This window comes from Eptatretus burgeri, unplaced genomic scaffold, assembly GCF_056783735.1.
Source record: "Eptatretus burgeri isolate ZD-2024b unplaced genomic scaffold, Ebu_testis_v1 Ebu_testis_scaffold_3174, whole genome shotgun sequence".
Classification (NCBI taxonomy): Eukaryota; Metazoa; Chordata; class Myxini; order Myxiniformes; family Myxinidae; genus Eptatretus; species Eptatretus burgeri.
This window is the reverse complement of record NW_028225122.1, coordinates 1-223,446: the sequence shown is the minus strand read 5'-3', so window position 1 is coordinate 223,446 and position 223,446 is coordinate 1. Positions and strand designations below refer to the sequence as shown.

The window sequence follows — 223,446 nt, the reverse complement described above, 5'->3', positions numbered from 1 at the left end:
GAAAAAAACATTGTAACTTCTTACACCACTCAAACTTTAAAATAAACATCTCACCTCAAAAAAAAACATTATAACCACCACTCAAACTTTAAAATAAACATCTCACCTCAAAAAAAACATTATAACTTCTTACACCACTCAAACTTTAAAATAAACATCTTAAAAAAAACATCACCACTCAAACTTTAAAATAAACATCTCACTTAAAAAAAAAAACATTATAACTTCTAACACCACTCAAACTTAAAAAACAAACATCTCACCTCAAAAAAAACATAATAACGAAACGACCCAAACTTTAAAATAAACATCTCACCTCAAAAAAACATTATAACTTCTAACACCACCCAAACTTTAAAATAAACATCTCACCTCGAAAAAAACATTATAACTTCTTACACCTCAAACTTTAAAATAAACATCTCACCTCAAAAAAAACATTATAACTTCTTACACCTCAAACTTTAAAATAAACATCTCACCTCAAAAAAAACATTATAACGTCTTGCACCACTCAAACTTTAAAACAAACATCTCACCTCAAAAAAAATATTTTCACTTCTTACACCACTCAAACTTTAAAATGAACATCTCACTTCAAAAAAAAAACATTATAACTTCTAACACCACTCAAACTTTAAAACAAACATCTCACCTCAAAAAAACATTTTCACTTCTTACACCATTCAAACTTTAAAATAAACATCTCACCTCAAAAAAACATTATAACGTCTTGCACCACTCAAACTTTTAAATAAACATCACCTCGAAAAAAACATCATGACTTCAAACACCACCACACTTTAAAATAAACATCTGACCTCAAACACCACCAAACTTTAAAATAAACATCTCACCTCAAAAAAACATTATAACGTCTTACACCACTCAAACTGTAAAATAAACATCTCACCTCGAAAAAAACATTGTAACTTCTAACATCACCCAAACTTGAAAACAAACATCTCATCTCGAAAAAAACCTGAAAACTTCTTACACCACTCAAACTTTAAAATAAACATCTGACCTCGAACAAAACATTATAACTTCTTACACCTCAAACTTTAAAATAAACATCTCACCTCAAAAAAAACATTATAACGAAACGACCCAAACTTTAAAATAAACATCTCACCTCAAAAAAACATTGTAACTTCTAACACCACCCAAACTTGAAAATAAACATCTCACCTCGAAAAAAACATTATAACTTCTTACACCTCAAACTTTAAAATAAACATCTCACCTCGAAAAAAAACATTATAACGTCTTGCACCACTCAAACTTTAAAATAAACATCTGACCTCGAACAAAACATTATAACTTCTTCCACGACCCAAACTTTAAAATAAACATCTCACTTCAAAAAAACATTGTAACTTCTCACACCACCCAAACTTGAAAACAAACATCTCATCTCGAAAAAAACATGAAAACTTCTTCCACCACTCAAACTTTAAAATAAACATCTGACCTCGAACAAAACATTATAACTTCTTACACCTCATACTTTAAAATAAACATCTCACCTCAAAAAAACATTATAACTTCTAACACCACCCAAACTTTAAAATAAACATCTCACCTCGAAAAAAACATGATAACGTCTTGCATCACTCAAACTTTAAAATAAACATCTGACCTCGAACAAAACATTATAACTTCTTACACGACCCAAACTTTAAAATAAACATCTCACTTCAAAAAAACATTGTAACTTCTAACACCACCCAAACTTGAAAACAAACATCTCATCTCGAAAAAAACATGAAAACTTCTTACACCACTCAAACTTTAAAATAAACATCTGACCTCTAACAAAACATTATAACTTCTTACACCTCAAACTTTAAAATAAACATCTCACCTCAAAAAAAACATTCTAACTAAACGACCCAAACTTTAAAATAAACATCTCACCTCAAAAAAACATTGTAACTTCTAACACCACCCAAACTTGAAAATAAACATCTCACCTAGAAAAAAACATTATAACTTCTTACACCACTCAAACTTTAAAATAAACATCTGACCTCGAACAAAACATTATAACGTCTTGCACCACTCAAACTGTAAAATAAACATCTCACCTCGAAAAAAACATTGTAACTTCTAACACCACCCAAACTTGAAAACAAACATCTCATCTCGAAAAAACCTGAAAACTTCTTACACCACTCAAACTTTAAAATAAACATCTGACCTCGAACAAAACATTATAACTTCTTACACCTCAAACTTTAAAATAAACATCTCACCTCAAAAAAAACATTATAACTAAACGACCCAAACTTTAAAATAAACATCTCACCTCAAAAAAACATTGTAACTTCCAACACCACCCAAACTTTAAAATAAACATCTCACCTCAAAAAAACATTGTAACTTCTAACACCACCCAAACTTGAAAATAAACATCTCACCTAGAAAAAAACATTATAACTTCTTACACCACTCAAACTTGAAAATAAACATCTGACCTCGAACAAAACATGATAACTTCTTACACCTCAAACTTTAAAATAAACATCTCACCTCGAAAAAAACATTATAACGTCTTGCACCACTCAAACTTTAAAATAAACATCTGACCTCGAACAAAACATTATTACTTCTTACACGACCCAAACTTTAAAATAAACATCTCACTTCAAAAAAACATTGTAACTTCTTACACCACCCAAACTTGAAAACAAACATCTCATCTCGAAAAAAACATGAAAACTTCTTCCACCACTCAAACTTTAAAATAAACATCTGACCTCGAACAAAACATTATAACTTCTTACACCTCATACTTTAAAATAAACATCTCACCTCAAAAAAAACATTATAACGAAACGACCCAAACTTTAAAATAAACATCTCACCTCGAACAAAACATTATAACTTCTTACACCTCATACTTTGAAATAAACATCTCACCTCAAAAAAAACATTATAACGAAACGACCCAAACTTTAAAATAAACATCTCACCTCAAAAAAACATTGTAACTTCTAACACCACCCAAACTTGAAAATAAACATCTCACCTCGAAAAAAACATTATAACTTCTTCATCCACTCAAACTTTAAAATAAACATCTCACCTCAAAAAAAACATTATAACTTCTTACACCTCAAACTTTAAAATAAACATCTCACCTCAAAAAAAACATTATAACTTCTTACACCACTCAAACTTTAAAACAAACATCTCACCTCAAAAAAAATATTTTCACTTCTTTCACCACTCAAACTTTAAAATGAACATCTCACTTAAAAAAAACATTATAACTTCTAACACCACTCAAACTTTAAAACAAACATCTCACCTCAAAAAAAACATTTTCACTTCTTACACCATTCAAACTTTAAAATAAACATCTCACCTCAAAAAAACATTATAACGTCTTGCACCACTCAAACTTTAAAATAAACATCACCTCGAAAAAAACATAATGACTTCAAACACCACCAAACTTTAAAATAAACATCTCACCTCAAAAAAAACATTATAACGTCTTACACCACTCAAACTGTAAAATAAACATCTCACCTCGAAAAAAACATTGTAACTTCTAACACCACCCAAACTTGAAAACAAACATCTCATCTCGAAAAAAACCTGAAAACTTCTTACACCACTCAAACTTTAAAATAAACATCTGACCTCGAAAAAAACATTATAACGTCTTGCATCACTCAAACTTTAAAATAAACATCTGACCTCGAACAAAAACATTATAACTTCTTACACGACCCAAACTTTAAAATAAACATCTCACTTCAAAAAAACATTGTAACTTCTAACACCACCCAAACTTGAAAACAAACATCTCATCTCGAAAAAAACATGAAAACTTCTTACACCACTCAAACTTTAAAATAAACATCTGACCTCTAACAAAACATTATAACTTCTTACACCTCAAACTTTAAAATAAACATCTCACCTCAAAAAAAACATTATAACGAAACGACCCAAACTTTAAAATAAACATCTCACCTCAAAAAAACATTGTAACTTCTCACACCACCCAAACTTGAAAATAAACATCTCACCTAGAAAAAAACATTATAACTTCTTACACCACTCAAACTTTAAAATAAACATCTGACCTCGAACAAAACATTATAACTTCTTACACCTCAAACTTTAAAATAAACATCTCACCTCGAAAAAAACATTATAACGTCTTGCACCACTCAAACTTTAAAATAAACATCTGACCTCGAACAAAACATTATAACTTCTTACACGACCCAAACTTTAAAATAAACATCTCACTTCAAAAAAACATTGTAACTTCTAACACCACCCAAACTTGAAAACAAACATCTCATCTCGAAAAAAACATGAAAACTTCTTCCACCACTCAAACTTTAAAATAAACATCTGACCTCGAAAAAAACATGAAAACTTCTTACACCACTCAAACTTTAAAATAAACATCTGACCTCGAACAAAACATTATAACTTCTTACACCTCAAACTTTAAAATAAACATCTCACCTCAAAAAAAAACATTATAACTATAACGAAACGACCCAAACTTTAAAATAAACATCTCACCTCAAAAAAACATTGTAACTTCTAACACCACCCAAACTTTAAAATAAACATCTCACCTCGAAAAAAACATGATAACGTCTTGCATCACTCAAACTTTAAAATAAACATCTGACCTCAAACAAAACATTATAACTTCTTACACCACCCAAACTTGAAAACAAACATCTCATCTCGAAAAAAACATGAAAACTTCTTACACCACTCAAACTTTAAAATAAACATCTGACCTCTAACAAAACATTATAACTTCTTACACCTCAAACTTTAAAATGAACATCTCACCTCAAAAAAACATTATAACGTCTTGCACCACTCAAACTTAAAAACAAACATCTCACCTCAAAAATTTTTTTTTTACTTTTTGCACCACTCAAACTTTAAACTAAACATCTCACCTCAAAAAAAACATTTTCACTTCTGACACCACTCAAACTTTAAAATAAACATCTCACCTCAAAAAAAACATTATAACGTCTTGCACCACTCAAACTTTAAAACAAACATCTCACCTCAAAAAAAAACATTTTCACTTCTTACACCACTCAAACTTTAAAATGAACATCTCACTTAAAAAAAAAAAAACATTATAACTTCTAACACCACTCAAACTTTAAAACAAACATCTCACCTCAAAAAAAACATTTTCACTTCTTACACCATTCAAACTTTAAAATAAACATCTGACCTCGAACAAAACATTATAACTTCTTACACCTCAAACTTTAAAATAAACATCTCACCTCAAAAAAACATTATAACGTCTTGCACCACTCAAACTTTTAAATAAACATCACCTCGAAAAAAACATAATAACTTCAAACACCACCCAAACTTTAAAATAAACATCTCACCTCGAAAAAAACATTATAACTTCTAACACCACCCAAACTTTAAAATAAACATCTCACCTCAAAAAAAACATTTTAACTAAACGACCCAAACTTTAAAATAAACATCTCACCTCAAAAAAACATTATAACGTCTTGCACCACTCAAACTTTAAAATAAACATCACCTCGAAAAAAACATAATGACTTCAAACACCACCAAACTTTAAAATAAACATCTCACCTCAAAAAAAACATTATAACGTCTTACACCACTCAAACTGTAAAATAAACATCTCACCTCGAAAAAAACATTGTAACTTCTAACATCACCCAAACTTGAAAACAAACATCTCATCTCGAAAAAAACCTGAAAACTTCTTACACCACTCAAACTTTAAAATAAACATCTGACCTCGAACAAAACATTATAACTTCTTACACCTCAAACTTTAAAATAAACATCTCACCTCAAAAAAAACATTATAACGAAACGACCCAAACTTTAAAATAAACATCTCACCTCAAAAAAACATTGTAACTTCCAACACCACCCAAACTTGAAAATAAACATCTCACCTCGAAAAAAACATTGTAACTTCTTACACCTCAAACTTTAAAATAAACATCTCACCTCGAAAAAAACATTATAACGTCTTGCACCACTCAAACTTTAAAATAAACATCTGACCTCGAACAAAACATTATAACTTCTTCCACGACCCAAACTTTAAAATAAACATCTCACTTCAAAAAAACATTGTAACTTCTCACACCACCCAAACTTGAAAACAAACATCTCATCTCGAAAAAAACATGAAAACTTCTTCCACCACTCAAACTTTAAAATAAACATCTGACCTCGAACAAAACATTATAACTTCTTACACCTCATACTTTAAAATAAACATCTCACCTCAAAAAAACATTATAACTTCTAACACCACCCAAACTTTAAAATAAACATCTCACCTCGAAAAAAACATGATAACGTCTTGCATCACTCAAACTTTAAAATAAACATCTGACCTCGAACAAAACATTATAACTTCTTACACGACCCAAACTTTAAAATAAACATCTCACTTCAAAAAAACATTGTAACTTCTAACACCACCCAAACTTGAAAACAAACATCTCATCTCGAAAAAAACATGAAAACTTCTTACACCACTCAAACTTTAAAATAAACATCTGACCTCTAACAAAACATTATAACTTCTTACACCTCAAACTTTAAAATAAACATCTCACCTCAAAAAAAACATTCTAACTAAACGACCCAAACTTTAAAATAAACATCAAAAAAACATTGTAACTTCTAACACCACCCAAACTTGAAAATAAACATCTCACCTAGAAAAAAACATTATAACTTCTTACACCACTCAAACTTTAAAATAAACATCTGACCTCGAACAAAACATTATAACGTCTTGCACCACTCAAACTGTAAAATAAACATCTCACCTCGAAAAAAACATTGTAACTTCTAACACCACCCAAACTTGAAAACAAACATCTCATCTCGAAAAAAACCTGAAAACTTCTTACACCACTCAAACTTTAAAATAAACATCTGACCTCGAACAAAACATTATAACTTCTTACACCTCAAACTTTAAAATAAACATCTCACCTCAAAAAAAACATTATAACTAAACGACCCAAACTTTAAAATAAACATCTCACCTCAAAAAAACATTGTAACTTCCAACACCACCCAAACTTTAAAATAAACATCTCACCTCAAAAAAACATTGTAACTTCTAACACCACCCAAACTTGAAAATAAACATCTCACCTAGAAAAAAACATTATAACTTCTTACACCACTCAAACTTTAAAATAAACATCTGACCTCGAACAAAACATTATAACTTCTTACACCTCAAACTTTAAAATAAACATCTCACCTCGAAAAAAACATTATAACGTCTTGCACCACTCAAACTTTAAAATAAACATCTGACCTCGAACAAAACATTATAACTTCTTACACGACCCAAACTTTAAAATAAACATCTCACTTCAAAAAAACATTGTAACTTCTTACACCACCCAAACTTGAAAACAAACATCTCATCTCGAAAAAAAACATGAAAACTTCTTCCACCACTCAAACTTTAAAATAAACATCTGACCTCGAACAAAACATTATAACTTCTTACACCTCATACTTTAAAATAAACATCTCACCTCAAAAAAAACATTATAACGAAACGACCCAAACTTTAAAATAAACATCTCACCTCGAACAAAACATTATAACTTCTTACACCTCATACTTTGAAATAAACATCTCACCTCAAAAAAAACATTATAACGAAACGACCCAAACTTTAAAATAAACATCTCACCTCAAAAAAACATTGTAACTTCTAACACCACCCAAACTTGAAAATAAACATCTCACCTCGAAAAAAACATTATAACTTCTTCATCCACTCAAACTTTAAAATAAACATCTCACCTCAAAAAAAACATTATAACTTCTTACACCACTCAAACTTTAAAATAAACATCTCACCTCAAAAAAAACATTATAACGTCTTGCACCACTCAAACTTTAAAACAAACATCTCACCTCAAAAAAAACATTTTCACTTCTTACACCACTCAAACTTTAAAATGAACATCTCACTTAAAAAAAAACATTATAACTTCTAACACCACTCAAACTTTAAAACAAACATCTCACCTCAAAAAAACATTTTCACTTCTTACACCATTCAAACTTTAAAATAAACATCTCACCTCAAAAAAACATTATAACGTCTTGCACCACTCAAACTTTAAAATAAACATCACCTCGAAAAAAACATAATGACTTCAAACACCACCAAACTTTAAAATAAACATCTCACCTCAAAAAAAACATTATAACGTCTTACACCACTCAAACTGTAAAATAAACATCTCACCTCGAAAAAAACATTGTAACTTCTAACACCACCCAAACTTGAAAACAAACATCTCATCTCGAAGAAAACCTGAAAACTTCTTACACCACTCAAACTTTAAAATAAACATCTGACCTCGAACAAAACATTATAACGTCTTGCATCACTCAAACTTTAAAATAAACATCTGACCTCGAACAAAAACATTATAACTTCTTACACGACCCAAACTTTAAAATAAACATCTCACTTCAAAAAAACATTGTAACTTCTAACACCACCCAAACTTGAAAACAAACATCTCATCTCGAAAAAAACCTGAAAACTTCTAACACCACTCAAACTTTAAAATAAACATCTGACCTCTAACAAAACATTATAACTTCTTACACCTCAAACTTTAAAATAAACATCTCACCTCAAAAAAAACATGATAACGAAACGACCCAAACTTTAAAATAAACATCTCACCTCAAAAAAACATTGTAACTTCTCACACCACCCAAACTTGAAAATAAACATCTCACCTCGAAAAAAACATTATAACTTCTTACACCACTCAAACTTTAAAATAAACATCTGACCTCGAACAAAACATTATAACTTCTTACACCTCAAACTTTAAAATAAACATCTCACCTCGAAAAAAACATTATAACGTCTTGCACCACTCAAACTTTAAAATAAACATCTGACCTCGAACAAAACATTATAACTTCTTACACGACCCAAACTTTAAAATAAACATCTCACTTCAAAAAAACATTGTAACTTCTAACACCACCCAAACTTGAAAACAAACATCTCATCTCGAAAAAAACATGAAAACTTCTTCAACCACTCAAACTTTAAAATAAACATCTGACCTCGAACCTTTAAAATAAACATCTGACCTCGAACAAAACATTATAACTTCTTACACCTCATACTTTAAAATAAACATCTCACCTCAAAAAAAACATTATAACGAAACGACCCAAACTTTAAAATAAACATCTCACCTCAAAAAAACATTGTAACTTCTAACACCACCCAAACTTTAAAATAAACATCTCACCTCGAAAAAAACATGATAACGTCTTGCATCACTCAAACTTTAAAATAAACATCTGACCTCGAACAAAACATTATAACTTCTTACACCACCCAAACTTGAAAACAAACATCTCATCTCGAAAAAAACATGAAAACTTCTTACACCACTCAAACTTTAAAATAAACATCTGACCTCTAACAAAACATTATAACTTCTTACACCTCAAACTTTAAAATAAACATCTCACCTCGAAAAAAACATTACAACGTCTTGCACCACTCAAACTGAAAAACAAACATCTCACCTCAAAAAATTTTTTTTCACTTTTTGCACCACTCAAACTTTAAACGAAACATCTCACCTCAAAAAAAAACATTTTCACTTCTGACACCACTCAAACTTTAAAATAAACATCTCACCTCAAAAAAAACATTATAACGTCTTGCACCACTCAAACTTTAAAACAAACATCTCACCTCAAAAAAAACATTTTCACTTCTTACACCACTCAAACTTTAAAATGAACATCTCACTTAAAAAAAAAAACATTATAACTTCTAACACCACTCAAACTTTAAAACAAACATCTCACCTCAAAAAAAACATTTTCACTTCTTACACCATTCAAACTTTAAAATAAACATCTGACCTCGAACAAAACATTATAACTTCTTACACCTCAAACTTTAAAATAAACATCTCAACTCAAAAAAACATTATAACGTCTTGCACCACTCAAACTTTTAAATAAACATCACCTCGAAAAAAACATAATAACTTCAAACACCACTCAAACTGTAAAATAAACATCTCACCTCGAAAAAAACATTATAACTTCGAACACCACTCAAACTTTAAAATAAACATCTCACCTCAAAAAAACATTATAACTTCTTACACCACCCAAACTTTAAAATAAACATCTCACCTCGAAAAAAACATTATAACTTCTAACACCACCCAAACTTTAAAATAAACATCTCACCTCGAAAAAAACATGATAACGTCTTGCATCACTCAAACTTTAAAATAAACATCTGACCTCGAACAAAAACATTATAACTTCTTACACGACCCAAACTTTAAAATAAACATCTCACTTCAAAAAAACATTGTAACTTCTAACACCACCCAAACTTGAAAACAAACATCTCATCTCGAAAAAAACCTGAAAACTTCTTACACCACTCAAACTTTAAAATAAACATCTGACCTCTAAGAAAACATTATAACTTCTTACACCTCAAACTTTAAAATAAACATCTCACCTCAAAAAAAACATTATAACTAAACGACCCAAACTTTAAAATAAACATCTCACCTCAAAAAAACATTGTAACTTCTAACACCACCCAAACTTGAAAATAAACATCTCACCTAGAAAAAAACATTATAACTTCTTACACCACTCAAACTTTAAAATAAACATCTGACCTCGAACAAAACATTATAACTTCTTACACCTCAAACTTTAAAATAAACATCTCACCTCGAAAAAAACATTATAACGTCTTGCACCACTCAAACTTTAAAATAAACATCTGACCTCGAACAAAACATTATAACTTCTTACACGACCCAAACTTTAAAATAAACATCTCACTTCAAAAAAACATTGTAACTTCTAACACCACCCAAACTTGAAAACAAACATCTCATCTCGAAAAAAACATGAAAACTTCTTCCACCACTCAAACTTTAAAATAAACATCTGACCTCGAACAAAACATTATAACTTCTTACACCTCATACTTTAAAATAAACATCTCACCTCAAAAAAAACATTATAACGAAACGACCCAAACTTTAAAATAAACATCTCACCTCAAAAAACATTGTAACTTCTAACACCACCCAAACTTTAAAATAAACATCTCACCTCGAAAAAAACATGATAACGTCTTGCATCACTCAAACTTTAAAATAAACATCTGACCTCGAACAAAACATTATAACTTCTTACACCACCCAAACTTGAAAACAAACATCTCATCTCGAAAAAAACATGAAAACTTCTTACACCACTCAAACTTTAAAATAAACATCTGACCTCTAACAAAACATTATGACTTCTCACACCTCAAACTTTAAAATAAACATCTCACCTCAAAAAAAACATTATAACTAAACGACCCAAACTTTAAAATAAACATCTCACCTCAAAAAAACATTGTAACTTCTTACACCACCCAAACTTGAAAATAAACATCTCACCTCGAAAAAAACATTATAACTTCTTCCACCACTCAAACTTTAAAATAAACATCTGACCTCGAACAAAACATTATAACTTCTAACACCTCAAACTTTAAAATAAACATCTCACCTCGAAAAAAACATTATAACGTCTTGCACCACTCAAACTTTAAAATAAACATCTGACCTCGAACAAAACATAATAACTTCTTACACGACCCAAACTTTAAAATAAACATCTCACTTCAAAAAAACATTATAACTTCTAACACCATTCAAACTTTAAAATAAACATCTCACCTCAAAAAAACATTATAACGTCTTGCACCACTCAAACTTAAAAACAAACATCTCACCTCAAAAAAATTTTTTCACTTTTTGCACCACTCAAACTTTAAACTAAACATCTCACCTCAAAAAAAACATTTTCACTTCTGACACCACTCAAACTTTAAAATAAACATCTCACCTCAAAAAAAACATTATAACGTCTTGCACCACTCAAACTTTAAAACAAACATCTCACCTCAAAAAAATATTTTCACTTCTTACACCACTCAAACTTTAAAATGAACATCTCACTTAAAAAAAAAAACATTATAACTTCTAACACCACTCAAACTTTAAAACAAACATCTCACCTCAAAAAAAACATTTTCACTTCTTACACCATTCAAACTTTAAAATAAACATCTCACCTTAAAAAAACATTATAACGTCTTGCACCACTCAAACTTTTAAATAAACATCACCTCGAAAAAAACATAATAACTTCAAACACCACCAAACTTTAAAATAAACATCTCACCTCAAAAAAAAACATTATAACGTCTTACACCACTCAAACTGTAAAATAAACATCTCACCTCGAAAAAAACATTATAACTTCGAACACCACTCAAACTTTAAAATAAACATCTCACCTCGAAAAAAACATTATAACTTCTAACACCACCCAAACTTTAAAATAAACATCTCACCTCGAAAAAAACATTATAACGTCTTGCATCACTCAAACTTTAAAATAAACATCTGACCTCGAACAAAACATTATAACTTCTTACACCTCAAACTTTAAAATAAACATCTCACCTCAAAAAAACATTGTAACTTCTAACACCACCCAAACTTGAAAATAAACATCTCACCTCGAAAAAAACATTATAACTTCTTACACCACTCAAACTTTAAAATAAACATCTGACCTCGAACAAAACATTATAACTTCTTGCACCTCAAACTTTCAAATAAACATCTCACCTCGAAAAAACCATTATAACGTCTTGCACCACTCAAACTGAAAAACAAACATCTCACCTCCAAAAAAAATTTTCACTTTTTGCACCACTCAAACTTTAAACGAAACATCTCACCTCAAAAAAAACATTTTCACTTCTGACACCACTCAAACTTTAAAATAAACATCTCACCTCAAAAAAAACATTATAACGTCTTGCACCACTCAAACTTTAAAACAAACATCTCACCTCAAAAAAAACATTTTCACTTCTTACACCACTCAAACTTTAAAATGAACATCTCACCTCAAAAAAAACATTTTCACTTCTTACACCACTCAAACTTTAAAACAAACATCTCACCTCAAAAAAAACATTTTCACTTCTTACACCATTCAAACTTTAAAATAAACATCTCACCTCAAAAAAACATTGTAACGTCTTGCACCACTCAAACTTTTAAATAAACATCACCTCAAAAAAAACATAATAACTTCAAACACCACCAAACTTTAAAATAAACATCTCACCTCAAAAAAAACATTATAACGTCTTACACCACTCAAACTTTGAAATAAACATCTCACCTCAAAAAAACATTGTAACTTCTAACACCACCCAAACTTGAAAATAAACATCTCACCTCGAAAAAAACATTATAACTTCTTACACCACTCAAACTTTAAAATAAACATCTGACCTCGAACAAAACATTATAACTTCTTACACCTCAAACTTTAAAATAAACATCTCACCTCGAAAAAAACATTATAACGTCTTGCACCACTCAAACTTTAAAATAAACATCTGACCTCGAACAAAACATTATAACTTCTTACACGACCCAAACTTTAAAATAAACATCTCACTTCAAAAAAACATTGTAACTTCTAACACCATTCAAACTTTAAAATAAACATCTCACCTCAAAAAAACATTATAACGTCTTGCACCACTCAAACTTAAAAACAAACATCTCACCTCAAAAAAAATATTTTCACTTTTTGCACCACTCAAACTTTAAACTAAACATCTCACCTCAAAAAAAACATTTTCACTTCTGACACCACTCAAACTTTAAAATAAACATCTCACCTCAAAAAAAACATTATAACGTCTTGCACCACTCAAACTTTAAAACAAACATCTCACCTCAAAAAAAATATTTTCACTTCTTACACCACTCAAACTTTAAAATGAACATCTCACTTAAAAAAAAAAACATTATAACTTCTAACACCACTCAAACTTTAAAACAAACATCTCACCTCAAAAAAAACATTTTCACTTCTTACACCATTCAAACTTTAAAATAAACATCTCACCTCAAAAAAAACATTATAACGTCTTGCACCACTCAAACTTAAAAACAAACATCTCACCTCAAAAAAAATATTTTCACTTTTTGCACCACTCAAACTTTAAACGAAACATCTCACCTCAAAAAAACATTTTCACTTCTGACACCACTCAAACTTTAAAATAAACATCTCACCTCAAAAAAAACATTATAACGTCTTGCACCACTCAAACTTTAAAACAAACATCTCACCTCAAAAAACATATTTTCACTTCTTTCACCACCCAAACTTGAAAATGAACATCTCACTTAAAAAAAAAACATTATAACTTCTAACACCACTCAAACTTTAAAACAAACATCTCACCTCAAAAAAACATTTTCACTTCTTACACCATTCAAACTTTAAAATAAACATCTCACCTCAAAAAAAACATTTTCACTTCTTACACCATTCAAACTTTAAAATAAACATCTCACCTCAAAAAAAACATTATAACGTCTTACACCACTCAAACTGTAAAATAAACATCTCACCTCGAAAAAAACATTATAACGTCTTGCACCACTCAAACTTTAAAATAAACATCTGACCTCGAACAAAACATTATAACTTCTTACACGACCCAAACTTTAAAATAAACATCTCACTTCAAAAAAACATTGTAACTTCTAACACCACCCAAACTTGAAAAAAAACATCTCATCTCGAAAAAAACATGAAAACTTCTTCCACCACTCAAACTTTAAAATAAACATCTGACCTCGAACAAAACATTATAACTTCTTACACCTCATACTTTAAAATGAACATCTCACCTCAAAAAAAACATTATCACGAAACGACCCAAACTTTAAAATAAACATCTCACCTCAAAAAAACATTGTAACTTCTAACACCACCCAAACTTTAAAATAAACATCTCACCTCGAAAAAAACATTATAACGTCTTGCATCACTCAAACTTTAAAATAAACATCTGACCTCGAACAAAACATTATAACTTCTTACACGACCCAAACTTTAAAATAAACATCTCACTTCAAAAAAACATTGTAACTTCTAACACCACCCAAACTTGAAAACAAACATCTCATCTCGAAAAAAACATGAAAACTTCTTACACCACTCAAACTTTAAAACAAACATCTGACCTCTAACAAAACATTATAACTTCTTACACCTCAAACTTTAAAATAAACATCTCACCTCAAAAAACATTGTAACTTCTAACACCACCCAAACTTGAAAATAAACATCTCACCTCGAAAAAAACATTATAACTTCTTACACCACTCAAACTTTAAAATAAACATCTGACCTCGAACAAAACATTATAACTTCTTACACCTCAAACTTTAAAATAAACATCTCACCTCGAAAAAAAACATTATAACGTCTTGCACCACTCAAACTGAAAAACAAACATCTCACCTCAAAAAAAAAAATTTCACTTTTTGCACCACTCAAACTTTAAACGAAACATCTCACCTCCAAAAAAAACATTTTCACTTCTGACACCACTCAAACTTTAAAATAAACATCTCACCTCAAAAAAAACATTATAACGTCTTGCACCACTCAAACTTTAAAACAAACATCTCACCTCAAAAAAAAACATTTTCACTTCTTACACCACTCAAACTTTAAAATGAACATCTCACTTAAAAAAAAAAACATTATAACTTCTAACACCACTCAAACTTTAAAACAAACATCTCACCTCAAAAAAAACATTTTCACTTCTTACACCATTCAAACTTTAAAATAAACATCTCACCTCAAAAAAAACATTATAACGTCTTGCACCACTCAAACTTTTAAATAAACATCACCTCAAAAAAAACATAATAACTTCAAACACCACCAAACTTTAAAATAAACATCTCACCTCAAAAAAAACATTATAACATCTTACACCACTCAAACTTTGAAATAAACATCTCACCTCAAAAAAACATTGAAACTTCTAATACCACCCAAACTTGAAAATAAACATCTCACCTCGAAAAAAACATTATAACTTCTTCCACCACTCAAACTTTAAAATAAACATCTCACCTCGAAAAAAACATTATAACGTCTTGCACCACTCAAACTTTAAAATAAACATCTGACCTCGAACAAAACATTATAACTTCTTACACGACCCAAACTTTAAAATAAACATCTCACTTCAAAAAAACATTGTAACTTCTAACACCATTCAAACTTTAAAATAAACATCTCACCTCAAAAAAACATTATAACGTCTTGCACCACTCAAACTTAAAAACAAACATCTCACCTCAAAAAAAATATTTTCACTTTTTGCACCACTCAAACTTTAAACTAAACATCTCACCTCAAAAAAAACATTTTCACTTCTGACACCACTCAAACTTTAAAATAAACATCTCACCTCAAAAAAAACATTATAACGTCTTGCACCACTCAAACTTTAAAACAAACATCTCACCTCAAAAAAAATATTTTCACTTCTTACACCACTCAAACTTTAAAATGAACATCTCACTTAAAAAAAACATTATAACTTCTAACACCACTCAAACTTTAAAACAAACATCTCACCTCAAAAAAAACATTTTCACTTCTTACACCATTCAAACTTTAAAATAAACATCTCACCTCGAAAAAAACATAATAACTTCAAACACCACCAAACTTTAAAATAAACATCTCACCTCAAAAAAATATTTTCACTTTTTGCACCACTCAAACTTTAAACTAAACATCTCACCTCAAAAAACACATTTTCACTTCTGACACCACTCAAACTTTAAAATAAACATCTCACCTCAAAAAAAACATTATAACGTCTTGCACCACTCAAACTTTAAAACAAACATCTCACCTCAAAAAAAATATTTTCACTTCTTACACCACTCAAACTTTAAAATGAACATCTCACTTAAAAAAAAAACATTATAACTTCTAACACCACTCAAACTTTAAAACAAACATCTCACCTCAAAAAAAACATTTTCACTTCTTACACCATTCAAACTTTAAAATAAACATCTCACCTCAAAAAAACATTATAACGTCTTGCACCACTCAAACTTTAAAATAAACATCTCACCTCGAAAAAAACATTATAACTTCTAACACCACCCAAACTTTAAAATAAACATCTCACCTCGAAAAAAACATTATAACGTCTTGCATCACTCAAACTTTAAAATAAACATCTGACCTCGAACAAAACATTATAACTTCTTACACGACCCAAACTTTAAAATAAACATCTCACTTCAAAAAAACATTGTAACTTCTAACACCACCCAAACTTGAAAACAAACATCTCATCTCGAAAAAAACATGAAAACTTCTTACACCACTCAAACTTTAAAATAAACATCTGACCTCTAACAAAACATTATAACTTCTTACACCTCAAACTTTAAAATAAACATCTCACCTCCAAAAAACATTGTAACTTCTAACACCACCCAAACTTGAAAATAAACATCTCACCTCGAAAAAAACATTATAACTTCTTACACCACTCAAACTTTAAAATAAACATCTGACCTCGAACAAAACATTATAACTTCTTGCACCTCAAACTTTCAAATAAACATCTCACCTCGAAAAAACCATTATAACGTCTTGCACCACTCAAACTGAAAAACAAACATCTCACCTCCAAAAAAAAATTTTCACTTTTTGCACCACTCAAACTTTAAACGAAACATCTCACCTCAAAAAAAAACATTTTCACTTCTGACACCACTCAAACTTTAAAATAAACATCTCACCTCAAAAAAAACATTATAACGTCTTGCACCACTCAAACTTTAAAACAAACATCTCACCTCAAAAAAAACATTTTCACTTCTTACACCACTCAAACTTTAAAATGAACATCTCACTTAAAAAAAAAAACATTATAACTTCTAACACCACTCAAACTTTAAAACAAACATCTCACCTCAAAAAAAACATTTTCACTTCTTACACCATTCAAACTTTAAAATAAACATCTCACCTCAAAAAAACATTATAACGTCTTGCACCACTCAAACTTTTAAATAAACATCACCTCAAAAAAAACATAATAACTTCAAACACCACCAAACTTTAAAATAAACATCTCACCTCAAAAAAAACATTATAACGTCTTACACCACTCAAACTTTGAAATAAACATCTCACCTCAAAAAAACATTGTAACTTCTAACACCACCCAAACTTGAAAATAAACATCTCACCTCGAAAAAAACATTATAACTTCTTCCACCACTCAAACTTTAAAATAAACATCTGACCTCGAACAAAACATTATAACTTCTTACACCTCAAACTTTAAAATAAACATCTCACCTCGAAAAAAACATTATAACGTCTTGCACCACTCAAACTTTAAAATAAACATCTGACCTCGAACAAAACATTATAACTTCTTACACGACCCAAACTTTAAAATAAACATCTCACTTCAAAAAAACATTATAACTTCTTACACCTCAAACTTTAAAATAAACATCTCACCTCGAAAAAAACATTATAACGTCTTGCACCACTCAAACTGAAAAACAAACATTTCACCTCAAAAAAAAAAAATAACGTCTTGCACCACTCAAACTTTAAAACGAACATTTCACCTCAAAAAAAATATTTTCACTTCTTACACCACTCAAACTTTAAAATGAACATCTCAATTAAAAAAAAACATTCTAACTTCTAACACCACTCAAACTTTAAAATAAACATCTCACCTCGAAAAAAACATTATAACGTCTTGCACCACTCAAACTTTAAAATAAACATCTGACTTCGAACAAAACATTATAACTTCTTACACGACCCAAACTTTAAAATAAACATCTCACTTCAAAAAACCATTGTAACTTCTTCCACCACTCAAACTTTAAAATAAACATCTGACCTCGAACAAAACATTATAACTTCTTACACCTCATACTTTAAAATGAACATCTCACCTCAAAAAAAACATTATCACGAAACGACCCAAACTTTAAAATAAACATCTCACCTCAAAAAAACATTGTAACTTCTAACACCACCCAAACTTGAAAATAAACATCTCACCTCGAAAAAAACATTATAACTTCTTACACCACTCAAACTTTAAAATAAACATCTGACCTCGAACAAAACATTATAACTTCTTACACCTCAAACTTTAAAATAAACATCTCACCTCAAAAAAAACATTATAACTTCTTACACCACTCAAACTTTAAAATAAACATCTCACCTCAAAAAAAATATTTTCACTTCTTACACCACTCAACCTTTAAAATGAACATTTCACCTCAAAAAAAAACATTAAAACTTCAAACACCACTCAAACTGTAAAATAAACATCTCACCTCGAAAAAAACATTATAACTTCGAACACCACTCAAACTTTAAAATAAACATCTCACCTCAAAAAAAACATTATAACTTCTTACACCTCAAACTTTAAAATAAACATCTCACCTCAAAAAAAAACATTATAACTTCGAACACCACTCAACCTTTAAAATGAACATCTCACCTCGAAAAAAACATTATAACTTCTAACACCACCCAAACTTTAAAATAAACATCTCACCTCGAAAAAAACATTATAACGTCTTGCATCACTCAAACTTTAAAATAAACATCTGACCTCGAACAAAACATTATAACTTCTTACACGACCCAAACTTTAAAATAAACATCTCACTTCAAAAAAACATTGTAACTTCTAACACCACCCAAACTTGAAAACAAACATCTCATCTCGAAAAAAACATGAAAACTTCTTACACCACTCAAACTTTAAAATAAACATCTGACCTCTAACAAAACATTATAACTTCTTACACCTCAAACTTTAAAATAAACATCTCACCTCAAAAAAACATTGTAACTTCTAACACCACCCAAACTTGAAAATAAACATCTCACCTCGAAAAAAACATTATAACTTCTTACACCACTCAAACTTTAAAATAAACATCTGACCTCGAACAAAACATTATAACTTCTTACACCTCAAACTTTAAAATAAACATCTCACCTCGAAAAAACCATTATAACGTCTTGCACCACTCAAACTGAAAAACAAACATCTCACCTCCAAAAAAAAATTTTCACTTTTTGCACCACTCAAACTTTAAACGAAACATCTCACCTCAAAAAAAAACATTTTCACTTCTGACACCACTCAAACTTTAAAATAAACATCTCACCTCAAAAAAAAACATTATAACGTCTTGCACCACTCAAACTTTAAAACAAACATCTCACCTCAAAAAAAACATTTTCACTTCTTACACCACTCAAACTTTAAAATGAACATCTCACTTAAAAAAAAAAAAACATTATAACTTCTAACACCACTCAAACTTTAAAACAAACATCTCACCTCAAAAAAAACATTTTCACTTCTTACACCATTCAAACTTTAAAATAAACATCTCACCTCAAAAAAACATTATAACGTCTTGCACCACTCAAACTTTTAAATAAACATCACCTCGAAAAAAACATAATAACTTCAAACACCACCAAACTTTAAAATAAACATCTCACCTCAAAAAAAACATTATAACGTCTTTCATCACTCAAACTGTAAAATAAACATCTCACCTCGAAAAAAAACATTATAACTTCTTACACCACCCAAACTTTAAAATAAACATCTCACCTCGAAAAAAACATTATAACTTCTAACACCACCCAAACTTTAAAATAAACATCTCACCTCGAAAAAAACATTATAACGTCTTGCACCACTCAAACTTTAAAATAAACATCTGACCTCGAACAAAACATTATAACTTCTTACACGACCCAAACTTTAAAATAAACATCTCACTTCAAAAAAACATTGTAACTTCTAACACCATTCAAACTTTAAAATAAACATCTCACCTCAAAAAAACATTATAACGTCTTGCACCACTCAAACTTAAAAACAAACATCTCACCTCAAAAAAATATTTTCACTTTTTGCACCACTCAAACTTTAAACTAAACATCTCACCTCAAAAAAAACATTTTCACTTCTGACACCACTCAAACTTTAAAATAAACATCTCACCTCAAAAAAAACATTATAACGTCTTGCACCACTCAAACTTTAAAACAAACATCTCACCTCAAAAAAAATATTTTCACTTCTTACACCACTCAAACTTTAAAATGAACATCTCACTTAAAAAAAAAAACATTATAACTTCTAACACCACTCAAACTTTAAAACAAACATCTCACCTCAAAAAAAACATTTTCACTTCTTACACCATTCAAACTTTAAAATAAACATCTCACCTTAAAAAAAACATTATAACGTCTTGCACCACTCAAACTTTAAAATAAACATCTCACCTCGAAAAAAACATTATAACTTCTAACACCACCCAAACTTTAAAATAAACATCTCACCTCGAAAAAAACATTATAACGTCTTGCATCACTCAAACTTTAAAATAAACATCTGACCTCGAACAAAACATTATAACTTCTGACACGACCCAAACTTTAAAATAAACATCTCACTTCAAAAAAACATTGTAACTTCTAACACCACCCAAACTTGAAAACAAACATCTCATCTCGAAAAAAACATGAAAACTTCTTACACCACTCAAACTTTAAAATAAACATCTGACCTCTAACAAAACATTATAACTTCTTACACCTCAAACTTTAAAATAAACATCTCACCTCAAAAAAACATTGTAACTTCTAACACCACCCAAACTTGAAAATAAACATCTCACCTCGAAAAAAACATTATAACTTCTTACACCACTCAAACTTTAAAATAAACATCTGACCTCGAACAAAACATTATAACTTCTTGCACCTCAAACTTTCAAATAAACATCTCACCTCGAAAAAACCATTATAACGTCTTGCACCACTCAAACTGAAAAACAAACATCTCACCTCCAAAAAAATTTTTTCACTTTTTGCACCACTCAAACTTTAAACGAAACATCTCACCTCAAAAAAAAACATTTTCACTTCTGACACCACTCAAACTTTAAAATAAACATCTCACCTCAAAAAAAAACATTATAACGTCTTGCACCACTCAAACTTTAAAACAAACATCTCACCTCAAAAAAAACATTTTCACTTCTTACACCACTCAAACTTTAAAACAAACATCTCACCTCAAAAAAAACATTTTCACTTCTTACACCACTCAAACTTTAAAACAAACATCTCACCTCAAAAAAAACATTTTCACTTCTTACACCATTCAAACTTTAAAATAAACATCTCACCTCAAAAAAACATTATAACGTCTTGCACCACTCAAACTTTTAAATAAACATCACCTCAAAAAAAACATAATAACTTCAAACACCACCAAACTTTAAAATAAACATCTCACCTCAAAAAAACATTTTCACTTCTTACACCACTCAAACTTTAAAATGAACATCTCACTTAAAAAAAAAAACATTATAACTTCTAACACCACCCAAACTTTAAAATAAACATCTCACCTCGAAAAAAACATTATAACTTCTTACACCTCAAACTTTAAAATAAACATCTCACCTCAAAAAAACATTATAACGTCTTGCACCACTCAAACTTTAAAATAAACATCTGACCTCGAACAAAACATTATAACTTCTTACACGACCCAAACTTTAAAATAAACATCTCACTTCAAAAAAACATTGTAACTTCTAACACCATTCAAACTTTAAAATAAACATCTCACCTCAAAAAAACATTATAACGTCTTGCACCACTCAAACTTAAAAACAAACATCTCACCTCAAAAAAAATATTTTCACTTTTTGCACCACTCAAACTTTAAACTAAACATCTCACCTCAAAAAAAACATTTTCACTTCTGACACCACTCAAACTTTAAAATAAACATCTCACCTCAAAAAAAACATTATAACGTCTTGCACCACTCAAACTTTAAAACAAACATCTCACCTCAAAAAAAAACATTTTCACTTCTTACACCACTCAAACTTTAAAATGAACATCTCACTTAAAAAAAAAACATTATAACTTCTAACACCACTCAAACTTTAAAACAAACATCTCACCTCAAAAAAAACATTTTCACTTCTTACACCATTCAAACTTTAAAATAAACATCTCACCTCAAAAAAAACATTATAACGTCTTGCACCACTCAAACTTAAAAACAAACATCTCACCTCAAAAAAAATATTTTCACTTTTTGCACCACTCAAACTTTAAACTAAACATCTCACCTCAAAAAAAACATTTTCACTTCTGACACCACTCAAACTTTAAAATAAACATCTCACCTCAAAAAAAACATTATAACGTCTTGCACCACTCAAACTTTAAAACAAACATCTCACCTCAAAAAAAATATTTTCACTTCTTACACCACTCAAACTTTAAAATGAACATCTCACTTAAAAAAAAAAACATTATAACTTCTAACACCACTCAAACTTTTAAATAAACATCTCACCTCGAAAAAAACATTATAACTTCTAACACCACTCAAACTTTAAAATAAACATCTCACCTTAAAAAAACATTATAACGTCTTGCACCACTCAAACTTTAAAATAAACATCTCACCTCGAAAAAAACATTATAACTTCTAACACCACCCAAACTTTAAAATAAACATCTCACCTCGAAAAAAACATTATAACGTCTTGCATCACTCAAACTTTAAAATAAACATCTGACCTCGAACAAAACATTACAACTTCTGACACGACCCAAACTTTAAAATAAACATCTCACTTCAAAAAAACATTGTAACTTCTAACACCACCCAAACTTGAAAACAAACATCTCATCTCGAAAAAAAAATGAAAACTTCTTACACCACTCAAACTTTAAAATAAACATCTGACCTCTAACAAAACATTATAACTTCTTACACCTCAAACTTTAAAATAAACATCTCACCTCAAAAAACATTGTAACTTCTAACACCACCCAAACTTGAAAATAAACATCTCACCTCGAAAAAAACATTATAACTTCTTACACCACTCAAACTTTAAAATAAACATCTGACCTCGAACAAAACATTATAACTTCTTGCACCTCAAACTTTCAAATATACAGCTCACCTCGAAAAAACCATTATAACGTCTTGCACCACTCAAACTGAAAAACAAACATCTCACCTCAAAAAAAAAATTTTCACTTTTTGCACCACTCAAACTTTAAACGAAACATCTCACCTCCAAAAAAAACATTTTCACTTCTGACACCACTCAAACTTTAAAATAAACATCTCACCTCAAAAAAACATTATAACGTCTTGCACCACTCAAACTTTAAAACAAACATCTCACCTCAAAAAAAACATTTTCACTTCTTACACCACTCAAACTTTAAAATGAACATCTCACTTAAAAAAAAAAAACATTATAACTTCTAACACCACTCAAACTTTAAAACAAACATCTCACCTCAAAAAAAACATTTTCACTTCTTACACCATTCAAACTTTAAAATAAACATCTCACCTCAAAAAAACATTATAACGTCTTGCACCACTCAAACTTTTAAATAAACATCACCTCGAAAAAAACATAATAACTTCAAACACCACCAAACTTTAAAATAAACATCTCACCTCAAAAAAACATTATAACGTCTTGCACCACTCAAACTTTAAAATAAACATCTCACCTCAAAAAAACATTGTAACTTCTAACACCACCCAAACTTGAAAATAAACATCTCACCTCGAAAAAAACATTATAACTTCTTACACCACTCAAACTTTAAAATAAACATCTGACCTCGAACAAAACATTATAACTTCTTACACCTCAAACTTTAAAATAAACATCTCACCTCGAAAAAAACATTATAACGTCTTGCACCACTCAAACTTTAAAATAAACATCTGACCTCGAACAAAACATTATAACTTCTTACACGACCCAAACTTTAAAATAAACATCTCACTTCAAAAAAACATTGCAACTTCTAACACCATTCAAACTTTAAAATAAACATCTCACCTCAAAAAAACATTATAACGTCTTGCACCACTCAAACTTTAAAACAAACATCTCACCTCAAAAAAAACATTATAACGTCTTGCACCACTCAAACTTTAAAACAAACATCTCACCTCAAAAAAAATATTTTCACTTCTTACACCACTCAAACTTTAAAATGAACATCTCACTTAAAAAAAAAACATTATAACTTCTAACACCACCCAAACTTTAAAATAAACATCTCACCTCGAAAAAAACATTATAACGTCTTGCATCACTCAAACTTTAAAATAAACATCTGACCTCGAACAAAACATTACAACTTCTGACACGACCCAAACTTTAAAACAAACATCTCACCTCAAAAAAAACATTATAACTTCTTACACCACTCAAACTTTAAAATAAACATCTGACCTCGAACAAAACATTATAACTTCTTACACCTCATACTTTAAAATGAACATCTCACCTCAAAAAAAACATTATCACGAAACGACCCAAACTTTAAAATAAACATCTCACCTCAAAAAAACATTGTAACTTCTAACACCACCCAAACTTGAAAATAAACATCTCACCTCGAAAAAAACATTATAACTTCTTACACCACTCAAACTTTAAAATAAACATCTGACCTCGAACAAAACATTATAACTTCTTACACCTCAAACTTTAAAATAAACATCTCACCTCAAAAAAAATATTTTCACTTCTTACACCACTCAAACTTTAAAATAAACATCTGACCTCGAACAAAACATTATAACTTCTTACACCTCAAACTTTAAAATGAACATCTCACCTCAAAAAAAAACATTAAAACTTCAAACACCACTCAAACTGTAAAATAAACATCTCACCTCGAAAAAAACATTATAACTTCGAACACCACTCAAACTTTAAAATAAACATCTCACCTCAAAAAAAACATTATAACTTCTTACACCACTCAAACTTTAAAATAAACATCTCACCTCAAAAAAACATTATAACTTCTAACACCACCCAAACTTTAAAATAAACATCTCACCTCGAAAAAAACATTATAACTTCTAACACCACCCAAACTTTAAAATAAACATCTCACCTCGAAAAAAACATTATAACGTCTTGCATCACTCAAACTTTAAAATAAACATCTGACCTCGAACAAAACATTATAACTTCTGACACGACCCAAACTTTAAAATAAACATCTCACTTCAAAAAAACATTGTAACTTCTAACACCACCCAAACTTGAAAACAAACATCTCATCTCGAAAAAAAAATGAAAACTTCTTACACCACTCAAACTTTAAAATAAACATCTGACCTCTAACAAAACATTATAACTTCTTACACCTCAAACTTTAAAATAAACATCTCACCTCAAAAAAACATTGTAACTTCTAACACCACCCAAACTTGAAAATAAACATCTCACCTCGAAAAAAACATTATAACTTCTTACACCACTCAAACTTTAAAATAAACATCTGACCTCGAACAAAACATTATAACTTCTTACACCTCAAACTTTAAAATAAACATCTCACCTCGAAAAAAACATTATAACGTCTTGCACCACTCAAACTGAAAAACAAACATCTCACCTCAAAAAAAATTTTTTCACTTTTTGCACCACTCAAACTTTAAACGAAACATCTCACCTCAAAAAAACATTTTCACTTCTGACACCACTCAAACTTTAAAATAAACATCTCACCTCAAAAAAAACATTATAACGTCTTGCACCACTCAAACTTTAAAACAAACATCTCACCTCAAAAAAAAACATTTTCACTTCTTCCACCACTCAAACTTTAAAATGAACATCTCACCTCAAAAAAACATTATAACTTCTTACACCATTCAAACTTTAAAATAAACATCTCACTTCAAAAAAACATTGTAACTTCTAACACCATTCAAACTTTAAAATAAACATCTCACCTCAAAAAAACATTATAACGTCTTGCACCACTCAAACTTTTAAATAAACATCACCTCGAAAAAAACATAATAACTTCAAACACCACCAAACTTTAAAATAAACATCTCACCTCAAAAAAATATTATAACGTCTTACACCACTCAAACTTTGAAATAAACATCTCACCTCAAAAAAACATTGTAACTTCTAACACCACCCAAACTTGAAAATAAACATCTCACCTCGAAAAAAACATTATAACTTCTTCCACCACTCAAACTTTAAAATAAACATCTGACCTCGAACAAAACATTATAACTTCTTACACCTCAAACTTTAAAATAAACATCTCACCTCGAAAAAAACATTATAACGTCTTGCACCACTCAAACTTTAAAATAAACATCTGACCTCGAACAAAACATTATAACTTCTTACACGACCCAAACTTTAAAATAAACATCTCACTTCAAAAAAACATTGTAACTTCTAACACCATTCAAACTTTAAAATAAACATCTCACCTCAAAAAAACATTATAACGTCTTGCACCACTCAAACTTAAAAACAAACATCTCACCTCAAAAAATTTTTTTCACTTTTTGCACCACTCAAACTTTAAACTAAACATCTCACCTCAAAAAAACATTTTCACTTCTGACACCACTCAAACTTTAAAATAAACATCTCACCTCAAAAAAAACATTATAACGTCTTGCACCACTCAAACTTTAAAACAAACATCTCACCTCAAAAAAAACATTTTCACTTCTTACACCACTCAAACTTTAAAATGAACATCTCACTTAAAAAAAAAACATTATAACTTCTAACACCACTCAAACTTTAAAACAAACATCTCACCTCAAAAAAACATTTTCACTTCTTACACCATTCAAACTTTAAAATAAACATCTCACCTCAAAAAAACATTATAACGTCTTGCACCACTCAAACTTTAAAATAAACATCTGACCTCGAACAAAACATTATAACTTCTTACACCACTCAAACTTTAAAATGAACATCTCACTTAAAAAAAAAAACATTATAACTTCTAACACCACTCAAACTTTAAAATAAACATCTCACCTCAAAAAAACATTATAACGTCTTGCACCACTCAAACTTTGAAATAAACCACCTCGAAAAAAACATAATAACTTCAAACACCACTCAAACTTTAAAATAAACATCTCACCTCAAAAAAAACATTATAACGTCTTGCACCACTCAAACTTTAAAACAAACATCTCACCTCAAAAAAAAATTTTTCACTTCTTACACCACGCAAACTTTAAAATGAACATCTCACTTAAAAAAAAAAAACATTATAACTTCTAACACCACTCAAACTTTAAAATAAACATCTCACCTCAAAAAAACATTATAACGTCTTGCACCACTCAAACTTTGAAATAAACCACCTCGAAAAAAACATAATAACTTCAAACACCACCAAACTTTAAAATAAACATCTCACCTCGAAAAAAACATTATAACTTCTAACACCACCCAAACTTTAAAATAAACATCTCACCTCGAAAAAAACATTATAACGTCTTGCACCACTCAAACTTTAAAATAAACATCTGACCTCGAACAAAACATTATAACTTCTTACACGACCCAAACTTTAAAATAAACATCTCACTTCAAAAAAACATTGTAACTTCTAACACCACCCAAACTTGAAAACAAACATCTCATCTCGAAAAAAACATGAAAACTTCTTCCACCACTCAAACTTTAAAATAAACATCTGACCTCTAACAAAACATTATAACTTCTTACACCTCAAACTTTAAAATAAACATCTCACCTCAAAAAAACATTATAACGAAACGACCCAAACTTTAAAATAAACATCTCACCTCAAAAAAACATTGTAACTTCTAACACCACCCAAACTTGAAAATAAACATCTCACCTCGAAAAAAACATTATAACTTCTTACACCACTCAAACTTTAAAATAAACATCTGACCTCGAACAAAACATTATAACTTCTTACACCTCAAACTTTAAAATAAACATCTCACCTCAAAAAAAACATTATAACTTCTTACACCACTCAAACTTTAAAATAAACATCTCACCTCAAAAAAATATTTTCACTTCTTACACCACTCAACCTTTAAAATGAACATTTCACCTCAAAAAAAAACATTAAAACTTCAAACATGTAAAATTGGCCATTAAACAAATAATTCAATTCGCGCCAACGTATTTTGCCTTTTCGCAATGTCGTCGCAAGGAAAAACAAAGAGAAGAGAAAAGAGAAAAAAATTTACTTCCTATTTCGGAGCATACCAGCTCACTCTGATGTTACCGAAATTTATGCACCGTCTAATATGAAAACGATCATAACTTGGGGCATTGTGTTTATCTATAAATGCGCATAAGAAATCGAGAAATTATTAGAATACACGAAGTCATCACTCTCCGGAAGCCCGTACGTTGTAACCCGTAATGGGGAACGCGGCTGAGCTTCCCTTCCCCATCGGCCACGCCCACGCAACAACGTGTCTTGTCATTGGTTTGGGAAATAAATGGCCATAACTTGGGAAGCACTTGTCCGATTAATATCAAACCTTGTAAAGGCACATCCTCAGGTCCCCAGCAATATACCTGGCAAGTTTCAATGAGATCGGACCAGTGTTTGTCGAGAAACAGCGGTCACAGACACACACACACACACACGCACACACACACACACACACACACACACACACACACACACACATTGCTGGAATTATAGATAGATAATGATAGACCTACAAGCATATGATAACACAGACTGGTTCTTGATGTACGTTTACCTCACTGTGAATCAACAATGATCAGTAGGTGAACTTACAAAATGTATGTTTGATCAAAATTCCCGGTTTATTAATTTTTTTTCTCCAAAATAAAAAACTTCAGAAACCTGGAACAACCACCGTCACCAACACATCTTACTTACATTGCAACTACCTAAATACGCCACCTACCAAAGGTAATCATCGGAAGTTCCTCGAGCCACCAGGTAATGGATGTTCACGGAGTTGGGCTGGCCAATGCGCTGGACTCTATCCTCTGCCTGAATTAACATCGAGGGGGGAGAGGAGAAAGGGGGAGCATTAAAACAGTGACAGATGAGGGGGTTGAGAAGGTGCATCCAAGCAAAAACCTCAGGGGGAATCATCACAGGATGCATCACTTCCAAATGAACATGAATGATTGAGTTATCCCTCGATGTAAAGATGAACATAATTGTTCAAACCTGGAAACACAAAACAAGACTTCCACGTTATATTTTCTGTGGATCACTGCAAAGCACCATTCCTGGAGAAAATTAAAAGGTCCTCCAAAACCAGCCTTGGGCACAGCAGATGTCATCGAACACAATGCTCCGCCGTTTTAAGACTTACCTCGGGGTTCGGGAAGAGCTCAGCAAAAATAATGAACTAAATATAATGAAATATAAATAATGAAAAATAATAATGAGTCGGATTAACAATGTCTCCTCCAAAAGAACGTGCAACTCGGTCATGTGGGAAGAACCAGAGTAATCCCAGCTCAAAGACATATGAAATGCATAAAATACCAGAAAACAGAGAGGAGTCACAAACAGGAGGGCAGGTACGAATTCAGGGCATGGGGTGCGAAGAGTGTGGGGGGGGTGAGGGGAGGGGGAGGTAGGTGCAATAAAACAGAGAAACGGGGACATATCAAACAAGCTGCTGCAAAACGTCCTCGGTTGAGTCACTCCTTGGAGTTGGTGTGCCATTTGGTGTGCCAGATGGTGCACCAGATGTGCCGTTTAAGAGGAGATAGTGTGATGGACGGACAGACAAACACCGTTTTGGAGATAGTGTGATGGACGGACAGAGAGACACCGTTTAGGAGGAGACAGTGTGACGGACGGACCGACAAACACTGTTGAGGAGATAGCATGACGGACGGACAGACAGACATCATTTAGGAGGAGACAGCGTGACAGATGTAGACCAGACTGAAGTCCAATGTCAATACCCTATTCCCCCCCTCCACCCCCCGTTTTTTTTCGAAAGGTGTGGGGATGAAGATTCCCAACAGTATCACAGAGAAGCAATTCTTCTGGCAGAGTGCTCTTCCTTCACCATCCTCTTTAGAAATGGGTTGAGAGAACAGTCTGGCCTCTCGACTTCAATGCCAGCTGCAGAACAGCTACTACCGGATGCACCTGCTGAGTGGTGTGTTGCAGCCTCCTGGGATGAATTTCCAAAGCTGAACTCTTTTACAAATTACCTGTACGGTATCTTACCTGTGGGAAGCACATTGTCCTGCGTACGTCGTTTACAGACACACCTTTGCAGCAGCATGGGAGAAGCACGGCTCTTCAGCTTGGCCCTCGTGAATATGCACCACAGGTACAACGTTCATGTTGATCACGTGTCACATCACCAAAAGCGAGATGGTCAGAAAGCATGAGCGAAGAATTTGCCAAAGAGTACCTTTGACTACCTGTACCTCTCAATGTCGGTTTGTGTATTTTTTTTGATTTTTTGTAGATTTTTTCTCGTTTTTTTTTGGTTTTTTTTTTTATAACCAAGGGGTCGTGGAGATGTGGTAATTGCAAAGATCTCTAGGAAGAGGTGCACTTCCGTGGCTTTTTGCACCTGCTGCACCTGAAAATCATGGATCTGCCCCAATTATTACCAAAGGGGTCACAACAAACAGGTGAAACCTGGATGGGGAAAACTGGGAAAACAAACGAGATCCTTCCGAGAACAGAAGCCTTGAAGCAGGTGTGGAGATTAGGGGGACGTGAACAAAGGTAGAAAGGCCCACAGGTAGGAAGGAGCGAACGATAAGAGTTCCCATTTGAGCAGACAGCTCATCATGTCGGGATCCAATGTTCAAATCCCATACACCTGTGTTGACTTGTCCATTGTCTTGTCCAGTCCACTTGTCCGATAGATGGATGAAGGTATTTAAATGATGACCAGGTGAGAAAACTTGAGTTGAGATTTTTTTTCACTGCAAGCGAGGGTATCCGTCGCAAGTGTAACGGATCGAAAGATGAAACATCCGTGTGTGCGTGTTTGTACGTCTCATACGGGCAATCTTACGTTCATGAGTGGCAATGCAACCTTGCAGCGCAACGTCTCCATGTTCTTGAGGAAGTGAGATTCATCCTGCAAGCAAAACGAGGTGAAAATGTCCAAGAGACAGACCTAACGAAGGCTATTCTCTGGTCCGAAAACCAACAAAGTGAACAAACGGCAAACATTTCATGATGGCGACGTTCAGACAACATGAAATATAAACAACGGATGACGTGACCAACCATGATGATGAAGGTGAAGGCCAGCTCTTCCAGGTGAGTCTGCATGAGGCTCAGCACGTCATAGCTGATGACTGTGATAACTGCAGCCCCAGGTTTGTCAAGACACTTCATCACCACCTGCACCTCCTGAAGACCCAGTGCCGGGAACCAGCGGCGAAAAGCCTGAATATGAAGACATTTCAAAAGGATTTCTCAATTTCCTGAAGACAACTTGTTACCTCCACCACGAGCGATGGGCGGACATTGTTTCCACCCCCGTCTGTGTTTGTCGATTTGTCTGCGAGCAGGATAGCTCAAAAAGTCATGGACAAATTTGGACTAAACATGGTGGACAGGTTGGGTGCGTGACAAGGACAAACTGATTAGATTTCGGTGAAGGTTCGAATCCAGATCCAGATAGGAGAATTCTTTATTTTTTTATTTTTTCGTGATTCCTCACCGTTGAGAGTTGGGGGCCAAAACGACACAAATATATCTCGATATCTCAAAAAGGTTGTGGACGAGTTGTGACGAAACTTAGTGTCTGAGTTGGTTCGGTGACAAGAACAAGCCGATTCGATTTTGGTTCAGGTTCGAATCCAGATCAGACCTCTCAGCGGCACACAAAACTTGAACTGTTCAGCCTTGCGGAGGTGTGCGCCCCCCCGAGTGCCATTCCAGTTGAGGCAGTCATTAAAGGGTCTGTGTAAGGAGGTTACATTGAAACTCATCAACAAAAATTAACAATTTCAGGTTTTGTATTATCCTGCCGGTATTTTGGATGAAGCCAAGGTTTTGTTGTAGTTTTGGCACTCCAAACACCTGTCCACAACACATAAGCTTATGGCATCTCTCAGTGCAACCACTAATTTTATTTTATTATATAACTTTCACCTTCCTCCCCCCTTAGTGCTCCCAAGTTACTGTCGTGGTAACAACATTTGACTAAATTTGTTGCAGGTGTTAAGTGGTGTGTGAATATTCACCTGTCCTGACTTCTTATCATTCTTGAGTTATTGTTCTTATCAAATGAACTCATTAACTTTTATTAGAACCCAAAATGAAGTGAGAGAGAATGCAGGAATGGGGGCAACATGAGAATGTGAGGGGGTGGAAGAGCTGGAGAATAAGCGGAATGCAAAGTGAGAAAAAAAAATGGGAACAGAGGAGGAGGAAAAATGAAGAGAATGTGAGGGTGGGAGGGAAAACGAAGAGGATGTGAGAGTGGGAGGGAAAACGAAGAGGATGTGAGAGTGGGAGGGAAAACGAAGAGGATGTGAGAGTGGGAGGGAAAACGAAGAGGGTGTGAGAGTGGGAGGGAAAACGAAGAGGATGTGAGAGTGGGAGGGAAAACGAAGAGGATGTGAGAGTGGGAGGGAAAATGAAGAGGATGTGAGAGTGGGAGGGAAAATGAAGAGGATGTGAGAGTGGGAGGGAAAACGAAGAGGATGTGAGAGTGGGAGGGAAAATGAAGAGGATGTGAGAATGGGAGGGTAAAGAACAGCATGGTGTGGGAGGAGAATAAGAACAATGGGATAGTGAAGTTGAATCCTTCATCCCTCACAGACCCCCTTCGACATTCAGAACAAGTGAAGTTGAATCCTTCATCCCTCACAGACCCCCTTCTACATACAGTACAAATTAAGTTGAATCCTTCATCCCTCACAGACCCCCTTCCACATACAGTTGAAGTGAAGTTGAATCCTTCATCCCTCACAGACCCCCTTCTACATTCAGGACAAGTGAAGTTGAATCCTTCATCCCTCACAGACCCCCTTCCACATACAGTGCAAGTGAAGTTGAATCCTTCATCCCTCACAGACCCCCTTCCACAAACAGTGCAAGTGAAGTTGAATCCTTCATCCTTCACAGACCCCCTTCTACATGCAGTACAAGTGAAGTTGAATCCTTCATCCTTCACAGACCCCCTTCTACATGCAGTACAAGTGAAGTTGAATCCTTCATCCTTCACAGACCCCCTTCTACATTCAGTACAAGTGAAGTTGAATCCTTCATCCCTCACAGACCCCCTTCTACATTCAGTACAAGTGAAGTTGAAGACTTGGTATTCCAACGCTGGCGGTGTGGCAAAGGAGATTGACCATGTCCTCGTTGAGGGTCGCTGGAGGATGATCCAGAACTGCAGGGTCTACCGGAGTGCTCAGTTCCTCAATACTGACCACAGGCTTGTTGTCGCAACTCTGAAGCTGCACCTTAAATCCTGGAGAATGGTACCATCCCAGCCGAGGCTGGATGTTGGCAAGCTCAAGGATGAGAGAGTAGCTGAGGAGTTTGCGAACAGGCTGAGTGGACACTTGGGGTGTCTGGGTGCTTTGGGGGGTCCTGAAGAGTTATGGATTACCTTCAAGACCACCGTCCTTGATGTTGCCGGTGGATGTCTTGGAAGTCACCGCAGGGCAAAGAAGAATTATGTCTCTCAAGGGACACTGGATACCATTGACCAGAGTCGCAGGGCCAGGCTGAATGGCAGAGCTGAACTGTTCAGGGAGTTGAGGCGTAAAACTGTACATGCACTGAGGGTGGACAAGGAGGCCTATGTGCGAGGAATCTGTGAGGGGGTAAGCATCACCTGTGGACAGGTGATTCTCATCCCGCTTTCAGGGGAATTCGCGCATTGCGTTCATCCAAGCCCATCCCTCGGAGCACTGCAGTTAGAGCAGAGAGTGGTAGGCTCTTAACAGAGGAGTCTGAAGTGAACACCGGTTACTTTGAGCGGTTGTACCAGGCTGATCCACCAGCTGTCGAGTTGGACGTCAATGGTGTTACAATCCCTGTTGCTGACCCTCCAATCGATTGTGGTCCACCTTCGCTTGTGGAAACACGGGCTGCGGTGAACCGGTTGAAACAGGGTAAAGCTCCAGGGATCTGTGGCATCCAAGCTGAACTTCTCAAGGCTGATGGAAATGCTGCACTCGTGTCGTTGCATGCAGTTTACTGCTCTGCCTGGAACACAAGCATCATCCCAACTGATTGGAAGAGGGGCCTTGTTGTCCCTCTCTGGAAAGAGAAGGGTGATCGCCAAGACTGCAACAACTACCGAGGGGTGACGCTGCTCTCAGTGCCGGGCAAGGTCTTTGCTCGGATAATTCTTGATAGTGTTTGCCACCATCTGCTTGAGCACCAGCGTCAAGAGCAGTCAGGCTTTACACCAAAGAGGTCAACGATTGACCGTATCCTTGCTCTTCGTGTCCTCACCGAACGCAGACGAGAGTTTCGGCAGGGGCTGCTTGCAGCCTATGTTGATCTCTGTAAAGCGTTCGATTCAGTGAATCGGGATGTCCTCTGGAGGATTCTTGGTCTTCGTGGGGTGCCACCAAAACTGATCGATCTGATGTCTGAACTCTACTCTGGTACTGAGAGTGCTGTGAAGTGTGGTGGTACCATCTCTGACTTATTTGCAGTTGTTACTGGAGTTCGTCAGGGGTGTGTACTGGCCACCACACTTTTCAGCACTTGTATGGACTGGATTTTAGGGAGGATGTCGGAAAGATCAAGCTGCGGTATATCGTTTGGGAATGTCAAGATCTCGGACCTTGATTTCGCAGATGATGCAGTCATCTTTGCGGAGACTTTAAATATCCTTTTGGGGGCTCTCAAGGTGCTGAATGAGGAGTCGGAGCCGCTGGGATTACGTTTTTCTTGGGTCAAAACTAAGATCCAGGCTTTCAATGACATCTTGGATGCTGCTGTCCTGTCTGTGCCTGTTTGTGGTGAGGATGTTGAGGTCGTGGAGAGATTCACTTACCTTGGAAGTGATATTCATGTCTCCGCTGGCTGTGAGTCAGAGGTCAATAGACATCTGGGTCGGGCCTGGGGAGTCATGGATTCACTGGATCATGGGGTGTGGCGCTGCCGGTACCTGTGCGGGAGGACGAAAATCCGAGTTTTTAGGTCCTTGGTACTTCCAGTCTTGCTCTATGGATGCGAGACTTGGACTCTGACCAAGGATCTGAGATGGAGACTTAATTCCTTTGGTACCAGGTCTTTTCGGCGAATCCTTGGCTATCGCAAGTCCGATTTTGTGTCCAACGAGCGGTTGCTGAGAGAGACTCGGATGAGATTTGTTACCTGCATGGTCCGTGAGCGTCAGTTGCAGCTGTATGGACATGTGGCTCGTTTTCCTGACGCTGATCCTGCTCACCAGATTCTCTCAGCGAGGGAGTCTCGTGAGTGGAGGATGCCAATGGGCTGACCACATGCCTCGTGGTTGCAGCAGGTTGACCAGCATCTCAAGGAGATGGGGATGGGCCTGGCATCTGCCTGGGGGAAGGCCAGACCGAGGCCCCTGGAGTACCGCGGAAAGTGGACGCAGCGACGCGCTGTTCTGGCACATGCTCCCATACCTGACCTGACCCCCATCGGCCACGCCTTCGCAGAAACGTGTCCTGTCATTGGTTTGGTAAATAAATGGCCATAACTTGGGAAACAGCTGAAACGGATGAAGAAGAACGATATCAAACCTTGAAAAGGCACATACTCAGGTCCTCAGCGTCAATTGTGACGTCATATCAAACGAAGAAGAATTGTGACGTCAATTGTGACGTCATAGCATCGTGTCCTGTGATTGGTTTGGTAAATAAATGGCCACGGTGCTATGACGTCATAATTGACGTCACAATTGACGCTGGGGACCACAGTATGTCAGTGCGTGCCCATTCGTGCGTGGCCGTATGTGCAAAAAAATATAAAATATATTTTTTTAAATCTTTCAAACCGCGTGCCAGAAATAACAACCACACAGGCCGTTCCTTCGCTCTCGCGTGCCCGTACGTGCGTGGCCATACGTGCGTGGCCGTACGTGCAAAAAAACTTTTTTTTAACTTTCAAACCGCGTGCCAGAAACAACAACCACACAGGCCGTTCCTTCACTCTCGCGTACTCGTACGTGCGTGGCCGTATGTGCGTGGCCGTACGTGCAAAAAAAAACTTTCAAACAATCACACAGGCCGTTCCTTCGCTCTCGTAAACGACGACTGGATTGGGGCATTGTGTTTCTATCGAGAACTTATTAGAATACAGGAAGTCATCACTATCCGGAAGTCCGTACGTTGTAACCCGAAACGGTGAACGCTGCTGAGGATCTCTTCCCCAACGGCCACGCCTACACAGCAACGTGTCCTGTCGTTGGTTTGGTAAATAAATGGCCATAACTTGGGAAATAGCTGAAACGGATGAAGAACGATATCAAACCTTGAAAAGGCACATACTCAGGTCCCCAGTGTCAATTGTGACGTCATATCAAACAAAGAAAAATTGTGACGTCAAAGCACCGTGTCCTGTGATTGGTTTGGTAAATAAATGGCCATAACTTGGGAACCACTTGTCCGATTAATATCAAACCTTGAAAAGGCACATCCACAGGGCCCCAGCAATATACATGGCAAGCTTCAATTAGATCGGACCAGTGGTTGTTGAGAAACAGTGGTTTACTTATATAAATAGTTTATAACGAACGTAGTGAGCTTCCTACTTCACGCGTGCACATGAGAGAATAGGAAACAACAACAACAACAGCACAATATCCTGGCAATTTGGAATCCGTGTCGTTGGTTATGACCCTTTTGCTTCCGGTTTTTTTTAAACGCTGTGTGGTGTATAAACACGATTGGGTTTTATTTCTATCTTCTGAATATTACTTAATGCGTGCACATGAGAGAATAGGAAACAACAACAACACAATACCCTGCCAATTTGGAATCCGTGTCGTTGGCTATGACCCTTTTGCTTCTGTTTTTTTTTGCTTCCGGTTTTTGTCATGGGGAATGATGCATGCCGAGAGATAAAGGCATCGTCGGAGACATGAAAGACCCAAATATCAGACATGGTGTATATTTCCTCCACTGATTTTAATAAAGATATCTCCCGCATCACAAAAAATTATTTTGAATCGTGATTTACATTATTTGATCGCTGATCCCGAATCCAGGCCGAAGTAACCAGAAATTACGTATTCAGTTGTGAAAAAGTTATAGGTAAAGTCAGAAGCGAATGCAAGAAGAATTCTACGTTCGCTTCTCGTATTTATTTTTTTAGATGAGATCCTGTTCTAGGCGGTGTAGTTGTTGTTGTGAAGGTCATGTTGAGGTATAATGTTGAGGTTATATTAATTTTTTTTAGATGAGATCCTGTTCTCGGTGGTGTAGTTGTCGTTGTGAAGGTAATGTTGAGGATTTTTTTTTTCAGATGAGATCCTGTTCTAGGCAGCGTAGTTGTTGTTGTGAAGGTAATGTTGAGGATTTTTTTTTTCCCAGATGAGATCCTGTTCTGGGCGGTGTCGTTGTTGTGAAGGTAATGTTGAGGTAATATTTACTTTTTCAGATGAGATCCTGTTCTAGGCAGTGTAGTTGTCGTTGTGAAGGTAATGTTGAGGTAATATTTATTTTTTTTAGATGAGATCCTGTTCCAGGTGGTGTAGTTGTCGTTGTGAAGGTAATGTTGAGGTAATATTAATTTTTTTAGATGAGATCCTGTTCCAGGTGGTGTAGTTGTCGTTATGAAGGTAATGTTGAGGTAATATTTATTTTTTTTAGATGAGATCCTGTTCCAGGTGGTGTAGTTGTCGTTGTGAAGGTAATGTTGAGGTAATATTAATTTTTTTAGATGAGATCCTGTTCCAGGTGGTGTAGTTGTCGTTGTGAAGGTAATGTTGAGGTAATATTAATTTTTTTAGATGAGATCCTGTTCCAGGTGGTGTAGTTGTCGTTGTGAAGGTAATGTTGAGGTAATATTTACTTTTTCAGATGAGATCTTGTTCTAGGCAGTGTAGTTGTTGTCGTGAAGGTAATGTTGAGGTAATATTTATTTTTTTTAGATGAGATCCTGTTCCAGGTGGTGTAGTTGTCGTTGTGAAGGTAATGTTGAGGTAATATTAATTTTTTTAGATGAGATCCTGTTTCAGGTGGTGTAGTTGTCGTTATGAAGATAATGTTGAGGTAATATTTATTTTTTTACATGAGATCCTGTTCTTGGCGGTGTAGTTGTCGTTGTGAAGGTAATGTTGAGGTAAAAGGTAAATTCAGAAGCGAATGTAAGAAGAATTTTACGTTCGCTTCAAGGCTTTGCCGATTCCATCTTATAAATACCGTTTATACGAGAAACAGTCTATATAAATAAACACAGCCCTCTGTATTCACGAAGTTCCTTGAGTTTTTCCCTCGATATGAGAGCATTTTCTCCTTCGCAACTACAGTATGTTGCTGTAACTTATCTCCAAGGATGCACCTGTGTGCGAGTAGTGTAACTTGTTAAAATAAATAATGGGAAAGTTATCAAAGATGAAGGCCCAAACGATTGGGGAAAACAAACAATTTAATGGTTCACACCTGAACACCTGATCATGAGGACGTGCAAAGAATAAACCCTGACAAATGATGTGAAGAACTTCCGACAAGAGGAAGAACAAACACAGATATGGGTTGAAATATGTCCCAAAGTTTGAGAAACAAAATAGCATTCCAGTTCAAGTTTAAAATCTATACTTATTGTGTGATTGTGTGTTTCTGTGATTGTTTGAGTGTATTAATGTGGTTGTGTGTGTGTTTGTGAATGCGTGTATCCATCACCATTTTGGTAAAGGGTCATATTTGTTTGAACAAGTTGTGAAGTTTTCTTGTTCTCAGTTTTGTTCCAATGGATATTTTCAAGATCGTCACTGAACCCCAGGTCGTCTCTAACTGTAGTTAGTTTGAAGTAATAGTCATTCCCAGAGATATTTTTGAAGATCTCAGTGAGGTTCTTCTTTATCACTCCAATTGCTCCAGCTGTCACTGACACAATGTCGACACTCTTCAATTTCCAGGTTATTTTGACTTCATTTTCCAGATCCCGGTATTTTGTTATTTCCCTGATATCACGGTATTCACACCGAAGTCGCTGGGTCCTCGCACCTCTGTTGTATCTTCGTGTGTATTTTTTGATGACGAGATAAAGTTGATGACGAAACAAATGCCATGTTACAAACAGAACACTTGTGGGGTTTATCCCTGGAATGTCTTCGTTCATGTTTATGTAAACTTGATGATCGATTAAACGCCTTGTTACAAACAGAACACATGTGGGGTTTATCCCCAGAATGTATTCGTTCATGTTGATGTAAAGTTGACGATTGATTAAACGCCTTGTTACAAACAGAACACTTGTAGGGTTTCTCCCCGGAATGTATTCGTTCATGTTTCTGTAAAGTTGATGATTGACTAAACGCCTTGTTACAAACAGAACACTTGTGGGGTTTATACCCCGTATGTATTCGTTCATGTTTATGTAAACTTGATGATCGATTAAACGCCTTGTTACAAACAGAACACTTGTAGGGTTTCTCCCCAGAATGTATTCGTTCATGGTTATGTAAAGTTGATGATTGACTAAACGCCTTGTTACAAACAGAACACTTGTAGGGTTTACACCCCGTATGTATTCGTTCATGGTTACGTAAATTTGATGAAGAAACAAATGTTTTGTTGCAAACAGAACACTTGTGGGGTTTATCCCCGGAATGTGTTTTTTGATGATAATTTAAATTTGATGAAGAAAAGAAGGCCTTCGAGCACACAGAACATTTGTGGGGTTTATCCCCGGAATGTACTCGTTCATGGTCATGTAAAGTTGATGATCGATTAAACGCCTTGTTACAAACAGAGCATTTGTGGGGTTTATCCCCAGAATGTACTCGTTCATGTTGACGTGAAGTTGACGATTGAGAAAACGCCTTGTTACAAACAGAACACTTGTAGGGTTTCTCCCCGGAATGTATTCGTTCATGGGTATGTAAAGTTGATGATTGCTTAAAGGCCTTGTTACAAACAGAACACTTGAAGGGTTTATCCCCGGAATGTACTCGTTCATGTTTCTGTAAACTAGATGATTGATAAAACGCCTTGTCACACACAGAACACTTGTGGGGTTTATCCCCGGAATGTGTTTTTTGGTGATAATTGAAACCTGATGACGAGAAAAAGGCCTTGTGACACACGGAACAATTGTAGAGTTTCTCGTTTCCTTGGATGTGCTTGATCGCCTTTAAACAACTTTTGTGGTTGTTCAAAGAGATGTGGTTGATCGCCTTTAAACAACTTTTGTGGTTGTTCAAAGAGACGCTGGTCAATTTATCATTGTCCTGACAAGAAGGCATTTTCTGATTGAAATGATCTTCTTCATCAAACTGGGCAGAGTTGGTAAAAGAAACGATTTCTTTATCTGCAAAGACAATGAAACACAAAACTAACTGGAAATCATCTGAAAATACATCAGCAGAACCCGTCCCCACCCCACACCCGTAGACCCCCTGAGACCCCGTTTTTTAATGTCGTGTGCAAACTTTAGTAAATCCTGGGAGATTCAGGTTTTGTTCAAGTTTCATTGAAATTGCGTGTCGTTATATATATATTGTGACGTCCACGGGACTTGAACAGTCCCGTCAACGTAGAATGAGCCGAAACAATGGAGGCGGTTTATATTTTTTATTACCCAAAGATGGCGGTTTTAATCGCTCTACCGCAAACGGGACGAGGAAGGTGGCACGAGTCGCTTTTCACTGAGTTAATAACGTTTATTTCTCTAACCAGAAATAATAAGACTCGGCAAGAGGAGGGATCTGGGGCGATTCGACGGGATGGTGGTGTGGATTCGGGCGTGGGGAAAACACAAACAATTCCAATGGAAATACAAATCTCAAACCCTCTAAGGCGCCAGGTACACACACACACACACACACACACACACACACACACACACACACACACACACACACACACACACACACACACACACACACACACACACACACACACACACACACACACACACACAAAACGTAGCTGGTCCTGGTGGTCAGGCTGGCCCATGGTGTAGACGCAACAGTCCCTGGATTGGCGTCGGACGAGCTGGCGTTGCGCTCGTCAGGGCCAGGAGACACCGTGGTGCTGTCGACCTCCTGTTGTCGGCGCAAGTCCGCTCACAGCCGCCAGGGAGCCAGTTGTGGCGCCAAGTTGCGAGCAGGAGAGGGAGGCAGGTCCGCCCGCCGTTCGACCCCGTACTCCGAGCCAGCAGAACCCCAGAGCCAACCGAGGTGAGGCACGAGGCACAGCAAGGCCACGAGACACGATGAATCCAGGATCGAATCAGCGCAACAAAACAGCACGCTCCCAGCACAACAGCCTCCCCCAAAACGGTTTTTCTTTTTCGATCTTCTTCCTCCCACCTCTTTTCCCCGAACAGAACCTTTTTATCCTCGAGTCCTCTTCACTTCCAATCGAGCAGTTTTATTGGCCCTCCGCCGTCGCCTTCCGCCAATCGTGATCACGGGGCGGAGCCATCCGCAGCACTGTCCTGTGACGTCACGGCAAGCCTTCCATGGAATACGAACAGGGTTTACGCAGACACACTTACCCTATCCCGTCTCCCTATCTAATTACGTGACAATTATCATTTCCCCCTTGAAGAAATGGACATTTACTGGACAACTTATCACCACTGAATTGCTACTTATTACATCGAGATCCTGGTAAACTCGAACAGCATGGCATACCTAATTAAACATCCTAATTACCCTTTGAATGCATACCCCCCCTCAGACGTAACAATATTGTTGCGAATTCGTGCCCGCCGGCGTGCGAGCGGCCACGTAACTCGAATCGCAGCACGTCGCCCACCGGACGGACAATTCTGTCGTGACCCTCTCGGATGAACGCCGGGAACAAGTCACGGGTGGGCCTTTCGGCCTCACCACGTTCGTGCCAATCGGCCCCCCGCATGGGATAGGGTTGTTCGCCAAATTCGACCTACCTAAGTACCCACACGGAGGGTAGACCTGGCGATCGCACCTCGCCGCAGGTCGACTCCGGACACGGGCCACTTAAGCGACCCGTTCCGTACTATCGGGATAACCGAGCGGTGTTATCGTCGACCTCGACGGTTCCGATTAATTATCGGGCGTATTAAGCCCACTACCAACCCTTTACTTGAAGCAAGATGGAGATTCAATTAAAGAAAAGACGAAGCGAAACGGGAAAACAGTTCAACATAAGGCACATTTATTCCGCGGCACATGGAAAGCACACATATACAATTACAACAATTATGCACCAAAAGCAATTGCAATAAAAGAAATACAACAATGCAGATCTACTACCGACTACGCGAGCACACGGCAACACTTACACAGTTTTACTTTACAGACGCCGCCGACAACACATTTATTCAAAAGCAAAAGAAAAGGGCCACCCTCAAAGACAAGGGGGCAGACGGGGCCTGTGGGCCGCGAGACCGGGTGGATCCTACCCGTGTCTTGTGATGAGCCGCAAATGTGGCAGCGGTGCCCCGACTCCGCGCTCCTTCGCGGGTTTCGTTGGCACTGCTTGGAGTGGTGTGGGAACGGGGCCCCCTTTTCGCACTATCTCAGCGCGGGGGGAAAAAAGGGGGGATTGCTGATGCTCTGGGGAAAGAGGATAGCTGGCTTGCTTGGGTCCCGCGACGAGCGACTCCACTGCGACCTCGTCGCCGACCGCCCTTTTCCTTGCCTCGGACCCGGGCTATCCGGTCCCCTCCGCAATTCTCCTCAGCCGACTGCAGCAAATCACCTCGACCGCGCTCCAGGCTTCAGGCTTCCCCTCTCTGCAGCTCCCCGACAGACTCCGAACCCCGACAGAATGCCACTCTCCAGACCCGATTCTCCTCAGCCGACTGCCTCCAACATTTCTCCAACTCAAACTGACCAAATTCGCCCCGCTCTCGGCGCTTTATAGTCCGGCAGGAGAACCCATATGCAAATTTCTGGATCAGAACGAGCTCGGGGGTGGAGCCACGCTCGCCCATTGGACGGAGAAAAAGGGGTGTGAGTCTCCCCTGATCCTCGAATTTGCATATATCGATTCTACTCCGACGCGCCTGGAGGCGGGGCCAAACCACCCCGCGCTTGCTGATTGGATGGATCAGAAGTGGGCGTGTATCATTCCTGATCCGACTTCTCCTCGGAAAGGCCGCTATTTGCACCCGCGGCTCGGCGCGCGTCCCGCACGAGGCCAGGACAGCCAGTGATGTTTGGAATGGTGGTGATGCGATGTTTGCGGGAGCGAGTTGTGAAGGTAAAGGTCGTGGCTGTTGGCGTTGTTGTTTTGAAGCGGCGTTGTGGTTGGTGGTTGTTGTGTGATGGCGGTTGAGACATGGTTGGTTCAAAATAAAGATAGAACAGAAAAACGGCTATCTTAAAAGGTCGCAGCCCAAATGAATCACATTTATTCCCTCTAAACAACGGGTTTGGGGCAAACTACACATGTACTTACAGAGATATCTCACCTACGGGACCTGAATGGTGGTTTGCGAATTTCCTCAACCGCAACAATATGTATATTTATTTTTTTGATACCGATATACAGTGGGGAGAACAAGTATTTGATACACTGCCGATTTTGCAGGTTTTCCCACTTACAAAGCACATAGAGGTCTGTAATTTTTATCAGAGGTACACTTCAACTGTGAAAGGCGGAATCTAAAACAAAAATCCTGAAAATCACATTGTATGATTTTTAAATAATAGGGACAAATAATAGGACATCAGGGACAAAATTGTGGACTAGCACAAGGCTGGGATGGGCTACAGGACAATAGGCAAGCAGCTTGGTGAGAAGGCAACAACTGTTGGCACAATTATTAGAAAATGGAAGAAGTTCAAGATAACAGTCAATCTCCCTCGGTCTGGGGCTCCATGCAAGATCTCACCTCGTGGAGCCTCAATGATCATGAGAAAGGTGAGGGATCAACCCAGAACTACACGGCAGGACCTGGTCAATGACCTGAAGAGAGCTGGGACCACAGTATCAAAGAAAACCATAAGTAACACACTACGCTGTCATGGATTAAAATCCTGCAGCGCACGCAAGGTCCCTCTGCTCAAGCCAGCGCATGTCCAGGCCCGTCTGAAGTTTGCCAATGACCATCTGGATGATCCAGAGGAGGAATAGGAGAAGGTCATGTGGTCTGATGAGACCAAAATAGAGCTTTTTGGTTTCAACTCCACTCGCCGTGTTTGGAGGAAGAAGAAGGATGAGTACAACCCCAAGAACACCATCCCAGCCATGAAGCATGGAGGTGGAAACATCATTCTTTGGGGATGCTTTTCTGCAAAGGGGACAGGACGACTCCACCGTATTGAGGGGAGGATGGATGGGGCCATGTATCATGAGATCTTGGCCAACAACCTCCTTCCCTCAACAAGAGCATTGAAGATGGGGCGTGGCTGGGTCTTCCAGCATGACAACGACCTGAAACACACAGCCAGGGCAACTAAGGAGTGGCTCCGGAAGAAGCATCTCAAGGTCCTGGAGTGGCCTAGCCAGTCTCCATACCTGAACCCATTAGAAAATCTTTGGAGGGAGATGAAAGTCTGTGTTTCCCAGCGACAGCCCAGAAAACTGAAGGATCTGGAGAAGATCTTTTTGGAGGAGTGGGCCAAAATCCCTGATGCAGTCTGTGTAAACCTGGTTAAGAACTACAGGAAACATCTGATCTCTGTAATTGCAAACAAAGGTTTCTGTACCAAATATTAAGTTCTGTTTTTCTGATGTATTAAAATACTTATTTCATTTAATAAAATGCAAATTAATTATTTTAAAATCATACAATGTGATTTTCAGGAGTTTTGTTTAAGATTCCGCCTTTCACAGTTGAAGTGTACCTTTGATAAAAATTACAGACCTCTACGTGCTTTGTAAGTGGGAAAACCTGCAAAATCGGCAGTGTATCAAATACTTGTTCTCCCCACTGTATCAGTGGGGTCAAACTGGTATATTGCTGTGGGCCGGGGTTCGTTGAGGATAAACGACCACTCGGTGGAGCAGTGGAGTCGTCTCCCACCGAACACCCGGAATTTGGTCGTGACTCCCGGACAACTCTGAAAGGTCACAGGTCACTGAGAGGATCGTGGTCGCCAATATTTTGACGGCGTGAGGTGGGGTCCACTTGTCTTACTCCAATTTACCTAAGTACTCATGCCTTCCAACTACCGGGGAAACCACACCGAGTTTCGAGTCGCGATCACCGACTCGGATCCTGCGTAACCGAGCTGAAGTTACCAAAGCCGCGCCGGACCAAATGAACAATTTACCGGCACGAACGGCCTTAGTAATTCTCAATACGCACCATGCCAGGACAACGGAGGAAAGCACAGAAAACGAGCTGGTACATTTAACAGGGGTTTATTTATAAGGGAGGGGGACACAGAGAGCAGAGTTAAACCGACTAAAAGTAATGCAGGTATGTACAAGGAACTTAAATAATTCTACTTTAAGACGGGCCCACACACAGACACACACCTAAAGAAATGGACCCCGTCGGGTCTTTATTGAAGGGTTCCAGTTCGAGGAAAGGTGAGCTGGAGACCAGAGCCTGTGCTTGGACCTGTCCACCTCATGTGGTCTTCGACGATCCGGCTCGGCGGGACTCGAACCCGCAACACGATACCGCTCCAAGCACTAGGTGCCGCACTCTCCAACCGGCCACGCACCAATCAACCAAGACCAAGGAGATCAGAGACGACGATGATCCAGGACCAGAAGAACCAGCCAGAACCAAGATCCACGACACCCAGGACGACGATGACTTTCACGACAAAAGCTCCCAGCCTGGTATTCCTTTATATTCCTTTTTCCTCCAGGGTGAGCAAATCGCCGTCTGAGGTGTTCTCCACCCTCATTGGACGGGGCGTCGTTGGAAAGTCGCTCTCTGTGGCCATCTCAACCCTCATTGGCCGGCGTGTCGTGGGAAAGTCGCTCTCTGTGGCCATCTCAACCCTCATTGGCCGGCGTGTCGTGGGAAAGTCGCTCTCTGTGGCCATCTCAACCCTCATTGGCCGGCGTGTCGTGGGAAAGTCGCCTCCTGTGGCGTGATTGGACAAGGGGCACGCCCCTGCCATCCTGGGCGGAGTCCCGGTCTGAGGCGATGGAAATCTCCGCCCACGTACGTGGCCGAACGCATGTGGGCAATGGCGTCGGTGTGTGAAGTGAAGTGAAGGAGATTTGTTGTCAACGAAATTCCGCAGCACACACATGTAATTCCCGTTAGACACAGTTAGAGGGCCCTAACTACAAACACACACTTACCGATATAACTGTTCTATGAGGACCTGAATGTTGAGTGCTCATGGCTGCCAGATTCGTAACATAACGGTTTATCAATATCATTGAAATAAAAAACAAATTGAGAATCTAATTTTTTTTCCGCAAGTTCCAAAAATACACAATGGTCCAATCGTCCATTGTGTATTCATACGTGACGTACACATCATTGACACACGGTAACTTTTCAATGTACTGTATTCCGACACGGAGCTTTCTTTTCCCCCATGAGAAGGGTTATTTTACTTCCAACTACAACTTGTCTTAAAAATGATTTTGTTTGAAGGTGAGATTAGTATTGGTAACCGACATAGGACGAAATCCATCGACATCGCAGCACCGGGATGACTATCGTGGAACCTTGCACCGGTATCGCTTTAATTCCGATTTCACTACCATACCGGTATCTTTTTCATCCTGCTATCACTTTCATACCGGTAAAGTTTACTGACTCGGCACACGATTTCTAAAACACATCCGATTCATAAAAAATAACAACCAATTGGCAATTGCTTTCAATCAGCCACGATGGAAAAGAAAAACACGATTGCTTGTACGAGTGTTCTCAGATGTTGAAGTTTAAAAGTTAAATCCCACTGTACTTACTTCCTGTTACTTCTTGACCTCATACGTTTCACGGTTCCTGGTCCATGTTTGGCCGAGACGCCGAATGTATCAAAGCATTTAAAATCATGTACGCTATTTAAACATTTGTAAATACCTTTCTTCGATTTGTTGGTGATATACAGGGGTTTATCGATGTTTTTTCGGTATTCCGTGATTGACTATTTCTGTGATCGTGATGTGGATGCAAATTTCTCCAAAGTTAGCATATTTTGTTTAAGGATGATAAAAAATACATAAAAAATGTTGCCAATTAAACTTGATTGGAACCATGTGGTAGAACCATGTGGGGTGCAATTGTGCGAACAACACATTTGTTTGTCCACATTGGGATTTAGTGATTAATGGTGAATAACATTCCTCCACCAGGATGAACAGTTTACATTTTGTGTCCCACCGATAGGTTGGATCTGCTGACCTGAACCAAAATTTAGTTGGCTTGTTATTGTCATCTGACCAGTGATCCACCAAGTTTTGTGAAAGTCCATCCACAACTTTTTTTAGGGTTCTAAAGGGTGTGAGGATGAAAAATGACGATTTTGAAAACTTGACCTCAAGATGACCTATGACCTCAAAATCAATTGTGTTCTCAGATGAGACGACACAACTACCTCCACAACTTGGTAAAGTTCCATGATGATCGGTTTAGACTTGTGACCTGTCGGTGATGAACAATCAAACAGACAGAATGATCAATATATTTAAAATCACTCACAGAGCGACACCTGGCAAAACTCGGAAGAGAACATACCTGTCCGCCAGGTGGAACACGTCACATTTTGTCTGCCACTGATAGGACGGATCTGTATCTGGACTTGAACCAGAATCGAATCGTCTTGTTATTGTCACCGAACCAACTCATCCACCGATCTTCAACATAACTTATTGAAATATCATGATGTACATCGTTTTTGGTCCTCGTCTCTCCATGGTGAAGAATTACTTCCGGTATTAAAAACATTCCTGGATCTGGATTCTGATCAGATTTCACCAAAATCGAATCAATTTGTCCTTGTCACACACCGAACCTGTTCACCAAACTCCGTCCGAATCCATCCACAACTTCTTAACATATCCTGCTTAGAGATAAACAAACATGGATGAAAACATAACGTCCGTCCAACCTGGGGGGTGGAGGGAACAACGATGTGTGAGGAGGAGGGAGGAGCACGGATTTCCCCGACACGTTGATGACGTCATACCTCAGGTGATATCCCATCCCCAGCTCACCAACCCCCCCCCCCCCCCCGATCCCTCTCAACTAACCGGGCAGACTTTGCTGATCCTGACAGTCGAGGAATTGTGCTGCGGTCAGTAACGTGTCCATGTATATCGCTGGTTATTCAAATGGAGGATCCGGATCTCAGGGCTTCCCCGTGTCCCCCTCCACTCCATCACAGCTCCCTCCAAGGACCGATTTCCTTTGATCTGCGATGTACTCGCGACCTGAGGCCCGACCTCCCCAAACGAACTGCGTACTCGCTCATCCGTCCCCTCCTCGAGTGCAGAACGGGGCTCAAACCCCGTTATTAGGTCTCAGGGAAACGAACCACCGAACATTCCGTTCTCTCGTCCCCATTCCCCGACTTTGAGGGTTCATCGCGATCAGGGGTCACACAGAGGAAGATGATACACAAAACATTACAGAATTGTCCGCAAAATGGCGGAAGACGTGAGTGTGACGAGGATCACGTGGCACCAAAACAGCGGGTGAGTAACAAAAAGCGGTCTGGATGTTTGGATTCGGAGCGACTTTTATGCGGAATCTCTTTTCCCAGGCGAACATAAGTAAATTCAACTGAACGGGAAAACTCGTCTGGGCTGAGTTTCAACACCATAACGGGAAAAATGGGTAAAAGTACCCGTTCCACAGAACTCCCAATCACCCCACATACCATTCCCACAGACCCACCATCACCCCCACACACCCCTCCCACAGACCCACCATCACCCCACATACCCACCCTCACCCCACAGACCCACCATCACCCCACAGACCCACCATCACCCCAAAATACCCACCATTACCCCACACACTCCTGCCACAGACCCACCATCACCCCACATACCCGCCATCACCCCCACACACCCCTCCCACAGACCCCCAATCACACCACACACCCCTCCCATAGACCCACCATCACCCCAAACACCCCTCCCACAGACCCACCATACCCCCCACACACCCCTCCCCCAGACCCACCATCACCCCAAACACCCCTCCCACAGACCCACCATAACCCCCACACACCCCTCCCCCAGACCCACCATCACCCCACACACCCCTCCCCCTCATCATAACTCCCACCCCCACAAACCCCATTAAAACTTTTACATTCCAATTTAAGAAAGTCCTCTCTGACCAATCACCTTCAGCTTGATGAATTCTCCACCTCCTTCCTTTATCTCTGACTCTGGTTCAGGGTTACTCTCCTGTTGAAAGGACATTTGGACCTTTATCCACTTAAAAACAACTTCCACCTTAAAAAAACCACAATAACATCCAAACACGTTGAGATATCCATCCAAGCTCATCGACTGTGAAAAGGATGAACAACTGGGAACTTCAAATATAAACGGTCGATGACCAGGAGACAAAAAACGAACCAGCTCTCTTTCCGCCAACAAAGAAAGCTTCGCTGTCAGGTCAGGTGGGGAGAGGATTCATGACGTTTGAAGCTTGTTGCTGTTGTTGGGTTCTTGGTGGTGGAATAGTGGTCGATATTTGGAATGTGCACCCATTGATCAGAAAGCTGCCGGACCGCACCCACATCTGTTCCTTAACAACAACCACATCTGTCCCTTGACAACAACCACAATGACACCAAACCCATATTATATGGCCTCCATCTTGGTTTTCTGGTGGTCCGAACACATAAGACCTGTCGACCTCTTCTGATTACACACTGCCTGGGTTTGTGTTTTTGCATCCCAGGTTGTGACCACATCGCGGTCATTTCTCACTTGGTTTCTTTAATTTAATTTTTTTTTAAAGTCTGGGAAAGTGTGCTTTCTTCTGTCCCTGGGAGAAAGGTAACGATGCATTTTTACAGGAAAATCAACAAACTCCATCACCACTTCCCAGTTAACCCTGAAAATACGGTTAACCAAGTAAATCATCCGACGACCTCAACCCCATCGACCACGTTTGGGATGAATTGGAAAGCCGACTGCGAGCCAGACCGAATTGACCAACACCAATGTCCGACCTCACGAATGCTCTTGTGGCTGATTGGAAGCAAATCCCCGCAACAATGTTCCAACATCTGATGGAAAGCCTTCCCAGAAGAGTGGAGGCCGTAAAAGCATCAAAGGGGGATCATCTCCGTGTTGATGCCCATGATTTTGGAATGAGACGTTGGACGAGCAGGTGTCCACATACTTTTAGCCATGTAGTGTTTGTCGAGAGGCCACAAAAAGCACCACAAGGCCCAGGAGTTGAACTCAGACATCTGATCTGGGCTGGACAACAAATCTGAAACGATACAAACGTGGGTTTCCATTCTTTATTACGTTTCATATCTATTTCGAGGCATCATAGTCATTTTCAATCGGGGAAATATATATTTTATATTAGTCTTTTTATCACTCTCCCTGTCCTCCACCCCGGAGCGTGGCCTCCTCGTCTCCAAACCCGGGGAGCCCGGACTTCTCCTGTTGTTGTTTCAGGGACTCAGTTCCTGCTTACGACCTGGTTTGGAATATAAAAACATAGGGAAATATCACAAAGGGTAATCATCTGCAGGGGAAGTTATTTTTTACTCCCTCAGCTCGTTAACACCGCACCACCTGTCGTGTTGTGACACGTACCACTTCAGCTCACAGATTCCCTAACTTAATGACATCGAAATGTTTATACCTGTCCACGGACCATGCTACACAAAACAATCCTATCTGTACTATTAAATCAGTTCATCCACCCCCATAATCAAAACACAGCCCCCTCCCCGGAACCGTAGCTCCTGCAAGGTTCAATGCAGACGTTACCATTCTGGCCTTACCACTTACCGACTCAAACCTAATTAGCTTGTGAAATAAATTAGAAGAGGATTTGGGAAGCGAGCCATGGCTGAATTACCTATTACCCTTAACGTTTTTACACCCCTTAAACACAACTCAAATATTTGCAAAACTCTTGGTTCCTCGCTCCGAATTCCTGGGGCTGGTAGAAACTGTCAGAAAACACACAAAAACCCACTTCACCCCCCCCTCAAAAGTTACTTTAACGTCTGTACAACCCCCCTTCTACAGACTGCGTTCATTGGTGGATGCCACAATACAAAATGTGACCTGTGGAGCAGTCCCAATTTACCTTTCCAAATCTCTGCGAGCCCTCCCTCTCCGGTACAGGTTAGTGACATGGATTTAGTGAACCTTCCTCACCCATTCATAAATAAACCCAATATCAATCATTCATTCCAACCCTGCAAGACCATGGCTTAAATGTTGTTACACACATGTGTGATCCTCAACTGAGCAGAGGGGAGGTACCATACACCAAAAATGATGGGGACTCTTCTGGTTGTGGTACCCGCAGTCCAAAACTAAGTCGCTCGACTTCGGACTTCTTCGCCCCCCCTCCCCTAACCCTCCACCCTTCAACTATTCGGTCCCAGACAGACAAACAGCTCCTTTTCTGTTCGCCCCGTCGGAGACGGTCTCCACACATCCAGGCTCTGACGGCCTCATACGGGTCGCCAGGGGTCTCTCTCATGGCTTGAGTAAAGTCAATTGATGTTTCTTCCTTTGATTCGATGTTGTGCGATAAAAGTGAGAATGCCATATAAGGCGGTCTCGTGCCACAATTCGCTGTTTGATCAAACATATAAAGTTCATTAATTTTTTTTATTTTTCGTTCATTGGCACAAGAAATCGATTTCGTCTCTCAAGATGTTTAAGATCATTGGTGAGAATAGCAAGAAAGCACAATTACATATCGAGATCGTTCAATGTGCACGTGGAATGATGAGAACAATGAAAGTGTGAACGAACAAAGCTGAAACAGTGTGGATGTGTGAGAAAATTTCAGATAACAGAGCACTGGTAGGGTTTATCAGAAGAACTGTGTTCGATTCCCAGCATGGTCAAGTCAGTTTCCCACAAATGCATATCACATTGGAACAATGTAAACATTCCTTTGTTAAAAAGAGTTTTTGTTTTTGTTTCCAAAGAATCATTTTATAACTATTATTATTAAAAATACAATATTATAAGTTGTCCGGAAGATTATTTTGAAGGATCATGTTTCGGATGAAAGATTCATCACAGAAAGTCGAAACATCAGCACCTTGATAACAACAACAATAGCAACGACTTCCGTTATTTCGTCACGTGCCTTGAGGTAGCCAATCGTGAGACACGAAATGGAGGCTCCTCCTTCATGACTGGCGAAGAGTGTATTTAGGAAATAACTAAACATTAAAAGTGATAATCTTTCAAAGGTAACGTGACCTTTTCAAAGCTTAAAGCAAATGTTGGAAAACATATATTTAAATGTTCATTAAAGTCGTTCTCAACAGGTACCCTCAATGTGAGGATGTCTCGAGGTGCTCAGCATTTAAGACAATCCGGATACTCTATATTTTATATCACAAAACGTGCAAAAATAAAAACTTTCAAACCACGTGCCAGAAACAACAACCACACAGGCCATTCCTTCACTCTCGCGTGCCCGTAAGTGCATGGCCGTACGTGCAAAAAAAAACAACTTTCAAACCACGTGCCAGAAACAAACAGACAGGCCGTTCCTTTGCTCTCGCATGTCTGTACGTAAGTGGCTGAACGTGCAAAAAAAAAAAATTTACTTTCAAACCACGTGCCAGAAACAACCACACAGGCCGTTCCTTCGCTCCCGCGTGCCCGTACATGCGTGGCCGTACGTGGGAAAAAAAACAAAAATTTCAAACTGCGTGCCAGAAACAACTACACAGGCCGTTCCTTCACACTCGCGTGACCGTACGTGCATGGCCGTACGAGCAAACAGAACAACTTTCAAACCACATGCCAGAAACAACCAGACAGGCCGTTCCTTCACTCTCGCATGTCCGTACGTGCGTGGCCGTACGTGCAAAATAACAACTTTCAAAACGTGTGCCAGAAACAACAACCACACAAGCCGTTCATTCGCTCTCGCGTGCCTGTACGTACATGGCCGTACGTGCAAAAAAACAAAAACGTTCAAACCGCGTGTCAGAAACACCCACTCAGACCGTTCCTTCGCTCTCGCGTGCTCGTACGTGTGTGGCAGTACGTGCAAAAAAAACAAAAATTTCAAACTGCGTGCCAGAAAGAACCACACAGGCCGTTCCTTCACACTCGCGTGACCGTACGTGCATGGCCATACGAGCAAACAGAACAACTTTCAAACCACATGCCAGAAACAACCAGACAGGCCGTTCCTTCACTCTCGCATGTCCGTACGTGCGTGGCCGTATGTGCGTGGTCGTACGTGCAAAATAACAACTTTCAAACCACGTGCAAGAAAAAACAAACAAACAGGCCGTTCCTTCGCTCTCGCGTGCTCGTACATGCGTGGCAGTACGTGCAAAAAAAAAACCTTTCAAACCACGTGCAAGAAAAAACAACCACACAGGCCTTTCCTTCGCTCTCGTGTGCCCGTACATGCGTGGCCGTACGTGGGAAAAAAAACAAAAATTTCAAACTGCGTGCCAGAAAGAACCACACAGGCCGTTCCTTCACTCTCGCATGTCCGTACGTGCGTGGCCGTATGTGCGTGGTCGTACGTGCAAAATAACAACTTTCAAAACGTGTGTCAGAAACAACAACCACACAAGCCGTTCATTCGCTCTCGCGTGCCTGTACGTACATGGCCGTACGTGCAAAAAAACAAAAACGTTCAAACCGCGTGTCAGAAACACCCACTCAGGCCGTTCCTTCGCTCTCGCGTGTGTGTGTGTGTGTGTATCCACCTCCATTTTGGTGAAGGGTCATGTTTGTTTGAGGAAGTTGTGAAGTTTTCTTGTTCTCAGAGTTTTGTTCCGATGGATATTTTCAGGATCGTCACTGAACCCCAGACAGTCTCCAACTGCAGTTAGTTTGTGGTAATATTCACTCCCAGAGATATTTTGGAAGATCTAAAAGAGATTCTTCTTCATCAATCCAGTTGCTGTAGCTATCACTGACACAATGTCGACACTTCAACTTCCAGGATATTTTGACTTCATTTTCCAGATCCCGGTATTTGGTCATTTTCCTGATAACACGGAATTCACACTGAAGTCACTGGGTCCTCGCACCTCTGTTGTATCTTCGTGTGCATTTTTTTATGACGACATAAATATGATGAAGAAACAAATGCCTTGTCACAAACAGAACACTTGTGGGGTTTATCCCCGGAATGTATTCGTTCATGTTGACCTAAAGTTGATGATTGCGTAAACGCCTTGTTACACACAGAACACTTGTAGGGTTTATCCCCGGAATGTATTCGTTCGTGTTGACATAAATGTGATGATTGCGTAAACGCCTTGTTACACACAGAACACTTGTAGGGTTTAGCTCCGGAATGTATTCGTTCATGGCCATGTAACGATGATGAATCCGTAAATGTCTTGTTACACACAGAACACTGGTAGGGTTTATCCCCGGAATGTGCACGTTCATGTCTAAGTAAACTTGATGATCGCGTAAACACCTTGTTACACACAGAACACTTGTGTGGTTTATCCCCGGAATGTATTCGTTCATGTCGATGTAAATATGATGAATCAGTAAATGTCTTGTTACACACAGAACACTGGTGGGGTTTATCCCCAGAATGTACTCGTTCATGTCTATGTAAACTTGATGATCGATTAAACGCCTTGTTACACACAGAACACTGGTGGGGTTTATCCCCGGAATGTATTCGTTCATGTCGATGTAAAGATGATGAATCAGTAAATGTCTTGTTACATACAGAACACTGGTGGGGTTTATCCCCAGAATGTATTCGTTCATGTCTATGTAAACTTGATGATTGATTAAACACCTTGTTACACACAGAACACTTGTGTGGTTTATCCCCGGAATGTATTCGTTCATGTCGATGTAAAGATGATGAATCAGTAAATGCCTCGTGACACAGAGAACACTTGTAGGGTTTAACCCCCGTATCTACTCGTTCATGTCGATGTGAATTTGAAGAATGATTGAAAGCCTTGCGGTAAAGAGAAAACTGGGAGGGTTTACCCCCAGAATGTATTAGTTCATGTTTATGTAAAGTTGATGAATCACCAAGTGCCTTGTGACACACAGAACATGTGTAGAGTTTTTCTGTGGAATGTATATTTTGGTGACGATGTGAATTTGATGAAGTAGTAAACGCCTCGTTACAAAAGGAACACTTGAAGAGTTTCTCGTTTCCTTGGATCTGCTTGATCACCTGAAAACAACTTTTGTGGTTGTTGAAAGAGACGCTGCTCGATTTGTCAATGTCCTGGCAAAAAGGTATTTTCTGATTGAAATAATCTTCTGTGTCGAACGGGGCAGAGTTGGTAAAAGAAATGATTTTCATTTCTTTGTCTGAAAAGACAATGAAACACTAAATTAACTGGACAGTCTCTAAAATGCATCATCAGAATCCCCCCCCCGCCCCCACCCTCCCTCATCGACCCCCATAATCAGTGCAGATTTTGTGGTCGATAAACTTTGGTTCATCACAAGTGAGGAATGTTGTGGTCAAGTTTCATTGAAATTATGTGTGTAGTGTCAGAGAACAAAGCAAATAGGCTCTGTCGATATCCATTTTTTTCTATACCGATGTACTCTTGGGGTCATCGTGGTATATACCAGTATATCGATATCATTAAAAGAAATAATGATAATTAAGTAACTCATTTTAAAAAAGTAAGCTCCAAAAATACGCAATGGTCCAATGGTCCATTATCTATTCATACATGAAATACACATCAATGACGCACGGTAATTTTTCAAAGTATTCCGACTGGGATTTTTCCCCCCATGATGAGAACGGTTATTTTACTTCCAACTTCAACTTGTATAAAATTATTTTGTGTGAATGGGATTAAGGGTGATAAAGACGTACAAAATGTTGCCAATTAAACTTGATTGATAATTAACTGGAAAAAGAAAAAGTTTATATCATAGAGCACAATGTATTGTTATATCTCTTTCATGAGAAATGCATTCAAATACAACATGATTATTACATTGATGTGCTCGAACATGTATCTAGTTTATACGCACACACACACACACACACACACACACACACACACACACACACACACACACACACACACACACACACACACACACACACACACACACACACACACACACACACACATATATATTGTTAAGGATTCGGGGTGGCGGGCTTCTCACCCGACTCTTGGCGGCGCCCTCACCACCGCCATCGCCAGGGCTTATAACGCCGGCTGGCTCGGCACAGGCCTCGGGTCACGCGTCTTCAATCGCGATACCAACGTAATCCTGGATCTTACCAGTTGGGGAGATAGACCCCGGTTACAGACTGGTTTTGTTAGATGCCGAGCGTTTTCTGCCAGTCTGCAACCATTTTGGTTTTATTTGCCAATCGAACGGATCGTTCCTCGACGCGACAAGAATTAATCCAGAGCGGCAACTTCATCCGAATCAACCAGATTTATTGGGGAACATCGGGGAACACAACACAAGCAAAACATTCACGACAATGTTTTAATTAATCTAGAGCCCGTTCTTAACTCGGGAACTACGGATTACGGGTTTCGAGCTTGTCCCTTCTGAGATATACCTAACACAACATGCAGACAAGACAGACAGACAGCATGCAGACAAGATAGAGTACTTGGTGATGTTTCATGGACGAGTGGAACATGTCAAATGCACGAATGTGGCTCGTAACAAGCCGATGTCCACGGATTCAAGCCCAATTGCGAACACGCTGCGTGGCGAGACGGCACTCGCCTTCCCCCTTCGCACCGCACGCGGTCTCCGTGCCCTCTGACCCCGCGTAAGGTCGACGGAACAAGACCGCCAGATCGACGATGGGTCCCAGCTGGTTTCTCACAAGGTCCAGCACACAAGTCTTGGCCTGGCCTGTTCACCAGACAAGGCCAACTCGAGGTGTCGGGCTCCGTAGGCTGGGTCCATGGTGAGCAGGGACAGTCAGAGGCTCAGTCGCCAGATGCAGGCCAAACCTGTCGATCACCTCCTCTCGAAGCCGACTCCAGACACACAGCAGCCAGGTCCTCTCAGTTCTTTTCCACCTTTTCCTTTCCTTCTCGCCTCGAAGCCCGAGCACGCCTCGAAAACCGACTGTTCCCCCAAACTCAACTACTCCAAGAGGTCTCCGTTCGCTGCCCACCAGGTCCTCCCCTTAGCTCCACCTCCCTCTCGAGGCCACTCCCCCTCAGCCGACTGGTCGGGGCCTATCGTCCGGAGAGGGGAGGAAGAAGAAGCCCTCGGCACACCACCACTGAGCGAACAATGGACATGCATCCTCCATCTCCCGACACACAGGTAAGATCCATTTTACCGAACAGCCTAGCTAAACATGCATTTAATGGGGGATCTGAGCTAATCCTACATTTAGTAGCCTACTAAGGGCCATTTCCATAACACTACCCCCACCTTTCTCCCGAGGCTCTCCTGGGCCTCCATCTGGGAGAGCCCACGACAATGGCCCTGTCGAACGTACAGCACAGATCTCCCATTTACTCTTACCCACAACATGGGAAGCACTTAACTCCAAAAGCCAAAGTGTCACAGTAAGATTGGCATGTCCCTATCCTAGTGTGTCGGGTCACCAATCAAACAAACAAATTCGCACTCTTTTCATACTACTTAACATTCTAATTATGGATTTGAACGGGAGGGCATTCAATTTTACTTTTAACACCAATATTTGCATAGGAGCAGAACATTCAAAGGTTCAAAGTTCTTTCACATGTCCACTCCTTCATGCCCCCTCCTGGCAGTATTCTCCATTCACCCCTGAGGGTTTCCTCACTTCCTGGCCTTATTGGCCTCTCACCAGGTTAGTTCAGTCGGCCCAGTGGCCTAATCTCACAAAGAGTTCTTCGGCCCACTGAGCCCACAAAATGGCATGAATCTTCGGCCGCAACGGCCCACAAAATGACATGAATCTTCAGCCCATATGGCCTACTCACAAGCAGCAGCAGGCAACAAGCCCTGCATTGGACAGCAGGAGACACAGCAATGGTGGCACGGTGATGTCGATGAAAGCAAATGCAGTTTGGAGGTGTTCTTGAGGACGCAAATGGGTGTGATGACCTCAGACCAGGTGAGATGGAGTGTACCCTTAACCTTCCTTGCCTGACTTGTTTTGGTTGAGTTCTCTTTTTTTTCTTTTACAGACAGGATGGTGTGTTTCTTACTCAATGTTATCTTCGTGGGTGCGTGCTCATGACATACTGGTGGCCTCTCTGGCACTTGGAGAGGGTGACCTAGCCTGGCCCTTGCTAACAAATTCTCCCATCAACTCTACTCGTACCAGGTGTCACACATGAATGGTGCAGAGGAGAGTCCATTGAACCTAACCATTCACTTTTAGCTCTAAACCATGAACCAAACCCTGCTATGGCTGGAATGATCCTCGTGACACATTTTTCGCGAGCTGGCACACTGTTCAATCCTATTAAACCTGGGCAAGGCCCTTATTTGTCTTTTTCCATTTGGTGGTGCCAGGCATAACTCGCAGGCTGGGGAGTGTGACTACTACTGGGCCTCTTTGCCTGCTTCCAATCGGGGGTGGAGGACACCCAGCGACCTCGGGATTCACCTGAGCGTGCTTCTGGCACTCCGAACTCGGGGTTGGCTCTCTCGCCCCCATACTGTGCCCTCCTAGCACCCACACTATGCTCTCATAGCACCCATACTGTGCTCTCATAGCACCTACACTGTGCTCTCCTGGCACTAAAACCTACCGTGCTCTCCTGGCACTGAACCTACCGTGCTCTCTTGGCACTGAACCCTACGGTGCTCTCCTGGCACCTCTGACAGCCTTCACCTGCCAGGAACCCCCAAAGCACTGCTGCCCTATTTCCCAACTCACCAACTTCCAATACCATGTCACACTACAAGCCAGTATCCCCATACCTTGGCCTGCACCTACCCCTCGCAGTCCGCCTGCACCATGGAACAGCAGCCAGAATCCATGTCAAATCCTCTCGGTCCCTCAAACCTACACTAACTTGGTTAAGATACTGTTACCGACAGGGTACGTTGTTCGCACTCACTCTCCTCATCTGCACAATCACGCCATTCACCCAAACACTTTAGTCATTCATTCCACAGTGCCACACACCCAGCCCACAACACCATCAAACACCTTTCACGTTTATGTGAAAACAAAAACACACCAGTCCCTCGGATCCCACTTGGTCATCAAATTTAACTGGTACACTTTTTCATCAAACCCCAACCAATTTGTCACTACGTCCGACGTCCGCTATCCTCCTCCATACTGCCCCAATCGTTTATTTCCAACAGTTTAAACAAGACATCAAAATCTCTTCACCAGCCCCATGGAACCAGAGATGGTTCCAACCAGGCATTTCAATCCTTCCTCAAACAAGCCACTTTTTGTCATCCACTTGCTTCAGGTGTGTTTAATGCTCTGCCTGTAATGTCCACCACTTTTTTTCAATAATCACCCAAATCCACTCGTGCCACTCTTATCCTTCTGTCATCTCTCAATCTGCAATCACTTTTGGAACAATTTTCAATCAAAATTTCTTACATCCCAATATGGCCTGCTTATTTGGCTCATTGGAAGGGGAGTGAGGGAACGAATTCCTCATTTCCCATTACATGACCCCGCCGCCTTTCCGCCACGGCTCAAAGGGGTCACGTCTCAATTGGGGTTGTGGTCCACCCCCTCCTTTTCTCCAGGGTTCGCGGAAATCAGGTAAACCCCAATCTGGGGAGCGGCCTCCCCTTCTTTTCCAGGGTTCACGGAAATCAGGTAAACCCCAATCGGTGGAACGGCCTCCCCCTCTTCTCCAGGGTTCACGGAAATCAGGTAAACCCCAAGTGGTGGAATGGCCTCCCCCTCTTCTGCATAACTCCCTCAAGACAAATAAACCCCACTCAGCTAGCCAAACCCCTCGTGTGCTCAGAAAGATTTTGAAGACCAAGTGACACGTGCCAGTGCCACTTGCTACTCATCTGCGCTCCACCCCAAAGTTCCTGTGAGGCGGATAGAGAAATTAAAATCCAATTTCTCAATTGGATTTCTAAAATCCAATCTCAAACTGCTCCTGGATGCAGCACCTCCAACTCTGTAAGAACGCATGCGGAGTTGTCCATTATGGTTTTTGTCCCCTGGCTCAAGTTCTGTCCTGGTAGCATTTCTATTTCCCCTTGCACCTCTCACCTATTTCCTACGTCACCACTCATTCCACGCTCAGGACTCCCACTCACAGAAGGCTGCACACATTCCAAGGTTATGTGTTGACCCTCAACACATTCAACCTTGCCTGCATACTGACCAACCGCCTCGCACTCCAGGGCGACATTCCCGAACGCCACGTGAGTATCCACACACGTTCCAGCCTCGGCAGCACATACCGGTGCTGCAGTCTGGAGTGTGGCCTGCAGCATTCATTCACAGGCATTCCATACACACATTCAGGAGTCACACATGCGTGCATCCCATCGGGCAGAGTCTTCATTAATGTAAAATTCAATTTCTACCTTAAGCTCATCGTCCGCACCATGTATGCATATGTACCCACGTACCCGCTTCGTTCCAGAGTCACCTCTGTCCGGTCGCTTCTCTCCAGCAGGTTGCACATCATTGATTCGTCATACTCCTCTAGGGCTGTCAGCTCCACATGCTGGACCTGCTCAAAATGTGTTTCATTCGTCAACAACCCCGTATGCTCCCTCAATGTCTCCTTCACCAGGGTTTGCTCTAATTGTGGTCTCATCCGACGAGTGATGTCAATCAAGTTCCGCACCACTAACATTACTCCCTGTTGTGATATCACACATCCCACATTATTGTGCTGTTCTACTTCTTGGCTCCATTTTCTTTTCCATTCGAGTCGTTCTTCCACTCTGAGCCTTTTTAGTTATTCGTTATCTTTCCGGAGTTTTTCCATCTCCGTGGACTCCAACTATGCTCTCTCCTTCAGTTGGTTAATTTCAAATTCGTTTTCTTTTTGTTTTCTATCCCACCGTCTCTCATGTTCTTCATTCTCCGATCTCATCGTTTCCTTCAATTGGTTGATCTCCCTTTCCTGCTTCATTCCTTGTTATTTTTGTTTCTTATCCCACTGTCTCTCTTGTTCCTCATTCTCCAATCTCGTCGTTTCCTTCAATTGGCTGATTTCCCTTTCCTGCTTCATTCGTTGTTCTTTCACTATCTCCTCGTACTCCAACCTTGCTTTCTCCTTTAGTTGTTCAATTTCAAATCCATGTTCTTTTTGTTTTCTATCCCACTGTCTCTCATGTGGCTCATTCTCCAATCTCGTTGTTTCCTTCAATTTATTGATCTCCCTTTCCTGCTTCATTCGTTGTTCTTTCACGACTCTTTCTTGCATCTCATTCTTTAATCTTGCTTTGGCTTCTAATTGTTCGATCTGCACAGTGTGGTTCCTTTACGTTTCATTCTCCGTTCTCTTTCCTTCCTCTCTTAACATCCTCAGCTCGTTTTGTAATTCCGTCTCTTTGATTTGGTGTTTCTGCAACTCTGAAGTTTTTTCCCATCATTCCTCTCTCATCTCCGCACCTCTTTCGCATGCTTCCCTCCTCGATTCGTCCATTTTCTTACCGTATTCCATTAGTTGTTCCTGATATTTCTTTTTTCCTTCTGTCGTCTCTTCTTGGATTTCTCAAATCTGATTGCCTGTTCTTCCCTTTACCTTCAGTTGTTCCAATTCCGGTTTTTCCTTTTCCAGCTTTGTTTTCCATTCTTCTTCCAAGTTCTCTCTATCCTGGGAATTACTAATTTGCTCTTCCTCTAATCTTTTGTTCAGTTTGCTCTTCTCTTGTTCCAACTCATGGGTACTCCACTCTACTTTCCTCATTTCTTCCTGTAGCTCTTCAAACTGTCTTGACTTTTCCAACAATTCTTCCTTCCTTTGCTCCAGATATTTCTCTCCTCTTTTTATCTTCTGTTCTCGGCTTTCTCTTATCTGATTGCCTGATCTTACCTCTTCCTTCAGTTATTTCAATTCCAAATCGTGTTCACATTTTTCCTTTTCTAGCATTTTTTCCATTCTTCCTCCAAGTTCTTCCTATCCCGAGAATTACTAATTTGCTCCTCCTCCATTCTTTTGCTCAGTTCACTCTTCTCTTGTTCCAACTTATGGGTACTCCCCTCTCCTTTCCTCATTTCTTCCTGTGGTTCCTTGAACTGTCTCGACTCTTCCAACCATTCCTGGGTAATTCGCTCTACTTTAATCCATTCTCCACGTTGTTCCACGCCTGTGTTGGCTAAGTCCTCCTCCAGCCCCCGAATTCGTTCCTGTGCATCGGCCAATTGTTGTGACTCCCCGTGCACATAATCCTCTTGAACCTCGTCTGCCCGCCCCCCCACGCCTCGTCCAATTCAATTTGCAATTCCTCGATATAGTTATCACCACACCCCCCTCCACTGCTCCAAGGCATCCGACAATAATGTATGATTCTCGTCAATGTACGCGTCACAGTCCTGCCTCGCCCGCCATGACCACGTGGTTTGAACCGGTGGGCGGGAGCGCTTCCTTCGTGGGTTTTTGGTGTCTCATGTATTTAAGGGATATTTTGACCCTTTGTGTTCTTTCGAGTCTTCATGGTCTTAGTGGGTCTTATAAAGGGTCTGAGGGGTGTTGCGGGTCTTCAAGGGTCTTGGGGTACTTCAGGATCCAATGTAAATTATACACATACGTTCTGTTTGGACAAACAAACAACCAGACTGAAAAACAAACAAGAATAAAACGTCGTGCAGAGCACGAAACTTGGAAAATCCATTCCCTCTCCAAAGGTTGCCATGGATACATCAAATTGTCCATTTCATTGAGATTAAAATTGACAATCTTAATCAACGCTCAGGTCAATCGGACGAAAATTGATTATTTTTCAGATTGAAATAGATGATTTAGAAATTTGACCTTCAGTTGAACTTTGACCTGTTGACCTCAAAAATAGTTTCCCAATTCAATGATGCAATCTGCAAATCCTGTTCAAATATCAAATCAATCGGATGAAAAATGACGATTTTAGAAACTTGACCTCAAGAAGACCTTTGACCTCATAATCAATTGGGTTCTCAGAGGAGACTACCTCTACAACTAGGTAAAGTTCCATGACGATTGGTTTAGAATTGTGACCTGCAGGTGATTAACAATTAAACAGACAAAATGATCAATATATTGAAAATCACTCAGAGCGACACCTGGCAAAATTCGGTGGAGAACATACCTGTCCGCCAGGTGGAACAGTTTACATTTTGTCTGCCACTGATAGGACGGATCTGTATCCGAACTTGAACCAGAATCGAATCGTCTTGTTATTGTCACCGAACCAACTCATCCACTGATCTGCAACATAACTCATCCATAACTTATGGAAATATCATGATGTACATCGTTTTTGGTCCTCCTCTCTCCATGGTGATTTATTACTTACGGTATTAAAAACATTCCCGGATCCGGATTCGGATCAGATCTTCACTAAAATCGAATCAATTTGTCTTTGTCACACACCTTCCTTACCTGATCACCAAACTCCGTCCGAATACATCCACAACTTCTTAACATATCCTGTTCACATCTCACCAACCCCCCCCCCCCCTGCTCCCCCCGGATCCCTCTCCACTCACCGGGCCGACTTTCCTGATCCTGACAGTCGAGGAATTGTGCTGCGGTCAGTAACGTGTCCATGATGTACATCGCTGGTTATTCAAATGGAGGATCCGGATCTCAGGGGTTCCCCGTGTCCCCCTCCACTCCATCACAGCTCCCTCCACGGACCGATTTCCTTTGATCTGCGATGCACTCGCTTCCTGAGGCCCGACCTCCGAAAACGAAATGCGTACTCGCTCATCCCTCCCCTTTTCGAGTACGGAACGGGGTCTAAACCCCGTTATTAGGTCTCAAGATAACGAACCTCCCAACATTCCGTTCTCTCGTCCCCATTCCCCGACTTTGAGGATTCGTCACGATCAGGGGCCACACAGAGGAAGGTGAAGCATAAAACTTTACCGGATTGTCCGCAAAATGGCGGAAGAGGTGAGTGTAACGGATCACGTGGTGCCAAAACAGCGGGCGAGTCACAAAATCCGGACGGGATTTTTGGATTCGGAGCGACTTTTATCCAGAATCTCTTTTCCCAGGCGAACATTAAAACAATTAATGAATTTAATGAACGGGAAAACTCGTCTGGGCTGAGTTTTTCTTCCACAACGGGAAAAGTGGGTAAAAGTACCCGTTCCACAGAACTCCCAATTCCCCATGAACCCCTCAGTCCTCACAATAAGATCCAAACACGTTGAGATATCCATCCAAGCTCATCGAGCACCAGATCGAATGTGAAAAGGTAAAGCAACTGGGAACTTCAAATATAAACGGTCGATGACCGGGAGACAAGAAACGAACCAGCTCTCTGACTTTCAGCCAACAAAGAAAGTTTCGCTGTCGGGTCACGTGGGGAGAGGATTCATGACCTTTGAAGCACATTGATGAGAAAATGTTTTTCTCTCTGACTTGTTGCTGTTGTTGGGTTTTTGGTGGTGGAATAGTGGTCGATATTTGGAATATGCACCCATTGATCAGAGCTGCCGGACCGCATCCACATCTGTCCCTTCACATCACCCACAATGACACCAAGCCGATAGTATATGGCCGCCATCTTGGTTTTCTGGTGGTCCGAACACATAAGGCCTGGAGGTCTCTGCTGATTACACACTGCCTGGGTTTGTGTTTTTGCATCCCAGGTTGTGACCATATCGCGGTCATTTCTCACTTGGTTTCTTTAATTTTGTTTAAGTCTTGGAAAGTGTGAAAAGAAAAAAATTAAAATGTCGTTAACCGAGTTAATCATCCGACGACCTCAACCCCATCAACCACGTTTGGGATGAAATGGAAAGCTGACTGTGAGCCAGACCGAATCGCCCAACATCAATGTCCGACCTCACTAATGCTCTTGTGGCTGAATGGAAGCAAATCCCCGCAGCAATGTTCCAACATCTGATGGAAATCCTTCCCAGAAGAGTGGAGGCTGTAAAAGCATCAAAGGGAGACCAACTCCGTATTGATACCCATGATTTTGGAATGAGACATTGGACGAGCAGGTGTCCAAATACTTTTATCCATGCAGTGTATGTCGAGAGGCCACAGAAGGCACCACAAGTTCCAGGCGTTGAACTCAGACATCTGATCTGAGCTGGACAACAAATATGAAACGATACAAACTTGGGTTTCCGTTCTTTATGACGTTTCATATCAATTTGGAGGCATCATGGTCATTTTCAATCGGGGAAATGTATATTTTATATTAGTCTTTTTATCCCCCTCCCTATCCTCCACCCCGGGGCGTGGCCTCCTCGTCTCCAAACTCGGGGCTTCTCCTGTTGTTTCAGGGAATCAGTCCCCTCTTACAGCCTGGCTTGGAATTTTAAAACATAGGGAAAATCACAAAGGGTAATCATGTACAGGGGAAGTTATTTTTTACTCTCTCAGCTAATTAACACCGCACCACACGTCGTGTGTTGACACGTAGCACTTAAGCTCACAGATTCCCGAACTTAATGACATCGAAATGCTTCTACCTGTCCACGGACCATGCTTCACAAAACAATCCCATCTGTACTAATATGGAATAGGCAAAGCCGAGAAGCGAACGTAGAATTCTTCTTACATTCGCTTCTGACTTTACCTATAACTTGTTCACAACTGTATACTTGCCAACTATAACGTGGTACATGTAAGCGCCGCACGGCTGATGATTTTTACACAATTTCCGGTTACTTCGGCCTGGATTCGGGATCAGCGATCAAATAATGTAAATGACGATTAAACATTTTTTTTGATGATGCCGGAGATATCTTTATTAAAATTAACTTTGGGAAAAAAATAATTTAATTAATAGATAAATAAACAATCACTTCTGGTCAAAAATAAAATAAACCAATGTCACCCGCAGGGTGACCCGTATCTTGCCAAAAGGTGACCACGTGTGACTTCTTTAAGGTCACACTGAGGTGAACAGAGCTGCTATCCACCAGGAGCGACTCCATGAGGAATATCTGCCTACGAGAGATTCCGATGAGAATCGTTCTAGAGTAACCATGAAAAATATGCGTTTGCCTCATAACGTCACCAAATGACGTCATAATGTCTCAAGCTTGACATATCTAGAAAGCACTCATCGAGGTGTTCAATTTGAGGTACGACACGATATGGTTCCTAAAACTTGAAAATTTGACCTTGGGGTCAAATATGTTTGACCTCAGGCGCTAACCATGAAGGTCAAGGCCAATCGCCACCAAAAATTAATCAGCTGAGCACCAGACCATGAACTATATTCCCATTAAGTTTGAAGACAATCCGATCAAAATTACTCAAAAAAATAAGAGTTTCGTCGACTCCCCTGATTTGCGACAAAGTGACCTTGACCTTTGACCTTGACCTTCAAAATTTTATGCGCTGAAAGGGACCTCAATAGGACTCTGATATGCGAAGTTACAAAAATTTCCAATGATAACTGTGCTCTGCAGAGTGATTTATACGTGATTACAGACAAAAAAAAACATACAAGCTGACTAACATATCTTGCAAAAACTTCTTTTTGGCAAGATAAAAATACAAATTAAAACAATTAGTCTTCACATCATTGTTGATTTTGCACACTGCTCGAAAAGACTATGCAAACATGCGATATGCCCTAACATGGAATTTCAAACTTTTGACCACTGGTGGCCAAAAACAGACCAAAGCGATTGGCCAATTGGTTACTTCTTCATTTGTTTTGGCAAGATAATTGATTAAAAGTTCCGGAAAGAGTTTCAAAATCACTCCCGGCAATGTTAAATACTAAATATTCACCGGCTTCACGCGGACGTGGCTGAGATCACCAGCTTCACCCGAACGTAGTGAAGATGGTGAGGAGATGATGGCGGTTGTGGAGAAGATGGTGAGGAGATGTTTGTTTGTTGTGGAGAAGATGGTGAGATGTTTGTTTGTTGTGGAGAAGATGGTGAGGAGATGTTTGTTTAAAATAAAAGACAGAAAAGAATAACACTACCTCAAAGGTTCACAGCCCGGTACACAAACAATTCCCATAATACATCGGTGGGGAAATCTCACCTTGAACACACCCTTCCAAAAATAACTGACCTTCGGGGAACCTGAATGGTGATCTGTGAATTTCCACAACCGTAACAATATCAAACCTTCAAAAGGCACATACTCAGGTCCCCAGCAAGATACCTGGCAAGTTTCAATTGGATCGAACCAGTGGTTGTCGAGAAACAGCGGTTTATTTATATAAATAATTTATATAAATACAGTTTATATGCAGTTTACACGAGAAACAGTTTATATAAATAAACACTGTATTCACGAGGTTCCTTTAGTTTTTCCCTCGATGTGAGAGCATTTTCTCCTTCACAACTACAGTATGTTGCTGTAACTCGTCTCCAAGGATGCACCTGTGTGTGAGTAGTGTAAGTTGGTAAAATAAATAATGGGAAAGTTATCAAAGATGAAGGTCCAAACGATTGGGAAAAACAAACAATTTAATGGTTCACACCTGCACACCTGATCATGAAGACGTGCAAAGAATAAACCCTGACTGGTGATGTGAAGAACTTCCGACAAGAGGAAGAACAAACACAGATATGGGATTAAAGATATCCCAAAGTTTAAGAAACAAAATAAGATTCCAGTTCAAGTTTAAAATCTCTACTTATTGTGTGTGTGTGTGTGTGTGTGTGTGTGTGTGTGTGTGTGTGTGTGTGTGTGTGTGTGTGTGTGTGTGTGTGTGTGTGTGTGTGTGTGTGTGTGTGTGTGTGTGTGTATCCATCTCCATTTTGGTAAAGGGTTATGTTTGTTCGAGCAAGTTGTGAAGTTTTCTTGTTCTCGGAGTTTTGTTCCGATGGATATTTTCAGGATCGTCACTGAACCCCAGACAGTCTCCAACTGTAGTTAGTTTGTTGTAATATTCATTCCCAGAGATATTTTGGAAGATCTAACAGAGGTTCTTCTTCATCACTCCAGTTGCTGTTGCTATCACTGACACAATGTCGACACTCTTCAACTTCCAGGTTATTTTGACTTCATTTTCCAGATCCCGGTATTTTGTTATTTCCCTGATATCAAGTTATTCACACCAATGTCGCTGGGTCTTCGCACCTCTGTTCTGTCTTCGTGTGTATTTTTTGATGATGAGATAAATTTGATGAAGAAATAAATGCCTTGTCACAACCAGAACACTTGTGGGGTTTATCCCCAGAATGTATTCGTTCATGTTTGTGTAAATTTGATGATTGATGAAACGCCTTGTTACAAACAGAACACTTGTAGGATTTACACCCCGTATGTATTCGTTCATGTTGATGTAAATTTGATGATTGATTAAACGCCTTGTTGCAAATAGAACACTTGAAGGGTTTACACCCCGTATGTATTCGTTCATGGCAATGTAAATTTGATGAAGAAAAAAATGTTTTGTTGCAAACAGAACACTTGAAGCGTTTATCCCCGGAATGTATTCGTTCATGGTTATGTAAAGTTGATGATTGCTTAAACGCCTTGTCACAAACAGAACACTTGTAGGGTTTACACCCCGTATGTATTCGTTCATGGTCATGTAAATTTGATGAAGAAAAAAATGTTTTGTCGCAAACAGAACACTTGTGGGGTTTATCCCCGGAATGTATTCGTTCATGTTTATGTAAAGTTGATGATTGATTAAACGCCTTGTAACACAGAGAACACTTGTAGGGTTTACACCCCGTATGTATTCGTTCATGGTTATGTAAATTTGATGAAGAAAAAAATGTTTTGTCGCAAACAGAACACTTGTGGGGTTTATCCCCGGAATGTATTCGTTCATGTTTATGTAAACTTGATGATTGATGAAACGCCTTGTTACAAACAGAACACTTGTAGGGTTTACACCCTGTATGTATTCGTTCATGTTGATGTAAATTTGATGATTGATTAAACGCCTTGTTGCAAATAGAACACTTGTAGGGTTTACACCCCGTATGTATTCGTTTATGGTTATGTAAATTTGATGAAGAAAAAAATGTTTTGTTGCAAACAGAACACTTGAAGGGTTTATCCCCGGAATGTATTCGTTCATGGTTATGTAAAGTTGATGATTGCTTAAACTCCTTGTTACAAACAGAACACTTGTAGGGTTTACACCCCGTATGTATTCGTTCATGGATATGTAAATTTGATGAAGAAAAAAATGTTTTGTCGCAAACAGAAGACTTGTGGGGTTTATCCCCAGAATGTATTCGTTCATGTTTATGTAAAGTTGATGATTGATTAAACGCCTTGTAACACAGAGAACACTTGTAGGGTTTACACCCCGTATGTATTCGTTCATGGTTATGTAAATTTAATGAAGAAAAAAATGTTTTGTCGCAAACAGAACACTTGTGGGGTTTATCCCCAGAATGTATTCGTTCATGTTTATGTAAAGTTGATGATTGATTAAACGCCTTGTAACACAGAGAACACTTGTAGGGTTTACACCCCGTATGTATTCGTTCATGGTTATGTAAATTTGATGAAGAAAAAAATGTTTTGTCGCAAACAGAACACTTGTGGGGTTTATCCCCGGAATGTATTCGTTCATGTTTATGTAAAGTCGATGATTGATTAAACGCCTTGTAACACACAGAACACTTGTAGGGTTTACACCCCGTATGTATTCGTTCATGGTTATGTAAATTTGATGAAGAAAAAAATGTTTTGTTACAAACAGAACACTTATGGGGTTTATCCCCGGAATGTGTTTTTTGATTATAATTTAAAGCTGATGAAAAAAACGCCTTGTTACACACAGAACACTGGTCGGGCTTTGCCCCGATATGTATATTTTGATGACGATGTAAATTTGATGAAATAGTAAATGCCTTGTTACACACGGGACATTTGAAGCGTTTCTCCCCATTATGCAATATTGTATGTTGATGTAAATTTGATGAAGTAGTAAACGTCTCCTTACACACAGAACACTTGTGGAGTTTCTCGTTTCCTTGGATGTGCTTGATCACCTTTAAACAACTTTTGTGGTTGTTGTAAGAGACGCTGCTCGATTTGTCATTGTCCTGACAAGGAGGCATTTTCTGATTGAAATGATCTTCTTCATCAAACTGGGCAGAGTTGGGAAAAGAAACGATTTTCATTTCTTTATCTGCAAAGACAATGAAACACAAAACTAACTGGAAATCATCTGAAAATACATCATCAGAACCCCTCCACACCCCACACCCGAAGACCCCCTGGGACCCCGTTTTTTAATGTCGTGAACAAACTTTAGTATATCCTGGGAGATAAAGGTTTTGTTCAAGTTTCATTGAAATTGTGTGTCGTTTAGAAGCAGAAGGCAAATAGGAGGCTTCGTCGATATCGATATTTTTTGATGCCGATATACTGGTGGGGTCAGACTGGTATATTGTTGTGGGCTGGGTATCGGTGGCGAACACGACCGCGAGGTAGAGCAGTGAAGTTGTCTCCCACCGAACACCCGGAATTTAGGTCGTGAATCTCGGACAACTCCGAAAGGTCACGGGTGACTGAGAGGACAGTGGTCGCCAATATTTCGACGGCGTGAGGTAGGGTTCACTTGTCTAACTCCAATTTACCAAAGTACTCACGCCGTCCAACTACCGGGGAAACCACACCCTCAGCCGACTTTGTCCGAATCGAGTCGCTATCACCGACTCGGATCCGGTGTTACCGAGCTGAAGTTACCAAAGTCGCGCCGGACCAAATGAACAATTTACCGGCCCGAACCGCCTTACTAGTGCTTTACGCACCGTGCTTGGCCAATGAAAGAAAGCACAGAAAACGAGCTGGTACAATTAACAGGGGTTTATTTGATAAGGGAGGGGGACACAGAGAGCAGAGATAAACCGACTAAAAGCAATGCAATGTACAATCAGCAAAAGAAAGCACTTAATCAATCCTACTTGAAGACGGGCCCACACAGACACACACCCAAAGAAATGGAGCCCGTCGAGTCTTTATTGAAGGCTTCCAGCTCGAGGAAAGGTGAGCTGGAGACCAGAGCCTGTGCTTGGACCTGTCCACCAGTGTGGTCTTCGAAGATCCGGCTCGACGGGACTCGAACCCGCAACACGATGCCGCTCCAAGCACCAGGTACCGCGCTCTCCAACCGGCCACGCACCAATCTACCAAGACCAAGGGGAAGATCAGAGACGACGATGACCCAGGACCAGACGAACCAGACAGCAGCAAGACCAGCGATCCCCAAGACGACCAACCTCCCAGCCTGGCGTTCCTTTATATCTTTCTTGTCCGGGGTGAGAAAATCGCCATCTGAGGCGATCTCCACCTTCATTTGCTGGGGTGTCGTGGGAAGTCGCCCTCTGTGGCCATCTTCACCCTCATTGGCCGGGGTGTCGTGGGAAATTCACCCTCTGAAGGAATGTCAACCCTCATTGGCCAGGGTGTCGTGGGAAAGTCGCCCTCTGTGCTTGATTGGACAAGGAGCGCGCCCCTGCCTTCCTTGCGGAGTACCGAGCTGAGGCGATGGAAATCTCCTCCGATCCCACGTACGTGGCTGGACACGCGTGTGTTATGGTGTGATGTGCGAAGTGAACGAGTGATGGTTTCGGTTGGTTGGAGGCTCGATTTGGATTGCAAAAACCCTGACTAAAAAAGTAATTCGCAGCGCAGACATGTAATTCCCATTAGACACAGGGGATGGATTCTAACAACACACATATACTTAACGAAATAACTGAGCGACGGGGACCTGTCTGTTGTATGCACATGGCTGCCAGATTCGTAACACTACCCCCTCCCCATTTTACAGACTCGTCCCGACTCGTCAAATTTTCGTGTGACCAGCATGTGTAAGTTCTCCCTTCGTACGATTTATCTATGGATCCCGAGTGCGACATTTTTTATACGTGTCCCAAAAATAAATAACCTAGTGCGCTGCGTAACTAAACTAACAAACTCACACGGACAACTTCAGTAAATTGCCGGCGCAAAGACAGACACACAGGTGAGTTAAGAACTTATTTACAACTTCACTATTTATACTAACCATGGCCCAGGGCCTGTGATCTGTGGAAGAAAAAGTCACAACCAAGGTCAACAGTTCTGTGGCTCAAACGCAGTCTCTGGCACAGGAGAATGGATGGAGATGGACCGGATACAACACAAATGAACGCACGGGCTGCTCAATGCAGTCTCATAGTGAGGCTGCCTACAGGGCAGTCCTTGCGAACACTAGAGATGGTCCTGGCGCACACGGTGGAGATGGTTGACGTGGGGCAACGCAAACAAGGGTAGCAGGCATGGGGCCACGGCAAAGGCAGGCAAATCAGGCATGGCAAGGCAAGGCAATGCGGACCAGGCGATGTAGCACAACACAGGCCGGCATATGAAGCTGGCCAGCCTCGGGTATGGTCCCATCAGGTTTGTGGAGGGAGTGCGGTGGTGCCGGCCGGTTCGGAAACGGGCTCAGATCTCACCGACCGTCTCCCCCAACCGATCGCCTTTGCCTGTCTCTGTCGATACCCACTCCCTTCGTTTGCAACAAGAAAACAACAAAATTTATCCCCTTTTTATTTATTTTATGATTATTATTGACAATCTTTGCCAATCTTTTATTATGACTTGTCCATAACCCTCCTACTGTCCTTGTCCAGCTGACCTATCCTGTCCGTCTACTCCCAACCCCTAAGATCCTCCCTTGGAGAGGACTGAGGGAGAGACCAGCATCCTGCCTCGAGGCCCAACAAAGCCTCAGAATAGCCTCCTACAGATTTCAGCCATGTTACCAAGGTGGGTCCAGCGGCCTACAGAGAGCAAAGGGATGGATGGTGTGAAGGGGTACATTGTTTTCTGACTATCCTAGCATTTATTAACAATAAACTACCCCAGGGCTTTTCCATATGCCTGGCTCTTTAAACTATAGGTTCTGACAACCATGATTCCCGTCGCCTGTGTTGGTGTCCATTATTAATTTGGGCCTGGCCCACTAATTTTCACTCGTGCCCTTGCACAATTTCATGGCTGGGCAGCATGGCTCACACGGCAGGGCAATCATGGCAGGGTCTAAGTGATATCCAGCTGCCTCTTCAAACTTTGATCAACTTCAGATTGTAAAATCGTTTCCCAACCCTTTCAATACAGGCGGACCTCCTGACCTCTGAATAACCACTACCAAGGGGCCATGTGTGATCTATTCCAACACCCAAAGGGCTGCAGTCTTGGCACCATTCTGTCTTGAGGATGACCAGACATTCTCATCATCTTCGCCCCACCGACCAGACATTCTCATCATCTTACCCACCCCCCCCCCCCCCCACTCTCCTCTTTCCCCTGCATATTATATCAGAACTCAAAAAGTCCATGTACTGCAGAATCAAAGGAAGACCGCGTTGCTTTTTGAATCTCTTCTGAATTCTCCATATCGATATGTTTGTGTTTGTCTGTACTTAATAAATGACTCAAATGTACAGGAGGAATTGAGAATTACTCGACAGTGACCAGAAACTATTTGAAAATCAAAAAAAATTAATGGTTGCCAAGGTTACCGGCTCATATGTTGCCAATTCATATGGATCAATCCTTGCAGAGATGGCAACAGGTGGCAGCTCGTGTGTTTATAATGTATGAATTATGAGAAAAATGATTGTTTAAACCCCCTATTTAGGTGCACCGTGGTGAACAATGTGATCCTATACAGTTTTGTGGTGATTAACCTTGGAAACTCAGAGGAGGAGGGTCACAAGCAAACAAACATTTCGCTTCTATAAATATGGATATCTCACCTCTGTGCTCAGTTTTCGCACAATTTCACCTCTTTCCCTACAATGGTCATTATGTCGACCAACATTGCTGGGGGATACCGCAGCCCCCTTGGAAAGGACACTGCCTTTTCACCCATGTCCTGCATCCTGCTTATTGATGGTGTCATGTACAGCCATGGAGGGGTTTCTGCATGGAGTTAGTGTCCTCTTCCAGTTGCTCGTAACAGTTGGTGCAACCTTGTGGACTTCGAACACCTATACCCCCACAAGTCATTGGCACACGCAGCAGGGCAGACCCAACAGTGCGGGACAGGCGGCAGGATGGGCCAGAAGGGCTGCAAGTTTGTCACGACCCGTGAGTCCGACGGAGACTCCGCCAACATCCCGAGATGGTCCTTCTCGCCAAATCAAACACCACCAGGGGTCAGGCTGCAGGGCCGCGTCATGCTCCAAATGCAGGTCTGATGGTCTGACAATGGACAATCACGTGAGAGCAGTCTTCAGTCCCCGTCCACCATTAGGCACCACTGCGTGGACCGTCCGACATCTCTGCTGGAATGTCCGTGTCAAGCCGCTCGGGGCCGTGTCCGTCAGTCTGAACCACGTGCGTGCCAGTCACTACATCCAGCACCGTACTAGACGGTGGGAAACCGGTCACAGCTGCAGCCAAGTAGCGACCTCCTTGGACGTCACAAAAACCGCAGGCTCGGTCAATGAGGGCAGTCCACTCTCCGGGTGGGTGGGGATTGGACTGCATTGGATTGCTCTTGGTGGCGACACTGAGACCGTCCATCTCGGGTTTGTACCCTGATGCTGCAACACGGGCAGCTCATCAGACTTCACAAAACTGGTGATGTTCAGGGACACACACGGGATGTTAGAGACATGACACACAGCCGCGGGTGATGGGAATAGTCTTCATGCTCATCCTCCAGGTTGGAACGATCGTGAGACGGTTTCGCAAATGGGGTATAAACAGCCGTTCGTCTCCTCCTCCTTCATAACCAGCAATCGGTTCAACACTAAATGCTTGACCACACATGCCCTCCTCAAGAAGACCTCAATATAATATACGCCCTCATAGTTCACAAGGTCTCGGCACACGGGCTCGGAGAAGGTCCAGAGCATGGACCACGATGCACGTGGAAGGTCACATGAGGAGCATGACTGGTGATTTGCAGCCTCCCTGAGGTGGTTTTCCACGTCAAAAACTCAGGTTTGCAGGCTGCAAATTTCCCTCTGAAGAATGATCAAATGGTCTGTGAAAAAGCACTTTGGGACCCTCAACCACCACAGTGGAAGTGTCGTTGTGGTGGAGTGGGGTGTGGGTCAGACTCGTCATAATGCAAAGCAGAATAAGTCAACAAGCCGTCTGACAAATTGGCTTTGATGAACTCAACGGTTCTTCGGACATAAACGGTTTATTTGCGGGATCGGCAGTGACGTCACACTGCGTCACCATATCGCGTCACTTTCTGATTCCTCTGGTGCAACCATGTGGGGTGAAATTGTGTGAACACATTTGTGTGTCCACAGAGTGGATTGGGATTTGGTGATTCATGGTGAATAACATACCTCCACCAGGATGAACAGTTTACATTTGTATCCCACCGATAGGCCGGATCTGCTGACCTGAACCAAAATTTAATTGGCTTGTTATAGTCATCTGACCACTCATCCACCAAGTTATGTGAAAGTCCATCCAGAACTTTTTTTTCAGGGTTCAAAAGGGTGAAAGGATGAAAAATGACGATTTTAGAAATTTGACCTGAAGATGACCTTGACCTCAAAATCAATTGGGTTCTCAGATGAGACAACCTCCACAACTTGGTAAAGTTCCATGATGATCGGTTTAGAATTGTGACCTGAATGTGATGAACAATGAAACCGACAGAATGATCAATATATTTAAAACCACTCACAGAGCGACACCTGGTAAAACTCGGTGGAGAACATACCTGTCCGCCAGGTGGAACAGGTAACATTTTGTCTGCCACTGATGGGACGGATCTGTATCCGGACTTGAACCAGAATCGAATCGTCTTGTTATTGTCACCGAACCAACTCATCCACCGATCTTCAACATAACTCATCCACGACTAGAAATATCATCATGTACATCGTTTTTGGTCCTCGTCTCTCCATGGTGAAGAATTACTTACGATATTAAATAATTCCCGGATCCGGACCAGATCTCCACCAAAATGGAATCAATTTGTCCTTGTCACACACCAAACCTGTTCACCAAACTCAGTCCACATCCATCCACAACTTCTTAACATATCCTGTTCACAGATAAACAAACATGGATGAAAACATAACGTCCGTCCAACCTGGGGGGTGGAGGGAACAACGATGTGTGAAGAGGAGGGAGGAGCACGGATTTCCGCGACACGGTGATGACGTCATACCGCCGGTGATATCCCGTCCCCAACTCACCAACCCCACCTTCCCGGATCCCTCTCCACTAACCGGGCAGACTTTGCTGATCCTGACAGTCGAGGAATTGTGCTGCGGTCAGTAACGTGTCCATGTACATCGCTGGTTATTCAAATGGAGGATCCCGGATCTCAGGGGTTCCCCGTGTCCCCCTCCACTCCATCACAGCTCCCTCCAAGGACCGATTTCCTTTGATCTGCGATGTACTCGCGACCTGAGGCCCGACCTCCCCAAACGAAATGCCTACTCGCTCATCCCTCCCCTCCTCGAGTGTGGAACGGGGCTTAAACCCCATTATTAGGTCTCAGGAAAACGAACCACCCAAGATTCCGTTCTCTCGTCCCCATTCCCCGACTTTGAGAGTTCGTCGCGATCAGAGGCCACACAGAGGAAGGTGATACACAAAACATTACCGGATTGTCCGCAAAATGGCGGAAGAAGTGAGTGACGAGGATCATGTGGTGCCACAACAGCGGGCGAGTCACAACAACCGGACTGGATGTTTGGATTCGGAGCGACGTTTATCCGGAATCTCTTTTCCCAGACACACATTAAAACAATTAATTAATTCAACTGAACGGGAAAACTCGTCTGGGCTGAATTTTAACACCACAACGAGAAAAGTGGGTAAAAGTACTCGTTCCCCAGAACTCCCATTCACCCCTCCCCAAGACCCACCATCACCACTACACACCCCTCCCCCAGACCCACCATCACCCCACGTACCCCTCACAATAAGATCCAAACACGTTGAGATATCCATCCAAGCTCATCGAGCACCAGATCCACTGTGAAAAGGTTGAACAACTGGGAACTTCATATATAATCAGTCGATGACCAAGAGACAAGAAACGAACCAGCTCTCTGAATTTCAGCCAACAAAGAAAGTTTCGCTGTCGGATCACGTGGGGAGAGGATTCATGACGTTTGAAGCACATTGATGAGAAAATGTTTTTACCTGTGACTTGTTGCTGTTATTGGGTTCTTGGTGGTGGAAGTGGTCGATATTTGGAATGTGTTCCCATTGATCAGAGAGCTGCCGCACCGCACCCACGTCTGTCCGTTGACAACACATACATCTGTCCCTTCAAAACACCCACGTCTGTCCGTTGACAACACATACATCTGTCCCTTGACAACACCCACATCTTTCCCTTGACAACACCCACATCTGTCCCTTGACAACACCCACATCTGTCCCTTGACAACACCCACATTTGTCCCTTGACAACACCCACATCTGTCCCTTGACAACACCCACATCTGTCACTTGACAACACCCACATCTGTCCCTTCACAACACCCACATATGTCCCTTGACAACACACACATCTGTCCCTTGACAACACCCACATCTGTCCCTTGACAACAACCACAATGACTCCAAGCCGATATTATATGGCCGCCATCTTGGTTTTCTGGTGGGCCGAACACATTAGCCCTGGAGGCCTCTGCTGATTACACACTGCCTGGGTTTGTGTTTTTGCATCCCAGGTTGTGACCACATCGCGGTCATTACTCACTTGGTTTCTTTCAAAAAAATTCGTCTGGGTGAGTTTGCTTTCTTCCAAGGGTCCTGAGTTCAAGCCTCGTTGCCCACTGAATTACTTCACCAGTGGGTGACTCATCCTGCCATCCTTCCGTACCAGCTTGTACCAGCTTGCTGGGGATGATCGAGTCATTCGAGTATCCTGCGTCAGAGTGGCGACCCGTCCAGGATTGTGACTAATCGCCAAGGAAACTGCTTCGGCAGCACCGACGCTCTGTGCAGAGTATGGTTCCATTGGATGGATGAAGTTTTCTTAGTTCCCGGGGAGAAAGGTAACCACGCATTTTTACAGGTAAGTCAACAAACTATACCACCACTGCCCAATTAACCCTGAAAATGCGGTTAATCGAGTTAATCATCCGACGACCTCAACCCTATCGAGCACGTTTGGGATGAATTGGAAAGCTGACTGTGAGCCAGACCGAATCGCACAACATCAATGTCCGACCTCACTAATGCTCTTGTGGCTGCATGGAAGCAATTCCCGCAACAATGTTCCAACATCTGAGGGAAAGCCTTCCCAGAAGAGTGGAGGCTGTAAAAGCATCAAAAGGAGACCAACTCCGTATCGATGCCCATGATTTTGGAATGAGATGTTCGACGAGCAGGTGTCATAGATATAAAAAAACATAGATATAAAATACATAGATATAAAAAACATAGATATAAAATACATAGATATAAAAAACATAGATATAAAATACATAGATTTAAAATACGTAGATATAAAAAACATAGATATAAAATACATAGATCTAAAATACATAGATATAAAATACATAGATACAAAATACACAGATAAAAAATACATAGACATAAAAAACATAGATATAAAATACATAGATATAAAAAACATAGATATAAAATACATAGATATAAAAAATATAGATATAAAATACATAGATATAAAAAAACATAGTTATAAAATACATAGATATAAAAAAACATAGATATAAAATACATAGATATAAAAAACATAGATATAAAATACATAGATTTAAAATACGTAGATATAAAAAACATAGATATAAAATACATAGATCTAAAAAACATAGATATAAAATACTTAGATATAAAATACATAGATATGAAATACATAGATCTAAAAAACATAGATATAAAATACATAGATATAAAAAACATAGATATAAAATACATAGATTTAAAATACGTAGATATAAAAAACATAGATATAAAATACATAGATCTAAAAAACATAGATATAAAATACATAGATATAAAAAACATAGATATAAAATACAAAGATATAAAATGCATAGATATAAAATACGGAGATATAAAAAACATAGATATAAAAAAAACATAGATATAAAAAAAACATAGATATAAAAGACATAGATATAAAATACATAGATATAAAATACATAGATATAAAATACATAGATATAAAAAACAGAGATATAAAATACATAGATATAACAAAAATAGATATAAAATACATAGATATAAAAAAACAGATATAAAATACAGAGATATAAAATACATAGATCTAAAATACATAGATCTAAAATACAAAGATATAAAATGCATAGATATAAAAAACATAGATATAAAATACATCGATATAAAAAACATAGATATAAAATACATAGATATAAAAAACATAGATATAAAATACATAGATATAAAAAACATAGATGTAAAATACATAGATATAAAAAACATAGATATAAAATACTGTTGCGAATCTGGAAACCATTATCGCACTCATCATTCAGGTCCTTAAGCTCAGTTATCTCGGTAAGTGCATGTTCCATAGATAGCTTGCCTTCCATTGTTTAAAGGGTAAAAATCGATTAAATGCGCTGTGATTCATTTTAATAGTTCGCGTTCGATCAGAACACAAAGAAGAACGACCCTCCCCTTCCTCTGCAAAGAGGAAGAAGAATCCTCCCATCCCGTGATGCAATGACGTAAACAATTCCCTCCCACCCGCGGTTGTGCGGGGGATGGCACACGAGGGCATGAGTCAGGCCGGGAGTGGCGGAGGGGGCCGATAGGAATAAAAAAGGGACACTATGCTTGGCTCGAGCGGGGGTCTTGTTGGGGTTCTGGGGGGTCTTGTTGGAGAGTTGTTCATCGGAAGAGTGGTTGTGGCTGGTTGGTTGTCGTGGTTCTTCGGCCTGGTGGTCGAGCAGTGTCAGCCTGGTTCAAGGGTGGTCGAGTTGGTTCGAGGTTGTTGTTCTGCTGGTGCTTCTTCAAGTTGGCTGTGCAGCCGATGGTTCAAAGGGTCGTGCTGGTTCTGAGTTATCTTGGTTCGGCCTTTGTTCTGCTTTGTGGCCTCATCGTGGTTCGGCTGGCTCTACTTGGAAAGTGACGCATCTTCGGGAAGGATCGGTGTTTCGTCTCACCAGCACGTGGTCCGGAGCGTGAGGAGATCCGCTGGAGCTCGGGAAGGATCGCGGCTCACGGCAATTGGATCCAACTCGCCCTCGCTGAAGCCCGGGTCCGAACAGCTTGAAGACCACACGAGGTGGAGAGGTTCGAGATAGGTTCTGGGTTTCAGCTCATCTGTCCTTCTGAGCTGAAGTCCTTATTAAAGGCATCAGCCACCATTTCTTGGGTGTGTGGGCGTACGTGTGTCCGTGGGCCCGTCTAACAAGTGGAGAACTGTAAAGTGTTTTGTTTTCTGTAAATGATTGCATTGCATTTCTGATATTCGGTATAGTTCTGCTCTTTTGTGTTCCCTCGTTCCCCATTACTACTGTATAAATAGACCCCAATTGTTAAATGTAACAGCTCGTTTTGTGTTTCTTTCATTGGCTCGACATGACGCATGTTTGAGGATTAGAGTTCGTAACTTGTTCATTTGCTCCGGTCCGACTTTTGGTAATTCCACTCGGTTACGCCGGATCCGAGTCGGCGATAGCGACTCGATTCGGACAAAGTCAGCCGAGGGTGAACTTCCCCGGTAGTCGGACCACGTGGGTACTTAGGTAAATTGAAGTTGGCAATCAACCCTACCCCACGTGGCCTATCCATTGGCGAAGATCGGTCCGATAGGGGACCCGTCAGTTCCGGAGTTATCCGGGGCGACGACCTTTACATTCCGGGTGATCGGTCGAGCCGGCTCGCGGCTCCATCTGGGGGTCGTGCTCACGGTCGACCCCCCCACCCCCCGGCCCCGTAACAATACGTTGGATATAAAAACAAAGGGAAAAATCACAAAGGGTAATCATGTACAGGGGAACAAATTTTTTACTCCCTCAGCTAATTAACACCACACCACCCGTCATGTGGTGACACGTAACACTAAAGCTCACAGATTCTATAACTTAATGACTTCAAAATGCTTCAACCTGTCCACGGACCATGCTACACTATAGAATCCTATCTGTGCTATTAAATCAGTTCATCTTCCTCCATAATCATAACACAGCCCCCTCCCCGGAACCGTAGCTCCTGCAAGGTTCAATGCAGACGTTACCATTCCGGTCTTTCCAACTTACCAACTCAAACCTAAGTAGCTTGTGAAATAAATTAGAAGGGGCTTTGGTAAGTGAGCCATAGCTGACTTACCTATTACCCTTAACGTTTTTACACCCCTTATATACAACTCAAATATTTGCAAAACTCTTGGTTCCTCGCTACGAACCCCTGGGGCGGGTAGAAAATGTCAGAAAACACACAAAAACCCACTTCACCCCCCCTCAAAATTTACTTTAACATCTGTACAACCCCCCTTCTACAGACTGCGTTCATTGGTGGATGCCACAATACAAAATGTGACCTGCGGGGCCGTCCCAATTTACCTTTCCAAATTTTCACGAGCCCTCCCTCTCCGGTACAGGTTAGTGACATGGATTTAGTGAACCCTCCTCACCCATTCATAAATAAACCCAATATCAATCATTCATTCCAACCCTGCAAGACCAAGGCTTAAATGTTGTTACACACATGTGTGATCCTCAAATGAGCAGAGGGGAGGGACCATACACCAAAAATGATGGGGACTCTTTTGGTTGTGGTACCCGCAGTCGAAAACGAACTCGCTCGACTCAGGACTTCTTCGCCTCCCCAAACCCCCCACCCTTCAACTATTCGGTCCCTGACAGACAAACAGCTCCTTTTCTGTTCGCCCCGTCGGAGACGGTCTCCACACATCCAGGCTCTGACGGCTTCATACGGGAAGCCAGGGATCTCTCTCATGGCTTGAGTAATGTCAATTGATGTTTCTTCCTTTGATTCGATGTTGTGCGATAAAAGTGAGAATGCCATATAAGGCGGTCTCGTGCCACAATTCGCTGTTTGATCAAACATATAAAGTTCATTAATTTTTAATTATTCGTTCATTGGCACAAGAAATCGATTTCGTCTCTCAAGATGTTTAAGATCATTGGTGAGAAGAGCAAGAAAGCACAATTACAAATAGAGATCGTTAAATGTGCTCGTGGAATGATGTGAACAATGGAAGTGTAAACGAACAAAGCTGAAACAGTGTGGATGTGTGAGAAAATGGCAGATAACAGAGCACTGGTCGGGTTTATTAGAAGAACTGTGTTCAATTCCCAGGATTCCCAGCCTGGTCAAGTCAGTTTCCCACATATGCATATCACATTAGAGCAATGTAAACATTCTTTTGTTAAAGAGTTTTTGTTTCCAAAGAATCATTTTATAACTATTATTATTAAAAATACAATATTATAAGTTGTCCGAAAGATTATTTTAAGGATCATGTTTCGGATGAAAGATTCATAACAGAAAGTCGAAACATCAGTACCTTGATTACAACAATAGTCGTCAGGTGCCTGGAGGGAGCCAATAGTGAGACACGAAATGGAGGATCCTCCTTCATGACTCACGAAGAGTGTATTTAGGAAATAACTAAACATTAAAAGTGATAATCTTTCAATGGTAACGTGAACTTTTCAAAGCTTAAAGCAAATGTTACAATACATACATTTAAATGTTCATTAAAGTCGATCTCAACAGGTACCCTCAATGTGAGGATGTCTCGAGGTGCTCAGCATTTAAGACAATCCGGATACTCTATAATTTATATTATTAGCAACTGGTGACATGAGTGGAAGTAGCTGCGATCCACTTCATTTCCATATCATTGGCTCTCCACGTGGCTCAACAAGCCCACAGACCCTGGGACCCCCAAGGGGCAAAGGGGCTTGGGACCCGCCCGAGACCCCCGGTTGGAAAAGGGGTTTCTTTCTCTTTCGTTCCTCTTTTCCCTACTCTGGAACAAACTCACACACTCTGTTCAAATTCCACTCCTCCATCCACATCTTCAAACAGCTTTACACCACCATCTTTTATCTTGCCCCATCCAAAACCTTCATATTTTGTAACGTCGTTAATCTACCCCAAAGCCACCTTCTTCAAATTCCTTTCTGAAAGTTCCTGTAATGTCCATCTTGTATTCCCCATGTTTCCCACCCCATCCCTCTCCCATCCACAGATCTCCTGATGTCTCTGTTCCCCACTGTTTTGTGCTTTCCTCTCCCACATCTCTTCTCTCATGCCCCCCTTGTTATATGTTTATATGCATGAGGTCTAAAACAAGCCTCGACAATGCATATAAAAAACCCTGTTTTAATGGACATGTGTTCACAGTATCACCATTTCTTTACATATGAGTGATACACCAGGGCTTCATTGCGGTCGGTAATAGCACTAATATCAATAATAAGATACACATGAGTGTCATTGTATGTGGATGTGTGTGTGTATGTGTGTTTGAGAGTGTGTGTATACATTTCCATTTTGGTGAAGGGTCATGTTTGTTTGAGGAAATTGTGAAGTTTTCTTGTTCTCAGTGTTTTGTTCCGATGGATATTTTCAGGATCGTCACTGAACCCCAGGCAGTCTCCAACTGTAGTTAGTTTGTCGTAATATTCATTCCCAGGAATATTTTTGAAGATATAACAGAGGTTCTTGTTCATCATTCCAGTTGCTGGAGCTATCACTGACACAATGGTGACACTTCAACTTCCAGGTTATTTTGACTTCATTTTCCAGATCCCAGTATTTGGTCATTTCCCTGATAACACGGAATTCACACTGAAGTCACTGGGTCCTCGCACCTCTGTTGTATCTTCGTGTGCATTTTTTGATGACGAGATAAAGTTGATGAAGAAACAAACGCCATGTTACAAACAGAACACTTGTACGGTTTTTCCCGGAATGTCTTCGTTCATGTCGATATAAAGTTGATGAATCAGCAAATGCCCTGTTACAAACAGAACACTTGTACGGTTTATCCCCGGAATGTACTCGTTCATGTCTATGTAAAGTTGATGAATCACCAAATGCCTTGTTACACACAGAACACTTGTGGGGTTTATTCCCAGAATGTATTCGTTCATGTTTATGTAAAGATGATGAATCACCAAATGCCTTGTGACAAACAGAACACTTGTGGGGTTTATTCCCAGAATGTATTCGTTCATGTTTATGTAAATTTGATGATCGATTAAACGCCTTGTTACACACAGAACACTTGTGGGGTTTATTCCCAGAATGTACTCGTTCATGTCTATGTAAAGATGATGAATCACCAAATGCCTTGTGACACACAGAACACTTGTGGGGTTTATTCCCAGAATGTACTCGTTCATGTCTATGGAAAGATGATGAATCACCAAATGCCTTGTGACACACAGAACACTTGTATGGTTTATCCATGGAATATACTCGTTCATGTTTACGTAAAGTTGATGATTGCGTAAACGCCTTGTTACACACAGAGCACTTGTAGGGTTTACACCCCGTATGTATTCGTTCATGTTTCTGTAAATTTGATGATTGATTAAACGCCTTGTTACACACAGAACACTTGTAGGGTTTACACCCCGTATGTATTCGTTCATGTTTATGTAAAGTTGATAATTGATTAAACGCCTTGTTACACACAGAACACTTGTAGGGTTTACACCCCGTATGTATTCGTTCATGGTTATGTAAATTTGATGAAGAAAAAAATGTTTTGTTGCAAACAGAACACTTGTGGGGTTTATCCCCGGAATGTACTCGTTCATGTCTATGTAAATTTGATGAAGAAAAAAATGTTTTGTTGCAAACAGAACACTTGAAGGGTTTATCCCCGGAATGTACTCGTTCATGTCTATGTAAAGTTGATGAATCAATGAATGCCTCGTGACACAGAGAACACTTGTAGGGTTTTACCCCCGTATCTACTCGTTCATGTCGATGTGAATTTGAAGAATGATTGAAAGCCTTGTGGTAAAGAGAAAACTGGGAGGGTTTACCCCAGAATGTATTCGTTCATGTTTATGTAAAGTTGATGAATCACCAACTGCCTTGTGACACACAGAACATGTGTAGAGTTTTTCTGTGGAATGTATATTTTGGTGACGATGTGAATTTGATGAAGTAGTAAACGCCTCGTTACAAAAGGAACACTTGAAGAGTTTCTCGTTTCCTTGGATCTGCTTGATCACCTGAAAACCACTTTTGTGCTTGTTGAAAGAGACGCTGCTCGATTTGTCAATGTCCTGGCAAGAAGGTATTTTCTGATTGAAATAATCTTCTGTGTCGAACGGGGCAGAGTTGGTAAAAGAAATGATTTTCATTTCTTTGTCTGAAAAGACAATGAAACACAAAATTAACTGGACAGTCTCTAAAATGCATCATCAGAACCACCCCCCCCACCACCACCTTCCCTCGTAGACCCCCATAATCAGTGCAGATTTTGTGGTCGATAAGCTTTGGTTCATCACAAGTGAGGAATGTTGTGGTCAAGTTTCATTGAAATTGTGTGTGTAGTTTCGGAGAAGAAATCAAAGAGGCTCTGTCAATATCGATATTTTTTTATATAGATGCGCTCTTGCGGTCAGTGGTGTATACCAGTAAATCGATATTATTTTCAAAAATAATAATAATGTGACATTCACGGGACTTGAACAGTCCGGCTAACGTAGAATGAGCCGAAACGATGGAGGCGGTATATCCTCTACAACCCAAAGATGGCGGTTCTAATCGCTCTACCGCAAACGGGACGAGGAAGGTGGCACGAGTCGCTTCTCACTGAGTTGATAACGTTTATTTCTCTAACCAGAAATAACAAGACTCGGCAAGAAGAGGGATCCGGGGAGATTCGACGGGATGGTGGTGTGGGTTCGGGCGTGGGGAAAACACAGACAATTCCAATGAATATACAAATCTCAAACCCTCTAAGGCGCCAGGTACAAACACACACACACACACACACACACACACACACACACACACACACACACACACACACACACACACAAAACGTAGCTGGTCCTGGTGGTCAGGCTGGCCCGTGGTGTAAACGCAACAGTCCCTGGATTGGCGTTGGACGAGCTGGCGTTGTGCTCGTCAGGGGCAGGAGACACCGTGGCGCTGTCGACCTCCTGGTGTCGGCCCAAGTCCGCTCACAGCCGCCAGGGAACCAGTTCTGGCGCCAAGTTGCGAGCAGGAGAGGGAGGCAGGTCCGCCCGCCGTTCGACCCCGTACTCCGAGCCAGCAGAACCCCAGAGCCAACCGAGTTGAGGCACGAGGCTCAGCAAGGCTACAAGACACGATGAAACCAGGGCCGAATCAGCGCAACAACACAGCACGCTCCCAGCACAACAACCTCCACCAAAATAGTTTTTCTGTCCCGATCTTCTTCCTCTTCCTTTTCGACCCCGAACAGAACCTTTTATCCTCCCGGCCTCGTCACTTCCAATCGAGCCGTTTTATTGGCCCTGCGCCGTCGCCTTCCGCCAATCGTGATCACGGGGCGGAGCCATCCGCAGCACTGTCCTGTGACGTCACGGCAAGCCTCCAGGGACTACTAAAAGGGGTTTACGCAGACACACTTACCCTATCCCGTATCCCTATCTAATTACGTGACAATTATCATTTCCCCCTTGAAGAAATGGACATTTACTAGACAACTTATCATCACTGAATTGCTACTTATTACATCGAGATCCTGGTAAACTCGAACAGCATGGCATACCTAATTAAACATCCTAATTACCCTTTGAATGAATACCCCCCCTCAAACGTAACAATAATAAAGTGATTCATTTTTTAAAAGTAAGTTTCAAAAATACGCAATGGTCCAATGGTCAATTATGTATTCATATATGAAATACACATCATTGACGCACGGTAATTTTTCAAAGTATTCCGACACGTAGATTTTTCCCCCCATGATGAGAACGGTTATTTTACTTCCAACTTCAACATGTATGGAAAATTATTTTGTTTGAATCGGATTAAGGGTGATAAAAAGACATCAAAAATGTCGCAAATTATACTTGATTGATAATTAACTGGAAAAAGTAAAAGTTAATATTGTTGCGGATTCGCGCCCGCCGGCGTGCGAGCGGCCACGTAACTCGAATCGCGGAACGTCGCCCACCGGACGGACAATCCCGTCGTGACCCTCTCGGACTAACGCCGGGAACTAGTCACGGGTGGGCCTTTCGGCCTCACCACGATCGTGCCAATCGGCCCCCCGCGTGGGATAGGGCTGCTCGCCAAATTCGACCTACCTAAGTACCCACACGGAGGGTAGACCGGGCGATCGCACCTCGCCGCAGGTCAACTTCGGACACGGGCCACTTTAAGCGACCCGTTCCGTACTATCGGGATAACCGAGCGGTGTTATCGTCAACCTCGACGGTTCGATTAATTATTGGGCGTATTTAGCCCACGACCAACCCTTTACGTGAAGTAAGATGGAGATTCAATAAAGGAAAAGACGAAGCGAAACGGGAAAAACAGTTCAACATAAAGCACATTTATTCCGCGGCAAACGGAAAGCACACATATACAATTATATACCAAAAGCAAATGCAAAAGTAGAAGGAGCACAACAATTCTGCACAAAAAGCAAATGTAACAATGCAGATCTACTACCGACTACCGAGCACACGGCAACACTTATACAGTTTTACTTCACAGACGGCGCCGACAACACATATACTCAAAGCAAAAGAAAAAGGGACCACCCTCAACGATGAGGGGGGTAGACGGGCCTGGGGCCGAGACCGCGTCGAGCCTACCCGTCTGGTGATGAGCCGCAAGATGGCGGCGGCGCCCTGACTCCGCGGGCCTCGCTGGCACTGCCTGGAATGGGGTGGGAACGGGGCCCCCCCCTTCTCACACTATCTCAGCGCGGGGGGAAACAGGAGGGGGTTGTTGATGCTCGGGGGAATGAGGATATCTCGCTGGCTTGGGTCCCGCGACGAGCGTCTCCACCGCGACCTCGGTCGCGTTACCGGCCTCCCCTCTCCGCAGCTCCCCGACTCTGACACGAGCGCCCTCTCGACTGCCTTCGCCGCCGCCACCACCACTCTCCAACTCTCCACTCTTCTCAGCTCCGTCCAACTGCGTCCAACTGCTTTCCTCTTCTCAGAAACTCTCAACTCTTTCCAACTCAACTACTGCCAACTCTTCCCAACTCAACTACTTTTTTGGCGAGCGAACGCGGCCCTTTATAGCCCCCGGGGCTTCGCTCCTTCACCTTCGACCCTTCTGGCTGGCTCCCCATTGGACAGAGGAAAAGTGGGCGTGAATGATTTTTGATCCGCGAATCTGCATATCGCGATTATACTCCGACGCACCTGGAGGCGGGGCCAAATCGCCCCACGCTCGCTGATAGGACGGAACAGAAGTGGGCATGAATCGTTTTTGATCCGATTTCTCGGAAAGGCTGGTGTTTTTACACCCGCTGCTCGGTGCGCGCCCTGTACGAGTCCAGAATCGGTGCCCACAAGCGGCGCGGGAATGGCGGTGATGCGATGGTTGCGAGAGCGAGATGTGACGGCAAGGGTCGTGGCTGTTGGTGTGAAGCGGCGTTGCAGTTGGTGGTTGTTGTGTGATGGCTGTTGAGACGTGGTTGGTGGTGGTTGTGGTGGTAGTAATGGCGGCTGGTCCAAAATAAAGATAGTAAAAGAAAAACGGCTATCCTGAAGGGTCGCAGCCCGAATGAATGACATTTATTCCCTCTAAACAACGGGTTTGGGCCTAACTACACATATACTTACAGAGATATCTCACCTACGGGACCTGAATGGTGGTTTGCGAATTTCGTCAACCACAACACTACCCCTCCTTTTACAGACTCGTCCCGAGTCATCAAATTTTTGTGTGCCATCATGTGTAGTTTTCCCTAGTACATTTTACCTACGGATCCCTGAGTGCGACATTCATGGTATTCGTGTCCCCAAAATAAATAACCTGAGGGCTGAGTAACTACCGAAACAAACTCAATCACACGGACGACTGAAATAAAATTGCCGGCGCTAAGACAGACATGCCAGGGGCGCACTCATATGTACAGTACATCTTAACCTTAACTTACAAATTTTACACTAAACCATGGCCCAGGATCAATGGACTCTGCAAAAAGAAAGCAGTTAGCAGGGAGCCAGGCTGCTCGCATGCAGTCTCTGGCTCAAACAACGCAGGTGATAGGGAACGTGGCCGGCTGCTCACACGCAGTCCAAGGCCTTCCCTTTTGAACTGAACGCAGTGAACCACAACGGTGCATGGGCTGCACAAACGCAGTCTCCGTGCCAGCTCAAGTGGCACACGCAATGAACACAACGAATGGATGGATGAATGGATGGACGCAAACACGGTGCACGGGCCGCCACTGCAGGCCCGTGTTGTAGCTGCCAACAGGGCAGTTCTCGCAGCTTGCAAACTGTTGCTTTCTGATCCTGGCGCACATGGCAATGAACAGGGGTGCAAAGCAAAAATTGAACGGGGCTGGTGAACAGGGGCAGTGGGCATGGCATGGCAAAGGCAGCAGGCAAACACAGCCTGCAGAACCAGGCCGCTGCAGGCAAACACAGCCAGCAGATGAACTGGCCGGCACAGGCCTTGCAGAAAACAGCTGCAGACGATCCAGCCGGCACAGGCCTTACAGCACAACAACAGCTGCCGATGAAGTGGGCCGGCCTTTGCCTTGCAGCAATGCAGCCAGCAGATGAAGCTGGCCAGCTTTTGCCGTTCAGTGGAGGTTGGTGGAGGGAGTGCGGTGGTGCTGGCCACTCGGAAGGCGGGCTCGGACCTACCCTACGGTCTCCCTCCCAACCTATCCCCTTTGCCTGTCATTGTCTATACCCACTCCCTTAATTTGTCAAACCCCAATTTAGCCCCAACTTATTTGTTTATTTTTACTTCCCCACTATAAATCGTCCCCTAACCCCCTTTATCGTCTTTGTTCGGCTAACCTATCCTGTCACCTAGCCTACTCCCAACCCCAACATTCCCTTCCCGGAGGGGAATAAGGGAGAGCTAGCGTCCTGTGTCGAGGCCCAACGAAGCCTCAGGATGGCCTCCCCAGAGTTCAGCGATCTATAACACAAAGTGGGTCCAGCGGCCCACAACGAGAGCGAGGGGATGGATGGTGCGGAGGGGTACACTTCCTATTCTATCCTATCCATTTAACTGTTAAACTACCCCGGGGCTTTCAACAAGCGCCTCTCGCTTAAACTATTGGTTCTATAAACCCAGATTCCCGTCGCCTGCGTTGGTGTCCTCACAATTTCGGGCCTCGCCCCCCAATTTTCTCTCCGTGCCCTCACACGGTCTCATGGCTGGGACACGTGGCTCCCCTTGGCAGGCACGACCCTCTGCCGAATCTCCCGCGATGGCACCCCCGGGCACTACACTGCCTCCGAGCCTACCAGCTCCCTAAACACCGGGGAGTGCCCCCCTGAAACGCACACGTGGCAGGCTGGCTTCCCAGGCCCCTTTCCGAGGGTCACCCGTGCCCACAACAGTGCCCACGCGGCTAATGGCGCCCCGGGCCCCCGCACCAAGCAGGCGCACCCGTGCCCACTACGCTATCCCGACCCCCCATGGGCCCTTGGCCTACCACGGCCGACTAGCCTGGTGCCCGGGGTACCCACTCAGCGATACTCACCTTTCGCAGCCACACTCCCAGCCCGTCAACAGGGCTCCTGCACCCCTCCAAACGGGTTTCGAGCCTACATTCACACCAACAACAAAACGACCTCCATTTTTCAATTTAACTAACCCCCTAACTCACTCTACACTGACCCCGGGGGTCCCTTGGGCAGGAGTCACTCCTCCCCCCAATCACTCATCGCACCATGCATTCCCCTTCGCTCCACTCACACAGACCTGCTGGCCTCACTCACTCACCAAGCACATGCTTCCACTTCACTCACCAACTCTTCAACACACACACCACTGAACTCTGCCATCCTTCTAACTACCTCCCCGAACTAACTCGTGCTCCCACGTCGTCCCTTACACTATAGCACGTTCCTTTTAACACTACGTAGCTAAACTACGTACCCTCTACACACTCACTGTCAGTCACTGCCTCCAAATAATCCCATTAATCAATTTCCCAACCTAAATCTCGCTACAATCCCTCTGACTAATCCATTCCACGGGCCCCATGAGGACTTACCGCTGCCCCATGAAGTCGGTCTAACTAAGCTAACCCTTCCCCCTAACTAGTTTCCATCCTGTGCCCTGGTAAGGGGGTCTTCCACCCCTTGCCCGGGAATCCTGTGCACCCGAAAGTGAGGCTTGCTTTTTTTTCTTTTTTTTTTCACATGCGCAGCACCAGCGCGGCAACTCACAGCTCGCGAACTTTGCACCTGCCCGTGACGTCATGCAGCTGCACGTGTACCTCGTCCATCCTTGGACGGTACCATCCGGCAGGGATACCCCTCCTGCCGGATTCCAACCCCGCGTGCAGCCATGACGTCACCGTGTGCATAAAAAAAACACAAGCCCCACGTCTCGAGGGGTTCCCCACGCGAACACATGTGCTTTTCCCGTTGGGGTTTAACACACACGATCGCGTGGAGAACCAGTCCGGTCCAAATCCGTAATCCTGCCTAAACTTTGTCCGTCCGCGGGATCGGCAAATCCACCGCTGGCGTTTCCGGACCGGGACTTCACTCTCGCAAGCGAGCACGTGGGGGCCTCGTGCGTTGCACAGCACGGACCTCGTGCTCGCTGCTGGGTGAACCCGGCACGGTCCCCGAAACAACTACAGCCGCTACTCGGCTTTCTTTCCTCTGTCGCAGTCTCCGTCTCCATTCCACACACGCACTCCCGCGTGTTACGACGCTAACACACCTCACCATTAAACTCACACAGGGAGACGCGGCTGCATGTTCACACATGCCGACCGACATCTCCCTCACACACAACGACCTTGCACAAGCTGTCTCTCTCACACTCGGCCGCTCACTCACGCATGCCATTTCCCTTGCACACGTGGCTCCACTCACTCGCGGCCTTTCACTCACTCGTGCCATTTCCCTCACACAAACCATACTACTCACACACGCGGGGGAACTCATCCGCGGTGCCTCACTCATACACGCGGGGGCACTCATCCGTGGTTCCTCACTCACACACGCGGGGGCACTCATCCGCGGTGCCTCATCCACACACGGCGTGCTGGGAAGCACGCCCTTCTGCACACTTACCACCACACCACTCACACACGGGGTCGCTTCCACACACGGGGTCTTTGTCACCCACCCGGTCGCTCTCACACACGCCCTTGGACCCGCGCTATGCGTGCGTTGCAGCACGCATTTCGCCACACTCGTGAACACACACCTCGACACCACACACACCGGGACAACCACGCTGAGGATTCGTGTCCCCACAAGGGTCTCCGGGGCCTCTATACCTCCCAAGCTCGGCGTGCACCCGTCCACAGCACTCCTCCCCTCGAACTCGCAAAGCACGACCGAACTCACCTGGTCGTGACTCGCCTCAAGGGGGCATACTCCCTCCCCTCGTTCCTGGAGGCGGCCATCCAGCTGCTCGCACTGGGTCCCTACACGCTCCGCGAGCTCACCCTCACTATCCTCCACTACCTCCGTGTGTGTGTATACGTCTCGAGCCTTGTCATTATCATGCAATCTCTCCTCTATTTTTTCTGTCTCCCGTGTCTCTATACATTTATTCGTTTCTGTTGTCCCCTCGTGTCTATTAGTCTCTGCTTCTTTCTGGCGTCTTTCCCTTATCTTTATGTAGGTCAACCTTGCTTTCTCCTTAAGTCGCTCCCGTCCTTCCCTGTTTTTCACTCCTTGCTCTTTCACGATCTCCGCGTACCTCATCCTTGCTTTCCGTCTTAATTGTTCTTTTCTCTCCCTCCCAATTCCTTTCACCTCGTCTCTTATCTCCCTCGTGCACGTCTCCGTCACGCTTCTCGCCCAATACGTCCCCCGAATTATTTTCTCCTTACCCGCCTCCACCGCGGGCCTGACAGCCGTTGCACTCCCTCCCAGCTCGTTCGCTCCCACACGTGGAGTCGCCATTTTAAGCTCCCCGGTTACTGCCTTCATGCCCGCCTGCAGGCTTCGGCCTATTTTCTGCATCTCACCCCGCAGCTCTTTCATTTCTTCCTTCATTTTGAGTGCGTTTGTTTCCATATTCGTTTTCATTTCGTGCATGTCCCCACTGATTCCTGCCAGCATGGCGCATAGCCGGGCCATGTCGGGCGCACTGAGTTGAGCGGATTCGGCAAGGATCGGGAGGTTTGGGCGGAGAGGGGGAGGGGAGGTGTCATACACCGCGGCCGCACCTATTTCGGGCTCTGGGTTCAGTTGGGCGAGTTCGTGTTCCTGCACAACCAACATTTCCTGCACGGGGATTTCATCCTGGACCATGGATCCTACATTACTACACATATACATTTCTAATACCCCCGGCTCCCGCTCGCCTTGAGACGCCATCTTATTTCTCGTAAAGGGTTAATTTTAATCGCTCGTAATTTGGAGGGAATCGGGGGTCGCTCCTCTCACCCCTGGACCGATTCCCGTGAATTTAGCTGGAGACAGGAGAGCCCGTTTTCCCGCTCTCCGACACCAGTGCCGCGAGGAGGGGGGTGGGTTTGTGTCCCACTCCTGACAACAGTGTTGCGGATTCGCGCCCGCCGGCGTGCGAGCGGCCACGTAACTCGAATCGCGGCACGTCGCCCACCGGACGGACAATCCCGTCGTGACCCTCTCGGACTAACGCCGGGAACTAGTCACGGGTGAGCCTTTCGGCCTCACCACGATCGTGCCAATCGGCCCCCCGCGTGGGATAGGGTTGCTCGCCAAATTCGACCTACCTAAGTACCCACACGGAGGGTAGACCGGGCGATCGCACCTCGCCGCAGGTCGACTTCGGACACGGGCCACTTTAAGCGACCCGTTCCGTACTATCGGGATAACCAAGCGGTGTTATCGTCAACCTCGACGGTTCGATTAATTATTGGGCGTATTTAGCCCACGACCAACCCTTTACGTGAAGTAAGATGGAGATTCAATAAAGGAAAAGACGAAGCGAAACGGGAAAAACAGTTCAACATAAAGCACATTTATTCCGCGGCAAACGGAAAGCACACATATACAATTATACACCAAAAGCAAATGCAAAAGTAGAAGGAGCACAACAATTCTGCACAAAAAGCAAATGTAACAATGCAGATCTACTACCGACTACCAAGCACACGGCAACACTTATACAGTTTTACTTCACAGACGGCGCCGACAACACATATACTCAAAGCAAAAGAAAAAGGGACCACCCTCAACGATGAGGGGGGTAGACGGGCCTGGGGCCGAGACCGCGTCGAGCCTACCCGTCTGGTGATGAGCCGCAAGATGGCGGCGGCGCCCTGACTCCGCGGGCCTCGCTGGCACTGCCTGGAATGGGATGGGAACGGGGCCCCCCCTTCTCACACTATCTCAGCGCGGGGGGAAACAGGAGGGGGTTGTTGATGCTCGGGGGAATGAGGATATCTCGCTGGCTTGGGTCCCGCGACGAGCGTCTCCACCGCGACCTCGGTCGCGTTACCGGCCTCCCCTCTCCGCAGCTCCCCAACTCTGACACGAGCGCCCTCTCGACTGCCTTCGCCGCCGCCACCACCACTCTCCAACTCTCCACTCTTCTCAGCTCCGTCCAACTGCTTTCCTCTTCTCAGAAACTCTCAACTCTTTCCAACTCAACTACTGCCAACTCTTCCCAACTCAACTACTTTTTTGGCGAGCGAATGCGGCCCTTTATAGCCCCCGGGGCTTCGCTCCTTCACCTTCGACCCTTCACCTCTGGCTGGCTCCCCATTGGACAGAGGAAAAGTGGGCGTGAATGATTTTTGATCCGCGAATCTGCATATAGCGATTATTCTCCGACGCACCTGGAGGCGGGGCCAAATCGCCCCACGCTCGCTGATAGGACGGAACAGAAGTGGGCGTGAATCGTTTTTGATCCGATTTCTCGGAAAGGCTGGTGTTTTTGCACCCGCTGCTCGGTGCGCGCCCTGTACGAGTCCAGAATCGGTGCCCACAAGCGGCGCGGGAATGGCGGTGATGCGATGGTTGCGAGAGCGAGATGTGACGGCAAGGGTCATGGCTGTTGGTGTGAAGCGGCGTTGCGGTTGGTGGTTGTTGTGTGATGGCTGTTGAGACGTGGTTGGTGATGGTTGTGGTGGTAGTAATGGCGGCTGGTCCAAAATAAAGATAGTAAAAGAAAAACGGCTATCCTGAAGGGTCGCAGCCCGAATGAATGACATTTATTCCCTCTAAACAACGGGTTTGGGCCTAACTACACATATACTTACAGAGATATCTCACCTACGGGACCTGAATGGTGGTTTGCGAATTTCGTCAACCACAACAATATCATAAAGCACAATGTACTGTGATATCTCTTTCATGGGAAATGCATTCAGATACAGTGCATGATTATTACATTGATGTGCTCGAACATGTATCCAGTTTATACACACACACACACACACACACACACACACACACACACACACACACACATATATATATATATATATTGTTGTGGTTACCAAATTCGCAAACCACCATTCAGGTCCCTTAGGTGAGGTATCTCGGTAAGTACATGTGTAGTTAGGCCCAAACCCGTTGTCTAGTGGGAATACATGTCATTTATGCGTGCTGCGACTCTTCAGGATAGCCGTTTTTCTTTTGCTATCTTTATTTTGGACCAACCGCCATGATTACCACCACAACCACAACATCAACCACCAACCACAACGCCGCTTCACCACAACCGCCACGACCTTCACGTCACACCTCGCAACCGTCGCATCGCCACCGTTCTTGCCCCGCTGTGGGTACCGGTGTTGGACTCGTGCAGGGCGCGCGCCGAACAGCGTGTACAAAATCACGGATTTTGTGCTTCAAAAACGGATCAAAAATGACACACGCCCACTTTTTGCCGTCCAATCGGTGAGCGAGGGGCGAATTGGCCCCGCCCCCAGGGCGATCGATATATGCAAATTTATGGATCAAAAAGCCTTCACGCCCACTTTTTCTCGGGCCAATGGGGAGCGAGGTGAAAGGTCGAAGGGAGGGGGTCAAAGATGAGAGGGCGAAGCTACGGGGCTGATAAAAGGACCGTGTTCGTCAGTCCAGAGAGTCCAGAGGCGGAGAGTAGGAGAGTCCAGAGGCGGAGAGTAGGAGAGTAGGAGAGTCGGAAACGGAGAGTCAAGACTTCGCGGGCGGTGGAGTTGGCAAGAAGGAGCTGGTCGTCGTGTGCGTTGGAGTCGGAACGGAGCTGTGGAAAGGCAGCGACACCAGACGAGGGGGTGCTCGCGTCGGGAGCTGCACCCCAGGGAGGCCGACAGCGCGACCTGGCCGAGGTGGAGACGCTCGTCGCGGGATAATAAAAATCCTCTATACCCCGAGCATCAGCAACCCCCTCCTGTTTCCCCCCGCGCTGAGATAGTGCGACCAAGGGGGCCCCTCTCCCACCCCCTACCAGACACTGTCCGCGAGGCCCGCGGAGTTGAGGCGCCATCGCCGCTCCGCGTCTCATCACCAGACGGGTAGGCGCGACCCGGTCTCGGCCTCAGGCCCGCCTCATCCTTGAGGGTATTCTTTTCCTTGGTTTTGGGTATGTGTTGTCGGCGCCGTCTGTGAAGTAGAATTGTATAAGTGTTGCCGTGTGCTCGGTAGTCGGTATTAGCTCTGCATTGTGTTTTCGCTTTTACATTTGCTTTTTGTGTAAATTACATTGTGTCTTTTCTGTGTGCATTTGGTGGAATTGTATATGTGTGCTCCCGTGTGCCGCGAATAAATGTGCTTTGTGTTGAACTGTTTTCCGCTTCGCTTCGTCTTTTCCTCTATTGAATCCCCATCTTGCTTCACGTAAAGGGTTGGTAGTGGGCTGAATACGCCCGATAATTAATCGAACCGTCGAGGTCGACGATAACACCGCTCGGTTATTCTGATAGTACGGAACGGGTCGCTTAAGTGGCCCGTGTCCGAAGTCGACCTGCGGCGAGGTGCGATCGCCCGGTCTACCCTCCGCGCGGGTACTTAGGTAGGTCGAATTTGGCGAGCAACCCTATCCCACGCAGGGGGCTGATTGGCTCGATCGCGGTGAGACCGAAAGGTCCACCCGTGACTGGTTCCCGGCGTTAGTCCGAGAGGGTCACGACTGGATTGTCCGTCCGGTGGGCGACGTGCTGCGATTCGAGTTACGTGGCCGTCAGCACGCCGGCGGGCGCGAATACCGCAACACTGGTGTCAGGTCGTGCGATACAAATTCATCGCCCTCCTCGCGGCACTGGTATCGGAGAACAGGAAAACGGGCTCTCCTGTCTCCGGCTAAATTCACGGGAATCGGTCCAGGGGTGAGAGAAGTGACCCCCGATTCCCTCCAAATTACGAGCGAGCGAAATTAACCCTTTAAGAGAAGCAAGATGGCGTCTCAAGGCGAGCGGGAGCCGGGGGTATTAGAAATGGATGTAGAATGTGTAGAATCCATGGTCCAGGATGGAATCCCCGAGCAGGAAATGTTGATTGTGCAGGAACACGGACTCGCCCAACTGAACCCAGAGCCCGAAATGGGTGCGGCAGCGGCCGCAGTGTATGACACCTCCCCCCCCTCTCCACCAAAACCCTTCCCCAACCCTTGCCGAAACGGCTCAGCTGAGTGCATCCGACATGGCCCAGCTATGCGCCATGCTGGCGGCAATGAACGAAAAGATGAATGCGAAAATGATCGAAAAAATGGATACGAATATGAAAAACGAAATGAAAGACATGAACAAGCAAATAAACGGAATGGAAACAAACATAAAAAAAGAAATGAAAGAACTACGGGGTGAGACGCAGAACATGGGCCGATGCCTGCAGGCGGGCATGAAGGCCGTGACCAGGGAGCTGGGAATGGCGACTCCACGTGTGGGAGCAAACGAGCTGGAAGGGGGTGCAACGGCTGACAGGCCCGCGGTGGAGGCGGGTAAAAAAATAATTCAGGGGGCGTGTTGGGCGAGGGTCGTGACAGAGGAATCGACGGTGACCAAAAGGGAAGAATTAAATGGGGAGACCAAAACGTGTGAGACGAGACACGAGGTGACGACAAAGGAAATAATAATAGTTGAGACAAGGGAGGTAAAGGGTGAAGAGTTGGCAGTGACGGTAGCCGGGAAGGGAACGATAGAGGAGAGACTGCACGGTGAGGACGGGGTAAGTGACGCACACACACACACACGGAGGTAGTGGAGGACAATGGGGGTGAGCTCGCGGAGTGTGTAGAGACCCAGTGCGAGCACCTGGATGGCCTCCTCCAGGAACGAGGGGAGGGAGTATGCCCCCTTGAGGCGAGTCACGACCAGGTGAGTTCGGTCGTGTTTTGCGAGGTTGAGGGGACGGGTGCTGTGGACGGGTGCACGGAGAGCTTGGGGGGTATAGAGGCCCCGGAGACCCTTGTGGGGACACAAATCCCCAGTGTGGTTGTCCCTGTGTGTGTGGTGCAAGGTGTGAGTGCGTCCCCGTGTGTGGAAGCGACCCCGTGTGTGAGTGGTGTGGTGGCGATGGTGCCGGAGTACGTGCTTCCCAGCACGCCGTGTGTGGATGAGGCACGGAGTGTGGATGAGGAACCGCGGTTGAGTGCCCAGCGTGTGTGGATGAGGCACGCGAGTGCGAGTGAGGCACCGCGGGTGAGTGCCCCGCACGCGTGAGTGAGCGGCGGTGTGCAAGGTCGCTGTGTGCAAGGGAGACCGTGTGTGTGAGAGAGCGGTATGAGAGGGAGATGTCGGTTGGCATGCGGGAGCACGCAGCCGCGTCTCCCGGTGTGAATGTGATGGAGTGGACTGTGTGCGTCGTAACACGCAGGTGTGCGTGGGTCGAATGGCGACGACGACGACATGGGAGGAACGAAAGCCGAGTAGCGGCTGTAGTTGTTTCGGGGACCGTGCCGGGTTCACCCAGCAGTGAGCACGAGGTTCGTGCTGTGCAACGCACGAGGCCACCAAGTGCTCGCTTGCGAGTGACGTCCGGTCCGGAAACGCCAGCGGTGGATTTGCCGATCCCGCGGACGGACAAAGTTTCGGCAGGTAAATGGATTTGGACCGGACGGGTTCTCACGCGATCGTGTGTGTTAAGCTCCAACGGGCAAAGCACATGTGTTCGCGTGGGGAACCCCTCGAGACGTGGGGCTTGTGTTTTTGCGCACGGTGACGTCATGGCTGCACGTGTGGTTGGAATCCGGCAGGAGGGGTATCTCTGCCGGATGGTACCGTCAAGGAGGGACGAGGAACACGTGCAGCTGCATGACGTCACGGGCAGGTGCAAAAGTGCGCGAGCTCTGAGTTGCCGCGCAGGTGCTGCGCATGGAAAAAAAAAGAAAAAGCAAGCCTCACTTTCGGGTGCAAAGGATTCCTGGGCAAGGGGTGGAAGACCCCCTTACCTGGGCACAGGATGGAAACTAGTTAGGGGGAAGGGTTAGCTTAGTTAGACCGACTTCATGGGGCAGGGGTAAGTCCTCATGGAGTCCGTGGAATGGATTAGTTAGAGGGATTTAGCGAGATTTAGGTTGGGTAAATAATTAATGGGATTATTTGGAGACAGTGACTGACAGTGAGTGTGTAGAGGGGACGTAGTTTAGCTACGTAGTGTTAAATGGAACGTGCTGTAGTTTAAGGGACGACGTGGGAGCACGAGTTAGTTAGGGGGTGCAGATAGAAGGATGGCAGAGTTCAGTGGTGTGTGTGTTGAAGAGTTGGTGAGTGAAGTGGAAGCATGTGCTTGGTGAGTGAGTGAGGCCAGCGGGTCTGTGTGTGTGGAGCGAATGGGGAATGCATGGTGCGATGAGTGATTGGGGGGAGGAGTGACTCCCGCCCAAGGGACCCCGGGGTCAGAGTAAAGTGAGTTAGCTGGGTTAGTCAAATTGAAAAATGGAGGTCGTTTTGTTGTTGGTGGGAATGTAGGCTCGAAACCCATTTGGAGGGGTGCAGGAGCCCTGCTGACGGGCTTGGGAGCGTGGCTGCGAAAGGTGAGTATCGCTGAGTGGGTACCCCGGGCACCAGGCTAGTCGGCCGCGGTAGGCCATGGGCCCATGGGGGGCCGGGATAGAGTAGTGGGCACGGGTGCGCCTGCTTGGTGCGGGGGCCCGGGGCGCCATTAGCCGCGTGGGCAGTGTTGTGGGCACGGGTGACCCTCGGAAAGGGGCCCGGGAGGCCGGCCTGCCACGTGTGCGTTTCAGGGGAGGTGCCATGGGGGGCACTCCCCGGTGTTAGGGAGCTGGTAGGCTCGGAGGCAGTGTAGTGCCCGGGGGTGCCATAGCGGGAGAATCGGCAGAGGGTCGTGCCTGCCAAAGGGAGCCACGTGTCCCAGCCAGGAGACCGTGTGAGGGCACGGAGAGGAAATTGGGGGGCGAAGCCCGAAATTGTGAGGACACCAACACAGGCGACGGGAATCTGGGTTGTTAGAACCGATAGTTTAAGCGAGAGGCGCTTGTTGAAAGCCCCGGGGTAGTTTAACAGTTAAATGGTTAGGGTAGATTAGGAGATGTACCCCTCCGCACCATCCATCCCCTCGCTGTCGTTGTGGGCCACTGGACCCACTTGGTGTTAAGATCGCCGAACTCTGGGGAGGCCATTCTGAGGCTTCGTTGGGCCTCGACACAGGACGTGAGCTCTCCCTTATTCCCCTCCTGGAAGGAACGTAGGGGGTTGGGAGTAGGCTAGGTGACAGGATAGGTTAGCCGAACAAAGACGATAAAGGGGGTTAGGGACGATTTATAGTGGGAGTAAAAATAAAAACAACAAAAAAATAAGTTGGGGCTAAATTGGGGTTTGACAAATTAAGGGAGTGGGTATGTACAGTGACAGGCAAAGGCGATAGGTTGGGAGGGAGACAGGTAGGTAGGTCCGAGCCCGCCTTCCAAGTGGCCAGCACCACCGCACTCCCTCCACCAACTTCCACTGACAGCAAGGCAGAGGCCGGCCAACTTCATCGGCAGCTGTTGTCGTGCTGCAAGGCCTGTGCCGGCCCACTTCATCTGCCGGCTGGCTGTTTTTCTTCAAGGCCAGTGCCGGCCAGTTCATCTGCCGGCTGTGTTTGCCTGCAGCGGCCTTCTTCTGCGGGCTGTGTTTGCCTGCTACCTTTGCCATGCCATGCCCACTGCCCTTGTTCACCAGCCCCGTTCAATTTTGCTTTGCCCCCCCTGTTCATTTCCATGTGCGCCAGGATCCGCAAGGCAACAGTTTGCAAGCTGCGAGAACTGCCCTGTTGGCAGCTACAACACGGGCCTGCAGTGGCGGCCCGTGCACCGTGTTTGTGTCCATGCATCCATTCGTTGTGTTCATTGCGTGTGCCACTTGAGCTGGCACGGAGACTGCGTTTGTGCAGCCCATGCACCGTTGTGGTTCACTGCGTTCAGTTCAAAAGGGAAGGCCTTGGACTGCGTGTGAGCAGCCAGCCACGTTCCCTGTCACCTGCATTGTTTGAGCCAGAGACTGCATGCGGGCAGCCTGGCTCCCTGCTAACTGCTTTTCTTTTGCAGAGTTCAATGATCCTGGGCCATGGTTTAGTGTAAAATTTGTAAGTTAAGGTTAAGATGTACTGTAAATATGAGTGCGCCCCCGGCATGTATGTCTTAGCGCCGGCAATTTTATTTAAGTCGTCCGTGTGAGTGACTTTGTTTAGGTAGTTACGCAGCCCTCAGGTTATTTATTTTGGGGGACACGAATACCATGAATGTCGCACTCAGGGATCCGTAGGTAAAATGTACTAGGGGAAAACTACACATGATGGCACACGAAAATTTGACGACTCGGGACGAGTCTGTAAAAAGGGGAGGGGTAGTGTTGTGGTTACCAAATTCGCAAACCACCATTCAGGTCCCTTAGGTGAGGTATCTCGGTAAGTACATGTGTAGTTAGGCCCAAACCCGTTGTCTAGTGGGAATACATGTCATTTATGCGTGCTGCGACTCTTCAGGATAGCCGTTTTTCTTTTGCTATCTTTATTTTGGACCAACCGCCATGATTACCACCACAACCACAACATCAACCACCAACCACAACGCCGCTTCACCACAACCGCCACGACCTTCACGTCACACCTCGCAACCGTCGCATCGCCACCGTTCTTGCCCCGCTGTGGGTACCGGTGTTGGACTCGTGCAGGGGCGCGCGCCGAACAGCGTGTACAAAATCACGCAGGATTTTGTGCTTCAAAAACGGATCAAAAATGACACACGCCCACTTTTTGCCGTCCAATCGGTGAGCGAGGGCGAATTGGCCCCGCCCCCAGGGCGATCGATATATGCAAATTTATGGATCAAAAAGCCTTCACGCCCACTTTTTCTCGGGCCAATGGGGAGCGAGGTGAAAGGTCGAAGGGAGGGGTCAAAGATGAGAGGGCGAAGCTACGGGGCTGATAAAAGGACCGTGTTCGTCAGTCCAGAGAGTCCAGAGGCGGAGAGTAGGAGAGTCCAGAGGCGGAGGTAGGAGAGTAGGAGAGTCGGAAACGGAGAGTCAAGACTTCGCGGGCGGTGGAGTTGGCAGAAGGGAGCTGGTCGTCGTGTGCGTTGGAGTCGGAACGGGCTGTGGAAAGGCAGCGACACCAGGCCGAGGGGGTGCTCGCGTCGGGAGCTGCACCCCAGGGAGGCCGACAGCGCGACCTGGCCGAGTGGAGACGCTCGTCGCGGGATAATAAAAATCCTCTATACCCCGAGCATCAGCAACCCCTCCTGTTTCCCCCGCGCTGAGATAGTGCGACCAAGGGGGCCCCTCTCCACCCCCTACCAGACACTGTCCGCGAGGCCCCGCGGAGTTGAGGCGCCATCGCCGCTCCGCGTCTCATCACCAGACAGGTAGGCGCGACCCGGTCTCGGCCTCAGGCCCGCCTCATCCTTGAGGGTATTCTTTTCCTTGGTTTGGGTATGTGTTGTCGGCGCCGTCTGTGAAGTAGAATTGTATAAGTGTTGCCGTGTGCTCGGTAGTCGGTATTAGCTCTGCATTGTGTTTTCGCTTTTACATTTGCTTTTTGTGTAAATTACATTGTGTCTTTTCTGTGTGCATTTGGTGGAATTGTATATGTGTGCTCCCGTGTGCCGCGAATAAATGTGCTTTGTGTTGAACTGTTTTCCGCTTCGCTTCGTCTTTTCCTCTATTGAATCCCCATCTTGCTTCACGTAAAGGGTTGGTAGTGGGCTGAATACGCCCGATAATTAATCGAACCGTCGAGGTCGACGATAACACCGCTCGGTTATTCTGATAGTACGGAACGGGTCGCTTAAGTGGCCCGTGTCCGAAGTCGACCTGCGGCGAGGTGCGATCGCCCGGTCTACCCTCCGCGCGGGTACTTAGGTAGGTCGAATTTGGCCGAGAGCAGCCTATCCCACGCGGGGGCTGATTGGCTCGATCGCGGTGAGACCGAAAGGTCCACCCGTGACTGGTTCCCGGCGTTAGTCCGAGAGGGTCACGACTGGATTGTCCGTCCGGTGGGCGACGTGCTGCGATTCGAGTTACGTGGCCGTCAGCACGCCGGCGGGCGCGAATACCGCAACACTGGTGTCAGGTCGTGCGATACAAATTCATCGCCCTCCTCGCGGCACTGGTATCGGAGAACAGGAAAACGGGCTCTCCTGTCTCCGGCTAAATTCACGGGAATCGGTCCAGGGGTGAGAGAAGTGACCCCCGATTCCCTCCAAATTACGAGCGAGCGAAATTAACCCTTTAAGAGAAGCAAGATGGCGTCTCAAGGCGAGCGGGAGCCGGGGGTATTAGAAATGGATGTAGAATGTGTAGAATCCATGGTCCAGGATGGAATCCCCGAGCAGGAAATGTTGATTGTGCAGGAACACGGACTCGCCCAACTGAACCCAGAGCCCGAAATGGGTGCGGCAGCGGCCGCAGTGTATGACACCTCCCCCCCCTCTCCACAAAACCCTTCCCCAACCCTTGCCGAAACGGCTCAGCTGAGTGCATCCGACATGGCCCAGCTATGCGCCATGCTGGCGGCAATGAACGAAAAGATGAATGCGAAAATGATCGAAAAAATGGATACGAATATGAAAAACGAAATGAAAGACATGAACAAGCAAATAAACGGAATGGAAACAAACATAAAAAAAGAAATGAAAGAACTACGGGGTGAGACGCAGAACATGGGCCGATGCCTGCAGGCGGGCATGAAGGCCGTGACCAGGGAGCTGGGAATGGCGACTCCACGTGTGGGAGCAAACGAGCTGGAAGGGGGTGCAACGGCTGACAGGCCCGCGGTGGAGGCGGGTAAAAAAATAATTCAGGGGGCGTGTTGGGCGAGGGTCGTGACAGAGGAATCGACGGTGACCAAAAGGGAAGAATTAAATGGGGAGACCAAAACGTGTGAGACGAGACACGAGGTGACGACAAAGGAAATAATAATAGTTGAGACAAGGGAGGTAAAGGGTGAAGAGTTGGCAGTGACGGTAGCCGGGAAGGGAACGATAGAGGAGAGACTGCACGGTGAGGACGGGGTAAGTGACGCACACACACACACGGAGGTAGTGGAGGACAATGGGGGTGAGCTCGCGGAGTGTGTCGAGACCCAGTGCGAGCACCTGGATGGCCTCCTCCAGGAACGAGGGGAGGGAGTATGCCCCCTTGAGGCGAGTCACGACCAGGTGAGTTCGGTCGTGTTTTGCGAGGTTGAGGGGACGGGTGCTGTGGACGGGTGCACGGAGAGCTTGGGGGGTATAGAGGCCCCGGAGACCCTTGTGGGGACACAAATCCCCAGTGTGGTTGTCCCTGTGTGTGTGGTGCAAGGTGTGAGTGCGTCCCCGTGTGTGGAAGCGACCCCGTGTGTGAGTGGTGTGGTGGCGATGGTGCCGGAGTACGTGCTTCCCAGCACGCCGTGTGTGGATGAGGCACGGAGTGTGGATGAGGAACCGCGGTTGAGTGCCCCCGCGTGTGTGGATGAGGCACGGAGTGCGAGTGAGGCACCGCGGGTGAGTGCCCCCGCACGCGTGAGTGAACGGCCGTGTGCAAGGTCGCTGTGTGCAAGGGAGACCGTGTGTGTGAGAGAGCGGTATGAGAGGGAGATGTCGGTTGGCATGCGGGAGCACGCAGCCGCGTCTCCCGGTGTGAATGTGATGGAGTGGACTGTGTGCGTCGTAACACGCAGGTGTGCGTGGGTCGAATGGCGACGACGACGACATGGGAGGAACGAAAGCCGAGTAGCGGCTGTAGTTGTTTCGGGGACCGTGCCGGGTTCACCCAGCAGTGAGCACGAGGTTCGTGCTGTGCAACGCACGAGGCCACCAAGTGCTCGCTTGCGAGAGTGACGTCCCGGTCCGGAAACGCCAGCGGTGGATTTGCCGATCCCGCGGACGGACAAAGTTTAGGCAGGTAAATGGATTTGGACCGGACGGGTTCTCCACGCGATCGTGTGTGTTAAGCTCCAACGGGCAAAGCACATGTGTTCGCGTGGGGAACCCCTCGAGACGTGGGGCTTGTGTTTTTTTTTGCGCACGGTGACGTCATGGCTGCACGTGTGGTTGGAATCCGGCAGGAGGGGTATCTCTGCCGGATGGTACCGTCCAAGGAGGGACGAGGAACACGTGCAGCTGCATGACGTCACGGGCAGGTGCAAAGTGCGCGAGCTCTGAGTTGCCGCGCAGGTGCTGCGCATGGAAAAAAAAAGAAAAAGCAAGCCTCACTTTCGGGTGCAAAGGATTCCTGGGCAAGGGGTGGAAGACCCCCTTACCTGGGCACAGGATGGAAACTAGTTAGGGGGAAGGGTTAGCTTAGTTAGACCGACTTCATGGGGCAGGGGTAAGTCCTCATGGAGTCCGTGGAATGGATTAGTTAGAGGGATTTAGCGAGATTTAGGTTGGGTAAATAATTAATGGGATTATTTGGAGACAGTGACTGACAGTGAGTGTGTAGAGGGGACGTAGTTTAGCTACGTAGTGTTAAATGGAACGTGCTGTAGTTTAAGGGACGACGTGGGAGCACGAGTTAGTTAGGGGGTGCAGATAGAAGGATGGCAGAGTTCAGTGGTGTGTGTGTTGAAGAGTTGGTGAGTGAAGTGGAAGCATGTGCTTGGTGAGTGAGTGAGGCCAGCGGGTCTGTGTGTGTGGAGCGAATGGGGAATGCATGGTGCGATGAGTGATTGGGGCGAGGAGTGACTCCCGCCCAAGGGACCCCGGGGTCAGAGTAAAGTGAGTTAGCTGGGTTAGTCAAATTGAAAAATGGAGGTCGTTTTGTTGTTGGTGGGAATGTAGGCTCGAAACCCATTTGGAGGGGTGCAGGAGCCCTGCTGACGGGCTTGGGAGCGTGGCTGCGAAAGGTGAGTATCGCTGAGTGGGTACCCCGGGCACCAGGCTAGTCGGCCGCGGTAGGCCATGGGCCCATGGGGGGCCGGGATAGAGTAGTGGGCACGGGTGCGCCTGCTTGGTGCGGGGGCCCGGGGCGCCATTAGCCGCGTGGGCAGTGTTGTGGGCACGGGTGACCCTCGGAAAGGGGCCCGGGAGGCCGGCCTGCCACGTGTGCGTTTCAGGGGAGGTGCCATGGGGGGCACTCCCCGGTGTTAGGGAGCTGGTAGGCTCGGAGGCAGTGTAGTGCCCGGGGGTGCCATAGCGGGAGAATCGGCAGAGGGTCGTGCCTGCCAAAGGGAGCCACGTGTCCCAGCCAGGAGACCGTGTGAGGGCACGGAGAGGAAATTGGGGGGCGAAGCCCGAAATTGTGAGGACACCAACACAGGCGACGGGAATCTGGGTTGTTAGAACCGATAGTTTAAGCGAGAGGCGCTTGTTGAAAGCCCCGGGGTAGTTTAACAGTTAAATGGTTAGGGTAGATTAGGAGATGTACCCCTCCGCACCATCCATCCCCTCGCTGTCGTTGTGGGCCACTGGACCCACTTGGTGTTAAGATCGCCGAACTCTGGGGAGGCCATTCTGAGGCTTCGTTGGGCCTCGACACAGGACGTGAGCTCTCCCTTATTCCCCTCCGGGAAGGGAACGTAGGGGTTGGGAGTAGGCTAGGTGACAGGATAGGTTAGCCGAACAAAGACGATAAAGGGGGTTAGGGGACGATTTATAGTGGGGGAGTAAAAATAAAAACAACAAAAAAATAAGTTGGGGCTAAATTGGGGTTTGACAAATTAAGGGAGTGGGTATGTACAGTGACAGGCAAAGGCGATAGGTTGGGAGGGAGACAGGTAGGTAGGTCCGAGCCCGCCTTCCAAGTGGCCAGCACCACCGCACTCCCTCCACCAACTTCCACTGACAGCAAGGCAGAGGCCGGCCAACTTCATCGGCAGCTGTTGTCGTGCTGCAAGGCCTGTGCCGGCCCACTTCATCTGCCGGCTGGCTGTTTTTCTTCAAGGCCAGTGCCGGCCAGTTCATCTGCCGGCTGTGTTTGCCTGCAGCGGCCTTCTTCTGCGGGCTGTGTTTGCCTGCTACCTTTGCCATGCCATGCCCACTGCCCTTGTTCACCAGCCCCGTTCAATTTTGCTTTGCCCCCCCTGTTCATTTCCATGTGCGCCAGGATCCGCAAGGCAACAGTTTGCAAGCTGCGAGAACTGCCCTGTTGGCAGCTACAACACGGGCCTGCAGTGGCGGCCCGTGCACCGTGTTTGTGTCCATGCATCCATTCGTTGTGTTCATTGCGTGTGCCACTTGAGCTGGCACGGAGACTGCGTTTGTGCAGCCCATGCACCGTTGTGGTTCACTGCGTTCAGTTCAAAAGGGAAGGCCTTGGACTGCGTGTGAGCAGCCAGCCACGTTCCCTGTCACCTGCATTGTTTGAGCCAGAGACTGCATGCGGGCAGCCTGGCTCCCTGCTAACTGCTTTTCTTTTGCAGAGTTCAATGATCCTGGGCCATGGTTTAGTGTAAAATTTGTAAGTTAAGGTTAAGATGTACTGTAAATATGAGTGCGCCCCCGGCATGTATGTCTTAGCGCCGGCAATTTTATTTAAGTCGTCCGTGTGAGTGACTTTGTTTAGGTAGTTACGCAGCCCTCAGGTTATTTATTTTGGGGGACACGAATACCATGAATGTCGCACTCAGGGATCCGTAGGTAAAATGTACTAGGGGAAAACTACACATGATGGCACACGAAAATTTGACGACTCGGGACGAGTCTGTAAAAAGGGGAGGGGGTAGTGTTGTGGTTACCAAATTCGCAAACCACCATTCAGGTCCCTTAGGTGAGGTATCTCGGTAAGTACATGTGTAGTTAGGCCCAAACCCGTTGTCTAGTGGGAATACATGTCATTTATGCGTGCTGCGACTCTTCAGGATAGCCGTTTTTCTTTTGCTATCTTTATTTTGGACCAACCGCCATGATTACCACCACAACCACAACATCAACCACCAACCACAACGCCGCTTCACCACAACCGCCACGACCTTCACGTCACACCTCGCAACCGTCGCATCGCCACCGTTCTTGCCCCGCTGTGGGTACCGGTGTTGGACTCGTGCAGGGCGCGCGCCGAACAGCGTGTACAAAATCACGGATTTTGTGCTTCAAAAACGGATCAAAAACGACACACGCCCACTTTTTGCCGTCCAATCGGTGAGCGAGGGGCGAATTGGCCCCGCCCCCAGGGCGATCGATATATGCAAATTTATGGATCAAAAAGCCTTCACGCCCACTTTTTCTCGGGCCAATGGGGAGCGAGGTGAAAGGTCGAAGGGAGGGGGTCAAAGATGAGAGGGCGAAGCTACGGGGCTGATAAAAGGACCGTGTTCGTCAGTCCAGAGAGTCCAGAGGCGGAGAGTAGGAGAGTCCAGAGGCGGAGAGTAGGAGAGTAGGAGAGTCGGAAACAGAGAGTCAAGACTTCGCGGGCGGTGGAGTTGGCAAGAAGGAGCTGGTCGTCGTGTGCGTTGGAGTCGGAACGGAGCTGTGGAAAGGCAGCGACACCAGACGAGGGGGTGCTCGCGTCGGGAGCTGCACCCCAGGGAGGCCGACAGCGCGACCTGGCCGAGGTGGAGACGCTCGTCGCGGGATAATAAAAATCCTCTATACCCCGAGCATCAGCAACCCCTCCTGTTTCCCCCCGCGCTGAGATAGTGCGACCAAGGGGGCCCCTCTCCCACCCCCTACCAGACACTGTCCGCGAGGCCCGCGGAGTTGAGGCGCCATCGCCGCTCCGCGTCTCATCACCAGACGGGTAGGCGCGACCCGGTCTCGGCCTCAGGCCCGCCTCATCCTTGAGGGTATTCTTTTCCTTGGTTTTGGGTATGTGTTGTCGGCGCCGTCTGTGAAGTAGAATTGTATAAGTGTTGCCGTGTGCTCGGTAGTCGGTATTAGCTCTGCATTGTGTTTTCGCTTTTACATTTGCTTTTTGTGTAAATTACATTGTGTCTTTTCTGTGTGCATTTGGTGGAATTGTATATGTGTGCTCCCGTGTGCCGCGAATAAATGTGCTTTGTGTTGAACTGTTTTCCGCTTCGCTTCGTCTTTTCCTCTATTGAATCCCCATCTTGCTTCACGTAAAGGGTTGGTAGTGGGCTGAATACGCCCGATAATTAATCGAACCGTCGACGTTATTCTGATAGTACGGAACGGGTCGCTTAAGTGGCCCGTGTCCGAAGTCGACCTGCGGCGAGGTGCGATCGCCCGGTCTACCCTCCGCGCGGGTACTTAGGTAGGTCGAATTTGGCGAGCAACCCTATCCCACGCGGGGGCTGATTGGCTCGATCGCGGTGAGACCGAAAGGTCCACCCGTGACTGGTTCCCGGCGTTAGTCCGAGAGGGTCACGACTGGATTGTCCGTCCGGTGGGCGACGTGCCGCGATTCGAGTTACGTGGCCGTCAGCACGCCGGCGGGCGCGAATACCGCAGCAATATATATAGACATTTTAAGCGACCGTATATCTCTTGACTGTCTTGGAAGGTTATCAGTCTGATAAGTAAAAACACCCCTCTTCCCCAAAACAGAATGGCCTTCCAAATAATCTTTATGCAGTGGAAAAGGATCATCGATGATTCTATTTGGCTTATTAAAGGATTCTTAAATAAAAATAATAATATATTGGTGCTTGAAAGTCTGGCTGGAAGCAGGAGTCTGGCTTCAATGGAATGTTTGTCTCAAGTGATATCCAGATGCCTTGTCAAACTTTTATCAACTTCAGATTGTAAAATCGTTTCCCAGCTCTTTCAATTCAGGCTGACCTCCTGATAACCACTATCAAGGGGCTATGTATGATCTATTCCAGCACCCAAAGGGCTGCGGTCTTGGGGATGAGCAGACATTGTCATCATCTTCCACTCATATTCCCCTGCATATTATATAAGAACTCAGAAAGTCCATGTACTGCAGAATCAGAGGAAGACTGCGTTGCTTATTGAATCTCCTTTGAATTCCCAGTGTGGATATGATTTTGTTTGTCTGTTTTTAATAAATGAGTCAAATATACAGGAGGAATTGATTATTATTCGTCAGTGACCAGAAACCATTTGAAAATCAAAAGGAATTAATGGTTGCCAAGGTTCACCCTTTCATATATGTGAATTATATCTGACCTCTGTGATCAACTTCTATTTCTTTCCCCACAATGGTCATTATATTGTTGTGGATCTCGCCACTCCGGCGTGCGGGCGACTGCCTTTAGCTAATTTGCGGCCGCACGCGCCCACCGAACGTGGCAATCCAGTCGCAGCTTTTCGGATCAACGCCAAAACCCAGCTACGGGTGTTGTTAACCACACCATAGACCAGCCAACTTTTCTGTCCACGTGCTACAGGGTTGATCGCCGAAGTGTCGATGTACCTAATTATTCGCGCAGACAGAAATGCCAGGGATTTACACCTCAACGGAGCCTGCAGGAAAACGAGCCGCTTAAAGCAGCTCGTTCCGTTTGCGACTGCCAATCGGTTTTATATCGCCAAGCCCCGTCGGACCCGATTATCTTATCGATGTTAAAAACCAGCTCTTATTCCGAACGCAATTACGGCAGTTCAATGGAGGAAGGGATGCAACGAGCAGGTGAATATTCAAACAAAGAGGACATTTATTTGCAATGCAGGCACATAAGCAGTGAATGGGGGTAGGGGACAAGACACGAGCAAAAAGACCAACAGCCGTTATCTATTTATTATGTACATGCACTTAGTCAGTTCACTACTTAGTAGACAAGGCGCCACAGACTTTCATGCAAAAACCCCAAGAAAGAAAGAAAGGAAAGCACCGGGCTCGTAAGCCTTTATGATTGCTCGGAGCCGGGATGACCGCAGGGGCTCCAAAAGACCGAGGAGGCTACCTGCCACCCTCTTGGTGACTCGCTGGGCCACCCTCGATGTCTCTGCCCGCACTCAACTGGACTCCACCAGCTCCCAACTCAACTCTCGACCCCAACGATGCCTCCAACAATGCCTTCAACGACGCCTCCAACGACCAGGGAGACCAAGGAGAGAGAGACTAAGGAGAGAGACTCTCTCACCCACTCGCCAAGTCAGCGTTCCAACGCGGCCCTTTATCGCCCGGGGCGTTCGCCCCTCCCTTCTCGGCGCGCGGGGGAAAACTCCAGGGGAGTTCGGCTTGGCTCTTTTGGTCTGATAACGGACATTCTTTTCTTACGTCGTTCTGAGGGAAAATTCCAGGAGAGTTCGGCTTGGCTCTTTTTTTTGTGGAGGAGGGTCGTCCTTCCGGAGAATGTGGCTCCTATGGCGGTGTTTGTGGAGATGGCGTGGTGGTTGAGATGTCGTGGTTGGCGCTGTGGTGGGGATGCCGTGGTTGCTGAGATGCTGTTGTGGTGGTGGAGGTGCCGTGGTTGCAGTGTGGTTGGCGCTGTGGTGTCTTTGAAGAGATGCTGTTTGTTTGATAGATAAGACAGAACAGAATAACGGCTAACTCAAAGATGCACATCCCGGCACACGAATAGTTCCCTTTATACATCAGTGCGGAATTCTAACCTGGAACGCACACTTACTAAAATAACTGACCTCTGGGGAACCTGAATGGTGTTCTGTGAATTTCCACAACCGTAACAATATTGACCAACATTGCTCAGGGACACCGCAGCCCCCTTGGACAGCATACTACCTTTTCCCCCCATGTCCTGCATCTTGCTTCTTGATGGTGTCATGCACAGCCACGGAGGGGTTTCTGCACAGAGTTGTTGTCCTCCTCCAGCCGCTCGTGACAGTTGGTGCAACCCAGTTGACTTCCTTCACCTATACCACCACAAGTCAATGGCACACGTGGAAGGGGAGACCCAACAGTAACGAGAGAGGCGGCAGGATAGGCCAGGAGGGCTGCAAGTTTGTCGTGACCTGTGAGTCCATCGGGGACTATGCCAACATCCCGAGATGGTCCTCCTTGGCAAATCAAACGCCACCATGGGGCCAGGCTGCAGGGCCAAGTCATGCGCCAAATGCCGATCAAATGGCACGATATTGGACAATCACGTCAGAGCAGTAGTCAGTCCCCGTCCACCCTTGGGCACCACTGTGTGGACCGTCCGACATCTCTGCTGGGATGTCCGTGTCAGGCCGCTCGGGGCCGTGTCAATCGGAATGAACCACGTGTGTCCCAGTCACCACATCCAGCACCGCACTAGACGAAGGGAGACCGGTCACAGCTGCAGCCAAGTGGCGACCTCCTTGGATATCACAAAGACGGCATGCTCGGTCAATGAGGGCAGTCCACTCTCCGGGTGGGTAGGGATTGGAGTGTTCTTGGTAGCGACACCGAGACCGTCCATCTCGGGTTAGGACCCTAATGCTGCAACACGGGGCAGCTCATCAGACTTCACGAAACTGGTGACATTTGGGGACACACACGGGATGTTGGAGACACGATTCACAACCATGGGTGTTGGGAATGTGAACGAATGGTCTTCATGCTCATCCTCCAGACTGGAACGGTTGAAATAAGGTTGTGCAAATGGGGTTTAAACAGTCGTTCGTCTCCTCGTCCTTCACTTCCGGCAATCGGTTCAACAGGAAATGCTTGACCACACATGCCCTCCTCAAGAAGACCTCAATATTGTCTCTGCCCTCGTAGTTCACACAGCCTCGGCACACAGGCTCGGAGAAGGTCCAGAGCATACACCAAGATGCATGTGGAAGGTCACATGAGGAGCAGGATCGGTGATTTGCAGCCTCCACGATGTGGTTTGCCACGTCAAAAACTCAGGTTCCCAGGCTGCAAATGTCCCTCTGAAGAACGATCAAATGGTCTGTGAAAAGGCACGTTGGGACCCTTAACCACCACAGTGGAAGTGTTGTTGTGGTGGAGTGGGGTGTGGGGCAGACTCGTCGTAAAGCAAAGCAGAATGAGTCACCAAGCCGTCTGACAAATTGGCTTTGATGAACTCAACGGTTCTTCGGACATAAACGGTTTATTTGCGGGATCGGCAGTGACGTCACACTGCATCACCTTATCGCGTCACTTCCTGATTCCTCTGGTGGAACCATGTGGGGTGAAATTGTGTGAACAATACATTTGTGTGTCCACAGAGTGGATTGGGATTTGGTGATTAATGGTGAATAACATACCTCCACCAGGATGAACAGTTTACGTTTTGTATCCCACCGATAGGCCGGATCTGCTGACCTGAACCAAAATTTAATTGGCTTGTTATTGTCATCTGATCAACTCATCCACCAAGTTTTGTTAAAGTCCATCCACAATTTTTTTCCCAGGGTACTAAAGGGTGTAAGGATGAAAAATGACGGTTTTAGAAATTTGACCTGAAGATGACCTTTGACCTCAAAATCAATTGGGTTCTCAGGGACCACCTCCCCAACTTGGTAAAGTTCCTTGATGATCGGTTTGGAATTGTGATCTGTGGTGATAAACAATGAAACAGACAGAATGATCAATATATTTAAAACCACTCACAGAGCGACACCTGGCAAAACTCGGTGGAGAACATACCACTCCGCCAGGTGGAACAGGTAACATTTCGTCCTGCCACTGATAGGACGGATCTGTATCCGGACTTGAACCAAAAATCGAATCGTCTTGTTGTTGTCACCGAACCAACTCATCCACCGATCTTCAACAGAACTCAACCACAACTTATTGAAATATCATGATGTACATCGTTTTTGGTCCTCGTCTCTCTATGGTGATTAATTACTTCCGGTATTAAAAACATTCCCGGATCCCTCTGTACTGACCTGGCCGACTTTCCTGATCCTGACAGTCGAGGAATTGTGCTGCGGTCAGAAACGTGTCCATGTACATCGCTGGTTATTCAAATGGAGGATCCCGGTTCTCAGGGGTTCCCCGTGTCCCCCTCCACTCCATCACAGCTCCCTCCAAGGACCGATTTCCTTTGATCTGCGATGTACTCGCGACCTGAGGCCCGACATCCCGAAACGAACTGCGTACTCGCTCATCCCTCCCCTCCTCGAGTGCGGAATGGGGCTTAAACTCCGTTATTAAGTCTCAGGGAAACGAACCACAGAACATTCCGTTCTCTCGTCCCCATTCCCCTACTTTGGGGGTTCGTCGCGATCAGGGGCCACACAGAGGAAGGTGATAACCAAAACTTTACTGGATTGTCCGCAAAATGGCGGAAGAGGTGAGTGTGACGAGCATCACGTGGTGCCAAAACAGAGGGTGAGTAACAAAACCTGGACTTCATTTTTGGATTCGGAGCGACTTTTTTCCGGTGTCTCTTTTCCCAGGCGAACACTAAAACAATTAATGAATTCAACTGAACGGGAAAACTCGTCTGGGCTGTTTTTCCACCACAACGGAAAAAGTGGGTAAAAGTACCCGTTCCACAGAACTCCCATGACCCCATTCACCCCGCAATCCCCTCCCCCAGACCCACCATCACCCCCCACACCCCTCCCCCAGACCCACCATCACCCCCACACACCCCTCCCCCAGACCCACCATCACCCCTCCCCAGACCCACCATCACCCCCACACACACCTCCCCCAGACCCACCATCACCCCATTCACCCCTCCCCCAGACCCTCCATCACCCCGACACACCCCTCCCCCAGACCCACCATTACCCCCACACACGCATTACCCCCATACAACCCTCCCACAGACCCACCATCACCCCCACACCCCTCTCCCAGACTGACCATCACCCCCACACCCCTCCCCCATACCCACCATCACCCCCACACACCCCTCCCACAGACCCACCATTATCCCACACACTCCTCCCACAGACCCACCATCATCCCACACACCCCTCTCCCAGACCGACCATCACCCCCCACACCCCTCCCCCTCATCACAACTTCCACCCTCACGAACCTCCATTAAAAGTTTTTCATTCCAATTAAAGAAAGTCCTCCCTGTCCAATCACCTTCAGCTTGATGAATTCTCCACCTCCTTCCTTTATCTGTGACTCTGGTTCAGAGTTACTCTCCTGTCAAAAGGACGTTTGGACCTTTATCCACTTAAAAACAACTTCCACCTGAAAGAAAAAAAAACACAAGATCCAAACACGTTGAGATATCCATCCAAGCTCATCGAGCACCAGATCCACTGTGAAAAGGTTGAACAACTGGGAACTTCAAATATAAACGGTCGATGACCGGGAGACAAAAAACAAACCAGCTCTCTGACTTTCAGCCAAGAAAGAAAGCTTCTCTGTCGGGTCACGTGGGGAGAGGATTCATGACGTTCTCATCACATTGATGAGAAAATGTTTTACCTGTGACTTGTTGCTGTTGTTGGGTTTTTGGTGGTGGAATAGTGGTCGATATTTGGAATGTGCACCCATTGATCAGAGAGCTGCCGGACCGCACCCACATCTGTCCCTTGACAACAACCACATCTGTCCCTTGACAACACCCACATCTGTCCCTTGACAACACCCATATCTGTACCCATGACAACACCCACATCTGTCCCTTGACAACAACCACATCTGTCCCTTGACAACATCCATATCTGTACCCATGACAACACCCACATCTGTCCCTTGACAACAACCACATCTGTCCCTTGACAACAGCAAACAGCGGAAAAATGTCGTTGTTACGAACTCGCGGCGCAACAGGAAAGCCACATTCCAATGTCCGTGTGCAGTCAGCCGTGATAGCGGCTGATTTGCATAAGTGTATCAGAACAGCCTCTGCCAAGAAAGGAACTGTCCAATCAGTAGTGAGGGGGCGGAGCCAGCCGTGGGTGAAGGGTCGAAGGTGAAAAGGGGGCGGGGCCGAACCTCGGGTGAGAGGTGGGGGAGCTGGCGCCCCCGGGCCCGATAAAAAGCCGTGCAACCATGTGTGGATGAAGCACCGTGTGTGGATGAAGCACCGCGTGTGGATGAAACACCGTGTGTGGATGAAACACCGTGTGTGGATGAAACACCACGTGTGTGAGTAGAATGGTGTGTGTGAGTAGAATGGTGTGTGTGAGTGAAAGGCGATGTGTGAGAGAGACAGCGTGTGTGAGGTCGCTGTACGTGAGGGAGATGACAGTCGGAATGCGGGAGGACGCAACCGCATCCCCGTGCCCAAGTGCCATGGTGGAGTGTGTGAGCGTCGTGGCACGCAGGAGTGTGTGTGCGTTGAACGGCGACGACGATGGGACCAGATGAAGGACAAGGGCCGAGTAGCGGCCGTAGCTGAATTGAGAACCGTGCCGGGTTTGCACAGCAGCGAGCGCGGGGTCCGTGCTGTGCTACGCACAAGGCCGCCACGTGCGTGGCTGCGCAGGTGAAACCCGTTCCGGAAATGCCAGCGGTGGATGTTAGCCGATCCCGCGGACGGACAGAAGCTTGGCTGGATTCGGAATGTGGACCGGATGGGTTCTCCACGCGAGCGTGTTTGTAAAGCTCCGACGAGTAGAGCACATGTGTTCGCGTGGGGAACTCATCGAAACGCGGGGCTTGCTTTGAGATGCGCCGAGTGACGTCATGGCTGCACGTGTGTTTGGAATCCGGCAGAAGGGAATTCCTGCCGGACGGTACCCTCCAAGAGGGACGAAGTGCGCGGGGTGCAAGCAGCTGCCATGACGTCACGGAAAAAGAGCCCGGCTGTGAACTGCCGCGCTGGTGGTGTGCATTATGAAAAAAAGGAGTTGAGAAAAGCAAGCCTCGTTTCGGGTGAACAGGATTCCCAGGCAAGGGGTGGAAGACCCCTTTGTTTGGGAGCACAGGTAGTACGAGTGCCCCCAAACCGACCGCACAGCGGTCGGTTGGCGGCTGACCCCCGGCCTGTAACAATATATTAAAAAAAACTATCAAACCGCGTGCCAGAAATAACAACCACACAGGCCGTTCCTTCACTCTCGTGTACCCGTACCTGTGTGGCCATACGTGCGTGGCCGTTCGTGCAAAAAAAAAATTTTTTTTTGAACTTTCAAACCACGTGCCAGAAACAACAACCACACAGGCCGTTCCTTCACTCTCGCGTGCCCGTACGTGCAAAAAAAAACTTTCAAACAACCACACAGGCCGTTCCTTCAGAAACAACGACTGGATTGGGGCATTGTGTTTTTATCGAGAAATTATTACAATACAGTGTCATCACTATCCGGAAGTCCATACGTTGTAACCCGTAATGGGGAACGCGGCTGAGGATCTCGTCCCCAACGGCCACGCCTACGCAGCAACGTGTCCTGTCATTGGTTGGTAAATAAATGGCCATAACTTGGGAAGCACTTGTCCATTTAATATCAAACAATAAAGAAGAACGATATCAAACCTTGAAAAGGCACATACTCAGGTCCCCAGTGTCAATTGTGACGTCATATCAAATGAAGAAGAGTTGTGACATCAATTGAGACGTCATAGCACCGTGTCCTGTCATTGGTTTGGTAAATAAATGGCAATAACTTGGAAACCATCTCGTCGCAGCTTCTGAATCAACGCCGAAACCCAGCTACGGGTGTTTTTAACATTCCATAAACCAGCCAACTCTTCTGTCCACGCGCTTCAGGGTCGATCGCCGAATTGTCGATGTACCTAATTATTCGCGCAGACAAAAATGCCGGGAGTTTGCACCTCAACGCGACCTGCACGAAAACGAGCCGCTTAAGCAGCTCGTTCTGTATGGGATTGCCCAGCGGTTTTATATCGCCAAGTCCCGTCGGACCAGATGTGCGTTTTATCGGCTTATAATAAATCAGTCAGCTAATATCCCGAACGCAATTATGGCAGTCAATGGAGGAAGGGACGCAACGAGCAGGTGAACATTGAAAAAATGGGGGTATTTATTTCCAATGCACATATGCAATGAATGGGGGGATAGGGACAAGACACGAGCAAAAAACCTACAGCTGATGTCTATTTATTATGTACATGCACTAAATCAGTTTGTTACTCATGGACAAGGCGCCACAGACTTTCCTGCAAAACCCAAGAAAGAAAGGAAGAACTGGGCTCGTGAGCCTTTATAATTTGCTCGGAGCCGGGATGACCGAAGGGGCTCCGAGAGACCGAGCGGGCTACCTGGTTCGGCGACCCTCGGTCTCTGCCCGCACTCCAACCTCCGAACTTTCCAGCTCTCCATCCCAACTGCGACTCCACCACACCAGCGCAGCGCAAACTCGAACGCTCTCTCCAAGCGCTCTTCCCGACTCCACCACACCAGCTCCTCTCTCCAGCTCCCACTCGAACTCCAACTCATTCGTTCTGATTAACGGCGAGCGAACCCGGCCCTTTATAGCCCCCGGGGCTTCGCTCTTCACCTTCGACCCTTCACCCCCGGTTGGCTCCCCCCCTTTCGCCATTTTGATCCGATCTTGCCGTCAAACGCGGCCGTGTATGAGATCATCGTCAGAACGTGGCCGTGTTTGAAATCACCGGCTTCACGCGGACGTGGTTGAGATCACCGGCTTAACCCGGACGTGGTGAAGATGGTGAGGAGATGATGGCGGTTGTGGAGAAGACGGTGAGGAGACGATGGCGGTTGTGGAGAAGATGGTGAGGAGATGTTTGTTTGTTGTGGAGAAGATGTTGAGGAGATGTTTGTTTAAAATAAAAGACAGAAAAGAATTACACCACCTCAAAGGGCACAGCCCAGCACACAAACAATTCCCGTTATACATCGGTGAGGAAATCTAACCGAGAACACACCCTCACCAAAATAACTGACCTTCGGAGAACCTGAATGGTGATCTGTGAATTTCCACAACCGTAACAATATTGTTGCGAATTCGTGCGATCGGCCGCTCAACTCGAATGGCGGCCGCCTCGCCCACCGGACGGACAATTCAGTCGTGACACTACGGGAACTATCGCCCGGAGCCAGTCACGGGTGGGCCTTTCGACCTCACCACAATCGTGCCAATCGACCACCCGCGTAGGATAGGGTTGTTCGCCAAACTCGACCTACCTAAGTACCCACGCGGATGGTAAACCGGGCGATCGCACCTCGCCGCAGGTCGACTCCGGACACGGGCCACTTAAACGACCCGTTCCGTACTATCGGGATAATCGAGCGGTGTTATCGTCGGCCTCGACGGTTCCGATTAATTATCGGGCGTATTTAGCCCACTACCAACCCTTTACGTGAAGTAAGATGGAGATTCAATTAAAGAAAAGACGAAGCGAAACGGGAAAACAGTTCAACATGATGCACATTTATTCCGCGGCACACGGAGAGCACACATATACAATTAAACAGAATGCACATATATCAAATGCTACAAAAGAAACACAACAATGCAGATCTACAACCGACCACGCGTGCACACGGCAACACTTACACAGTTTTACTTTACAGACGGCGCCAACAACACATTTACTCAAAAGCAAAAGAAAAGGGCCACCCTCAAAGACAAGGGGGCAGACGGGGCCTGTGGGCCAATATTTGCGCGGGACCTGAAAGAGCGGTCAGGTCCGCGAGACCGGGTGGATCCTACCCGTGTCTTTGTGATGAGCCGCAAATGTGGCGGCGCGGCGGTGCCCCGACTTCGTGCACCTTCGTGGGTTTCTTTGGCACTGCTTGGAGTGGGGTGGGAACGGAGCCCCCTTTTCGCACTCTCTCAGCGCGGGGGGGAAAAGGGGGGGGGGATTGTTGATGCTCTGGGGAAAGAGTATAGCTGGCTGTCTTGGGTCCCGCGCCGAGCGATTCCACCGCGAGCTCGTCGCCGACCGCCGTCTTCCTTTCCTCGGACCCGAGCTATTCGGTCTCTTCCCCCATTCTCCTCAGCCGACTGCAGCAAACCACCTGTACGCCCTCGCCTCCCGACTCACTCCCCGCTCCTCCAAGGCCGACTCTGCGCTCAAACCGACTCGACCGCGCTCCAGGCTTCCTCTCTCTGCAGCTCCCCGACAGACTCCGAACCCCGACAGACTCCTAACCCCGATAGACTCCGAACCCCGACAGACTCCGAACCCCGACAGACTCCTCAAATTCGCCCTGCGCTCGGCGCTTTATAGGCCGGCAGGAGAACCCATATGCAAATTTCTGGATCAGAACGAGCTCGGGGGTGGAGCCACACTCGCCCATTGGATGGAGGAAAAGGGGCGTGAGTCTCCCCTGATCCGAGAATTTGCATATCTCGATTCGACACCGACGCGCCTGGAGGCGGGGCCAAACCGCCCCGCGCTTGCTGATTGGACGGATCAGAAGTGGGCGTGAATCATTCCTGATCCGAATTCTCCTCGGTAAGGCCGCATTTTGCACTCGCGGCTCGGCGCGCGTCTTGCACGAGTCCAGGACAGCCTGACGCTCGGTGCTCACAAGTGGTGCGGGAATGGCCGCAGAAGGAGAGGTGAAGGTGGTGGAGGGTTTAAGGTGGTGGTTTATGGCCATGGTGCCGTTTGGAATGGCGGTGATGCGATGTTTGCGGGAGCGAGTTGTGAAGGTAAAGATCGTGGCTGTTGGCGTTGTTGTTGTTGTGAAGCGGCGTTGTGGTTGGTGGTTGTTGTGTGATGGCGGTTGAGACGTGGTTGGTTCAAAATAAAGATAGAACAGAAAAACGGCTATCTCAAAGGGTCGCAGCCCGAATGAATCACATTTATTCCCTCTAAACAACGGGTTTGGCGCTAACTACACATGTACTTACAGAGATATCTCACCTACAGGATCTGAATGGTGGTTTGCGAATTTCCTCAACCGCAACAATATCAAACCTTGAAAAGGCACATCCACAGTGCCCCGGCAATATACCTGGAAAGTTTCAATTAGATCGGACCAGTGTTAGTCGAGAAACAGCGGTTTATTCATATAAATAGATTATATAAATACAGTTCATACGAGAAACAATCTATATTGTTGCGAATTCGCGCCCGCCGGCGTGCGATCGGCCGCTCAACTCGAATGGCGGCCGCCTCGCCCACCGGACGGACAATTCAGTCGTGACACTCCGGGAACTATCGCCCGGAGCCAGTCACGGGTGGGCCTTTCGACCTCACCACAATCGTGCCAATCGGCCACCCGCGTAGGATAGGGTTGTTCGCCAAACTCGACCTACCTAAGTACCCACACGGATGGTAAACCGGGCGATCGTACCTCGCCGCAGGCCGACTCCAGACACGAACCGCTTAAGCGGTCCGTTCCGTGCTACAGTGATAACCGAGCGGTGTTATCGTCGGCCTCGACGGTTCCGATTAATTATCGGGCGTTTTCAGCCCACGACGAACCCTTTACGTGAAGCAGGATGGAGGGTCAATAAATAAAAGGCGAAGCAAAACGGGGAAACATTTCACACAATGCACATTTATTACGCGACACACGGAAAGCACACATATACAGCCAAACAGTCCAAATGCACCTATATCAATTAAAACGAAAGCAACAATGCAGAGCTACTCCCGAATACGCGTACACACGGCAACACTTACGCAGTTTTACTTCACAGACGGCGCCAACACATTCACTCAAAAGCAAAGGAAAGAAGCCACCCTCATAGACAAGGGGGAAGACGGGCTTGTAGGCCACTATGTGCGCGTAACTTGAAGGAGCGGCCAGGCCCGCGAGACCAGGGGGTCCTTCCCGCGTCCTCGTGACGCGTTGGCAGACGAGCCGCAGATGTGGCCGCGTGGCTGTGCCCCGACTCCGTGCTCCTTCGCGGGTTTCGTTGGCACGACGTTTGGAGTGGGGTGGGAACGGGCCCCCTTTGTTGCACTATCACAGCGCGGGGGAAAGGGGGAATTGTTGATGCTCTGGGGGAGGAGAATAACTGGCTTGCTTGGGTCACGCGACGAGCGTTCTCCCACCGCGACCTCGTCGCCGACCGCCGTCCTTCTCGCCTCGGACCCGAGCTCCTCGGCCTCTTCCCACAACTCTCCTCAGCCGACTGCAGAACCCACTCGATGCCTTCGCCACCCGACTCCACTCTCTGCCGCTGCCACACTCTGCCGCTGCCAACCAAAAACTGACTCTCCCCAGACTTCGGGCTCCACTCGGCTCTCCAGACCCGACTTGACTGCCCCGATTCGCCTTGCGCTCGCCGTTTTATAGGCCGGCAGGAGAAAACAGGATGCAAATATCCGGATCAGGATCACCTTGGGGCGGAGCAATGCTCGCCAATTGGACGGAGGAAGAGTGGGCGTGAACCTCCCCTGATCCGAGAATTTGCATATTTCGATTTCACTCAGACGCGCCTGGAGGCGGGGCCAAGCCGCTCCGCGCTTGCTAATTGGACGGATCAGAAGTGGGCATCTGGCGTTCCTGATCCGAATTCTCCTCGGAAAGGCCGCTATTTGCACTCGTGGCTCGGTGCGTATTGCTGAACGAGCCCAAGACAGCCCGACGCTCAGTGTTCACAGGTGGTGCGGGAATGGCCGTAGAAGGAAAGTGGTGAGGGCGCTGGAGGGTTTATTGTGGGTGGTTTGATGGTTATGGTGCCGTTTGGGAATGACGGTGATGCGATGTTTGTGGGATTGAGTTGTGAAGGTAAAGGCCGTGGCTGTTGGCGTTGTTGTTGTCTGAGGGTTGGAGCGTGGTTGTAGTTGGTGACGATGGCTGGCATGGTGGTTAAGGTGGTTGTTGTGTGATGGCGGTTGAGACGTGGTTGGTTGAAAATAAAGATAGAACAGAAAAACGCTATCTTAAAGCGTCGCAGCCTGAATGAATCACATAAATACGCTCCAAACAACGGGTTTGGGGCTAACTACACATGTACTTAGAGTTATCTCACCTACGGGCCCTGAATGGTGGTTTGCGAATTTCCACAGCCGTAACAATATAAATACACAGCCCCCTGTATTCACGACGTTCCTTGAGTTTTTCCCTCGACATAAGAGCATTTTCTCCTTTGCAACGACAGTATGTTGCTCTAACTTATCTCCAAGAATGCACCTGTGTGCGAGAAGTGTAACTTTGAAAAATAAATAATGGGAAAGTTATCAAAGATGAAGGCCAAAACGATTGGGAAAAACAAACAATTTAATGGTTCACACCTGTACACCTGATCAAAAGGACGTGCAAAGAATAAACCCTGACAAGTGATGTGAAGAACTTCCGACAAGAGGAAGAACAAACACAGCTATGGGATTAAAGATATCCCAAAGTTTGAGAAACAAAATGGCATTCCAGTTCAAGTTTAAAATCTATACTTATTGTGTGTGTTTCTGTGATTGTTTTCCTGTGATTGTTTGAGTGTATTAATGTGGTTGTGTGTGTGTGTGTGTGTGTGTGTGTGCGTGTGTGTGTTTGTGAGTGTGTGTATCCACCTCCATTTTGGTGAAGGATCATGTTTGTTTGAGCAAGTTGTGAAGTTTTCTTGTTCTCAGAGTTTTGTTCCGATGGATATTTTCAGGATCGTCAGGGAACCCCAGGCAGTCTCCAACTGCAGTAAGTTTGCAGTAATATTTATTCCCAGAGATATTTTTGAAGATCTCAGTGGGTTCTTTTTCATCACTCCAATTGCTCCAGCTGTCACTGACACAATGTCGACACTCGTCAACTTCCAGGTTATTTTGACTTCATTTTCCAGATCCCGGTATTTGGTCATTTCCCTGATATCACGGTATTCACACCGAAGTCTCTGGGTCCTCGCACCTCTGTTGCATCGTCGTGTGTATTTTTTGATGACGAGACAAAGTTGATGAAGAAACAAATGCCTTGTTACAAACAGAACATTTGTGGGGTTTATCCCCGGAATGTATTCGTTCATGATGACTTAAATTTGATGATCGATTAAACGCCTTGTTACAAACAGAGCATTTGTGGGGTTTATCCCCGGAATGTATTCGTTCATGTTGACGTAAAGTTGACGATTGAGAAAACGTCTTGTTGCAAACAGAACACTTGTAGGGTTTATCCCCGGAATGTATTCGTTCATGTTTATCTAAATTTGATGATTGATTAAAGGCCTTGTTACAAACAGAACACTTGAAGGGTTTATCCCCGGAATGTATTCGTTCATGGATATGTAATGTTGATGATTGAATAAACGCCTTGTTACAAACAGAACACTTGAAGGGTTTATCCCCGGAATGTATTCGTTCATGGGTATGTAATGTTGATGATTGATTAAACGCCTTGTTACACACAGAGCACTTGGAGGGTTTACACCCAGAATGTATTCGTTCATGTTTATGTAAATTTGATGATCGATTAAACGCCTTGTTACACACAGAACATTTGTCGGGTTTATCCCCGGAATGTGTTTGTTGGTGATAATTTAAACCTGATGACGAAAAAAAGGCCTTGTGACACACGGAACAATTGTAGAGTTTCTCGTTTCCTTGGATGTGCTTGATCACCTTCAAACAACTTTTGTGGTTGTTGTAAGAGACGCTGCTCGATTTGTCATTGTCCTGACAAGAAGGCATTTTCTGATTGAAATGATCTTTTTCATCAAACTGGGCAGAGTTGGTAAAAGAAACGATTTTCATTTCTTTATCTGCAGAGACAATGAAACAAAACGAACTGGGAATCATCTGAAAATACATCATCAGAACCCCTCCCCACCCCACACCCGTCGACCCCCTCAGACCGCGTTTTTTAATGTCGTGTACAAACTTTAGTAAATCCTGGGAGATGAAGATTTTGTTCAAGTTTCATTGAAATTGTGTGTAATTTTGTTTTTTAATACCAATATACCAGTGGGGCCAGACTGGTGTATTGTTGTGGGCCGGGGTTCGGTGAGGATGAACGACGACGAGTTGGAGCAGTGGAGTCATTTCACACCGAACACCCGGAATTTCGGTCGTGACTCTCGGACAACTCCGAAAGGTCACGGGTCACTGAGAGAATTGTGGTCGCCAATATTTTGACGGCGTGAGGTCGGGTCCACTTGTATAACTCCAATTTACCTAAATACTCATGCCGTCCAACGACCGGGGAAACTCCACCCTTGGCCGATGTTGTCCGAATCGAGTCACGATCACCGACTTGGATCCGGCGTAACCGAGCTAAAGTTACCAAAGCCGCGCCAGACCAAATGAACAATTTACCGGCATGAACGGCCTTCCTAAATCTCAATACGCACCTTGCTCGGCCAATGGAGGAAATCACAGAAAACGAGCTGGTACATTTAACAGGGGTTTATTTATAAGGGAGGGGGACACAAAGAGCAGAGTTGAACCGACTAAAAGCAATGCAGGTATGTACAAGGCACTTAAATAATTCTACTTGAAGACGGGCACACACACAGACACACATCCAAACAAATGGACCCCCTCGGGTCTTTATTGAAGGCTTCCAGCTCGAGGAAAGGTGAGCTGGAGACCAGAGCCTGTACTTGGACCTGTCCACCTCGTGTGGTCTTCGACGATCCGGCTCGGCGACACTCGAACCCGCAACACGATGCCGCGCCAAGCACTTGTTACCGCACTCTCTCACCGGCCACGCACCAAACAACCAAGACCAAGGAGAAGATCAGAGACGACAATGACCCAGGACCAGACGAACCAGCCAGCACCAAGACCCATGACCCTCAGGACGACGATGACTTTCACGACAAAAGCTCCCAGCCTGGCATTCCTTTTTCCTCCTCCGGGGTGAGCAAATCTCCGTCTGAGGCGTTCTCCACCCTCATTGGACGGGGAGTCGTGGGAAAGTCGCTCACTGTGGCCATCTCAACCCTCATTGGCCGGCGTGTCATGGGAAGTCGCCCTCTGTGGCCATCTCAACCCTCATTGGCCGGCGTGTCGTGGGAAAGTCGCCTTCTGTGGCGTGATTGGACAAGGGGCATGCCCCTGCCTGGTCTGAGACCCGGTCTGAGGCGATGGAAATCTCCGCCAACGTACGCGGCCAAACGCATGTGGGCAATGGCGTCGGTGTGTGAAGTGAAGTGAAGGAGATTTGTTGTCAACGAAACTCCGCAGCACACACATGAAATACCCGTTAAACACAGGTAGGGGCCCTAACTATAAACACACACTTACTGATATAACTGTTCTTTTAGGACCTGAATGTTGAGTGCTCATGGCTGCCAGATTCGTAACAACATAACGGTTTATCAATATTATTGAAATAAAAAACAAAATGAGAATCTAATTTTTTTTGACGCAAGTTCCAAAAATACACAGTGGTCCAATCGTCCAATGTGCATTCATATGTGACGTACACATCATTGACACACGGTAACTTTTCAAAGTATTCCGACACGGAGCTTTCTTTTTTACCCCATGAGAACGGTTATTTTACTTCCAACTACAACTTGTGTTAAAAATGATTTTGTTTGAAGGTGAGATTAGTATTGGTAACCGACATAGAACTAAATCCATCGACATCGCCGTCCCGGGATGACTATCGTGGAACCCTGCACTGGGACAGCTTTCATTCCGGTTTCACTACCATACCGGTATCGTTTTCATACTGCTATCACTTTCATTCCGTTATCGCTTTCATACCGTTATTACTTTCATACTGTTATCGCTTTCATACCGTTATCACTTTCATACCGTTATCACTTTCATTCAGTTATCGCTTTCATACCGTTATCACTTTCATACCGTTATCACTTTCATACCGTTATCACTTTCATACAGTTATCACTTTCATACCGTTATCACTTTCATACCGTTATCACTTTCATACCGTTATCACTTTCATAGTTATCACTTTCATAGTTATCACTTTCATAGTTATCACTTTCATACCGTTATTACTTTCATACTGTTATCGCTTTCATACCGCTATCACTTTCATACCGTTATCACTTTCATTCAGTTATCGCTTTCATACCGTTATCACTTTCATACCGTTATCACTTTCATACCGTTATCACTTTCATACCATAATCACTTTCATACCGTTATCACTTTCATACCGTTATCACTTTCATACCGTTATCACTTTCATACCGTTATCACTTTCATACCGTTATCACTTTCATACAGTTATCACTTTCATACAGTTATCGCTTTCATCCAGTTATCGCTTTCATACCGTTATCACTTTCATACCGTTATCACTTTCATACCGTTATCACTTTCATACCATAATCACTTTCATACCGTTATCACTTTCATACCGTTATCACTTTCATACCGTTATCACTTTCATACCGTTATCACTTTCATACCGTTATCACTTTCATACCGTTATCACTTTCATACCGTTATCACTTTCATACCGTTATCACTTTCATACCGTTATCACTTTCATACCGTTATCACTTTCATACCATAATCACTTTCATACCGTTATCACTTTCATACCGTTATCACTTTCATACCGTTATCACTTTCATACCATAATCACTTTCATACCGTTATCACTTTCATACCGTTATCACTTTCATACCATAAACACTTTCATACCGTTATCACTTTCATACCGTTATCACTTTCATACCGTTATCACTTTCATAGTTATCACTTTCATAGTTATCACTTTCATACAGTTATCGCTTTCATCCAGTTATCGCTTTCATACAGTTGTCGCTTTCATACCGTTATCGCTTTCACACTGTTATCACCTTCATAACGGTGCAGATCACTGACTCGGCACAGGATTTCTAAAGCACATCCGATTCATAAAAAAAATAATAATCAATTGGCAATTGCTTTCAATCAGCCACGAGGGAAAAGAAAAACACGATTGCTTGTACGGGTGTTCAGATGCTGAAGTTTAAAAGTTAAATCCCACTGTACTTACTTCCTGTTACATCTTGACCTCATAAGTTTCACGGTTCCTGGTCCATGTTTGGCTGAGACGCCGAATACATCAAAGCATTTAAAATCATGTACGCTATTTAAACATTTGTAAATACCTTTCTTCAATTTGTTTGTGATTTCCACGGGTTTTATCGATGATTTTTCGGTATTCTGTGATTGACTATTTCTGTGATAGTGATGTGGATGCAAATTTCCCCAAAGTTAGCATATTTAGTTTTCGGAAGATAAAAATACATAAAAATTGTTGCCAATTAAACTTGATTGGAACCGTGTGGGGTGCAATTGTGCGAACAACACATTTGTGTGTCCACAGAGTGGATTGGGATTTGGTGATTCATGGTGAATAACATTCCTCCACCAGGATGAACAGTTTACGTTTTGTATCCCACCGATAGGCTGGATATGCTGACCTGAACCAAAATTGAATTGGCTTGTTGTTGTCATCTGACCACTGATCCACCAACTTTTGTGAAAGTCCATCCACAACTTTTTTTCATGGTTCTAAAGGGTGAAAGGATGAAAAATGACGATTTTAGAAACTTGACCTCAAAATGACCTTTGACCTCAAAATCAATTGGGTTCTCAGATGAGACTACCTCAACAACTTGGTAAAGTTCCATGATGATCGGTTTAGAATTGTGACCTGCAGGTGATGAACAATCAAACAGACAGAATGATCAATATATTTAAAACCACTCACAGAGCGACACCTGGCAAAACTCGGAAGAGAACATATTTGTCCGCCAGGTTGAACAGATAACATTTTGTCTGCCACTGATCGGACGGATCTGTATCCAGACTTGAACCAGAATCGAATCGTCTTGTTTTTGTCACCGAACCAACTCATCCACCGATCTTCAACATCACTCATCCATAACTTCTTGAAATATCATCATGTGCATCGTTTTTGGTCCTCGTCTCTCCATGGTGAATAATTACTTACGGTATTAATAACATTCCCGGATCCGGATTCGGATCAGATCTTCACCAAAATCGAATGAATTTGTCCTTGTCACACACCGAACCTGTTCACCAAACTCCGTCCGAATCCATCCACAACTTCTTAACATATCCTGTTCACAGATAAACAAACATGGATGAAAACATAACGTCCGTCCAACCTGGAGGGTGGAGGGAACAACGATGTGTGAGGAGGTGGGAGGAACACGGATTACCCCGACACGGTGATGACGTCATACCGCAGGTGATATCCCGTCCCCAGCTCACCAACCCCCCCCCCCTCCGCATCCCTCTGTACTGACCGGGCCGACTTTGCTGATCCTGACAGTCGAGGAATTGTGCTGCAGTCAGAAACGTGTCCATGTACATCGCTGGTTATTCAAATGGAGGATCCCGGATCTCAGGGGATCCCCGTGTCCCCCTCCACTCCATCACAGCTCCCTCCAAGGACCGATTTCCTTTGATCTGCGATGTACTCGCTTCCTGAGGCCCGACCTCCAAGAACGAAATGGGTCCTCGCTCATCTCCCCTCCTCCAGTGCAGAATGGGGCCTAAACCCCGTTATTGGGTCTCAGGTAAACGACCACCGAACATTCCGTTCTCTCGTCCCCATTCCCCGACTTTGAGGGTTCGTCGCGATCAGGGGCCACACAGAGGAAGGTGAAGTACAAAACATTACCAGATTGTCCGCAAAATGGCAGAAGAGGTGAGTGTGACGAGGATCACGTGGTGCCAAAACAGCGGGCGAGTCACAAAATCTGGACTGGATATTTGGATTCGGAGCGACGTTGATCTGGTGTCTCTTTTCCCAGGCAACCATAAATGAATTCAACTGAACGGGAAAACTCGTCTGGGCTGAGTTTTTCCACAACGGGAAAAGTGGCTAAAAGTACCCGTTCCACAGAACTCCCATGACCCCATTCACCCCGCAATCCCCTCCCCCAGACCCACCATCACCCCCATTCACCCCTCCCCCAGACCCACCATCACCCCTCTCCCAGACCCACCATCACCCCCACACACCCCTCCACCAGACCCACCATCACCCCCATTCACCCCTCCCCCAGACCCCCCCTCCCCCCCATTCACCCCTCCCCAGACCCACCATCACCCCCATTCACCCTCCCCCCAGACCCACCATCACCCCCATTCACCCTTCCCCCAGACCCACCATCACCCCTCCTACGTTTCAACAACAAAAAAATTAAGTCTGGGCAAGTGGGCTTTCTTCGTTCCCAGGGAGAAAGGTAACCACCCATTTTTACAGGTAAATCAACAAACTCCACCACCACTGCCCAGTTAACCCTGAAAATGCGGTTAACCGAGTTAATCATCCGACGACCTCAACCCCATCAAGCACGTTTGGGATGAAATGGAAAGCCGACTGTGAGCCAGACCGAATCGCCCAACATCAATGTCCGACCTCATTAATGCTCTTGTGGCTGAATGGAAGCAAATTCCCGCAGCAATGTTCCAACATCTGAGGGAAAGCCTTCCCAGAAGAGTGGAGGCCGTAAAAGCATCAAAGGCAGACCAACTCCCTTTTTATGCCCATGATTTTGGAATGAGACGTTGGACGAGCAGGTGTCCATTTACTTTAAGCCATGTTGTGTATGTTGAGAGGCCACAGAAAGCACCACAAGGACCACCACACCAGAGCTTTTTGTTTCTTCCCAACTCAATTCATTCACTTGCAGTTAATTAAAACATATTCCTGTTTGCTGTTGGTCGACAGAGATAAGGAATACGGTCGACCTTGAATGTTCCACAGGAACATTGTGTAATTGGATCTGGGAGTAACTTCACGTCCTCCTTATCTTGCTTAATACACAGGTGTTGAAAGGACATAAGCCAGTTGGTAAACAGCTGGTCCTGGGATGAAAGGAAGGACGATTATGCAATGGAATTTGTTGGAGATAAAACCGTGTATATATGAGGGAGTGACTCGACCATTCGGGCAGAGCACTCTCCGGGTTACCTCAATTGCTAATTGGTGTTTCCTGCTCTCTCTCTCTCTCTGTATTAATAGGTAATAAACAATTTTCTCTCAAGTACATCGACGTCTTCATGCCTTCTTGAAGGGTGATCGACGCCTCGACATATGTGTGCGTGTGTGTTTGTGTCTATGTATGTGTGTGTATGTATGTGTAAGTGTGCATGAAAGTGTGTATGTATGTATGTGTGTATGTGAGTATGTATGTGTATGTATTATTACGGCTGTGGAAATTCGCAGAGCACCATGTCGGTCCTTAGATCAGTTATGCCGATAAGTCTGTGTTCAGATCGATTTCCCCACCGTTGTCTAATGGTTATTATTCGTCTGATCAGGGCTGTGATCTTTGAGATAGTGTTTTTCTTTTACTCTCGTTATTTTGGACCAACCGTTCACAACAACCACCTCCACCACCAACAGCGCTCTTACAACCGCCTTCACACAACCACCTTCTCCACCACCGCCTTCAGACAACCACCTTAACCACAAGCGCCCAACCACACCACCCTCACGACCACCACACAATGCCAACCACGCCACCATTACAACAACCACGATCACCTCAACCACCAACCACGATCACCTCAACCACCGCCCACAACAACCATGCCGCCTCAACCACCACCGCGTTTTTTACCTCGGCACACGGTTGCCAGAGGCCTGGCCTTCGTCGACGGAAAGCAGGCGGCCCCCGTTCCCCCCTCCCCCGAACGAATGGCAGCTCCACGGTGGATTTCACCCTGCGAGGGACAAAGAGAAGAACCAAGACAACTGCCACGGTCAACTAACAGCGTCCCTAATTTGGTGGGAAAACGCTTCCTTCTGGAAGTTTCCCGTGTGTTCTGGAAGGAAGGGCGGGAGTTGAAAAGGGGCGGGGCTTGAATATAAAAGCGGAAGAACGCGAGCGTTGAGAAGTAGAATGGGAGAGTCGTCACCGTTGTGACAAGAAAAGAGTGGTCCGAGTCATCAAGTCATCGGAGTGGTTGTGGCCATTCGTGGCTGGGTCGTGGTTGTGGGGGCTGGCTATCGTAGTCTCGCGCAGAGCTTGGAGTCCGTGCTGCTTAAGCGGCTCGTTTCCAAGCGGTCCCGTTGAGGTACAATCTCTCGGTAATCTACCCGCGCGATTAATTTGCTACATCGACAATTCAGCGATTGACCCTGCGACGCGGGTAGAGTACGGACAAGGTTGTGGTGTGCTTAAAAACACACCCGTGGCTGATTTTCGGCGTTGATCCGGAAAGCCGCGACTGGATTGTCCGTCCGTTGGGCGAAGCGGCCGCTATTGGTTAAACGCGGTCGTTCGCACGCCGACGGGCGAGAATCTGTAACAGTATGTAAGTGTGTATGTATGTGTGTGTAAGTGTGTATGTATGTGTGCATGTGTGTATGTATGTGTATGTGTGTATGTAAGTGTGTATGTATGTGTATGTGTGTATGTAAGTGTGTATGTATGTGTGTATGTAAGTGTGCATGTGTGTGTGTGTATATAAGTGTGTATGTATGTGTATGTACGTGTATGTAAGTTTGTATGTATGTATGTGTGTGTATGTATGTATGTATGTGTGTATATAAGTGTGTATGTATGTGTATGTACGTGTATGTAAGTTTGTATGTATGTGTATGTAAGTGTGTATGTATGTATGTGTGTATGTATGTGTGTATGTATGTATGTGTATGTAAGTGTGTATGTATGTATGTGTGTATGTAAGTGTGTATGTATGTGTGTATGTATGTATGTGTATGTAAGTGTGTATGTATGTATTTATGTGTATGTAAGTGTGTATGTATCTGTGTATGTATCTGTGTGTTTGAATGTGTGTTTGGATGTGAGATACTCAACAAAGTTATTCTAGTTTTGTATTTTTAATTAATTTTCTAAAATGTGTATAATTTGTTTTTCTCTTGGAAGTTGTGTGTTACGGTGAGTAAATAAAGGTGGAAAAAGTCTGGTTTAATGTAATTTAATTCCAGGCAATAAGGTAACAAAAGGTGAAAAATTAGAAAGAGGGTGCATGTCGCCTTTCAATGGGCTCTGCAAGTCAAAGAGACCGAATTTGTAAAAAGGCTTCTCAGACACAAAAAGGTGCATCATCACCAACATCTGAAGAAGTAAACCTTCAAGAAGTTAAGACACGCCACCAATGTATACCTGCTTTCGTATATTGGGGCTGCAGCAAGTTAAAGTTGTCCGAGGTCTTGTCTGTGTTGGTTAAATTATAGATGCAAATAATGTATTGGGCCAAGGAGTACCACCATCGGAAATTTGGGGTCTGAGTGTACTGGACCAAGGTACCACCATGTAAAGACCAATGTACCACCGTACCACTTGCAGACAGAGGCCCTCGAGCATGCTCTTTGCAGACAGATGTTTGCAAAACGGAAAAACTTTGGACCTCTGTATCTCTGAAACCGCACCAAGGAAAAAATGACAACTTGGCACATGGCAAGTACTCCTCATGGGGAATGTGTGGTTTTTATGACGTCATGCGTGCTTCGTTATGATGTCATAATTGCACATGTAGAATGCCACATCCGATCAGAAAGAACATTTTTGAGGGTCCATAAAAAAAATGTTTTGATGACGTCATCAGGCATGTCATTCGGTAGCCACATTGTTTTTTAACCTTCAAAAATCTTCACTGAAATGGCTGAACAGATTGAGGCGAAACTTTAAACATATGACCGCCTATCCATGACAAACAAAAGGTTCACACTATGATAATCGGTCACATGGTTTGGCCGCCATATTGTATCTGCAATAAAACATAAAAACCTTCTTCTCCAGAATGTCTGGACAGATCAAGAGAAAACTTCACAGAAATGTTCCCCAAGCATGCGTGTGCTAGGTTAAGGAATAATTAATGTCACATGGTTTGGCAGCCATATTGGATTTAAAGAATATTAAATATTGTTTTCTCTGGAACCGCTGAATCAGGTCAGGTCAGGTATGGGAGCATGTGCCAGAACAGCACGTCGCTGCGTCCACTTTCAGCCGGTACTCCAGGGGCCTCCGTCTGGCCATCCCCCAGGCAGATGCCAGGCCCATCCCCATCTCCTTGAGATGATGGTCAACCTGCTGCAACCACAAGGCACGTGGTCGGCCCACTGGCCTCCTCCACTCATGAGACTCCCTCGCTGAGAGAATCTGGTGAGCAGGATCAGCGTCAGGAAAACGAGCCACATGTCCATACAGCCGCAACTGACGCTCATGGACAATGCAGGTAACAAATCTCATCCGAGTCTCTCTCAGCAACCGCTCGTTGGACAGAAAATCCGACCAGCGATAGCCAAGGATTCTCAAAAGAGACCTGGTACCAAAGGAATTAAGTCTCCGTCTCAGATCCTTGGTCAGAGTCCAAGTCTCGCATCCATAGAGCAAGACTGGAAGTACCAAGGACCTGAAGACTCGGACTTTCGTCCTCCCGCACAGGTACCGGCAGCGCCACACCCCATGATCCAGTGAATCCATGACTCCCCAGGCCCGACCCAGACGTCTATTGACCTCTGACTCGCAGCCAGAAGAGACATGAATATCACTGCCAAGGTAAGTGAATCTCTCCACGACCTCAATATCCTCACCACAAACAGACACAGACAGGACAGCAGCATCCAAGATGTCACCGAAAGCCTGGATCTTAGTTTTGACCCAAGAAACCCGTAATCCCAGCGGCTCCGACTCCTCAATCAGCACCTCGAGGGCCCCCAAAAGGATGTATAAAGTCTCCGCAAAGATGACTGCATCATCTGAAAAATCAAGGTCCGAGATCTTGACATTCCCAAACGATGCACCGCAACTTGATCTCTCTGACATCCTCCCTAAAATCCAGTCCATACAAGTGCTGAAAAGTGTGGGGGCCAGTACACATCCCTGACGAACTCCAGTAACAACTGGAAATAAGTCAGAGATGGTACCACCACACTTCACAGCACTCTCAGTACCAGAGTAGAGTTCAGACATCAGATCGATCAGTTTTGGTGGCACCCCACGAAGACCAAGAATCCTCCAGAGGACATCCCGATTCACTGAATCGAACGCTTTACAGAGATCAACATAGGCTGCAAGCAGCCCCTGCCGAAACTCTCGTCTGCGTTCGGTGAGGACACGAAGGGCAAGGATACGGTCAATCGTTGACCACTTTGGTGTAAAGTCCAGTTGCTCTGGACGCTGGTGCTCAAGCAGATGGTGGCGAACCCTATCTCGAATTATCCGAGCAAAGACCTTGCCCGGCACTGAGAGCAGCATCACTCCTCGGTAGTTGTTGCAGTCTTGGCGAACACCCTTCCCTTTCCAGAGAGGGACAACAAGGCCCCTCTTCCAGTCAGTTGGGATGATGCCTGTGTTCCAGGCAGAGCACAAAACTGCATGCAACGACACGAGTGCAGCATTTCCACCAGCCTTGAGAAGTTCGGCATGGATGCCACAGATCCCTGGGGCTTTGCCCCGTTTCAACTGGTTCACCGCAGCCTGTGTTTCCACAAGCGAAGCTGGACCACAGTTGATTCGAGGGTCAGCAACAGGGATTGAAACACCCTCGACGTCCAACTCGACAGCTGGGGGATCAGCCTGGTACAACCGCTCAAAGTAACCGGCCCAGCGGGCCTTCACTTCAGACTCCTCTGTCAAGAGCCTACCACTCTCTGCTCGAACTGCAGTGCTCCGAGGGATGGGCTTGGATGAACGTAATGCGCGAATTCCCCTGTAAGCGGGACGAGAATCACCTGTCCACAGGTGATGCTCTACCCCCTCACAGATTCCTCGCACATAGGCCTCCTTGTCCACCCTCAGTGCACGTACAGTTTTAGGCCTCAGCTCCCTGAACAGCTCAGCTCTGCCATTCAGCCTTGGCCTGCGACTCTGGTCAATGGTATCCAGTGTCCCTTGAGAGACAAAATTCTTCTTTGCCCTGCGGTGAGCTCCAAGACATCCACCGGCAACATCAAGGACGGTGGTCTTGAAGGCGCTCCACAACTCTTCAGGACCCCCCAAAGCACCCAGACCCCCCAAGTGTCCACTCAGCCTGTTCGCAAACTCCTCAGCTACTCTCTCATCCTCGAGCTTGCCAACATCCAGCCTAGGCTGGGATGGTACCATTCTCTAGGATTTAAGGTGCAGCTTTAGAGTTGCTACAACAAGCCTGTGGTCAGTATTGAGGAACTGAGCACTCCGGTAGACCCTGCAGTTCTGGATCATCCTACAACGACCGTCAATGAGGACATGGTCAATCTCCTTTGCCACACCGCCAGCGTTGGAATACCAAGTCCAGCGATGAGCTTGTGGGTGCTGAAACCATGAACCAGCCACCCTAAGTCCATGACTTCTTGCAAAGTCAAGGAACTTAGTGCTATTCTGGTTCATAGTTCCTGACCCATGGGGACCAACACACACCTCATAAGCATCCCTATCAGTTCCAGTCGATGCATTGAAATCCCCCAAGACTAGAAGTGTATCTCGTCTGGGGCACTGATCAACCACAGACTCGAGTGTGGCGTAGAATGCATCCTTCACGGTAAGATCACTCGCCTCAGTTGGAGCATAAACAGAGACCAGGGAAATGACACCTAAGGAGTGACGAATCCTTAGTCTCATAATACGCTCGTTGACCGGTGTTACCTCAATTATCATTGGGGTCAGCTTATTGGACACAGCTACAGCAACTCCTTGGGTATGGTAACCATCAGAGCGGCCAGACCAATAGTAGGTGTAACCACCCACCATTATCTCACCGCAATCCGGTCTCCGAACCTCAGAGAGAGCTGCAATCCCGATGTCCAAACGCTTGAGCTCAGATGATAACAGAGACAGGTGATCCTCTCTTCGGGATAGGACATTCCAGGCACCCACCCGAAGGGACCGCCTCAGGTTAACCCAAGGAGACCGCCGTCTGGTGGACGACACCTCAGCACCACTCCGACACACTCTCTCGCAATCTGACCCAGGGATGTTACCCCGTGGTTTCCCTCCTATCATCAATTATTGGGGGTCCCGAAGGCTTTGCCCCAATCCCGTCATCCGGTGAGCTGCCCTGCGAAGGGAAGCTGCACAGGAGGTACTCCTACGGAGTGGGTTTTCAGATTTTTTTGCGTTTTTGCGTTTTGCGGAATGAAGGGTTTTACGGTGGCCGGAGTGCAAATCCTGCCACCAACCTCCTAATAAGAAGTAACCCAACTGCAGGAGGACGTCCGCAGACACAGTTGGGCACTAGATATGGATGGCCGTTGGCTCACAAGGAGCTCCTCCACCCTTTGACAGGTTTTGTTTTTAATCCTGCTGGGTGTCCATATCCAAACACCCTCCTCACCAGAAAACCTGGTGGGTGAGACGGTTTAGTCGCCGACAACCCGACCATGGAACAGGTTAGTACAGGTTTACATGGTACCTGTAGCAGGTCACAGATCGAACCTGACCTGACTGAACCTAAGCTAACACTGAATCAATCGAAGTTAAACTTCATGGGGAATACATGGTTTAAATTCTAGTAGTGATGGAGAATACATCTATCTATAATTCCAGCAACCTGTGTGTGTGTGTCTATCTGTCTGTGTGTCTGTGTGTCTGTCTGTATGTGTGTCTGTATGCGACCGCAGTTTCTCGACGACCGCGGGTCCAATGGGATTGAAACTTGCGAGGAATATTGCCGGGGACCCGCGGATGTGCCTTTTCGAGGTTTGATATCAATCGGACGAGCGGTTCCCAAGTTTCGGCCATTTATCTGTCGACCAATGACAAGTCACGGTGCTCTGACGTCATGAATGACGTCACAATTCATGTTTTATTTATTTTTTATTTGTATTTTTTGCACGATTGACGGTCCGATCTGGTTGAAACTTGCCACGAATATTGCTGGGGACCCGCGGATGTGCCTTTTCGAGGTTTGATATTAATCGGATTAGCGGTTCCCAAGTTACGGCCATTTATCTGTCGACCAATGACAAGACACAGTGCTATGACGTGACGAATGACGTCACAATTGTTTATATTTTTTATTATTATTTTTTTCTTGCACGATTGACGGTCGGATCTGATTGAAACTTGCCAGGAATATTGCTGGGGACCCGCGGGTGTGCCTTTTCGAGGTTTGATATTAATCAGACGAGCGGGTCACAAGTTACGGCTATTTATCTGTCGACCAATATCTGCGAGAGAGGGTGTACGGGAGAGGGTGGATGAGAGTGGGGGCGAGAGAGAGGGGCGAGAGAGGAGGGGGAGAGAGGAAGGGCGAGACTAGGGGTGAGAGAGGGTGGCAAGAGAGGGGGCGAGAGAGAGGGGCGAGAGAGGGGGGCGAGAGAGAGGATGCGAGAGAGGGAGGGATGAGAGTGGGGGGGTGAGAGAGAGGGGGTGAGAGAAGGGGTGAAAGAGAGGGGGTGAGAGAGCGCTGCACAGACTGGCACTCACCTCCGGCCCCGCCCCAACGGGCCCGTACTCGTAATTAATAATACTAATTAAAAAAACACTTGATCGGTCAGGGTCAGGTGTCCGATCAAAGTGGGATAAAAAAAACACTTCATGGGTCAGAATCAAAGCGGGACATCTTGGAACCCTGTCATCACTGCCAGCAGTTCTAAAGTGGCAGTTCTAATTATGTCTCTGATTCATTATGTTACACACCAGTACACAAACGTCACACAAAATACACGACATAAAAGTACATTAACAACACACAAACAAAGTTCTGGCAAGAGTCTGCAATCTCTGATTGCTCTTTTTCTTGTTTATTAATGTGTTTTTTATATAAATAAACACAGCCCCCTGTATTCACAAGGTTCCTTGAGTTTTTTCCCTCGATGTGAGAGCATTTTCTCCTTCGCAACTACAGTATGTTGCTGTAACTCATCTCCAAGGATGCACCTGTGTGCGAGTAGTGCAACTCGGTAAAATAGATAATGGGAAACTTATCAAAGATGAAGGCTGAAACGATTGGGAAAAACAAACAATTTAATAGTTCACACCTGAACACCTGATCATAAGGACGTGCAAATAATAAACCCTGACAGGTGATGTGAAGAACTTCCAACAAGACGAAGAACAAACACAGATATGGGATTAAAGATATCCCAAAGTTTAAGAAACAAAATAAAATTCCAGTTCAAGTTGAAAATTTTAACTTATCATGTGATTGTGTGTGTGTGTGTGTGTGTGTGTGTGTGTGTGTGTGTGTGTGTGTGTGTGTGTGTGTGTGTGTGTGTGTGTGTGTGTGTGTGTGTGTGTGTGTGTGTGTGTGTGTGTGTGTGTGTGTGTGTGTGTGTGTGTGTGTGTGTGTGTGTGTGTATCCATCTCCATTTTGGTAAAGGCTCATATTTGTTCGAGCAAGTTGTGTTTTCTTGTTTTGTTCCGATGGATATTTTCAGGATCGTCACTGAACCCCAGGCAGTCTCCAACTGCAGTTAGTTTGTAGTAATATTCATTCCCAGGGATATTTTTAAAGATCTCAGTGAGGTTCTTCTTCATTACTCCAGTTGCTCCAGCTGTCACTGACACAATGTCGACACTCTTCAACTTCCAGGTTATTTTGACTTCATTTCCCTTATAACACGTATTCACACTGAAGTCACTGGGTCCTCGCACCTCTGCTGTATCTTCGTGTGTATTTTTTGATGATGAGATAAATTTGATGATGAAATAAATACCTTGTCACAAACAGAACACTTGTAGGGTTTATCCCCAGAATGTATTCGTTCATGGATATGTAAATTTGATGATTGATTAAACGCCTTGTTACAAACAGAACACTTGTAGGGTTTACACCCCGTATGTATTCGTTCATGGATATGTAAATTTGATGAAGAAAAAAATGTTTTGTTGCAAATAGAACACTTGTGGGATTTATCCCCAGAATGTGTTTTTTGATGATAATTTAAAGCTGATGAAGAAAAGAAGGCCTTCGAGCACACAGAACACTTGTGGGGTTTATCCCCAGAATGTATTCGTTCATGGTTATGTAAATTTGATGAATGATTAAACACCTTGTCACAAACAGAACACTTGTAGGGTTTATCCCCGGAATGTATTCGTTCATGTTGATGTAAATTTGATAATTGATTAAACGCCTTGTTACAAACAGAACACTTGTAGGGTTTACACCGCAAATGTATTCGTTCATGGTTATGTAAACTTGATGAAGAAAAAAATGTTTTGTTGCAAACAGAACACTTGAAGGGTTTATCCACCGAATGTACTCGTTCATGTTTATGCAAAGTTGATGAATCACCAAACGCCTTGTTCCACACAAAACACTGGTAGGGCTTTGCCCCGATATGTATAATTTGAAGACTATGTAAATTTGATGAAATAGTAAATGTCTTGTTACACACGGGACATTTGAAGCGTTTCTCCCCAGTATGCAATATTGTATGTTGATGTAAATTTGATGAAATAGTAAACGCCTCGTCACACACGGAACACTTGTGGAGTTTATCATTTCCTTGGATGTGCTTCATCACCTTGAAACAACTTTTGTGGTTGTTGAAAGAGACGCTGCTCGATTTATCATTGTCCTGACAAGGAGGCATTTTCTGATTGAATTGATCTTCTTCATCAAACTGGGCAGATTTGGTAAAAGAAACGATTTTCATTTCTTTATCTGCAAAGACAATGAAACACAAAACTAACTGGAAAGCAACTGAAAATACATCACCAGAGCCCCTCCCCACCCCACACCCGTAGACCCCCTTACACCCCGTTCTTTTAATGTCGTGTACAAACTTTAGGAAATCCTGGGAGATTAAGGTTTTGGTGAAGTTTCATTGAAAGTGTGTGTGTAGTTTAGGAGCAGAAAGCAAAGAGGAGTCTTCGTCGATATTGATTTTTTTTCGATACCGATATACCAGTGGGGTCAGACTGGTATGTAACGGTATATCAATATTGTTGAAATTAAAAAAAATTAAGCAACTAATTTTTTTCATGCAAGTTCCAAAAATACGCAATGGTCCAATCATCCATTATGTATTCATATGTGACGTACACATCATTGACACACGGTAACTTTTCAAAGTATTCCAACACGAAGCTTTCTTTTTACTTCCAAGTTCAACTTGTATTAAAAATGATTTTCTTTGAAGGTGAGATCAGAATTGGGAACCGACATCGGACGAAATCCATCGCCAGAGCCGTTCAAGTATGACTACCGTGGAACCCTGCAACGGTATAGCTTTCATTCCGGTATCACTACCATTCCGGTATCGCTTTCATACTGGTATCGCTTTTTCCCCGTTAAAGTTTTCAAACCGTTATCGCTTTCATACCGTTATCGCTTTCAAACCGTTATCGCTTTCATACCGTTATCGCTTTCAAACCATGATCGCTTTCATACCGTTATCGCTTTCATACCGTTATCGCTTTCACACTGTTATCGCTTTCATACCGTTATCGCTTTCAAACCATGATCACTTTCATACCGTTATCGCTTTCATACCGTTATCGCTTTCATACCGTTATCGCTTTCACACTGTTATCGCTTTCATACCGTTATCGCTTTCATGCCGTTATCGCTTTCACACTGTTATCGCTTTCATACCGTTATCGCTTTCACACTGTTATCGCTTTCATACCGTTATCGCTTTCAAACCATGATCGCTTTCATACCATTATCGCTTTCAAACCATGATCGCTTTCATACCGTTATCGCTTTCATACTGTTATCGCCTTCAGACCGGTAGAGATCACTGACTCGGCAAAGGATTTCCAAAACACATCCGGTTCATAAAAAAATAACAACCAATTGGCAATTGCTTTCAACCCAGCCACGATGGCAAATAAAAACGCAATTGCTTGTGCAGGTTCTCGGATGCTGAGGTTGAAAAGTTAAATCCCACTGTACTTACTTCCTGTTACATCTTGAACTCATAAGTTTCACGGTTCCTGGTCCATGTTTGGCCGAGACGCCAAATGCATCAAAGCTTTTTGAATCATTTACGCTATTTAAGCATTTGTAAATACCTGTCTTCGATTTGTTGGTGATTTTCAGGGGTTTTATCGATTTTTTTTTTCGGTATTCCGTGATTGACTATTTCTGTGATAGTGATGTGGATGCAAATTTCTCCAAAGTTAGCACATTTTGTTTAAGGATGATAAAAATACCTAAAAATATGTTGCCAATTAAATTTGATAATTCACTTGAAAAAGTAAAAGTTTTTAGCAAAGAGCACAATGTATTGTTATATTTCTTTAATGGGAAATTTATTCAAATAAAATATGATTATGACCTCGATGTACTTGAACATGCATCTATTTCATTTATACATGTGTATATATACACACATATATATATATATATATATATATATATATATATATATATATATATATATATATATATATATATATATATATATATATATATATATATTGTTGTGGTTGAGGAAATTCGCAAACCACCATTCAGGTCCCGTAGGTGAGATATCTCTGTATGTACATGTGTAGTTAGCCCCAAACCCGTTGTTTAGAGGGAATAAATGTGATTCATTCGGGCTGCGACCATTTAAGATAGCCGTTTTTCTGTTCTGTCTTTATTTTGAACCAACCACGTCTCAACCGCCATCACACAACAACCACCAAAAGCAACGCCGCTTCACAACAACAACGCCAACAGCCACGACCTTTACCTTCACAACTCGCTCTCGCAAACATCGCATCACCACCATTCCAAGCGTCGCCATGGTCATAAACCACCACAATAAACCCTCCACCACCTTCACCTCTTCTCCTTCTGCGGCCATTCCCGCACCACTTGTGAACGCCGAGCGTCAGGCTGTCCTGGCCTCGTGCGGGACGCACGCTGAGCCGCGGGTGCAAAAAGCGGCCTTTCCGAGGAAAAGTCGGATCAGGAATGATACACGCCCACTTCTGTTCCGTCCTATCAGCAAGCGCGGGGCGATTTGGCCCCGCCTCCAGGCACGTCGGAATAGAATCGATCTATGCAAATTCGAGGATCAGGGGAGGTTCACGCCGACTTTTCTTCCGTCCAATGGTCGAGCGTGGCTCCGCCCCCGAGCTCATCCTGATCCGGAAATTTGCATATGGGTTCTCCTGCCATACTATAAAGCGCCGAGCGTGGGGCGAATTCAGTCAGTGTCTTGGACTCGGGCGAGTTGGAGAGGTGTGGCGGCGGCGGAGTGTGGAAGCGGCGGAGTGTGGCAGCAGCAGTCAAGACGGGTCTGGAGGAGAGTCGGAGTCTGTCGGGGCTCGGAGTCTGTCGGGGAGCTGCAGAGAGGGGAAGCCGGGAGCGCGGTCGAGGTCGCAGTGGAGTCGCTCGTCGCGACACAAGCAAGCCAGCTATCCTCTTTCCCCAGAGCATGAACAATTCCCCCCCCCCCCGCGCTGAGATAGTGTGGAAAGGGGGCCCCGTTCCCACCCCATTCCAAGCAGTGCCAACGAAACCCGCGGAGGAGCGCGGCATTTGCGGCTCATCACAAGACGGGTAGGCTCCACCCGGTCTCGGCCCACAGCCCCGTCTGTCCCCTTGTATTTGAGGGTGGCCCCTTTCTTTTGTTTTTGAGTATATGTGTTGTCGGCGCCGTCTGTAAAGTAAAACTGTGTAATTGTTGCCGTGTGCTCGCGTAGTCGGTAGTAAATCTGCATTGTTGTGCTTCTTTTGTTGCAATTGCTTTTGGTGCATAATTGTTGTAATGGTATATGTGTGCTATCCGTGTGCCGCGGAATAAATGTGCCTTATGTTGAACTGTTTTTCCCGTTTCGCTTCGTCTTTTCTTTAATTGAATCTCCATCTTACTTCACGTAAAGGATTGGTAGTGGGCTAAATACGCCCGATAATTAATCGGAGGTTGACGATAACACCGCTCGGTTATCCCGATAGTACGGAACGGGTCGCTTAAAGTGGCCCGTGTCCGAAGTCGACCTGCGGCGAGGTGCGATCGCCCGGTCTACCCTCCGTGTGGGTACTTAGGTAGGTCGAATTTGGCGAACAACCCTATCCCACGCGGGGGGCCGATTGGCACGATCGTGGTGAGGCCGAAAGGCCGACCCGTGACTAGTTCCCGGCGTTAGTCCGAGAGGGTCACGACGGAATTGTCCGTCCGGTGGGCGACGTGCCGCGATTCGAGTTACGTGGCCGCTCGCATGCCGGTGGGCGCGAATTCGCAACGATATATATATATATATATATATATATATATATATATATATATATATATATATATATATATATATATATATATATATATATATATATATATATATATATATATATGTACATTTTACATTTTAAACGACCTTATATATCTTGACTGTATTGGAAGGTTATCAGTCTGATAAGTAAAAACAACCCCTCTTCCCCAAAACAGATTGGCCTTCCAAATAATCTCTAATCTTTATCCAGTGGAAAATAATCATCTATTATTCAATGTAACTTGTTTTGGGATTCTTGTTGAAAAAAAAAAAAAATTATATTGGTGCCTGAAAATCTGGCTGGAAGCAGGAGTCTGGCTTCAATGAAATGCTTGTCCAAGTGATATCCAGATGCCTTTTTAAACTTTGATCAACTTCAGATTGAAAAATCGTTTGTCAGCCGTTTCAATTCAGGCGGACCTCCTGATCTCTGGATAACCACTACCAAGGGGCCATGTGTGATCTATTTCAACACCCAAAGGGCTGCAGTCTTGGCACCATTCTGTCTTCAGGATGACCAGACATTCTCATCATCTTACCCCCCCCGCACCCTCCTCCTTTTCCCCCTGCATATAAAATAAAAACTCAAAAAGTCCATGTGCTGCAGAATCAGAGGAAGACTGTGTCGCTTTTTGAATCTCCTCTGAATTCTCCATATCCATACATTTGTGTTTGTCTGTATAACATTAATGACTCAAATGTGCAGGAGGAATTGAGAATTATTCGACAGTCAGGTCAGGTATGGGAGCATTTGCCAGAACAGCGCATCGCTGCGTCCACTTTCCGCCGTTCTCCAGGGGCCTCCGTCTAGCCTTCCCTCAGGCAGATGCCAGGCCCATCCCCATCTCCTTGAGAAGCCAGTCAACCTGCTGCAACATACGAGGCACGTGGTCGGCCCATTGGCCTCCTCCACTCACGAGACTCCCTCGCTGAGAGAATCTGGTGAGTAGGATCAGCATCAGGAAAACGAGCCACATGTCCATACAGCCGCAACTGACGCTCACGGACCATGCAGGTAACAAATCTCATCCGAGTCTCTCTCAGCAACCTCTCGTTGGACACAAAATCCGACCAGCGATAGCCAAGGATTCTCCGAAGAGACCTGGTACCAAAGGAATTAAGTCTCCATCTCAGATCCTTGGTCAGAGTCCAAGTCTCGCATCCATAGAGCAAGACTGGAAGCACCAAGGACCTGAAGACTCGGATTTTCGTCCTCCCGCACAGGTACCGGCAGCGCTACACCCCATGATACAGTGAATCCATGACTCCCCAGGCCCGACCCAGACGTCTATTGACCTCTGACTCACAGCCAGCAGAGACATGAATATCACTGCCAAGGTAAGTGAATCTCTCCACGACCTCAACATCCTCACCACAAACAGGCACAGACAGGACAGCAGCATCCAAGATGTCATTGAAAGCCTGGATCTTAGTTTTGACCCAAGAAACCCGTAATCCCAGCGGCTCCGACTCCTCATTCAGCACCTTGAGGGCCCCCAAAAGGATATCTAAAGTCTCCGCAAAGATGACTGCATCATCTGCGAAATCAAGGTCCGAGATCTTGACATTCCCAAACGATGCACCGCAGCTTGATCTTTCCGACATCCTCCCTAAAATCCAGTCCATACAAGTGCTGAAAAGTGTGGGGGCCAGTACACACCCGTGACGAACTCCAGCAACAACTGGAAATAAGTCAGAGATGGTACCACCACACTTCACAGCACTCTCAGTCCCAGAGTAGAGTTCAGACATCAGATAGATCAGTTTTGGTGGCACCCCACGAAGACCAAGAATCCTCCAGAGGGCATCCCGATTCACTGAATCGAACGCTTTACAGAGATCAACATAGGCTGCAAGCAGCCCCTGCCGAAACTCTCGTCTGCGTTCGGTGAGGACACGAAGAGCAAGGATACGGTCAATTGTTGACCTCTTTGGTGTAAAGCCTGATTGCTCTGGACGCTGGTGCTCAAGCAGATGGTGGTGAACCCTATCAAGAATTATCCGAGCAAAGACCTTGCCTGGCACTGAGAGCAGCGTCACCCCTCGGTAGTTGCTGCAGTCTTGGCGATCACCCTTCCCTTTCCAGAGAGGGACAACAAGGCCCCTCTGCCAATCAGTTCGGATGATGCCTGTGTTCCAGGCAGAGCACAAAACTGCATGCAACGACACGAGTGCAGCATTCCCACCAGCCTTGAGAAGTTCAACATGGATGCCACAGATCCCTGGAGCTTTACCCTGTTTCAACCGGTTCACCGCAGCCCGTGTTTCCACAAGCGAAGGTGGACCACAATTGATTGGAGGGTCAGCAACAGGGATTGTAACACCATTGACGTCCAACTCGACAGCTGGTGGATCAGCCTGGTACAACCACTCAAAGTAACCGGCCCAGCGGGCCTTCACTTCAGACTCTTCTGTTAAGAGCCTACCACTCTCTGCTCTAACTGCAGTGCTCCGAGGGATGGGCTTGGATGAATGCAATGCGCGAATTCCCCTGAAAGCGGGACGAGAATCACCTGTCCACAGGTGATGCTCTACCCCCTCACAGATTCCTTGCACATAGGCCTCCTTGTCCACCCTTAGTGCACGTACAGTTTTACGCCTCAGCTCCCTGAACAGTTCAGCTCTGCCATTCAGCCTGGCCCTGCGACTCTGGTCAATGGTATCCAGTGTCCCTTGAGAGACAAAATTCTTCTTTGCCTTGCGGTGAGTTCCAAGACATCCACCGGCAACATCAAGGACGGTGGTCTTGAAGGTAATCCATAACTCTTCAGGACCCCCCAAAGCGCCCAGACACCCCAAATGTCCACTCAGCCTGTTCGCAAACTCCTCAGCTACTCTCTCATCCTTGAGCTTGCCAACATCCAGCCTAAGCTGGGATGGTATCATTCTCTAGGATTTAAGGTGCAGCTTTAGAGTTGCTTCAACAAGCCGGTGGTCAGTATTGAGGAACTGAGCACTCTGGTTGAGCCTGCAGTTCTGGATCTTCCTCCAGCGACCGTCAACGAACACATGGTCAATCTCCTTTGCCACACCGCCAGCGTTGGAATACCAAGTCCAGCGATGAGCTTGTGGGCGCTGAAACCATGAACCGGTCAAAGGCAAGTTTAGCAAAGTCAAGGAACTTAGTACTCTTCTGATTCATAGTTCCTGACCCATGGGGACCAACACATGTCTCATAACCATCCCTATCAGTTCCAGTCGATGCATTGAAATCCCCCAAGGCCAGAAGTGTATCTCGTCTGGGGCACTGATCAACCACAGACTCGAGCGTGGCGTAGAATGTGTCCTTCACGGTGAGGTCACTCGCCTCAGTTGGAGCATAGACAGAGACCAGGGAAATGACACCGAAGGAGTGACGAATCCTTAGACTCATAATTCGCTCGTTGACCGGTGTTACCTCAATTATCATTGGGGTCAGCTTATTGGACACAGCTACAGCAACTCCTTGAGTATGGTAACCATCAGAGCAACAAGACCAATAGAAGGTGTAACCACCCACCATTATCTCGCCGCAATCCGCTCTCCGAACCTCAGAGAGTGCTGCAATACCGATGTCCAAACGCTTGAGCTCAGATGATAACAGAGACAGGTGATCATCCTCTCTTAGGGATAGGACATTCCAGGCACCCACCGGAATGGACCGCCTCAGGTTAACCCAAGGAGACCGCCGTCTGGTGGACGACACCTCAGCACCACTCCGACACACTCTCCCACAATCTGACCCAGGGAGGTCACCCCATGGTTTCCCTCCTTTCATCAAAGGAGCTCAGTCATTCGACAGTGACCAGAAACTCTTGAAAAATCAAAAAAATTAATGGTTGCCAAGGTTAGCGGCTCGACCCACAAGAATATCTCCTCACTGAATTTTTCCTTGAATTCCCGTTTCGAGCAATAATACACACTCCAAGTATTTCCTCATTTGAGGTGAGATATCGACGATTAAATTTATCAAACATCTACGATCAAAAAACAAATCACAATGTAAACTTGGTTCTTTTAAACGACGTGATGGTCCCATAATTTGAGGTGTATATTTGGTGAAGTTAGCTAAGATGGCAACCTTTTTTTCTGCAACCTCGTTTTTCACCCTGAAGAGTTTTCTCGAGAGATGAGCAGTAAAATTACCATCAAATCGACGTGTGGGTTGTTTGTACTATTTTTGGTTTTTGAATGATTCCTGCATTTGAGGTCACGTGACCCCTTCTTCGCTGATCTTAGTGAACATGGTAACGTCCTGATTAAGTTATGTTTCACATTTGATACCATATTTGACGATTGGAGGTAACCACCTCACCAAATATTGTTACGAATCTGGCAGCCATTTGCACACAACAGCCAGAGTCCCCACAGTTCAGTTATTTTGAAAAGTATGTGTTTATAGTTAGGGTCCCGTCCCTGTGTTTAATGGGTGATGAAGTATATGTGCGCTGCGAGTTATTTTTTCGTAGTTTTCTTCATCAATCCACTTCATCCCACGGTGCCATAACCCACGTGTTCAAGGCTTTGAACGTGGGCGGAGTCCCCTCGCCTCGGGGCCGACTCCACCCCCGCCAGATGGAAGTTCCCCTCGTCCAATCGGGGGAGAGATCACCTCAGGGCCAAGCCCCGCCACAGTCAGATGGGATATTCGCCTCGTCCAATGAGGGGAGGGCACCGATCGCTCCGGAGGCGAGTTACCTCAGAGTGGATCCCTCCACCTGCGTAGGGGGTGAAGGATAAGAAAGATGATTGCGTCGGGGTTGGGGCTGCTTGCTTTTTGTTCTTTGGTCGTCGTCTGCGCTCTTTGGTCGTCGTCTGTGCTCTTTGCTCTGTGGTCTTTATCTGGGGTTCCTCTTGGTGGTGGTGGTCGTGGCAGCCAGGACCTTGGTGCTCGTATCGTCGTTTGTGGCAGCCAGGATAGGGGGCTCGTTGGATTCCGGGTCGTGGGTCCGAGTCCCACCATGGTGGGTTGGAGTCGGTGAAACCGCACGAGGCGGCCAGGTACGCGGCCAGATTCTGACCCCCAGCTGAACTATCCTCCTCGGCTGAAGAGCCGAATAAAGACCCACAAGGTCCATTTCTTTTTGGGTCTGTGTGTCTATCTGTGGCCAGTCTGTAAGTAGAACTGTTTAAGTGATTCCATTGTACATTTTCCTGCATATTCGTGATTAAGTCTGCTCTGTCTCCCTTCCCGATTATTGTAAATATACCCCTGTTAAATGTACCAGCTCGTTGCCTGTCGTTGTTACCATTGACCCAGCACGGTGCGGGCCTGAGAGTTAGGGAGGCGATTTGTGCCGTAAATTGATATTTTGTCTGGCGTGGCTTTGGTAATTTCCGCTCGGTTACGCTGGATCCGAGTCGGTTCAGACAAAGCCGGCCGAGGGTGTGGCTTCCCCTGCAGTTAGACACGTGGGTACTTTGGTAAATTGCAATTAGACAATTAACCCTACCACACGCCGTCGAAATATTGGCGTGCACGGTCCACTAAGGGACCCGTGACCTTCGGAGTTATCCGAAGGTTACGACCTTTAATTCCGGTGTTCGGTGGGAGACCGCCCAACTGCTCCATCCAGCGGTCGTCCTCGCCACCGAACCCCAGCACCACAACAATATATCGGTATCCGGGTTGACATCTGAAAGAATAAGGACTTTTTTATGAAACGATGTAAATGCATGTGGATCTATCCTTGCGGAGATGGCAACGGGTTGACGGCTCGTGTGTTTATAAATAATTTATGAAGTATGTGAAAAATGATTGTTTAAACCCACTATTTAGGTGCACCGTGGGAAACAATGTGATCCTATAAAGTTTTGTGGTGATTAACCTTGGGAGCTCAGAGGAGTAGGGTCACAAACAAACAAACATTTTGCCCTTATATTGTTTCGAATTTGAAAGCCTTGTGCACACAGACAGACAGCTGTCCTCGTAGCTTAGTTATTTCGATTAGTATGTTTCTCGTTAGAATCCAAGCGGTTTGTCTAATGGGTGAATTAGGGTGAATTAGTCTCACCCGAGTGAATTAGGGTGAATAAATGTTCATGCGCTGTGAAGTGATTTTAATGGTCAGGTTTTCTTTTGTTACAACACCAACGATGACAACACCAACGATGACAACACCAACGATAACAACAACACCAACGAAAACCCTCTGCTCCCGGCATTCTCCACGCTGAGTAGGGGAAAGGTCAGGCCCCACCCTTTGATTCGTTTGGGCACTCCAAGAAATGGAATGCAACAGCCCCCACCGACGGCGAACAAGCCTCGCCGGAAGCAAGCCGCGCCCGGGAGGGAAAAAAGGGAAGAGAGAGACAGAAATTGGTTCTTCTTGTTCCTTGGTTCCTGGATGGTGGTTGGTGGTTGGAGTTGGTGGTTGGTTGGCTGAGTCTACTCGGGCGGGTTTGGAAGGATCGGCGCATCGTCGTCTTCACCAGCCCGTGTTCTGGAGTACGAGAGGATCCGCCGGAGCTCGGGAGGCTGATCGCGGCTCGCCGGTGCCTGGATTCAGCTTGCCCTCGCAGGTGCCCGGTTCGAACAGCTCGAAGACCACACGAGGTGGACAGGTCTGAGGCAGAATCTGGTCTTCAGCTCGCTCTCCATCTGAGCTGGAGGCCTCAATAAAGACCGCTTTTGATCCGATTCTTTTGGGTATGTGCGTGTGGTGTTTGTGGCGCCAGTCCAGGAAGTAGAAATTGTATAAGTGCCTTGCTGTACATAATTACGTGATACGTGCTTCTTATATTTAGATAAATCTGCCCTTCCGTGCTCCCCTCATTTCCCTATTGTTTAATAAATTATCCATTTGTGAAATGAATCAGCTCGTTCGTGTCCTTTCCTGCATTGGCTAAGCATGCTGCGTGTTGGAAAATTAGCAAGGCCGTTGTGCCACTGTAAAGGGGACATTTGGACCGACGGATCCCGGTGACCATCCGCTCGGGTCGCACACGGTTCGAGTACGCTCGAGGCTCGTTCCGTACGGGTGCCGTCGAGGGTGTGGAGACTCGGTAAATCGCCACGTGGATATCAAAGTATTTTGAAAATTAGCAAATAACCCTGAAGACGTGGTAGAAATATTGACGCTTTACGGTCCGATCAGGGATCCGTACTTCTCGGAATTTTCCGAAAAAGTACGATCTAAATTCCGGGCGTTCGGCGGAACCGACTCCACTGCTCCCCATGGTGGTCGTGCTCGCCGTCGACGCCCGGTCCGCAACAATATATCTGGAATACGTCACCTCTGTGCTCAGTTTTTTTCCCACAATGGTCATTATATCGACCAACATTGCTTGGGGACACCGCTGCCCCCTTGAACAGGACACCACCTTTCACCCATGTCCTGCATCCTGCTTCTTGATGGTGTCATGTACAGCCACGGAGGGATTTCTGCACGGAGTTAGTGTCCTCCTCTCGCCGATCGTGACAGTTGGTGCAACCCAGTGGACTTCCTACACCGATACCCCCACAAGTCAATGGCATACGTGGCAGGGTAGATCCAACAGTAACTGGATAGGCGTCAGGAGGGGCCATGAGGGCCAGGAGGGCTGCAAGTTTGTCATGACCCGTGAGTCCGTCGAGGACTCTGCCAATATCCCGAGATGGTCCTTCTCGCCAAATCAAACACCACCAGGGGTCAGGCTGCAGGGCCGCGTCATGCTCCAAATGCAGGTCTGATGGTGTGACAATGGGCAATCACGTGAGAGCAGTCTTCAGTCCCCGTCCACCCTTGGACACCACTGCGTGGACCGTCCGATATCTCTGCTGGGATGTCCGTGTCACGCCGCTCAGGGCTGTGTCCGTCAGTATGAACCACGTACATCCCAGTCACCACATCCAGCACCGTACTGGACGTTGGGAGACCGGTCACAGCTGCAGCCAAGTAGCGATCTCCTTGGACGTCACAAAAACGGCAGGCTCGGTCAATGAGGGCAGTCGACTCTACGGGTGGGTGGGGATTGGACTGCATTGGAGTGCTCTTGGTGGCGACACCGAGACCGTCCATCTCAGGTTTGGACCCTGATGCTGCAACACGGGCAGCTCATCAGACTTCACAAAACTGGAGACGTCCCTGGACACTCACGGGATGTTGGAGATATGACACACAGCCGCGGGTGATGGGAATGGTCTTCACGCTCATCCTCCAGGTTGGAACAGTCGAGAGACGGTTTCGCAAATGGTGTTTAAACAGCCGTTCGTCTCCTCCTTCACAACCAGCAATCGGTTCAACACTAAATGCTTGACCACACATGCCCTCCTCAAGAAGACCTCAATATTATGTCTGCCCTCATAGTTCACACAGCCTCGGCACACGGGCTCGGAGAAGGTCCAGAGCATACACCAAGATGCACGTGGAAGGTCAAATGAGGAGCATGTCCGGTGATTTGCAGCCTCCCTGAGGTGGTTTTCCACATCAAAAACTCAGGTTCGCAGGCCGCAAATGTCCCTCTGAAGAACGATCAAATGGTCTGTTAAAAGGCACGTTGGGACCCTCAACCACCACAGTGGAAGTGTTGTTGTGGTGGAATGGAGTGTGGTGCAGACTCGTCGTAATGCAAAGCAGAATGAATGAACAAGCTGTCTGACAAATTGGCTTTGATGAACTCAAAGGTTCTTCGGATATAAACGGTATATTTGCCGGATCGGCAGTGACGTCACACTGCGTCACCTTATCGCGTCACTTCCTGATTCCTCTGGTGGAACCATGTGGGGTGCAATTGTGCGAACAACACATTTGTGTGTCCAGAGTGGATTGGGATTTGGTGATTAATGGTGAATAACATACCTCCACCAGGATGAACAGTTTACGTTTTGTATCCCACCGATAGGCCGGATATGCTGACCTGAACCAAAATTTAATTGGCTTGTTATTATCATCTGACCAACTCATCCACCAAGTTTTGTGAAAGTCCATCCACAACTTTTTTTGCAGGGTTTTAAAGTGTGTAACAGGGTCTGCAGTGTCTTAGGCTTTTAAGGTGTCTTTGGGTCAAAGGTCTGAAAGGCTGTAAAGGGTCTTCAAGGTTATTTGGGATATTGAGGGTCGAAAGGGTCAGAGGGATCTTCAGGGTCTTAAAGGGTTTTAGGGTTCCAAGTTCTCTTCAAGGGTCTTCGGGTTTGAAAGACCTTGGGGTGTTACGGTTTTTAAATGGACTTTGGGTTATAAAGGGAATAAAGGGTCTTCGGGGTGTCTAAGGGTTTTAAGGTTATAAAGGCTATAAAGGGTTTTCGGAGATTTTAGGTGTCTTATCGAGTCTTGGGGAACTTCAGGATCCAATGTAATTCATACACATACGTTCTGTGTGGACAAACAAACAACCAGACTGAAAAACAAACAAGAAGAAGATGTAGTGAAAGCACGATACTTGGAAAATACATTCCCTCTCCAAAGGTTGCCATGGATACATCAAATTGTCCATTTCATTAAGATTAAAATTGACAATCTCAGCCAAAGCTCAGGTCAATGGGACAAAAATTGATTATTTTTCAGATTGAAATTGATGATTTTAGAAGTTTGACCTTCACTTGAACTTTGACCTGTTGACCTCAAAAATAGTTTCCCAATTCAGTGACGCAATATGCAAATCTTGTTCAAATATCAAATCAATCGGATGAAAAATGACGATTTTAGAAACTTGACCTCAAGAAGACCTTTGACCTCAAAATCAATTGGGTTGTCAGATGAGATTATCTCTACAACTTGGTAAAGTTCCATGATGATCGGTTTAAAATTGTGACCTGCAGGTGATGAACAATCAAACAGACAGAATGATCAAGATATTTAAAATCACTCACAGAGCGACACCTGGCAAAACTCAGTCGAGAACATACCTGTCCGCCAGGTGGAACAGGTAACATTTTGTCTGCCACTGATAGGACGGATTTGCATCTGGATTGAACCAGAATCGAATCGTCTTGTTGTTGTCACCGAACCAACTCATCCACCAATCTTCAACATAACTCATCCACAACTTATTGAAATATGATGTACATCGTTTCCCGACACGGTGATGACGTCATTCCGCAGGTGATATCCCATCCCCGGCTCACCAACCCCCCCCCCCCCCGCCCCCCGGGTCCCGCTCCACTAACCGGGCCGACTTTCCTGATCCTGACAGTCGAGGAATTGTGCTGCGGTCAGTAACGTGTCCATGTACATCGCTGGTTATTCAAATGGAGGATCCCGGATCTCAGGGGGTACCGTGTCCCCCTCCACTCCATCACAGCTCCCTCCAAGGACCGATTTCCTTTGATCTGCGATGTACTCGCGACCTGAGGCCCGACCTCCCCAGACGACATGCGTACTCGCTCATCCCTCCCCTCCTCGAGTGTGGAACGGGGCTTAAACCCCGTTCGTGGGTCTCAGGAAAACGAACCTCCCAAGATTCCGTTCTCTCGTCCCCATTCCCCTACTTTGAGGGTTCATCGCGATCAGTGGCCACACAGAGGAAGGTGAAGCACAAAACTTCACCGGATTGTCGGCAAAATGGCGGAAGAGGTGAATGTGACGAAGATCACGTGGTGTCAAAACAGCGGGTGAGTAACAAAAACGGGACTGGATATTTGGATTCGGAGCGACGTTTATCCGGTATCTTTTCCCAGGCAAACATTAAAACAATTAATGAATTCAACTGAACGGGAAAACTCGTCTGGGCTGTTTTTCGACCACAACGGGAAAAGTGGGTAAAAGTACCCGTTCCACACACTCCCATGACCCCATTCACCCCTCCCCCAGACCCACCATCACCCCTCCCCAGACCCACCATCACCCCTACACACCCCTCCCACAGACCCACCATCACCCCCATTCACCCCTTCCTCCAGACCCACCATAACCCAATTCACCCCTCCCCCAGATCCACCATCACCCCCATTCACCCCTCCCGCAGACCCATCATCACCCAATAAGATCCAAACACGAGATATCCATCCAAGCTCATCGAGCACCAGATTAACTGTGAAAATGTTGAACAACTGGAAACTTCAAATATAAACGGTTGATGACCAGGAGACAAGAAACGAACCAGCTCTCTGACTTTCAGCCAACAAAGAAAGCTTCGTTGTCGGGTCACGTGGGGAGAGGATTCATGACGTTGAAATCACATTGATGAGAAAATGTTTTGACCTGTGACTTGTTGCTGTTGTTGGGTTTTTGGTGGTGGAATAGTGGTCGACATTTGGAATGTGCACCCATTGATCAGAGCTGCTGGACCGCACCCACATCTGTCCCTTGACAACACCCACATCTGTCCCTTGACAACACCCACATCTCTCCCTTGACAACACCCACATCTGTCCCTTGACAACACCCACATCTGTCCCTTGACATCACCCACAATAACACCAAGCCGATATTATATGGCCGCCATCTTGGTTTTCTGGTGGGCCGAACACATTAGGCCTGGAGGCCTCTGCTGATTACACACTGCCTGGGTTTGTGTTTTTGTGTCCCTGTTTGTGACCACATCGCGGTCATTTCTTACTTGGTTTTAAAAAAAAATTTAAGTCTGGGTAAGTGTGAAAATAAAAAAATTAAAATGTCGTTAACCGAGTAAATCATCGGACGACTGGCCACGACTACTAACGGTACAACATCCAGCTGTAATTCCAGCAATATGTGTGTGTGTGTGTGTGTGTGTGTGTGTGTGTGTGTGTGTGTGTGTGTGTGTGTGTCTGTGTATGTGTGTGTGTGTGTGTGTGTGTGTGTGTGTGTGTGTGTGTGTGTGTGTGTGTGTGTGTGTGTGTGTGTGTGTGTGTGTGTGTGTGTGTGTGTGTGTGTGTGTGTGTGTGTGTGTCTGTGACAACTGTTTCTCGACAACCACTGGTCCGATCTAATTGAAACTTGCCAGGTATATTGCTGGGGCCCTGAGGATGTGCCTTTTCAAGGTTTGATATTAAACGGACAAGTGCTTCCCATGTTATGGCCATTTATTTACCAAACCAATGACAGCACACGTTGCTGCGTAGGCGTGGCCGATGGGGAAGAGATTCTCAGCCACGTTCCCCATTACGGGTGACAAAGTACAGACTTCCGGATAGTGATGACTTACTGTATTCTAATAATTTCTCGATTTCTTATGCGCATTTATAGATAAACACAATGCCCCAATCCAGTCGTCGTTTACGAGAGCGAAGTATCGGCCTGTGTGGTTGTTTGAAAGTTTATTTATTTTCCACTTACAGCCAGGCACGTACGGGCACACGAGAACGAAGGAACGGCCTGTGTGGTTGTTGTTTCTGGCACGCGGTTTGAAAGTTTTTTTTTTGCACGTACGGCCACGCACTAGTTTATCAAGAGATGACAACTCCAACACTTCCATCGCTCAGACTCCGGGAAGGCTCAGTGGATAGTAAGAACGTGTCCCCCCTCCCCCCACCCCCCTTTGTACAGCCAGGGTCCCCAGGACCTCTTTCCTGCATCTGTATGGAGCTGTTCGGACATCCCTGTGGCTTAGAACCTCCATAGGTCAAGCATTCCAGATATTCTGGATGATTCTGTGCTTCCAACTTTGCGGCATCAGTTTGGGGAAGGCCTTTTCCTGTTTCAGTTTGACAATGCCCCCATGCACAAAGCGAGGTCCATACAGAAATGATTTGTCGAGATCGGTGTGGAAGAACTTGACTGGCTTGCACAGAGACCTGACTTCAACCCCATCGAGCACGTTTGGGATCAATTGGAAAGCCGACTGTAAGCCAGACCGAATCGCCAAACATCAATGTCCGACCTCACCAATACTCTTGTGGCTGAATGGAAGCAAATCCCCGCAGCAATGTTCCAACATCTGATGGAAAGCCTTCCCAGAAGAGTGGAAGCTGCAAAAGCATCAAAGGGAGACCAACTCCGCATTGATGCCCATGATTTTGGAATGAGACGTCGGACGAGCAGGTGACCACATACTTTTAGCCATGAAGTGTAGGTCGAGAGGCCACAGAAAGCACCACAAGGTCCACGCATTGCACTCAGACAGCTGATCTGGGCTGGACAACAAATCTAAAACGATACAAACGTGGGTTTCATTTTTTGTAACGTTTCATATCTATTTCGAAGCATCATGGTAATTTTCAATCGGGGAAATATATATTTTATATCTGTCTTTTTATCACCCTCCCTGTCCTCTGCCCCTGGGGCGTGGCCTCCTGGTGTAATCCTTCACATGATGAAAACACACAAAACACACACACACAAAACAAGTCCTGGCGAGGGTCTGCAATCTCTGATTGCTCTTTTCCTTGTTTATCAATGTGTTTTTTTATTAAAAAATAAATAAATAAATACACAGCCCCCTGTATTCACGAGGTTCCTTTAGTTTTTCCCTCGATATGAGAGCATTTTCTCCTTCGCAACTACAGTATGTTGCTGTAACTCATCTCCAAGGATGCACCTGTGTGCGAGTGGTGTAACTTGGTAAAATAAATAATGGGAAAGTTAACAAAGATGAAGGCTGAAACGATTGGGAAAATCAAACAATTTAATGGTTCACACCTGTACACCTGATCAAAAGGACGTGCAAAGAATAAACCCTGACAAGTGATGTGAAGAACTTCCGACAAGAGGAAGAACAAACACAGATATGGGATTTAAGATATCTCGTAGTTTGAGAAACAAAATAGCATTCCAGTTCAAATTTAAAATCAATAGTTATTGTGTGATTGTGTGTGTTTCTGTGATTGTTTTCCTGTGATTGTTTGAGTTTATTAAAGTGGTTGTGTGTGTGTGTGTGTGTGTGTGTGTGTGTGTGTGTGTGTGTGTGTGTGTGTGTGTGTGTGTGTGTGTGTGTGTGTGTGTGTGTGTGTGTGTGTGTGTGTGTGTGTGTGTGTGTGTGTGTGTGTGTGTGTGTGTGAGTGTGTGTATCCACCTCCATTTTGGTGAAGGATCATGTTTGTTTGAGCAAGTTGTGAAGTTTTCTTGTTCTCAGAGTTTTGTTCCGATGGATATTTTCAGGATCGTCACTGAACCCCAGACAGTCTCCAAATGTACTTAGTTTGTCGTAATATTCATTCCCAGAGATATTTTTGAAGACCTCAGTTGGTTCTTCTTCATCACTCCAATTGCTCCAGCTGTCGCTGACACAATGTCGACACTCTTCAACTTCCAGGTTATTTTGTCTTCATTTTCTCGACCCGGTATTTGCTCATTTTCCTGATAACACGGTATTCACACCTCTGTTGTATCTTCGTGTGTATTTTTTGATGACGAGATAAAGTTGATGAAGAAACAAACGCCTTGTTTGTTACACACAGAACACTGGTGGGGATTTGCTCTGATATGTATATTTTGATGACGATGTAAATTTGATGATCGATTAAATGCCTTGTTACACACAGAACACTTGTAGGGTTTATCCCCGGAATGCATTCGTTCATGTTTATGTAAATTTGATGATCAATTAAACGCCTTGTTACAAACAGAACACTTGTATGGTTTATCCCCAGAATGCATTCGTTCATATTCATGTAAACTTGATGATTGATAAAACGCCTTGTTACAAACAGAACACTTGTAGGGTTTATCCCCAGAGTGCATTCGTTCATATTCATGAAAACTTGATGATTGATTAAACGCCCAGTTACAAACAGAACACTTGTATGGTTTATCCCCAGAATGCACTCGTTCATATTTATGTAAACTTGATGATTGATAAAACATCTTGTTACAAACAGAACACTTGTATGGTTTATCCCCAGAATGCATTCGTTCATATTTATGTAAACTTGATGATTGATTAAACACCTTGTTTCAAACAGAACACTTGTATGGTTTATCCTCAGAATATATTCGTTCATATCAATGTAAACTTGATGATTGATAAAACACCTTGTTACAAATAGAACACTTGTCTGGTTTATACCCAGAATGCACTCGTTCATATTTATGAAAACTTGATGATTGATTAAACGCCTTGTTACAAACAGAACACTTGTAGGGTTTATCCCCGGAATGAATTCGTTCATGTTTATGTAAATTTGATGATCAATTAAACGCCTAGTTACAAACAGAACACTTGTCTGGTTTATCCCCAGAATGCATTCGTTCATGTTTATGTCAATTTGATGATTGATTAAACGCCTTGTTACAAACAGAACACTTGTAGGGTTTATCCCCAGAATGCATTCGTTCATATTCATGTAAACTTGATGATTGATAAAACGCCTTGTTTCAAACAGAACACTTGTATGGTTTATCCCCAGAATGCATTCGTTCATATTCATGAAAACTTGATGATTGATTAAACGCCTAGTTACAAACAGAACACTTGTATGGTTTATCCACAAACAGAACACTTGCTGCATTCGTTCATATTTATGTAAACTTGATTGATTAAACGCCTTGTTACAAACAGAACACTTGTAGGGTTTATCCCCAGAGTGCATTCGTTCATATTCATGAAAACTTGATGATTGATTAAACGCCTAGTTACAAACAGAACACTTGTATGGTTTATCCCCAGAATGCATTCGTTCATATTTATGTAAACTTGATTGATTAAACGCCTTGTTACAAACAGAACACTTGTAGGGTTTATCCCCAGAATGCATTCGTTCATATTTATGTAAACTTGATGATTGATTAAACGCCTTGTTTCAAACAGAACACTTGAAGGGTTTATCCCCGGAATGTATTCGTTCATATTTATGTAAACTTGATGATTGATAAAACACCTTGTTACAAACAGAACACTTGTGGGGTTTATCCCCAGAATGTATTCGTTCATATTTATGTAAACTTGATGATTGATAAAACACCTTGTTACAAACAGAACACTTGTCTGGTTTATCCCCAGAATGCACTCGTTCATATTTATGTAAACTTGATGATTGATTAAACGCCTTGTTACAAACAGAACACTTGTAGGGTTTATCCCCGGAATGAATTCGTTCATGTTTATGTAAATTTGATGATCAATTAAACGCCTAGTTACAAACAGAACACTTGTCTGGTTTATCCCCAGAATGCATTCGTTCATGTTTATGTCAATTTGATGATTGATTAAACATCTTGTTACAAACAGAACACTTGTATGGTTTATCCCCAGAATGTATTCGTTCATATTTATGTAAACTTAATGATTGATAAAACGCCCAGTTACAAACAGAACACTTGTGGGGTTTATCCCCAGAATGTATTCGTTCATATTTATGTAAACTTGATGATTGATAAAACACCTTGTTACAAACAGAACACTTGTCTGGTTTATCCCCAGAATGCACTCGTTCATATTTATGTAAACTTGATGATTGATTAAACGCCTTGTTACAAACAGAACACTTGTAGGGTTTATCCCCGGAATGAATTCGTTCATGTTTATGTAAATTTGATGATCAATTAAACGCCTAGTTACAAACAGAACACTTGTCTGGTTTATCCCCAGAATGCATTCGTTCATGTTTATGTCAATTTGATGATTGATTAAACACCTTGTTACAAACAGAACACTTGTATGGTTTATCCCCAGAATGTATTCGTTCATATTTATGTAAACTTAATGATTGATAAAACACCTTGTTACAAACAGAACACTTGTCTGGTTTATCCCCAGAATGCACTCGTTCATATTTATGTAAACTGATGATTGATTAAACACCTTGTTTCAAACAGAACACTTGTATGGTTTATCCCCAGAATGTATTCGTTCATGTTTATGAAAATTTGATGATTGATTAAATGCCTTGTTACAAACAGAACACTTGTATGGTTTATCCCCAGAATGTATTCGTTCATGGTTATGTAAACTTGATGATTGATTAAACGCCTTGTTACACACAGAACACTTGTAGGGTTTATCCCCAGAATGTATTCGTTCATGCTGATGTAAATTTGATGAATGATTAAATGCCTTGTTACAAACAGAACACTTGTAGGGTTTATCCCCGGAATGTATTCGTTCATGGATATGTAAATTTGATGATTGTTTAAACGCCTTGTTACACACAGAACACTTGTAGGGTTTATCCCCAGAATGTACTCGTTCATGTTTATGAAAATTTGATGATTGATGAAACGCCTTGTTACAAAAAAAACACTTGTCGGGTCTATCCCCGGAATGTGTTTTTTGATGATAATTGAGAGCTGATGAAGAAAAGAAGGCCTTGTTACACACAGAACACTTGTGGAGTTTATCCCCGGAATGTATTCGTTCATGTTTACGTAAAGTTGATGAATCACCAAACGCCTTGTTACACACAGAACACTGGAAGAGCTTTGCCCTGACATGTATATTTTGATGACGATGTAAATTTGATGAAGTAGTAAATGCCTTGTTACACACGGGACATTTGAAGCGTTTCTCCCCAGTATGCCATATTGTATTTTGATGTAAATTTGATGAAGTAGTAAAGGCCTTGTTACACACGGGACATTTGACCCGTTTCTCCCCAGTATGCAATATTGTATGTTGATGTAAATTTGATGAAGAAGTAAACGTTTCGTAACACACGGAACATTTGTAGAGTTTCTCGTTTCCTTGGATGTGCTTGATCGCCTTTAAACAACTTTTGTGGTTGTTGAAACAGACGCTGCTCGATTTGTCATTGTCCTGACAAGAAGGTATTTTCTGATTGAAATGATCTTCATCGAACTGGGCAGAGTTGGTAAAAGAAACTATTTTCATTTCTTTATCTGCAAAGACAATGAAATACAAAACTAACTGGAAATCATCTGAAAATACATCATGAGAACCCCTCCCCACCCCACACCAGTTGACCCCCTGAGACCCCGTTTTTTAATGTCGTGTACAAACTTTAGTAAATCCTGGGAGATGAAGGTTTTGGTGAAGTTTCATTGAAATTGTGTGTCGTTATTTTTTTTTTTGATACCAATATACCAGTGGGGTCAGACTGGTATATTGTTATGGGGCTGGGTATCGGTGACGAGCACGACCACGAGAGGGAGCAGTAAAGTTGGCTCCACCGAACACACCGGAATTGAGGTCGTGCCTTTTGTATAAGTACGAAAGGCACGGGTCCCTTACTGGACCATGAATCTCCAATAATTCGACCGCGTGGGTAGGGTCAATTGCCAGACTTCAATATTCCTAAGTACCCACGCAGACAAAGCAACTGGGGAATTCACACCCTCGACGGACCTCGAGCGGAACGAGCCGTTACCGAGCCCGAACCGTGTTTAACCCGAGCGGAGATTACCAAGGCCCGTCGGACCAAATGAACAATTTACGGCCTCGCTATTTCTCAACACACACCGTGCCAAGCCAATGAAAGAAACACAGAAACGAGCTGGAACATTTAACAAAAGGGATATTTATTTACAATGGGGCAGGGGAGCACGCAAGAAGGCAGAGTTAACCGAATAAAAGGAATGCAATTTACACACACGGCACTTAAACGTTTCTACTTAAAAGACGGGCCCACACACAGACACACACCCCCCAAAAATGAAATGGTGGCAGCGGCCTTTGTTGATACGCTCAGCTCGGAGGGAAGGTCAGCTGGAGGTAAGAGTCTGGCTTGGACCTTCCCGCTTCGTGGGGTTCTCGATGATCTGGCCCGGCGGGACTCGAACCCGCAACACGATTCCGCACCAAGCACCAGGTACGGAGGGTTGAGTCGGGTGCTGGCACGCTCCACCGGCAAAACAGGCGACGAGACAGGCAAAGCAAGTCAGCTAGGCAGGCAGCAAGCGATTCTCCTCCGCTCGCAAGCAGGCGATTCATGGCGGGAAGACTCTCGCACCGGGTCTCCCCCACACAATTATCCCTTTTTCTTGACAGGTGGGAGGGATCCATCTCGTGTCAATCCCCTCCTCATTGGACAGGCGTGTCGGGTGATCTCCCGGCCATCCGAGATTGGTCGGGGGGGGGAGTGCTCATGTCTCCACCCCTCAACCAGGAAGTCGAGCAGTAATATGTTGCGTTGGCTCCCCATTGGCCGAGAGGCGGCAGACGTGCTCGTACCCCTCCGATTGGCTGAGAGGGGCGCCATGCCCGTATTTGGAGCGAAATTAAAGACGCCAACGTCCAAAGAAACCCCGCCTGGCACATTGGATTCCACCCAACGGCTGTGCTTGACACGCATGCACATGGGAAAAGCCGATGGTGAAGAAGCGAAGTTGGGCGTTGTTGTTGAAGTTTAAAATGTTAAAATCCTAACTATAAAATAACTCACAGCGCACGTACAATTAATCACCCATTAAACATAGGACGAGACACTAACTGGAAACACATACTCACCGATATAACTGATCCATAGGACCTGGCTGCTGTGTGCAGTAAGCTTCCAAATTCATAACAATATTACGGTATATCAATATTATTGAAATAAAAAATAAAATGAGCATCTAATTTTTTTACGCAAGTTCCAAAAATACACAATGGTCCAGTCGTCCATTGTGTATTCATATGTGACTTACACATCATTGACACACGGTAACTTTTCAAAGTATTCCTACATGGAACTTTCTTTTTTTCCCCATGAAAACGGTTATTTTACTTCCAACTTCAACTTGTTAACCTCCGCCATCTTCGAAGATGGATGGAGGTGACTGTTTTCACCCCTTTCTGTTTGTTTGTTTGTTTGTTTGTGAACAGTATTACGGAAAAACTCCTCGACGGACTTCGACGAAACTTGGTGGAGGGGGGGGGGGTAGGTATGGTCCAAGGATCATGCCATTAAATTTTGGACTTGGTCCCCCCCCCCAAAAAAAAATTTTTTTGCATTTCTTCATGTTTTAAGTGATTTCCAACCCCCCAAATGTTTTTTACCCCCCCCCCCAAAAAATAGAGAAATAATTTTTTTCCATTTCTACGTTTTAAGTGATTTCCAACCCCCCCCAAAAAAATTGTCAGACAATTTTTTCTAGTATTTCTACATGTTTTAAGTGATTTCCAACCCCCAAAAATTTTTTTTACCCCCCAAAAAAAATTGTGCGAAAAAAATTTTTTTTTGCATTTTTACATGTTTTAAGTGATTTCCACCCCCCCCAAAAAAAAATTGTTAGAAAAAAATTAATTTTTGCAACTTTATTTTCCAACCCCCCCCCCCCAAAAAAAAAAGAAAAAAATTTTTTTTTTTGAATTTCTACATGATTTAAGTGATTTTCAACCCCCCCCCAAAAAAAAAATTGTTAGAGAAAAAAACATTTTTGCAATTTTTTTTCAAGAAAATTTCGATTTCCTTTTTTTTTTGCATTTTTACATGTTTTAAGTGATTTCCAACCCTCCCCCCCCCAAAAAAAAAATGTTGGAGAAAAGAACTATAACTCTGTCAGCACTGGTGACATCATATTTAATGAATAAGATATAAGGTTCACTTGAGTGACCCAGCAGTATTGGCGGCGGAGGTTTTGCACTCTCCCGAGTGCTCCCCCTCTCATATTAAAAATGATTTTGTTTGAAGGTGAGATCAGTATTGGTTACCGACATAGGATGAAATCTATCACCATCGCCATACCGGTATGACTATCGTGGAACCCTGCACCGGTATCGCTTTCATACTTGAATCGCTTTTTTACCGTTATCGCTTTCAAACCATTATGCTTTCAAACCATTATCGCTTTCATACCGTTATCGCTTCCATACCGTTATCGCTTTCAAACCATTATCGCTTTCATACCGTTATCGCTTCCATACCGTTATCGCTTTCATACCGTTATCGCTTTAAAACCGTTATCGCTTTCACACTGTTGTCGCCTTCATACTGGAAGAGATCACTGACTCGGCACAGGATTTCCAAAGCACATCCGATTCATAAAAAATAATAACCAATTGGCAATTGCTTTCAACCGAGCCACGAGGGCAAAGAAAAACACGATTGCTTGTACGGGTGCTCGGATGCTGAGGTTTAAAAGTTAAATCCTCCTGTACTTACCTCCTGTTACATCTTGACCTCATAAGTTTCACGGTTCCTGGTCCATGTTTGGCCGAGACGCCGAATGCATCAAAGCTTTTAAAATCATGTATGCTATTTAAACATTTGTAAATACCTTTCTTCGATTTGTTGGTGATATACAGGGGTTTATAAATCGATTTTTTTTCGGAATTCCGTGATTGACTATTTCTGTGATGGTGATGTGGATGCAAATTTCTCCAAAGTTAGCAGAATGGGTTTAAGGATGATAAAAAGATATAAAAAAATATTGCCAATTAAACTTGATAATCAATTTGAAAAAGTAAAAGTTTTTAGCAAATAGCACAATGTATTATTATTTCTCTTTAATGGGAAATTTATTCAAAGACAACATGATTATGACCTCGATGTGCTCGAACATGTATCTATTGTTGATATATATATATATATATATATATATATATATATATATATATATATATATATATATATATATATATATATAAAATATAGATGTATACATGATTGTATTTACATTTTAAATGACCGTATAACTCTTGACTGTATTGGAAAGTTATCAGTCTGATAAGTTAAAACAACCCCTCTTCCCCAAAACAGATTGGTCTTCCAAATAATCTTTAATCTTTATTCAGTTGAAAATAATCATCGATTATTCTCTGCAGCTTGTTAAGGGATTCTTATGAAAAAAAAATTACATATTGATGCCTGAAAATCTGGCTGGAAGCAGGAGTCAAGCGTCAATGAAATGCTTGTCGAAGTGATATCCAGATGCCTTTTCAAACTTTTATCAACTTCAGATTGTAAAATCGTTTCCCAGCCTTTTCAATTCAGGCGGCCCTCCTGAACTGGATACCCACTACCAAGGGGCCATGAGTGATGTATTCCAACACCCAAAGGGCTGCAGTCTTGGCACCATTCTGTCTTCAGGATGACCACACATTTTCATCATCTTACCCCCACCGACCAGACATTGTTATCATCTTACCCGCCTCACACTCCTTTTTCCCTTGCATATTATAGAAGAACTCAAAATCCCATGTACTGCAGAATCAGAGGAAGACCGTGTTGCTTTTTGAATCTCCTCTGAATTCTCCATATCGATATGTTTGTGTTTGTCTGTTTTTAATAAATGACTCAAATGTGCAGGAGGAATTGAGAATTATTTGACATTGCACAGGAGGAAGTGACCAGAAACTATTTGAAAATCAAGCAAAGTTAATGGTTGCCAAGGTTAGCGGCTCAACCCACGAATTTCCTCACTGAATTTTTCTTTGAATTCCCGTTTCTAACAATAATACACACTCCAAATATTTTCTCCTTTGAGGTGAAACATCTACGATTAAATTAATCAAATATATACGATCAAAAAACAAATCACGATTTCGACTCGGTTCCTTTAAACAACATGATGTATTGTTCCGAATTTGGAAGTTTACTGCAGGCAACATACAGGTCCTATAGCTCAGTTATATCGAGAAGTAAATGTGGATAGATAGCTCCCTTTTCCATTGTCTCATGGGTAATAAAATGTTCCTGCGCTGTGGAGTTATTTTAATAGTCAGGTTTTCTTTTGTTACAAAACCAACGATGACAACAACACCATCGATGAGAACAGCACCAACGATAACAACACCAACGATGACAACAACACCAACGATGACAACACCAACGATGACAACAACACCAACGATAACAACAACACCAACGAAAACCCTCTGCTCCCGGCATTCTCCACGAGCTGAGTAGGGGAAAGGTCAGGCCCCACCCTTCGATTCGCTTGGGCCCTCCAATAAATGGAATGCGACAGCCCCCACCCACGGCGGACAAGCCACCCCGGAAGCGAGCCGCGCCCGGGAGGGATAAAAAGGGAATGGAGAGACAGAAATTGGTTCTTCTTGGTTCTTGTTCTTGGTTCTTGTTCCTTGGTTCCTGGGTGGTGGTTGGTGGTTGGAGTTGCTGATTGGTTGGCTGAGTCTACTCGGGAGGGTTTGGAAGGATCGGCGCCTCGTCTTCCCCAGCGCGTGTTCTGGAGCGCGAGAGGATCCGCGAGAGGAGGCTGATCGTGGCTCACCGGTGTCTGGATTCAGCTCGCCCTCGCTGGTGCCCGGTTCGGCTGCGTGCGAAGACCGCACGAGGTGGACAGGTTCGAGGCAGAATCTGGTCTTCAGCTCGCTCTCCATCCGAGCTGGAGGCCTCAATAAAGACCGCTTTTGGTCCGATTCTTTGGGTGTGTGTGTGTGTGTGTGTGTGTGTGTGTGTGTGTGTGTGTGTGTGTGTGTGTGTGTGTGTGTGTGTGTGTGTGTGTGTGTGTGTGTGGCGCCAGTCTGCTAAGTAATGAATTGTTAAGTGCCTTGCTGTACATACGTGCTTATCAATATTGGGATAACTCTGCCCTTACGTGCTCCCCTAATTTCACTATTGTTTAATAAATATCCCCATTCGTGAAATGTGTCAGCTCGTTTGTGTCCTTTCCTCCATTGGCTTAGCGTCCTGCATGTCGGAAAATTAGCAAGGCCGTTGTGCCGCTGTAAAGGGGACATTTGGACCGACGGGACTTTGGTGACCGTCCGTTCGGGTCACACACGGTTTGAGTACGCTCGCGGCTCGTTCCGTACGGGTGCCGTCGAGGGTGTTAAGACTCGGTAAATCACCACGTGGATCTCAAGGTATTTTGAAAATTGGCAAATAACCCTGTTCCACGTGGTAGAAATATTGATGCTTCACGGTCCGATAAGGGACCTGTATTCTTTGGAGTACGGGTCCTGGTGTTAAGGTTTGAAAGGCTATAAAGTGTTTTCGGAGTCATGTGCTTTTGGGATATTTGGACCCTTTGTGTTCTTTTGAGTCCTCATGGTCTTAATGGGTTTTATAAAGAGTGTGATGGGTTTTAGGGGCCTTATAGGGTCTTGCGCTACTTAAGGATCCAATGAAATTCATACCCACACGTTCTGTGTGGATAAACAACCGGACTGAAAAACAAAACAAGAATAAGACGTCATGTAGACTGCAGAGCACGATACTTGGAAAATCCGCCTCCTCTCCAAAGGTTGTCATGGATACATCAAATTGTCCATTTCATTAAGATTAAAATTGACAACCTGAACCAAAATTTAATTGGCTTGTTCTTATCATCTGACCACTCATCCACCAAGTTTGGGGAAAGTCCATCCACAACTTTTTTTTCAGGGTTCTAAACGGTGTAAGGATGAAAAATGACGATTTTAGAAATTTGACCGAAAGATGACTTTTGACATCAAAATAAATTGGGTTCTCAGAGGAGACTACCTCAACAACTTGGTAAAGTTCCATGACGATCGGTTTGGAATTGTGACCTGCGGGTGATTAACAATCAGACAGAATGATCAATATATTTAAGATCACTCACAGAGCGACACCTGGCAAAACTCGGTAGAGAACATACCTCTCCGCCAGGTGGAACAGTTTACATTTTGTCTGCCACTGATGGGACGGATCTGTATCCGGACTTGAACCAGAATTGAATTGTCTTGTTGTCGTCACCGAACCAACTCATCCACCGATCTTCAACATAACTCATCCATAACTTATTGATATATCATGATGTACATCGTTTTTGGTCCTCGTCTCTCCATGGTGAAGAATTACTTACGGTATTAAAAACATTCCCGGATCCGGATTTGGGAGTGTTACGGTTGTGGAAATTCACAGAACACGATTCAGGTTCCCCGAAGGTCAGTTATTTCGGTAAGTATGTGTTCCAGGTTAGATTTCCCCACCAATGTCTAAGGCACGGGTCAGGAACGTGTGGCTCGCGAGCCAGGTGTGGCTCTTTTGATGATTGCATCTGGCTCGCAGATAAAATTGGAGTTTGAAACTTTGAAAGCCCAGTATTTCTCGTGGAAGCTTTCCCTATAGTTTGAATGGTGTCGTGCTTCATTCACGTGCAGGGCTGAACTTGGCAGAAGGAGAGAAGAAAAAACGCCTCCGAATTTGCTGAAGCGGTTTTTGTTTCGTCCAGTCATGCGGGCGAGGCGACTAGTGATTTCGCTTCCTCCAATGACGTGCCGCCACCGAGACGCGTAGCGGAATTCATCTCGACCAATCACGCGCCACCGCTGAGGCGACAGCATCCCAGAGTTGGCCGGCAGCGCCGCACCTCTCGAGTATATAAGCCCGTGCGCAGGCCAGCCAGACTCACTATTTGCCAAGCCTCAGTTGGGTCATCATCTCCCTCTCTCTCATTTGCCCAAAGCTAACCCTTCGACGAAGAAGATGGCGAAAAGAAAAAAAGATGAGGAGTATCGTACATTTCAGGACGAATGGGCCGAAGAATTCGCCTTTGTGGAGAGAGCAGGTTCTGTGGTGTGTCTAATTTGCAATGACAAAATTGCATCGATGAAACGGTCGAATATAAAGCGGCACTTCGACACGCGCCATGCTACCTTTGCATCAAAATACCCTGCGCGAGACGGCAGAAAGAAAGCGTGCCAAGAGCTACTGAGCAGGGTGCAAGCCAGCCAGCAGCAACTCCGCGTATGGACCCGGCAAGGTGACTATAATTCCGCTCGCTTTGCTGGATCTTTAGCAATAGTGAGGAACAGAAAACCATTCACAGATGGCGAGGATGCTAAAACGTTCATGCTGGATGTCGCCAATGAACTTTTTGATGATCTTCCGAACAAAGACAAGATAATCAAACGGATACAAGACATGCCTCTGTCGGCAAGAACTGTTCATGATCGTACCATCATGATGGCAAACCAAGTGGAGGAAACGCAAGTGAAGGACATAAATACAGCGCCGTTCTTTTCCCTGGCTTTGGATGAGTCAACAGACGTAAGCCATTTGTCGCAGTTCAGTGTGTTTGCAAGATATGCTGCTGGTGATACACTGTGCGAAGAAAGTCTTGCTGTTCTGCCAATAAAAGGGTCCACAAGAGGTGAGTATTTATTCAAGTCTTTCATGGAGTTCGCTCAAGAAAAAATCTACGAATGGATAAACTTATCTTGGTGTGTACTGATGGTGCTCCGTGTATGGTGGGGAAAAACAAAGGATTTGTGGCGCTTCTCCGTGAACATGAAAATAGACCCATCCTAAGTTTCCATTGCATTCTACACCAGGAGGCACTTTGTGCTCAGATGTGTGATGGACAGCTTGGCGAAGTGATGTCGCTGGTCATTCGTGTGATCAACTTTATTGTTGCCCTAGCCTTAAATGGTCGCCAGTTTACAACACTGCTGGATGAAGTTGGAAATAACTATCACGGTCTGCTTTTGCACAGCAATGTGCGTTGGTTGTCAAGAGGGAAGGTGCTTAGCCGTTTTGCGGCTTGCCTGAACGAAATCCGGACTTTCCTTGAAATGAAAGGGATTGAGCATCCTGAGCTAGCCGAAACCGAGTGGCTCCTCAAGTTTTACTATCTCGTGGATATGACTGAACATCTGAACGAGCTCAACGTGAAAATGCAAGGCATTGGAAATACAGTGTTATCCCTTCAACAAGCCGTGTTTGCTTTTGAAAACAAGCTGGAGCTCTTTATCATGGATCTTGAAACAGGTCGTTTACTACATTTTGAAAAACTGAGACAATTTAAAGATGCATGCACAGCAAGTGAGCCCACTCAAAATTTTGATCTCCACCAGTTAGCTGGCTTCACATCCAGTCTCCTACAGTCATTCAAAGCACGCTTTGGAGAATTTCGTGAGCACACTCATCTTTTTAAGTTCATCACCCATCCAAACGAGTGTTCACTGAACACAGCCGACCTGAGTTACATTCCTGGTGTCTCAGTCAGAGATTTTGAAGCAGAAGTGGCTGACCTGAAGGCCTCAGACATGTGGGTGAATAAGTTCAAGTCACTGAATGAAGATTTGGAAAGAATCGCACGACAGAAAGCGGAGTTGGCGAGCAAGCACATGTGGACAGAAATGAAAAAAACTTCAACCCGAAGACCAGCTGATTATCAAAACTTGGAACGCGCTTCCTGTCACATACCACACACTGCAGCGTGTGAGTATTGCTGTATTGACCTTGTTTGGATCGACGTATGTCTGTGAGCAGTCATTCTCACATCTTAAAAACATCAAGTCCAACCTACGATCACGTCTAACGGATGAAAGCCTCAACGCTTGCATGAAGCTTAACCTCACCAAGTACCAACCAGACAACAAAGCCATCAGCAAATCCATGCAGCACCAGAAGTCCCATTAATGGTGAGTATTATAACAACATTATTTAAAAGAATAAATTCAGAGGCTTATTATACTCACATTTAGTTGAATTCAGTCTTAAAATATATTATATGGCTCTCACTGAAATAGATTTCCAAATATTTTGCTTTCATGGCTCTCTGGGTCAAAAACGTTCCCGACCCCTGGTCTAAGGGAATTATTCATGTGCCAGGCTCTGCATCTTTGAGTAAGCCGTTATTCTGTTCTGTCTTTTATTTCAAACAAACAGCATCCCTTCAATGACACCACAGCGCCAACCACACTGCAACAACGCCACCTCCACCACCATAACAGCATCTCAGCAACCACGCCATCCCCACCACAGCGCCAACCACGACATCTCAATCACCACGTCATCTCCACAAACACCGCCATAGGAGCCACATTCTACAGAAGGACGACCCTCCTCTACAAAAAAGAGCCAAGCCGAACTCTCCTGGAATTTTCCCTCAGAACAACGTAAGAAAAGAATGTCGGTTATCAGACCAAAAGAGCCAAGCCGAACTCTCCTGGAATTTTCCCTCAGAACAACGTCGGAAAAGAATGTCGGTTATCAGACCAAAAGAGCCAAGCCGAACTCTCCTGGAATTTTCCCTCAGAACAACGTAGGAAAAGAATGTCGGTTATCAGACCAAAAGAGCCAAGCCGAACTCTCCTGGAATTTTCCCTCAGAACAACGTAGGAAAAGAATGTCGGTTATCAGACCAAAAGAGCCAAGCCGAACTCTCCTGGAATTTTCCCTCAGAACAACGTAGGAAAAGAATGTCGGTTATCAGACCAAAAGAGCCAAGCCGAACTCTCCTGGAATTTTCCCTCAGAACAACGTAGGAAAAGAATGTCGGTTATCAGACCAAAAGAGCCAAGCCGAACGACCCTGGAATTTTCCCCCGCGCGCCAAGAAGGGAGGGGAGAACGTCCTGGGGCAATAAACAGCCGCGTTGGAACGCCGAGAGGGGAGTTGGCAGTTGGCGGTTGGCAAGTGGGTGAGAGAGTCTCTCTCTCCTTGGTCTCTCTCTCTCTCTCCTTGGTCTCTCTCTCCTTGGTCTCTCTCTCCTTGGTCTCTCTCTCCTTGGTCTCCTTGGTCGTTGGAGGCGCCTTTGAAGGCGTTGTCAGAGGCGTCGTTGGAGTCGAGAGTAGGAGGTTGGCGAGTTGGTGAGGGAATCGGTGTGGAGAGCGCCAGAGTTGGCAGTTGGCGGTTGGCGAGTGGGTGAGAGAGTCTCTCTCCTTGGTCTCTTTCTCCTTTTTCTCCTTGGTCGTTGGAGGCGCCGTTGAAGGTGTTGTCGGAGGCGTCGTTGGAGTCGAGAGTTGAGTTGGGGAGCTGGTGGAGTCCAGTGGAGTGCAGGCAGAGACATCGAGGGTCGCCCAGCGAGTCACCAAGAGGGTGGCAGGTCGCCTGCTCGGTCTCTCGGAGCCCCTGCGGTCATCCTGGCTCCGAGCAATCATAAAGGCTTACGAGCCCGATGTTTTCCTTTCTTTCTTTCTTCGGGTTTTTGCATGAAAGTCTGTGGCGCCTTGTCTACTAAGTAGTGACTGACTAAGTGCATGTACACCAAAAATAGATAACGGCTGTAGGTCTTTTTGCTCGTGTCTTGTCCCCTCCCCCCATTCATTGCATACGTGTAAAAATAAATGTCCCCATTGTTGAAATGTCACTTGCTCGTTTCGTCCCTTCCTCTGCTATAATTGCGTTCGGAATATTATCTGTTTTTTAACACCGATAAGATCATCGTGTCCGACGGGGCTTGGCGATATAAAACCGCTCGGCAATCGCAAACGGAACGAGCTGCTTAAAGCGGCTCGTTTTCGTGCAGGATCCGTTGAGGTGTAAATCCCCGGAATTTCTGTCTGCGCGAAAAATTAGGTACATCGACAATTCGGCGATCAACCCTGTCGCGCGTGGACAGAAGAGTTGGCTGATTTATGGTGTGGTGAACAACACCCGAAGCTGGGTTTCGGTGTTGATCCGAAAAGCTGCGACTGGATTGCTCGTCCGGTGGGCGCGTGTGGCCGCAAATGAGCTAAAGGTGGTCGCCCACACGCCGGGTGGTTGAGAATCCACAACAGTCTTGTTGTCGTCACCGAACCAACTCATCCACCGATCTTCAACATAAACCATCCACAACTTATTGATATATCATGATGTACATCGTTTTTGGTCCTCGTCTCTCCATGGTGATTAATTACTTAGGGTATTAAAAACATTCCCGGATCCGGATTCGGATCAGATCTTCACCAAAATCGAATCAACTTGTCCTTGTCACACACCGAACCTGTTCACCAAACTCCATCCAAATCCATCCACAACTTCTTAACATATCCTGTTCACAGATAAACAAACATGGATGAAAACATAACGTCCGTCCAACCTGGGGGGTGGAGGGAACAACGATGTGTGAAGAGGAGGGAGGAGCACGGATTTCCCCGACACGATGATGACGTCATACCGCAGGTGATATCCCCCTCCCCAATCCCCCCCTCCCGGATCCCTCTCTACTAACCGGACCGACTTTGCTGATCCTGACAGTTGAGGAATTGTGCTGCGGTCAGAAACGTGTCCATGTACATCGCTGGTTATTCAAATGGAGGATCCCGGATCTCAGGGGTTCCACGTGTCCCCCTCCACTCCATCACAGCTCCTTCCACGGACCGATTTCCTTTGATCTGCGATGTACTCGGTTCCTGAGGCCCGACCTCCCCAAACGAACTGCGTACTCGCTCATCCGTCCCCTCCTCGAGTGCGGAACGGAGCTTAAACCCCGTTATTAGGTCTCAGGCACAGGAACCTCACAAGATTCCGTTCTCTCGTCCCCATTCCTCGACTTTGAGGGTTCGTCGAGATCATTGGCCACACAGAGGAAGGTGAAACACAAATCTTTACCGGATTGTCCTCAAAATGGCGGAAGAGGTGAATAACGAGGATCACGTGGTGCCAAAACAGCGGGCGAGTAACAAAAACCGGAATGGATCTTTGGATTCGGAGCGACATTTATCCGGTATCTCTTTTCTCAGTCGAACAGTAAAACAATTAATGAATTCAACTGAACGGGAAAACTCATCTGGGCTGAGTTTTCCACCACAACGGGAAAAGTGGGTAAAAGTTCCCGTTCCACAGAACCCCCAACACCCCACACCCCACTCCCCCAGACCCACCATCACCCCACGTACCCCTCACAATAATTTTCAAACACGTTGAGATATCCATCCAAGCTCATCGAGCACCAGATCCACTGTGAAAAGGTTGAACAACTGGAAACTTCAAATAGAAACGGTCGATGACCAGGAGACAAAAAACGAACCAGCTCTCTTTCAGCCAACAAAGAAAGCTTCTCTGTCGGGTCACGTGGGGAGAGGATTCATGACGTTCTCATCACATTGATGAGAAAATGTTTTCACCTGCGATTTGTTGGTGTTGTTGGGTTCTTGGTGGTGGAATAGTGGTCGATATTTGGAATGTGCACCCATTGATCAGAGAGCTGCCGGACCGCACCCACATCTGTCCCTTGACAACACCCACAATGACACCAAGCTGATATTATATGGCCGCCATCTTGGATTTCTGGTGTACCGAACACATGAGGCCTGGAGGTCTCTGCTGATTTTACACTGCCTGGGTTTGTGTTTTTGCATCCCTGGTTGTGACCACATCGCGGTCATTTCTCACTTGGTTTCTTTAATTATTATTTTTAAGTCTGGGTAAGTGTGTTTTCTTAGGTCCCGGGGAGAAAGGTAACCACGCATTTTTACAGGTAAATCAATAAACTCCACCACCACTGCCCAGTTAACCCTGAAAATACGGTTAACCGAGTTAATCATCCGACGACCTCAACCCCATCGAGCACGTTTGGGATGAATTGGAAAGCCGACTGCGAGCCAGACCTAATCGCACAACATCAATGTCTGACCTCACGAATGCTCTTGTGGCTGAATGGAAGCAAATCCCCGCAACAATGTTCCAACATCTGATGGAAAGCCTTCCCAGAAGAGTGGAGGCCGTAAAAGCATCAAAGGGGGACCAACTCCGTATCAACGAACAGTCCATGATTTTGGAATAAGACGTTGGGCGAGCAGATGTTCACATACTTTTAGCCATGTAGTGAAAATCGAGAGGCCACAGAAAGCACCACAAGGCCCAGATGTTGAACTCAGACATCTGATCTGGGCTGGACAACAAATCAGAAACGAGACAAACGTGGGTTTCATTGTTTATAACGTTTCATATCTATTTCGAGGCATCATGGTCATTTTCAATCGGGGAAATATATTGTTGCGAATTCGCTCCTGCCGGCGTGCGGACGGCTGCGTCACTCGAATCGCGGCACGTCGCCCACCGGACGGACAATTCTGTCGTGACCCTCTAGGAACAACGCCGGGAGCTAGTCACGGGTGGGGGTTTAACCCCACCACGACCGTGCCAATTGCCCACCCGCGCAGGATAGGGTTGCTCGCCAAATTCGATCCACCTAAGTACCTGCGCGGATGGTCGACCTGGCGATCGTACCACACCACAGGCCGACTCCGGACACGAACCGCTTAAGCGGTCCGTTCCGTGCTCGTGATAACCGAGCGGTGTTGTCGTCGGCCTTGACGGTTCCGATTAATTACTGGGACATTGCACCCACGACGAACCCCTTTCCGTGATGCAAGATGGAGGGTCAATAGAGAAAAAAACAAAGTGAAACGGGCACAGTTCAACAAGCAAGCATTTTATTCACACGCACACACAGACAAGCACGTAAGGCACGTATTTACAGCAATACACAATCAAAATGTACATAAAGCAATTAAAACAAAAACAATGCAGAGCGACAACCGAATACGCGTACACACGGCAACAGTGAAACAGTTCTACTTTACGAGACACAGCGCCACAAGATCCATACAAAAACCCTAAAGAAAAGAAAGAAGTCGCGACTTCCCTTTGGCTGGTGAGTCCCTCTCCCGCGACCGTCAGCGTGGTCGCGCCCGGCCCCGACCTCTCTCGCAGTCGGCGAACCCTCTCCGGCATTCCTCGTCCGGACGCACAGGTCCACCTCACAACGGGCGCCGAGCGTCTCCCGTCCGTGCCTTTGTGACAGGGCCGCTCGCCAAGGCGCGGGCACAGGACCTCTTCCTGAAGACTAACTCTCCACAAAAACCAACCGAACCACCAGCCAAGACGAAGAGGAAGAAAAAGCGCCCCTTGCGCCCGCCCGTGTCCGTCTTTTATCGCCCGGGGTTCCGCCCTTCGCCAAGGTTCTTGGCTCCACCTTCCTTTGAGAGGATTCCCGAAAAAGGGCGTTCCCTCCACCCCGCTCCGTCCGGGGGCCGAGGGAGTCAGTTTTTGGCTCGGAGCCAGAAAATTATTCCCCCAAAAAGAGGCCCCACCTTTACATGACCTCTGACCTTTGACCTGCATCGCTCTTCCTCCACTCCGAAGCGCGGGGGAAGTCAGATGGGAAAAACAGGCGGGAAAAGCCCACCGAGCATCCTTGTTGGTTTTTGTTTGTTCCTCCGTGGAGATCGTAACCGCACGGAGCCTGTTGAATGGCGAGTGGCGAAGATGTGGTAGCGTAGATGGTGGAGGTGGCGTGGTTGCAGTGTGGTTGGTGCTGTGATGGGGATGGCGTGGTTGTTGAAATGTTGTGTGTTTGAAATAAAAGATAGAAAAATAAAAACGCCTAACTCAGGATCGCAGCCCGAATGGATCACATAAATTCCCTCTATACAACGGGTTTGGGCTAACTACACATGTACTGAGAGATATCTCACCTACGGGCCCTTTATGGTGTAATGCGAATTTCCACAGCCGTAACAATATATTTTATAGTTGTCTTTCTATCACCCTCCTTGTCCACCACGGGGCGTGGCCTCCTCGTCTCCAAACCCGGGGAGCCGGGGCTTCTCCTGTTGTTTCCGGGACTCGGTCCCCACTTACGACCTGGCTTGGAATATAAAAACAGAGGGAAAAATCACAAAGGGTAATCATGTACAGGGGAAGTTATTTTTTACTCCCTCAGCTACTTAACACCGCACCACCCGTCATGTGGTGACACGTAACACTTCAGCTCCCAGATTCCCGAACTTAATGACATCAATATGCTTCTACCTGTCCACGGACCATGCATGCCACACAAAACTAGAACGGGCACTCGGTAGAGCGCATACCTTCGCCGCCGCAACTTTTTTCCGGGCACATTTGAAAAACGTCATTTTAAAACGTCCATGACGTCACAACCGTCAGTCCGATTGACGTCAAATTTGTTGTGTAACCTCCTTGAAGGCAGTCCAACAAAATGGAATGATAAACACTGAAAAATTAAAAAGTTGAAAAATGACGTCATCTTTTGACGTCATTTTGACGCACTTCCGGGGACGTCACGTCCAATCGGGGACTACCATTCTGAAAGCTCGTAGTTCACTGAACGTTTTAACGTTGGTTTCATGTCAATAGCTCTATTAGATCTGAAGCTATGCCTACAAGTATATTTTGACCTTGAGTGTGACCTTGACTACAGAGTTAATTGGCAAAACCTGTACATCAATAAACAGATATTTTGGTACTGATCCTAATGCCTGGATTTGGGAGACTTTGCTTTATAAATTATATAGATATTTGAATGTAAAATATCACGACATTTCAGCCACAATTGAAAAACGTCATGTTCAAACGTCAATGACGTCATAACGGTCAGTCCGATCGAAGTCAAATTTGGTGTGTGACGTCCTTAAGGTAAGTCCTACAAAACGGTATGATCAAAACTGATGAGATTGAAAATTTCCGTCATCTTGTGACGTCATTTAGACGCACTTCCGATGACGTTACGTCAAATCCGACACTACATATCCGAAAGGTATCTCGTCATGGAACAATATGGCGGTGGTTGCATGTCGATAGCTGTATTATGAAGGAAGTTATGCTCAAAAGAGTGTTTTTGACCTTTTCATGACCTTGACCTTGACCTTTGACCCAATCGCTCCCAAAATCTAATCAAATCGTCATTGGATACTCACGAATCATCCCACCAAATTTCATGCAATTCGGTTTTATACTTTCTGAGTTATGCGAATAACAAACAAACACACATATTCACAAATAAATAAATACACAGCAACCAAAACATAACCTTTCGCAGAATGCGAAGGTAACAATCCTATCTGTACTATTAAATCAGTTCATCGACCCCCATAATCATAACACAGCCCCCTCCCCGGAACCGTAGCTCCTGCAAGGTTCAATGCAGGTGTTACCATTCTGGCCTTACCACTTGCCGACTCAAACCTAATTAGCTTGTGAAATAAATTAGAAGAGGATTTGGGAAGCGAGCCATGGCTGAATTACCTATTACCCTTAACGTTTTTACACCCCTTAAACTCAACTCAAATATTTGCAAAACTCTTGGTTCCTCGCACCGAACTCCTGGGGCGGGTAGAAAATGTCAGAAAACACACAAAAACCCACACCACCCCCCCCTCAAAAGTGACTAACGTCTGTGCAACCCCACTTCTACAGACTGCGTTCATTGGTGGATGCTACAATACAAAATGTGACCTGTGGAGCCGTCCCAATTTACCTTTCCAAATCTCTGCGAGCCCTCCCTCTCCGGTACAGGTTAGTGACATGGATTTAGTGAACGTTCCTCACCCATTCATAAAAAAACCCAATATCAATCATTCTTTCCAACCCTGCAAGACCATGGCTTAAATGTTGTTACACACATGTGTGATCCTCAAATGAGCAGAGGGGAGGTGCCAAACAACAAAAATGATGGGGATTCTTCTGGTTGTGGTACCCGCAGTCCAAAACGAAGTCGCTCGACTTAGGACTGCTTCGCCTCCCCAAACCCCCACCCTTCAACTATTCGGTCCCTGACCTCCACACATCCAGGCACTGACGGCCTCCCACATCCAGGCTCTGACGGCCTCATACGGGTCGCCAGTGATCTCTCTCATGGCTTGAGTAAAGTCAATTGATGTTTCTTCCTTTGATTCGATGTTGTGCGATAAAAGTGAGAATGCCATAAAAGGCGGTCTAGTCCCACAATTCGCTGTTTGATCAAACATATAACCTTTATTAATTTTATTTGTCGTTCATTGGCACAAGAAATCGACTTCGTCTCTCAAGATGTTTGAGATCATTGGTGAGAAGAGCAAGCAAGCAAAATTACATATCGAGATCGTTCAATGTGCACGTGGAATGATGAGAACGAACAAAGGTGAAACAGTATGGATGTGTGAAAAAATGGCAGATAACAGAGCACTGGAAGGGTTAACTGGAAGAACTGTGTTCGATTCCCAGCCTGGTCAAGTAATTTTCCCACATATGCATATCACATTGGAACAATGTAAACATTCCTTTGTTAAAAAGTTTTTGTTTCCAAAGAATCATTTTATAACTATTATTATTCAAAATACAATATTATAAGTTGTCCGGAAGATTATTTTGAAGGATCATGTTTCGGATGAAAGATTCATAGAAGAAAGTCGAAACATCAGGACCTTGATCACAACAACAACAACAACAATAGCAACGACTTCCGTTATTTCGTCACGTGTCTTCAGTTCGCCAATAGTGAGACACGAAATGGAGGCTCTGCCTTTATGACTCCCGAAGTGTATTTCAGAAATAACTAAACATTAAAAGTGATCATCTTTCAATGGGAACGTGAACTTTTCAAAGCTTAAAGCAAATGTTACAATACACATATTTAAATGTTCATTAAAGTCGCTCTCAACAGGTACCCTCAATGTGAAGATGCCTCCAGGTGCTCAGCATTTAAGACAATCCTAATACTCTATATTTTATATTATTAGCAACTGGAAACATGAGTGGAAGTTGCTGCAATTCACTTCATTACCATGCCTTTGGAATGGGGTGTCCAGTTCTCCACGTGCCTCAACAACCCCACAGACCCTGGGACCCCCAAGTGGAAAAGGGGCTTGGTACCCGGGACAAAGGTGGGGAAAAGAAAGGTTTTGGAACCCGGGACCCCCAATTGGAAAAGGGGTTTCTTTCTCTTTCGTTCTTCTTTTCCCTACTCTGGAACAAACTCACACACTCTGTTCAAATTCCACTCCTCCATTAACATCTTCAAACAGCTTTACACCACCATCTTTTATCTTCGCCCATCCAAAACCTTCATCTTTTGTAACCCCGTTAATCCACCCCAAACCCACCTTCTTCAAATTCCCTGCTTTCCTTCGTGAAAGTCCCTGTAATGTCCATCTTCTATTGCCTATGTTTCCCGCCCCATCCCCCTCCCTTCCACAGATCTCCTGATGTCTCTGTTCCCCAATGTTTTGTGCTTCCCTCTCCCAGCTTTTTTGTCTCATGCCCCCCCCTTGTTATATGTTTATATTGTTGCGGATTCGCGCCCGCCGGCGTGCGGACGGCCACGTAACTCGAATCGCGGCACGTCGCCCACCGGACGGACAATCCCGTCGTGACCCTCTCGGACTAACGCCGGGAACTAGTCACGGGTGGGCCTTTCGGCCTCACCACGATCGTGCCAATCGGCCCCCCGCATGGGATAGGGTTGCTCGCCAAATTCGACCTCCCTAAGTACCCACACGGAGGGTAGACCGGGCGATCGCACCTCGCCGCAGGTCGACTTCGGACACGGGCCACTTTAAGCGACCCGTTCCGTACTATCGGGATAACCGAGCGGTGTTATCGTCAACCTCGACGGTTCGATTAATTATTGGGCGTTTTTAGCCCACGACCAACCCTTTACGTGAAGAAAGATGGAGATTCAATTAAAGAAAAGACGAAGCGAAACGGGAAAAACAGTTCAACATAAAGCACATTTATTCCGCGGCAAACGGAAAGCACACATATACAATTATACACCAAAAGCAAATGTAAAAGTGACACGACAATTCTGCACAAAAAGCAAATGTAAAAGAGAAACACAATGCAGATCTACTACCGACTACCGAGCACACGGCAACACTTATACAGTTTTACTTCACAGACGGCGCCGACAACACATATACTCAAAGCAAAAGAAAAAGGGACCACCCTCAACGATGAGGGGGGCAGACGGGCCTGGGGCCGAGACCGCGTCGAGCCTACCCGTCTGGTGATGAGCCGAAAAAATGGCGGTGGCGCCTCGACTCCGTGGGCCTCGCTGGCACTGCCTGGAATGGGGTGGGAACGGGGCCCCCTTCTCACACTATCTCAGCGCGGGGGGAAACAGGAGGGGGTTGTTGATGCTCGGGGGATGAGGATATCTCGCTGGCTTGGGTCCCGCGACGAGCGTCTCCACCGCGACCTCGGTCGCGTTACCGGCCTCCCCTCTCCGCAGCTCCCCGACTCTGACATGAGCGCCCTCTCGACTGCCTTCGCCGCCGCCACCACTCTCCACTCTTCTCAACTCCGTCCAACTGCTTTCCTCTTCTCAGAAACTCTCAACTCTTTCCAACTCAACTACTGCCTTTTCGGCGAGCGAACGCGGCCCTTTATAGCCCCCGGGGCTTCGCTCCTTCACCTTCGACCCTTCACCTATGGCTGGCTCCCCATTGGACAGAGGAAAAGTGGGCGTGAATTATTTTTGATCCGCGAATCTGCATATAGCGATTATACTCCGACGCACCTGTAGGCGGGGCCAAATCGCCCCACGCTCGCTGATAGGACGGAACAGAAGTGGGCGTGAATCGTTCTTGATCCGATTTCTTCGGAAAGGCTGGTGTTTTTGCACCCGCTGCTCGGTGCGCGCCCTGTACGAGTCCAGGATCGGTGTCCACAAGCGGCGCGGGAATGGCGGTGATGCGATGGTTGCGAGAGCGAGATGTGACGGCAAGGGTCGTGGCTGTGGTTGTGAAGCGGCGTTGCGGTTGGTGGTTGTTGTGTGATGGCTGTTGAGACGTGGTTGGTGGTGGTAGTGGTGGTAGTAATGGCGGCTGGTCCAAAATTAAGAGAGTAAAAGAAAAACGGCTATCCTGAAGGGTCGCAGCCCGAATGAATGACATTTATTCCCTCTCAACAACGGGTTTGGGCCTAACTACACATATACTTACAGAGATATCTCACCTACGGGACCTGAATGGTGGTTTGCGAATTTCGTCAACCACAACAATATGTATGAGGTCTAAAACAAGCCTCGACAATGCATACAAAAATACCCTGTTTTAATGGACATGTGTTCACAGTATCACCATTTCTTACATATGAGTGATGTACCAGGGCTTCATTGCGGTCGGTAATAGCACTAATAACAATGATACGGTACACATGAGTGTCATTGTATGTGGATGTGTGTGTGCGTGTGAGTGTGTGTATATGCATGTTTGTGAGTGTGTGTTTGAAAGTGTGTGTGTATCCATCTCCATTTGGGTGAAGGGTCATGTTTGTTTGAGGAAGTTGTGAAGTTTTCTTGTTCTCAGTGTTTTGTTCCGATGGATATTTTCAGGATCGTCACTGAACCCCAGGCAGTCTCCAACTGTAGTTAGTTTGTAGTAATATTCATTCCCAGGAATATTTTTGAAGCTATAACAGAGGTTCTTCTTCATCATTCCAGTTGATGGAGCTATCACTGACACAATGGTGACACTCTTCAATTTCCAGGTTATTTTGACTTCATTTTCCAGATCCCAGTATTTCGTCATTTCCCTGATAACACGGAATTCATACTGAAGTCACTGGGTCCTTGCACCTCTGTTGTATCTTCGTGTGCATTTTTTGATGACGAGACAAAGATGAAGAAACAAACGCCATGTTACAAACAGAACACCTGTGGCGGTTTATCCCCGGAATGAACTCGTTGATGTCGACGTAAAGTTGATGAATCAGCAAATGCCCTGTGACAAACAGAACACTTGTGGGGTTTATTCCCAGAATGTATTCGTTCATGGATATGTAAAGATGATGAAGAAACAAAGGTCTTGTTACAAATATAACACTTGTACGGTTTATCCCCAGAATGTACTCGTTCATGAATACGTAAAGTTGATGATTGCGTAAACGCCTTGTTACACACAGAACACTTGTAGGGTTTACACCCTGTATGTACTCGTTCATGGTTTTGTAAATGTGATAATTGATGAAACGCCTTGTTACACACAGAACACTTGTATGGTTTAACCCCAGAATGTATTGGTTCATGTTTATGTAAAGATGATGAAGAAATAAAGGCCTTGTTACAAACAGAACACTTGTAGGGTTTAACCCCAGAATGTATTGGTTCATGTTTATGTAAAGATGATGAAGAAATAAAGGCCTTGTTACAAACAGAACACTTGTAGGGTTTAACCCCAGAATGTATTCGTTCATGTTTATGTAAAGGTGATGAAGAAACAAAGGCCTTGTTACAAACAGAACACTTGAACGGTTTATCCCCAGAATGTATTCGTTCATGGATATGTAAAGATGATGAAGAAACAAAGGTCTTGTTACAAATATAACACTTGTACGGTTTATCCCCAGAATGTACTCGTTCATGAATACGTAAAGTTGATGATTGCGTAAACGCCTTGTTACACACAGAACACTTGTAGGGTTTACACCCTGTATGTACTCGTTCATGGTTTTGTAAATGTGATAATTGATGAAACGCCTTGTTACACACAGAACACTTGTAGGGTTTACACCCTGTATGTACTCGTTCATGTTTATATAAATTTGATGATTGATTAAACACCTTGTTACACACAGAACACTTGTAGGGTTTACACCCCGTATGTATTCGTTCATGGTTATGTAAATTTGATGAAGAAAAAAATGTTTTGTTGCAAAAAGAACACTTGTAGGGTTTAACCCCAGAATGTATTCGTTCATGTTTATGTAAAGATGATGAAGAAACAAAGGCCTTGTTACAAACAGAACACTTGAACGGTTTATCCCCAGAATGTATTCGTTCATGGATATGTAAAGATGATGAAGAAACAAAGGTCTTGTTACAAATATAACACTTGTACGGTTTATCCCCAGAATGTACTCGTTCATGAATACGCAAAGTTGATGATTGCGTAAACGCCTTGTTACACACAGAACACTTGTAGGGTTTACACCCCGTATGTACTCGTTCATGGTTTTGTAAATGTGATAATTGATGAAACGCCTTGTTACACACAGAACACTTGTAGAGTTTACACCCAGTATGTATTCGTTCATGTTTATATAAATTTGATGATTGATTAAACACCTTGTTACACACAGAACACTTGTAGGGTTTACACCCCGTATGTATTCGTTCATGGTTATGTAAATTTGATGAAGAAAAAAATGTTTTGTTGCAAAAAGAACACTTGTGGGGTTTATCCCCGGAATGTATTCGTTCATGTCTATGTAACGTTGATGAATCAGTAAATGCCTCGTGACACAGAGAACACTTGTAGGGTTTATCCCCTGAATGTACTCGTTCATGTCGGTGTGAATTTGAAGAATGATTGAAAGCCTTGCGACAAAGAGAACACTGGGAGGGTTTACCCCCAGAATGTATTCGTTCATGTTTATGTAAAGTTGATGAATCACCAACCACCTTGTGACACGCAGAACATATGTAGAGTTTATCCCCGGAGTGTACATTTTGATGACGATGTGAATTTGATGAAGTAATAAACGCCTCGTTACAAACGAAACAATTGTGGAGTTTCTCGTTTCCTTGGATGTGCCTGATGACCTGAAAACAACTTTTGTGGTTGTTGAAAGAGACGCTGCTCGATTTGTCGTTGTCCTGACAAGAAGGCATTTTCTGATTGAAATAATCTTCTGTGTCGAACGGGTCGGAGTTTGTAAAAGAAATGATTTTCATTTCTTTGTCTGAAAAGACAATGAAACACAAAATTAACTGGGAATCATCTGAAAATACATCATCAGAACCCCTCCCCACACCCACCCCCGCATATGATATAAGAACTCATAAAGTCCATGTACTACAGAATCAGAGGAAGACTGCGTTGCTTATTGAATCTCCTTTGAATTCTCCATGTAGATATGTTTTTGTTTGTCTGTTTTTCATAAATGAGTCAAATATACAGGAGGAATTGATTATTATTCGACAGTGACCAGAAACCATTTGAAAATCAAAAATAATTAATGGTTGCCAAGGTTCACCCATATATATTGTTGCGGTTGAGGAAATTCACAAACCACCATTCAGGTCCCGTAGGTGAGATATCTCTGTATCAACACAGGATACCAACACAGGCGATACCAACACAACACAGGATACCAAGATACCAACACAGGCGACAGGAATCTGGGTTGTTAGAACCAATAGTTTAAGCGAGAGGCGCTTGTTGAAAGCCCCGGGGTAGTTTAACAGTTAAATGGTTATGGTAGATTAGGAAGTGTACCCCTCCGCACCATCCATCCCCTCGCTCTCGTTGTGGGCCGCTGGACCCACTTTGGGTTAGATCGCTGAAGTCTGGGGAGGCCATCTTGAGGCTTCGTTGGGCCTCGACACATGACGCTAGCCCTCCCTCATTCCCCTCCGGGAAGGGAACGTAGGGGTTGGGAGTAGGCTAGGTGACAGGATAGGTTAGCCGAACAAGGACGATAAAGGGGGTTAGGGGACGAATGATAGTGGGAGAAAGGGGGGAAAAATGAATTAATTAATTAATTGGGGCAAAATTGGTATTGGACAAATTAAGGGAGTGGGTATGGACAGTGACAGGCAAAGGCGATAGGTTGGGAGGGAGACTGTAGGGTAGGTCCAAGCCCGCCTTCCGAGTGGCCAGCACCACCGCACTCCCTCCACCAACCTCCACTGCAAGGCAAAGGCCGGCCCACTTCATCGGCAGCTGTTGTTTTGCTGCAAGGCCTGTGCCGGCTGGATCGTCTGCAGCTGCTGTGCTGCAAGGCCTGTACCGGCCGGATCGTCTGCAGCTGTTTTCTGCAAGGCCTGTGCCGGCCAGATCATCTGCCGGCTGTTTGCTGCAGCGGCCTGGTTCTGCAGGCTGTGTCTGCCTGCTTTTGCCATGCCATGCCCACTGCCCCTATTCACCAGGCCCGTTCAATTTTGCTTTGCCCCCCCCCCGTTCATTTCCATGTGCGCCAGGATCAAAGCAACAGTTTGCAAGCTGCAAGAACTGCCCTGTTGGCAGCTACAACACGGGCCTGCAGTGGCGGCCCGTGCACCGTGTTTGCGTCCATCCATTCATCCATTCATCCATCCATCCGTTGTGTTCATTGCGTGTGCCACTTGAGCTGGCACGGAGACTGCGTTTGTGCAGCCCATGCACCGTTGTGGTTCACTGGGTTCATTTTCAAAGGGGGAGGCCTTGGACTGCGTGTGAGCAGCCGGCCACGTTCCCTGTCACCTGCATTGCTTGAGCCAGAGACTGCATGCAAGCAGCCTGGCTCCCTGCTAACTGCTTTCTTTTTGCAGAGTCCATTGATCCTGGGCCATGGTTTAGTGTAAAATTTGTAAGTTAAGTTAAGATGTACTGTACATATGAGTGCGCCCCCGGCATGTATGTCTTAGCGCCGGCAATTTTATTTAAGTCGTCCGTGTGAGTGGGTTTGTTTAGTTAGTTACTCAGCCCTCAGGTTATTTATTTTGGGGACACGAATACCATGAATGTCGCACTCAGGGATCCGTAGGTAAAAGGTACTAGGGGAGAACTACACATGATGGCACACGAAAATTTGACGACTCGGGACGAGTCTGTAAAAAGGGGAGGGGGTAGTGTTGCGGTTGAGGAAATTCGCAAACCACCATTCAGGTCCCGTAGGTGAGATATCTCTGTAAGTACATGTGTAGTTAGCCCCAAACCCGTTGTTTAGAGGGAATAAATGTGATTCATTCGGGCTGCGACCCTTTATGACAGCCGTTTTTCTGTTATATCTTTATTTTGAACCAACCACGTCGCAACCGCAATCACACAACAACCACCAACCGCAACGCCGCTTCACAACAACAACAACGCCAACAGCCACGACCTTTACCTTCACAGCTCGCTCCCGCAAACATCGCATCACCGCCATTCCAAGCGTCACCGTGGCCAGGGACTGCCACTTTAGACCCTACACCACCTTCGCCTCTCCTTCTGCGGCCATTCCCGCACCGCTTGTGGGCTCCGAGCGTCAGGCTGTCCTGGACTCGTACAGGGCGCGCGCCGAGCCGCGGGTACAAAGTGCGGCCTTTCCGAGGAGAAGTCTGATCAGGAATGATACACGCCCACTTCCGATCCATCCAATCAGCAAGCGCGGGGTGATTTGGCCCCGCCTCCAGGCGTGTCGGAGTCGAATCGATATATGCAAATTCGAGGATCAGGGGAGATTCACGCTCCTTTTTCTCCATCCAATGGGCGAGCGTGGCTCCACCCCCGAGCTCGTTCTGATCCAGAAATTTGCATATGGGATCTCCTACACCACTATAAAGCGCCGAGCGCAGGGCGAATTTAGTCAGTTTTGGGCTCGGGCGAGTTGGAGAAGTGTGGCAGCGGCAGAGTGTGGCAACAGCAGTCAAGACGGGTCTGGAGGAGAGTCAGTCTGTCGGGGTTCGGAGCCTGTCGGGGAGCTGCATAGAGAGGAAGCCGGTAGCGCGGTCGAGGTCGCAGTGGAGTCGCTCGTCGCGTGACCCAAGCAAGCCAGCTATCCCCTTTCCCCAGAGCATCAACAATTCCCCCCTTTCCCCCCCCCCCGCGCTGAGATAGTGCGGAAAGGGGGCCCCGTTCCCACCCCATTCCAAGCAGGGCCAACGAAACCCGCGGAGGAGCGCGGAGTCGGGGCACCGCCGCCACATTTGCGGCTCATCACAAGACGGGTAGGCTCCATCCGGTCTCGCGCCCACAGGCCCCTTCTGTCCCCTTGTCGTTGAGGGTGGCCCTTTTCTTTTGCTTTTGAGTATATGTGTTGTCGGCGCCGTCTGTAAAGTAAAACTGTGTTAGTGTTGCCGTGTGCTCGCGTAATCGGTAGTAGATCTGCATTGTTGTGTTTCTTTTGTTGCAATTGCTTTTGGTGCATAATTGTTGTAATTGTATATGTGTGCTTTCCGTGTGCCGCAGAATAAATGTGCCTCATGTTGAACTGTTTTCCCGTTTCGCTTCGTCTTTTCTTTAATTGAATCTCCATCTTACTTCACGTAAAGGGTTGGTAGTGGGCTAAATACGCCCGATAATTAATCGGAACCGTCGAGGTTGACGATAACACCGCTCGGTTATCCCGATAGTACGGAACGGGTCACTTAAAGTGGCCCGTGTCCGGAGTCGATCTGCGGCGAGGTGCGATCGCCCGGTCTACCCTCCGTGTGGGTATTTAGGTAGGTCGAATTTGGCGAACAACCCTATCCCACGCGGGGGGCCGATTGGCACGATCGTGGTGAGGCCGAAAGGCCCACCCGTGACTAGTTCCCGGCGTTAGTCCGAGAGGGTCACGACAGAATTGTCCGTCCGCTGGGCGACGTGCCGCGATTCGAGTTACGTGGCCACTCGCACGCCGGCGGGCGCGAATTCGCAACAAGATATAATCCATATACATATATATATATATATATATATGTATATATATATATATATATATTTATTTATATATATTTATATATATATACATATATATATATATATATATATATATATATATATATATATATATATATATATATATATATGTATATGGATTATATCTCACCTCTGAGCTCAACTTCTATTTCTTTCCCCACAATGGTCATTATATTGACCAACATTGCTCAGGGACACCGCAGCCCCCTTGGACAGCATACTACCTTTTTCCCCATGTCCTGCATCCTGCTTCTTGATGGTGTCATGCACAGCAACCGAGGGGTTTCTGCACGGAGTTATTGTCCTCCTCCAGTCGCTCGTGACAGTTGGTGCAACCCAGTGGACTTCCTCCACCTATACCACCACAAGTCAATGGCACACGTGGAAGGGGAGACCCAACAGTAACGGGAGAGGCGGCAGGACAGGCCAGGAGGGCTGTAAGTTTGTCACGACCTGTGAGTCCATCGGGGACTCCGCCAACATCCTGAGATGGTCCTCCTCGCCAAATCAAACGCCACCACGGGGCCAGGCTGCAGGGCCGAGTCATGCTCCAAATGCAGGTCTAATGGCACGATATTGGACAATCACGTCAGCTCAGTGGTCAGTCCCCGTCCACCCTTGGGCACCACTGTGTGGACCGTCCGACATATCTGCTGGGATGTCCGTGTCACGCCGCTCGGGGGCCATGTCAATCGGTATGAACCACAAGCGTCCCAGTCACCACATCCAGCACCACACCAGACGGTGGGAGACCGGTCACAGCTGCAGCCAAGTAGCGACCTCCTTGGACAGCACAAAGACGGCAGGCTCGGTCAACGAGGGCAGTCCACTCTCCGGGTGGGTTGGGATTGGAGTGATCTTGGAAGCGACACCGAGACCGTCCATCTCGGGTTAGGACCCTGATGCTGCAACACGGGCAGCTCATCAGACTTCACGAAACTGGTGATGTTCAGCGACACACACGGGATGTTGGAGACACGACTCGCAGCCGTGGGTGATGGGAATGTGAGCGAATGGTCTTCACGCTCATCCTCCAGGCTGGAACGGTCGAGAGACGGTTTTGCAAATGAGGTTGAAACAGTCGGTTGTCTCCTCGTCCTTCACTACCGGCAATCGGTTCAACACTATATGCTTGACCACACATGCCCTCCTCAAGAAGACCTCAATATTGTCTCTGCCCTCATAGTTCACACAGCCTCGGCACACGGGCTCGGAGAAGGTCCAGAGCATAGACCAAGATGCACGTTGAAGGTCATATGAGAAGTATGACCCGTGATTTGCAGCCTTCCCGAGGTGGTTTTCCATGTCAAAAACTCAGGTTTGCAGGCTGCAAATTTCCCTCTGAAGAACGATCAAATGGTCTGTTAAAAGGCACGTAAGGACCCTCAACCACCACACTGAAAGTGTTCTTGTGGTGGAGTGGGGTGTGAGGCAGACTCGTCATCATGCAAAGCAGAATGAGTCAACAAGCCGTCTGAGAAATTGGCTTTGATGAACTCAACGGTTCTTCGGACATAAACGGTTTATTTGCGGGATCGGCAGTGACGTCACACTGCGTCACATTATCGCGTCATTTCCTGATTCCTCTGGTAGAACCATGTGGGGTGCAATTGTGCGAACACATTTATGTGTCCACAGAGTGGACTGGGATTTGGTGATTAATGGTGAATAACATACCTCCACCAGGATGAACAGTTTACCTTTTGTATCCCACCGATCGGCCGGATCTGCTGACCTGAACCAAAATTTAATTGGCTAGTTTTTGTCATCTGACAACTCATCCACCAAGTTTTGTGAAAGTCCATCCACAACTTTTTTTCAGGGTTCCAAAGGGTGTAAGGATGAAAAATGACGATTTTAGAAATTTGACCTCAAGATGACCTTTGACCCCAAAATCAATTGGGTTCTCCGATGAGACTACCTCTACAACTTGGGAAAGTTCCATGATAATCGGTTTAGAATTGTGACCTGCAGGTAATGAACAATCAGACAGAATGATCAATATTGATGCGAATTCGCGCCCGCCGGCGTGCGATCTGCTGCTCGACTCGAATGGTGGCTGCCTCGCCCACCGGAACGGACAATTCTGTCGTGACCCTCTCGGAACAACGCCGGAAGCTAGTCACGGGTGCGGGTTTAACCCCACCACGACCGTGCCAATTGCCCACCCACGCAGGATAGGGTTGCTCGCCAAATTCGATCTACCTCAGTACCTGCGCGAATGGTCGACCGGGCGATCGCACCACGCCACAGGCCGACTCCGGACACAAACTGCTTAAGCGGTCCGTTCTGTGCTACAGTGATAACCGAACGGTGTTATTGTCGGCCTCGACGGTTCCGATTAACTATCGGGCGTATTAAGCCCACTACGAACCCTTTACGTGAAGCAGGATGGAGGGTCAATTAAAAGGAAGGAGACGAAGCAAAACGGAAAAACAGTTCACACAATGCACATTTATTACGCGAGACACGGGAAGCACACATATACAGCCAAACAGTCAAAATGCACATATAGAAGTTAAAACAAAAGAAACAATGACGCAGAGTTACTACCGAATACGCGTACACACGGCAACACTTATACAGTTCTACTTTACAGACGGCGCCAACACACATTTACTTAAAAGCAAAGGAAAGAAACCACCCTCATAGACAAGGGGGCAGACGGGCCTGTCGGCCAATATGCGCGCGTGACCTGAAGGAGCGGCCAGGCCCGCGAGACCGGGGGGGGTCCTACCTGCGTCCTCGTGATGCGTTGGCGGACGAGCCGCAGATGTGGCCGCGTGGCTGTGCCCCGACTCCGTGCTCCTTCGCGGGTTTCGTTGGCCCGACGTTTGGAGTGGGGTGGGAACGGGGCCCCCTTGTTGCACTATCTCAGCGCGGGGGAAAGGACGAATTGTTGATGCCCCGGGGGAGGAGAATGGCTGGCTGGCTTGGGTCCCGCGACGAGCGATCTCACACCGCGACCTCGTCGCCGACCGCCGTCCTCGCCTCGGACCCGAGCTCCTTTTCCTCTTCCCGCAACTCTCCTCAGCCGACTGCAGAACCCAACTCGATGCCACACCGAGGACTTCGCCACCCGACTCCACTCTCTGCCACACCGATGACTCAACTCACTCTGCCCTGCCAGCACACACTGCTACTGCCACAGTCTGCCCCGATTCGCCTTGCGCTTGCCGTTTTATTGGCCAGCAGGAGACAACAATATGCAAATATCCGGATCAGGATGACCTCGGGGGCGGAGCCACGCTCACCAATTGGACGGAGGAAAAGTGGGCGTGAACCTCCCCTGATCCTAGAATTTGCATATATTGATTTCACACAGACGCGCCTGGAGGCGGGGCCAAGCCGCTCCGCGCTTGCTAATTGGACGGAACAGAAGTGGGCGTGTAGCGTTCTTGATCCGAATTCTCCCTCGGAAAGGCCGCTATTTGCACTCGCGGCTCGGTGCGTATCGCTGAACGAGCCCAAGACAGCCCGACGCTCAGTGTTCACAGGTGGTGCGGGAATGGCCAGAGAAGGAGAGAGGTGAGGGTGGTGGAGGGTTAATCGGTGGTGGTTTGATGGTTATGGTGCCGTTTGGGAATGACGGTGATGCGATGTTTGCGGGACTGAGTTGTGAAGGTAAAGGTCGTGGCTGTTGGCGTTGTTCTTGTTGTCTGAGGGTTGGAGCATGGTTGCAGTTGGTGACGATGGCTGGGGTGGTGGTTAAGGTGGTTGTTGTGTGATGGCGGTTGAAACGTGGTTGGTTCAAAATAAAGATAGAACAGAAAAACGGCTATCTCAAAGCGTCGCAGCCCGAATGAATCACATAAATTCCCTCAAAACAACGGGTTTGGGGCTAACTACACATGTTCTAAGAGTTATCTTACCTTCGGGCCCTAAATGGTAGTTTGCGAATTTCCACAGCCGGAACAATATATTTAAAATCACTCACAGAGTGACACCTGGCAAAACTCGGTAGAGAACATACCTGTCCGCCAGGTGGAACAGGTGACATTTTGTCTGCCAGTGATGGGACGGATCTGTATCCGGACTTGGACCAGAATCGAATCGTCTTGTTGTCACCGAACCAACTCATCCACTGATCTTCAACATAACTCACCCATAACTTATTGAAATATCATGATGTACATCGTTTTTGGTCCTCGTCTCTCCATGGTGAAGAATTACTTACGGGATTAAAAACATTCCCGGATCCGGATTCGGATCAGATCTTCACCAAAATCGAATCAATTTGTCCTTGTAACACACCGAACCTGTTCACCAAACTCCGTCCGAATCAATCCACAACTTCTTAACATATCCTGTTCACAGATAAACAAACATGGATGAAAACATAACGTCCGTCCAACCTGGGTGGTGGAGGGAACAACGATGTGTGAAGAGGTGGGAGGAGCACGGATTTCCCCGACACGGTCATGACGTCATACCGCCGGTGATATCCCGTCCCCAGCTCAACAACCCCCACTCCCCAACCCCTCCCGAATCCCTCTCTACAAACCGGGCCGACTTTGCTGATCCTGACAGTCGAGGAATTGTGCTGCGGTCAGTATCGTGTCCATGTACATCGCTGGTTATTCAAATGGAGGATCCCGGATCTCAGGGGTTCCCCGTGTCCCCCTCCACTCCATCACAGCTCCCTCCAAGGACCGATTTCCTTTGATCTGCGATGTACTCGCTTCCTGAGGCCCGACCTCCCCAAACGAAATGCGTGCTCCCTCATCCCTCCCCTCCTCGAGTGCGGAACGGGGCCGAAACCCCGTTATTAGGTCTCAGGGAAACGAACCACCGAACATTCCGTTCTCTCGTCCCCACTCCCCCTCTTTGAGGGTTCGTCGCGATCAGTGCCCAGACAGAGGAAGGTGAAGCACGAAACTTCATGGGATTATCCGCAAAATGGTGGACGAAGTGAGTGTGACGAGGATCACGTGGTGCCAAAATAGCGGGCCAGTCACAAAAACCGGATGCATGTTTGGATTCGGAGCGCCTTTTTTCCGGAATCTCTTTTCCCAGACGAACATTTAAACAATTAATGAATTCAACTGAACCGGAAAACTCGTCTGGGCTGAGTTTTTCTTCCACAACGGGAAAAGTGGGAAAAAGTACCCGATCCACAGAACTCCCATCACCCCTCCCCCAGACCCACCATCACCCACACACACCCCTCCCCCAGAACTCCCATCACCCCCATTCACCCCACCCCCAGACCCACCATCACCCCCATTCACCCCTCCCCCAGACCTACCATCACCCCACACACCCCTCCCCCTCATCACAACTTCCACCCTCACGAACCTCCATTAAAACTTTTTCATTCCAATGAAAGAAAGTCCTCCCTGTCCAATCACCTTCAGCTTGATGAATTCTCCACCTCCTTCCTTTATCTGTGACTCTGGTTCAGAGTTACTCTGCTGTTAAAAGGAAGTTTGGACCTTTATCCACTTAAAAACAACTTCCATCTTAAAAAATAACAACACAATAAGATCCGAACACGTTGAGATATCCATCCAAGCTCATCGAGCACCAGATCAACTGTGAAAAGATTGAACAACTGGGAACTTCAAATATAAACGGTCGATGACCGGGAGACAAAAAACGAACCAGCCAACAACAGAAACAGAAACGAACCAGCCAACAACAGAAACAACAACTGTTTCAGCCAACAAAGAAAGTTTCGCTGTCGGATCACGTGGGGAGAGGATTCATGACGTTTGAAGCACATTGATGAGAAAATGTTTTTACCTGTGACTTGTTGCTGTTGTTGGGTTCTTGGTGGTGGAATCGTGGTCGATATTTGGAATGTCCACCCATTGATCAGAGCTGCTGGACCGCACCCACATCTGTCCCTTGACAACAACCACATCTGTCCCTTGACAACAACCACAATGACACCAAGCCGATATTATATGGCCGCCATCTTGGTTTTCTGGTGGGCCGAACACACAAGGCCTGGAGGTCTCTGCTGATTACACACTGCCTGGGTTTGTGTTTTTGCGTCCCTGGTTGTGACCATATCGCGGTCATTTCTCACTTGGTTTCTTTCATTATTATTTTTAAGTCTGGGTAAGTGTGATTTCTTCGGTCCCGGAGAGAAAGGTAACCACGCATTTTTACAGGTCACTCAACAAACTCCACCACCACTGCGCAGTTAACCCTGAAAATGCGGTTAACCGAGTAAACCATCTGACGACTGGCTATGGCTACCCACGGTACAACATTTATCAAAAGGTGAAAACTCCAACACTTCCATCACTCAGGATCTGGGAAGACTCAGTGGATAGTAAGAACATGTCCACCGTCTCCCCCTCCCCCCCAACCTTTGCACGGCCAGGGCCCCCAGGACCTTTTCCTGCGTCTGTCTGGAGCTGTTCGGACATACCTGTGGCTTATAACCTCCGTAGGTCAAGCATTCTAGACATTCTAGACGATTCTGTGCTTCCAGAAGGGAAGTATGACAATGTTTTCAGTATGACAGTGCCCCCACATGCACAAAGCGAGGTCCATACAGAAATGGTTTGTCAACATCGGTGTAGAAGAACTTGACTGGCTTGGACAGACCCCTGACCTCAACCCCATCGAGCATGTTTGGGATGAATTGGAAAGCCCACTGTGAGCCAGACCGAATCGCCCAACATCAATGTCCGACCTCACGAATGCTCTTGTGGCTGAATGGAAGCAAATCCCCGCAGCAATGTTCCAACACCTGATGGAAAGACTTCCCAGAAGAGTGGAGGCCGTAAAAGCATCAAAGGGAGACCAACTCCATATTGATGCCCATGATTTTGGAATGAGACGTTGGACGAGCAGGTGTCCATTTACTTTTCGCAATGTAGTGTTTGTCGAGAGGCCACAAACAGCACCACAAGGCCCAGGAGTTGAACTCAGACAGATGATCTGGGCTGGACAACAAATCCGAAACGATACAAACGTGGGTTTACGTTCTTTATAACGTTTCATATCTATTTCGAGGCATCATGGTCATTTTCAATCGGGAAATATTGTTGTGGTGCCCGGTTCGGTGGCGAGGACGACCGCTAGATGGAGCAGTTGTACCGTCTCCCACAGAACACCGGAATTGAAGGTCGTAACCTTCGGATAACTCCAAAGGTCACGGGTCCCTTGGTGGACCGTGGACGTCAATATTTCGACGGCGTGGGGTAGGGTTAATTGTCTCATTCCAATTCACCAAAGTACCCACGCCGTCGAACTACTGGGGAAGCCACACCCTCGGCCGACTTTGTCCGAACCGAGTCGCTGTTACCGACTCAGATCCGGCGTAACCGAACGGGGATTACCAAAGCCTGCCGGACCAAATTAACAAATTACGGCACAAACGGCCTCCCTATTTCTCAAGCCCGCACCGTGCTGAGTCAATGATAGAAACGACAGGCAACGAGCTGGTACATTTAACACAGGGTTTATTTATAATGGGGAGAGGGAGACAAAGAGCAGAGTAACAGATTATAATCAAATGTACAATGATGCAAGGCACTTATACCGTTTCTGCTTTAAGACTGGGCCCACAGACACACACGCATCCAAAAAGAAATGGACCCCACCGGGTCTTTATTCGGTCCTCCAGCCGAGGAGGATAGTTCAGCTGGGGGGACAGAGTTCCGTGGTGTACCTGGCCGCGTTGTGCGGCTTGCGGACCTGCCCCTGTGGAGCCCGAGGCTATTGGCGGGGAAGTCGGACGCTCCGACCACCAGCCCGCACGCTCCAACACAAACCACCACGGTGGGACTCGAACCCGCACGGTCAGCTTCGCACCAACTTCCGAGAAGACCAGGGACGAAAACCGATGACCACGACAAGGAGCGCCCAGCATTCCAGAACACAGGGGGGGTATCCGACCCACAACCTTGTCTCCCGCACACGCGATTCTCTTCTCCCCTCCCCCGCGCGGGGTGGTGGGGGGGGGGAATCCGCTCTCTCGAGACTCGCCTCCGGATTGGACGGGGCGTTTCGGGTCTCGTGGTGGCCAGCTGTGATTGGAGGAGGGTCACGGTAGGCGGGGAAAAACATGCCCCTTCTGGCCGTAGTCTCTTTGGCTATTTTGGCGCTTTTCTCTTTGTCGCTTGGTCGAGACATTCTTCTTTCCCTGGGCGTTCTGGCTTCCCATTGGCTGAGGAGCACGTGCGATGCTCGCCCTTCACTCATTGGACAGAGGAAACACTCTATGTCCTTTTTTGGAGTCGGGCTCCGATCTGAGGCGATGGGAGCCCCGCCCACATCTGTGCTCAGCATGCATGCACGTGAGGAAGGCCGATGGTGGCAGGAGCGAAGGAGGATGTTGTTGTTGTTGTTGTTGTATATTAATTCTCACGAAAAAATAACTCGCAGCGCACATACACTTAATCACCCATTAAACATAGGGACAGGACCCGAACTATGAGCACATACTTATCAAAATTGAACTGCGGGGACTCTGGCTGTTGTGTGCAAATGGCTGCTAGATTCGCAACAATATATATTTAATATGTCTTTTCATCACCCTCCCTGTCCTCCGCCCCTGGGGCGTGGTCTCCTCGTGTAATCCTTCACATGATGGAAACATGTCTGTACATGTAATCCTTCACATGATGGAAACATGTCTGTACATGTAATCCTACACCTGATGGAAACATGTCTGTACATGTAATCCTTCACATGATGGAAACATGTATGTACATGTAATCCTTCACATGATGTAATCCTTCACATGATGAAAACATGTCTGTACATGTAATCCTTCACATGATGAAAACATGTCTGTACATGTAATCCTTCACATGATGAAAACATGTCTGTACATGTAATCCTTCACATGATGGAAACATAAATGTACATGTCATCCTTCACAAGATGAAAACATGTCTGCACATGTAATCCTTCACATGATGGAAAAATGTACGTACATGTAATCCTTCACATGATGAAAACATGTATGCACATGTAATTCTTCACATGATGGAAACATGTATGTACATGTAATCCTTCACATGATGAAAACATGTACGTGCATGTAATTCTTCACACGATGAAAACATGTACGTACATTTAATCCTTCACACGATGAAAACAAGTATGTTTATGTAATCCTTCACATGATGAAAACATGTATGCACATGTAATCCTTCACACGATGAAAACATGTATGTACATTTAATCCTTCACATGATGAAAACATGTATGTACATGTGTTGGTATTCGTATCTGTTTCAAAGCTTTTTGTTTCTTCCCAACTCAATTCACTCACTTGGAGTTAATTAAAACATATTCCTGTTTGCCGGTCCAAAGGAACAATGTGTAAAGAGATAAGGAATGTGGTCAACCTTGAATGATCCACAGGAACATTGTGTAAGTGGATCTCGGAGTAACTTCACGTCCTCCTTATCTTGCTAAATACACAGGTGTTGAAAGGACATAAGCCAGTTGGTAAACAGTTGGTCCTGGGATGAAATTGACGATTAGGCCAAAAAAAAAAAATGTTGCATTGGCGTAACCCGCCCGACCCTAAAAATTCCGCCGACCCTACGTTTTTTTTTTGTTTTTTTGCTATCGAAAAATTTTGCCGACCCTATTTTATTGCTATTTTTGTTGTTTTGCTATCGTTTTCAAGTATCTTGTTGATTGCGATCGCGATCGCAAAAACCCGGAAGTGTTTCGGACAGAACCCGCCGACAAAGAGGGTGGTACTCGAGCCGGGGGAGATTTTGGGAGGGATTTATTAGGAAAAAAAAAAAAAAAAAGATCCCGACCGACCTACCCTATTTTTCAGTGACCCGTTACGCCAATGCAACATTTTTTTTTTTGGCCTTATGTAATGGAATTTGTTGGAGATAAAACCGTGTATAAATGAGGGAGTGACTCTACCATTCGGGCAGAGCATTCTCCGGGTTACCTCAATTGCTAATTGGTGTTCCTGGTGTTTCCTAATCTCCGTGCGGCCGCATGTATTGATAGATAATAATCAATTTTCTCTCAAGTGCATCGACGTCTTCATGCCTCCGTAAAGGGTGATCGACGCCTCGACATATGTGTGTGTGTATGTATATATGAGTATGTATGTATGTGTATGTAAGTGTGTATGTATGTGTGTATGTATGTGTGTATGTATGTGTATGTAAGTGTATGTAAGTGTGTATGTATGTGTGTATCTATGTATGCATGTGTATGTAAGTGTGTATGTGTGTATGTAAGTGTGTATGTATGTGTGCATGTAAATGTATATGTAAGTGTGTATGTATGTGTTTGTGTATGCATGTGTATGTAAGTGTGTATGTATGTGTGTGTGTGTGTTTGTATGTGTGTATGTATGTGTATGTATGTGTGTGTTTGTGTGTAAGTGTGTATGTATATAAGTGTGTATGTATGTGTGTGTTTGGATGTGTGTATGTGTGTAAGATATCCAACAGAGTTATTCTAGTTTTGTATTTTTAATTAATTTTCTAATATGTGTATAATTTGTTTTTCTCTTGGAAGTTGTGCGTTACGGTGTGTAAGTAAAGGTGGAAAAAGTCTGGTTTAATGTAATTTAATTCCAGGCTATAAGGTTACAAAAGGTGAAAATTTTGAAAGGGAGTGCATGCAGACTTTCTCTGGGCTCTGAAGGTCAAAGAGACCGAGTTTGTAAAAAGGCTTCTCAGACACCGAGAGGTGCATTATCACCTTCATCTGAAGAAGTAAATCTTCAAGAAGTTAAGACACCCCACCAATGTTTATCTGCTTTCATATATTGGGGCTGTAGCAAGTTATAGTTGTACGAGGTCTTGTCTGTGTTGGTTAAATTACAGATGCAAATAATGTATTGGGCCAAGGAGTACCACCATCGGAAATTTGGGGTCTGGGTGTACTGGACCAAGGTACCACCATGTAAAGACCAAGGTACCACCGTGCCTCTTGCAGACAGAGGCCCTCAAGCATGCCCTTGCAGACAGATGTTTGAAAAACGGAAAACTTTGGACCTCTGTTTCTCTGAAACTGCACCAAGGAAAAAATGACAACTTGGCACATGGCAAGTACTCCTCATGGGGAATGAGTGATTTTTTATGACGTCATAGGTTCCTTCGGTATGATGTCATAATTGCATATGTTGAATGCTCCATCCGATCAGTATGAAAAATTTTGAGGGTCCACAAAAAATGTTTTGATTACGTCATCAGTCATGTAATTCGGTCGCCACATTGTTTGTTTGTTTTTTAACCTTTAAAAATCTTCTCTGAAATGGCTGAACAGATTGAGGCGAAACTTTAAACATATGACCGCCTATCCATGACGAACAAAAGGTTCACACGTATGATCATCAGTCACATGGTTTGGCCGCCATATTGTATCTGCACTAAAACATATACCTTCTTCTCCAGAATGGCTGGACAGATCAAGAGAAAACTTCACATAAATGTTCCACAAGCATGCGTGTACCAGGTTAAGAAATAATTGATGTCACATGGTTTGGCAGCCATATTGGATTTAAAGAATATTAAATAATGTTTTCTCTGGAACCGCTGAATCAATCGACGTAAAACTTCATGGGGCATACATCTATCTATAATTCCAGCAATTTCTGTGTGTCTGTATGTGACCGCTGTTTCTCGACAACCACTGGTCCGATCTATTGAAACTTGCCAGTTATATTGCTGGGGACCTGAGTATGTGCCTTTTCAAGGTTTGATATTAATCGGACAAGTGGTTCCCAAGTTATGGCAATTTATTTACCAAACCAATGATAGGCCACGGTGCGATGACGTCACAATTCTTCTTCTTCGTTTGATATGACGTCGCAATTGACGCTGGGGACCTGAGTATGTGCCTTTTCAAGGTTTGATAGCGTTCTTCTTCATCCATTTCCCAAGTGTTTCCCAAGTTATGGCCATTTATTTGCCAAACCAATGACAGGACACAGTGTTATGACGTCATCAAATAGACGTCACAAAAAAGTTTTTTTGTTTGTTTGCACCAACCGCCACGCACATACGGGCACGCACTGGTGTTTTAAATTCTAGTAGTGATGGGGAATACATGTTTTAAATTTCAACTTGATTGGATGTATGGTCAGGGAGCCAGAATTATTAATTTTAATCAGCCTCACTTGGCTGTTGCTGGATGGGTTTGAGGGTGGAGGAGTAACAGCTGAAATGCGAATCATATCCAGGTTCCTACTGATGACTTCATCTTTTATTTTTGCTTATTTGAGTTCCTTCTGATTACTCCAATGCAGGACTGTATCTGTTTGGTCTTCCATTTGATTTGAATTTAATTTATTTTAATCCCATTCTAAATTCAATTGAATAATTAATATTAATTAAAAAAAAACACTTCATGGGTCAGGGTCAGGTCCGATTAAAGTGGGGTTGCATAAAAGTGGGACTTCTTGGAACCCGGTCATTACTGGAGCAGTTATAAAGTGGCAGTTCTAATAATGTCTCTTATTCATTATGTAACACACCAGTACACAAACGTCACGCAATATACACAACATAAAAGTACACGAACACCACACAAAACAAATCCTGGCGAGGGTCTGCAATCTCTAATTGCTCTTTTTCTTGTTTATCAGTGTTTTTTAAATAAACTTGTGGGTGCCCGTACGTGAGGGGCCGTATGTGCAAAAATAATAATAATATAATAAAAAAATACTTTCAAACCGCGTGCCAGAAACAACAACCACATCGGCAGTTCCTTCGCTCTCGTGTGCCCGTATGTGCGTGGCCGTACGTGCAAAAAAAAAAACAAAAAAAAACTTTCAAACAACGACAAAGGCCGTTCCTTCGCTCTTGTAAACGACGACTGGATTGGGGCATTGTGTTTATCTGTAAATGCGCATAAGAAATCGAGAAATTATTAGAATACAGTAAGTCATCACTATCCGGAGTAGTGCGTGCCCGTACTGAATGTTCACACGCATTCCACGAATTATCGCTTGAATTGAAGTCACAACTGCTGTGATACACACACAGAGTTAATTAAAATCCAAATTAAAATCAAGTTTACCTCCCTGTCTTTGCTCGCCATGACATTCGCTGCCAGTGACCATTGCTCCTCCTACGCCACGGTAACGAAGGTGCCGTTTCACCATCGGCCACGCCTTCGCAGCAACGTGTCCTGTCATTGGTTTGGTAAATAAATGGCCGCAGCAACGTGTCCTGTCATTGGTTTGGTAAATAAATGGCCGCAGCAACGTGTCCTGTCATTGGTTTGGTAAATAAATGGCCATAACTTGGGAAACAGCTGAAACGGATGAAGAAGAACGATATCAAACCTTGAAAAGGCACATACACAGGTCCCCAGTGTTAATTGTGATATCATTTCGAACGAAGAAGAAGAGTTGTGACGTCAATTGTGACGTCATAGCACCGTGTTCTGTCATTGGTTTGGTAAATAAATGGCCATAACTTGGAAACCACTTGTCCGATTAATATCAAATCTTGAAAAGGCACATACTCAGGTCCCCAGCAATATTCCTGGCAAGGTTCAATTAGATCGGACCAGTGGTTGTCGAGAAACAGCGGTTTATTTATATAAATAGTTCATATAAATACAGTTTATATGCAGTTTACACGAGAAACAGTTTATATAAATAAAGACAACCCCCTGTATTCACGAGGTTCCTTTAGTTTTTCCCTCGATATGAGAGCATTTTCTCCTTCGCAACTACAGTATGTTGCTGTAACTCATCTCCAAGGATGCACCTGTGTGTGAGTAGTGTAAGTTGGTAAAATAAATAATGGGAAAGTTATCAAAGATGAAGGCCCAACCGATTGGGAAAAACAAACAATTTAATGGTTCACACCTGTACACCTGATCAAAAGGACGTGCAAAGAATAAACCCTGACTGGTGATGTGAAGAACTTCCAACAAGACGAAGAACAAACACAGATATGGGATTAAAGATATCCGAAAGTTCAAGAAACAAAATAAAATTCCAGTTCAAGTTGAAAATCTATACTTATCATGTGATTGTGTGTGTGTGTGTGTGTGTGTGTGTGTGTGTGTGTGTGTGTGTGTGTGTGTGTGTGTGTGTGTGTGTGTGTGTGTGTGTGTGTGTGTGTGTGTGTGTGTATCCATCACCATTTTGGTGAAGGGTCATGTTTGTTCGAGCAAGTTGTGAAGTTTTCTTGTTCTCAGAGTTTTGTTCCGATGGATATTTTCAGGATCGTCACTGAACCCCAGACAGTCTCCAACTGCAGTTAGTTTGTAGTAATATTCATTCCCAGAGATATTTTAGAAGACCTAACAGAGGTTCTTCTTCATCACTCCAGTTGCTGCAGCTGTCACTGACACAATGTCGACACTCTTCAACTTCCAGGGAATTTTGACTTCATTTTCCAGATCTCGGTATTTGGTCATTTCCCTGATATCACGGTATTCACACCTCTGTTGTATCTTCGTGTGTATTTTTTGATGACGAGATAAAGTTGATGAAGAAACAAACGCCTTGTTACAAACATAACACTTGTGGGGTTTATCCCCGGAATGTATTCGTTCATGTTGACGTAAATTTGATGATCGATTAAACGCCTTGTTACAAACAGAACATTTGTGGGGTTTATGCCCGGAATGTATTCGTTCATGTTGCCGTAAAGTTGACGATTGAGGAAACGCCTTGTTACAAACAGAACATTTGTGGGGTTTATCCCCGGAATGTATTCGTTCATGTTTATGTAAAGTGGATGAATCACCAAATGCCTTGTTACAAACAGAACACTGGTGGAGCTTTGCCCCGATGTGAATATTTTTATGACGATGTAAAGTTGATGAATCACCAAATGCCTTGTTACAAACAGAACACTGATGGGGCTTTGCCCCGATATGAATATTTTTATGACGATGTAAAGTTGATGAATCACCAAATGCCTTGTTACAAACAGAACACTGGTGGGGCTTTGCCCCGATATGAATATTTTTATGACGATGAAAATTTGATGATTGATTAAACGCCTTGGAACAAACAGAACACTTGTAGGGTTTATCCCCGGAATGTATTCGTTCATGTTTATGTAAACTTGATGATTGATGAAACGCCTTGTTACAAACAGAACACTTGTAGGGTTTATCCCCGAAATGTATTCGTTCATGGGTATGTAAAGTTGATGATTGATTAAACGCCTTATTACAAACAGAACACTTGAAGGGTTTATACCCAGAATGAACTCGTTCATGGGTATGTAAACTTGATGATTGATGAAACGCCTTGTTACACATAGAACACTTGTGGGGTTTATCCCCGGAATGTCTTTTTTGGTGATAATTTAAACCTGATGACAAAAAAAAGGCCTTGTTACACACAGAACACTTGTAGGGTTTATCCCCGGAATGTCTTTTTTGGTGATAATTTAAACCTGATGACGAAAAAAAGGCCTTGTGACACACGGAACAATTGTATGGTTTAACCCCAGAATGTATTGGTTCATGTTTATGTAAAGATGATGAAGAAATAAAGGCCTTGTTACAAACAGAACACTTGTAGGGTTTATCCCCGAAATGTATTCGTTCATGGGTATGTAAAGTTGATGATTGATTAAACGCCTTGTTACAAACAGAACACTTGAAGGGTTTATACCCAGAATGAACTCGTTCATGGGTATGTAAACTTGATGATTGATGAAACGCCTTGTTACACACAGAACACTTGTGGGGTTTATCCCCGGAATGTCTTTTTTGGTGATAATTTAAACCTGATGACGAAAAAAAGGCCTTGTTACACACAGAACACTTGTAGGGTTTATCCCCGGAATGTCTTTTTTGGTGATAATTTAAACCTGATGACGAAAAAAAGGCCTTGTTACACACAGAACACTTGTGGGGTTTATCCCCGGAATGTGTTTTTTGGTGATAATTTAAACCTGATGACGAAAAAAAGGCCTTGTGACACACGGAACAATTGTAGAGCTTCTCGTTTCCTTGGATGTGCTTGATCGCCTTTAAACAACTTTTGTGGTTGTTGTAAGAGACGCTGCTCCATTTGTCATTGTCCTGACAAGAAGGCATTTTCTGATTGAAATTATCTTCTTCATCAAACTGGGCAGAGTTGGTAAAAGAAACGATTTTCATTTCTTTATCTGCAAAGACAATAAAACACAAAACTAACTGGAAATCATCTGAAAATACATCATCAGAACCCCTCCCCACCCCACACCCGTAGACTCCCTTAGACGTTTTTTAATGTTGTGTGCAAACTTTAGTAAATCCTGGGAGATTAAGGTTTTGGTCAAGTTTCATTGAAATTGCGTGGTTTTTTTTTTTTGATACAGATATACGAGTGGGGTCAGACTGGTATATTGTTGTGGGCTGGGGTTCAGTGGCGATAAACGACCACTGAGTGGAGCAGTGGAGTCATCTCCCACCGAACACTTGGAATTTAGGTCGTGACTCTTGGACAACTCCGATAGGTCATGGGTCACCGAGAGGATCGTGGTTGCCAATATCTTGACGGCGTGAGGTCGGGTCCACTTGTCTAACTCCAATTTACCTAAGAACTCACGCCATCTAATTACGGGAGAAATCACACCCTTATTCGGACTTTGTCCGAATCGAGTCGCGATCACCGACTTGGATCCGGCGTAACCGAGCGAAAGTTACCAAAGCCGCGCCGGACCAAATAAACAATTTACTGGCACGAGCGGCCTTCCTAATTCTCAATACGCACCTTGCTCGGCCAATGGAGGAAAGCACAGAAAACGAGCTGGTACATTTAACAGGGGTTGATTTATAAGGTAGGTGGACACAAAGAGCAGAGTTAAACCGACTGAAAGCAATGCAGGAATGTACAAGGCACTTAAACAATTCTACTTGAAGACGGGCCCAAACACAGACACATATCCAAATAAATGGACCCCCTCGGGTCTTTATTGAAGGCTTCCAGCTCGAGGAAAGGTGAGCTGGAGACCAGAGCCTGTGCTTGGAGCTGTCCACCTCGTGTGGTCTTCGACGATCCGGCTCGGCGACACTCGAACCCGCAACACGATGCTGCTCCAAGCACTAAGTACCGCACTCTCCAACCGGCCACGCACCAATCAACCAAGACCAAGGAGAAGTTCAGAGACGACGATGACACAGGACCAGACGAACCAGCCAGCACCAAGACCCACGACCCCCAGGACGACGATGACTTTCACGACAAAAGCTCCCAGCCTGGCATTCCTTTTTCCTCCGGGGTGAGCAAATCGCCATCTGAGGCGTTCTCCACCCTCATTGGACGGGGCGTCGTGGGAAAGTCGCTCACTGTTGCCATCTCAACCCTCATTGGCCGGGGTGTCGTGCGAAGTCGCCCTCTGTAGCCATCTCAACCCTCATTGGCCGGCGTGTCGTGGGGAAGTCGCCTTCTGTTGCGTGATTGGACAAGGGGCACGCCCCTGCCTGGTCTGAGTCCCGGTCTGAGGCGATGGAAATCTCCGCCCATGTAAGCGGCCAAACGCATGTGGGCAATGGCGTCGGTGTGTGAAGTGAAGTGAAGGAGATTTGTTGTCAACGAAACTCCGCAGCACACACATGAAATACCCGTTAAACACAGGTAGGGGGCCCTAACTATAAACACAAACTTACTGATATAACTGTTCTTTAAGAACCTGAATGTTGAGTGCTCATGGGTGCCAGATTCGTAACAACATATCGGTTTATCAATATTATTGAAATAAAAAACAAAATGAGAATCTAATTTTTTTACGCAAGTTCCAAAAATACACAATGGTCCAATCGTCCATTGTGTATTCATATGTGACGTACACATCATTGACACACGGTAACTTTTCAAAGTACTGTATTCCGACACGGAGCTTTCTTTTTTCCCCCATGAGAAGGATTATTTTACTTCCAACGACAACTTGTGTTAAAAATGATTTTGTTTGAAGGTGAGATTGGTATTGGCAACCGACATAGGACGAATTCCATCGCCATCGCCGTCCCATGTGGTGGAACCATGTGGGGTGCAATTATGCGAACAACACATTTGTGTGTTCACAGAGTGGATTGGGATTTGGTGATTCATGGTGAATAACATTCCTCCACCAGGATGAACAGTTTATGTTTTGTATCCCACCGACAGGCTGGATCTGCTGACCTGAACCAAAATTGAATTGGCTTGTTATTGTCATCTGACCAGTGATCCACCAACTTTTGTGAAAGTCCATCCACAACTTTTTTTTCAGGGTTCTCAAGGGTGAAAGGATGAAAAATGACGATTTTAGAAACTTGACCTCAAGATGACCTTTGACCTCAAAATCAATTGTGTTCTCAGATGAGACTACCTCCACAACTTGGTAAAGTTCCATGATGATCGGTTTAGAATTGTGACCTGTCGGTGATGAACAATCTAACAGACAGAATGATCAATATATTTAAAACCACTCACAGAGCGACACCTGGCAAAACTTCGGAAGAGAACATACCTGTCCGCCAGGTGGAACACATCACATTTTGTCTGCCACTGATAGAACGGATCTGTATCCGGACTTGAACCAGAATCGAATCTTGTTGTCACCGAACCAACTCATCCACCGATCTTTTTTTTTTTTTTTTTTTTTTTTTTTTTTTTTTTTGTATACCTTGGTCGAGGCTCGTATGAGAGCTAACACACAACTCACAGCAAGGAGGCATGAGACAAGAGGGGCGGGAGTGGAAGGGACAAAACATTGGGGAACAGACACAGGTGAACTGTGGAAGGGAGAGGGATGGGGATGGGACGGGGAACATGGCGAGGGGAAGATGGACATTAAAGGGACTTTCAGGAAGGAAAGCAGGAGAATTGAAGGAAGTGGGCTTGGGTGGATTATCGGGGGTAGAAAAGTTCGAGGATTTGGATGGGGGAAGATAAGAGGTGGTGGTGAACAACTGTTATGAAAGGCTGGAGGGAAGATTGGGAAAGAATAGATTGAGGGAGTTTATTCCAAAGGCGGGAAAAAAGAGGAATGAAAGAGTGAAGATGAGCAGTGATTCGTGATTTTGGTAGTTTTACCAGAAGGGGGTTGTTGGCGGACCTTGAGCGCCCTGTGGAAATGTGGTTGGGACAAATCGCAGAGAGAGCAGGGGGCAAGGCTGGAGAGGAGTCGGTAGAAGACAGAAAGACCACCGACCAACCTGCGGTGATTGAGTGAGAGGCCCAAAGACTCAGCTTCATTGCGGGAGATGCCAATGATCTTAAAAGCCCTGGTTTCGACAGCGTGAAGTCGAGAAAGGTGGGAGGCAGGAGCACCAGCCCAGAGGGGAGAGCAGTACTCCATCAGGCTACGGACAAAAGCTTTGTAAGTGGTCAGGAGCTCAAGAGGGCTGAGGAAGGACTTTGCACGACGGAGGATTCCCAGTCGGCGACTGGCTTTTGAGGCAAGGTTGGAAATGTGACTTTCCCAGGAAAGGTCATGGCAGATAGTGAGACCCAGAAGCTTGAAAGAAAAGACTTCTTCCAGAGGATTGTTGAGAAAGTGGATGGGGGGTTTTGTAAACGGTCCTTTCGAAGAGACATAGTGAGAGTGTGAGATTTGTCTGGATTGAAAGACATGTTCCACGTGTTGGACCAGTTTGTGATTTTATCCAGATCTGCAGTGAGCGAAGAAGCTGCTGCTTGCCGGTCTGAGGGATGACAGATGGTACGGCAGAGGGTTGAGTCATCGGCAAAGAGAAATAGAGGATTTTCCAGAGAGTCCGAGAGATCATTGATGAAAACCAGAAAAAGAACAGGGCCCAGAACGCTACCTTGAGGAACTCCAGCCTGCACAGGAAGAGGGGATGAAAGAACTCCATTTAGGGCCACACGTTGACTGCGACAGGAGAGGAAGTCTGCGAGCCATGAGTGGAGATGGCCTTGAATACCATGGGAAGAGAGTTTGGTGAGTAGGGCAGGGTGCCAGACTGTGTCAAAAGCACGTGATATGTCCAGGGATACGGCTCGGATTTCCTGTCTGGCATTGAGGACCTCCATCCATTGATGGGAGAGCAGTAGCAGCATATCTAGGGTAGAGTGACCTGGTCTGAAACCAAATTGATGATTGGAAATCAAGCCATTGGAGAAGAGGAAGGATTTCATGTCTGAAGCGATGATGGATTCCATAACCTTGCTGATGATTGGGAGAAGGCTGATTGGTCTATAGTTACAGGGATCTGTTTTTGCACCTTTTTTATGCAGGGCAGTGATGTTAGCAGATTTCCAAGCAGATGGCGGATGACCTTGGGAAAATGAGAGGGTGAATAGAACAGAGAGAGGGTGAGCAAGAGCAGAAGAGCAGGCTTTGAGGACACGTGGGCTGATGCCGTCTGGACCGGTTGCAGAATCTGACTCGAGGTTTGAAAGCAAGCTCTCCACCTTGTCAGGAGAAAAGGATACAGAGTCCAGGGACAGTTGGGTGCGACTGGGTAAAGTGGGTAGAGATAGTGATGGGTTTGGGACACAAGATTTAGCTGCAAACACCGAGTTTAGACATTCAGCTTTATCACGTGTGGAATCAGCAGTGCGGCCATTTGAGGTAAGGGAGGGGATGGAGGGGGAACATACACCAGAAACAGATTTGATTAAACGCCACCAGGATTTTGAGGAGGGAGAGAGGTTTGAGAGTTCAGACTTGAGATGAGAAAGATGTTGTTTTCTGGCTCTCCTGAGGGTAGATACACACTTGTTCCGAGCTTTGTGGAAAGAACTGAGATTGCCCTCAGTTGGGTTTGCTTTCCATGAGGCAAAGGCAAGTTGTTTCAGGACAACTGCCTCGCCACAAGCTTCAGTAAACCAAGGGCGGGAGGAAGGGTAAGACAACTGAACACGAGAGGGGATAAATCTGTGCATGAGGGAGAGCAAGTTTCTTTGAAAGAATTCCCAGGATGAGTTGATGTTTGAGAAAGTAGTGATAGGAGACCAGTCTGTAAGTTTGATGGCTGCTCGGAGACCCTGCCAGTCGGCTTGAGTGAAATGCCAGACTCGACGGCGGTGAGGTGGTTCTCTGATAACAGCCAGAGAGATGTCCACTTTAACAAGGACGTGGTCAGAAGAACCAATTGGAGCGAAGGAAGAGCAGCAGATATTGTCAGGGAAATTTGTCAAAATCAGATCCAGAAGAGATGGAGTACCATTGGTTGAGATCCGGGTCGGGAAGTTGACCGATTGAGTCAGTCCCAATGAGTCACAGAAAGCTTTTGCTGATGTCCCATGGCAGGTGAGAGAGGTACCCACACCTAGCCAACTGGCGTGATAACAATTGAAGTCGCCACATAAGAGGAAGAGAGAGTTTGGATGAGAAGATAGAAGATGGTCCATGTTTTCGGAGAGTGAGGTGTAGATGGAGTCATCACTGTTCGGTGGACGGTACAGTACACATATAAACATGAGGTGGGAGTGGAGGGGAAGCCGAAGCCAGAGGTATTCCTGGGGGTGTGGGGAGTGAGAGCAGTGCAGGGAGAGTGAGGAATAGAGTCTTTGATGAAGAGAGCAACACCTCCACCAGGACGAGGCTCAGGTCTGTCATACCGTAAGAGGGAGTAACCAGGGAGAGATACTTGGGAGTCAGACACGTCTTGGGAGAGGAAAGTTTCTGTTAGGCAGATAATGTCTGGTTTGTCAGTGGCAACCTGCATGGAAAGATCTGAAAGGTTTGAGCGAAGGCCCCGGATATTTGAGGTCCACACTTTTAATGAAGAGGTAGGGGAGGAGGCTTTGGGTGCAGGAGGTGGAGGGGGTGGGGGAGGGTAGGACGAGGGACGAGGGGGGGAGGTAAGGAGGGTTGCTGAAGGAGTGTGGGGTATTTAACATCACTCATCCACAACTTATTGCAATATCATCATGTACATCGTTTTTGGTCCTCGTCTCTCCGTGGTGAAGAATTACTTTCGGTATTAAAAACATTTCCAGATCCGGATTCGGATCAGATCTTCACGAAAATGGAATCAATTTGTCCTTGTCACACACCGAACCTGTTCACCAAACTCCGTCCGAATCCATCCACAACTTCTTAACATATCCTGTTCACAGATAAACAAACATGGATGAAAACATAACGTCTGTCCAACCTGTGGGGTTGAGGTAACAACGATGTGTGAGGAGGAGGGAGGAGCACGGATTACCCCGACACAGTGATGACGTCATACCGCAGGTGATATCCCGTACCCAGCTACCTCCCCCCGATCCCTCTCTACTCACCGGGCCGACTTTGCTGATCCTGACAGTCGAGGAATTGTGCTGCGATCAGAAACGTGTCCATGTACATCGCTGGTTATTCAAATGGAGGATCCCGGATCTCAGGGGTTCCCCGTGTCCCCCTCCACTCCATCACAGCTCCCTCCAAGGACCGATTTCCTTTGATCTGCGATGTACTCGCGACCTGAGGCCCGACCTCACCAAACGAAATGGGTCCTCGCTCATCTCCCCTCCTCGAGTGCAGAACGGGGCCTGAACCCCGTTATTAGGTCTCAGGTAAACGAACCTCCAAACATTCCGTTCTCTCGTCCCCATTACCCTTATTTGAGGGTTCGTAGCGATCAGGGGCCACACAGAGGAAGGTGAAGCACAAAACATTACCTTCTTGTCCGCAAAATGGCGGAAGAGGTGAGTGTGACGAGGATCACGTGGTGCCAAAACAGCGGGCGAATCACAAAATCAGGACTGGATCATTGGATTCGGAGCGACGTTGATCCGGTGTCTTTTCCCAGGCAACCATAAATGAATTCAACTGAACGGGAAAACTCGTCTGGGCTTTTTTCTACCACAACGGGAAAAGTGGGTAAAAGTACCCGTTCCACAGAACTCCCATGACCCCATTCACCCCGCAATCCCCTCCCCCAGACCCACCATCACCCACATTCACCCCTCCCCCAGACCCACCATCACCCCTCCCCCAAACCCACCATCACTCACATTCACCCCTCCCCAAGACCCACCATCAACCACACACACCCCTCCCCCAGACCCACCATCACCCACATTCACCCCTCCCCAGCCGCACCATCACCCTTCCCCCCAGACCCACCATCATCCCCACACACCCCTCCCCCAGACCCACCATCACCCCCATTCACCCCTCCCCCAGACCCACCATCACCCCTCCCCCAGACCCACCATCACCCCCATTCACCCCTCCCCAGACCCACCATCACCCCCATTCACCCCTCCCCAGACCCACCATCACCCCCATTCACCCCTCCCCCAGACCCACCATCACCCCAATTCACCCCTCCCCCAGACCCACCATCACCCCCATTCCCCCCTCCGACGTTTCTTTCAAAAAACAATTAAGTTTGTTTTTTGTTTTAAAAAACAATTAAGCAACACAGGTTGCAAGTGTGATTTCTTCGTTCCCGGGGAAAAAGGTAACCACCCATTTTTACAGGAAAATCAACAAACTCCACCACCACTGCCCAGTTAACCCTGAAAATTCGGTTAACCGAGTTAATCATCCGACGACCTCAACCCCATCGAGCACGTTTGGGATGAATTGGAAAGCCGACTGTGAGCCAGACCTCATCGCACAACATCAATTTCCGACCTCACGAATGCTCTTGTGGCTGAATGGAAGCAAATCCCCGCAACAATATTCCAGCATCTGATGGAAAACCTTCCCAAAAGAGAGGAGGCTGCAATATCATCAAAGGGAGACCAACTCCCTTTTAATGCCCATGATTTTGGAATGAGACGTTGGACGAGCAGGTGTCCATTTACGTTTAGCCATGTTGTGCAGGTCGAGAGGCCACAGAAAGCACCACAAGCCACAACACACCACAACTTTTTGTTTCTTCCCAACTCAATTCACTCAGTTGCAGTTAATTAAAACATATTCCTGTTTGCCGGTCCAAAGGAACATTGTGTAAAGAGATAAGGAATGTGGTCAACCTTGAATGATCCACAGGATCATTGTATAAGTGGATCTTGGAGTAACTTCACGTCCTCCTAATCTTGCTTCATACACAGGTGTTGAAAGGACATAAGCCAGTTGGTAAACAGCTGGTCCTGGGATGAAAGGAAGGACGATTATGTAATATAATGGAATTTGTTGGAGATAAAACTGTGTATATATGAGGGAGTGACTCGACCATTCAGGCAGAGCACTCTCCGGGTTTCCTCAATTGTTAATTGGTGTTCCTGGTGTTTCCTGCTCTCCGTGCGGCCGCGTGTATTGATGGATAATAATCAATTTTCTCTCAAGTTCATCGACGTATTCATGCCTTCGTGAAGGTTGATCGACGCCTCGACATATGTGTGGGTGTGGGTGTATGTGTCTATGTATGTATGTGTGTATGTATGTGTGTATGTAAGTGTGTGTGTGTGTGTTTATGTATGTGTGCATGTATGTGTATGTAAGTGTGTATGTCAGTGTTCATGTAAGTGTGTATGTATGTGTATGTATGTGTATGTAAGTGTGTATGTAAGTGTGTATGTGTGTATCTGTATGTATGTGTATGCAAGTGTGTATGCAAGTGTGTATGTATGTGTATGTCAGTGTGTATGTGTGTATGTATGTGTATGTGTGTGTGTATGTATGTGTATGTAAGTGTGTATGTATGTATTTATGTGTATGTATGTGTATGTAAGTGTGTATGTATGTGTGTATGTATGTGTATGTAAGTGTGTATGTAAGTGTGTATGTGTATGTATGTGTATGTAAGTGTGTATGTAAGTGTGTATGTGTGTATGTATGTGTATGTATGTGTATGTAAGTGTTTATGTATGTGTGTTTGTATGTGTATGTAAGTGTGTATGTATGTGTATGTATTGTTACAGCTGTGGAAATTCGCAGAGCACCATGTTGGTCCTTAGATCAGTTATGCCGATAAGTCTGTGTTCAGATCGATTTCCCCACCGTTGCCTGATGGGTATAACTCGTGTGATCAGGGCTGTGATCTTTGAGAGTGTTTTTCTTTTACGATCGTTATTTTGGACCAACCGTTCACAACAACCACCTCCACCACCAACAGCGTTCTCACAACTGCCTTCACACAACCACCTTCTCCATCACCACCTTCAGACAACCACCTTAACCACAAGCGCCCGACCACGTGCACGACCACCAGGGGAGTCGTGCTGAGGAGAGGAGAGAGCTCGAGGGAGCTCGGTCGTCAGTCTGGATTGGATCATGGAGGACACGGGCTCGTGGAGCTAACCACCCGGTCCCGTTTTCCTTTCATTTTCTTTTGGGTGTTTGTGTGTGTGTTGGTGACGCTGTGTCTAAGTAAAACTGCATAAGTGGTTGTGAATAATAATTATAGTAATCGGCTGTCGGCTTTTGTTTGCTCTTGCTCTCCTTCTCCCCTTCCCACACTGCATCATCCCCATCAATTGCATTGCCTTGTATTCAATAAATGTGCTTGTTTAAATGTACCTCGTTCGTTGCATCTTTTCCTGAGTTGAGCTGCCATCTTGCACTCGGAATATAGTTGGTTTTGAAATAGCCGGTAAAGTGATCGGGTCCAACGGGACTGCGCGATAATACCCCGCTCGGTTATCCCAAAAGGAAGCGAGCTGCTTAAGCGGCTCGTTTCCAAGCGGTCCCATTGAGGTACAATCTCTCGGTAATCTACCCGCGCGATTAATTTGCTACATCGACAATTCGGCGATTGACCCTGCGACGCGGGTAGATTACGGACAAGGTTGTGGTGTGCTTAAAAACACACCCGTGGCTGGTTTTTGGCGTTGATCCAGAAAGCCGCGACTGGATTGTCCGTCCGTTGGGCGAAGCGGCCGCTATTGGTTAGACGCGGTCGTTCGCACGCCGACGGGTGAGAATCTGTAACAGTATGTAAGTGTGTATGTATGTGTGTATGTGTGTGTATGTAAGTGTGTATGTATGTGTGTATGAAAGTGTGTATGTATGTGTATGTGTGTATGTATGTGTGTATGTGTGTGTATGTAAGTGTGTATGTATGTGTATGTGTGTATGTATGTGTATGTAAGTGTGTATGTGTGTATGTATGTGTGTGTATGTAAGTGTGTATGTATGTGTGTATGAAAGTGTGTATGTATGTGTATGTGTGTATGTATGTGTGTATGTGTGTGTATGTAAGTGTGTATGTATGTGTATGTGTGTATGTATGTGTATGTAAGTGTGTATGTGTGTGTATGTATGTGTGTGTATGTAAGTGTGTATGTATGTGTGTATGTGTGTGTATGTAAGTGTGTATGTATGTGTGTATGTATGTGTATGTGTGTATGTATGTGTATGTGTGTGTATGTATGTGTGTGTATGTAAGTGTGTATGTAAGTGTGTATGTATGTGTGTATGTGTGTGTATGTAAGTGTGTATGTATGTGTGTATGTAAGTGTGTATGTATGTGTATGTGTGTATGTATGTGTGTATGTGTGTGTATGTAAGTGTGTATGTATGTGTATGTGTGTATGTATGTGTATGTAAGTGTGTATGTGTGTGTATGTATGTGTGTGTATGTAAGTGTGTATGTAAGTGTGTATGTATGTGTGTTTGTATGTGTATGTAAGTGTGTATGTATGTGTATGTCAGTGTGTATGTATGTGTGTGTGTATGTATGTGTATGTAAGTGTGTATGTGTGTGTATGTATGTATGTGTATGTGTGTATGTGTATGTGTGTATGTGTGTATGTATGTATGTGTATGTAAGTGTGTATGTGTATGTGTGTATGTATGTATTTTTGTGTATGTCAGTGTGTATGTATCTGTATAAGTATGTGTGTGTTTGAATGTGTGTATGTATGTGAGATATTCAACAAATTTATTCTAGTTTTGTATTTTTAATTAATTTTCTAAAATGTGTATAATTTGTTTTTTCTCTTGGAAGTTGTGTAACGGTGAGTAAATAAAGGTGGAAAAAGTCTGGTTTAATGTAATTTAATTCCAGGCAATAAGGTAACAAAAGGTGAAAATTTTGAAAGGGGGTGCATGTCGACTTTCAATGGGCTCTGCAGGTCAAAGAGACCGAATTTGTAAAAAGGCTTCTCAGACACCAAAAGGTGCATCATCACCAACATCTGAAGAAGTAAACCTTCAAGAAGTTAAGACACGCCACCAATGTAAACCTGCTTTCGTATGTTGGGGGTGTAGCAAGTTAAAGTTGTCCGAAGTCTTGTCTGTGTTGGTTAAATTAGAGATGTAAATAATGTATTGGGCCAAGGAGTACCACGATCGGAAATTTTGGGTCTGAGTGTGCTGAATCAAGGTGTACAGACCAAGGTACCACCGTACCCCTTGCAGACAGAGGCCCTCAGGTATGCTCCTTGCAGACAGATGTTTGAAAAACGGAAAAACTTTGGACCTCTGTGTCTCTGAAACCGCACAAGGAAAAAATTACAACTTGGCACATGGCAAGTACTCCTCATGGGGAATGAGTGTGATTTTTTTATGACGTCATAGGTGCCTTCATTATGATGTCATAATTGCACATGTAGAATGCTACATCTGATCAGTAAGAACATTTTTGAGGGTCCATAAAAAAAATGTTTTGATGACGTCCAGTCATGTGATTCGGTCGCCACATTGTGTTTTTTAACCTTCAAAAATCTTCACTGAAATGGCTGAACAGATTGAGGCGAAACTTTAAACATATGACCGCCTATCCATGACAAACACAAGGTTCACACTATGATCATCGGTCACATGGTTTGGCCGCCATATTGTATCTGCACTAAAACATATAAAAGCCTTTTTCTCCAGAATGGCTGGACTGATAAAGAGAAAACTTCACATAAATGTTCCCCAAGCATGCGTGTGCTAGGTTAAGGAATCATTAATGTCACATGGTTTGTCAGCCATATTGAATTTAAAGAATACTAGTGCGGGCCCGTAGGGGCGGGCCCGGAGGGGCGTGCCCGTAGGTGCGTGTCAGTATGTGCAGCTTCGTGCCTGCAGTATCAGGTCCCCAGCATAAATTGTGACGTCATATTAAATGAAGAAGAAGAATTGTGACGCCCCCTATCTCTCACCCCCCCCCACTCTCCCCCATCCTCTGTCCCCTTTCCTCTCTCGCCCCTCCTCTCTCGCCCCCCTCTCTCCCTCCCCTCTCTCGCCCCCTCTCTCCCCCTCTCTCCCTCCTCCTCTCTCGCCCCTCTCTCTGTTAATGTATTCACAAATGTCTACCAAGCACAACAATAATAATAAATAATACGGCACATCCTCCGGTCCCAAGTGTCGATTGTGACGTCATACCAAACGAAGAAGAAAAAGAATTGTGACGTCAATCGTGCCCAACAAAATTTAAAAATTAAATAATTAAACAAACATTAATTGTGACGTCATATCACCGTGTCCTGTCATTGGTTGACAGATAAATGGCCATAACATGGGAACCGCTTGTCCGATTGATATCAAACCCTGAAAAGGCACATCGGCAGAGCCCCGGCAATATTCCTGGCAAGTTTCAATCTGATCGAACCGGTGGTCGTCCGGTTATTAATAATTTGGGGGAAAATGGCATGATAAGGTGAGGTGGAACGACACCTTCAGCTGCCATAAATACACCTTTCCAACACTGAAAAGAGCAATAAATGGCCGTAACTTGGGAACCGCACGTCCGATTGATATTAAACTTCGAAAAGGCACATCCGCGGGTCTCTGGCAATATTCCTGGCAAGTTTCAATGAGATCGGACCGGCGGTCATCGAGAAACGGCAGTCGCAGACAAACAGACAGACACACAGAGATTGCTGGAATTATAGATAGACGAGTGCATGCCCGCATATGCGTGGCCGTATGTGCAAACCCTCCCCCCCCCACAAAAAACTCAAACCGAGTGCCAGAAACAACAACCACACAAGCCGTTCCTTCGCTTTCACGTGCACGTACGTGCGTGGCTGTACGTGCAAAATATATATATATATATATATATATATATATATATATATATATATATATATATATATATATATATATATATATATATATATATATATATAACTTCTTCTTTCGGCTGCTCCCGTTCGGGGTCGCCACAGCGGATCATCCGTATGATCCGCATAGTGATTTGGCACATGTTTTACACCGGATGCCCTTCCTGACGCAACCCTGGTCACCTCTTATGACACAGGGATAAGGTACACCGATTTTAACCGGGGTATACATATATATATATATATATATATATATATATATATATATATATATATATATATATATATATATATATATATATATATTGTTGTGGTTGACGAAATTCGCAAACCACCATTCAGGTCCCTTAGGTGAGATATCTCGGTAAGTATATGTGTAGTTAGGCCCAAACCCGTTGTTTCGAGGGAATAAATGTCATTAATTCGGGCTGCGACCCTTCTAGATAGCCGTTTTTCTTTTACTATCTTTATTTTGGACCAGCCGCCATTACTACCACCACCAACCACGTCTCAACAGCCATCACACAACCACCAACCGCAACGCCGCTTCACAACAACAGCCACGACCTTTACCGTCACAACTCGCCCTCGCAACCATCGCATCACCGTCATTCCCACGCTGCTTGTGGGCACCGATACTGGACTCGTGCAGGGCGCGCACCGAGCAGGGGTGCAAAAGCGCCGGCCTTTCCGAAGCAAACGGACCAAAAACGACTTACGCCCACTTCTGTTCCGTCCTATCAGTGAGCGTGGGGCGATTTGGCCCCGCCCCCAGGTGCGTTGGAGTAATATCGCTATATGCAAATTCATGGATCAAAAAGCATTCACGCCCACTTTTCCTCGGTCCAATGGGGAGCCAGTTAGAGGTGAAGGGTCGGAGGTATAGGGTCGAAGGTGAAGGAGCGAGGCCACGGGGCATATAAGGGGCTGCGTTCGTCAGTCAAGGCAGTTAAGAGTTCGGAGGCAGTTAAGAGTTCGGAGGCAGTTAAGAGTTCGGAGTCAGTGAAGAGTTGGGACGAGTCAAGAGAGGAGTCGGAGAAGGCGGTTGGACGGAGCTGTGGAGAGGTGGCGGCGGCGAAGGCGGTCGAGGGGGTGCTCGTGTCGGAGTTGGGGAGCTGCGGAGAGGAGAGGCCGGTAACGCGACCGAGGTCGTGGTGGAGACGCTCGTCGCGGGACCCGAGCCAGGGAGATATCCTCCTTCCCCCGAGCATCAACAACCCCCTCCTGTTTCCCCCTGTGCTGAGATAGTGCGAGAAGGGGGCCCCGTTCCCACCCCATACCAGGCAGTGTCCGCGAGGCCCGCGGAGTCGGGGCGCCACCGCCATTTTGCGGCTCATCAGACGGGTAGGCCCGACGCGGTCTCGGCCCCAGGCCCGCCTACCCCCCTCATCCTTGAGGGTGGTCCTTTTCTTTTGCTTTGAGTGTATGTGTTGTCGGCGCCGTCTTAGAAGTAAAACTGTATAAGTGTTGCCGTGTGCTCGGTAGTCGGTTAGATCTGCATTGTTGCATTTGCTTTTTGTGTATTATTGTGTTTCTTCTTCTTTTACATTTGCTTTTGGTGTAATTGTATATGTGTGCTTTCCGTTCATCGCGAAATAAATGTGCTTCATGTTGAACTGTTTTCCCGTTTCGCTTCGTCTTTTCCTTTATTGAATCTCCATCTTACTTCACGTAAAGGGTTGGTTGGTCGTGGGCTAAAACGCCCGATAATTAATCGAACCGTCGAGGCCGACGATAACACCGCTCGGTTATCCCGATAGTACGGAACGGGTCGCTTAAAGTGGCCCGTGTCCGAAGTCGACCTGCGGCGAGGTGCGATCGCCCGGTCGACCCTCCGTGTGGGTACTTAGGTAGGTCGAATTTGGCGAGCAACCCTATCCCACGCGGGGGGCCGGTTGGCACGATCGTGGTGAGGCCGAAAGGTCCACCCGTGACTAGTTCCCGGCGTTAGTCCGAAAGGGTCACGACGGGATTGTCCGTCCGGTGGGCGACGTGGCGCGATTCGAGTTACGTGGCCGCTCGCACGCCGGCGGGCGCGAAGCCGCAACACTGGTGTCAGGTCGTGCGATATAAACTCATCGCCCTCCTCGCGGCACTGGTATCGGAGAACGGGAAAACGGGCTCTCCTGTCTCCAGCTAAATTCACGGGAATCGGTCCAGGGGTGAGAGGAGCGACCCCCGATTCCCTCCAAATTACGAGCGATTTAAATTAACCCTTTACGAGAAATAAGATGGTGTCTCAAGGCGAGCGGGAGCCGGGGGTATTAGGTATGTGTCGTCATGTAGGATCCATGGCCCAGGTCGGTTCTTTTTATAATTATAACCCCACCACTAACTGTGGTCAGTGGGAGCGGCTTGAGCACGAACTTTGCCGGCAAACGGAGTCGCACAATGGCAGCACGGAGCGGGCTGATATTAATGGCACAGCACGAGGCGTGAGCTCCCAGTCACCGGTTCAAGGCACGTGGTCACGGCATGTGCCATGGCAGGCGTGGCAGGATGACTATGCGAGCATTGGCAGGCTTCAGGCACAATTGGGGGATGTCTTGGAAAAGGTGAAGCGTTATGAAGAATATATCGAGGAGGTGCAACGTGGAGTGGACGAGTCACAACGGCACGCAGACGCGCTTCAGAAAAATTACGTGTACGGGGGGACACAGCGATTGGACGATTTACTGGAACGAATTCGGTGGCAAAAACATGACTTGGCCAATAGAGTCGACAAATTACGTGGGAAAAATAATTTGGTAGTGTTTTATACCCGTCAGTTGGAATATGCAAAGAGCAAACTGAACAAAAGAATAGAGGAACAGCAGATTGGTATCTCCCAGGAAAGGAAACAATGGGAGGAAGAATGGAAAACCGAGCTTGAAAAGAAACAAAAGGAGCACGACTTGGAAGTAAAACAATTAATGGAAAAATTATTGGAGGAAGCAAGGCGGTTCAAAGAACTAGAGGGGAGAGTGAGGGAAATACAGTTGGAAGAGAAAAAATGTGAACACGATGGGGAGTTGGAACAATTGAAAGAAGAGATAAGAACAGGCAATCAGGAAAGAGAAAGCCTAGAATGGAAGATAAAAAGAGGAGAGAGACAGCTCGAGGAAAGGGCGGAGGAATTGCTGGAAAAGTCAGAACAGTTCGAAGAACTGCAGGGAGAATTGAGGGAGGAAGGAGAAAGGAAAACAAAGCTCGAAAAGGAAAAACGCGAAAAAGATGTAGAATTGGAACTACTGAAGCGAGAGGTAAGGGCAAGCCAGTTTAAAAGAGAAATCCTGGAAGGGGAGATTAGAATGGGAAAGGAATGGCAGAAAAAACTAAATGAATACAGTAAAAAAAGGGACGAATTGAGGAGGGAAGCGGTGGAAAGAAGAGATGATATGAGTGAAGAAGCACGCAAATTGAGAAAGGAATTGGAAACAAAAACTTCTGAGATACTGAAACACGAAAACAAAGAAAGAGGATTACAAGACGAACTGAGGATGTTAAAAGAGGAAAGGAAGAGAACAGAGAATGAAACGTTAAGGAACCACACTGAGCAGATTGAACAATTCGAAGCCAAAGCAAAGTCGGAATGTGCGGAGATGAGAAAGGAATTGGAAAAGAAAGCTTCTGATTTACAGAAACACCAAAACAAAGAGAGGGAATTGCAAAACGAGTTGAGGATGGTGAGAGAAGAAAGAACGACAACAGAGAATGAAACGTTAAGGAACCACACTGAGCAGATTGAACAATTAGAAGCCAAAGCAAAGTCGGAGTGTGCGGAGATGAGAAAGGAATTGGAAAAGAAAGTTTCTGAGTTACAGAAACACCAAAACAAAGAGAGGTAATTACAAAACGAGTTGAGGATGGTGAGAGAAGAAAGAACGACAGCAGAGAATGAAACGTTAAGGAACCACACTGAGCAGATTGAACAATTAGAAGCCAAAGCAAAGTCGGAGTGTGCGGAGATGAGAAAGGAATTGGAAAAGAAAGTTTCTGAGTTACAGAAACACCAAAACAAAGAGAGGGAATTACAAAACGAGTTGAGGATGGTGAGAGAAGAAAGAACGACAACGGAAAATGAAACGTTAAGAAACCACACTGTACAGATCGAACATCTGGAAGCGAAGGCCAGATTAAAGAATGAGATGCAAGAAAGAGTAATGATGGAAGAACGAATCAGACAGGAAAAGGAAGTCAGCCAACTGAAAGAAATAACGAGATTGCAGAATGAAGAACAAGTAAGAGTACTGAAAGAACAAGGAATGAGACAGGAGAAGGAAATCAGCCAACTGAAGGAAACCACGAGATTGCAGAATGAGATGCAAAAAAGAGTAATGATGGAAGAACGAATCAGACAGGAGAAGGAAGTCAGCCAACTGAAAGAAATAACGAGATTACAGAATGAGGAACAAGAAAGAGTACTGAAAGAACAAGGAATGAGACAGAAGGAAATCAGCCAATTGAAGGAAACGACGAGATTGCAGAATGAGATGCAAAAAAGAGTAATGAAGGAAGAACAAATAAGACAGGAGAAGGAAGTCAGCCAACTGAAAGAAATAACGAGATTGCAGAATGAGGAACAAGGAAGACAGTGGAATAGGATATACAAAGAACAAGGAATGAGACAGGAGAAAGAAATCCGTCAATTAAAGGAAACTATGAGATTGCAGAACGAGGAACAAGAGAGACAGTGGAATAAAAAACTGAAAGAGTATGAATTTGAAACTGAACGACAAAAGGAAAAAAATAGGTTGGAATATGAGGAGAAGTTGAAGGAGCAAGGAATGAAGCAGGAAGGAGAAATCAGGAGATTGAAGGACACAAGGAGATTGGAGAGGGAAGAACGAGAGGAACAATGGAATAGAAAACAAAAAGAACATGAATCTGAGGTTGACCAATTGAAAGAAAACCTGAGGCTGGAGTACGAGGAGATAGACAAAGAACAGCGAATGAAACACAAAATGGAGATGAACCAAATGAAGAAAACCATGAAACTGGATAAGGAAAGACAGGAGAGGAAACGAGGAAGAGTAATGAGACAGCAGCAAATGAAACACAAAAAGGAGATTAACCAAATGAAGAAAACCATGAAACTGGAGAAGGAAGGACAGGAGAGGAAACGAGGAAGAGTAGTGAGAGAACAGCGAATGAAACACAGGAAGGAAATGAG

The 223,446-nt window shown here is 45.0% G+C and overlaps 6 protein-coding genes and 3 pseudogenes across 25 annotated transcripts; all 9 read right to left on the bottom strand.

Moving 5' to 3' along the window:
• Window positions 1–29,223: 29,223 nt before the first annotated feature.
• On the bottom strand, window positions 29,224–175,057 carry LOC147006445 (uncharacterized). 6 transcript variants are annotated; one of them, XM_085868785.1, is made up of 5 exons: window positions 154,902–155,175; window positions 141,451–141,590; window positions 32,227–32,388; window positions 32,009–32,074; window positions 29,224–29,994 (listed from the first exon to the last, which is right to left on the bottom strand). In XM_085868785.1, exons 1-5 carry the CDS (start codon window positions 154,993–154,995, stop codon window positions 29,902–29,904), a joined length of 555 nt encoding a protein of 184 aa, XP_085724911.1. In that variant the 5' UTR covers window positions 154,996–155,175; the 3' UTR covers window positions 29,224–29,901. The 6 variants fall into 6 exon arrangements, with proteins under 6 accessions (XP_085724911.1, XP_085724912.1, XP_085724909.1 ...); XM_085868786.1 differs by lacking the exon at window positions 32,009–32,074; XM_085868783.1 differs by lacking the exons at window positions 29,224–29,994; window positions 32,009–32,074; window positions 32,227–32,388; window positions 154,902–155,175 and adding an exon at window positions 174,634–175,057 and having other exon boundaries at window positions 139,928–141,590.
• Window positions 39,031–130,778, bottom strand: LOC147006449 (uncharacterized). Of its 5 annotated transcripts, none has more exons than XM_085868776.1 (2): window positions 49,221–49,868; window positions 39,031–41,418 (listed from the first exon to the last, which is right to left on the bottom strand). In XM_085868776.1, the coding sequence occupies exons 1-2, from the start codon at window positions 49,279–49,281 to the stop codon at window positions 40,085–40,087; spliced, it is 1,395 nt and encodes a 464-aa protein (XP_085724902.1). In that variant the 5' UTR covers window positions 49,282–49,868; the 3' UTR covers window positions 39,031–40,084. The 5 variants fall into 5 exon arrangements, with proteins under 5 accessions (XP_085724902.1, XP_085724901.1, XP_085724904.1 ...); XM_085868775.1 differs by lacking the exon at window positions 49,221–49,868 and adding an exon at window positions 130,322–130,778 and having other exon boundaries at window positions 39,032–41,418; XM_085868778.1 differs by lacking the exon at window positions 49,221–49,868 and adding an exon at window positions 114,608–114,810 and having other exon boundaries at window positions 39,035–41,418.
• LOC147006451 (uncharacterized) lies at window positions 51,449–78,470 on the bottom strand. 8 transcript variants are annotated; one of them, XR_015054823.1, is made up of 3 exons: window positions 77,371–77,505; window positions 54,884–56,477; window positions 51,449–51,645 (listed from the first exon to the last, which is right to left on the bottom strand). XR_015054823.1 is itself a non-coding variant. In XM_085868770.1 (3 exons), exons 1-3 carry the CDS (start codon window positions 72,468–72,470, stop codon window positions 51,620–51,622), a joined length of 579 nt encoding a protein of 192 aa, XP_085724896.1. In that variant the 5' UTR covers window positions 72,471–74,413; the 3' UTR covers window positions 51,449–51,619. The 8 variants fall into 8 exon arrangements, 4 of the variants coding, with proteins under 4 accessions (XP_085724896.1, XP_085724895.1, XP_085724892.1 ...); XR_015054822.1 differs by lacking the exon at window positions 77,371–77,505 and adding an exon at window positions 64,750–64,891; XR_015054824.1 differs by lacking the exon at window positions 77,371–77,505 and adding an exon at window positions 64,350–64,726.
• Window positions 83,376–115,834, bottom strand: LOC147006450 (uncharacterized; annotated as a pseudogene). The gene is made up of 2 exons (XR_015054826.1): window positions 115,235–115,834; window positions 83,376–86,459 (listed from the first exon to the last, which is right to left on the bottom strand). The product of XR_015054826.1 is annotated as an uncharacterized LOC147006450 (transcript).
• LOC147006448 (uncharacterized) lies at window positions 158,558–160,263 on the bottom strand (annotated as a pseudogene).
• Window positions 160,689–161,426, bottom strand: LOC147006447 (uncharacterized; annotated as a pseudogene).
• Window positions 161,426–174,611, bottom strand: LOC147006446 (uncharacterized). The gene is made up of 2 exons (XM_085868787.1): window positions 174,502–174,611; window positions 161,426–162,723 (listed from the first exon to the last, which is right to left on the bottom strand). Exons 1-2 carry the CDS (start codon window positions 174,575–174,577, stop codon window positions 161,696–161,698), a joined length of 1,104 nt encoding a protein of 367 aa, XP_085724913.1. The 5' UTR covers window positions 174,578–174,611; the 3' UTR covers window positions 161,426–161,695.
• An 8,771-nt stretch (window positions 175,058–183,828) lies between the features above and the next one.
• Window positions 183,829–194,197, bottom strand: LOC147006444 (uncharacterized). Its single transcript, XM_085868789.1, has 2 exons — window positions 194,058–194,197; window positions 183,829–185,870 (listed from the first exon to the last, which is right to left on the bottom strand). The coding sequence occupies exons 1-2, from the start codon at window positions 194,122–194,124 to the stop codon at window positions 183,829–183,831; spliced, it is 2,109 nt and encodes a 702-aa protein (XP_085724915.1). The 5' UTR covers window positions 194,125–194,197.
• Window positions 194,198–203,295: 9,098 nt separating this feature from the next.
• LOC147006443 (uncharacterized) lies at window positions 203,296–212,231 on the bottom strand. Of its 3 annotated transcripts, none has more exons than XM_085868774.1 (2): window positions 212,028–212,231; window positions 203,296–205,596 (listed from the first exon to the last, which is right to left on the bottom strand). In XM_085868774.1, exon 2 carries the CDS (start codon window positions 205,586–205,588, stop codon window positions 203,768–203,770), a length of 1,821 nt encoding a protein of 606 aa, XP_085724900.1. In that variant the 5' UTR covers window positions 205,589–205,596; window positions 212,028–212,231; the 3' UTR covers window positions 203,296–203,767. The 3 variants fall into 3 exon arrangements, with proteins under 3 accessions (XP_085724900.1, XP_085724897.1, XP_085724899.1); XM_085868771.1 differs by having other exon boundaries at window positions 211,650–212,229; XM_085868773.1 differs by lacking the exon at window positions 212,028–212,231 and adding an exon at window positions 207,922–208,056.
• Window positions 212,232–223,446: the final 11,215 nt, after the last annotated feature.

What these genes read in the sequence shown, in the direction of transcription:
- LOC147006444 (XM_085868789.1), bottom strand. Translation starts at nt 194,124, where the DNA reads ATGTACATGGACACGATACTGACCGCAGCACAATTCCTCGACTGTCAG. An exon ending in GGATCAGCAAAGTCGGCCCG is followed by an intron (nt 185,871 to 194,057) that starts GTTTGTAGAGAG and finishes TTGTCTTTTCAG; the next exon opens with ACAAAGAAATGAAAATCATT.
- LOC147006449 (XM_085868775.1), bottom strand. Translation starts at nt 130,388, where the DNA reads ATGTACATGGACACGTTTCTGACTGCAGCACAATTCCTCGACTGTCAG. An exon ending in GGATCAGCAAAGTCGGCCCG is followed by an intron (nt 41,419 to 130,321) that starts GTCAGTACAGAG and finishes TTGTCTTTGCAG; the next exon opens with ATAAAGAAATCGTTTCTTTT.
- LOC147006451 (XM_085868766.1), bottom strand. Translation starts at nt 72,470, where the DNA reads ATGAAGGTGGAGATCGCCTCAGATGGCGATTTTCTCACCCCGGACAAG. An exon ending in GACGGGCTCCATTTCTTTGG is followed by an intron (nt 71,301 to 72,106) that starts GTGTGTGTCTGT and finishes TTGTCTTTGCAG; the next exon opens with ATAAAGAAATGAAAATCGTT.
- LOC147006443 (XM_085868771.1), bottom strand. Translation starts at nt 211,716, where the DNA reads ATGTACATGGACACGTTTCTGATCGCAGCACAATTCCTCGACTGTCAG. An exon ending in GGATCAGCAAAGTCGGCCCG is followed by an intron (nt 205,597 to 211,649) that starts GTGAGTAGAGAG and finishes TTGTCTTTGCAG; the next exon opens with ATAAAGAAATGAAAATCGTT.
- LOC147006445 (XM_085868781.1), bottom strand. Translation starts at nt 154,995, where the DNA reads ATGCAAATCCGTCCTATCAGTGGCAGACAAAATGTTACCTGTTCCACC. An exon ending in GTTTTGCCAGGTGTCGCTCT is followed by an intron (nt 141,591 to 154,901) that starts GTGAGTGATTTT and finishes TTGTCTTTGCAG; the next exon opens with ATAAAGAAATGAAAATCGTT.
- LOC147006446 (XM_085868787.1), bottom strand. Translation starts at nt 174,577, where the DNA reads ATGACGTCATCATCGTGTCGGGGAAATCCGTGCTCCTCCCTCCTCTTC. An exon ending in TTGTTCCCTCCACCCCCCAG is followed by an intron (nt 162,724 to 174,501) that starts GTTGGACGGACG and finishes TTGTCTTTGCAG; the next exon opens with ATAAAGAAATGAAAATAGTT.